The sequence below is a fragment of the Ornithodoros turicata genome, chromosome 1 (assembly GCF_037126465.1).
Source record: "Ornithodoros turicata isolate Travis chromosome 1, ASM3712646v1, whole genome shotgun sequence".
Classification (NCBI taxonomy): domain Eukaryota; kingdom Metazoa; phylum Arthropoda; class Arachnida; order Ixodida; family Argasidae; genus Ornithodoros; species Ornithodoros turicata.
The window spans coordinates 11,312,486-11,530,697 of NC_088201.1; the positions used below are offsets into that span (position 1 = coordinate 11,312,486).

Here is a 218,212-nt window from a genome sequence, read left to right on the forward strand (position 1 = left end):
TCAGCACTATATGTAATGAAACAACCATAAGCACCGTGCGGCTTAGTCATTTAGCCAATAGAGGCACAGATTTACATTGCGCCGCGGAGAACGGTCGGCGAAGCGGGGCAAAGCACTCATCACTGTTTGTGCGCACGCGCGTATTTAGCCGTGATGGCTTCAATTGGCTTCAACCCTCAATGTTGCCAATGCTTCGCTGTGGTTGCAATCCACTGGAAGTATGCTGGAAGTCACAGATAATATTGGGAGCAGATTTACACGTACGGTGTGACTACATGCTGCACGTGCTGCAGAGTAGGACTGCGGACAATTTCGACCACTCGTGGCAGAAGCACAAGCGAGCTGTACATTAGAGATTTCCTTGAGTCAGAGGAAAACGATATGGACAGGAAACACCACAACTGGACGACACGAGACTCAAACCAGCACTAACTTTATTGTACAAACCAAACATGAGGAGGGAAGGGGAAGAACAAAAGGGAAACTGAAAAATATAATAAGCTAAGTGGGACTCAACAGGTTTGTGAGCGAAGACGCGAAAGCCGAATACACATACCGACATCCGAAGTGAATGCAAAGAACACTACAAAAATATTCCTTTATATTTTCACTTAGCAAATTTCTTCGAAACAAAAGCTCTCATTTTTCATTCATATATTCAAAGCTTGAATATGCATGAGATATGTACTGAGGGTTTAGGCACTGGCACAGGTACCAGTAGGTATTACTTGGACATGCAGTAAACAATATAGTCTACCTATTTGCAGAGCGCAAAAACTATATACTACACACATATAGGTGCTGCAGCGTTTGAAAAATGGGAGAGGCAGTGCAAATTCCGGCAGAGAAAGTCAGTACTAATAAATGCCTGAGCACAGGCACGTATACAATACAACCGGCTTAGTTGTGTGGGTCCGTGGTGTTGTGGGGTGTCAGCAAAAATTAGGGGTCTAGGGGTGTGTGTGAAGGTGCTGCATAAATACATGAGGGAAAGGCTTCCTTATGAAATTTAAAAAAAAAAAACGACAAAGGGTTTGGGATATACGTATCCACAAACTGATATGTTTGGTAGCGGCACAATCATCGACGTGCAATATTATTCACTAATCATCAAGTACACCGCTAATGATGATCTTGAGATGTACAGAGTGCTTCACTGCTGTTCATGTTTTGATTGCGTCGAAACAATAAGATATGTCATCATGTCATCCTGTCCATCTGAAACTTCTATGGACATTGTTATGGAGGCGTCATCACAACTGTTAGTATGTTATATTGCACGAATGCATTGTCGTCAAGCAGTCAAAAAAGAAAAGAAAGAACTGGAAGTTGTCTTTATGCATTTGGACTGCATTCCTGTCCTTGACCCTGTATATTTGAGCTGCGTTTGAACTAAAAACTAGTTGGTTGAGAGTTAGCATTCGCTCCGTTCATTCTTTGTGCTATTGCTTGTTATGTCGTTGCTTTACATCACGACTATAGTTAGCAACTACCAGGAAACTTCCCCTATTCCACGACAGTGTTCAGTGTCTTCCTACAGCTCCTTAGCAGTTGAATTTGTTTACCAACACATTTTCACCGCATGATATAAACTACAGAGTCCATTAATTGTCGGGATAGCAGCTGCTGCGTTGAAAGTTTTCACTTATTGTGAAATGACCTCACAATATGTACACTCCCACGTCTCTCTTGACAAACACAAAGTGACAGTCTGTTAAGGATACGAGTGACGTGAAGTCAGCGGCCAAAATGACGCAACGGGACATTTGTTCACTAATTTGAGCGTCAGCTTCTCAATGCAGTCTGTCACGGTACTACCGTTTCCAAAGACACCGGGTATAATTATTTCTAACAGCTTGAGCAAACCGAAAAAGAGATTACAACACGACGGAGGTCTGCTTTGATGTTGGAATAAAAAGGTTGCGACACTTCGTCCCATGTTTTCCTCGATGAATGCGAACGACAGGGCGTCATCTGTACCCATACAACACATCGAGGTTGCATCTTATGACAGGGCCAAAAGTGGGTCTGTATTCCTTTGTACATTTGTTGACTACACATGTTTTCGTTATATAATTTGTACTCTCATCCGTGGCTGCAAATAAAGAAATTCATGTTTTTCTTATGGACAGCATTTCTACTCCAGCACAGTGCATTCACTTATAGCAGAGTCTTCATTTCTCCTGATTTTCTTTTCTTCCTGGGCGTAAGATTTATCCATATAGATACCCACCGGAGCAGTGTGATAGTGATGTGCTTTCCATTAATATTCGTGAAAATGACTCGAGATACCAGAGTGCCGCTATTTCCGTCTGTTACAACAGCGATTTAAGTCTAATGAATTTGGTATGAGACCTGCCCAGGGCAGTTTTCAATCAAGAATTACAACTGCATAGCTAAGTCCTCGAGCTAAGGAGACCAGTAGGCAGAGGTACGCTCCAACAGTTCATGTTTCTTGCCCCCACTACTTGCTGTACTTGCTGCTTCCAGGACTAGAGACCAGAGACTAGAGAATTCTTCTCCGCCTATGGTAACCTAGCAAATGAGACATGAAACAACGAAGCTTCATGTTGCAAGCCACCGTGCCCTCAACCCTCACCTATGGCAACGTCAACTCACACTCACTATTCAACTGCTGCTGGGCTCATAAATTCAGTCGGCTGTACCAGGCTGTCCTAGTATTCCAGATCTATATTGTTGAAATTCCTCCCATGGTATCGTATTGATGACCGAAGTGGATCACTAGTACGCAAGGCGAACACAGCCTCTAGTGCTATGGTAACAAGAAACTCGCAGCATCTCTGGAAAGAGGGGAAGCCATACCAGTCCATGGTTCCTCGGTCATTCAGTAGGGGGAAGCTGCTTCAGTTAAACACACTCTGCTACGATAAAATAACGAATGAGGCACCAAAAACATGAAACTGGTAACACAATCTATCTTTACTAAAAGGACACACACACTGAACACAGAAACTGAAACAAAGTGACGAACGCTTTACAACTCACCACCTTCTTCTTCAAGGCCTTCGTTCATACCGATCTCCTCATAGTCTCTCTGCACTAAAGCTGCCAAGTCCTCACGTGCCTCAGAGAACTCTCTTCCTCCATGCCTTCACCTGCGTACCAGTGAACAATGGCACGCTTGGAATACATCAGGCCAAACTTGTGGTTCAAACGGGCCCAGGCCTCGGCAATGGCTGACGGGTGGGTCCTGTGCTTTACATAGCAAGACACCATATCGTCCCTAAGGGTGTAACTTCCCCTCATTTTGTCGTAAGTAGAACATATGTTCTGTTGCCCAGTGAGTATACAGTTTTTCGCATTATTGTGGTTGTAAATATTAAATCATCAGCCGATTAGCAGAGTGGCGTGTTGGGAAGCGTGCTGGCAGGTGCACTCAGAGGTACGTTGATCCAAACCACTTTTGTAAACCGAAGGGGGGGGGGGGGAATCTGCAGAGGTCTTTAGGTCATCCCGACCAATAAAAGACAAAGAGAACGCCTAAGTGCAAAGTGACGCTGCCCACTTATCGCTACCCCAGCCGGTCTCTATAGGTGATCTGCGACAGGCACCGGTAGCCTCGGAGGGGTACATCAAACAACAAATCCGCTATTCTCGTTCAGCAGCTCTGTGGATCTACCACAACCGGATGGCCGGCTTCACTATCATCACATTTCATTACAACGGCACAACGACAGTACGCGTGCTCTTCGAGAAAGCCGGTTGGAAAGACAGAGGCAAACGCATCGCGCAATCATGTCACGCCGCCATTGACGAAAGGAGAAGTGGAGAGAGGGACCGAATAGAGTCACTGTATGCTGAGTAAGGTGTACTATGAGTATAGAGTGTATAGAGTCCCCAGTATACAGTGACTCCAGGACAGAAGCAACGGGGGGGGGGGGGCGCATCACGTAATACCATATATCAATACCATACCACGTAATACCATACCAATATCTTAATCACAACTAAACTGTATCTTTTAGCTGTTAATTCTTGAACTGTGTTGGGACTGTACTACAGGGCTTGCCCTCACAGTCCTGCTTTGTGTACATTTTTGCAACATAGACTAAATAAAGATTACCAAAGATTGCCATCACGGACAGAGCGTAGCATGCTTTATGCGACTTTACTTCCAGACTTCCTATATACAGTGTGTGACTTCGGGTTAAATCCGATTCGGACCAATTCGGATTAAAGCCGATTTCTCCCCGAATTCCAATCATGTATTACGTTGTATCACGGGAGCGTCCCTTCGAAGGCAGCGCTGACTGCCGAAATGTCGAAGTCCATCCTTAAGTGCTAATAAACTCCCCTTTGTGTTTTCCTATAAGCTCTTTGTCGTCTTCTGATTTTTCCTACTTATTTCATTCTCTGGTCAACCGCCCTCTTAAGCTTTTGAGCTATCTATATACAGGATGTCCCAGGCAAGTGCGAAGTGCGAACATATATTTTTAAAATATATACATCACTTTTTTTCCAGATGAAATCAATTTCAATATACCATATGCTGAAAGGCACTCCCCAGGAGGGTATTATCAGACTCCAGGCAATGTCTTAATTAACTTTCAATAATTAACTTTTTAATTGTAAAAGCTACGAAGTTGTTCCAATGAGAACATCTGGTCTCTTCAGTCACCTGATACCGGAGCCATTTTGAGAGCAAAAATCCGTTCGATAGATCGTCCGCAAAAAATTCGCGGAGGAACACAATTTTTTTCTTTATTTTGTTCATTGCGCATCTCTAGAGAAGACGCGTCTTTCCTTCACCCCCAATATGACAGGATGCAAGAGCACACTATCGCCTCTGGTGTCCTGGGAAAAGATTAAAAGAAAACAGAAAATGCAACCCAAGATAAGTGTAGTTTCGATAGAGTCACCCGATTCATTTGTTTCTGTTTTGTTTCCGCAAGTTAAAGCTCATCTTCGACGCATGAGGCGGCACTGTGCTCCTTCACCCTCTCACAGTTCATATTCCAAAGGATATTTCTATTCGTTTATACCTCAGACAAGTGTGGACTGAAACCGTCTTCCTGCGTCACTATTTAGAACGGACACTAACATGTTTAAGCGTATTCTATGTGTTCACCACTTGCCTCTGTAGTACTTTGAGGGTATCAATAAATAAATTAATTACACATTTTCCGGTAAATGCGAGACAGCAAAATCGGAGGCAATCACTATATTTTAACCCACCCTCTTTTTTCAGAAATGAAGAAACGAGCACGTGCTTCGAGATATAAATCGCCAAATTTTGATATGCAAATGAGGACAAACCAGAACTACGCACTTCTCGAGCACAGAAACAACATGACCTCCGACTTATCGGGGCCGGAAAACGGTGGTGGTGGTGGTGGTGGTGTTGATAGGGCTTGCCGTTGTCGGCCTCACGTATGTGGGCAACGTCACGACTCACGCCCTGGGGGAATGTGCGTCCTGGGCCGACTTCTAAGGGAACTGTGCCGACATATGTCTGAAAGCGTCTGAGGAAAACCCAGGAAAAACCCCAGACAGCACAGCCGCACAGCACGGTCTGTCTGGCCATCAGATCAGCGCCTACTCCAATCAGCTCTATCGCTACAAAACACGTGGCCCTTCGACGCGAACGCCCACCGCTCCTTTTGCGCTCGAGAAGAGCGTGGTTTCGGTTTCGGCTCAGCTGCATAGCAAAATTTAGCGATTTATATCTCAAGATACGGTGCTCGTTTCAGGATATTAAAAAAAAAAGGGAGAGAGGGGGGATTTAAATAATGACTGGTTTCAATTCTGCTGTCCCGCATTTCCCGGAAAACTTCTCATTGCAAAGTTAACTAACGAATTTTAGCTAATTAGTAGTTCATAGTTACATGTGCTTTCCGACAGGATGTCCGCCTGGCCGTAGAACCCTGCAAAAACGGCATCTCTGTAGCTTCCATAGCTTTTTTTATATAAAAAAATCTGTAACGGATAAAAATTAACACCTTGTATTATACCTTCACTTATGGCTTCACCTTCAAATACATACAGTCTAACCAAGAATATGCCGCCCCTCACTGCAACAAGTTACGCGCACTATTTTATACACTCGAACACTTCGCAACTGTCATGTAATATGCTACGGTAAGGTTTTCTCGTACGCGATACCCTTCCGAGTTTCATAGTGCCCTGTCATGTTTTGAATAGGTCTCTACCCGAGGAACGTCATCATGACGTTGGTAGACAGACTGAAACCGAAACAAATCAGAAGGGGAGGGCTGGGTTCCACGAATGGGCACTTGTTCGCTGCCTCCTATATTGAAAGAAAAGTAGGACCGAAGGTCGCGTCCCTTTCAGGGACCATCGTAATCCCCTCAAAACCGTGGCTTTCGGGCGTGACCTTGTTCGCCCCTAGCTTCCAGCGTAGTTCAACTCTACCAAATGAACCTCTACCCGACAAACGTCATCATGACGTTGGTAGACAGACCGAAACCGAAACAGATCGTAAAGGGAGAGCTGGGTTCCAGGAATGGGCAATTGTTCGCTGAAAGAAAAGTAGGACCGAAGGTCGCGTCCCTTTCAGGGACCATCGTAATCCCCTCAAAACCGTGGCTTTCGGGCGTGACCTTGTTCGCCCCTAGCTTCCAGCGTAGTTCAACACTACCAAATGAACCTCTACCCGACAAACGTCATCATGACGTTGGTAGACAGACCGAAACCGAAACAGATCGTAAAGGGAGAGCTGGGTTCCAGGAATGGGCAATTGTTCGCTGAAAGAAAAGTAGGACCGAAGGTCGCGTCCCTTTCAGGGACCATCGTAATCCCCTCAAAACCGTGGCTTTCGGGCGTGACCTTGTTCGCCCCTAGCTTCCAGCGTAGTTCAACTCTACCAAATGAACCTCTACCCGACAAACGTCATCATGACGTTGGTAGACAGACCGAAACCGAAACAGATCGTAAAGGGAGAGCTGGGTTCCAGGAATGGGCAATTGTTCGCTGAAAGAAAAGTAGGACCGAAGGTCGCGTCCCTTTCAGGGACCATCGTAATCCCCTCAAAACCGTGGCTTTCGGGCGTGACCTTGTTCGCCCCTAGCTTCCAGCGTAGTTCAACTCTACCAAATGAACCTCTACCCGACAAACGTCATCATGACGTTGGTAGACAGACCGAAACCGAAACAGATCGTAAAGGGAGAGCTGGGTTCCAGGAATGGGCAATTGTTCGCTGAAAGAAAAGTAGGACCGAAGGTCGCGTCCCTTTCAGGGACCATCGTAATCCCCTCAAAACCGTGGCTTTCGGGCGCGACCTTGTTCGCCACTAGCTTTGAACGTAGTTCGACTCTACCAAACTCGTGGCGCTGTCGAACACTATGACGTCATTTGTTTACAAACAGGTAGAGGTCTGTTGGTGGCGCTGTCCAACAGTACAACGTCATTTGTTTACAAACAGTGAGAGGTCTATTGACGTTCACCGCGTATCCAAAACATTTGAAACGCAGTCTCTCTTTCGTGCCGCGTTGGGATCCCTCGAGGAAAACGTCCCACTATACCATACTCCTTGCAAATCGGCCGGCACAAGATCCGTTTGCGTTCCGTCACCGGGAATGGCTATAGGGCACTTTGATTGGTGGTTAATCGCATGATGAACACATTCCACTACATTCCGGAACCTACAGGAGAAAGTGCCGTTTGTACACCGCCGGGGCTGAGCTGTCTGTGTGTTTTCCTTCGGGTTTCCAGAGACGCCTTATAAGACAAATGTCGGCACAGTTCCCTCTGAAGTCGGTCCAGGACGCACGATCTCCCCTGCGATAGTCGTGACGTTGCCCGAGCGTGGCCGACTATACGGCAAACAGTTCCGCCACCACCACCACCTCCTCCTACATTCCGAAGGGAATCAGGGTTATTCTTCTTTCTGATGTCGTTAACCTCTTGATTGCGTTGCAGCCCCGAGTGATGACGACAATGCGATTAAATGTGGATTCATACGAATGTTTTCTTCGTCCGTTTGCTGCCACATTAAAGTTGATGGTGCTGTTCACACATACGTTTTTTTTTTCAAGGACCTGCGTCACGGCAGAGTGGATACACCATTCGCTGGTTGGCGGTACCTCCCAGAAGTCATGTTGAAGATTGAGAGGTGATGGGTTCGAATCTTCCCGCCGGCGGGGTTGCCTGAAGTTTCTCCTGGGTTTTCTCACAGATTTTCCAGACAAGTTGAAATATGGCAGTCAGCGAAAGAGCCAGACACAACTGTTCTGTTCCCAGGCAACTTGAGGCTTGCGTTGTGTAGGTCCAATTGTATGTTCCAGCTTCAGAACAATCACTTTCCATCGTGTTTTTCAGACGAATGTCGGCACAGTTTCCCCTGAAGTCGGCACAGAATGGAGACTAACCCATCTGTTTCCCAGTCCTTCCTCCTGTACTCCCTCCATCTGTCCACGTCTGTACGTCGCTCACAGCCACAGTTGCGTCGCGGTTCTAACGCAGACTTAAAAGGAAATCCGGGACGTCTGGATGGCAACTTTCCTCCTCTGAGCACCGCGCTCTCACTCCTCCGTTTAGGGGGTGACGTGACGCCACCGGAGTTTCTGCGGCCGGGGAACCAGCGCTCATCTTTAAAATTCGGTTATTCAAAATCTAAGCACTTTTCACACGAAAAGATTAGCCGGGTAGAATTGTAGGCCGATGACGAACATTGTGGTATCGGTTTCATATAGGTGGGTTTCCGTATACGACCGTCCCTATAAAGAAAGCGGACCATTCCAGGTATCACGGAACAACGAAGTTGTTCAAAAAAAAAAGCTTACCCGCGGTTGAGCCTCAAACTCGCCAGGGCAAACGGGGAGGGGAAAACTCGACGCACGACATGTCTAGAATCACTATCTTTCTGACATGGTGGGGACTACTCGCAAAGCGATACCAAACATTCGGTTGCTTTGTCATATGTAGACACATCGTTACATGTGTATTCTTATTACACATGGTGCTTTTTTTATTCTTTGCCGATTTTTTATAAAAGAGCTATGAGAGCAGCATAGATGCCGTTTTTGCTGTTGATTTATACAGCCAGGCGGACATCCCGTCGAAGTATGTAACTAGAAGATGACCAAATACGTAAAATTCATCAGTTAACGCTTTAATCAGAAGATTTCGGGCAAAAGTGAGATAGCAGAACGGGGACAATCTATCCTCGTTGAAAGCATTTCTTCTTTCAAAACTTCTGAAACGAGCACGTGCGTTGAAATATCCATCGCCTAACTTTGCTACGCAAATAAGCCGAAACCGAAACCGAGCGCATCAGAAGCGCAGAGAGGTCTGCGCTCGTTCACGTCAGCGGGCCACGTGCTTTGGAGCGATGGAGGTGATTGGAGTAGGTGCTGATCTGCTGGCCCAATCAACCGCTTCGCGGCCCAGATAAGCAGACAACTTATGTGCACGGTTTTGGTTTCGGCAACCTTTCCCAGCACCGCATTTGGAGGCTATAGCGGTGGCCCTACTCACCGACCCGGTTGTTGCTTCCTTAATTTCTACAATACTTTGTACTTCAGCTTACCTTAGTATTTTTGTACAAGCGGTAGATGTCCCACGGAAGATGCTTCTTTCTAAAGTTGATTATCATCATCATTCTATGTCATAAGAGCATAGGAGCTGTTGCTGTCGTCTGCTACGGTAGTCGTACGTCCGCTTCTGCGTGTTCAAAATTCAAATTTCTATTGTCCAATCATGATGTAGATCTCGCGGGCCGATGTGTAGCGCTCCTAGCGGATCGTGCGGACGGGCTCCTCATAGGGGTTGCCGATTATGGCATGGTCATTATAATCTAGTAGGTCGTGGTTTCGGCTCATTTGTATAGCAATATTCGGCGATGGACATTTCCATGCATGTTTCTCATTCCTCGTTTTTGGGCGATATAAAGATAAGCCTGATTTGGGCTTATTTTTGACCCGCTTCGGACGTCTCAAAAAGCATAATCGCAGAAAACGAGAGACCCTAACCATATATAACCAACTAGCCGGCATCGGTGCATTCACGATAATTAGGTTTTGTCGAAGTTTCACACCGAGCTTGTTCTATTCATCGTTCGGCGGATTTTAATCTCTTCCGTGTCCTCGTTACTGTCATAGGTTTACGTATATTGTATTTCGCAAGTTTTTTTCTTTTCTTTTTTCTGCAGAATATGCAGAAAACGCACGTACATGACCATATCCGTCAGTGAAATACTATAACCTCGATTGAACTTAATACAACCACTATTTCCTGTCATGTGACTCACAAAAAGGAAAAAAAAAATGGCTGCGTACAAAGGTCTTCCCTCCAAGGATGGACGGAAATTGGGGATGCCCCATAGCGGCACACAAAGTTTCGGCAACAAAGAGCAATCAATCCACCCGAAGCAGCTGCCCTGCTTTCAGAGGTCGGCGGGCGCACAGTGAAGATCCCGCCGTCACACCTGAGGCGGCGAGAAGGAGCTGCAAGAAGGGGAACCCCAAACGACCCGCAAGGCTCACGCGGGCCGCACACACTGAGACGGCGTGCGCTCGGCACGGTCGGCTCATCCCGCGCTCCTCCGGCCTCTCTCGTACATATATACTCCTCAACTTCCGGGGTTGGTTCACACCAGGTGTTCGTCCATCAGAGTGCACGGGAGCTTTTTTTTTACCAAAGGATACAATAGGAGTTGCAAGAACGACCATGCCTGAAGTAAGTAGTTTGTTGTTTCCGAATCACGTGCGCTATGTTGTTGCAAAGCTTTGCTGGCTTCGGGCAACGCAGCTGACGTGAATGAATCTCCAGGGAGTTTTTGTTTTCTTGCTTTCTTTTGCTTCTCCCTCACATTGTTTGTGCCGTCGTAGCATTTTGTGGCCGTCTTGAAAGTTCCCGCGCTTTTTGCGAGCGATTATCAAATACCTGTCAAACTAATATGTCAGTTGCGCTCCTAGCTGAAGAAGCTAAATTCAAGTTGTTCCAGAACGTGACGTGCAGTGTGGGCTCGAACCTAGACATTTCATCAGTTGCCAAGAGCCATTCGCTGCGATTATTATTTACTATTCGATGTGACAGAATTGCTCTGATGAGGCACAGCTATTTTTGAAAGTCCGTCTTAAAAATGTTTTAGGGAACAAAAATAGTAATGTACTGAAGAGAGAGACAGAAAAAAAAAGAAAACGTATTCCTGTCAACGACCTAGACACAGAGCAAATATAGTTTCGAGCACGTCTGTCGCATGAAAATGCACTTTAAAGCAAAACCTGTAAGAGCTCTTAAAGATAATTAAGTAAAAAAAAGAAAGAAACAATAAGATTTTGTTAGAGATTCTAGAACTGGAATTGAGAAAAAAAGGAAGAAAAAAAAACGTGGCGATGTAGGCTCTATCATCATTGGATGCCCTCTTCTTCTTTTTCCTTCTTTGCCATTTTTTTCGTTTTGTGAGTCAGCTGACAGGAAATAGTGGTTGTATTAAGTTCAATCGAACTTATAGTATTTCACTGATGGATATGGTTTTCTGCATATTCTCCAGGAAAAAAAGAAGAAAAACTTGCGAAACATAATACAGTGAACCCTCGTTATTATGACCATGGTCATTCCCGAAAATTTTGGTCATAATGCGGAATTGTCATATTAAAGGGGGAGATTTGCAGAGGTTTCACTGCATTGTTCCCCAGGAGTATGGTCGTAAAGCGCGTATGTCAGATTATCGGGGGTCATATTAACGAGGGTTCACTGTAAACGTAAACCTATGACAGCAGCGAGGACGCGGAGAAGATTAAAATCCGCCGAATGATGAATAGAATGAACTCGGCTCTATCGTCATTGGATGCCTTCTCTTTCTCGCAGAGCCGCGTATATTGTAAAGTGGATTCTAAATTTTATGTCGTGACATAAGTAACAATGCTTGCCATTCGAAAATGCATGAAGAAGCGTGTCGTTACTTTCGTGCGCAAAACTTACCTTGTTGTCACACTACGCTTGCGTTTCGCGGGCGTGAGCCACATGTTACTCCCTTCAAGGATTCATGGATGTAAACGCTGCGGAGAGAAAGGAATGAAATAACAAATGTAACTGTCTGGTGTCTTATTCAATACGATTTTTACTTACTGCCACTTATCTATGAAGTATAGACTTTACGACAGTTTAGCGCTGACCGACATCGAACCACAAATTGTAATAATTGAACGGTTGCTCAGAAGCGAATTCTAGAAAGAGACAAAAACGTTTGTGCATATGCAATAGCTATCCGGACACGGATATTATAATAGCTACCGTACCCACGGGCTGAGACACCTTGAGCGTACTTTATAATACGAAACAAGGACACAATCACCCAACGAGGTTGTAACCAAACACCACGATTCTCACTCATTCTAACGGGGGTCTCAGCCAGAGTGTGCGGCGAAGTAAATTCGTACCCGCACCACGCAGGCACCGCAGTCACCCGCAGCATGTGATGCTGGTATACCCGCAGTACCTGCGGACGCAGTGCGGGTATACCCGCATTTCTTTTTTTTTTACCCGCAACCTGCAGCGTCACTGAATTTCTACTCGAAAATAGCAACACTGCGAAATGAGTCAGAAAAGAGAACGATATCAGTTTGAATGATGGTTAGTTCTTACTTCTGAGCCTGTCCTGCGATGGGAAAACGTCTGACATGGTAACAGATGGTGCGCCGCCATATTGTGAGACGAACAGCCCGTGTCTTGCCGGATAGGGTTGAGTGGAAAGGAACGTGAAGAATTTCTACGATAGCGTGCTGTTTCGCTTGATGTTCGATGCCAGCTATATGTCAGCTATTTAAGTGAAATAGCTGACATATATAGCGCCACAGGGGCCCCGGTGAAAAGTCACACGACCATGGGACATGTGAGAAAAAGAAAAAAAAAAAGAAAAAACTCTCTCTGGTATTTTCGTGATGAAAACTGGGGAAAATGCCAAAATTAATGAGTAAGTCAAGGTGGCAAAAGGTTAATTTAGCGGTAGCGGGTAACGTGTATTTACCCGCAGCTCCCGCGAACGCACTGCGGCTACACCTGCATTTTACCCGCAACCCGAAGCGACCCTCAATTTATACTGGCAAATCGCAAAACAGTGCGGGTAGCCGCGGGTATACCCGCACCCACGCTCAACTCTCCCCATAAACTCGCCCCTCTGAGAAAACGAAACATCGCAAAACACAAAAGTTGACACGTCCTACAGCATGAGCCAAACCGAAACTGCCACAGTTTGAATCTAACACTTGCACCCCAGACGTCGTACTAATTGTATCTAATCCTGGTCTGTAGCCATTGTATTCAGAGTCTTTATTTTCCCTTTTTTTATTAATACAATCGAAATATCAGTCTGAAAAACAGGCATCTGTTTGGAATGGAATATGCCTCCCTGTTCCCCCAGAGTCTCTGCCTTCGTCGCTTCCGAGGTGAAACCTCCAGCGCGAAAATCCCAGCGGAACGTCCAGAAGGGGACTGCTAGAAGAGCGACAGATATCATAGTTTCATCCATATTGCTAGTTCTGGAAGATACAGTATAGGCGGTCACGTATCACTTCCCTTAGGTACGATGGATAGTATCATGTCGCGAAGCATGCCCTGCTTCGTCATATGGTTGGTTTGGTTTGGTGGGGAAAATAAAATAAAACCGTGGCATTAATTCCTGTGAACCGCCGTTGTTCGAAGCACACGACATGCTTATCCTATCGAGGGTGTCGTGTAGAAACGGTGCAATAAGAAGAAGAAAACAGTCGCAATATCCTGTAACCGTTACGGGATATTGCGACTATATTGCTGCGTCCGGTGTTTGGTGCTCCAGGCTGATGGGATCGAAACCTCTTATACTGGGTGTGGAGTTAAGGCTTCTCCAGAGTATTCCCAGGGTTTCGTGGCAGGCTTTCCAGAGGAACATCAGCAGACAGTTCTCCCTGAAGTCGGCCCAGGGCGCATACTAACCCCCGCGTCTCCCGCTCCTTCCTGCATCTCTATTTGCTCACGTTTGTACACCGCCCATAGCCCCAGTCGCTTCGCGATGCTAAGCACACACACACACACACACGCGCGCGCGCACTTTTTGTCCGCAGCGGTCAAAATACGAGGACACTCGGTGCCATTGACTACATAAAGACCAAATTCTTATCCATCCAACGATCATTTCGCGTCATTTTGACACCTCGCATTTTTTTGGGCCGAAATTACCCGAGGTTCCGCCCACCGTGAACATATAACCATGAAATGTAGGCTGCGATCTAGTTTGCCATACGTGCATGGAGGTTTTATGCGTGACAGACAAAGAAAAAAGTCTTTGTCTCTAGCGTGTCACTCGGAAGCCGTCTTGGAACGGGCAATGTCGACACGGCCACCGGTGTCACGAGTAGGGAATATAGAAACTTTGCTCACAGTCGTGTCGTCGTCGTCGCCGAAACCGGTTCACGAGAAATACACAACGCAGAATTATACTTGTGCGGCTTGATGACTGTTTTGTTTATTTACGCCGATACCGAAACGCGGTATAAATCGGGGCTATATAAAAAAAAAAGTGAAGAAGAAAAAAAGCTGTCGTCGTGAACTGGGTCAGGTAATGAAACTTGGCGTTCCAAAACGACAGGAAGAACGTGTTTCTCTGGTTATGAAATACTGAAACTTGTATCGAGGCAATGTCAAAACCTGCTCCTCTTTGGATGATTAGCGCGAGCAACAAAAAACAAAAACGAAAAAGAACGTAATAATAATAAAAAATATGTACGTTGGTTCAGTTGATGAAGCTTCATTCCATACTGCATTCGTGGTTCGCTTCACATTTCGCTCCTTTATTTCCGTACTTCGAAGACAAGGCGCAGTGTGATATGTGACTATAGTTGCTGAGGTGGGTTGCGTTTGTACGCAAAGGTAATCGTTCATAATTGTGTCTGCCGCTAAACTATCAATTACTTTGTTTTGTTTTTTTAAGGCTATTTCCAGGCCCCGCAAATGATGCGTATAAAACGAGTCTTTCGAACATTTATTTGAAATAAAAGGTTGCACGTAGCATTTATTTTCCTGATATCTTGCCCTGTACCTTCGCGACGACTGTACCTACAACATACACAAGTGCGGTACAATCCTTGCGCTAAAAACCGCGAAATTTACCGACGAGATCTATACGGAAAACTATAAAGGCGAACAGGCAGATCTGCTACAAACGCCGCTGGCAGGTGCGAGACCCCAGGAGGTCATTCCAAGGCACGCCAAAGTAAGATATTTACGACGAGGCCCCAAGGCGTTCATTGCCCAAAGGCAAGCGACCCCGCTGTTCACACTTTTGATGCAGGCGCACGGTATGAGCGTGGCGATCTGAGAACCACTTGACACCGGAAGAAAAGCTGAGCGAGGTAATGTCCTGGGAATAACGACGCATCTCTCACATCTCAAGAGTTCCCTCGGCTCTTGAGGCACAATACAGTGTATCCTGGAGTGACCTCCAGTCCGTTATACTCAGATCTTCGCTAATATGCAGCGGATAAAGAAGAGAGCGAAAAAAAAAAAAAACGAACCATGACCAAGATGCACAAAACGTGTGATACGCGTCAGAAGAGGCCAGCGGCAACCGTCTTTCACGTGTCATGACGACAAGTGTTCACTTTTCAGGCTGGTGCATCCAATAGAGGTTAGAATATTATCCAGGCTGGGCGTGAAATGCCGTATTATTTCAACGAAGCTACAAAAGTCGAAGAAGGCGAACATTCCGGCGACAAAGTATATATGTACGTCGATTGCCTCTAAAGTTATCTCAGTCCTACGTTACTTATAAGTATAATAGGTATTGTGGCCCCACTTTGGACATCAAATAAGTTATTGTGTTACAGCAATACATACTGCACAAATCATGATCGTTACAACAGGTCTGAAGACCTGACGGAGCCTAAGATTGTAGAGATAATACATGCACGTGAATAAAGGTCAGCGGTAATGTGGTGCTTGTTGCTCAAATTATCAACAAAAAAAAAGAGAGAAAAAGATGAAGAAGAGAGAGAGATTGCGAAGAAGAAAAGGTGCTCGAAAATGTCCGCGGTGCTAAAAGGCTTATTAGTGAGTTTTAGTGCATCGTACGCTATCGCCTTTGCGTGCGTAAGGGATAGCGTGGTGGTTCTGCGCAAAGCGCAAAGCTCTGTTTATGTATTACGCGTGCGCAGAACCACCAACGCTATCCCTTAGGTACGCGAAGGCGATAGCGCACGATGTACCAAAACTCACTATCCCCCAACTGGCTTAGACGATGATGCATTGAATAAAACCTTCGAGAAAGACTTTTTCCTTAGAATAATTATACAGGGTGTGTGCAGAAAAACGTAACCCGCAGAAAAATGTAACATTTTTACACGTAACTCGTCGTCTACTTACCCGAGGAACTTCCGGTGGCGTACGATGGCGTATTTATGCGTGCGAAAGCTACGAAAAAAAAAAATCCTGGCAGCCATACTCAGCATTAAAAAAAATAAACAGGGCGCGAAAACATCGGCTTCGATGCATTAGAATAGGGCGGTCATGACAGTGCATGGTATAGTGCATGGCGGTCTCAGGAGAGTTATGTGCAGGCACCGCTAGGGGCATTACCGATGAGCATCCATGTGGGACATCGTTTCGATTTCTGCACCGATAGCTCCCCTAGCGGTACCTGAACACAACTCTCCTGCGTCCGCCATGTTGCCCTATTAGACCGACGTTTTCGTTGCTCTGTTTATTTTTTAAGCTGAATATGGCTTCCACAATTTTTCTGCAGATTTCGCACGCATAAATGCGCCATTGTGCGCCACCGGAAGTTCGTTAGTTAGGTAGACAACAAGCAAAGTGCCTAAATGCGGGTTACGTTTTTCTGCACACACCCTGTACTACAAACCACGCGGAAAATGATATTCAGGAGCGCAGAACCCTTGTTATGTTGGGTGTGGAAATCGGTCGCGAACAGGGACAGGTGACCCACCATAAAAGCTTGTGCCCTGATTGGGTAGAGACGACTTCTTCTTCATTATATTTCCCCGTGTGGGACTCTGGGCTGATATCTAGGTATGTAATGCCGTCTCTATAGACTAGATTAGCCGCGACCTTGCAAATATGACTGAGAAGCGGCGAGTGGCGTGTGACAAGCCAGCGGGCCGGATCCATGTCATCTGCGAGTCTCTCGCAACGCCTGGCTGACAAAGCGCGGCAGGATACCTTCCGATGGCTCCTCCGAATAGACGACGACCTCCGGAAGGACCGACCCCGATGCCTACATTTCAGTAAGCGCGCCCTCTAAGATGCAGGCGGCTACGACCTGAACGAAAATCAACAGGCACCGTCATCTTATCGTCTCATCTATGTACAGAGGTCATCATCAAAGAGATGAGGGTCTTGCATATGTGCGTGGACAAAACGTGATAGGAAGGGTCATACAGGTGAGGGCGCTGGCTGGTGAAAGAGGCTTTTGTCTCGAGAAAGATCGGAGATTTGCCGCAGATGACCCGTCAGACAGGGCAAAGATTACCACTCGGTGACGTCGCCGTACAGCTTAGAAAGGCTGCCGCACCAGCGCAAAGCTGGGCTCAGGCCTAAACTTTGGAGATATCCCGTAAATCCGGCTTGAAGCACATCCCTTAGAACACCCTCCAGTGAGTAGAATCATTGAAGCAGAAATAGGTTAAATACATACAATATTCTTCATCATTCGCAACATGAACGCACCCGAAAGTGTGCCAGCTGTAGTAGCATAACACACCCTATTCAAAAAAATATTTGTGAAATATTTCTTTCGCAAACATTTCCTGTCGACGGTGCTTTTCATCGCCTATCGCAGTTGTTCCCAAAGTGTGGTCCGCGGACCCCCGGGGGTCCCCGAGAGTGTTCGTGGGGGTCCGCGACGATCGAAGACAGCCCGAAGACCGTCTTGGCGAGTGCAGGTGACGTCATCTCTGAGGGGGACGACATTGATATTATGATACTAAAGAAGGCAGCAATATACTACCTTCTCATTTCCTGCATGGCGGTGCCTTGTTTGTTCGTTTTTCCTTTTCTTTCTTGACGTCCCTTATTTATGTCAACATGAATCGTACTTAACGGGGGTCCCCGAATGGATTCTCAGTGGTTTTGGGGGTCCTACACATCGAGAAATTTGGGAAACGCTGGTTTATGGTATGGTTACAGTTGCCGCCAAGCTCAACCTTGATTATATATACTATATATATATATATATTGCACCAGAGCTACAGAAGTATGCGATTTCGGTCTGTGTGTCTTCCAAAACTTTACGAAGGAGCAGACAAAAACAAAGACGGCAAAGAGGGGTTGTGGTTGGGATGCAGCATAGCTTGTCTGGTTTTCGCCTGCTCCGCAGTTTTCTTCTTTTTGGGGTGTGTGGGTGGGTAGGAGATGGTGTCCACTATAACCTCCTTTCTTTGTGCTGACACTGCGTAGACCGCACTGTCCTGTCACAGCTGAAATGATTTTGTCGCCACTACTTTTGTCCCCTACTCGATCCATGAATATGCGAGACATAGGACGGCATCAGCTGCTTATTCCTGGAAGGAAAAAAAAAACTTATCGCGCTCGAGTCTAGAAAAAAAAAATCATCGAGGAATGCCACGGGATGAATTAATTATGCAGCAAAGACGTATCGAAGCCAAAAAAAAAAAGAAAAAAAAAACGCTTACTGCACATTTTTTTGCATAAGCAAACTTTCCTAAAAGACGAGCCATCACAAACGTGTTGATCAGCGCCACCGCAGACCATCCGACCTGTCACTGGGCTTGTTAGGGAAGCCGAGAGAACAGTGTCTTGACTTCCTATATACATACGGCCGTACCTGCAACGCAAACAAGTCACCCGCCCTTCCTAAATAGCCCAAGAACCATACATGCGCCAGACGAGCGCCAAACAAGTTCTCCTATAAAGACACCGTAGCGAAGCGGGTTTCGCCTACATCCCCACTTCCGACTTTAGCAATCATCTCGCCGTTGGTGCAGTCATTTCGTCAATCAGATGTGTACGTGATGCAAATAGAGACGAGGAGCTTCTCGCTGTCGGCGTTCGAGTAAACTTGTTCCAGTCAGGGCTCGAAGCCGGTCACCTGGCTATATACTTCCGGGTGGTACGCCGATTCCCCCACTCACCTCTCCAATGTCGTCTGCCTCGCGATATCCGTTGAACCTGATGACTTACGCGAGAAGCACGAACTGACACTGAAACCTCGCAGATCTTGTAGATTGTACGAGCGATCAGCGGCGGAGACGTCTGCGTTCGTTGATCCATTGCGTGGCGGCCGTTCGGTTGGCTGAAATGATGTTTGTTCGCGCAGACCTTCTTCTGCACCAAACCCTGTGTGACTAAAGACGAAATTTGCGGAGGAATTCCGTAAAGTTTTGCTTAGCCGGCGTTCACACGTGGCAACTTTTCCCAGCAACTCGAAGCAACTCAAACCAACGTCTTTTGAGCAATTTCGAGTCCGCGTTCACACGCAGCAACTCGGTAGCTCCACCCACAAGCAACCTTATGGCAACCGGACAATGTGGGTTCGAATCGAACTGGTGGAATCTTTTCTTTAGCTGCTGTTTATAAGATTTCAGTCAGTTTTATTGCCTCAATAGATCATTATTGCCTTCCAGAAGTGGCAACTGATATGTTTCGGTGAAGTTCGTAAAAAAAGAAAAAGTTATTTTTCAGCTGCACTTGCAGGATTGGAACCCATGAACCCACGAACGAAATCCACAACGCCATCGGGAGTCACGTGGCAATGCTTCCCTCTCTGATTGGCCGATGCACGAGCAACTTCCCAAGTTTTCGGTCGGGGTGTGATTCGCAGCAACTCTGAGCAACTCGAGTTGCTGGAGGTTGCCGGCTGACAGCAACTCCAAAGTTGCTCATAGTTGCTGCAAAAAGTTGCCCCGTGTGAACGCTGCCTTAGGTTTCTTGCACACGCTTATTTGAAGGGGCATCGGAACCCGCTTATCTCGGAATTTTATATCTTTGGCAAATAGGTGCAAACATTATTCGAAATATATAAGCAGTCCATCAGAGTCCTGTCAGCAATATACTCTCGCGTCCTTACCTAAATACTGTCCTTACCAAAAAATAATTTTTCTTAACGAATTGCTAAATAGAAAGCGAGAGAATTTTTCTCGTATACTCAACATACCTGTGCCGCTGCTATACCGGTGACATTTATTCAGATATGTGTGGTGCTCGATTCGTATGAGTCGTGACAATTCACAATAGGAGGACCACATATCAAATATAACGCCTCGGAAAACGACATCCACCAGAAACTGCTAAATGTTACGGAGTCCCATACTGTGCATTGATTCGGTGCACGCAATACATGAACACACAACTGTTACGGTACTGTAACTGTGTCCATGTACTGAGAAATGCGTAACGTTATGTGAATGGTCCGTAAGCTCTAGCTGCAGCGCGCGTTCCATATTGGCCTAAACTTTAATATCATCATTCCGTTGACGTTGTCATGTCTCGCGTTTCTTCAGTCACAGTCCTATGTCGATCTAGAAACTCCTCTAATATAAATGGTAGTGCATTTTCCCAACAACGCAATGCTGATATCCTGCTCCCATTCTCGCTGACCCTTCGCTCAAATGTAACCGTCTAATCGAGTCCACTGTGTACAATTGCTGTGCGCGGCCTCGACAGCGCGAGGCGAAAACAGAACCAAATATACGGAGAACGGAAGCGAGGCATTTGATTCCTTCGCTGCCGCTACACAATGGAGGAGAGGCAAAGGAACACCCCTCCAATAGCAAAAAGGCGGTTCTTGCTTTTTCTTGGAGTACTAACAATGCCATGTCGGGACCAAAATAAACGATTCCATTACCTTGAAATTGAACACGGGAGTGTTGCAACGTTCCCCGAAAACCTGATATTTGTTCGCCGAAACTAGAAATTCCCATCATCTAGAAAAGTCGTACATCTTGCTTCCAAGCTCGTGCATTTCCCCACGACAGAGAGAAAGAAAAAAAAATCAAATTCATGCAAAGTTGTAATGTAGGAGCCCACGGTTTGACACTGATGATCCACAAACCGTATACGAAACAGCCTCTCATATAGCACCAGGAAAACGTGACGGTATGGGGCCAGCAACCCCAATGCGATCAGTATAGCACTTTCTGAGGGATGACGCTGATGACTCGAAACCTCAACGCGTGCGACGTCCTCACAGCTCCGCCTCGAAACAAGAAAATGAGCAAGAAAATGAACAGCGCGAAAGTGAGCGGGCTTCTCCGACGACGAGCGACCTATCTTCCCAGGTTCGGTGATGGTCCGTAGCAAGTGACGAAAATGATAGTGTACATGGGACAGGCCACAAAATGCATTCGGTCCGCCCCCTAAAAGAAATGACGGAGACTCAAAATAGACGCTGCATATTGCCACTCGGGGTAATCACCCAAATGATCAGTCGGGAAATCTCCCACGGTGCGTCTCTATACGGTAAATAAACCTCATCGGTCGCGATGGGTTAGCTAGATACGGAACACGTTCCGTATACGAGTTTATAAGGAGTGCAATTAAACCTGAAAGGTAAACTGAGGCACGATTGGAGTATCGGTCGGCTCTTCCTTGAGAAAATGTCGTTTACAAGTTGCTCGTAAGAGGGAGCATGAGAAAGGGGAAAGGGAGAAAATGAGACGCTAAATGACGAAGGCATTGTTTTGATCGCCGATCTGATTGGATAAGCGTCGGACGAACGCGAGATAATCGCAACCAGGATGAATGCGCGCTCGAACACAATTTCTCAAACGCTGCGTAAATTCACGCTGAGCATAACGGTTGCGAGTGGTATGGCTGTATTACTTTTCGGAGTATCTTGGTCAGTCGGTCACGTTCGCTAAAAATACTTACAGGCTTAATATCGTTTCGGGAGGTCCGATGAGCTCTGCCCACTGCATGCGCATATATTGACGCCCTCGGGAACATGCCACTGCTATGCCGCGCCTCAACGAGTTCCATACAAACGTGCTTTGATCTTCGGAAATAGACACCTATGGTACTAGTAGTAACCGTCGCAGTGTGTCCTGTCTTGTTTATGCTTCTAATTAGGGAACGCGTGTGACAAAGACAACATGTGTCGAACGAGGCAGGATTGTTAGAAAATAAGTCATCCTTCTCCGCGCTGCAGATTCTGAGCAGGCTTTGACCGAACATTATCCAAACGTACCCCCCCCCCCCCCGCTTCCACCGCACCAACGCGCACACAGATGTACAGCATAGAGCATATTAGTTGCAGAAGCAAAGCAAAAAAGCTCCGTTTTTGGAATTGGGATGCAGTATTAAACTAGACGCTGGACGTAGAAAGGTGAAACAAGCAAAATATATAGCGTGAATCAGTGATATAGAAAAAAAAAAAAAAAACAGGCTAGTAGGACATAGGCATACATAATTATATTCGTCTTATCTATGCATTTGTCACAGCCATTCTGAACACAACGCCAGCCCATTTCACTTCACTACTCTCTCGTGAACGTTGTTTGCATAGTTTCTTAAACAGAACCGTTCATTCAACGAAAGTCGGACAGAGCCAATGAGGCAGAACGAAATATATATATATATTTTTTTTTCGACGTTGACTCAGCACCTAGCCATTGCACGCAACTCCAGACAGAAATATAAATCCCGGCAGTGCTCAAGGGGAAGAGGAGGAGGAGGAGGAAGAGTTGAAGTTGGTTGCTATAATGAAGACATAGAGGTCAGGCATCGTTGACACATCCACAGACAGGAGACTGCGTAAGTGGTCGGCTCGTCGACCTACTGGTTCCTGGAAGGAAAGAGGTTGAGACCACGTGGTTGAGGCCGTGTCAATTATAGCACGGGGAGCTCTCGTTTTCTCCACAAGTCGCATCGCTATTGATATCCATATGTCCGTGAGGCGACATTCTTGAAACAGTTTCACTTGTTTGCAGACGACAGATCACCGAGTGGACCTCCGGGCACCAAGCGGTGACGTTTATGTAGAGGTCACAGGGAAATGCAAAACCGTATATTTTCGAGATTGTACGCTCACAAGGAAGAAACTGTAGATCAGTTTTCTGCAATAAAATTACTTGCAAACTCTCTCTGTGGAGTATAGGGCCCACAGTGCGATCACTTTTCTGTAAAGGTAATTCACTCTCCAGACAACCTACCTCATAGCGCGGAAGGTAAACAAGAAGGCATCGCCATTGTGAGAAGCTGCCCCCCAGTGAGCGTTCTATTATACTTAATCAGTTATGTCACCGTGGAAGCGGTCTTTGTTAAGAATTACGGCACCTTCTCTTCACTGGGGTCAATTCAGACACAAGGAGGTTTCGTCGACCGTTAGTCACGCTCCAGAGGCTCCCAGAAATAGTAGCGGTCGTCCGCCTTAGCCGTCAAGAAACGCGCTCGCCATATGGGGCTGCAGTAACGCTTCACGTGAGAGCGACGTCTATATTGAGCCTAAGTTATATGTGTGCGCAAACCGGAGTAGAAAATGCACCAGGCATATATAATGCGTTATCGTGGTGTTCGTGCGGGTCTGCTGTGGCATTCAGCCCGCTTTTTATTATGTTATTCCAAGGACACGGTAATTATTCACGATCACCTCATCATTCTCACAATCGCGTACTCACCAGTGTGCCCTGGGCTGGTCAGTTCATCTACTTGTTGTCACCAGCTCCCGTGGCATAGTGGTTAGGATGATCGCTTTCCACGCCGAGACTGGGATGTGACACGGTTTCGAGTCCTGTCACCGCGGCTGTGCTGTCTGAGGTTTTCCCTGGGTTTTCCGAAGACTTTCCAGACGAATGAAGGCACAGTTCCCCCTGAAGTCGGCCCAGGACGCATACTAATCCCTCTGTCCCCCACTCCTTCCTGCTGTCCTCTCTCCATCTGTCCACGGCTGTACGCCGCCCATAGACACAGTTGCTTCGCGGCGCTAACACGGAATTAACGATATTTGTTGTTGTTGAAAGGTTCAATACATACACTGGCGTTCAATACATCGCACTACATTCGCCTCTTCTTTTTCGTGTATTTTTTTATTCCGTGCAGGCGCCGCGAAGCAACTGTGGCTATGAGCGGCGTACAGACGTGGACAGATGGAGAGAGGACAGCAGGAAGTGGGGGGACAGGGGGGGTTAGTGTGCGTCCTGGGTCGACTTCAGGGGGAACGGTGTCGACATTCGTCTGGAAAGTTTGCCGGAAAACTCGGCGAAAACATATATTTTTAGCGTACAACAGTATGCATGTGTACGCTCTACTTTAAACCGGTTATAAACTTATAATTTACTTCTTCAAAGATGATGATGATAGTATCAAAACACTGTGGGCCATACTTAGCACGGCTCCACCTACTACAGAGCGATTATGTAAGCATATGTGAGCACATGCCTAGTTATCTTATTATGTTCAGTTATCTTTAGTTATCCTCAAATGATGTATCCTGCTCTGTGAGATGAGCGAACTTGTTGAGTCTGTCAATGGAGAGTAGGCCAGTCTTCCGCAGTAACATCAATACAGCAAGTAACCTTGGTATCATTCTAGGATCCTCCGGTTCCTCCTCATAGTCGCCGACTCATGAGGCTGCAAAAATTGGAGCGTCATTGAGATGTGTAGTAGATCTGTTCTAACAATTACGTCCACATACTTTTCAAGCATAAACCATTTTACCAGCAGAGACGTTCTACGGTGATACGTGTCGACAGAGCGTTTGAAGGAAGTGTCACGTCCCCATCACGTCAATAAGCACTACACTGTGCAGATTCTAGAACTGTCAAGGATGGCGAACCCTATACAGCGCTAGTATTAATTTGCTTTTAACGAATTAAGTTATAACGAAGTCTCAAGAACGTTGCGGGAAAGGCAATCACTTGGCCATAGCTCAGTTAGCCGGCTCAAGTCTGACCACCGCTGGGAAACTCGTGCTTCTGCCAAGTGATTGTCCTTTTTCGATCTATGCGAGATAATGAGCCTTGCAGCAACGCAACAGCGATATATATATATATCGTCTTAGCATGTATATTTTACACGCACGTGAAAACGGAGGCACCACATAGCTTCCAGCATAGTGCCTCAGACGCACGTATATGTTGCCTTATCTACTACAGCTGTAAACCTGAGACCGCTCGCAGGAACGTCGAGAAAGATCCCCAGTGGTATATCCTCTGTAGCTTCTGTAGTGCTTTCGGTATACACTACTGTCCCCAACATTGCTTGAGCACTGGAAAAGCTACCGAGTGGGAATTTTCTCAACGTTCCTGCAAGCGGGCCCTGGCCCGTGGGAATTCATGCCTATTACACTATTACAATTAAGAATATTACAATGGACGGTCCTATGAGACGTATTGCAGTCCAGCAGAGGGCGACACGCGTGGCACTGATCTCGAGCGAGGCGAATCAGGATCCGTGTAGACACGCGCTCATGAAGGTCGGCAAAGACACGATTGCATAACGGGCTACAGTCGTTAAAAATAAATAGAAAGAAAAGGAGCAGTGTTGAAGGCTGGCTTGTACACCAGGGGACGCAAGAGCATCAATATATTTCTTCTTCTGCCAGTCTCCCCCCTCCCCTTCATGTCCCATACGCTTCTCACAAGTTTGACGATTCGGTTAAGCTACAACCGCTAGGATGGATGCAAATTTTGTTCCCTCTATTTTTTTTTTTTCAAATCTCACCTTTTTGCTACCTCCATAAATCCGGTTGCTGAAGTCAGACTACCGCGCCACCTATAGGTCATGTTCGTCTAAGAAAAGCCGCAGAATGTGGATCAAGATCATTGGTGATGAATGGTATAGGGATGCTATGCAAATAGCGAGTCATGAGAAATATTCTCTTCGTACGCGGATGCGTGAGCATGTTTTGGGAAAGTGTCTATACCGATAGACAACGTATAGGTCATGCGTTATAGATAGGGTTCCGCGTTTTCGATTTTTATTTTTTTGGCGGATTCGGCGTATGTTTTTTTATGTTTATTGATTTTCACGAGAACGGCGTTTTTCGATGTTTTTCCTGGCGTGTACATGGTTTACCCAAAAGTTATCGGCGAATAGAAATCGCAATGTAATTTCCGCTCGACGCTTATTCAACATGGCGCTATTCGCTGTGGTGGCGTTTTACGGCTAACGAAAACATAAACGAACATTTTTCACAACCATCGTATTTCTGTATGGTTTTCTCATCTGCATCAACAACTTGCTGGGCACGTGCAGCAATTTATCTCTGTCATGTCCTGGAATGTCCATCTGTATTCGGGTGTTTTTCGATTAAAACCGAATCAGGGAAAATTTACCCGGCGTATGTTTTTCGGAGTGGGGTGCCTAAAAAATTTTGCGTTGATGCGATATGACGTGTAATGAGAGTAAAGTGAGCATTTTGACTGCCTGCATCCTCGTGTGCTGGAAGACCAGCTTTTTCTTGCTATCCAGGGGACGAGTGAGGGGCCGAGGGCCAATATTGCTGCCCTTGCATTCGCTGTGTGCCCTCAGAGGCTCTCACGCAGGTTCTCTCAACGCCAGATCCGGGCTAGACGGTGATAGTATAGTGGAAGATTACCAAGTCTGATTGGCAGTTTACTTTGCAATACACTTCGTTCTTACACAGTACACAGACACTCATTTAACAGTACAGATCTCGATACACCGAATTTTAGAGTGAAACGAGGGCAGGAAGTATATACGTAACCCAACTTCACCGACCCGCCGATATTTCGAACAGAGACTGTTGTTCAATCGCTGTCTTTTATATATATGTATATATATATATATATATATATATATATATATATATATATAGGGTGAGGTAAAAGGATTATCAAACGGCCACGAAGTTTTACAGAAGTTCAAAAAAAGACGCGGAAACAGATTTTAGGGAAGTTAAAAACACTAGTTTATTACATGGGGAGACGTTAAAAAGTAAAATGGGCAAGGGGTCGACGTTTCGACAGTGGCACTGTCTTCGTCAGGACAAAAGATGCGTGAAACCTATTTAAGAAATGTGTAATCAGCTACGCATCTTTTGTCCTGACGAAGACAGTGCCACTGTCGAAACGTCGACCCCTTGCCCATTTTACTTTTTAACGTCTCCCCATGTAATAAACTAGTGTTTTTAACTTCCCTAAAATCTGTTTCCGCGTCTTTTTTTGAACTTATATATATATATATATAGAACAAATAGGTTAATATATCAGACGGCTACGAAGTTGAATAAAAGTGAAATAATAAGACTTGGACTACAGATTACAGGAACGTTAACAAAAACTAATTTATTTAATGGGCAATTTAACACGTAGATTAAAAAAAAGAATGGTCGACGTTTCGACAGTGGCACTGTCTTCGTCAGGACAAAAAAGGTTTTTTGTTCAGGTTGTTGTGTTCCAGGTTTTTTGTATATATATATATATAGCCGGATGTCCTTATAGCTTCAGGGTATATTGCCCTCATTCTCGTGAAAAGCATAAAAACGCCAGGGAAAAAAAAATAAATAAAGGTGAATACAACGCTTCTTTGCTCGAGTATAAGGTGTCGGTCAGGCCAAGGCGGCGTACTATGTTCTCACTTTCCACGGCACAGTGAACGACTCGTGCCGCGCATCAGATAATGTGCATTCCGCGCGTGCGCACTTCACGCTCGACAAAGTCTCATTCCGTGCCTGTTCCCAATATTTGGAAGCACGAGCCAAAGATCCTAAGCGGATATCACTCTCGTTAGTCGCGCTGCGGTAGCACGGTTATGTCCGCAAAGGATTACGAACTGTTCAGCGCTGTTTGCTCTGAACCCTACAGTGTAACGTAAACAGCCTGGAGGAACCCCTGACTGCAGTTGCATATAAATTACGAACTGTCGACAGGAGTATGCTCTTTCCAACACTTCCTTTCTCTCTTTAGAATTTTAAATTCTATTATTGTTCAACTAGCGTTGTTGCGTGAGTGAAAGTGCCCAACGAAAGCACGACGGAAACAGCGACAAAACGCGACGACGGCGAAAGAACAACCGACTCGCCCAAGAGGCGGTTGTCTTTACCGGTCGTTGCTTTGCCATGCTTACGTTGGATCACAAACAAGTAGCGCGGTGTACAGTACTCATGAATGAAGCTACATGTACCTGAGCAAATGCAGCCTTGCCGTCGTGGAGGAAATTTCATTAGTGAAATTTTCAATTTCAATTACAAACCGTTCTGTAATTACAAAAGTCACCAAAGAGGAACGTTAAAGACTATGAGAGAAAACGCAGAAGTTGGAAAACCAGTCTGTGTTTACGTGATGACTTTTTCAAACCCAGGCGTTAGGCAATATTTTTAGTCAGCAACGACAACTAAATGCGACTCTATACACTCAAGGTGGTGTTCGTGTGACAAATATACCGTTCTCGTCTCAACCGAGTCAGGACCAGCCCTCGCGCAACATTGCTGACATCGCGCGTGTGCCAGTAACCGCTTTTCCGCATTTTTTTACTGATTTATTCCACCTTTACGCAAGCCTTGACAGCCTTCGGGTGCAACTTCTCCGTTTTCTTGCTTTCCGTGTCTAATCTAATATTAATTAACTTAAAAAACAAGTACCACACATACCAAAAATGGGCCCTGAAGGTAATATGTACAATGAAATAATAAAAAACAACACACACAAAAAGAAACTTCCGTATGCTTCCTCTTGCTGGTCAGCCAGCACAGTATTGCTCGTAGTACAAAGAACCTTGAAGCAATTATAGGGAATGCCTATCTTCGTTTCTTTCCGATTTAAATGTCCTGTTCGATCACTGAGAACGTTGCCGTGCCTATAAATTTGTAACGCATACCGACTATATACCGCATTTGAATATCACGACTACACTCTTTAAAAAAAGGGTGTACTTTAACTCCTTTTTTTTCCTTCACATATATAACACCCTTTTGGAGAGTACAATTACGCTCAAAAGGGTGTCTCCTCACTCCCTCAAGGGAGTAGCATAACACCTTTCTCCCTACTGGAGAGTAATATTACTCCCCGGCAGGGAGAAGGTGTTATGCTACTCCCTCGAGGAAGTGAGGAGACACCCTTATGAGCGTAATTGTACTCTCCAAAAGGGTGTTATATATGTGGCAAGGAAAGGAGTTAAAGCACACCCTTTTTTTAAAGAGTGTACGTACTATACACCACAATGCCAACATGCTGGACGTGACGCGCTACGACAGCAATAATATAGCAATGGGTCTACGTTCATTCTTTGCACACTATGGTGTACGCGAGCTAATAATGAGACAGGGAGAGCGCAGGAAAGCCTGCACAGCCTCACAAAGCTCTCACGGTTGTTTTTCGTTCTTCTTTTCTCATGGTGTAAGGAGACTGGAAGCATTGAACTCTTACCGGAACTTCTAATTATGCATTAGTGCTTCAAAGGGTCTACCTTCATTTAGACCTCCTCACGGTGATAACTAGAGGCGGGATTGGAGTTCGGGCACTAAAAAAAAAAAGACCCTGTTTTATGCGCCTGAAAAACCTGTAAAAGCTACCTAACAGGCATATAAAAATCAATGCTGATTACAGGAGCACTTTTGAGAATAAATTGTCGTATATGACATGAGAATATATATGAGAATAAGAGAATAAATGTCGTATGTGGTGGTGGTGATGATGATGATGATGATGACACATAAAAAAATGGGGAGGTGAGTCGCGACTAAGTCGAACTGGCTACCCCAGTACACCTACGTAGAGCAAAGAGAGAGAGGGAGAGAGAGGGGAAGGAAACGGCAGTAAAAAGAAGAAGAGTTCCATCGGTGAAAGAAGACGAAGAGTCACAGTCAGAGCAGAGGCACAATTGTGGAATAAGTCCCTAGTTTATGTATATGTTCATTGTACTACTTTTAATTTGTTCGTTAAAACAAAGGGAGAGACTGTTGAAGCATAGCACGGCACACCTGGTTTCACAGACAAGTACTATAAGGTGCACCTTTAAAGTGTTTCCCAAATGCCTAATTCGTGCCTATATATGTGAAATTTGCATCACTGGGGTGAAGGGGAAAAATAAGCATGCTGCCTAAAGTATTACGGTCTCCAGTAATAACCCTTATAGCATTCACAATCACAAGCCAAATGGTTCATGGAGCAATTGGTGCAAAGGAAAAAATTTCGTCGGCGACTTACTTCCTTGTAAGACTCAGTGACGTACACGCGACTAGTCCTACTACTTTAAGTAAAATTCCACTTTAAAAAAGAATAAGAACTGAAGCTAACATTTAGCCAAAGTCATCGTATAAGGTGGTACAACTAGCGTGAAATTATATTTAGTGCTTTTTTATGAGATACCTTTAAAGGGCCAACCAACGTCTATATAGTCCTGTAAACGATTGGCCTTACATCTCATCACTGCCGCACAGATGTTATTTCGCCCCTTTTGTCCTGGCCAATCTCCCTTAGTGGTAGAAGAAGAAGAAGAAGACTGCGGGTGCCCGATGATCACGATCAGAACATGGCCATCCTTTTGGCCCTGTATAGTCGTCATACGCATATTCCTACATACGTGCATATCCAGTTCCTGCATTAGTCATCATATGTCATATATGTCATAAGATACTTGGATCCGACTTGGCCTTAGTTCCCATCATTACTGCACAGACATAAACAAACATCTCACGCCCCTTTTGTCCTGGCCAATCTCCCTTAGTGGCTCACGGCCATTATCTCATTGGTAGAAGAAGAAGAAGAAGAATATGGCTAATGGCGTGGCTCACACGTGACGTGTGTGATGAACAACAAGAACATGGTCCTGCTGCAGTAAATTTTTATAATTCAGTGTTCGCTGTAGAACCGCGAAGCGAGGCTATGAACAGTGTACAATCGTGGACAAGTGGAGAGAAGGCAACGGCAAAGAGTGGGAGACAAGGGGGTAGGCACTCATCCTGGGCTGACTTCAGGTGGAACTGCTGCCGACATCCGTCCAGGAAGTCTGCCGGAAATCGCGAGGAAAACCCTCATCACTTCCAGATTCGTTCGCGTAGCATATTTTTGCCAAGTTCTTTTGATACGCAACATGGAGCACTGTGCTTACGTGTCGCAATGAGGCACCCACACACTCAACAAGTCGTTTTCCAAAGCCTGGACAGCCATGCCAGCGCAGCACACCGAGTCCCAATGAAGATTAGAAAACAACGCAATGTGGGCGGACTAACACCTGCTCTGTCACTTTTCGAGGCTCGTCCTCGTGGGAACCGGCGTGAAGGTTAGCCCCAAATTGTGAGAGAATCTCCGGGCGCCGACGCCTATATAGTCGGCAGGCCAACCATAGCCGTGGTGTGGACGACATCTACTGCAATTAGACGCCAAGTTCCCACGTCAGCACTGCCTTAGTGAAAGTTTCCAGACACGACAATGGAACGCCGCGAAATTTACCTGGCGAACATTAGTATCATAGCAGGGCCGACATGCAACAAGTCGACATCGCTTCGCTCGGAGCCTCTGGGAAGGCCGGCGTTCTTGTAATGGGATCTCAGGTAAAGTGCCTCTCGCTTGAAAGTTTCCGAGAATTCCTACCGCGTACACCCTTAATATCATCTGCATTTATTTTCTCGCACAAGTCGTAGAGCTTAATTCGGTGGAGAAACGGCATTTGCATTTTAAATATCGGTCGTCCCGGGACTTCGCCGCTCGTTTAATGAAGGTTCGTCCGCGGTGTTCTAACTCCAGCGTACACACGTCTCGATTTGTGTCTGATTTGATTATCATTTCGAGAAGAGCTGCATTCTTGCAAAAACGTCGGGCCTCCATAACTATCTCCGTAACTCACATCAGACGTATTTGTAACAGTTTAGAAAGTAGTTCTAACGCAGTTCCTTTCACAGCCTCTGGGTTTCGAAGTGAGGACGATATAATGTTTCATACGCTATTTTCCTTAAAGAAACTTCACAAAGCCCATGTGCTTAAAGAGTTTCGAAGTTTCGAAAAAGAGATTATCGCACCCATTGCCCCTGGTGAAGCCGAACGGGTCAATAACACCGAACTACGAGCGTACATGCATATCAAAAACACGTAAGGCGGTGACATCAATCGGAAATAACAAGAACCGCTTAATGACACTTAACAACTTTCGCCCTATAGTAGTACAGTCAACCCTCGATTTATGAACACCCTCGGTTCCCCGAAAAATCGTTCATAAATCGAGGGATTCATAAATCGGAAATTCAGTTAACTGAGTACTATCGAGCAAATAATGCAACAGTATTTCCGAGTTGGGATTGTGTTTATAATGCCATATATTGTGTAATTTTGCTTTTGACCATGCCTTCTGCTGTGTCAATCTTGGAAATAAGAGATGTCACCACATTCGCACTGGACTGGTCTCGGATTTCCTCCGGGATTTTAAACCTCCGTTTATTAATCTCCGGGTGACAGCGACCACCTTATTCATACACCGAGGTCAGGAACACTTGGTCGCACCTTGTGCGACCCCGGGAAACCCGTTTGTTGTTCGGATTTCGAGGGGTTAAGAACCGAGGGTGCAATACCTGGAAAACGTTTTGTCCGTTCAGACGTCATTCATAAGACCACGGAATTATCCGTTTGAAGGTTTCTGTTGACCTCGGAACGATCCGTTCATAAATTGAGGGCAAAAACGCTGGGCAACTCCTAGTTGGTTCCCAGAAATTCCGTTCATTATTCGAATATCGAGGTTCATAAAACGAGGGAAAAATGAATGGAAAAAGTCTGGTTCCCTGTGCTCGTGTTCATAAAACCAGGGAATTCATAAATCGAAGGTTCATAAATCGAGGGTTGACTGTATTACTCTCGAAATGATTATTATTGTGATCTGATGACAAACGCAGCGATAAAGAATCTCGACGAGCAATGTACAAGGCTCACGGTGTATCCTCTACCGCAATTTTAAAGCTCGAAAAAAGAAAAGAAAAGAAAACGCCGCCACAGACTTGGCATCTGCAGTGTAACAATAACTAGGGACACGCCACTGACTCGAATACTTTCTAATATACGATAACGTCCTCACGCTATGGAACGACGCAGACGGTTGCTACATATATGCAAATGCGAAGGGAAATGCACCACGGGAGGGAATCCACGAATGGTACTTATATGGCCGCCGTGTATATATTGGGGCCATTTTATATATAGGCGACCGTCTGGGGGATCGTTTCGGTGACCCTTGTAATCGGTCGCGTTCCTCGTGAGAACGGATAAGGCTAATTGTCTTGCATCGCACGTTCTCATCTCACAACGGCTTTCGATGGCAGTTCCCACAATACACACTCGACAAGGATATGGCATCTCTCTCTCATGGAAGGAGCACGGTCAAGGCGATCGCGACGCTGCAGTTCGAAGTCACGCGATCAATCGATAACGTCCGGAGGGCGCGACATGACCGAGTGGATGCACAGCATTCGCTCGTAGGTGGTACTACTTCTAAGGTCATGTCGAAGACAGGAAGGTGAATCCTATACCACCGTCTGTGCTGTCTCAGGTATTCCTGGGTTTGCTCGCAGACTTTCCAGACGGATTCACAGGGAGGGGGGCACAGTTCCTTCTGAAGTCGGCCCAGGACGCCCATACTAACCCTCTATCTCTCAATCTTTCCTGCCATCAGTCCACGTCTGTACGCCGCCCATAGCACCAGTTGCTTCGCGGTGCTAACACACAAATAAAAAAGGAGAGAGAGAGAGAGGTAATGTCGTGTAATCTGAGTGGATATCTGCACTGTATTCCTTTCATTCCCGCTATGGTTAGGAGGGGGGGAAACAGAGAGAGAGAGAGAGACGTCACCCTTTACTGTTTTACTGTCTTTTCACTTCTCTGTGAAGTATGCATGCATTACTCACGTACTGAACATCAGTGTAGGAGTGAGTTGCACGGGTTTGGCTAATTCAACCACGGTCTATCTGATTTGGCGAGTAATACCCCTTTGGTCCTGCGACAATTCTACTTGAAATTGAAATTCTACTTAGGGTATTGTCATCAGAAATCTGTTCTTTTTCTTCAGATACAATGAGTTCTAATACCCCTGTCACACGGGCAGTCTTCAATGATCATTGAAAATGCGTGTAGCGACACCAAGCGTGTGACGTGTCAACTTCCCAAAGAGTATTGGATTCAATGTTCCCCGACAGGTTGACACGTGACACGCAAGGTGGCGCTACACGCATTTTCAATGACAATTGGTTTCAATGATCATTGAAGACTGCCCGTGTGACAGGGGTATCAAACGTTACATTGATTAGGCAAATTTCCACGCTCAATTAAAAAAATAATTTATTTCAATTAGAAGTCGTCAAAAATATTTGTAATAGGTGGCAAGTTGAATGGCCGGAAGGCAGCCGCTTACCCCATATTTTTTCTGTCGAGCCGTTCTTTTATACTGGTCAAATGACACGTTTCGTGCCGCACGCTGTATGTAAATTGACAAAAACAAATACAGTGAGACTGTGATGCAGTTCTATGAAAACTCGTGATGCGGACAATTGGAAAACGGCGGGCCACTCACTGTGTAATATACGTGCCCGTTGCGCTCGAATAAGCGGTGCATATCTGAACCCATTCTCACGCGCTACTTGCCGATGTCACCTTTCGTCGACTATACACTCTCTATTAGTTTTCATTCAAAAGCGGATGTAATTATTTGTTACTACAACAATGCATCGATATCGAATTGCAAGTTCCGCGAGAGGGCTTACTCTCACGAAACCGGTTTCGATGGAAGCTTAAAGGGACACTACGAAACGTCTTGATTGTGTGTCATCATATGGCGTGGGCTAGAAACGATTCCGTTTTCGTTTTTTTCTCAGGACCATTGTGCGCATCATGCAAGTAACACGCCAGCTGCATCATCATCGTAACACTGAGGTGATGGCTTAGAAACGTCAATAGAAAGAGGCTTATTGATAACGTCAGAGGAATAACGATTATGACGTCATAAAGAGCGACCACGCCGATCATAGGGCGCAGGTAGATGGGCGGTACAAGTCACTAAACAAGCTTATTTGGTGACTTATTTGGTGGCGGAAGATGATAACGGAATAAGCAGGGAATGCTAAAATCGTGTGGTGCTACATAACGTACGTTATGTTTATGGCGCCTTCCGAAATGTCGGATGGTAAAGTCGCGATAAAACTGCGTTCACAGGTATGAGTTCGTTATTGTACGTCGAGATACGATGCTATTATCCATATAGAGCGTTTGCATTATATCCATACCATTGAGCGTATCCATAAGTTTGGGTTTGATTGTAGAAAAAAAAAAAAAAAAGAGGAGGAAATCCCTTCCTTATTTACGGAAAATTGGATTGGAGGTAGGTGATACCCAACAGTGGTCTGCTGCTCCAGATCTTGGGGGGACCCTTCAATGACGCAAATAGAAAACAGAGAGAAAAACAAAATCCAAGTTTTCGTAAATGAACAGGTATTTTCTCCCTCCTAGACTTCATTCTCTCTCTCTCTTTCTTTTTCACTCCCTCCCTCTTCCTAGGCTTCTTTTTCTCTCTCTGCCTCTGTCTTTCTTTTTCACTTCAGAGGTAATGCCCCGCGGAGAAGCCGAAGGCAACCACAACATCCGCCATCATTCTCCCACGAGTAGCTCTTTTGAAAATCACAACTGCGTGGTTCTACGTCTACCCATTTCATGCTCAGAGCCGAATATATTCCGGTCGAGGTGTTAGCAGTGTCGTAGCCGTTAGTAGAGCGCGACCTCCCGCGCGCCGGTTCCCGGTACGGCGCACACGGCGCCATGAAGCCCAGATCTCCAACTTCTCCCAAGTTATGGTGTCTGTACTTTGTAGGTGAAGAAGAGCGAAAGTTTGTTCACAGCGTGACAGTGCTTTCGTAACCACTGTGCTCACAGTGAACGATGACCCAATAAAGCGTGATAAGTAATTATTGGTTCGCTTTTTCAATATTAATAGAATCAAAAGTCCACTTACGAAATTTCGCTCTCCCGGATGTGTGACAGGTAAAAGGTGACGCTGACGCGCACATATAACTCACCGTGGTCTCTATACAGTCACCGTTTTTTTGAGAGTTCAGACTGGTCAAAGTCACACACACACACACACAAAACCCCCAGCAGAAGGCAGAAAAGCGTTAGAGACGTTGTCAATAGACTATAGCCTTGCTCTTGCTCTTTGACTCATATCCATAGCTGCTTCGCAACGAAGTAATGACTCGACGCCGAACTGACAGGTTGCTGATCACGAAGAGAAAATATCGGAGGATTCAGGAATACTGTGAAACGAGACACACACATATTGTATTGCTTGTATACCAGAGGGAGTTCTCTCTGGCATACTATATGCTGTGACACCGAGATTACATGCGTACTTGTGCTCACGTAATCTCGATGTCGCAACATTAGTAATAATGATGAGGGCGGCAACATTTCCTTGAGTCTGAGGAAGGACAAAACACGGATGGAACACGGAACGAAGTGAACGACACGGGACACAAACCAGCAAACCAGCCATGCAGATTGCTGGTTTGAGTCCAGTGTGGTCCACTTCGTTCCGTGTTCCATCTGTGTGTTGTCCTTTCTCAGACTCAAGGAAATGTTGCCGCTCTCACCGTTCCAACAGCTCACTTGCACCCTCCCGATTTGTTCGTCATTAGTAATAAATCCAAATCATTGAACCTCTCCACCGGAGGGGACCCAAGTACAATGTACTGCAAGTTCAAGTACATGGGGGTGGCTGGCAGATGGCTAATCAGTGTGGTGCTTCCCTTCGCAGAGCAGCCCAGGAAGAAAACAACCTTGATCTATGTGTTCACCCCTGTGCACTCACACTTTCAGCACATTGTGCTGCTTGGAGGGGCTGTTGACCCTCAAAGTACACTTCTCTCTATGGCGCGCCCAGCACTGTCACGCGATGAGTCCATAATATGGTTGACGTCTTCACAATCGCCAACTATAGCGCTGGCCGTCAAGGGTGTTAATGGGCGTTGAACGAGGCCCCTGACCTTCAAGAACAACGAAAGCACTCCTCGCCACGACCGAACCGCCTTCTCATATCTCGGAAGGCTATAAAATGAAACGAGCGACCTTTTCACCCACTGCCTTGTTTGTGAGCCCGCTACGGTGTCGTGACGCCGTTCACTCCTCCGCTCATGAGACAAACGGGGCCTTCTCGTCCACACACAAACCCATTTCATTAGGACGACGCGCGATAGATGGGCGATATCGTCCTCGGACCTGACACAGACGACCTGCAGGCGTGACGGGGTCCCACCAATACCAAGGTGCAGCAGGTGTTTCTTCCGGGGTTGGTAAACGTTAGTCGAGCGGACCGGCCGCTGCTTTTAAAGCTCGCTATTGTATTACACAAGCTGCCAAAGGGAAAAATTGAGGTCGACTTTTTGAGACACCTGCCGCATTCATTGACTCGTACGCGTTATACGCCGCGCACGATATGCGACGTGCTCTCGTTAACGAAGACCTGTGTCACATTTGCCGTGGTTAATACGGTAATGAATGTTTTTCGAGTAATCCGCGATGAGATGCTGTAACGTAACTGTCTTGACCGTCTACATGTCCTGTGGTGCCTGATTGGTAAGAAGCGATGATCCACGAGAACAGAGAAAATAATAGGCGATGGACGAGTTCTTCTTCTTCTACCAATGAGATGGCGGCCGTAAGCCACTAAGGGAGATTGGCCAGGACAAACAGGACAAACTATGTCTGTGTGGTAGTGGTGGGGAGTAAGGCCCAGCCGCACGTACTTATGACATATATATGGCGTATGATGTCTAAGGCATGAACAACAAGTGCGTATGCATGTACGTAGGGATATGCGTATAGGACGACTATGCAGTTTTCTTCCTCGTCCTTCTCCTTCTTCTTTTTTTTTTTTGTCTTTTTCATTTTCCTTTCATGTCGCGACTACTTGCTTGTGAAGGCAAGCAGCATGACAACGTTTACGTTTAATTTAGTGTTCTTGTCGGCAGAGATCATGACCCGTGGCGAGAGTAGGCTTGGTAGAAGGGGAACGAGAGGTCGGCCCGCCGTGTCAAGTTTCTCTAGTGAAAAGAGTTCGTGCTTTTAATTGTGAGTAGAAAAAGAAAAAGAAAAGAGAAGGAAAAAACAAAGACATTGTTGTGGATAATGGGATTTAACAAATATACGAAGTCAAACGCGAAGAGATTAGTCTGAAGGACCAGCGTCACGAGCAAGCAACAGGCTCCATGAGTGAGGACGGCGACGAAGCTTATGCATCTTCCTCCTCGCAATTCCTTCCTCCTGCAAAATGAAGACAGAGCAGAGATCGACAATGATGCCAAAGCACAATTTCGCCCTGTCCAATACAAAACTACAATATTCGCCGCGTCCTGAGGATCCTTCGGAGCAAATAAACCCCCATCCCAAGAGAAGAAATTATTCAGAACCGACACCATCGGAATCGGACGTGCCGCAAGAGACCAGTGACCCTACCGAGGAAATTAAGTCCCGTGATCATAATCACAGTTAAATAAGCGTGTCGTTGTGCGTCCGGAGACCGAAGACGCCGTTAACTATTATTCCGTCGTGTCTTCCAGACATGCTAAGCTAAACCTCTGCCCTCGGGCGATTGATTTTCTTTTGCAAGCTTCTACGACTTGGCGCTCTTACCGCTTCTTTCCGTTCCAAATACCGAGCACGAATACGCGAGATCGCACGTTGCGGGACGCTATGCTTAACACGCAATGATGCGAAGGTGCTTGAGGGTGCGTGCGGATCTGGTGATGAGCCGTTGTCACGTTTTCGGAGGCGGCAGCAAATAAGTGACTTATAAATGTTATTTCGTACTGAAAAGCGCATGGCGGCAGACGTGTGCACGACTTCGCTGACGATACGAGGAGGGCATATCAACCTAGCCATCGCTTTCCAAGAACTCGTCAGAACACCTTTCTTAACTGAAGTTGCGCGAAGCGGCGGTGCAGCACACCCATTTTAATCAAATACTTTCAGTTGCCGCATAGTTCAAATGCCCTTTCAGTTTGTTGACCTAGAGCATATGTATAGCCCAATCACTCCCAGTGATTTTTTGTAAAACAAACGGATTTTCGACATGCTTATTTCGCCACACGTTGGCGACACGGTAGTTCGCACTAAGTTGCACTATAGTTGCACTATAGTCGCACTAAGACAAATGGAAAATATTATATTGGCCTCCCGAACGTATCGCTGCGAAGGAAATAGCTCGGGAACATGTTTTCCACAGTCCAAAGTTCCGTCAAATCTAGACCGTGATGTATGACCTCACTGCTTATGTGCTCAGACCCCTTTGGGACATCCTATGTGCAGCGACTCCATTGTCGTGGTATATAACCCTAGGCAAGGATGGATATCACCCGCATTAAACAGATGCTTCATGCATTGTTAAGTAAAACACCGGTGCACCGATCAGCGGGGCCAGGAGATCCACCATTCTGTCCCTTTTCTTGCTGAGCTCGGGATTACTCGAGCCCTCAAAGGTGGAGTATTTCGGATAAATCCGAAAACCAGCACTTCGAGTTATGGTCAAGCTGAGCAAATTCAAAGAGGTATGGTCAGAAGAACAAGGACAGACCAGGAAGAGGGCGTGAAGGGATATTGTCGAATGGTATCTTCCGAAGAGATATAATGCGACTCTCCATCCACATCCCCTATAGCTTCTTGGTCTGTCCTTGTTCTTAGTGTATGTCTATGTTCATACCGCGTTAAACTTGCTAAGCTCATCAAAGCTTCCCATACTTCTGAATAACCCTTTCCAGTTCGCATTCGCGCATCCTTCATTTCTAAACGTCAGAGATGCAACAAAGAGCAGCACACACAGCATGCCATAACTTTACGGAGTCTATCGCGATACGTGAACCCAAACTTTGAGCGGTAAGCGACCGAACGAACATTTCGGAAGGGAAGCACATTTATGGTAGATGATAAACTTGGACTAGCAACAAAAGAGTTTCTTCCATTTTTAGAGAGAGAGAGAGAGAGCCCTCCTTTTGACCCGGTGCAGACCTGCCGCGGTCCTTGTAAACCACATCACGGTTCGTCAAGAGCCCAAAGACAGACAGCCCAGAATCTTACTACGTCCGCCTGCTAGTTGCTTTTGTTGCGTGCTGCGGCATGCTTGGTTGCGATCGCCCATTTCTTTGTAGCTGTTCAGGCGCCTGTGTAGGAAACGAAAAGCCACGGAGGTGCATGACCTAGACCCTCACGCACACGCCTCGCTAAGGACTGGCAAGCTGCTCAGCGCACCTCGTCGCTTTCCGAGAGTTTGGTGAAAACTGGGACATTTTCTCGCGGGCGAATTGTCCAATTACGAGCATCTCAGGCAAATTTGTGCACCTGGGTGTCAGTATTCGAGCAACAAAGAAGCAGGATGAAAGAAAGCTTTTGTCTCCGCGAGGTTCTGTACTGTTACATGTGTAAAGTAACATACAGCTCTTGCATCATCCTCTTGCGACGGAGTTTCATTACCTTGTGTTAACAAACACTGTTACCTCATCGCTGACGCGTTGCAAGTCTTGTACAATCCCCAGATGCATCATCCAGCTGGGTGGACATTTTTTAGCCGTTAATGCACTTCACACAAAACAAGCAATTAAAAGTGTTAACAAGTCCCAACCGTCGCCACACCAGCACTGGACGGCTGTTTCAGCCTTGCTGGACCTCTTCAGCAGTGCGCTGGTGGACGACGATTGAGTGGGCGGCGTCAGAAGGCCACGTAGAACGTGATATCCTCCCGTCAGGGTGAGAGACTCACCACTGAAAGTCCAGTGCAACGCCAGTAAAATACATGTACAGAAGGGGAAAATAGCCGAAGCTCAGAGTCTGATTGTTTTCGCAGAACGTGCGTGTGGTCGCAGTATCCGCAAATTCTACGGACAACGGCAGAAGTATTATAGGGCGCAGGCGAGCTAGTACATTGCCAAGGAAGAAAAACCCGAGACTGCAGCACAAGGACATGTGTTTGAGAACGTGTCGTGTCTTGTCCGTGCTCTCTATATCGGGGGTTTTTTCGCTCGGGGTTTCGACTAACAAGTTGAAGAAAATCCATGAAATCCGTATTTTTATTTTAAGGCTCAATCGCGATTAAAACCATCCATATAAAGTTACACAGTTTAATTGGAACACAGTGAGCTTGAAAGATGTCGAAGTAGATGAGCACACGGCCCGCGTGCTCTGAGGGAAACGCGTGCATGCGTGCGTCTCTAAGCCATAGTAAGCAGTTCGAACGCCCCGTTAGGCCTATACTGGCAAACTGTTCAGCATCTCAGCCGATTCAGCTAGAAGAAAATATAGGAAGTGGTGAAGGCAAACCGAAAGAATGGAAAACAACTGGTCATGCGTCGAGGAGTCCTGGCATTCCATCATGGACCACTTTGAATACACACAGGAAGGTATCGGAGCCGTGACAGATGTCTGTCAGAGGGAGGCGGCGGAAGGCCACTCTGGATCGGCCGACAACACGACCAAAGAGTCATCTGTGAAACGCGAGATCGGCTTTCGTGGGGCACTCCCAGATTTGCCAAGAAAATCAGACCTGGAACGGTTTTTCGGCGTTCCTAAAGCGTCCGAAAGGAAGACGGCAGCGTCGACCGCGAAAGGCGGGTTCGGCTTTCGTGAAGTACTCCCAGTAACGTCCGAAGAGTCGTTCGTGGAAGGTTTGCTCGGCTTTCGTGAAGTACTCCCAGTAACGTCCGAAGAGTCATTCGTGGAAGGTTTGCTCGGCGCTCGAGGAGCACTCGGAAGAGCCCAAAAGAGTCATCCGCGTAAGGAGAGAGAGAACAACGCCCGAAGAAGGAAGGAGAGTTCAGCTTTCGTGAAGCAGTCGAAACAACTCTAGAAGGGTCACAAGGAGGTATGGAGCTCGCTTTGGTTACGTACGTACATCTATAGAGGTACGGCCCAACAATGTCCTGGATGTTTTACTCAGCGAACTTCAGCTAACCTCCTGCAAGGTGATCGAGCGCACCAGGGCAGTGCGCGAACATTCATGCACAATTGTCGCTGATGAGGTTATTCAACTGAATGTCAAGCCAGATTGTGCATTATGGAGTGTTGAACATGAACATGGAAAATGTGTGTACTCGAAGCTGGTGTGTTATGTGCACTCCTGACATTTTTTGTGTGTCGACACATCTTACATCTTAGGTTCGATACCTTGTGGGCTTATTCTTGTACGCTTTCATTAATTGGAAGGTCACGCTTTTCGGTTGTATGTATATAGTCAGAAGTGATCTCCCTAGCGCAACTCTCGCTTCATTTGGTCAAATTTTCGACGAAACGTTTCGCCATAAGTTCGCCAGACAGCTTGTGCAGGTGAGCAACAACATCTGCACACGTACAAATGAGGTTTGAACAGTTTGGCTACCTGAGTCATTATTTTCAGTTTAACCTGATACAAACCTAGCCAATAGTTGCAGCGAAATGACGTTGCAGGGTTGTCGTTGTGGGGGCATTATTTCGGCAGGCAGTTCGCGTGACTTCACGTTACACGGTGGACAGTGCGGTGTATGTGTTTCGCATGGCGATAACAATACGTACTACTTAGGTTGTCGCTGTGTGGCGATGTGACTGATATAGTGTAACAAAGAATGACGTCACGTCAGACGTCTTGCTGTGTGCATGGTGCAGCATTTTTAGCGAGCAGAACACCCCAAAGCAAAACCGAACCTTGTTCTATATGGGACACACCAGATCACGAGCGGTGCTTGCACTGTAACAAAAGACAGAGCAAATAAATTATGTGAACCAGGAAATGATCTCGCCCCGCACTGCCTGCATAGCTGATACAGAAGCCGTGGAAACGCTTCCTGCTGAATGGCTATTAGGGCCCTAAGCTGCACTGAGAAAAGAAAGATTAATTCACCCAGGATATCAAAGTGGTCCTAATTACCCCGTAGAAGCAAAGTCAGAGTTTTCGATCCGTAATTAGACTCTAACTATACCATGCTTTAGAGAGTCGTCAGCATATAGCTATAGCCTCACAAGGGATACCGAAGAGGTGCTACGGGCGCCGTACCATATGCCATAGTCGGACGAAATGTCCCTGAGGAGACACCTACCGGGTGCGACCCAACGCTATATAAATGGTATTTTCGTGGTTCGTGGTACAGATGCATTTCAAAATTCTGCAACTTCTATACGTTGTGCACCGATAGCGGGATACCCGATACAAACTATATATTCGAAATCCACGTTGCAAAGTAAAGTGTATGAAAATGAATAACCAATCTTTCCAAAAAATCATCATCCAAAGGCCACTCGTAGTCGCCGTACTATTGTGAAGGGGCTCATTATGTCATTTCCCACATCCCCACTGCAGCAACGGGGTGGAGTATATCGCCCCTCTGACGATTAAACTCCCCATTCATCATCTCGAAATAAACTTGTTTAGTCGTCATATACAATGACATATCGCAGTTCTCTAACAGTTACCTGGTAACTTTCATATCCTATATCGTTTGATTGCTCCCGCCCGCACAGGTAATATTGTATAAGGACTATGTTATCTGTTGCGTATTAGAGGATGGCGAATCAGAACGTTGAGTGGTGGCTGCATCAGCTATTGTGCATTATATTGAAATTTTGGAATACTGATAAGAATAGCCATGGTGTATGACACAAAATATCAAATACGCTTACATGCACTTGCGAGTATAAACTACGTACAAGACAAATGTACGTAATTTAAGTAAAAATACGCGCGAAACTACTGACTGAATTGAGCTGCGCCAACCAATGGACACATCATGAACTGTTTTCGAAAAAAAAAAAAAAAAAAAAAAGAATACCGAACCTGAAAAGTAAGTCGAAGACATTTACGAACTTACCCATAAAGCGCGGAAAGATCGAATATACTCGTACATCAAAGGAAGGAACCCAGTGAATTAAATGTGTCATCAAATTAGTATCACAGTCAAACAATTCCACCTGTTCTTTGGCCTCGAAGACCACTCACCAATCTACTCGCAATACTTTTCCCCAGTGATGGCCACTAACTACTTCTACAGTAGTTTAACTATAACTACTAACTACTTTGCGATGGAGTAGTTTAACTAGTAGTTCAACTACTTTTCAGTGGAGGTAGTTAAAACTACTTCTTTAACTACTGCAGTGTAGTTTAACTACATCTATAACTACTTAACGTTGTCCATCAACACCAATCCCATTCTATAGCGTTCTTAGACCCCTAAATATGAATCACAAGCAGTGATAAAAGTGAAAATTTAGTACACATGCATGACACAATTGCTCTGCACCTCCGTTCTCATCAAACAAGTAGCTCAAGGTAAAAGTCGGAAGCACAGTCATGCGGTAAAGCTTGCGGCAAAATCGGAAGTAGTTGGCGTCTGCAGTAACCTAACTACTGTAGTCAACTACTCGAAATAGTAGTTTAACTAGTAGTTGCACACTACATTTCTGCAAGTAGTTGATAACTACTTTTTAACTACAATCAGGTAGTTTAACTACTAGTTTAACTACATGTAGTTAACTACTGGCCATCACTGCTTTTCCCATAGCATGATTACATCCTAGAGTTACATAGGTTCAAGGACCGGACCCACAGAACGGTGACCGTCAAAACGCCTTTTCACGCTCGCCTACGCGATAGCATCTTCGGCAACAGCCGCCATTACAATATGAATACCGCTACGAACGAAAACGTCCGTGTCGAGTACCATCAGCTCCAAGATATATTACCGGCCAAAGTGTCGCTGATGACCAATTAAAGCGTCACAACGGCGGAGACTAATGAGAACCCCTGGGCAAGGATGCGGCGGACAGCGGAAGTCCGACAGCCGGAACCGTACAGTCGACCCCGTTCCAGCGATTGTTGGCAAAGAAGCGCTGCTCACGCCATTCAATCACGGATATCGCCCCTCACCTGGCGGATTTCTCCTACCGGGTTTTTGCCGATCGGGTCGCCAGTGACACCGTAACTACCTCCAGTTCTTCACATCACGAGGCGCCGACACGCAAGGCCCTTATTATGTTTCTGCTATACGCCGGCTGGTATTATTTTGTTACGTCTTGATATCGGTTGCGAGGATCTACATATACCAGGAAGCCTATATGACCGAAGATGTGTAGGTTTAATACCCAAGCAGATTTTATGCGACGTCGTTGTATGAACTGCGATGGATGACCGAAGTGAACATGCTACGGTGGTCAGGCGATCAATACAATGAAGGTTGTCCGGTATTACTTCTTCCTGATCACTGGGAATAAGAAGAAGGCTGGGCTCAAAAAGAAAGGCCCTGCGAATTGATGCACTCCTAAGGCCGCACAGCATACACGACTTTCCGTGTATCGAAACAGAGAAGCGAGCTCTCAGCACCGTTATTCTACGAATCAGTATACTTACATTGTAACAAAAACCCGCCATGACGTGCGCAAAGAGAGCTTTCCGCTGATCCTTGCCAATCCAGCCGTATAAAACCGGCGACACGACCTCATCGTATACACAGTTTGTCTATACAGACCTTACGTTTGTTCGCGCTTGCGAGGAACGCCTTAAACTCCAAAGTATTTGGGCCCGCAAATAGAGGCAAATCGCACGATGGACCACGCCCTCTCAACTCTCGGCCCGATTCACCGGAACGGATCATTTCCTTGCTCCGAAAAGCACCTTGCATCTGCCGCCACGCCCAGTCTTCTGATTCATGCTTCTTTATAGTACACTCTCGTCCATTTTTTCTTTTGTTACGCACTTGAACTTCAGTAGATACAAAAGTAGCATTATCTTGGCCGTCGCATCGAAAACCGAAAAGGAGCAGCTCCGGTATCACGCTCAGACGTGGCGCTTGCAGGCTTCCTCTTGGGCTGTACCTGCGGCTCCACTGCACGACGGAATTGACGGGACTTTTAGAAATATGTTCGTAAACATTGTCGAGCAACCACGTTGTTAGGTAAACTCAACTTGGAAGTTATTTTTTAAGCTCTTCACACAAAAAGGAATCCATCGCGACAGGGCAGAGCCAGATTGCTAAGGCACCTCCCTGTATAGACGAAGCCGCGGGGCTATCTTCCGGCCAAGATGATGATGATGATTTGGGTTTTTTTGGCGCAAAAGCTACTAGGGCTATAATGCGCCAAACAACAAGGTAATGTGATGAACCTAGTTAAAAACTTGAGATGCTCATGTTAAAACACTTGGCTAGTAGTGGCTTAAAAAAACATGAAAGGGTTAAGAAAGGAGCTCACTATCTTCTGGCAAGGGCGTGATCGCAAACTCCTTTCAAATTTCTAATTGTTTATATTTACCTGCGCAATGTACGACAACAGGCACCACCATTAGATGACTCATAACGAGGTTCGGATAAAAAATAGCACGGCAAAGAGGAGAGATGACGATCTCAATAGAATTAGCACCAGGCCGTCTCGATTCCGTATATATCTCGACGAGACGGCGAGAGCCTGCTGCTCTGCACCATTTGATCGGTGACAGGAGCGGAGAAAAACGGTCAGGCGTCGAGTGAAGCCGTCATCTTCGGGTATAGTGCTCTCGCTGACCTGATTCACGAGGGTCAAGGAGTACCAGAAGAGATGCTCTGCGAAGCGAAACCGGATTTTCATTTCACCTTTGCCATCCGGACAATATGGCCCCTATTCGCATACAATATACGGAAGGTGGAACGTCCCAGACGTATGCATACCTTAGCGTATAGGCTTCAGCAATGAATCTGGTCCATGTGCTTCCGTCTCCATAGGTGCTAAAGCCACGGTATCGGCAACGCTGAATAGCTCGAGCAATATGACATGCGTGAGTTTGAATGCGTACAATGTGGTCGCACATCATGAGAACCTGATGCAGACGACGGATAACGGGGCTCTGAAGATATTTACGTGTGTTCTTTTTCAATTCAGTTTCTCAGAGACTATCGAACAAGAATGAAGTGAAACTCCTACGGGTGTCACAGTATTTCCTGAGAAACCGGTCGAGATTCTCAGGACTGACGCAGTCTTTGTTTCATGTTGCAGATTCCTTCAATTAGGTACAGGGAAGCAATGCGCCAAATGTTACACCTTGCCAATTTAACTCGCTTAGTGATGACCTATACGTTCTCGACCTAAAACCAGTTACAGTGAACCCTCGTTAATATGACCCCCGATAATCTGACACACGCACTTTACGACCATACTCTTGGGGAACAATGCTGTGAAACCTCTGAAAATCTCCCCCGTTAATATGACAATTCCGCATTATGACCAAATTTTTCGGGAACGACCATGGTCATAATAACGAGGGTTCACTGTATTTACTGTCCATTCGCAGTACACATGTTTGCACACAACAAGGAACTTCCGACGGAAAGAGTTAAAGTGTCCCGAGGAAGCACATACGGGAGTCAATATACAGCATTAATGACGCAGCCCTGCGCGACAAGTGTATAGCGAGATGCGAGTTGCCGTGCCAATTTGAAAGCGGAGAGCGATTTTGTTGTGAACGGTGAGGCAATCTTACTCCAGCAATGTTTAACCGCAGCACCGCGAGAACACGTCTTTGAAGTTTATAAACACCGCTTGCAATTCCTTCTGCCACCTGACCTTCGGGGCAATTCATGAAGCGCACAGCACCCGGCTAAGTGTATCTTCGTGCAATTCACGGAGACCTCCCACTTGGAGGTAGTCCACTGCTTCGCCAGGCGCCATTCTATTGTACCGTAAACGAATTGGTACGGCAAGCGCTTCTTCGGCAGAAAATTCGCACGCTCCCCATGCGGCTCATTTAGGTTAATATACCTCTGCACTTCCCCCGGTGTGTGAGAGGAAAACGTTCACGGAAGGAAAACGTTCGAGTTATAAAGCTTTCAAAGCGTCCTCGCTAAAAAAGGGGTCGCAAATCAAATAACTAATGACCCGCGCTGGTTCAACAAAAGCGCCCGCTTGAGGAAGGCGGTTTATAATTTCGAACCAGAAATACGCGTAGACAAAATTACTCGTACAACGTGATCGAAGAAATGAAGTTGAAACTTGGAGAAGTAGCAGGCTAACACAGTGTCCGTTTAGCTTATTTCGGCGTATACCTATTCCGAGCGTTTGTCCTGGAACTATAATGCAACCGACGCAAACTACAGAAGAGAACCCGCGTAGGCAGAATGATACGTAGTCCATATTACCTTTCTACGTTAATGAGTAATATATGTAGTTCACGGTTAATTTATCTTTCTCAGTTAATGAGTATGTCAGTTCAATGACCAGCAGGACGACAAACGAAGGGGGAAAAGATTAAATTTGATATCGGGTTCAACGATATACGCTCGGCTTTGAGGCACTGGTTATTTTTACGTGCGAAGAAATGCCCCGAGGAATACATCCATTCGTCCCGCAAATGGCGAAATACCAAGTTACAAACACAACCGTTATTCCGGTTGTAAATGCTCCTTTGAACGCTTAAAAAACCAAAAAGATTTAAAAGCTGCAGATAATGTTGAAACAAGGCCATCAGGCTCATCTGCGGCACCGATCCAGGTTCCTGATTGCTCATCTCATACCGGGAAGCGCGTCTAGCCAAGGCTAACACCACTCTGGCTGGACAAACTAGTTTTCGAAGTCATATTTAAAGAGTAACAATTTTTTTTTTTTTACCATCTCTGTTAGACGCAGAGTACGGGCCTTCAGTTGACTGATGCAACGCGTCAATTGAATGAAACGGCTGGAACAATGTGAAGCGAGACTCGCCGTGGCTGTATTATACGTAAGCGGTAACGGCACTGGAAGGAATGGAGGAAAAGTATTTTAAACGCACAATTATAGCGTACGAAGGATAAACAGGAGACTATTTTCCTTTTCCGCGCCAGACGAGTAGCAGATGAAACTTGCAAGAGACAAGCGAGGCATACAGTACACAGTTGACATTCGCGGTAGTGGTGTCCAGGTACCGTGGGTAGAACTGCCATGCCAGTCATAGCAGTGCCCACGTCGACGGGTTCGTACGCAAACGTGTACTTTTGTTTCCCGTTACGCATATTCAATTACTTCGGCTAATAATTAACCAATATTCGTAAGGGTGTACCTCCACAAGGAGCCTGTATTGCCGGTTGCCCGGGTTTGCCCGTCTCATGTCATCGAACGAGGCCTTCTGCTTTCTCCCGAGCTTTCTGTAACAAGACAATAACCTGTCAACGGCTATCCAGTCATGGTGGGAGGGGACGACGAATCTGCCATTCGGTTTGTCTCCGCAAACACCATTGTTTATGTCTTGCGCTGACCCCGATACTGATTGTATTTTTTATTGATTTATTTTTTAAACAAAGCGCATAACTGATTCGGTGCTACCGTCGATGTTTTCAATTACACCTGCTCGTTACCAGGGCGGGGCAGACACCGTCTTTATATCTCCGGCATCGTTTCTTTTCGCGTTATAAAAACGGCACTTTCATTCTTTCGTCGCCTATAAGCAGTTCGAACGCATCACACCAGGACGTTCAACACGACAGGAAATTGTACCGAATCCGACTTATCAGTCAATGCGCCTGATCTTTATATCGCAATGGGCAATTCTCCTGACAATGTTGCACATAAACGGGGATAAACTGCGAGAGAGCATGCAATCTCGCACAGGTACAAGAGAAAAAAGCTGTTGCACATAACTCGACCAGAACGAGACTGAGACGTTAAAACGTTATTTTAGTAGTCTATATTTAGTATTTTAATGTCCGGTTGTAATCTATAGCCTGATCTCTAAAAGCACGTACGGGAAGTCAGGTGCCCCCCGATGTTCTGTTGTGCCGATAAATTCCTCTTTACTAATGCGTTCCAGAGTTGCAAAAAACATCGTAAAAATCGCCTAGAAATCTGTATTGTGAAGACGAAACTCAAGTGCTGCCGTCGTTCAAAAGTGATCTACCTACAACGCGGGTACTTTAACTTTTCCCCCTTTCTTTCTCTGCCAGTACCCTCCAATGAAGCACATGCCACCACCGTGCATGGGCAACCAGCACGAGATCACATTCACACGGAGGGAAGGCTGTACGTTGTCCACCTGCCTTTGCGTCACTCTGGCTGTCATATTCGTCACGCTTGGAGCCGCCGCGGGAATCTACTACGGCAGTGAGTTGAATTCCACATCTCTCAAAATGGGAAGAAGGGTGGGTGGCACTAACCGTGTATTCACACGAGCGACATTCCCTGCAGAAGCGGAAGACGCGAAAAGCGTCATAGTCTTCTGAGCGCAAGCGCTCAACGTCCAGTGTTCACGTACACTCTGCTAACCGTGGGGAATATCCTGCAACACAGTCAAAAGATATTCTGTAGCAGACGACAGGAAAGACGCTGACGGTGTCGTCTGCGAAGTGTCGTCTGCTAGGTGCGCAGTACGCCACTCCCGATATTACGCACCGTGTGAATGCTCACATAACACGGGACAGAACTTCGTCTCTGTGAGCAGTGTTTTTGCTTTTTCTTCCACTAGAATCTTCCGTGAGGATGTCGCTCGTGTGAATACACAGTAATATCTATATGCCGGCGGAATACTTCGAAATACATTGTACCCGATGTTTTTTATTGCTCTCCGCAGTGCGCATATTCGCTTACGTTAGTAAAACATTGTTTAGGAGAACAATACGGTGAAGGGATTTGAAACTGACCGCAACAACAGTGAATTAATGTCGGTTGGTTTTCGGCACCAAACGCGCCCTTGAAGCGCGCTTCGCTGCAAGTAGCGCGTTAATGCGGAAAAAACGACTTCACAGGCGCGAAATCTGGTCCCCGCAGTCCGTAGTTCGTTTTCAACCCTGTGGTGTAATTGGGGCTATGTTTTCCTTGTATTTACTTGTCGCTCTTGTTTTCAAGAAAATTTCAATTTTTTTAAAATTAATTTTCTTTCTGTAGTCGTAAGAAATGTTCAATACGGTAGCTAGGATGCTAAACACTTTTTTTTTTTGAATCGCCGTTAGATTTATATTGCGAACTGTAACTTGATTTACCCTGTAATTTTACACCGTACAATCATCTTGCTTCTTTTCAGTTCAGTTCCTCGAAGGACAACGTACAACAGGTGAGTGCAGCACGCACTGCTAGAATAACAGTTGTATAGCAGGTACAGGTTGTTTACTTGTCTCTCGACTGTTCTTCCAGAGCGCGTTTACAAAGGGGCATTCACTGTGACCGAAGGAGACAAGTTTAGCGAAAACCTAGTGAACAGCATCACTGATGATTTCATCATGAAGGCTGACTTTTACAAAGTTAAGGTACGGGGGAAAAGCGGGAGCAGCGTGAAAGATTCCTACGTTTACTAAGACAGTACTTCCACATTCCTTGCAGCTGGATCAGCTCTTCAATGCCAGCACTTATCAGTCTGGGTTTAAGAAATCGGAAATTATCGCATTCAATAAGTAAGAGGTTTATTATGTTCAATGCAAAGCCTGCACGTCGTCTTGGAGATAAGCTTCGATTTCTGACTGTTTTCTGCCAACCCTCGATACGCAGGAGACACAACCGAGAGCTAACGGTGCATTTCAACGTCCACTTCGCTCCGAATCGGAAATACGTCGATGCCGGCGACCTATACTTCGTATTCACGGACGAAGTTCTGCGGGGCAAAATGGGAATTTTCGACGGTCTCAAGATTGACCCGGAGTCGATCACAGTTCAAGGTATTTGGACTTACCGTGCTGCTACCTTTTTGAGTTGTGCTTGTTCACCTGTACAGTGGTTTATCCAGAATCGCAAGCACGGAGGTGGGGATCAGTTCAAGTTGTATCATTGCCGACTGAAGCTTAAATAACAAAGGCCCCTCAGTATGGGATGGACAGGAAAGGAAGGGAGAGGGCTGTCGAAGGGAGGTCTGGTCTGGATAAATCATAGTGTATTGTTCCGTTCCATCGCGCGCTCACCTGACTGTACCTGGACATGCAGGCCTGACCTCGAGCTCAACCTGCTGTGGACACGAAAGTCGTTTTTGTCGTGTATAACGATTGTAAACGAACTGAAACCGAAGCACTAAACCCTAATTTTCACTAATGAGCTAAGCAACATGGTAGCGCGCCAAACAGTACACGAGGAACAGGAATGACGAGAAGGGGATAAGCGCTTCTCCCATTCTCGTCGTTCGCTGTTCCTCGTGTGCTGTTTGGCGTGCTACCATGTTGTTTAGTACATACCAATCAGCCAGACTTGCTGCTCTCGTTTCACTGATGGCTTTGTTTTACCCTTTCCTTGCGCAGAGAGAAGGCTTATCACCGATCCTTTGGCCGAACAGTGGACTCCCAAAAGGCAGTACCCCGGCTACCTGGCAGGACTCACGACGCAAGAACCGGTCGTCATACCTCCGCGTCGATGCGAACCTCTATCTATCGACCACTGCCGAGGATTGCCCTACAACTTGACGTCTTACCCCAATGCTGTTGGCCACAACACACCCAAAGAAGTTTACAAAGACCTGGTCGCTTACCGGCAGCTCGTCGACTCCGAGTGTTACCCACTTGCTGCAGAGTTTGTCTGCCAGTTACTGCAACCCGAATGTGTGGACAACGAGATGGTGACGCCATGCAGAGACTTCTGTGAAGGTAAGTAACGTTCTGGTATGGTAAAGGTCTGTACTACATTCTCAAGTTTCTGTAGAATTTTGGAGCGCGTGTCGGAAACTCTTGCCGAAGACTCTCGTCGGAAAGATTGACTGCAACAAATTCCCACTCTACAACGGGAAAAACAGCTGTAAGACAAAGCCCGGTAGGTTTTCTCTTTCCGTTGTTGTACACCCAAGACGAGGTGTAGAAGATAAAAATGTGCTCGCCAATTTCAGGATGTGCCAATGAACTCAAGGCGAGAGGGAAGACCGTCAGGATATGTGATGGCGTTGTCGATTGTCCAGATTTTTCGGACGAAACGTCCTGCGGTAAGTTCTCCCAACATGTACACGCGACAGATCAAAGGAGCAGTGTACATTTTCCATTTTCGTTTTCCATTGTGTACAACGCGCGTTTTACATAAGAATAACGAGCGTAGCTGACATGTAGCGTGCGCGTGAGTTCCTTGATTAGCACGCGCTTTAGAAGCTTTCGTATGCCTTCTGAGCATCCCATCCGAGTGAGGCGCTCGCTGACCTCGCTCCGATGGATGGATGGACCCATGACGACGAGAGAAGCGCAAACTAGGCAGGGGCGGATTTAAGGGTCTGTCATGGGGGGGGGGGGGGGTCTTAAGGAAATTTCGTGCTTTGCGGAACAGCATCATCCAGGAGATAGGGTTTTTACATAGAGAACACAACCGTATGGGGGGGCGGTCGCCCCCCCCTCCCTTAAATCCGCCCCTGCAAAACCAGGTGGCTCGTGGAGCGACGTCATCCGGCTGTACCCAAGCGAACGTGGTCAGCTCCGCGCCGGATCCGTAGCCAACAAATTGTCAGTCACAAATGAGAGCTCATCTTCTCTCGAGGTCACGGCAGCGGGGTCAAGCAACACCACCTAGAGACAAAGCGTGATCGCTTGAGTGACGTGAGGTAACAATTATGCCAATGAAGACGTTGCCTTCAGCGGCCGTAACTATGGAAATCGAGGCCGCCATCAGCGGCATGGGCAACCACTGGTTGCCACAGAAAGTCTGCGGCTGTGTTTCAAAATCGTCCGTGGCGATTGGCTGACATCTTGGCTGGCTGCTGCGATTGGCGGACTTTATATGTCTACGTGCGAAGGAGTGAGAGGAGTTATTAAGCAGGCCTCTTCTGTATCTAGGTGGCGTTGGGTCAGGCCGCGCCTCCCACGTTGCGCCGCCGATTGCTGATTTTTCGGGGCGTTTCTGTAGATTGAATTACGCAACTATAAGACACCGTCCAACAAAAATATTTTGCATCATAAGATTCAGTAACGTTAACATATGTAAAAGTTGATTTCTCAAATTTCTTTTTCATTGACAAACAATTTGTAATGTGTGTCGCACACGCAGAGTTTGAGAATCGTACGAGACGTGTAGATTCTTCACACTTCAGAATATGTGGTGGAAACTTTACACACCGCTTATGGGCTGCTTTCTGCACTACCTCCTGTGCTGTGCGGCTTAATACGGATATCTCCTCTACTGTAGATCACTGCGGAGCAGGGCTTCTACACTGTGGAGACAGACAGTGTATCGACATTACTCAAAGGTGTGACTCAAGGCTGGACTGCACAAACGGAGCTGATGAGCAGAATTGCTGTAAGTGCTGCGATATAGCAAATCTCTCTTGCTTTGAGACCAACTGCATAGCCATGATTCCCTCATACTGAGGTTGCAAGTTATGTTTCAGTAACTCTGGCATCGAACTCGGACATCATCAGCACATCACCATTACTGCATCCTCATCAGGGCTACCTCATGGCAAATGAGAAGGGAAAATACAAAAAAATCTGCATGGATGACTTCAATTCAACATTGCCATTATTTCGCCGTGATGTTATACTAAAAAATCTTGCTACAACAGCGTGTTCTATCCTGAATTTAGGGTGTGTAGAATAGAATCAAGTTTTCATTTAGATGCTAAACAATCGATGAGACAGCATATGAACAAAAACAAAACAAAAATGTTCCCTGTAAAATTTCTAGACCTCCATCGAGAATGGAACTGCATCAAGATGGAAACAGTAGTGACGGATACCTCCAGATAGTCGATCCACAATCACCTGGACTAAGGTGTGTCTCTCAGCCAGTTGACTTACTGTTGTTGACTGAATGTTGATGAGTTTGTTGTTGACAAACAAATCTTTTTTTTTTACTTTCCTGTTTCCCTTTTAGGTTTACGCCTTCTGAATGCCGCACAAAGCTTGTTGTATACCTACACTGCAGTATTCAAGGTATAGAGCTGGTACTACACTCTTTGAACGCATGCTTTAAGTACTTGTGGGTAGAGCCCTGCGCGGATGAGATTTTTGGCATCCGCATCCGACCCGCATCCGCGCAACCGTTATCCACATCCGATCCGCATCCGCAGCACACACAACAGTTTACATCCGCATCCGATCCGCTGACCAAAACGCACCGTCCGCATCCGATCCCCAAAATCCGCACGTTTCGAAGGACGCGTAAAGACCGCCGGAAGCATATGTTGGTATAATTTCGGATGACTCCATGCTGTCACGGAACGACTCACGACGACAAGCAAAGGTAAACATTACAACAAACGCGTTATGGAGAGACTTCTGGAAAGCTACCTCGTCGGTGCTCGCGCGGTTCGAGACGCCAGAATGCCTTTTCTCCCGTCTTGGCCGTGCATGGTCAAAGATGAACCCGAGCATGCGCTCGCTGTCGCAGCGCAATACAAATAAATTGCTGGTGGAAAAATTACAGCACGCGGTATATCCGCATCCGATCCGCTGCCGATCCGCTGCCTTCGTATCCGCATCCGATCCGCATCCGATCCGCACACCGCAGAAAGTTCTTAATTTTCATCCGAATCCGCAAGTATCTTGCGGATATCCACGGATATCCGCGGATGGTGCAGGGCTCTACTTGTGGGTGTCAGTGGAATAGCCTGCCTGTAAGGACTGTCAGCAACATCGTCTGATCTGCATAAACAATTTTTAACAAGTTTCGTAGTGAACTGGCCCTGTATTCTTTCATTGTATTAATATATAGCCATTCACATTTTTCTGTCCATTTGGTGTATACATATTCTGTGTATTTTGCTTCGTTTGTATCATACGTATGTTATCATGCCGATGCAGACATTTTCAGCGACATATTTATGTAACCCTGTTCCCCCTCATGTAATGCCATTGCGGGCACTTGAGGCACTCGCATAAATAAATATACAACATTTTAACATGTTTTCAGAATGTGGAAAGTCCACTGCTACCCCTCCTCAGAATCTCACAACCACGTACCTAACAAAGCCAGGACGTCATGGAGAATGGCCATGGCACGTCATGTTACAGAAGAACAACAAGCACTTCTGCGATGGCACACTTATAAACAACAGATGGCTCTTGACATCAAGTGTTTGTTTTGAAAGGTAAATGTCTGTTGCCATATTTACATGATTATAATTGTTATGTCTGTTAGCACACAATTTGTACAGCAGAACTTGCAGAGACCATTCGTTATAGGCAGTGTGGGTGCAATTGAGTCAAAAGACACCTCTCGGGCCGGTTTAGGATGACAGCGTTGTTGGTGATGATGATGCTGATTCAGAGTTTAATGGCGCAAGGGCAGCTTGAGCCAGGGTTGTGAAATATCTTGCGATACCCCACTCGTTACACAATGTGGATGACACGTGAAGCTCTCATTGGCCCGGTACAAAGGGCTGACAAGAAGACACGTATCACAAAGACTTCTTTCCTCAACGAGATTTATTTTATCTTCCTGGGGGTCCTGAGTCCTCCAAGTTAAAAACAAGTAAAACAAGCAAAGCAACGGAGACACAGGAATGAGGGAAACAGTCTCCCCTTACTTTCACTGGAAAATGGAGTTCTCTGCTCCCCTCCTCCTGGGGTATCTGCCATACTACGTAACGTATTTTGCGGTGGGTTTGGTTAAGTCAACCATGGTCTATCTGATTTAGCAAGAAAAACGTTACATTGACTAGGTAAATTTCCGAGTTCAATTTAAAAAAAATAATTTATTTCAATTAAAAGTAATTTTAGTAGGTGGCAAATTGAATGCCCGGAAGGTAGCCACTAACCCCATAATTTTCTGTTGAGCCGTTTTTTTTTGTTTTGTTTTTTACAAAGGTCAAATGACACGTTACGTGACCCACCCTCTATGTACATGCACACCATTACTGCTACCTCATCGGTTATTGTAGAAAATTTTGTTCTTACTTCAATACATGAACTTATTTATTCCTAGCATATGATAGATCAAAATCAGCTTTAACTTTTCAAATATTTATGCTGATGTAAACATGTTAAGATGCACGGTGACTCAGCTTGTCCATGCATGCCGAATTGCAAAGTGCATCATAAAGAGGCAGTCCAGGTCATCCTTGTCTTTGCCTTCCTCCATCTGCATTGGCTTCGTTACTTTATTCCTCACAAAGCTGTCATAGTTACATAATAACGCACTTGACCATTCCGGACATATAGGAACAATATCCGGAGGAAGCGTTGAAACATAATTTTTGCTACCTCATGGCACAGAGAGAGTGATAAGGCTTCTCTGGACTGTTTCGTCTTTAAAAATATGGCTATCGATGGCAAGTAACTTAATAAAACTTTTTAAAATGTTTTCATACGCACAGCCAAGATGCTCAAGGATGGACAGTTCGCCTTGGCTCCGTTAGGAAACTCTCCACGTCACCATTTGACCTCTACCTGAAGGTCATTCAGATTGTTCACTCACCTATGCTGAATGCTCATCTATCCCTGGTGCGTATAGAAAGCGAAATCAGCGAGTCCCACTATATTAGGCCCAGCTGCCTGCCAGCGCCAAACCAAAGAGCATCTGTAGGAGAAACATGCGTTACGCTTGGCTATGACTTGAAAGGTAAGGATCTAAATCTCTACTGTTAAGCAGAATTGTAGCTTGTTCTAGACCTTTCTCTTTCTATACACCATAGATCTTGTGCTAACACAGTTTGCAGGAAAGCACGGGCTGACACTAATGCTAGCGTGCAGATACAGATGAACTACCACATATCAAATTTCGTGGACAATGCTAGAATGTGTTTCAGAGAGCTCTCACAATCCTCAAATTATTAAATTCCAAGAACGGGAGTGATTAAAAAATTGCCGAAATCGTGCGAACCAATGGCGGTCACTAGGTCCACCACAGGTTATACTGCCTTTCAAAATGCACACCCAGCATGTACCCAGCAAGTATTACCCTTTTGCATTTTATCTCCTACTACGTGATACAGTTGTGTGTTCTTGAACCTGGCCAAACTGCCTTTTGCGTAAGACAGTCTCGAAGCTTCGTAGAACAGGGGATTATGATCAATTTCGAAAGTTCGATACACTCCTGTGCCTTATGGTTTTTGTAGCTATATAGCTTACGAGTTTCTCGCCTAAAAGTTTCTCGAGATTATTTTGCACTTCGATGTAGCCTACAATGAAGTACTAGTGGATATTGGCCATCGCTATAGCAAGGATTTAACACATTGATGTACAAAGGGTACACTTAAGAGTATTTGCTTAAAAATTTCTATTTGTAACACAGGTGACCAGATGGAGCAGCTAAACCTCGAGATTGTCACATTTACGGAATGTCATAACTCAAGCCACCCAGGAACGGGTAGTACCATTTGTGGCAGTCAGCTGGACGGCAGTCACAATTCAATATGCATGGTCAGTTTTAGAGCCGCTACACCTGCAGCACGGATTGTGAATGTGCACTCTATTTTTCAGCACGAATCCTTGCCAGGGCGGCCCCTAATGTGTTGGAGAGGCGATCGCTGGTACCTGTTTGGAGTAGGGAGTACAGCAAACACATGCACTGATCGCCCTATCCCGCAGCAGTTTCACACCATATCGTCTCATCTGCAGTGGATTTCAACTGTTGTAGGAAACAAGAAGTCATCCTAGTCTTCAAACAAATCTGATAATTCCTGGTATATCGGCAGCAGCCCAGGTGTTTCAACATTCCAAGAACTTTTCGACTCCTTCATGGCATTGAGTCCTCTGCTGCACAAGACTGCACACAGCACACACACACACACACGTAAACCTGTACAGATGCACATAACTTCATTCATACCACATCTAGTCTTGTGCAGCCTGTTCATAACTTTAAGCACAGATAGTGTATGTACATAGGGGGGACACACATCTGCACTGGTGGCAAGAGGGTACTCTGGCATAGAGGCAGGGCTGTAGGAAATTATATTCCACCTAGAGCTTGCATACTTCCAAGAAGAAATTCGTATCATTTTGCATTTGACTTTTTTACAAATTTAGAAATGCATGTTTTCTCAGAGTATAGAGGTGTCACTGATGGATCAACTAATGACATGCTCTGGACTCTGCTTAGAGTTTTCATGTGTACATATCTGACCAAACCTCATCATTTTGTGTTTACTGGTAGTTTGCTGGAATTAACGTTTGAGCTGGTAATGCAAGGTATATGAAGCAGAATTTGTGCACTGACAGTTATCCCCCCTATTTGCACTGCACCTGAGAAATATGGAAATGTCTAATGGCTGTGCATTGAATTTGACACAACTTTGATATGGACTACAATCTCTCTGTTAAGGCACATTTTACAGAAACGAACCCCTTGCTCCAGTGAAGGCTTATCAGGCTAGCATTTCAAAGGAAGCTACTTTCTGAAGATAAATTTCTTCCACACACGTAAATGAGGTTGGGTTACACATAGAAGTAAACATGGCATTTCACATGTTAATTTCATTGTTTCGTAGGTGCTATTCCATTTTGTTACGGCACATACTATTATGGCAACTGCTGCACACAGCAATTCCTTTCGAAATGCATGATTATGATCTTGAGTTGTAATTATATCTCATGCACTGCCTTTTTATTACAAAATGGTCATGAAAATTTCTCAAATCTTCGTATTTCACGACATCGGGTGGTATATAACTACATGCACTACAGCATGCACTTTTATGAGACATTGCACAATTGACGATGTACAGCAAGCAAAGGAGATACTAATATTAATCTAAAGTATTTATTTGTGTACATAAAAATGATGTGTGCATTACATGGACATGCCCAGAGTGATAGAAACTGCTATAGGATGTGTAGATTGTAGGAGTAATATATAGTCTGGCGTATGCCAGTTTTAAGCACAACTAAACACCATGATCAATTAGCTTTTATGTAGATTGGACAAAGAGTGGCACACACTTTGAAGTTTATTATCCTACCTCCATACTGCAGTGCAGGCCTGTTATCTGGCAAAAATTCATCCAAGGATAACATCAGCTGCTCTCAAAAGAATGGCTTGATGATAAGCATGTTTCAGAAACCAAAAAATAACAATGTGACTTTACATGACACCAGAAAACATGGAAGCCGGAGCATTGTGGCAGCCACATAGATATATATGTACATATGATATCATGTAGACACAATTTCAATATCAGCACACTCTGTAACATACTGTAATATATTTTTCATAAATAAAATTATCATACCAGCGTAGCTATGCTTTGAAATGCATGTGCATTCCAAATGAACGACTCTGGGCCACTCAGTGACAAGCCACACAGTTAGGAGAGCCATAATATTCATGCACCAATATTTCACAGTCCGCTTACGATACTATGCTACGGAAATAATGTCCACCAGCTTAAAACAGAGTCAGCATGTGCTCACTATGACACTTAGCATGGTCATCCTGAAGATAATTATTGGTGGTTTTCTAGAGCTTTTGGTGTGGCACCATACCTTGCCCCCTGAACCCTTACATTAGCATGCAGAACACAATATTAAATGAACAAGTGTAGGTCATTAAGACTAGATGACATAGCGAATACTCTTACAGCGCTTGTAGGTACTGAAAATGTTCGTGCATTCATTTGCATTTTACTCACTTTAACTAAACAGGATTGAGTACGTCAATATGAAACTGATTTATTTAGTGTTGCACTCTAAAGTGGGCACCGCACTAGACTTCAAGATACAGAGCTCCTCAGAATTTACGTCACAAATTAATGAACTGCAACTTGTACGTTTATGCACTTTGAAGGAAGAGGAGGAGAAACCACCTCTGAAAACAATTCAATCAATTCGTGTCCAACATAGAGGGTCTTGCCCCAAAGTTGTGATGATGTGTGTGATGTTGTTGATGCGCATCATATCATGTTTTGATGCATTCCAACATGAGTATGCTGTTTGCTTAAAACACAAAGTTTGGTAAGGAGCTTTCATTCCTTCATTCAAACATTCCTTCAAAAGTACATGTACATCTGCCACTTTTCTGTTTGGTTCTGCATTAGATTTTTCCAGCGCAGCACAAAGGTGCTGAAAGGCTCCATACTTCGCTACATATATTTTACTACATGATGAAGGAATCTAAATGTAGTCTCTTATAAGAAATGTGCCACTAAAGGCAACAATAACTATGATAGTTTGATAGGTCGTACTTTGTAAATGGGTCTAAATTGAAAAATGTTAATTCAGACCAATAGTTACTGGGCAGTAAAGGTAATTATACAGTATGGGGTATTATACTTAATAACGAAAAACACACAGGCTATAAAGGCAAATAATGAATACAATAGAATTCAAAATATCACAGGAAAAAAGAGGTTTCTTAAGGTGTTTTGTAACCACAACCACAGCTGTAAACAAGCCTCAGTGAACTTCATATCATAAGCTGCATAAGTTGTAGGAAACCCCCCAAGATGAGGCTGGGCGTTGAAATGACAGGTATTTCCTCCCCTCGCGCCAGGATTACCTGGCTAGCTTTTCTAGCGGAAAGCACATTTTTGGTCGACAGCAGCGGAATGGAAGACAGAAATGTGGGAGCACATCTCACGAATTAATAGAACGAAAACGGAAGATGGTTTTGCACGCATTTGTCAATAAGTATGATTACGGTCATGTCTCGCTTATCCGGACACCTCGGGGGTCGTCCCTTTCCGTCCGGATAACGAATTTCTGGATAAGCGAATCCGGCAAATTTCCAGGGAACCCGAAAATTTAGGAGATTTCCTTAATGCTCCAGAAGATAGAAAACAAGGAAAAAGGTCACCCCTGGCATCCTTTACCTCAAAAAGTACCTCAAAAGGCACCATCTGCGTCACCCAGCTGTAGGTTCGCTGGAGTGCCACTTCTCTTTTTCCGGGAGGATGTCGTAGATAGGGTTGCCACCTTTCAGAGTGAAAAATACCGGCTGAGGGAGAGGAGGTGGAATAGAGGGAAAGAAGGAAATGGTCGTGGGAAAGGGAAAGTGGGTGAGGAACGTTCTAGCTGGCTCGACACAACCACCAACAGCTTTGCACAACCACTGCTCTTGTACCCTCCGAACACAAGACGTAATGAATAACAATGATAATAATAATAACAATGATGATAATAATAACAATGAACAATAATAATAACAATGAATAACTAAGAAAACGACTGGTGAGTGCGGAGTTTGGTCTGTGCTCCAGATTTATTCAAGCTGTAGTGGAATGTTGAAGGAAAAACCCCGTAAAAGCCCTTATGAAAGGTCTTGAGCCACAAATACCGGCAAAAGGCTGCCGGTATCACCTTCCCACCGGCAGAGGAAGCAAATAACCGGCCATGCCGGTATAATACCGGCCTGGTGGCAACCCTAGTCGTAGATAGTGGACTTACCCAGATCAATGCCCAGGGCCTTCTAGCCCAAGCCAAGAGACTGGAGATGCTTTCGGACGGCCTGAACATTTCGAGGTTCAGATATGGATTTCTTGCGCACGGTGGATACGGTACACACCTCTTTCGCTTCTCGTCTACCATCTCTACCGTGTGCCCGCACACGTCAGAAGGGAATGACCTCTGAGGAAAGGCAAGCCAAACGGTACAAAAGGTCCCGGTGAGATGTGACCCCTTGTTGCGAAACAATGCGAACACATCACATGCCAAGGACAGAGGCCATTGACACATTTCCGGATAATCGAATCAAAATGACATAGGTTCTGGAACATTGGTCCCCATACTTGCTGTCCGGATACGGATAATGGATTCCGGATAACTGAGAGAAAAAGCCTTCAGTAGCAGGTTCGCACCTGGAATGCAGTTCGGATAATGAGTTTTCCGGATATACTACTTGAATTTCGGATAAGCGAGGACTGTAGTTGCAAAATGAGCTCCCGGGGGTGTTCTTTACTGTTGTACCTTGGTATGGGTGGAGAAAAGAAGACCCAAGCAGACCAACCATGAGAATGTTCAGCAAGTCACCAAAGCCACTTAGATGAGTGCTATCTTTTATCCTTTTGTGCTCTAGGATTGTAGCAATCATGTGCGCCGTAGAAAGCTTAAGAAGATATTACAAGCAAATTTCTTTAACAGTATGCTTATATGTTACAATGCCTGTTAACTACTTCTTGGGCCCTAGCTTTACGGATGATTAGCACAGAAAAACATTCTTGGTGCACTTATGCCACCCCTAATCAAAGTAAGCAAGATGTACTTAACACATGCAGGGCCTAATTAACCAGCAATATTTGTGACAGAATGCCTAAGGTGATGATATGTTATCACTCACTGTTCATAGGTATAGACCAGTTTCCGGGGGTGACGTCACGAGGCCGGTGTGGGCAAAACAAATTAACAGAGAGTCCGGGACAATGAGAATAATGTGACACAGTTTGCTAGAAATTACCATTCGACAACACCTGAATCAATCTGCAATTACATACGGCAATCGGGAGTCGCGTTCGTGTGGTTGCCCACACAACAATGGCGTATTTTGTTTGTAAACGGAAAGAGGCCTATACATCGTATTGTACCACTACCAGCTGGCTTTCATACTTGGGTCCAGTACACAAATTTTCTTGGGAAGTTTTTGTATGAAAGAGGATTCACAACTGAAGTTGCCCTTGCTGCCAACATGCTCACGTTTTCATGAAATATTTTTCGTGCGAGCACATTATTTTGTAACACAATAATGGCTGTAAGTTGTAATAATAAGTGATCACAGGTGGCCTTAAACAGATTTTGAAAACTTACGTCACAACCATAAGATCCATTTGGTTATGTTTGTTTTGAGCTAGTCATGAGTTGCATTCTAGCAGTAGTGACCGCAGAAATTCTGTGATTGGGGGAGGTATCTTCTTATTTTTCGTTTGTGGAACCCACAGTTAAAACCTGAATCTTTCCAATGGTTGGGGGTACAAGGTTACAGTTCCTTCTAACTCTTTTTATGCATGTAGCTGAGCATTCTTGGATGGGCCCAAGGAACAAACTTTCAGCTCTCTTACAACATACACACTGTCACATGCACACATATCGGCTCGTAAAGAATGTGGCACCTGTACTTAAGTTTTTAAAGCTCATCATGCATTTTGGCTCCTTTCCACCATTTATCTAACTGCTCAACAAGGGTCCAGTCAACGAGGTACCACCAATCTGTAACATGCTTTGTCCGCTTGTGCCGGTGCTTCAAGTAGAATGCATGTTCCCAAAGATCTAGAACCAACATGGGACGGAGATCTTGAATGATAGGATTATCCTCATTTGCTGTGGTTACTATTGCTAACCCTCCGGAACTCTGCGAGGAAGCGTTGCGGCACAGCCAAATGTAGCCTGCAAAGACAGTGCAGTAACGAATTACTGTTCTGACTTCCAAGTACACAAGTTGTCTGTGTGATAGAACGTACCGGACCCCACTATAGACATTGCTGCTTCTGTGAACTTTTCTTTGAAGTTTTGAAAGGATGTAAACTGCCTAGCAATTTCTTCAGCCAATAATCCTTCGGGTAGCCTCATTTCATTTGTAGGGTTGGGCGACATCACAGACCAATACAGGACGTGATTCACATACCTGAAATGATGTTTCACTTCTTAGTGAGCAGCGTTTCGTAATTTATTTGTGCCTTTATAGCGTACCCTCCCCCATTCTTACGCAGGCTGCTCCTGTGCTTGCCAGGAACCCGCGACTGGTTCCGGAGAATATCAATGATAGATATTCTAGAAGCATGTTTTTCCTACGAGTTCAAAAACAAATAAAGCGGTGAACCAAGACGACTGAGCAAATGCATAGTTGGAAAGCTTGTCACACCTTTAAGTATTTCCTCCACTCTTTGAGTGCCCAGTTCATCTCTTCTGTATACATGGCGTGGTGTCCAAAATAATGCATGTGCATTGTTTCTTCATCAATATATGGTTCCAAAGCGTCAAGGGCGTACTGAAGTGGTGGAAGCTCGTACTCAAGCGCCGGCCTGTCAAGGCCATAGTAAGGCGGTGCGATTCCAGCGTCAACATTCGTACTTGAAAGTGCTCCAGTAAAAACAATAATTATCTGTGCTCCTATGATAAAGAAAGAAATACACGGCATTTAGCTGCCCGCGAGCACCGCGAAATTTCTAACAAGCCCAAATGCAACAAAACCGTGGCACGACAAATTCGTGTTTTACCCTACGACGTGGTTTTGTTTTGGTTTTGCAAGTGGATTGGATAGAGGATAGAGCCAAAAGAGCCAGAGCTAGAGGATAGAGCGACGGCAGCGCCAGCGCTGGACTGGCGCTGATAGCGCCCCCATAGCAAGAGCGGTAAAAGCCGTAAAAGTTAGCAATGCAATAGGCAAAATGGCCGAAATGCAGTGTACGCTCCGAGTTGTTTTGTAGCCAGTCTGGCAATGTTAACGTAAATACTCACATTAAGATGACGTCAAACGTTTTGATACTGTTTCGGAGACATCTCATTTTCACCTTGCTACTCGTCAAGCTGGAAGGTAAGCAGACAGAACAAAGCGATCGGACATCTCTGACTATGCAAGGTTGTTCAAAACTTGTTGACAGGACCTCAGACAAAATGGCGACATGTTTACCTCGCATTTTGTTGTTTTCCGGGTGCCGGTTACGTAATCGGGGACGCAGCTTTTATGGACATGCATAAACTTTCATGCCAGTGATAAACGACATCGGAAGAAACGTACTGCGAACCGTAGGCTGTAGCGGTATCCTGGTAACAAAAGCAGGAGACTTCTTTTTTCGGGCTCTACTGCTGCACCAGTTATGACTAACAGAGAATACACAGCAAGGGGAATGCCAACGAATTGTGCGTCACACATAAATATTGTTCTTTAATTTCTTTGTTTAATTTATTACACATAGGTCGTAGTGAATGTAGTCCGTACTCAGATGTCGTCAATGTTCCTCTGGAACTGTCCACAGGGATACACCGCCTATACACACAGTTAGGGCAAGAAAAATGAAACAGAAATGTTCCCCGTGAACGTCTTACATATTGTAAATTTGCGCAAATTCTGCCAGTGGTTGTCAACGAGAGCCGTTGTATTTTCTGCAGGTGCCCACCTCAGCCAGCACCAAGTAAAGCAAGAACTTTATATGTGCTACCTCTGTGATGACAGCAACTGCTCGGATAAAAGTATATGTGACGATGCCATAGTGGTATGTCAGGTTTAAAATATTGTTTTGAGTGCAAATATGGAAAATATAGTGATGCTCATGTCAATGTGAATAGTTAGTGAATTTGGGTTGCATGTTGTGTAAGCCTGAGATGTGGGCTGAGTTAGGACACACAAACACAGCCCGTTTGTGAGTTCTGCCTCAGTCTTCGGCTATTTAAGCTTATGAATATTTGTAATTTACTTGTACAAATACATGACCTTGTCTGCTTACCTTTGACAATACTGTTTCAATCCAATTTCAGTGCTTCAGTTCATTTGTTGTCAATAGTGAAGGGGAAAAGGTATATCAGAAGGGCTGTGTGAAGAACAATGACATGGTCCAATGGACATGTAACACAAAGAGCTTCAACTGGAATGGAGAACATTCAGGAGGCTACAGTAGCACCTGCTGCCGGGGGCACTTATGCAACAATGGTTCCTTCCCAACGCTTGCTCCAAGCCATATGCAATGTGAGAAAGTGCTCCTTGTCCTTGAAGGATATTAACATTTGGTACTCATTCGGTCCTTGGGCAGTAATAGGTGGTCACCTGGGTGTCTGAAGGATGTGGGACGTTAGAAAAGCAGTAAATTTGAGACAACCATTCACTTTCATCAGAATTCTTTTCTTGCCTTTCTGCACCAGAAGTGTCAAAGTGCTTACTGATATGTGTTGTGGCTTCTCCATATGTCAGCATGGTTGAAGTAACCGCCCGATACATTCCCGCGACAGAAAGTATCAAGTGTTAAATGTATACGAGTTCATGCGGCATCATGTTGGAGGAACTGTAGTGCACAAAAGTATATAACGTTTTGGTTACAAGTTTCGACGTAAAAGTGACTACTGTTATTGAAGTTTTGGGAGAAAGAACCAAAGTCCTGTATGCAGAAGTGATGTTTACAGTGTAAGTGCCAATTCAGCAAGCATCCCTGTAAGCAAGTAATATGGAGACAAGTCATATTAGAAGCTGGATAATTGACAACAATATATCTCGAGTCTCGACGAAGAAAAAGTTGTGGCCAATGTTTGGCTCACACAACTCTGTCTTAATTGCATTAATTAGTTACATTTAGTCTTCTTAGCAGTCCATAAGTAATTAAGTTAGTTAGACAACTAAGTGCCTGACATAACCTCGAGGATTGGTAGATGTCTTTGTAATGGGATCAGGTATTTGGTGACATTCCTGATTGTACAATTTTTACGGTGCACAGGACCCATAATTTCTCGTAAATTTTTGCAGCAACAGTTGGGGAACCATCCCAGGGTAAATCATCCTATGCTTGGATTTCCTTGGTTGGTGCAGCCATTCTACTTCCTGTCGCAATCGTTATTGCGTTTGGAGTTCAGCGATACAAGCAGCGAAATAAGAGGGGAGCGGCCCTCGTATCGACCGACGCCAATGCGTTTTACAGAGATGAACTGCGGGTGTCAGCTGCAGGAGACAGTACGCTGCGTGTGAGCACCCCTTCTTGCAGGCGCGCTATGTTTTGGCCCTTGTGAAACAGAAAAACCTGGTGAATTTAAAACAATATTGCGTACACCCCTTTCAGGAAATGTTTGATCACTCCATCACATCAGGAAGTGGCTCTGGGCTACCGCTGTTGATCCAGAGGACCCTAGCCAAACAAATTCATCTAGCTGATTGTATAGGTTGGTGCACCCTTTCATCTTCGGGAATCATGTATCATGTATAGGTAGAGCCTGAAGTTTTCGGGAAATATTTTTTCCTCCATTCGGGGGGTAAAAATCGGGTAAATAAACGTGTGCACTAAATTCATGCAAATTCGGGTGAAAAAACTTCCAGTACGCTAAATTCGGGGAGAAATCGGGCTCAGTTATTCAAACGAACTGTAGCGGTTTGGTACAAAATGTGATGTAACTGCAGTTTTCTGCCAAACACGTAAGTTAGTGCATTCCAACAGACATCCCAGTGAGGGCAATTTGCCGGGTAAAAATCGGGTTTCACCCTAAAGAGGCAACCTTCAATTCGGGGAAGAATTGGGTAAAACCCTAAAACTTCAGGCTCTATGTATAGGGCACACCTGAGCACATTCTTTTCAAAGTTCTTTTCACACACACACACACACACAGTATTCACATATTGTATCTACTGCTATTTCATTCATTAAAGGATGATTGTATAAAACCCAGAATTTTATACCATGATCCTTTAATCACAACTCAGATCAAAACAAATCCAGAAGATGTGGGTTCGATCCCTACAGCTGGCTAACCGTTTCAGTGACTTTCATCTTTCATCATAGCAAACCATATTTCATATTTCCAGCTTGGATATGCCCTGCGGTAGGTTACCTCAACCCAAAGTCCTGCTTGCAGTTTTCCTACCTTTTTTATTTTTGAGAAGTTTCACTTTCCCACTCTGACGCAGGAAAGGGCCGTTACGGAGAGGTGTGGCGTGGAGTATGGCAGGGAGAGAGCGTAGCTGTAAAGATTTTCTCATCACGCGACGAAGCGTCATGGTGCCGCGAAACCGAAGTCTACAGCACCGTACTCCTACGGCACGACAACATCCTGAGTTACGTGGGGTCGGACGTTACGTCGTACAACTCCTGCACCCAGTTGTGGCTCATCACCCACTATCACGACCTGGGCTCTCTGTACGACCACCTGAACCGCACCACACTTACCACCCAACAGATGATGATATTTGCACTCTCCATCGTGTCCGGCATTGTGCACCTGCACACAGAGATCCTCGGAACACAGGGCAAGCCCGCGATTGCTCATCGAGACATCAAGGTGAGTGTGTCTGTTGAGCTAATTGGCCATTGCTTTCGGGAACTTGCGTGCAAGTTCAATGATGGAAGCACCAAACTATAGGTAGAGCCTGAAGTTTTCGGGAAATATTTTTTACTAAATTCGGGGGGGTAAAAATCAGGTAAATAAACGTGCGCACTAAATTCATGCGAATTCGGGTGGAAAAACTTCCAGTATGCTAAATTCGGGGAGGAATCGGGCTCAGTTGCTCACACTAACTGTAGTGGTTTCGTACAAACTGTGATGTAACTGCATTTTTCTGCCAAACACGTAAGTTAGTGCATTCCTGAAGACATCCCAGTGAGGGGAATTTGCCGGGTAAAAATCGGGTTTCGCCCTAAAGAGTGAGCCTTCAATTCGGGGTACAAATTCGGAGAAGAATCGGATAAAACCCTAAAACTTCAGGCTCTATTCATATGTGACCAAGCACCAAGGATGCTGACGATCACTCATGGGTGCGTCAGTGAAACATTTACGTACGCATTAAACGTAATGTATCAGGGAGCCGTCTGGTAGACCGTGTTGTGATAATACGACCAGGAGCTCTTAAAGAGGACTTCATGTGTGTAGGGAGGTGACACTAAGCCGCCACGTGTGCTATTTTTTGTTTATAGAGCAAAAACATACTCGTCAAACTGAATGGGACATGCGTCATTGCGGACTTTGGGCTGGCTGTTATGCACACGCAAACGACCGGCAGATTGGACATTGCACAGAATCATCGTGTGGGGACAAAGCGCTACATGGCCCCTGAAGTTCTGGATGAGTCAATCAACCCATCTTCGTTTGAGTCCTACCGGCGTATTGACATCTATGCACTGGGCCTCGTGCTGTGGGAGGTGTGTCGTCGCTGCTTTAGCGGAGGTATTAAATCTTTTGAAGTTCGGATAGGATCAGCTTTGTGCAGCATATTAGGCCTTTTGTGCAAGTGTGTGACTGCTTTGTGTTTGGAACCCCCCCCCCCCTTCGATAGGTATTGCTGAGGAGTACATGCCCCCTTTCTACGACATGGTGCCATCTGACCCTAGCTTTGAAGACATGCGGAAGGTTGTTGCTGTGGACCAGCATAGGCCAGTCATTCCCAATCGGTGGTCTTCAGATTCGGTGTGTATTGAAGATGGAAACATTTCATTTGTGAAATACTTTATCATACGTATTTCGACATGGATAAAGAAAAAAAGATTGAACTCCTGAAATGTGTGTGTAAAAGCAATATTAATGCTCAGTCGTGAAGTATTGGCCCTTGTTTCGACATGCTGAATTTTGATAGTTATAGTGAATTCTAAGAGCAACTGCTGCTTAGAATTAGAAATGAGACATAGAGAAGAGACATTTCACCTTTCGTGGTGATGAAACTCCCCATTCACCATCTCAAAATAAAGTTGTCGTTGTTTCACCCTTCAGTGGCTAGGTGCGCAGGTAGCCATATTATATCAGCTACGACTGACATGAAAGCCTTGGTGTGTCAAAATAAATGTTATTTAGAAACAACATCTGCACCCCGACCATACACAGCTGGTATATCCAAGTCCATCCACGTAATGAAATGCACATTATTGCACGATGGCTGCTCAAGAATGTGAATCAATATGCCGTACTTTATCACACATTTCTTAAAGCTGTATTCAGAAGTTAAGCTGCAAATGTGATTGTTTTTTGTGTTTAAAAATATGAGCATTCAAGCAGGTATTAGTGCCATTTGTGTGAGTGTGTGCTCATATATATTCCCATGTCATATACAAACGTTTGGGAAACCTGATGCTTCTTAGGTGTCACAAATGAAAACCAGTCCCTTTCTTGTGAACTTCATGTGTGTTAAACATTGATTATGTGTTCAGACGGATGAATTTGGGACTGACCACATCCTCTCAAACATGGCACTACCCTTGCCTAGGCAATCACACTGGCTTTCCTTCCGGTGTCCATTGTTCTTACAACTTCACTGATATCCAGTGTATTTTTAGGATGCATATTGTATTTATCTGGCTTGTCATGGTTGCAGGTTCTCGTGGCCACTGGGAAAATAATGAAGGAATGTTGGCACCACAATCCTACCGCCAGGCTTACTGCACTTCGGGTCAAGAAGTCGCTACTCAAGATAGCGTCTATGGATCCTAAAATCCATATTGACTATTAGACAAGTGAAGACTGTAGATATTTTAGTCGTTTTTTCGTTGTCCACAGACTACAGTCATCCCTCGTTTTATGAACAATAACCGTTCCTAAATCGACGGTTGACTGTATTACAACGCTGTGAACACTGAAGTTGGAACACAAAGAGTGGTAGTAATTTGCATCTGATCTGTGTAGTTGATACCATGGTGTGTTCATGTGATCCTTAGGACATTGTGCCACTGATGATGCATAACAGTTAGGGAGTGACTTTTTCGGGTTAAATGCCTTTCTCAGATTCGGGGGGGTAAAAATCGGGCGCTATTTTTAAATCTGTAATTCGGGGAGAAATCTGGCGATAATTGTGCCTTCGGGTGGTATCGGGTGGTTTTGCTTCTCCTCTTGTCTATTAAGTCCTGTCCTAATCTCTCTCTTTTGTTCTTTTGTTGTTGTTTTTGCGAGGTCGTGACCTTCCAGCGGTAATCCCCAAAGGCATAGACAGTGTTGACACACCTGGGTATGTACTCTTGCTTGGAAAGTAAGTGACCCATTCTCACATGCGTTACACGTGGCGACCTTTGTTCGTCTTCAGTGGAAACGTCACTTGAGGAATTCATAGTGACCGGAATTCGGGGAGAAATCGGGTTTAACCCGAACTGGTCGGAGGTCATTTCGGTGGGGGAATCACCGGGCGGAATCGGGTTCAACCCGAAAAAGTCACTCCCAAATAACAGTGCTGTGGACCTTTTACTCCCCCAAGTTTTCTAAAATCCAACACACAGCACTAGTCACAAGCCATATTTTTCTTGTGTATCTTGTCACACTTCACCATTCGCAAGCAAACTTTTCCTAAAAGTTTGCAGATGCAATTCTTTTGTAACCTCGTCTTCGTAACCACAGCCTGCCTCAGCGAACCGCGCTTGTCGGTCGCTGAAACAAGCCAGTGTGTATAGCAGTGAACCGCGAAACAGATGTTCAAGCTGCGAATTATTGGCGCAAAGGTCACATCTGGCTAGGATTGAATCGGATGGGCCATCTGTCGAGTATGTGAAAGAACTGGATGACTGAGCTGCGACTAACTTGAATGGGGCGCTGTTTGTGCACATGAGCATTTGGTCCATAGTGTATGTTTTGTCCCAGAGGGCATGTTATGAGTTGACATGTTGTAAATGTGTGGTGTGAATGTGTAGGCGATGTTCTGAGGAAACTGATCGCTTGTAAAGAACTAAAGAGTTACACAAAGTCTGCCGAAAGACCAAAGCTATTTTTCTACCGTGGAAACAACTGCACTTTGGTGTCTTAGGAATACTGCCCGCAGCAAGCCTTTGTGAGGAGCATCAGTGATGAAATAGTTTGTGCAGAAGGTTAAGCGATTGCAATGCAAATATATCGCCTGTCTCGAAGATGTTTTTTTCTGCTGAACCACCAAAGCAGTTTGCTTAGAGTGTCAATGTTAGATATTTTCCTGCAGTGAAATTACTTGCCTGTTTACTGTGCCCCCTCATTGTTCATGGTCATTTTTATTGCTTCCGAGCGTAGAAAGTTGGGCTAGTTGGTTGGAAGTACTACACTCGAAACGACCGACCAGATACATCCCATGTTTCTGCTCGGCGGTTCAAATGTACAAACTACTTTTGTACAAAATCATATTATTTAATACTGTGTAAAATAAGCACCACGTTCCTTTTTCTACCGCTAGTTACGTGTACAGAAACATTTGTGATACTTCGAGTGTACCATAATCACGATTTGTTTTGTGTGTTCCGTATGTGTAGCATTGCAACCCGTTCACTTAAGGGCTTGTGACACTTTGCTTGGAGTTCTGCCGGATAAATATAAAGGGCAGTTACTTGCATCGATGTGAACCCTGCGTTCCTAGTTTAACATCCATGTGGGAGGAAAGAGACTTGTAGAATAGATTGGCATCGCAAATACCAAAAACTCCTCAAGCTCCGACATCAGTGCAAGAGAGGTCGCATGCCTACGAGAGCCAATGGGAATGACCATAGCTCTTGCTTCTCTGGTGTCGGAGCATGACATAAATGTGCATTTCGGCAACCATGACACATCGAAAAATAATAATTTTTTTTTCTTGCGTGCCCTGCATGTCCTGAAATGCATGCATCATGTGATGAACATTTTTCAAAGTGCCACGATTTCTTTAAGATCTGCCTACTGACACAAAAGCAGGCCCACAACCAAAATGTCACACTTCTGAGAGCATAGCACCTCATGCACGCGTGTTAAGAAAGGGTGTAAATTTAAGAAACAAGTTTGTAAGTAGACTGGTAGAAATCCAGCGAACCAGTAAGGGAGTGCGAAGGGAATTGCCTCAGGATGAGAGCCGCAGATATTTCAAACAGAGGCTGTTCTTCAGTTTGTAAGTAGGTTTTTTTGTTTTGTTCTGTCCAGGAGTGACAGTGTGGTTATTGTCTTATCAATTTGTCTATGGAATTGCTGCAGTTGTACAGGGCTGGCTCCCATTTGAGAAAATAAATTTTAATATTTAGGAACAGTGTATCCTACATGAAAAACTGGCTGGTCCCTCTGTGTATATCAAAAACTATCCTTGGCCTATGGTCCTATCCCTTAAATAGTACCCTGTGAGCTGTATGCACATGCTGTTGCAAATACAGCTTGACAATCCCTCGTGGTTGTTTCTCATGCAAGCGAAGGTGAATTCTCCACCCTTTTACCTCCAACACCTTGACAGCATTCATCACCCCTTGCTGCTGCTGCTACTCCCTAAGACGATTCAAAGCCTAATGACTAGTCGAAACGAGATGTGAACATTGTACTTTTGCACCCTCCACAGTAGCAGCAGATAGCTTTGGAAGGGAAAACACGATGCAGTTAAAGTTCGAATTAGCTGTGAAGCAGTTGACAGACATTTTTCTGCACATTCAATGAATTTATTTTCTTCAATGAATCGAGTACCAAGTTATCACGTAATAAATAATGATACATATGTACACAAATACTTACAAAACAAAATTACAGCTGCTGCACCACTGTGCAGAGCTACCACACCACTCTTCCACAATCTTTCCTATTTCATCTGACATAGCGTGACAAGTCTGCATAGAATGACTGTGCTACGCACAGCTGCTCAAGCGTTGATGCTGTTCCACTGCAAACATTTGCCTGTCGTACTGGCTACAAACACCGAGCCTGTATCAAATGCTTCCGGGACCACATGCCTTGCAAATGTCATTGACAAGCTCCGTCAACCTAAACATGGTACGATTTAGGCAGGAGTTGTTACGCAGCATGGGACGCAGAACATGCACATGTAGTGTACGTAGCCCCATTTTCTGCACCGGATGTCAGCATTTTGTGCAGGGTGCTACAAGTTAATCCACACATTCAAATCCCTCTCGTATTTTTTGGCTGCAAGGACGGAGCTCTTTGATGCTTCCTGTATGCTTCCAGGTCTAGTTGAATCACTGAATCGCCAAACTGCTTGCAAGGTACACCTGAGAAGACTTAGCAGCCACGAGGGAGAGCGCACTGCCTCCTGCAGTCAATATGCAGAGGCACGAAGACGATCAAAACCAGCCGAAGTACCACACTTCCGATTAACTGGAGCTCGAGCAGCTTTCAACCACCTGAAATTAAACAAAGGCTCGTTACGATCATTTCGCACCCGAGGGGCACATTTTAAGATGCATCTCAAGATATGACTAGTTGACAACATGCACTTAAGACACGACCAAGTTACTGTATTTGACCACATATGATGTCAATCCACGTATAATGCGGAGTGAATTTTCACTGTCCCATATAAGAAAAACTACTGCCAACCTACGAATAATGTAATGCAGGATTGTTACATTCCCCTGCAACAACTGTTACACTTCAGTTAACAACCGTGGTTACTTCGGACCACAAAAGGCTTTCCGTGTAGATGCACAGAAGAACAGCAATGTCCTTTGCTGACACTAACGACAAATGCTCGACTCGTTCGTGCTGAGCTTGCTGGATGCCGACATATTATTGGAAGCCTCAGCTTCCAATTTAGCTTGCCTTTTGCATTTTCAAGTCACTTTTGGTTTTGCCAACGCACGTGTCCTAAGCATCGTGGCACCCAAGAGCGACACACTTCCCTTTCGCCCTCTCTCAGTACTTGCTTTGTCACATGACGCACCGCTGTAGACTAATCACTAGATCAGAGCTGGGAAAGGCAGAGGGCGAGGGGCCCAGCATCTAGGTAGTGCACATGCGAGCCCATATATAATACGACCCCATTTTTAAGGGCTCGTTTTTGAGGTAAGAAACATCTCATTATATGCGGTCAAATACAATCCCAAAATTTCTCCACGTGTGCCATAACACATGCTCGGAAGAGAGTTTCATCATCTTTGTTCCTGTTGTTTTGGTTTTAACACGAATGGCTATTAGTATTGACTTTTGGATGACTCGAAAGTGTACAAGAAACGTTCCTGCAGGCCATTCGAAAATTTGTGGCCTTGCTTAGTATTGCATGCCTTCGAACTTACAGATATTAAGTTATCCAGTCCCGTTAAATAGCCATCTTCGTGGTTTCCAAGGACCCATGAAGATCTGTGGCTGACTGACTTCCCTTCCGGTATGGGGACTGTCTTGGCAAAATCTATCATCCACACACCAGCTTTCCAGCCATCATGAATGATAAGTAGACTGCTACCAATTACCTGCAATGGAGAATTAAGTTGTATTAGGTCACATGGGAAGGCTTGTCATACGAATAAAAAATTAAAAAATTAAAAAAAATGGGATTCTAAGCTCAGAGAGTTCATAAGGAAATTCCTTCAACACTCACCTCATGCTTCATTAGGAACTTCGAGGACTCTATTTTCTGCCTGAGCGTCTTGAACCTTTCCAGGAGCTGCTTGCGGACATGGGGGTTGTTTCCGAGGAATTTCTTCATGACTGCTGTCACTTGATCCCTTGTTTTGACATGCTTCAGGTCGTTCATAGGTTCTCCACCAGCTGCCTTGAAGCCTTCTATCCGGAACCCAAGCGTAGAAGACGAGCTGAGGTTTTCTCTGAACTATAAGTACAACAAAGACGTAGGAGTTAATTTTCCAAAAAATGAAGTACATCTGAAGAAATTTCTGCAACACCACAATATTATTATGTGACTTATTGACACCGAGTGAACTAAAAGAAATCACATGCAATTCTAACTTGTGCACTGTATTAATAGTCAATACACCATTATAGGAAATCCCCGATGACAGAATTTTCAGAGAGACACGTCCTATCAGCAGACATTTTACTATAAATAGACATTCGATGCTGCATCAAGAAAAACAGCAATGGATTGTGTTGCAACTTCAATTTCGAGGCATTTCATAAATGTGCCAACGAGCATATTTCCAGTTGGACCACCCATACGCAATCAACCAATGTACGTTCTTACCTGCATGTAGCGTAATTTGGTGATAGCTTTGGCATTCTGTTCCTCAGGGGTCGGCGCAAGGGGATCAACCTTGACCATCTTCTCGTACAGGTCCGTTCGGGACTTGTTGTTCTGCACCTCGGATTCCAAGAACGTTCTGGTACCCATTTTGATGTCCATGATACATGGGTTGTGAAAGTTCTGCAGCAGGTCTTGCATTTCAATAAAGTCTGATTGTATTCTGTCAAGGCAATATCGACCAACACGCAGGAAAGATCCCCAAAGTTTTGAATCGCTGTTAACAAGAAGAACACAGGCTCGTGAGTCTGTGGGGAAAGGATACGTTCGCCATGGTACTCTATGTCCCTGTAGAACTGTGGAACCATGTCAGATAGGTTGTCTTTCATTAGAGATTCGTAAGCCTGCACTTCCCGGATGTCCCCGGTACACTTCTTCCATATCGTTCCAGGACCAGCTGGAGCAAAGGCACCTGCAAAGAAGCCACAAGCACGACTGTTTAGCCTTCAGTCCTGGCATCCATTGAGCAGAAACTATCACAAACAACAGGTAGTAAAAAGCACACACGCACACACACAAAAAAAGAAAAACGAAACTTACCTTCATGACCAGAAAGCTGGACCCAGCTATTTGACCTGTTCTTTAGTAAGATATCACTGGCAGGAGCAGTAAGGTCTAACGCATTCTGCAAAAAGCAACACGCAGGATTGAAAAAAATGTTCTAAACTGTGGCCAAAACATCTAAGAAGGATTTCAGGATTGCAAGATTATATCTCACCAGCGCTAGCAGCTGCAACAGAGTCAGGTCTTGTGGCTCCACGTTTTCAAGGTTCAGCTCGTCCAGCGACGGTGTGCTTACACACAGGCCGTTGGAGCTGACGTCGGAAGACTTCTTCGAGCCAAACACACTTCTTCCTATTTGCTTCCATCGCTTTGGTATCTTTTTAGAATTTTTGGCAGCACCATTACTGATGTTTTTCCTCTTTTCCTGAAGTATGTTAGTTAGCTCCTTGGCCTTGAGGTCACCAGCAGAGGCAGCCTGCAATGACAAAAACGAGAAATGCAAATGGAACGTGAGTGTCACTGTTGAACAAAGTATCTAACTAAAAAGATGTCTTCCAGTACAACATGCGCTATTCTTCGGCCCTTACCGGGACCGTCCTCGAAAATATCCACGGCAGACATTGCACTTGGTGTGGAATGCCATATGCAGGGCGCAAAGTCTAGATGACGCGGGCACAGCTTTTCCGGTAAAGTTCTAAGGCACGGCCGATAACTTATCAACGCTTAACACAATCGTAACATCGCTGTAAGTACCTCCTCAAAGCGCCACTCACGAAGGTGGTCGCCGAACAGAAAAACACCCGGGCTATATAAGAGATCTCACGAACAGCAAAGCCAGTGAGATAACAATAGAAGGGACGTGCAGGTCAGAAGTTCGCAAAAGATAAGCATTTCTACGAAACAGCGGAGAATGCTGAAAACAGTGATATTCTGGCACAGCCTTCCAGTAGGGGGGAAGTCCCTATATTCTTTCTTGAGCACTTAACCCCTGGGTACGATATAATTAGACACTTTGTGCAATTCCCTTTGGCAGAACGAGCCAATTCTGAATAAAAGGAAGGTCAGCTGCAAATGCGGATCCGAGCTTATCTTTTTTTTTTTCTATTTCTAAACGTTCTCACGGTTCCCCCCCCCAAAAATTCCCCGCACATTCCAAGAGTGACGTAAATGCGTCATGATCAGCACGATAACCCACTCTTTCTCTTGCCTGAGAACAGCAAAAAATCAGCAAAGACAATCTCCGCTTGGAACTGGTCTTGAACGACACTACACCAGTACCATACACTGCTCAGCTGTGGCATGTCACCAGGCCAGACAGCGTCATGCCCCAGCGTGTGCGCGTATAAGTACGAGCCGACGTGCTGAAGCGCAAGTACTCCAACCTCGACCAGAACGGTCTTGTCCTTTTCCATCAATGACACAATAAGTCATGCCGTTCTTCCGGCATACCGAACTGCATATTCAACACTGACCTCTGAAAAGATCGCGTCCATGCAGGTCCACCTCAAACGAAACCGACGCTTACGAAGATTAATTGAACATTCACAATGTTTTTTACGGCCGAGTCCCTTGTCCGGAACAGCGTGCATCGCTGAAGAGAAGCCGCATCTCTGCGTTCATGCATCATCCGCACCACCGGCGCTGGGACATATCGCGTAACCAATTTTGCCTGGTCACACCGACACAGAACCGCTTTCGACTAGCGGTACACCTCATCTGCGCGTCAATGGATGATCCTACCCGGCGAGCATGTAGTGAAATGCAGCCCATTCAGTACTGATTTCACTACCTACGCTGGGCAACAGGATACTGCAACGTCAGCAGTAAAGATATGTCCAAACGGAACTGGAGCCATCAACAGGGTGACTGAAATCGGAGAAAGCGCCGTTACGAAAGTACGTGACGTCAACGGCCGCCGACGTATCACCAGAGCGGATTGCCGATGACGGCGGCGTGGACGATATTGCAAATAGTCAGACGGAACAATGGAGGATTAGCCAATTGGGGATAAATGTGACACGTAGCCTAACGTGTGTTTTGTGTAAGGCCCAAAGCAGACTGATGAACGACTGGCAACCATATGAAAAAAAAATATATATATATATATATGGAAAAAGTGATGTCATGGTTTAATCCTGTTTGGCTTTTGCTCTTGAACAAACTTCGAAACAATGAGACTGTTGCTATTACAATGTAAATTACGCGGCACTAGAATGCTAGTCAGAACAGTTCTGTTGAACCTAAGGTACTAGTCTGTAGGTTCGTCTCCACTGAGAAGAACTCCTGGAGCGAATGAGAAAGGTTTCTTCGTCAAAGACAACGGACGTGCATCCAACGGCTGTGGCTCTTTACATGTTTTTACCCTTCTGTGTATTTTTTCTTCTTCTGTTTTTTTTTTTTTTTTTTTTCTCCTTACGAGAAGGAACAAAGGTCTGCCTCAAAACATGGCCTCTAGAGCACATCGAGACGTTATCCATCACCTTGCACGGTTTTCGTGAAAGGCCGGCAGAGCCTTTATACACAGGAACAATTTGCCGACAACAATACTTCGATACATCTCTGTCAAGATGTGGTGCCCAGACATGAACAGCACGAAGGCCGTCCTTGACAGGTATATCGATTACCACGGCGCAATGCTGGCAAACAATGTACCAGTATGTACCTGAACCGCGTGTGCACTACACGGAAAGAGAGTGGGAGAGACCATACCAGGTTTCAATTTCAACCGCGCGTGTGTGTGTAGGGGGGGGGGGGGGGACGGTACAGCTGGGAATAGAAAACACATTGACGTACCCAACGGCTTCGGGGAAAGCTGTAGACTGACAAACAACCCAACTATACGTTGTATGGTAGATGTACTGTGCAATTATGTGGTGTAAACAGCACTGTCAGCATACCGAAATAGGACTTGTAAAGCTCAGAGAGGTACGCACGATACTAAAACCGTGAGGCTGGTTGTCAGACTTTTCGGTAGTCCATGCTGTATCTCAGGGTTTTCGTATCGTGGGTACTCGTACCGGCCAATGTTTACAACAGTAGCAAGCTAATCGATTACTATAAAACGTGGCCATTAACCAAATTAGCTCGACACGTTCATGGCACATCTACAATACAACTAGATGGCACAACACCGGCGATTACGCAACACTTACAATTCTAAATAAACACATTAAAACAAAGAAAAACATCAAAACAAAAACAAAAAACAGGAGAACCAAGCTGAACCCATCATACCGGCCATTAAATAAATATCGAAGCCGATATCTCACTACCCGGATCGTAGGCCAATGCGAGGACAATGTTCCGAGTAGAACACTGTTCCCGACGGAAAACTGAAGATGGGCTCACCAAAGCTTCGAAGAGGGCTTTCATCGTGCCGAAGACACGTCTTTGCAATCTGTCGATCCTGTGATGGTCGAACTGAGTGGCCGCGGTTGGCATGACTACTCAGCAATGCGTGAAGAAAAGGGCGCGCCACGTTCGGAACAGGGGCACGGAACGATCAAGTGTGCGGTGAACACAATACGACGCAACCTTGACCGAGCCCTATTGTAGTCACCATCTAATGCGGTCGAAAGAATCCAGTTCAGTTCCGGCTCACAGCAGTGCACGCAAGCGACTGTTGACCGTCCCAGAACCAACCTCTCTTTTTAACGCTATCACGCGCTCTGCCGCAAAAGCGACCCAGAAACTTGCTGAAGGCCTCCTTACTCCGCGGGCTTTGACGTCACCGGTGGCGCGCGCGCCCCTCGTGGACGACGTCGGCCCTACTGCTCGCCGTCCAATGCAACTGCCGACTTTCTGAAAATTCTGAGACTATGTGCGCGAATTTAGGACACCTTGGGAGAGGCCGTACGTTAGGCGTTACATGCCCCCGAAAACTGACGTCAAAGAGCTCCGCAAAAGGGCTTGTCCCATGACTGTATTACAGGAATCGTCGCCGGTGCCTGACGGGGCCGTGTTTCCGTGTTCTCATTAGCCTCTGGTAGGCTTGCACGGGCTTGATTCTCTGAGCCACAATGTGATTCACAGTCACTGTTCCGTGCTGTTACCCGCTCTCGTGTCCGTGTTGAAAAGAGGATGCACATACAGGAACCGATTCCGTAGTGTATGGAATTCGAGAATGGATGCCTCTGTAACGTTAAGCACTGCGCTATACGATGGCACACTTCAGACTTGCTAGAATAGCATTCCCTTCCCATCAAATCGGTAAGGGAATTTAAAAAAAAAAAAAGAATGTCCGTCTACTCTTCTTTTCACGCGACAAAGCTAATCTGCAATCAACTAAAAGCAAAACAGCAGACACTTAAATACCAAAAAGACCCGTAAGAAGAACATAAGCACTCTATTGGACACTCTTCGGATTGAGTCACTAGAAATCAATTAGGCAGTCGTCGGAAACGCCAGATAGCGGAGGGAGTCGAACTCCGCACCTCTCGGGTGCACTAGAAATACTTCGCTTAGTTAGGGTAGACAATTCGTTCAGTGACTGTACCCTTAGACACTTTACAGAGGCACTAAAGTCTCGCTATCGGCTCCGCGCGCGCGCGCAGCCCTCCATTCACAGCGAGAATGTTTTGATGCGTCGCTCTTTGCTTGCGCAAGAGGTCACTCAAACTGTTTGCACCCCATAAACGGCGCCGTGTAAGGAAATAGATGGCGGCAATGAGCGCTCGTTCTGCAATAGACAAAAACGCGTGCGGACGGCCCTTCCAACCAGTCAAGGATGTCAGTCTTCCGCTCAACTCTGCTCCCTACGAGAGGCGCGCGGAGAGGAGCATGACGCGCATTCATGCGGAAGAGAAGTCACCCTCGCCGACTGAATGAAGCGCGTAAACACGCGCATTTCTTACGTGGCGAACGGATGCAACAATTATCGGTTTGGGCGCCGTTCTATGTAGCATTTCCGTAACATGATTTTCGTGCGCCGCTGACGCCGACGCCAGATGTTCTGCTCGCGAGGTATTCGCGCGAAGGGATGTAGCACGATTCACCCGTCTCATTTCCCCCGAAGGTTAAAATGCCCTCCGAGGAGGGCATGGGGCAACGCGTGGTTCTTTCTTGGACGGAGTGGACGAGTGCAACATTAAAAAAATAAAATAAAATAAAAAAATAACAGACACGGCATTAAACAAAAAAAGAAAAAAAGAAAAAAGGAAATCTGAAAGTAGTAAGCACCCTGAAAGAGGTAAGAAAGTGCTAACCTATCCCTACTGCGACTACTTGCTCACACCCGCATCAGTCGACCTATGCAGTATGAAGCTAACTCTAACCTATATAAAAAGAGAAAAAGGAGATTCATCTTCCAAAACCACTCACTTGAACCTTCCCTGGGTCACTCCACTGACGCGAGGGGAACGGGACGGGTATATTGGGAACGGTGAAAATGAGCCAGTTATTTAGTGCCGGGGTAATCACGACGGTAGAGCTGAAATCGGGGGAATCGTGCACCACCTCCACGAAGGGAGTCATACTTACGAACGATCATAGTACGAACGAAGTATGATAAGTGGAATTAATTCGACAAATACTTTTCCAACCCTATCCATTGAACATGAAGATAGGACCATTTTATCTCAAAGTTTATGCTGTTACGTATCTTTTTTTTGACACGACCAGTACGTAAAGCTTAAAGGGAACGCATTGTGCATATATGTTACCAATTTTTTAATTTTATTTCTTCAAATGCGTCATAACAGGTGTTGAATCGATACAGACAACTAAGCAGAAGAGTACGATCTGCAAACAAACGACAAAGCCTGGAACAAGCAACTCACCGCGGAACGCGTCGAAAATTAAAACTGGACCGATGTTTTTTTTTTTTCTTTTTTTTTTTTTTTTTTGACGATCAAGGTATTACGTTCGTGCCTCAAGCATAAACAGCTACTATATCCCCACCCCACCCCCACCCCCAAGGTCCCCCCGAAAACAAGTGTAAACCGTGACCGGACGGCGATTGCAGAAACTCGGAAACTGCATGACAACGACCCTCCTGGTGACACAGTCATTTCCGTGACAGACTTTGCCCAAAAAGGGTATTGCAATGGTTCCGCAGACATCTTTCTCACCTGCTCTGAGTCCGCGCGACATCTCCCGTTTCTCGAACTTGAAGTCCACCTCAGACCAGATGAAGACTTCCCGCATCGTTTGCGGCCGCCTCTACAAGAGCGTTTCTACTAATGCGCGAGGAAGCACGTGCTTCTTTATTTAGGCGACGAAACCTTACTCTTTCTTTTTTTAGTCTCCAAAGACGCTAAATCTGCTGGACTATCGCTCGCCTTTTGCGGTTGAGTTTCCTCTATCGGCTAGCAAGGTAACATACGTTTCGAGGTTTTGCAAGGCCAGCGGGGTACCATTTGCTGCCGCGTGTACTGCAGAGATAAAAAAGAAAGAAAATACAAGGAAAGGTACGTTACGGTCGAAAAAGCGTTCTATACGCTGGTTTTCGAAACTTGTATTCTTTCAGCCGCTTTTTATAACAGCATACTCAGCCTCATTACAGAGAGACGCTTTTCCTCTGTCGGTTGCTACACGCAATGTCTGTGTACCGGCGGATATGTGCCAATAGGGCCGGCGAAATCTTAACGCAGCGTGTCTTTTTCTCTTTCTGGCAAAAATCGGAAACCATTAATTACTCTTACTACACGCACACGTTTCGAGGACAAAGTTCCGCCAATGCTTCCGTGCAATGATCACAACTTGCAGAAGAGAAGTAACCACAGTCGATATCGGTTTTTATCCAAGAACCGGTGTTTGCAGCCCCGCGGATCCCCTTAGCAACTAGACCCCATTCTGAAGACAGCAGGAGTCGTGTCGTATTGCCGTCAGACGTCAAAGGACACCAGATCGGGGACAAACGTCAGCTGAGCTTTCTGACAGACGTGAACGCAAACTATTTTCGGAGCATGCACTACAGTGATAAGCGCTGTAGAATCCGTCAACCTTAGAGCTACCGCCTCCTGTAACTGAGAAGAGTCAGTGACGTCACGGACGAGTCACACTTTGGGTAGCTAAGGAAAGCGTGACAATAAGGAAACCGAATAGGAAGAGATGCCATGAATTATGTGTCGACCGGTTGTGTGATGGGGCCTACGCAGATGAGTCACTGCCTTATCGAGTTCGATGACGTCTTCCAGAGGCTGCCTACCGATGCCCCTGATTGGGCTGGCCAAGCAATATTCTGGCTGTATGCAAAAATATGTTCCGGCGTGTGAATTATGCTGCCGGGCAGCTCCTCCAGGAAGTTATCAACATCCGATAGCAACAATTTCATTGTGCGTGAAAGCGATGTGTTCGCAGCAACAGGTCTGCCAATTTTCCTGCCTGTACTAGGCGATAAAAAAACTTGGCGAAAGACGTAATTCGCTCTACGTCTACAGACAGGAACAAGGATTGTTTGCGTAGTGCGTGTTGTATGCAAATGGTGATCTCGCAACCAGCTGCCCTTCCCTTGCCTTTTTCTGTTACGGACTGGGTCTTGATGCGGAAGTGCGGTAGCGTGCCACTTGACGCGACCGATTTCCTGTCCTCTAACAGCCTATGCTTCATTGCTCGATTTCCTACAGTGACCATTCAATGACGCATATGCATCAGCGCAATCATCCAGGCAAGCAGGTCTACTAGTCGAAAGCTGACCATGACGCCCTTGTGATGGCGGCATCAATGGGCAAAGAGATAATGTCTCCATGCGAAATTTTCGGCGCCACATTTTCAAGTAGGCCTAGACCTAGTTTACTGCAGGTTTCAGGATGAAACACCTCTGTTAGTATGAAGCCTACGTTAACAAGCTCAGAACAATGCTCCGATTTCTGCACATAGGGTCTGACAACGGCCACACGGAAACATGCGTATACCAGCGATGCTTAACAGATGACATTAGGGTACCGGATATTTTGGATTCGAGACCACTGAATACAGTGCAAAAAGACAAAACCACGAACCTGCCATGCAAGACCGTAGATCTACCCCGACACTGAAGCACTTCTGTTGCAATGATTTTCCAAGCACCGCTCCCCCCCCCCCCCAATTCCCCTCATGCAACATCCCTACCCCCAAATGCCCGCAAGAAATGCAAAACAGAAGAGCAGCAAATATGGGTTTCACACACCCCGCACGGGACTAAGAATATCTCTGCCTGTTCCTCCGCACGGCACAGCTGTCTTGCGACGTAAACCGCCGAATTATTATCTTCTGCGCGAAATCATAATGGTTCACAACCAAGGTCGATCTGTCGATCAGGAGTGTCTACCAAACGATTCTGTCAAATCGACCCTCGCCTTTCGCCGAAAAAAACCTTGAGTCGGACACCCGTTCCGGACTCCTTTCCAAAGTGGAGGAAACAAGTTCAGGGGAAGGCGCAAACCGAATGCTCCATCATGTGTTGGTAAACAGCGATAACGCACGAAATGTCGTCACCGTGCATTTTCTGGAATGTGACGATGATCCCAGGTGAGTAAGCAGAAGCCAGAATGCCCCCCAGCTCGTAGGCTACGTGATTCGTAGCACGGCGCGAAAGGGAGGGTGGCCAGTGGGAGACCTTGACGCTTGCTTTCCGGTCAGAGGCTTCAGAGGATGGTGGGAAGGGGGCAGAGAAGTAATTGTCTGGCACACGATGTCGCAGATGGGAGTGCCATGGGAATGGAACATCCGCCCTTCATCTCTCCAGCGAGGTGTTCGCGGGCCATTGCCGGTTGGGTGCAATTTAACGACAGTGGGGAGTCAGTTCCATGCTGCTACATGGCCTCTTATCAGTGCGCACGCGATCTTCCAAATTAAGAAAAAGGAAACGGCCGTAACCACAGTGAGGCAAGATAACTCGAGTCACCGTTTCGTGGAGACCGCAGTTTCCTGGTGTGGGGGCGAATGTAGTCGCGCCAGATAGTATTTATGAGGGAGAGACTTAGTAGATCGTAAGCATGCTACGAAAACGATACAATGAAGGAAGCTGTCAAAATCAAAGAGTAGCAACATGACGTCAGCCACTTCGGAGGTATATACGAGGCCATTGGCTCAACGTGCTTTCGGAACCGTTATCCTTCCCATCTGCTAAAACTCGCTATTCTTAACTTGTCCGCAATAATGGTCAAGAAGAAGCCAGCGAGATTACGGTTAAAAAAAATCAAATAAAAGCGTAATCACTTTGAACATAAATCTTTCACCCACCACAAGAAAAAAAAAAAAAAAAAACTATTTACTACTTCTAACAGCCGTACTTCTAGTCGTCTGAAGGTTACGCGGAAACCACTAGGCGTGTGAAGGACAGATCAATAACGGAGACATGGTTGCAAACGGTTGATATGTTTGTTCAATACTGAGCGTTGCTAAAGTGAACAAAACACACAGACACATACTAAACTATCTGCCACCTTTACAAGCGCATTATTAAAGCCGGTCCGTGTGGGAGCTCCTGGAACACTACACCGCTGTTGGCAAGCGACCACAGTTTATACATATACCTTGTGATCCGGTTATGGTCGTCGCGAATTTGCATGTAGTTAGTATCTAAACGATCAGCATTCCCAGCGACGCGTACAATTAGCTATATAGCCGATTCGTAAGGGACAAAATAGCCGCCACACGCTTGCGCAACGCATGTTGTTGAAACTGTCTCGAACTCGCGAAGCACCTCAAGGGCAAAGTGTGCGAAGGAACAGTTCCGTAAAATTAAGGTTACATAAGAAAGTGAAATGTGTAACATCAGCTACATATAGATGTGACGATATGCGCTTCGAAAGCGCCTTATGTGACCTCGAACATTTGTTTTGAACCAGATGTTGCACCGGGCGTTCCAGCATGTCCTGGGCGGGCCTGTCCATGGTGGCCAGTGGCGATCGAAAGAAGTGGGAGAAAATGGTAAATGCTTCGTGAATCTGAACAAAACGGACGAATATCTTGTGCATGCTTGCCCGATTATTCACTCGACCATGTCCCCGAAAATATGTCGAAAAAGGTGTTTCGCGGCTCGTCGTATGTGTTCGTAGTTCATATGAACCATTTGCATCTCTGTACTGCGAATAATTTTACACTAGCCGTCAGAATAATATGTAATAATAAATAATAATAATAATAATAATTTTATTTTTCCCACTCTATATACAATTGCAAACTACTGCAGGCCCGTCTAAGCCGAAAGGCTTGTGACACTGGGCCTGAGGCAGTCTAGCGACGTTCACAGAATAATTCATGGGCAGTTTACACAGGCAGTAAAGAAAGCAATTCTCTTCATACACTACTGGCAATAATACAGCTTACGTAATTGTTTTTTCAGCCTGAACCTTGAATCGATTAGCAAAAATACTGGAGTGAGTTGGTTAAACAGACGGAACATAACACATTCTTCGGCAAAATCCGTATTTCGAAGAAGGCATGTATTCGGTAGTTTTTGACTATGTCTAACTGGCTACTAGATAAAAGCCTCTTAACACAGGTTTCAAGTGTATAGTTTACTGTTCTGCTTTTTTTTTTTTTTAATACCAAATGCTGCAGAAGAGAACGAATATTATGCAATTATCGGATCACACTAGCTTATAAGCTATGACCTCTATGGTTTCTTGCAGTGTTTCCTTCTCTGTAGATATATGAAGACGAAATAAACTGAGCCAATTTTGATTTTTCCTCCCTACAAACAAGTTTCCATTAAAAGAAATCGTTTACCACAAAATGAACCAAGCAGCTGCGAATTCTCTGGCAAAATCCACTAAATTTAGCGACATTTCGTCACATTTTTGTGAAACAGAGTACGTGAACTAGAGTCGCTTGCACTTATTTCTTAACATCTCATTCGTTCCTGTGCTTTGTTCCGGGGGGCAGGGGTAATAAATGCAACGAAGAGCACGAAACATCCCGGCTAAGAATGAATGAATGATTCAGGAAGAGGGCGGTATCGTCATTTGACTAAACGAAGTGCGCAGTACACGCTTTACATTTTTGCGACATGTAGTGCAAGGAGCGGAATCGGAAATGGTCCTGGAACAACCATTAGTACTTAGCTGGATGGGAGGCATCACATGGTGTCTTAGTTTATAATGGACACGTGCCGTGATGCGCAGCAATAACAACCCAGGTTGAAAACGTAGTAACGTACAGCGTTTCATGTCCAGCGTTTCCAACGAGGACGTCAACCTGATCTTCAGTGTATATACAGGGTGTTTCAGTTAAGTCCCAGGGCTAAATAATTCGCGAGCGGGTGCACCAATCGAAGAACTTTCTTTTTTTAGAAATATCGGTCCGATACCACCTACAAGCTGCGCACCGTGTGAATGAGTGGGAGGCGCTCATTATTTAAATAAAAATTCAGATGAGTTTCGTGGAAAAACAACTTAAAGCAGGACGCCGTCGGCATTAAAATGGGTACTACCCCTTTTGGAACCTTCAGTGGACACCTTTTAGAGAAACATCTGCCACCGAAGCGGGTCGTTTGTTGCAGTAATTAATTCGTTTCGGTTTACATATTTTTGTCGCGGCAAAATGACGCTCTTCCACTCTCTTATCCATCAATAAATTACGTCATTTTGCGCTTCGCCGCGACCAGGCGCGACAGAAATATGTAAACCGAAACCAATTAACTACTGCAGCAAGAGCAAATGACCTGCTTCGGTGGCAGATTTTTCTCTAAAAGGTGTCCACTGAAGGTCCCAAAAGGGGTAGTACCCGTTTTAATGCCAACGGTGTCCTGCTTTAGAAGTTACGTTTTTTCACGAAACTTTACCATTTGAATTTTTGTTTAAATAATGAGAGCATCCCACTCATTCACACAGTGCGTAGCTTGTAGGGTATCGGACAGATACTTGTAAAAAAAGAGTTCTTCGATTGGTGCACTCGTCCGCGAATTATTAGAACGTCAAATGTAATCAAAGTTGGAGAGTACCAAGGAAGAAGCTTCAATAATGAAGTACTCTTTCTGCAGAGCCTCCACCGTTCTGATGCGTTTCTTCAGACGTGGCAAGAGACACCACGAAATACATGCTGTCCCTCAACAATCCATGAAGCAGACGACAGAAGTGTAGTCTGTTTCGTTTTTGCCGTCTGCAAAACATGTATCCGTCCCGAGGCACGCATACAACCTGAAGAGTTCATCTCCGTGTGTCATTCACTCCACGACTCGTCCAGGGAGAGCAGTCGTATCACTGGCAAGTGCCAAAGTTGAAACAAAGGGAACAAAAGTGTCCAATCAACAGTAAGATGCTTTCTTAAATTAATCCAATTACCGCTAGGGCTACCTGGTAGATATAACTTTATGGATATACGCACATGCCAGAAACGTCAACGGACAATGAATGCATGTACGGTGTTGAATGCTGTACTTAGTATCCAGAAATGAAATAACGTGAAATGGTGTCTCAAATCTAGGTACACACACAAGGGACTTTCTGTCGAGCGATATGACACGTACAGTTTGCAGGCAGGAATGCCGGAAGAAGATATTTTCTTCGCCGGGATTCAAGTATAAGCTATACGCGACTTCAGAGTTACGTCAACTACTGCTTCCTATATCATTGCATCATGGAGTTAAATGTCACCCATGAAAGTAAATTTGGTAATGGGGAAGTCACAGATCGGTCAGTGCTTTGCTTCACCTCGGCGGTTCTCCCACTAATTGCAGTCGCAGACATTTTTCTCGCGGCAGACGACGCAAATGGCGTGCCGGAGGCTAAGGTTCGAGCTTTGCGGCTAAAACTTTCCTATTTGTAGACAGCACGATTGGCAATGTACGCAACGACATAACACTGATATTGTCGAGCATGCGACATACGACCGAAATTGCAATTCGTCGAGGACTGTGCATCAATAATATCTCTCCTACTTGAGAACAAGAGTTATGTTATGTGAACCGCGTGATGGCGATAACGCGTATTGCTAAATTGACGACTGATAATAGAGAGTTTTAGGAAACCGTCGATAACGTGGCTTGCGTCGAACCGTATCAACCGGAACCAATCATTGGACAAGATTCTGAGTCACACATGACTGCGATTGGCTCCGATAGGCACGATAAGCTTACCAACGGTGTGCTAAAACTGCCTAATAGACAGCACCTTTCGTTTTCTTTTAGAGCAGCGGGGTTTTTGCTCGAGCAGCAGTGGCGATGTTTGGGGTTAAAGGGCATAGTGACAGTACTTATAGTAACAATTGCGTCGATCGACACCACAATCTCTGCGAATTTCCTCCTTCCGTTTTCTGCAGCTTATATTAATACCTTTCCGGCTAAAACGACCACCACACTCACGGCACTGTAACATCTGCAGGTACGATATGTCTTAAATTCCCTTATTAACCTAGCCGCTACACGAGGTATATGTGTATCTGGAAGTAATTGTATCTGAACGGGTTGTCTGTCACACATGAGGCAAACGAATGCAGACCTTTGAAAAGCACGTATATACTACACCGTTTTAAATATGCATTGCCAAACACATTAAACGGCAGAATGCAAGATAAATGGAAACCTCAGTATCGCAGCGAACCGCCAATAAGGAGTTTTAGTGGATGGGAAAGCGTTCACGATAATGGTTCCGAAAACGTGAGAATCCAATAGCGTGATCCCTTCGCAGTGGCTGACTGATCTTTGATTTGACGCCATCCTTTATCCTATCGTTTACGTATATAGATCCCTTCCGTTCTACTAAAGCTCCCTTATAACCGTCATCCACCCCTCCACAATAGTTGCGGCGGCAGCACTAAATGTACCCGTTAACTACGTGCTTATTAGATGAGCGTTAATATGACACCGAATGCAGCGGAATTAGGACAATGTCATGGGTGTACACCGCGCAGCGAGGTTAACAAAAGGCTGTCGCATCCTTGTATGTCCCCGTTTGCGGGCTGAATCCAAGCGATCACGACAATCCCTGGCACACGCATTATAGCAGTAGGAGCGAGAGCCTGCGGATCTATATATCGCCCTCCTCGCCAGAACGCGTTTACTGACGTCAGCAAAAGTGGACGAGGGGTAGGCACGTGGTGTCCCTAAGGTTGAAGGGCGTACGTGAGTCCGGTCAGCTCTTTGCCGGCTTCAGGGTCAATTCTTATAGAATTGTTGCATAATACGGCTTTGGTCACTTCCTTTGCCAGAGCGACCGCCACAGGGTCGGGCGCTCCCGTGAGATCTGGCTTTGACGTAATCCTCGACATTTCGCTCAATGAACTCAATTAAATCGAAACGACGAATGTGGAGACATCTGAGAACAGAAGCGCTCGCGTTAAAAATAACCACGCTGCAGTCGTGCGTGTCACAGGCATGCGTCCTTTCGGATGCCAATAGAGATGAATCACGTACCCGCCCACCAAGTCTATATGACAACTACCTCGAGTGAGTGTAGCAGTGTGAGCGAAATTAGAGAGGAAAAAGACTCGTCAAAACAATGTTGCGTAAACTAAAAATGAAGCTTACAGGAAGGACGGGAATGGAGCTGTGAAACGCTGCAGCCGAAAGAGAAGTGAGGCCGCGGTCAGATTAACAATAGTCAGAAATTGCGCGCAGAGGCAAAACAAGGCGCGTGGCAGGGTCTTTGACAATGCACATCAACCAGGAAAACCGTACTTTGAAGGAAATACTTAGGCATTGTTGACAGGAGCGGAAAATTGCCCGGAAAGCTGATGCTCGCACAGCAGAGGTCGCACATCCATTACTCGACAGGTTGGGAGCTATTTGCGTATTTTCAACAAAGCCCCCCGCGCACTGATACACGCATATAGGAAGTGCCGCTATTTTGTGGCAGCTGACGACCTTCTCGGCTTCCTCTTCATGCGTTTGGTGAACAACACACAGCAGCACTTCATTTCGTCATCTATTCGTTCGTGAGACAACAAAGCAAAGAGGACACCGCGAAAGGGGGAAAAAATACGCCATTTAAACGAATGGAATGACATGTGGGACCGGCCAATGTCGCCTCGCCAATCATCATGGTTATGTTCACGCCACACATTATCGGTATTATGGCTTCATAGTCGAATGCCAATTTGCGTCTTCATACATGTCAGGCGCTAAAATGATGAGATCACCTGAAAGAAGTGAAGCCTGAACTTCAGATCTTTCTTTTGAAATCCACAGCACTCGAAAGCCCGCGAGCGGATATGTACCGGAGACGTGTTTCTGGCTAGAAGCCACAGCCTATATTTACTGTATGCAATTATGTTACCTGCAGCCAAATGATTTGTCCACGTGTAGGGGTATTAGCGCTGGTCAAAAGCTGGCAAGCGAAACCAAATTAACGGCGATATCCCGAACCAAAACCCATTGGGCTCGCTTTTAGGCATACCATGTCGAAGATTGCTAATCGTTCATTACATGCAGAAGTTGCCCCTTCCTGAACAAAACACGACAGACGGCCTTGACCACGGTTCTTCGAATCCTGCGTATCGCGCGGTCAATAGCGGACGTAATATGACCGTGAAGGATAGTGGACTCTTTCCCAACCGTACATAATCCATAAACATTCACGAGAGGAACGAACTGACAAATGAGAGACATAATGGAAGCGCCAATTTTGTGACGACATTCTGTTGTTGATTCGAAAATGCTATTAGAACTTTCAAAAAGACACCCCACTTTCGTGCACATCAGCAGAAACGAGAGAGGCCCCATGAAACCCTGCCCCTTACTTTAAATATTTGTTTACGTTTTTTATAGTTTCAGACATCAGAAACAAGCATCTCAGTGCAACACATGTCACCAAGAATAAACTCTGCCCATGCTTGCCCCATTTACATTCGAAATGATGGATATCAAAACGCTTACAGGGTTCATGAGGACAGCACTCGAATCCACAGCCGCATTGCGAAGTGTAGAACAGTGCAAGCATAGTCTCGGCTCAAAATACATTCACTATATAAGTGATATATACCGGGTGTTTTAGTTAAATCCCCGGGCTAAATAATTCGCGAACGGGTGCACCAATCCACGAACTTTCTTTTTTACAAGTATCTGTCCGATACCACCTACAAGCTGCACACCGTGTGAATGAGTGGGAGGCGCTCATTATTAAAATAAAAATGCAAATGAGTTTCGTAAAAAAGCGTAACTTCTGAAGCAGGGCGCTGTCGGCATTAAAATGGGTACTACCCCTTTTGAGACCTTCAATGGACACCTTTTAGAGAAAAATCTGCCACCGAAGCGGGTCATTTGTTGCAGTAATTAATTGGTTTCGGTTTACGTATTTTTGTCGCGGCTGGTCGCGGCGCAGCGCAAAAGGACGCTCGTTCACTCCCTTATCCATCGCTAAATTACGTCCTTACATTAATGAATTACACCAATGAATTACACCAATGAAATACGCCCTTTTGCGCTTCGCCGCGACCAGCCGCGGCAAAAATACGTAAACCGAAACCAATTAATTACTGCAACAAATGACCCGCTTCGGTGGCAGATTTTTCTCTAAAAGGTGTCCACTGAAGGTCCCAAAAGGGGTAGTACCCATTTTAATGCCGACAGCGCCCTGCTTTAGAAGATACGCTTTTTGACGAAACTCATTTGCATTTTTATTTTAATAATGAGCGCCTCCCACTCATTCACACGGTGTGCAGCTTGTAGGTGGTATCGGACAGATACTTGTAAAAAAGAAAGTTCGTGGATTGGTGCACCCGTTCGCGAATTATTTTGCCCGGGGATTTAACTGAAACACCCGGTATAGTGACTAGCTCAAAAGTATCGTGCACGTAACGTGCACAATCTTTCTAGAACACGACGGGAAGACCGGGAAAAAAAACTGTATCCCCTGGACCATGTATTGCACGTGCAAGAGCGCTCAGGCATATAGCTGCCCCTTTGTTGGCAAGCTATCGAGCAACTAATTAGACTTGGCGTCGACGGGAGACGCCGATATTTATTGTTTGAACAGCTACGTACATTGCCTATCTCTGTCTGAAAACATCTTACGTACATTAGTTGTTACCTTACACTGAGATATACCCGGTCAAATAACGTGCAAGTACGAAGTAAATAATTGTGCATAACTAACTAACCGAATAACTGTGCATTCTATTCGAATTCTGAATCGAATATGGATGCATTCCAATTTCGAATCGGGGCGATCTCTCTTTCAAACCGAATATATTCAAATAGTTCCGAAGCTGTACTCGTAAGCCCTAAGACATCAGAAGACAGGATGATATAAAACAAAGTGAGCGCTGGGTCTGCATGCATACACAGGGTGTTTTTTTTTAATCATTTACATATCTTGTTTTTGTAAAGAAAAAAGCCACGACAGCAGTATAGATGTCGTTTTTGCAGTTGGGGCCAGTGCGCTCGAGAAGTGCGCCGTTCCGGTTTCGGCTCATTTGCATACGAAAATTGGCGATTTATATCTCGAAGAAGGTGCTCGTTTCAGGATTTTTCAAAGAGGGTAAATTTAAATAACGGTCGCCTCCAATTCCGCTGTCTCGCATTTTCCCGCAAACATTATAATTAAAACAAGCTTATTAACTTTAGGTAGTTAGTCGTCCACCAGCTACGTGCGTATCCGCATGGCCGTATAGCTCGCCCGCAAAAACGGTATCTGTGTGGCTTTCATAGCTTTTCTACAAAATAAAAAAACAAAATAATCGCATAAAAAATCATGGAGACCGTGTGTAATAAACGGGAGTGATTCACACGTAAGGTGGGCCAGCCTACACCGGGTGTCTCGCGAAGGTGCCCCGGCTGAGTAATGCAGATACAGCTGAAGCTATCCAAGAACTTTCTCTTTGGTAAATATCCTTGAGGAATAGACCTCTACCTGTTTGTAAACAAATGACGTCATAATGTTCGACAGCGCCACGAGTTTGGTAGAGTTGAACTACGTTCAAAGCTAGTGGCGAACAAGGTCGTGTCCGAAAGCCACGGTCTTGAGGGGAATACGATGGTCTCTGAAAGGGACGCGACCTTCGGTCCTACTTTTCTCCCCTACAGCTCTCCCCTTCCGATCTGTTTTGGTTTCGGTGTGTCTACCAACGTCACGATGACGTTTCTCGGGTAGAGGTTTATTGGCCAAGACCTGAGCAGTGAACGGCTCATTTGCATACAATCATTAATTAAATATAACTCGTAACGTCTACTTCGGAAGCTTTCGGAACTTCTGTTTGACCGATCGGAACCTTCGGGGAAAAATATTCCGGAAAAGAACCGTGTACACTTAGTGATTTTTTTTTCTTTTTTGTAATTAATTGGTGTCGGTCTACATATTTCTTGCGCGGAGCAGCGTGCCAACGCGCTCTTTCGTTTGGCTATCCGGCAGTCGATTACGCGCTCATCCGTCTGGTTCACACCACGGGGGTGATGGAAGTTACGGAACAGCCGCAAGAGACCGCGCTTCGGTGTTCCCTCTCCTTCTCTACCCGACTGGTACACAGCGCACGCGGAACTGTCGTTCGGAAGGCGAGATAGCGTGCCTTCATCGTGATGACAAATGCACCGCGAGAGCTGTGTACTAGTCTGGTAGAGAAGGAGAAGGCATAGCAAAGAGACTTTTCTGTCTGTTTCTTATGTTTCGCAGCTGAGCGAAAGAGCGAGTTGGCACGCCGCACCGCGCAAAGAATATGTAAACCGAAACCAATTATCGATCCGAAAAAATCACGAAGTGGACCCGCGCTTTTCTCGGAAACATTTTTCGCTGAAGGTTCCCATCGATAAAACAGAGGTTCCGAAAGCGTCCAAAGTAAAATTTAGAAGCTATAAGTTTTATGTAATTAACGAGCGTATGCTCACTGTATGACCTGCTCACTGCTCAGCTCTTGCCCGATGTCTCAGGGATGCTTAGAACGCTTTTCAACAGCGTCGCCTGTTTACGATTTATTCAATTATGCAGCCGGGAGACTTTGCGTGAAACACCCAGTATATGTGCGGCTACCTGATGCACGTGCAGCAGAGTAGGACTGTGGATAATTTCGACGATCTGGGGGTTTTGAACGTGCGCCTGAAATCTCAGACACCCACCATGCTGAAAAAACAAAACAAAAAAAAAAAACGTTTACCTCCTCCACATTGCTACCGCCCTCTGCCGGAGTCGAACAGCCGATATCCGGCGATCCACTACCAACCGCATACGGCTACAATAGAGCACCCGAAGTTTCGTGAGTTGCTCGGCTGCCAAATCAGTTACTACGCGTGCACATCGCAGGCAAGTCCTCGGGCGATACCGTCTGCTCCACATGTCTTTTTGTTGCGTTCAACTCGCGTATGGTACAGGTTAACGCACCTGCTGTCAAGAGACTCGGTCTGGTGGCGTGCTCTCAACGCTCCAGGAACCGGATTCGGCAATCGTAAGCACTTCCGCGAGAGCAGCTGGCCCCCAAAAGTAGGGCGACAGAGCAGGACTCTTGACGTCATACCCTTCCATCTTCATAAAGACAGCCTCTATATCATACAAAGCAAGCGTGGAAGGAAGGCCAAGCCCGGTTCCGCTTCGCCTCACAGAGCTCTTTTTCGAGGATGTGACCCCTATTGTGTAACGGAAAAAAAGAAAAAAGAAAACGCGTCCCCGATAACTCCGAGCGAGACGCTCCGACGGCGATATTCGAACGCCCTCACATTTTTGATAAGTAGTTACAGGGAGCTGGGGTAGAAGACTCCTCCTGGAACTCCTTGAGATCTCTCTTCCCTCTTCGTTGAACCCTCTCAGTTTAGAAGGACCTGGTTACTAATCGTAACTAATGGTGGTTGGCTGCCTTTCGAGCCACTTGCCTGCCGACATGGTGGCATGCATCTCCGTGAAGGGTGGGGTGTTTCGTGCGTCCTCGGCTGTAGGAAGACGCACGATAGCACAGAACCGCTCGAAGGGCAAATTGCATTCAAATAATCGTCCCAAAACCCGATGTGTTCCGACAGAAATTCGAAACTGGACCCTCCCGGTTTCCGTGCTAGGATTACGTCACATCAGCATAATATTTCGCGATTCGCTAGTCAGCCTCTCTTACATGTTTTCCACAAACTCACCCATACCTGATAGGAAATCCCAACTTCACAAGCATCTAGGTTCGATTCAAGTTCCAGCCACCAAGAATTAATGGAAGACTAGAAACGACTCGATAATGCGAACAGATTAGGGAAAGAAAATATATAAAATTGTCGTCCGTGTGCGCCAACACCAAGGACCATGCGGACGTTCTTCGGCACAAAATAAATTTTGTTATTTATCACGATTATCTGTGTAAATCATCTCTCAATATTTTATGCGTATACTTTTCTTTTGATGGTAGATGCTTGATGGTGTTTGATGATAGTATTTCTTTGAGGAGCGTTATTGCTCGGCATTTGGCCGTTTGTCCCAGCCCACAAGCGCCTTCTAGGCTTAAGCGGGTCTGTTCTGGTCTTGTTTTCCCTGGCTCGCAATAAATCGAATCGAATTGAATCTACATGCGAATTAGATGCCAGGTCGATAAGGGATAAATGATATACCGTGCCCATTCCAGACTCGTTTGAGAATCTACAGGACAAGTTCGGAGGTCGACGTGTGAGCAACAAGATGCGGAAGGACTTCATGAGAACCCATCGTGATCGAGGCTACGAGTGGTGGGCATTGACGAAAGAATGAGTATTGGCCGAAGATGTAGGGCCTCGTATAATAGGAGTGGATGGATAAACAGGAGTTCTACCATGCTGAGACAATTTCAACCCATACCAAGACTAGAGCACTGCTGCTGCGTGATTTCTTACGATGCTGAAAGTAGCTAGGCAAAATATTTCAATGACACTATGAAATGGACGGTCGCATCCAGAAACCCATCTTTACGAAACAGATACCACAATGTTCGGCATCGGTCAACAATCTTCTTGGCAATTTTTTTTTTTTTTTCGTCCGAAAAGTGTCTGGATAGTAAATAAACGACTTTTAAAGGTCAGCGCTGCTTCCGCAGCTGCGGAGGCTCCGGCGACAACGAGATCAGCGTGACGTCACTCCCTAACAGGAGGAGTGAGAGGGCGAGAGGGCAGGCTCAGGAGAAAGGCGCCGTCCAGACGACCGCACCGCCGCGGCATCCCTTTCCTCAAGGCCGTGTTCTGATTGGTGTTGTAGAGAATGACGTTTTCGCCCTTTTCCAGAGAGGGAATTCTGATATATTCTCAACATCCGACGTCTGCTTGTGTCATGTATTCCAGTCGCTTCATCAAACTGCGCTTCTATTTCGCGCGGTATTTTCGATACTGTGGATAGTGGTCAACGCGAGGACTAAAATGACACCATAGTTTCGAAGTCGACTACGACGGTTTCGACAGCCGTGTAGGTCCGTCCGCAACAGTTGTGGATAGAGAAGAAGAATGAGAGAATAAGGAAGAAGTTGTAGGATGGGCACCGAAACGAGTGCGGGAGCCTGAACATCAAGATCGGACGGCTTCACAAAGCAATCGCAGCAAACGCGTTCGGCACAATGCCCCAAAACGCATCATTTATGAGCGAACTCTCCCAGTTTTCACGATGCGGGGTATGTAGCAGCGTAAGCCCTGCACTCATAGGCTGCTGGGGGATCACGTGTTCAGTGCGGCTACAAAACCGCCGTGAGGAGGGCGCGCCTTCAGATGTCACACCGTGGTGGCAACTAATCCCAAGCCGGCGCAAACAGTTGTCAGGAGGAACTTCTCTAGTACAAGCGTAAGCGTCCAGAGGCGAAGCAACAACTGCTTGCGAGGGGTGGAAAAATGCGCAGCGGGCCAGGGAGAACGACAACATGGTCATAGGGACCTTTACCGACATAGGGACTGACCCGGTACCGGCCAAGTGCAACGTCCTCGCCCATTCGGAGACCTGGACCAACCTACCGCACGCCATGGAAGGCTCCCGATGCGTTTCCCATGCCAAGGGAGAAGACAATTGAACTGCCGGTGTAGCCATCTCCTTGAGACATGACGAAACTATCTTAGCGGTCAAGACAGCCACTCTCCAAGTCGACAAGGTAGAGAATGCCCTAGCCGCTGTAGACGAAGTTGGTGACGTATGCGTCGTAGAAGTGGACTACAAGGATGTCCCTACCCACATGGTGCTGGTACGTATACATTACACTGGGGTCCTCTAAAGACAAAATCAAGAGGTTCCCTTCTAGCCAAACTCTTCGATTACCGTCTGCAAGCAACACCTTCGTTGAAAACTTGAAGGAACGCAACACGCCCATGATTGTCATGGGAGGCTTCAATACGAACATCAAGAAGCTCCAAATAAACAACTGCTTCGCGGATTTTATGAATTTGCATCTAGCCTATTGACCATAAAACTACCACAACCCGTACTGAAAGTGCTATAGATTGTGTCTTCGTCATTAGCATAGTCAAGCTAGTGGTGGCCAAGTACGTTAGCTACATCAGTGTCCACAGGCCTCTACTGTCCATCGCCGGAGAATGCCCGCGATGAGCATATAAATGCTATCGCATTTCAATGGCAATCTGCACAGCTATTTCTTTCTAATTTTCTTTTTTTTTTCTTGTTCGATTTTTCTCGTTCACTTTCTCGTCACGTCACCGTCCAGCTGCTTCTGTTATTTATTTGCCGCGTAAAACACCCGTGCTACAGATTCGAGAGAAAAGTCATTAGCTACGTTTTTACCAATTCTCAAAACGGTCCTCGGTTACTTTTACTTCAGCACCACCCATGCCCGCAAACGGGTGCATTGCCAATGCTTACGACACATCAAAGCGTGAAAACCATGGGCCGGATAAAGGTCTTGCATACACCATCTGCACGCAATCGAAGACAGCTCGAAACAGAATTCAAACCGTCCCTATAAAGACAAATAATATAGTTGTCACAAAGCCACACAGCTCTCATCAGCAGCTGAACGAGAAGGTATTCGAGAGTAGCCACAGCGCAGTACTGTAAGCAGTGCACACCCTGGACGAACACACCCTCCGTCCCCTCCATGGGACCGCCACTGATGTGGTGTCCGGAAACATGCGGGACATCGAAGAACGACAACAGGAGGTGAGAGACGGGCAGAAAATAATGGCCCCACGTTCGAGCTCATCCGCTTAATTGCTCAGCAGTGGCGTATCTCTTGACAGAACGGCGCCCATGGCAAGCAGTGAAATGGCGGCCCTGTCGAAGCACCTGACGCTCACCTCTAAGACAACCTTACGATACTAAGAAAGAAAAAGAAAACTAGTCAAGGCTGTTAATCTTTTCACTGACAATTTTAATGACTCCAAACATAAATGTAAAAAGATAAAATTGCGTAGACACAGGCAAGCTGGTGGATGAACTCCATAACGGCAAACCTGATCGAGCTGCTGTGTTGTGTTGTCTACGTGTTTTTGCCCCGCTCAGGTTTGCCGTTATGGAGATAAATGTAAAACAAAATCAACGATGGCACCCAAGAAAATTAGAACAACGCTCCTTTCAGCTCTTTTTTTTTTCTTTTTGTCTCTTCGCGTTCTATACTGAGCATAGGAAGATCGCGGAGCCTGCCTTGCCCCATGCAGGCTCTCCTCAAATACGAACATGGTTTTAGCTTACTCGGCCCCCTCCCATTTCAGTGCATCCCCTTCCGAGTGACGCCCAGAACAGGTGTAGCCACTTACCATACCCTAGTGCGCCTCTGTTGCAGATTCCCAAGCACCAGAGCATATTCAACACTGTATATACATGCCGTGGAATTTAAGCTTACACGTCGTACATACATCCTCTCGGCGCATATGCAACTCGACGCTAACAGCCAGGAAAGCCCAACATACGATCGTGTTATTTACGCGTTCTCGAGTATAGGTGACGTCAATAGCACCCTTCGAGCTTCTCCAGCTTCAGCATTCAACGAAAAAAAAAAAAGGGGGGGGGGCGTAGCTAAGAATGCGTAGAATTCCGCCTCAGGTAAACGAACACTTGCAAGTAAATCCCAACTGCTCTTGAACACATCTCGCTCAACGACTTCAGCGGGGGAGTGATGTCCAAAAGGGACTAGTCGGCATTGATGGCCAGTAGTTAACTACATGTAGTTAAACTACTAGTTAAACTACCTGATTGTAGTTAAAAAGTAGTTATGAAATACTTGCAGAAATGTAGTGGCAACTACTAGTTAAACTACTATTTTAAGTAGTTAACTACAGTAGTTAGGTTACTGAAGGCGCCAACTACTTCCGATTTTGCCGCAAGCTTTACATCACGATTGTGCTTCCGACTTTTACCTTGCGCTACTTGTTTGATGAGAACGGAGGTGCAGAGCAATTGTGTCGTGCCTGTGTACTAAATCTTCACTTTTAATGCTTGTCAAGTGAAGCCTCACTTGCTGCAAAATAATTCTGCAACTTAGTTTATCGCATAGGCACAGAAAGAATTTCGCCGCAAGCCTTGTATTTGACGATCGTAGCAACGGCTTGAGCCAAAGTTTATCATTGCTCGTGATTCATATTTGGGTGTCCAAGAACACTACAAGGGATTGGTGTTGATGGACAACATTAAGTAGTTATGGATGTAGTTAAACTACATTGCAGTAGTTAAAAAAGTAGTTTTAACTACTCCCTGAAAAGTAGTTGAACTACTAGTTAAACTACTCAATCGCAAAGTAGTTAGTAGTTATAGTTAAACTACTGTAGAAGTAGTTAGTGGCCATCACTGCTAGTCGGATCGGGAATCAGATAACGGAATGCTAGACCTTTCCTTGCGAACGATTTGAGTCAAAGCTTAGACCTGTTTCTGTGGACCACGTAGCGCGAGCGGGCAAGCAACGTCAGCGTCCCAAAATATGCGACGCGCCGTAGTTTAGCAGACGACGTGCCAGTTTGGTCTCGAGTCGTTCGCACTTGGCAAGATGCACCGCTGTTTCTGTGGATTTCCTACAGGTTTTGTAGCTCTCCTCGAGGCATATCGCTTGAAACACCACGCAGAACCCGCTGAAGAAACTCCCTACTGTTTGGGTCCGTGGCCACTTGGGCCCGAAATGGCGCTGTGCAAACTTTGCTGCAACAGCCCCGAGCAATTTTAATCGGGCGGTAATCCTGGGTCCAAACAGTGATACAAAAGTTGGGAAGCTCTACCGTTCGGACGCTGCTGTGACATCACAACGGAAGCATCGCCGCCGGTCTCACCGGTTCTCGGTCAGACTGTTCGTCACGGGACTGTTCGACGTGACGGAGCAGGCACAACCAGTGGGCACACAGTGGGCGCACTGGGATATCAGAGGTGGGATGCGATGCGCTCAAGACAGAATGTCCCATTCACCCGAACGTTTTATACAAATGTGTTTCGTTATCTGGTACAATATCTGCGCTGTTCTCGCACGTTGTGCCACGATTCCGTTTTCACAGTCTCTCATTTTCCTTACGTTTGATATAGCGCAACAAGGTGATCGAATAAAAAAAAAAAGGACTGTACGATGCTAGAGAAATTGTATTTCCACGCACGAGGAAAAAAACCTCGCTGCGCACCACGAGGGAAAAAAAAGTAAGTTAGGGAGCAATTACATCTTCCCTGAATCGCAATTGGTCCCCATTTTAGTCCCAATTACCCGAAATTTACTTACAAGCACTGCAAATAGTCCCTAACCTTCCCATGCATTCCCACTTCCGTGCATTTAGTCCCCGAAGAGGACTAAAATTACTCCTTTCTTCTTGGGAAGTGATGTAATTTACAATCAAAATTAAAGTGGCACCACCCCTCTGTTAAACGCAATTCGATAGCATGCAAAAAGTGAAGGGAAAACCAGTTGAATGGAAATCGAAGACTGCTAGACAACTTACTGAGCATCACGTAATCCCTCTGAAGTACGTCACCAATGCAAGATAACTTTATGGTCTATTCACACAGCAATTCCGGTGCTTCGTATACAGGGTATATAGCAAACAAGACTGGTCTGCGCGGCGAGTGGTAGGTCGTGTTCGACTCGGCAGGCTCAACATCAATTGTAGAAGTGAGGACGGTGAGGATGCAAGGTGACATGAGCGACATTGGTGAGGCAAGTCGAAATCTACTATACTTCAATCACAGAACGCGTGGCATGTCGACAACGAGTTGAAGCAAATGATTCTATACAAGATTTCTGTATCTTGGAACGATTCACATACAAATTCACAATTCACATTCAAATTTTGTTCCACGTTACAAATGGTCACCTTTGGCTTGGTCAACTTTGGAAATGGCTGTTTCCCCAAGAAAAAGAAACAGCCATGCGCAATCCAGGCGATGTTTCTACAAAATCCCCATTCTATACTTATATCTTTTTGTCTTTGTATTCCACAGCACATTACCCGCAACGCTGTATTATGGTGGTGATGATGATGATGATTTTTATGGCGCATCGGCAACTATGGCCATAGCTGCATTATGGATACGTAGCATAATGAGAGTTCGGTCGGCTACAAATAGATATAGAAATCACTAAGTGAGGTTCGGACAAACGTAAATAGGCGACGTACAAAAACAGCCTGGACGTAGACGGGTACGAATGAATGGAGCTGGGAAAGTACGTGTATAACAGAGGCCCGTTGAGGAAACAGAGAGAAATTGACACGCACTTTCCAGTGTCGATGGACGCAAACTACCACTCGCCGACACGCACAGTCCTCCTGTCACAGTGCCAAGCAGACTGGCGCCACCAACTCCATACCCATACCGGGGATGGGCATAAATCCATTTTTTTAGTATTTAAATACAAATACAAAATATTTTGTTGAAAGAGGTATTTAAATACTTTGCATAAATAATTTTCCATATGAGTATTGAAATACAAAATATAAGTGCAGTATTTAAATACCATAACCATAAATATACTGTGAGGAAGATGTCATCTGGAATTACAGAAATAATCATGATCACAACGACAAATCAGCAAGGGACAATATAGCGTTTATTTGTTATTCATCGTGGCGATTTTATTACTAGAAGTTCCTCGAACTATAGACTGCATCTTCTAGGTATCTTCTGTTCAGCCGTAGAACCTTGGAAAAAGTTGGGTATAAATCGCTCGTGGAATGAGTCGTACCTTTTAGGGTATAAATTTATACCCTCCGGAAGGGCATATATAGTTTATACCCTATAGTCCAGGTCTAGAATTTATACCTTTTCTTCACATAAACTACACCTCTACAAAGGTATATTTTAATCCAGCTTGCGACAAATTCTTAGGAGAGGGAGCTGAAATATCACCTTTGATTAGAAGAAATGCTTTATTTTTATTTTTTATTTTTTGTTGTTCACACACACGTAAACTATTTGAGAGCAACGCTCGACTACGTTACTCCCCGTATAAAAAGAAATGAAATAAAGTAAAAAAGAAAAGGTTCAAAGAGGAATACCGTTCCGCGAGTTTGGATCGACCTACAGTCACTATAAGCTGAAGATCGACCAAATCTCCAGATATCGACATTTGAAGGACAACAAATACGGCTGGCAACTTGGCAAATTATAGAGCATCCTTCGCATGGCAGGCAATCGTACGTGTGAAAACGGCATGATTTCATTATTGCAGGTACACGTATAACGCAGTCATAAACTCACCCTGTAGATTGTAGTATACAACTCTAACGTAGTCTGTGTTTCTTAAATAAATTACTGTGGATCTTAAATGATACCGCTTCAACAACAACAACAACAACAACAAAAAAAAAGAATCATGAAATCCAACACGTGGTGCTAGTAAAGGCATAAAAACGCTGAAGGTATAAACAGTCTGCAGTTATACCTTAAGAGGTATAGCCTCGGTTGTCTATGCTATACACAAGGTATAAACACGTGATGATGAGGAGTTATAAATATGTTACGTTATCCCTGCTTCATACCTGTTTTATACCCTTGTGTATGGTTGGAGGTATAAATCGGCCCTTTGCACCTTTTCTATGCCCTCCAAATGTATATATCTGGAGCAGAAGGTATAAAAAAGGCACAACAGCCCATTATGATACCTTCTTCATACCTTTTTTTCTAACAGTGGGATTCGCAAAGGAGAGCACCTCTTCACAGGCGCTCTCTTGAGAGCTTACGAAGAGAGGCTTGTATTAAATTTGACGAAGAGGCTTTGTACAACAAGGTAGTCGGGTAGTCTCGACCGTTGTCTGCAACAACCGTGAAAAACTGGCCATCTAAAATGGTTGCCAGCCAGGAAAGCCCAACATACGATCGTGTTATTTACGCGTTTTCGAGTAGGTGACGTCAAGAGCACCCTTTGAGATTTTCCAGCTTCAGCATTCAACGAAAAAAAAAAGAGGGGGGGGGGGGAGGGTGCGTAGCTGCTACTACTGGCCACCACATAGTGGTGCGTGATTGCGACAACAGGATATCTGCGTGGCTCTCCGAACTCTGATGATTTGCCCTTCTTACCGAAACGTCAAATGCAGGGTAATTTTAAGATATGAGTCATCTTGGGTATTTAGGAGTATCTAATCTAATCTAATCTAATCTAAAGTATTTACAAAGAAAAATACCGAAAAAGAGGTATTTAAATATTTAAGTATTAAATTTTTATTATTATTTATTATTACTATTATTTATATTATTATATTATATATATTATATTATATTATTTATATTATATATATTATATTATATTATTTATATTGTATTATATTTATTTATTATTTAAGTATTAAGTATTTAAATTTGCCCTTCTTACCGAAACGTCAAATGCAGGGTAATTTTAAGATATGAGTCATCTTGGGTATTTAGGAGTATCTAATCTAATCTAATCTAAAGTATTTACAAAGGAAAATACCGAAAAAGAGGTATTTAAATATAATTATAAATACATTTTTGAAATCTGTATTCAAATAGAAGATATAAACTCATGTATTTCTATTTTAAATATTTTAATTACAATGTATTTAAACACGTTCTTTATAACGCGTTAGTACCGCGAAGCGGGTGAGCCGGATCCCGTGACAAAGGTTACTTTCGAGTACGAGCAGAAAATTAGAAGCATGAAGCCTAAGAGCGCTCTTGTTTCTAGTAAACAAAAAAGACACGCCCATATATGTGCTTCGTTATATCATGCATGCATCATTGGCCTGCATGCCAGAGAGTTGAGGGCAAAGGAATTACGTGTCGTACTTGGCGAGATATAAATCCTTGAAGACACATACGCGTCATGCTCTGACGTTGGAGGAGCAAGAGCTACGGTCATTTCCCATTGGTTCTCGTAAGCACGTGAGCTCTCCCACAGCCGCCTCGGGGGCGTAGACGCCCGCAGCGATGTCAGAGCCCGATGAGTTTCGGTACTCGCAGTGACGGTTTGCTACGCTGTGTCTATAACCCTCGTTGCCGTAAAAAAAAAAAAAAAATGGAACGCAGGTTCACATCAATGAAAATAGATGTCTTTCACATTTATCCGGCATACTTTCCCTTTGGGTACTTATTTTTCCTACGAAGACGACTTTCGTTCCCACCCAGAAAACGAAGCCTCCAATAGTAAGCTACGGCAGGAAAATGAAAAAGCAAAAGTGTGGACAATTAAGATACCCCGCCTTATCCCTCCCAGTCATTATCATCACGAACATCACTATCAGATTCCGTGTCATTCAGCTTGGAATCTCTCTGTTAAATAAAGTTCCGCCGTCACTACCGGATCCTATTTTATTCCTGACGATACGCATAAAGCAGGAGAAGACGATGTTAAAGCGGTTCTTCTGCAACTGATAAACCTCAAACGACATGCAAGTGAACAAAATTAACAGGATATGCCCACAACCAGGACCATACGTGTTTTGGAGCCTTCGATGAAATACAACAAGATTGAATACGACCAACTGTGTAATGGTCCCTGCTCACCCCGTATCGATATACAATCGGCAGCACGTAATAGGTTACGTCGAGAGAGAGAGAGAGAGAAAGAGAGAGAGAGCGCTAGTGAAGTGCTCCGGCATGGGAACAAGCTCCGTTCCACTCTGGCGGGTCTGTCCTTCATTTTGACTTCTGTTCAAACGAAATATGCTTTGTTGTGATCAGTTCGCTGCAACTGCTCTTTCATTAGGGGACGCTGGTGTTTTGTGATCTGCACCGCAACTACCTGCAAGCATGCGTCGAGACGGAATATCCGTTTGTTTCACGATAAGTGTACCACTCCAGAAGTACCACACACTACACAGGCCACTCCTGCTTTTGCACCTATCAATTTTGATATAGGCGATCCAGAGCTCCTTTAACTTATGCCCAACACCATCATCATCCCCTTCTGATTGCCAATATTTCTCAAATGTGCCATGACTCTTCTCTTTCGACTTCGCCATGGTGTACTAAGTATTGTTGTCGAAAGCATGAAATGAAGCAGCTTTTTTTTTTCGACCATGTGTCCCAACAATAAAATTCTCGCAGAATTCTGCCTACCTCACCCTTGGCAGCTACGCCGTGTCTGTGTGGCACCATTGTGTCTTCCATTTGAAGGCAAAAATACCGTGACACTAAGTTGGGTGAGTACCTAATCCATCTGCAAATCATCTGATAAATCAGAAAGTCAGTAAATTTCACAGTTAAATTGCAACATGCTTATGATAGCTTAGAAGCTTACTGGATTTGATTGTTCAATCATACCCCTCCCAACAAATTACAGTAACATGTACAGGATGCCCCCTGTCAGTTTCCCACAAATGACCACAAAAGCCTCTAATTAAATGTCTTCAGAGACATTTAGCAAAAGTATAGCCTAGCAAATATCAGCGAAGTGCGTGAATTGTTGCGGTTTCATAGGCGACTCAGAATTTCGCGGACAGCCGATTGCTGCCAACTCTTTACGGGAAACATCTGGTTAGATGTTACGTCGTTTCGGGAATGAGCTTGTCATAAAAATTAACCGTTCATGAACTTTACGATTATACATATGTAAGTAATGACCGTGGAAATCATCAGCAAAGTGAAAGAACACCGTCTAACGTGGCTCGAGAAATATGTTTAACTGTGGCTAACATACTGCTAGCGTGCACAAGATGGTTTCGGTAACTCCGAACACTCGCTTCATAAACCTAAGACAAACTACAGTTATGGTATTATCCCCTGCAGCGAAAACATTTTAATATCAAAATTGTGTCCCTATGAATGTGTCCACCTCCCACAGCTGCATGTTCGTATTGTTAGAACCACAGATATTTTCTGGTTTATGTAGGAAGGGAAAGCAAACGTAAGGTCACGCTGAAAGAAGGAAGTCACTGAAAAGGAAGTACACCTTTTCAGTGACTTCCTGCTTTCATCATTAATTTCTTAGGCACTTCAGGCTTTGTATGTATTTGTCCCTTCTATGTGTTCCAGCTTCAGAACAACAATTCCCATCATGTTAAACGTAAGGTCGTCGGCCTTTCGCAGGCAATATCCGAGCAATACTGTAACCAAATTCAAAATGAATCTGTGGTGAATAGGTGGCGCTCTCCTTTTTTTTTTAAGTTTTTGCGCTAACATGCGCGTGGTGCTGAAAACTTTACCTGGCAGCGAGAATATGACGGCCGAACTCACGTCGTCAGCGAAATTAAAGCAAGGCCCACTGCCAGCCGTAGCCTCGCATACGACACCAAGCGGAATGCATTCTAGCGAGCAGTGTGCCGACGTGACGGCAGTCGAGATGACGAGAATGTGACAGCCCAACCCATGTTCGCCGTGCCCTCAGCAAAATTTAATAAGGTTCGGTATCAGGGCATTGCGTGCGACGCCATATAGACGGCGTTCCTGCAAAGTGTGCTGACGTCACAGCCGCCGGGATCACAGCCTCAAAACAGCGTTGACGTAGGATATGTCAACCGCCTCTGACGTGCGGACGGCCCCCGTGAAACGGGAGACCCACCATCCGCAGCAACCGCGTGCAGAGATAGAATATGCTACGAGGAAACCTAATCGAGGGTATTTTGAAAGGAGTTGCATTACGACATTTGGTATAAGAACGGTGTTTGGGTTAATTTCGTCGAGACACTTTGATATGCGCAAAGTCATCGGGAACTAGAGTAAGACGTACTTCACGTGACGGTTCTAAAGAACCATAAAAGAAGTAACGTTGGCTCTTGAAAATTTCTACAGTGACGAAAATCGCAATGCGTAGTTAACATACGTAAGACAAAATCGCGAGGGGTGCTTCCTTTACAAAATAAGAAATAAAAAAGTGGCAGCGTCGCCAGGTGTGTGTTCTATACGAGGTGTTTCACCTAAAGCGATACAAAATTCTACCTGGCGACGCGTACCCGTCAGAGGGTTGACGGACTTACGGTAATTAACCTCCTCAAACTTTTGCGACCATTGAGGAAGGCTTTGGACAATTTTTAATTGCGCGAAATTTGTTTTTTCAATTAAACTTTGAAAATTGCCAAGCGAACCTCTCTCTCTCTTTTTTTTAGCAGAAATATGAAGTTATCCACGGACGAACGCAGACGCAACAAAACCTATGCACAGTATTGCAACAGAAATAGTCGAAAAAATATCTAAAAATTACACTTTAGCCCCGCCTGCTTGATTTTCGCAAAGAAGCGTGCGCGAAATGTGTGTCTCCACTCTCGAGGAGGAGGTGTCCCCGCGCCTTCATTTGTTTTTGTGGTAAGACGGTTGTCACCATCATCAAGGTCAAAGCAGGGGAAAGAAAGGTAAAACAAGAGGCGTGAACATCTTCCTCCTCTCCCCGCAGCTTCCGTGCGCTCTTCTTTGCGACTATCAAGCAGGCGGGGCTGAAGTGGAACTTTTACTATTATTTTCTTTACTATTTCTGTTCGGATACTGCATAGTTGGGTCTGTTACCCGCGGAGGACTTCATATTTCTGTAAAAGAAGGTGAGGTTCGCTTTGCAATTTACAAGGTTCAATTGAAAAATGAATTTCCCTGAATTAAAAATTGCCCAAAGCCTTCCTCAATGGCGGCAAAAGTTCCCACAAAGTAAGTGTTGAAAGTCCCACAACCCTACGGCGAGTACGTCGCCAGTTAGAATTTTTTATCACTTTAAGTGAAACACTCTGTGTACAGGGTGTTTGTTTAGCTCCAGCGGAAGAAAGCCTCCAGAAGCATTTGCGGGTGAGGGAACTTTTTTTGCGCCGTTCCCATTGGCGCACGTTTTCCTGCAGGGATCTTTACTTCACTTTTTGTTTTTGTTTTCTGTACATGGCTCCCCACCACCTCAAGTGTTGTCTTTTTCCTTAGTGGATAAAATCTTCAAAATGAAGCACTTTATCCTCAGACACCCCGTTCTATGAAGTACCCGCGAAGCACCCAGATCTCTATCGCGTGCTGTAAGGTATAAAAAGCCGCGACGCGATACGAAATGACGCAACGTCTTCAAAAGAAGTGGAACAGCAGCCATTGTCTTTCGCCTGAGGCCATCCCTCGTGAACAGTGGTCCACACGGATGTGCGTCAATGCTACACTAAACCTGAGTGGAAGAGGCAAAGAACACGAAGCGGCCAAAGAGGTCGCCATTGTCTGTCGCCTGATCGGTACCAAATTACGGCCAGCAAAAATTACACAGTTAGCATTCAATCCAGGATATTCGGGTCGGCTTCGTGCACTTTTCGGCACGACCAAGCGCCGGCAATATGGGGCCTCGTCCATCCCCAAGCGTTGCGGGTCAAGGAAAAAAGTGTCGGCGGCAACAGAAAATCAGATGCACGTCACGAGTGACGTCAAGACGCTCGTTCCAGAGTGTCCTGCTTGCGTGACGGTTTAGCCTATTTTCTCGTACTTGATTATGTTTTCGTTCCAAAGGTGCAAAGAGAAACGGGCACGAAGGTCGAAGGAAAAAGAAAGAAAGCGCTAATCGAACAACAACACACCGCGCGGTTCCTCCCACACCCCATTAAGCTATTTTCAGTCCTGGAAAAGCGTCACGGCTATAAATAATGTCCCGCAACAATCGCCGGCGACGAGGATAATATGCGATCATCAGCAGACACGTCCGTAAAGCGTCAAATTAGCCCCGCTGAAAAGTGAAAACGAGTAGCACCGGTAGTCGTCAGCGGAGGAGGAACAAGGTCGGACGGACGACCACCGTCGGCACAGATCGTAAACGGGACCTACTATCCATCAAGAAGGCCACCATAGCCGATTTAACGGTGGCTTCATCTCAGTCCAAATAATGACAGTCGTATGAGCGAAAATGATAAACGGACTTGGGAGCACATTCACTAAGCCACGCAGGGCAGGGTTACTATATAGCGGTGTCTTAAGCAATCTGCTAGCACGTGCCAGAACGGCGACGATCTGTTCCTTGCACGATGACAAACTTCGTACGCAGTGTTTCCGAGTGATATTGCGCAGTCAGAAGGAAAAAAAAAATCTTCCTCTTATTGCTATAGGGGAGCGAAAGTTCCTTTGGCTGACGGGGGTTCATACGGGACATTCCAGACGGAATAACGCTGTCGGCGAGAGATACTCACAGGATTCAAGTGAATCCTATTCCACCACTGGACCTTTGACGTCAGTTTCAACACACCACGCGCTGCAGACGTCAATGGGATTGTTCAACGCACCGGACACCCGATCCCGGCTCGATACAGTGCCAAGCTACCTGGCCGCTTTCAGCCCTGGAAATCCGCGACAGGAGACTCCATGCTTTCCCTTATGCGGAATAAAAGCTATTGTATCGTGTTTTTGACATTGGGTGCCTTGCGGTTTCTCACGCTCTCTCAGAGCCCGCTCTGGAACGAATGAAGTCAGGGGTGAAACTAACAGGCAAAAATGGGAAAACTCTAGCATTCGAAAGTGAATAACACAAGTATTTAAAGAGATTCAAACATTCAAATAATTTGTTTTACAAAAAAAAAACAAAAAAAAAACGAGCTTGCGGACGGAATCGTCTTTCATCAGGTCCGATACGTTGAACACTTCGTACAGATATTTATACTAATGTACATCAGAGAAAGGAAACACACCCGCTCCCGTGGCATAGTGGTTAGGACGATCGCTTTTATTTTTTACGGCGAGACTGGGAGGTGACACGGGTTCGAATCCTGTCATCGGCTGTGCTGTTCGAGGTTTTCCCTGGGTTTTCCGAAGACTTTCCCAGACGAATGTCGGCACAGTTCCCACTGAAGTCGGCCCAGGATGTATACTAACCCCTATGTCCCCCACTCCTTCCTGCTGTCCTCTCTCCATAGCCACAGTTGCTTCGCGGCGCTAACACGAAAAAAAAAGAAAAGAAAAAGAAAGGAAACGAAGAAGGTGGTGGGGAGATTCAAGATCACGGTGGAAAGAGCGCATGGCAACGATGGCTTCTCTTACGAACGAATGTAGCGTCAAAGACAATCGTTACCTTCTCCCGCCAGGTCTATTGTTAAGTTGAACAGCAGCTGAATTTGAAAATGGGGGGTATTGTTGCTGACAAATCCGGCTTCGCAATCAGAGGGCTCGCAGCAGTTCATCGATTTGTAACAGTTTCCGTATACATCAAGTGAACATTACACAGTACTACAGAACACTTTCGTTATTCGCTGAAATATAATAGTAATCATTCAAACACCTTCTAAATGATCCACATCCTCTTGATGCCTTGGTTCCCCACATGATCAAAACCAAGGGCGGATCTTGCGAGGAAGAGGGGGTGCAATATCATGATTCCCCCTTCCCCGTTAACCGAGGCATCCACTCTCAGACTGATTAGCTTCCATTACTCTAAAAACGTGCTTCGAAATGCCGTCACAGATTACACAACAGCGTAATTTACCAGACCGATAGCCATCTTAACGCTGATGTAATAGACAACGGAGCAAATGCGGGCGGGCGGCCTTATGGGCGACTGAGAACAATTCTTGATCGTGCACGATACAGGGCGCATGCGATGGACGTTAGGATAACAGGCACAAAGAGAAAGAACAATAGTTACCGCCCATGTTCAATCCATATGCTGTCAAAAGTGAGGCAACACAAAATGACTCACTTCAAGCAAGCCTGGCAGGTCTCCAGGAGTAAAGACGAGCTATCATGCATTATGACGTCAAAAGCACCAATTAATGAAGGGGAACGTGCTATAATAGTCGTTCAAGCTTCAGGTGAATCTCATTCAAAGGATTACGGCGCACCATAAGAGGAGGGGAAAAAATCGTTCCACGCATGAGTCACCGGACAGGAGAGCGAAAGCTAGAATCACGGCTGGGCAGGCAACATTACGGTAGAAAGTGTGAGTCATCCAACGAGGCGCCAAACGACAAAATTGGCATTCCAATAAACTGAAGCTTCCCCGTGCCGTTGATAGCCTCAACCCTGTGTAATGGTGCCTCCCGCGACATGCGCTTGGGAATGAAATTTTTGTTCGTATCAATATGACATGAATATCATATAAAAATGAATGATTGTACGAAAAAATGTTGGGAATTTTGTATTAGGTGGACTGTCTCAAAAGGCTCGTCGCACGTATTTATCGAACCCCTGGCTACCCAACATTACTGGGACACTAAGGTCACAAAGAGAAACCGTCTTTATTTCAAATACTTTCTTCAAGCTACCGGTATCAAAAATCGATTTAAGCGAACGCATTACTCCGTATCGCCGGCTGAAGTCAGACACAGGCATCAACAACATGTAACTGCGCAGATTCAAAATATATTATCCGTTATAATCTGGACACATCTCAGGCTGATGATCACCTACGAGGATACATGATCAAAAGATGATTATGGTGACTGCGTCGTTAGGGCGCGGGCCAAGGTTAAGGATAAGAAGGCCAACACAGCAGAGTAGCCAGAAAAATATTTCAGGAGGGGTTCAATGGGAAATTTACATGGGGAGGGGGATTTCGCGTTCGTTTCGTTCTCCCAAATGAACTACTAGAGGGTACAGTTTCGGGAAGAATTTGACCCCCTTCCACGCGGCACCCCTCTTTGGCTACGCCACTGGGCCAAAAACACATCAGACATTAAGCACCGCTAGAATGTATGCCACCGTAATTCGATAGTTCGTACGGGGGGGGGGGGGAGAGCACAATGTGCTGTCAGCAAGACCGAAAAAATCAATGGCCATTAACTGCTTCAGAGAGGTCATTGTCCAAAACCTATTTACACAAAATTACAACAGCACCAATTTCGTCCAACAGACAGTCCTTTCCTTTCAGTTGGGTACACCTTCACTGTGCTATCAAGTTACCTAGGCGACCAACGCTCGAGTGACCCGCGTGACACATAAATTAGAATCCCGTCCACGGAGAAGCTTCAGTCGTCGAAGCGCGCGGAAAAATGTATCAGATACACACGGCGGCCTCGACACTCCTGGAAATTTACTTCGAAGGGTTCGTTTGCATCTGAAATCAGATAAACGCTCAGGGAGCGACAAGTGCCGGACGAGTCAACCTCGAGCGCCTCCACCAATCATAAGGCCGCCAGCTCCGCGTGCTGGACCAAAGCATGACGTCACCAGAGTGATGGCCCCCTACAACAAGGTCGACATGGCCGACAGTGACGCAAATAAGTCCATTCAAGGTGCAAACACAAACACATCAAAGTCCTTCGCAGCATTCAATAATCAAGCAGGGCAAGGCCATTTGCTCTGATGAACTTTGAAAGACGTAAGACCGCAAATTCTTGAAAAGCCATCAACTACCACGAGCAGTCGTTACAGAGCTACTGTTCTTGTCTGCTATGCCCTAATGTCACGGCTTTGGAGTGCAGGCCGAAGCAAGAGATGCAGTCACTTTGATGCTTATGCTCAGTTATATTTCTGTGCTCAGTTTCGCAATGTTACTCGGGGCTTTGCTGAACGTTGGGCTCGCATACCATACCATACCATCGCACTGCCAGAACCTTGATATCAGAGCTAAGTTTCATCCAAGGACAGCAGGTACCAGAATGGACAACTATGTCGCAGAGTTCGAGGTACACTCGTTACTGTATATAAATTCCTTTTTTTTTTCTTTTGTTAACTTTTAACTGAACTGGGTACTTTCGCGCCGTGGTAACTTTCAGAGGAACTCGTTTCTTTTTCAGGTAACTTTGCTAAAGTAACTTAAGCTAAGTTCCAAGTTACTTTAAATTCGCTTGTTTTCAGTTACGTCCACATATTTCGTTGCTTTCTCTTTCGTGGCATTTTACGCCATAAAACGTGATATTCAATCAATGACAGTATTCTATTCAGGAAGTAAGAACCGCAGCCGTTGAAATGAAGCTGAACCATTGCGCGCCCACAGGGAGTAAGATGCAAAGCGTTTGTATTGATGGACATAAACGAAAACGATCCAAGCGTGTTGCACTCCTCCGCAGACAACTCATAGTCTAACTCAACTGCTCACGCGCGATGCATCTGTGTAGTGCTATTTTTTGTCCCAGGTAACTTGGAAGTAACTCGTTCTTGTTTTCAAGTAACTCCGTAACTGCGAGTTACATTTCAGGCTGAAGAACTTCGTTATTAACTTAGTTACATTTTTCACATGGTAAATTAGCTCGTAACGAGTTCTTCTTGACGGGTAACTTCTCGATCTATGCTATTTCGTGTAGTAATTAGAACTTCCACTCAAGCAACGTAAAATACATGCTTTTTAACCATTGCACGTGATGCGGATAGCCACAGTTGATTCGGGGTGTATAGTACAGAATTATCGCTAGTGGCTCAGCACCTGCCTCGTGCAGCTCAGTGTTATCGACCCCAGCGTTTACACTCTCTTCCAGCCGAGCTGGAGCTAATTAGGGACCTGGCGAACGCCTAGCATTCCGTGTCTCCCCCATATCGCCTAATCCTTTTTAACGAAGTATCTACCCAATCCCTTCGTATGTCCACTTCAAACTGCACAGAGTCCCATCGCGCCTAATGCGTGCGGCATGTTTCACGTGAAGAAATGCACTCCTTGACGCGGTACAGCAAAGCATATTTGATGCACAGCTGTTTTGCCGATGTATTCATGAAATCAACAGTATAGACACAACAGTAAGGCACATATATGACATCATATGCCTAAAAAAAAAACGGGAGAAGGATATAATAATTACAAGGTATAAAAAAAATGGTTAGTCAAGATGGGCCTGGGAGCGGACGATATGTATGCATCGTTGTTCCCAAATAAAAAGTTACTGTCCCACAATGGCACAACAATCAAATCTACAGTGCAGCCCTTGTTTAGGACTACGTAAGATGTCGACTCATAATCATTTCTTGCAGACGTCAATCACTAACGCTGGGGGACGGGTAAACAACGCCCACTCGATGCTAGTCCCGATTCGACTAATTCGATTGCGTGACAGCCCTCTTTCGCCGAACGCCACTCACTCATCCCACTTCTTTAATCCGATAACTTGGATTAGGCGAAATATGACGTAGCCGACCATTCACCACAGCTCCGACCGATTCTATGTAGAATTCATGCAGGTCAGAAGGTGTCCGTTGAGCTTTTTTTTTTCTTTCTTTCTTTTGTAGATGAACACACACGACTGAAGTTTTATCGCTCTGACATGGATCTGTCGTGTGAATATCCACCGAGTGTGCGTGCACAAGGATGTTGCTGTCAAAATATACTCGAAAGATCAGTGTGGTCAAATGGGAGTCAATGTAGGCCAACGTGCCAAAACGGGTATGTGAAATGCTCGGCTGTCCTGAAGGATGGCCGATACGAGATCTCGGTCGCAGGTAACTTTACTGCCTGGCATTTCCACGCATGTCCATTGTGCTGGTATTTCCAATCTGCACTTGGCTCGTATACAGCATATCAGGGGAGGGGGAGAGGGGAGCTTTTTCTTCCATTTCGTTTTCCTTTTCTTTTTTCTTTCAGTTGTTTTCTTTTACTGAATCAACGTCTTGAGGGTGTTTACGCACTATAAATCAAGCACCGATCAATAAAACCATATTAACAAAGATGCGCAGGAAGAGTGTATAGCACTTCCTGACTCTGTTTTATTGTATAAAGCTCTTCCAGATCTCTTGTGTCCTATACCTACGGAAGGCAAAACACAGCACCGAGCATTCCTTTCGACGTCTACCCCTTTTTGGACCGAACATGCAGCTTGCCTTCGCATCGTGTACTTGATGAAAGACGCCCCCCGAGCACGGTAGTAGGCCACACAACGGGTGCGTTTTTTTTTTTCTACCCGGGTAACCCCCGGGTTACGCGCCACGTGGCCCGATTGAGATGTCACGTGACCTGTGGGTAGGTACCCCCGTTTACAAATTTTCGCCCATTACGAGTTACGCCCGTCTCCGCGAACATGGCGGCAGAGGCAGACGACGTTTTTGACGAGGACATGATTGTAGAAGTTGCGGCACTGGCGCTGCTTGACGCATTTGACGAAGGGGAAGACGATGACGAAGGAAGAAAAAGGCGTGCATCCAACGAAACAACAGTCGTGCTAAAGCCACCGAAATATGCTCGGAATCCGAAAGTTAAAAGTCGCGGGACTCTCACTTGACGTCGTGTGACGTCATAACCCTCTGCTACCCACCTGCTGAGCTGGGTCAGTGAGAGTATAGGTACCCAGAGTAACCCTCGAGCGACGAGAGTTGAATTTTCGCCGGTAGGTTATGACGTCACTTCCGTCACCCTCGATTTTTCGCCCAGTAAGGGTTACCCCCAAGTTACCCGGGTAGAATAAAAAAAAAAAAAAACGCACCCAACAACACATTTGCTATTCCGAGACCCGCACGCAGTACTGGAATATCAAAGCCGGCGCGCAACTTCAGAAGCGGGCAACGTCTCGTATCACGTATGTAATTTGGCGGGCAACTACTTTGGGACGATCACGAAAAAAAAAAAAAAAACTTTTTATCAAACAACGAAACCTAAAATGCATCATCACGGTCGCGCAGCGGGTCAACGAGCGGACCCTGACCATATGACTCGAGCGATAAACGCCGTCGTTTACGAGTAGGAAGAAAATAAACGAGGACAACAAATAACGAGCAAGGCGACATACCACGTTTGTTTACCTTACGTCACGAGGAAGTAAATAAGAGAGAGCTCCATTATGCGGCCGTTTGCCTCGAGCTAGGCACGTGGCAGAATAATCAACGCAGTCAGAATAATGCACCAGCGTCGCAATGACGTGAAGCATAAGTGATTTTTCCGTCATTCGTCGCGAGGATAACATTTGTTTCCCTGTCAGCTGTTGGTGAGCAAGGGTTAAGGCTGGTTTGGGGCATGGGGCATGCAAAAAAAATGGCATGCGAGGGAAAACTACAGAATGGAGAGAGGCTCTCGTTTTTTCACTATGAGGTCGGATACACAGTGAAGACAAAGCTTAAGTGAAGGAAGTACGATACGGTCACTCTCATTGACATGATAATCACCAACGAGCCTAAAGATCCTATTTAACCGCCATCGAAAAGGAACTTCCTTAACCAAACTGTACTCCATTACTCAACCTGACGTTCTGCTGCAACTTAAGTAAAAGCAAGAAAGGGGGAAGAAAGAAAGGGAGAAAAAGGACCGCTACGTCAATTATGTGGAGCCCTGAAATGTAGGTGTCACACGGTTGTCTTTCGGTTATATATTGTACGGGATGTTCGTGGGATAACTGCTGTACGCAGACAGGAAAGGTCTCAAGCGTGACGCAAACACCTCTGTTAGCAATGTTACAAACACTGATCTCGCGTCTGCAGGCAGTCAGGAGACTCGATAAGCGTTCGTCAGCAGGGCAGGCGGTCCGCCCCGAGAAAGACAAAACTAGCAAAGAGCAAGTTTTGTTCACGCACTATAACGTGTGAAGGAACGCGGCACAAACAGGAAACGCCTGACGTTCACGTAGGCCGGACTCGTTCGCATTTTGACACCTTCTGTATACACGAGCAGGCAACGAGCTCTATGCATGCATCGCGGCATTAAGCAAGCGAATGACGTCAACGAGCATTCTCAAAAAGATTGCCATCGCTCGGATGACCAACCTCAGCTGAGGATAATGGAGGATATCTGGGATATCGCACGTCTAACACACTAAAAGCTGTTATTAGTCCCGCGAGGATAAATCCCTCGCCCAACAACGAGGAGACCGCTCACTCAGCCTTGCCGTCGGTCGCTTTTTTAACCTTAGCCTCCGTACCTGGCCGCACAATTAGAGCGGGGGTGCTCGAAGCGGGACAAGTCCAATGACACACGTTCGTTTAGGCGCTCCATCAGATAAACCCCGGGTAGTTGAGTGCGAAGAAACGCCCCATTGATCCGGGGAGAGATTGTGGAAGTCCGCAGTCATCTGCCGAGTGTGATAATGGGAGCTACCGTAGAGATGGATTACGGCACTCAAGGATGAGAATTACGTCGTCTCGTAGGCGCTCTGATCTGAGACAACGAATGGATTACATCACAGATGACCGATGAAGACCGTGGTACGGCTGCTTCGTGGCATCTTTATACGTCACGAAACCCGTGGAAAGACACCGAGAGATGGCTCCAAGTAGCGGGCTAGCTCGGAAGCCTCGATAAGGAACAACTGTTTCTGACTTCCGCTCCATTGCGTAGTACATATGCATGACGTTATATTAGCCACAAAGCACTATTGTTACGTGGGTTCCGAGTTCTCATACCAGAAAATTCGGGAAGTGTTTGTCAGATTGTTACCCAGCGATCTTTCTGTCCTCGAAAGAGACAAACTATTTATTGGGGAATGCCGATAGATTACAGCTGCAATGCGCGCAGATCCACGAAATCAGGAGTGTAGGTTCCAATTTGCGAAAAATTCGTGTTTGCGAAAGCGTGCACCTGCAAACGCAGGTGCTTGCGAAGCGAAACGATTTGGGGACCCCCAGAGAGAAGGTCGCCACTCCGCATGTCAGTGGCCGCTCGGAAACTTACGAATAATACTGCTCAATTTTTCTAGAGTTGCACAGCTCTACATAGCACTGCCATCCTTTTTCTGAAGATCACAAAGGCCCCTTCTCAAATACGTTCCTGTGGGAGCAGCCCAAAAGCTACGACACAGCGACATGAGAAACTCCGATACCGCACCCGATGCCACGTGACAAGGATGTTCGCAGCTGCTGACGCAACCAATGTCGAAGGAATTTGATACGAGTATGACAGCTAGGAGCGTCGTGTGGGAGACGCCGCGACAAAATAAGGATAACCTCAGTCGAGCAACTCAGTAAACCGAGCCCTTGTTTTGCCTTGCAGCGTCCGGCTGACGTCATCAGGTTTTTTTTGTTTTTTTGTTTTTTTGAAGTGTAAGGTGGTAGTACACCCCCCCTCTCTGTTTCTCCAACCACGCACGACAGGGGATTCTGTTACGACCTTGATATGTGTTAGACACCCGCTATGTCAATGTCATCTATAGCCTAAATCTAATTTTGCAAAGTCTTCTCGGCGAACCACAGCTGACAAAAGATCATGTGGGTTGCAAACTGGATGTATTGATGGTAAATAGTATACTTTTCTACTGCTTAATGATATTGAAATTCTCGTTTGAGGCATCTTTATTCAGTGGGTGACCAAAAAGTGAACTAAGCAAACGCTGTGAGGAAAGGCGCATTAAAGAGAGACTTCGCGAGGATTCGAAAAAAAAAAAACAAAAAAAAAAAAGAAACAGGTGAGCATCATACCGAGCACGAACCACCCCTTCGACATCGAATAGAACATTCGCATGACAATAGCAAACCCAAACCCAAAAGAGCAGAAACCCTACGGCGGTTCGTTCGAAGGAGAATACCGTGACGTCACCCAGCATCGTCGTCTGCTTCGAAACGCGCATTCTCCCTCGCGTTTTGAAGGAAGTAAAAAAAGGACGTCCCATGTAGTTTCCGTTTCCGTCGTGTAGCAAATCTCTTAAGCCGCAACCACTCATGCAAGATACCGAGCCAACCATTATGGTGTCGGCTGAAACGGGATAGACGCTAATAACTCTATGGAGAAAGGTTGTATCCCTTCCAAAACACGAGCAAGCCAAATGAAGCAGTGCCGGGTAAAGACGCCGGATGATGTCAGCAGAGTGTTGCCAAGGTATATGGTGTAGGGAGCCTGCATACCGCACCTCTCCCTATACCTTGGTGTTGCTTTCAGTGCCCTCTCACTTCGCAGAGGCGAAGCGCTCACTTCGTAATAAATTCGTTTGAATAAAATCTGCGCAGTTTTGGAACGAGATATTTCGTACACATGTTCCTGACATCCCAACGGGTACGGATATGTACCACAACCTTTGTGGGGGAGTCCCACATTAAGCACTAGTAAGCAGTGAAATATGCCAGCCAAGACATATTTCACGCGAATTCAACAATTCTTCGCGGCACTATACGTTCAAAAACGTATTAGGACTCCCACTGAGGACGAAGGATGCCGCGGCCCCGTTCCTCTTGTAAAGCATCTCTAAATTTAAAGGTCTAGGAAGCGTGTTCTTGAATTATGATCAGAGAGAATACAGAAAAGTTTAGAAAATATTACACTACTTCGTATCTGCACATATCGCATAACATGTCACTACAAACTATGCGTTCAAAATGTTCCGCGGTGAAGAGAAGCGTGTATCTTGCTATGCGCAAAACGGAAATATATATTAACAGCAATATTCCCACAGCGGAACAAATCACAAATAAAACGTAGATACCAAGTCAGCTTTGAATTATGGGCATTCTGGGAGCGCATTGGCCTCCATTAAAATTTATAGATGCGCACAGCCGCCTACGCTGTTAAGCGTACAATGCCTGGATGGACCTAACACGAGCGTTCAACCTCCCGTGACCTTAAGAGGAAGGCGTTTTTAGTTTCTCTGCGGCCTTCGACCCCGTTGTGTTCGCTGGAAAATACGATTATGGCTCCGCCTGCCAAATCTGTTTCCAGCGGCGCCACCGTTACTCAATTCCATCGTTATCTAAGTTGAACTTTGTATATAGTCCCCCCCATAAACATTGCAGCGGCTTTCAAGATCGAGCGTCGCACCCTCTTCCCTTCTTGATTATTGCCCTTCTTCGGGAACGGAAACGACCATACACATAGAAAGACGCTGGCCCGTAAAGTACGCTTCACCTTACAAATCCGTCTTCTGTGGGGAAGCAGCCTTTACAGACGATTTCTTAACTGTTCTCCGCTGAACGCACGACACATGAATGCTATGGCAGTGTGAAACATGACAGGCATTGGAAATATCGTGTCGCGTAAGACACGGAACCGGATGGTGAAAAAATGATAGCAGAAATGGAGTTGGTTGAACACACGCCCACCACATTCTTGCAGATATCGTTGTTACGTGGCGCATCCATCTGTACCCTCTACCAAATCTTCACTCCAGGCGATCGTTTTCCAAAACTTATTGCGCTGAAGCCACGAAGGCACTCAATTAAGCAAATCTTAATCGTACACGTTCGGAACGTATGAATCGATAAGTTGATTCCAAAATACTCGCGCGACAGATGACACAACGGCCGAAGATGGTACTACTCGACAACGGGATCAAATTCACCAACATTCTCTCAGCAGCAGAAAATGTGTGTTAAAGATTGTAATATGGCAATCGTCAAAAAACTCGGACAGCGGCAGGGATCGAACCATGCACCTCTTGATTGTCAATCCAGTGCGCTAACGCTTACGGTACACTGGCCTTCAGAGATGTGCTCGTCAGTGTGTTCCAGCCTCAGAACAGTTACCACGCGTGTTTTGGCGATGGACGGGCTCGTGTTTCGAAGTGGATGCTTGTACTGAAAAGAGCAGAAGGCCGCCGACAAGCTGGTTCATGACCGCGAAGAGGACGGTACCCGAGAAAAGGAAGAAACACAACGCATAGAAAAAAAAGAAAAAAAAAAAAAACTCAAACATAGCAGAGTTTAATGAACGTTTTGAATATTTGAATACTTTTGAATATTTGAAACACAGCAGACTTTAATGAACGTTTTGAATACTTTTGAATATTTGAAACATAGCAGAGTTTAATGAACGTTTCGAATACTTTTAAATATTTGAAACACAGCAGAGTTTAATGAACGTTTTGAATTTTTGAATACTTGAAACACAGCAGAGTTTAATGGACGTTTTGAATATTTGAGTTAAACTTTGCCGTGTTTGAGAATCTTTCTGTACGTTGCGTTTCTTCCTTGTCTCGGGTATCGTCCTCTCCGCAGGATACTTACATAGAGGCCGTTGGAAAACGTGATAATACAACGAGCCATCAAACCATTCACCCACGATCGACATCAGCAGCCGTCAAAGTAGTACAATGACACTATTGAGTTATATGCATCACAACGACAATATTGATGTGTAAAAGGCAGCTATGAGCATTATAGAAGAAAAGGCGGGAAAGACCCAGAAAGAAAGGACCCAGGACCTCGTCAGGCCGCCTTTATCAGCTTTTTGCCCTAGGTACCACACTGTACACTTAGTGAAAGAAGAGAAAAGAAAGACGGCACAAATGCGGCCCAGCGTTCGCGTCCTTCGCGCATTTAGTTTGCAGTTACGTCAAGCTATTCTACTCTTGAAAACTGGGATTAGATACCTATGTACAGGCGTCGTCAGACTTAACGTAACGTGCGACTTAACCGCCAGCGCCGCGGAGCGTTACATAGGAGCTGAACTGGGTTGAGACATACACCACCGCAAACACAAATGCACACACATAAAAGCAGCGTTTTGTCGCACTATAATTTTTTTGCTGCACCACGCCGCCTGTTGCCATGCTTGTGGCGCCCATCAGCATAGCATTGTTAAAACTCTTACATATCAAATTCCGCGCTCCATGCCGTCCCTCTGTCGCATGGACGTTCACACATTCTCAAGAATTTTATCAGTCACGTATTCAACCAGTTCGCGAGCGTCTCCGTGCAAGGGTGAGCAGGGATACACAGACCAAGACGAGCTGAACACTATCAATTATCGACCGGCTAAATCGAATCTGTGGATCTCTCCAAGTCAGGGCTTATCTCCACATCTCTGTGCGTCATTCCTAAGTGGACAGAAAAAAAAAAAGAACAAGGAAAGACGGGAATAAAATAAACGCGAGTTGCAAGCGGCACGCCTTTGGTTCAACCTTCGCTGATACCTGTAAACCACCACGGTTCGTTTCAATTATAAGATGTTCGAAGCGAAGCATGAATTTGAGTGTACAATTTAGATATATTCTATGCACATTTGGTTGGCTAGCTGCCAAAATGTCACCGTTTGTGCGTCATCGACAGCCTGCTGGACACACTCCAGTTTGCATGCAGGTTCTTGGTCGCTACCCAGAAATTATGCAATGCTATTTCCTCAGGTTATCACCATCGCGTGAGTATGTACTATGCAGCCGTCTAGTCAGGAGGGACTGCTTATGAATCACCGGGGGCAATTGTGTAAAATCCAAATAAAAATATAGTTTTCAAACGTAATGGCGCTTGATAACTCGGGTTGTACTACCATGTGAAGCGTATGATGCATCCTCCAGATCCAAAGAACAAAAACAAAAAAACTCTGAAGTCTCGTTACATATTATTATGCATAGACGCAAGTAAAGTAAATGAGTCGCCGACAGCAAGCCTTGCGGTGATAGGTACAGAGAGTAGATGTTTTCCTCGTTTCATACCAGGAAACGGCAGGGAGACAGAGTTGGCACTGTGCTCCGAGACAGCATATAATAGCCGCAGCCACAGAGGTATATCTCCGCCAGCGGATGATAAGAGTCCGCACATTGTGAGTTAGGCATATACGACTATGATAGCGGACGCCAGGCAGACAGAGAAGCATGTTGTTGTTGTTTATTTCTTTTACGCGAATTGTTTACGTGTCTGCTTTCAAAGCATGCGAATGTGCTCTAAGTACGTCGCATCCGACGAGTGTTTTTGAAACATGATCAATTGATCAATGTATAAGCAACAGTTTAAAGCATGCGGGCGCAGTACGTTGTGCCTATAGGAGGAGTCATGCTGATTCCAAAGATATACGGAGGCGCCATTGCGCCCGCTCAAGCCAATCACAGACGTCTTTAGATTTGTCGGCGGTGTTGACCTGGAGGAGTTGACTTGTCCCGTAGTATAGGTATGTGTAAGAATACTTGCGCCATGTACCGCTTTGGACACTCTTGTCTGAAATACCGAGCAGCTGCCGCGAATGCACCGTCAGTGTCTCCTACAAAAAGAGTATAGACTGCGAGGGGAGCCACGAGCACGTTGCCTTGACTAGATTAATAATAATTTTTTTAATAATTGGGGGTTTACGTCGCGAGACAACTGAGGCCTTGACTAGAGATGCGAAGCACCGGAAAAATCCTGGAAATTTTTGAAAAAAAAAAAGTTTTTTTTTTTCCGGACAAGAGAGAACTGATGTTCTGAGGCTGGAACAACATAGAAAGGACAAATACATACAAAGCCTCAAATTGCCTAAGAAATTAACGATGAAAGAAGAAAGTCACTGAAAAGGTTAGCCAGCTGTAGGACCCACATGTTCTGGATTGCCGGTCCAGGGCTCTACCAATTGAGCTGTAAGAGAGAAAGGAGGATGAGTGAGAGAGAGTGGCATGGTTTGTCTTTTCAGATGACGCATCCTTGGAAGTCGCTGAGGAGGTGTGTTAGCATAGCTCAATTGGTAGAGCCCTGGACCGGCAATCCAGAAGATGTGGGATCGAGTCCTACAGCTGGCTAACCTTTTCAGTGACTTTCTTCTTTCATCGTTAGTTTTTTTCCTCGCCCCCAGAAAAATAGCCCAAAATTTCCAGGCGACAAAATTCAAAAATGTAAATTTCGTGTATTTGATGCGTTCCAACCCGCCAACAGTGCCTTAAGTTGCCTCGAATCCGCCAACAACCACCAACTTAGAGCTCCGTCTGGCTGCTCCAAGCGATCGCCATCGCGTTCACATCATGTCGGAGTTCTGGTCGGAGTGGACGGGTTGTTCCAATTACTTATATCGTTGAGTGGACAGCAGTCTCATGGGATGCTCTGCATTTATGCCTAGAGGATGAACATTACTAAAGCTTCTACCTCACTGTATGCTGTGGTTTGGCCGGCAATGCTTCGACTCAGCTGTAACCACGTTTGTTTCCATTTTTTCCAATTGTTCGGAAAAACCCCCGAAGGAAACAGTTTTTTTTTTTTCGAGCGATTCAAAATTTCCGGAAATTTTTTATCTCTAGCCTTGACACTGCGAGAGCATAGCGGCCCCACCCAGAGTCCACTTAGGACGTCTATCTTATGCAACACTGCGGGTAGGAGACATGTGCGGAGTGTCCCGAGATTTCAGACAAGTAAATGTCGCGAATAGACACGTAAAACAAGTAAAAGACGAACGTAAACTCTCATTCGTAATGGTCCGTTCCCTCGCGTAGGTAAAGCAAACAGGCAGACCAAACTGAAAGTTACTTCGTCCACCGGCTGTGTGTGATAGCGAGGAAATCGCGTGCAACTTTCGGAGCATGCACAATACAACATATGTTGTCCGAAAGGTCCTATCGATTGATGCATCGAAAATCACGAAAGCTTTACTCGAAGAGCGGTCTGCAGGGTACTTCGTTGCCATTTTGAGCGAAGGGCTCAGCAAACTCCTTATGGATTCAGTGGAAAAAGAAGCGAGGGCTTAAAAGAGTTTGCGCGCTATTTATATATGATCCCCCCCCCTTTAAGAACAGAACGACAACCTTCTCGCCAACCAGCACCCCTGCAGCGAAGAGAAGAAATATACCCATTTGAGACCGACCCCAATCCAGCTTTTCGATTCATTCCATGCAAGATCAATTCGAACACGCAGCCAACAAGCGCAAACACCATATCGCATACCAGCAGCAACAAAGAGCTATTTCAGGCGCTTGGCGGCCTAAAGACGTAAAAAAGCAAAGTGCCGTAAAACATATCGAAGGTCACGACGCCCTAAGATGTTCAAGAGTTTAAAAACAGATAATCTAAAAGTCGCCATGTCAAGCCACTCCGGGGGGTGGGGGGGAAGAAGTCAATGCAAAGCGCGATGGCAAGGTCAATGCTACATGCATGCAAATAGGCGACCTTCTCGCCAACTGGTATCCACACGATCGACGGCGTCCTTGCCACAGCGCTCGTTATTCGCCAAGTCCCACGATATCGGCGTAAACAATCGGAACCTGCGTGACCCCCGGTTTTCCTCCGCGCGCTTCTGCCTGGGTTGAGTCAAATCTGCATACGTTCGTCCCCCCCTCCCCCCGCCTCACATGATCATCAACATATGATGTAACCTCAAGGTCTGACTGTATAGGGAAGATGAAGCTCGGGGAGAGAGAAATGAAAGTGACATGTTAGGAAACCTGGCATAGAATGTCAGTCAATGTCAGTGACCTTGGAGGGAGATGTTGCCCCGCAACAACAACAACGACAGAGTTCGGCAACGAGGAATTCAAACAGCTCGCGGGGGAGGTGCCGACGTCCGGACTCGAACCCAGACCGTCCTGATATCCGGTCAGGGAGTACACCACATCGGCATGACTCTTTCCTCAAAGGGACGGACAGATAAACACGCCCTATCCATTCCCTCTTGCGTCTTTCTCAGTCACTATTCAAACACGAGGCATCTATTGCAAGTAACGAGGGAATGTGCCCCATTTAATGCATATTAATGTCACAACCGTGTTGAATAATCTCATCGGCAACATGCAAGAGCCTATACAGATGCAGGAGCACTATGTCAACTTGAACCGATCATTGTGCCATCGTTATTTCGACTACATTTTCACATAGCCGCAATCGAGAGAACATCCCAAAGCTTGTCCTGGTTCGTCCGCTCTAAGGAACACAGGTGCAGGCCAAGGACTGAATGTAGTGGCGCAATATCAACCACTGAAATATCAGACCAGGCTAATGAGCGATGCCCATGCAGCAAAATCCTCGCAAATTTGTTGCAATGACAGGTTGGAGCCTGCTCGGGGACTCCCCATCCAGCATCTTTCCGATGACTCACTGGCCAGCGAGCGGACTGTCGAACCCAATCGGCACGGGAAACAAGTTTTTGGTTCAAGTCGGGATTTGCGTCGTCTAGACGCCAGAGAAACGCAACACGACTCATTTGAAAATCACGTTTATATTCAGACAGTCATTTTTACGCTTTTAACGTATCAAATTGAGATCTAGACTAACGAACCCAACTTAAGTAAAGTAGGCAATAATGAAGGGGCAAACAGTAACAATCAGTAGCAAGCAACAGAAGTTATTCATGAGATGATGATGATGATATTTTTATGGCGCAGCAGAGACTTTATTCACAAGACAAAAAAAAAAAAAGAAAATATGCATTTCGCCTAAACACGTCTGATGACGCGGCATGCTGCTTACGTGAATTGCTACACAGTCCTTTCGACTTCACGCGCAACATGGCCGAAAATACGCTAATTGTTTCAACTCACGCCATGAACACTTCGATGTTCAAACGTTTGATTAAAAATGCATTTCACATAATAACTGAATAAGCATTTTATAGAAACTAACGATTTTACTTTCAAACTTAGAAATGTGAACCGGTCGAGACTGCCATTTTTTTTGCTTCGCAGTCGATTAGCCGAACAAATTTCCGTCGCGCCAAATCACGGATCGGAACACAATATGTTTGATATACCAAAAAGAAACACTGCTCAACCCGGACTCCTGGGAACACTGGGACGCTCTATAGCGCCGACACTACTGCGTATAGTGGTTCCGCTCAGTATAGTGCAATCCGGTCGACATGACATGTAATGACTCTCAGAAATAACCGCAAGTAAAAAAAAAAAAGAAAGAAAGAAAGAAAGAACCCCATCTAAAAGCGATCCTGTGAGCTCTATAACCCATTTCCTCTTTGGCTCGGGTGATCGTCATTTAACTAAAAATACAGACACCATTGACGTCAATCCAACAGGAAATTCGAGCGGAGCGCGGGAAGTTTGCAAATTATAATGGTGCCACCTGCACTTTTTTTATCATCATTATTTCCTCGCGGGTATGGGACGAAAAACAACGGCTGCAGAAGCCACGAGAAAGCACCCGAGTGTTAAAAGAAAAAAACAGGTGGCGGGCTGAACAGATGATTCTTGTCACCGTGTTCTCGTGTGTGCACCAGGCAGCCGGGGGAGTCAGAAAAAGGCACAGCAGGCTCGATATGTCACCGTCACAAGCGCCACTACACGACAAAACGAAGTGCTATACAAAGCTCACAAACGTCAACGGAGATGAAGCAATGCGCGAGGCATCGACGAGAACACAAACTATACAAGTTCTGGCGCAAACGCAGATGACACTCTGGAGAAGGTCATCTCCTAAGCTCGCGAGTGGAGAATTATCGATCTCGCGTATCATTCTGATGCGAGTCAATGAAAGAATTAAGTTAAGAAACACCTTGGAGAACAAGAACATTCGTAAAGATGATGACGTTGAGTTGAACCTTGGTCTAACTCGAGGGAGCCGTCGCCACTTTAGAAATAACTTAAAATAGCCCGCCTGCAGGCCGCTTTGTCATATCTTTCTGTGAGATATATCTTACAAAAGCGACGAAAAGGAAGCCAGCTAATATACCGTGCGCAAAACAAAGTGACGAATACTATATGCATAAACATATTTTGTATGTATGCATATCCAGTGTGGTCCACAACCCCGAAGAGTTCCAGTTCCATAGCGCATTTTCAGCCCCAGTGTTTTTGTTCGCTGTCCACTGCTAAAATCTCGGGGCGTGGTACGTATACTGGGTCCTTACATCTCGCTTACCATCCTTTCCTGCTCAGAGTGTGCATATGGTATGGCGGCCTATTCGGTCCGGCGGAAGTGCACGGCACTTATTCAAGAAAAGCTATTTGGAGGCTGCAGGAGGCCTACCCGCAGCCTCCAAGCCTGTTGGCCACTCAAGGTCAGGACACTTTCATCCAAGGTTTGGGCCACTCTCCCGTCTGTCAGAAAGGGCGAGTGATGACGCGAACAAGCGTCAACTACTGTGAAAATGATCCCGTCCACACGAGGTTACAAAACCATGGGAGACCAAAGGCCACGATGTCCGCGTAGATTGCCGTTTCAATGTTGCGGTATATCTCGTTGTGGGACTAGCTTCGTTATTGCCAAATTCGCATGCTGGCCGAGAACCCGAAACCAGTAACAACAGAGGAAACTTACAAGTCCCCGCACGGAGTCTTTTTTTCGTGACCAAGTTGCGCAATAAAAGAAATCACGCCTCACAAACACATGTACAGAACATGCATAATCCTCACCAGAGCTGAATGAGTCGGTCCTGCGGGCGGAATTTGCATGAAACATTTATTCTGTGCGAGCCCACAAAAGGGCTGTTTTTCATCTTCCTGCCACATGCCTCCTGTACCGAGAAGACGCCGTAATTAGTGGTTGTATACATGGAGACCGATGAGGCCGTCCGCTATAGCTGTAGCTGTGTCGTTATGCAAAACAAGCGTGCTTTGACGCAAACGGCCAATTAGTCGTAAGCCGAGCTCACAAATGAGTGTCTCGCGTGCGAGCAGCCATTTAAACTTTTGTCAACGTGCTGTACGGAAGCCAAGTTGGATTATTACGGGGAGACCACTTAGGAACCCACGGCAATGTCACGAGCAAAGTGCTGTTATCGTGCCGGATTTTCCTCCGCAAAAATGAATAACGCGCAGCACATGATGCAAACGGGAAGGAAAACTGGCGTCGGTAGAACACAAGTAGGTCGACTGAAGTGCATATATTCGAAAGAAACCTGTGTGCGGTCCCCGTAACTCTTCGTTCCCGGAAAGGGGATTGAGTATAGTAAGGAACATGAGATGCGAGTCATCAAAAACGTCATACCCAGACGGGGAAAGACGGCGGGAAAATCTCAGCCAGAGAGTGATTCATGCGTTTTGCCGGTTGTAGATATATTTCAATGAGAACGAAGTCGAAGATCAACGCCCCCAGGGGGCAGTGCACATCGAGTGGTGTGTGCGTTTACCAGCGATACGAAGATATACAGGGTGTTCAAAATTAAGCTTTCACGAGCGCTACGCAAACACAGCGATGACAGGAAACCGGATGATAACTTTACGCTACTTGTGTAAGAAACAGGTGCTGCTAATTATGTAGCACATGTTTCTTACTCAAGGAACAGAAAAAGAGTTTTCTTTTGTTCGCCTATTTATAAAGTGCTAGTGAAAGCGTAATTCTGAACACCCTGTATAAAAATTCAGACGCCTTCCAATGAATCGCAGCCACATGTTCGAGATGCAGATTTACGTCTTCGAAAATACGTTACTGGCTTCGACAGCAGTAGGGGCGGATTTTGGGGGGAGGGGGGGGTCCGGATGTCCCGATCCCCCGCAATTTTAGTCGTTATACATAGTTTCAATTGACCTTGGTAGTGTAACAGCATGCTGTCCGAGGCAGGACCCCCCAGAAAGACCCTGTATCCGCCTCTGAACAGCAGTTCCAACATCCTGTGAAGCCCAGAGACGTGAGGAAAATTCGTCTTGGAGAAACTCGTTTTGAATGACGAGGCATATTTACGCTGTTCGGGTATACGGCATTGGTACGCTCATGATTGGCTGACGCGCTCCTTTGTGCAAGCCGTGGGCAAACCAAACGTAAGGAGGAACATGCGTGTTGTAGTCAAGAAGCGAGATGAAGAACGCGAGGAGAGGTCCGGAGAACGATTTCAACCGCACGTGGTTTAAAAAACGGCGCATTTTACCGGGAAAAAAGTCTGATGTACGAGTTTGTCGGCAGGTATAGAACAATTTTCAGCAAAAATTCTATGGTGGTGTCCGGGAAATTTCATAGTCCGTTTAACGATTTTTCCACAGATAGAACATTTGAGAGGAAACGGAGAAGTTATCCAACCACCATAACTATACAGGGTGTCTATTTTCATTCACCTAACCTCCTCCCCTCACCAAACACTCCTTCAACCTTTTCCTGCGCGCCTGATGAACATGGGTTGTGATTTCGGCTCCGTAGACCACTTTTTGGTGCTAGGAAACATCAGTATACGTGCCAGTTTCGGGATTAAAAAATAAATAGAAAAGAAAACCAGACTGGCTTTAAATAATGACCGGCTCCAATGCTGCTGTCTCACATGTTCCCGAAAACCTATATTTAAAAAGTTAGTTTGTGGATTTTAAGTAATTAGTCATCTAGTAGTTAAGTATTCTCTTAGATAATGTCCGCCTGCAAAGACTGCATCTCCGCTGCTCCAATTGCTTGTTATGATTATCGTAGACGCAATATGAGCGCGACTGCTCGCAAGCGAAGTAAACCTGCTATGTAACGTGCCTTTCTCTATACCATACAGCTTTTTTAACAAAAAGCTGTATCGTATAGATCGTATGCCATGCACAGTCAGGCTACGTGCCTTTCGAACAGCAAGTGCACAGCGTAGCAGTCTCCCCCCCCCCCCCCCCTTTTTTTTTTCTGCCCTTAATCCTCGGAAAAACAAATACGATATACACCACGAATGCCTGTCGGCCGTCCGTTGAACCTACTAGAATTCTGCTGGAACAGCACGTAAAGGAAATCAATTGTGCTGCACAGGAACCGAAGTCCGTACGTGATGGCATAAGCAAAACTAGAAAAAGAAAAAACGAAAAGACCTCGGAAGGGCTCACCGAGGATCAGATTGCGCTTTTGCGCTTTCACGGAACAAGTACCTGGAAAACCGATGAAACGATGTCTAAGCGTTGAGATGTTCAAAATGACCATAATGATCCAGCGCTCACGTAACGGGCGCTTGCGTATTTATTTATTTATTTTTATTTTTTCTTTATTAGTAGCATTCGCACATGGCGTCCATATCAGACTCGACCGTTAATTCAAGCAGTCACCTGGACGTTTTTATTTGCTATGTGACGAAATATATACGTTCTGCTTCTTAATTTGAACCTCGGGGGCATCGAATTAATAAGTGTAGTATGGTGAAATGCATGGGCAAAGGTTTGCTGAAAGCCACGTATCAACTGGTCGAAGGTACCAAGGCTAGTGATGACGCTGCTGATCCGCATTTCGATATGGCCAATCGGCAGTGTAACGCGTTGGCAAATGATTACACCGGAGAGCAAATAGTACACTATAAATACACGCTGTAGTCTGGCGTTTTCACCAGACGCATTGTTCAACACTTGCGTGAACGATAGGGGGTATCAGACAGAGGACATCCGTGTCATGCCACGCTATTCCCAGAGACAAATACAGCTGCTCAAACTCATTTCAGGATATGCAGTTGATACACGGTGCGCAAGTAGGACACATTGTTCCCGTGTCTTTCCCATTGTCGATAAAGACAATATTTTCGCGGAAAACGTTGCTGCGATCAATACTGGACGGATGGAGTTTTCCATCTAATGACTACATTCGCCGACAAAGTAATTTTTGGTACAATAATCCTACCCCTAGCATTACAATTGTAAATGAAAACTGAGAAAGTTTAGACCTGTTTTCCGTCGAATAAGCTTCGAACGGTGAAACCAGGGGCCACAAAGGGATTGTAAAAGCATTCCGATGGACGAATTCACCCCACGGATGTTGCAGCAAATGGTCGTTCTGTTCAAGCTCCCGAATTTCCAATGCAGGCGAAATGTACATGTTCTCAATTTCGAAACAAAAGTCGCACGACTTTCTTCAGCGACATCACAGATGGACTACGCACCACGGAGAAGGAATAACTCCGCCTTTCAAACGAAAAAATAAGAAGAGATGAATATGAAAAAAATGAATGAAAGTAAGAAAAAAATGAATTGCTCAACTAACATGTCCGTCAGAACCATAAACAAAAATGGTCGAAATTGCAGATTTGCACACTGTACCCTAACGTCATAAGAATGGGGACGAAAGTGTCATGATGGTATGCACGCCCATGCACCAAATACATTTAAAAACGAGACACATTTAAAGCGAAGTGCACCTGTCTTATTCACCGTAACGCGCATTACCTGTTCACCGCAAAGGTCGGCCCCGCAGCAATAAAATATTAACTGGAGCAATCGTCACCAGACATGTCTCCCCCCCCCCCCCCCCCGCCCCTTACTGATTCGACAATACAAGATAGATAAACCTGCAACACTCTCCCGCCGCGTGAGCTGATACCGCGTGACGACAGCGACCGTTCGGTTTAGCATCTCGCAAGATGCTAATACGAGGCAGAACAAGACCACTCTTCGGGACACGCAAACCATATTCTCGGAATCACGGCATAATGAGCAAATTCTCACGGTTGATTGACGCCAGGTCGGAAATGGCCGAACCGTTCGTCTCCTGGCACGCTTCCAAAACGCATTATACCCTTGGCAAATGGCTTCCAGTGAGACGAAAAAGACTTTGTTACCGGATCTCCGGGAACAGACAAAAAAAAAAAAAAAAAAAAGGCAGCAGCGAATGGAGAAGCCGGATCCCGAAAATGCGTTCGACACCGGACGTTCCACTCTGTGAATTTCAGGGTGAACAGATTACATGCGCCGGACATCCCGGGCCTGCCTTACTTTGAAAGCAAAGACCCAAGGGATTTTTCTTTACTGTGTTTTCAACGGGCAAGAAAAAGAAATAGTGCAATTATAGTTTTACTTACATCCGTCCAGCTGCTTCTGTTCTGCGGCGCTTCAACTGAAGTCGCCACGACGTGATGCCATTGACAGAATGGCGTAAATGCAGGCTCGCTGGTGGATAAATTCCATGATAAGCAAGCCTGAGCGATGGGCAAGACACGTAAACACACGTTTGCGTTTGTTTGCGTGTCTTGCCCATCGCTCAGGCTTTCCTATCATGGACGTGATGCCATCATCGGTGCCTATTGCACAACAAGGACGCCGTAGTCAAAAGGACCTATACAAAACTTGTTGTGGCCCAACCAAATTACGCGTCGAGAATTTGAGAACGCGCTGCATTTAAAAGGATGATCGTTCATCATGACGCCTAAGCATGTCCGAACACCGGTACAATGCCGTGCAAGGTATTAGACATCATTCTCTCTTAGTCTCTTACAAACAGTATAGTTGTAGTGTTCCGCAGCTTGAGCCCACGATGTACCTTTTTTTCTTTAAACGTATCTAGGGTAAAATTTGTAGGCAGTAGGGTGTTACCTTAAAAAGCAACTGAAAACAAACTCGGCATGCCATTGAAAGGATCTCCACCAGATAAGCAGCCTGAAGTGCCTTATGTTATCTTATCACGCCAAAGAAAAAGGCACAAGCCATGCAGCTCACCAGCCGATGGACGCCAACAAAAAAAACAACAAGAGCGGAAGTCTGCATATGCTTAATGTAACAGACAATATACAATGTGACTCATAACACAGTACGTGGGAAAGCAGATGGCAGGAAGTCCACACAAATCCCCCTTCGGATAGGGCATCCAGCGAGCTTAGTGCCTTTCGCCGGAGTACGGCAATGACGTGGTGACACAGCGATGACGTCCTGCTGCTCGTAACCAAGCATCACAGTCACGAGGAGATCGCTGAACCAACCGCCACTTCCCTGCCAAGTCATTGGCAGACCTGTACCAGGACGCGGCCCGTCGCCGTGCCAGTCAATGGGGTCGAACGCGCATCCGTAAATGTACGTACACGTACCCATTGAAGGGACGACACATTAGGCACGAGATGTGAACACCACAAGGCTGTGTCACACTAAAGCTGGATGTGAAAAATCTATATCATCGACAAAGTGCCTTTTCCCTATATTGCGAACATCCTATAGGTTGGATGGCGTAACAAGAACTGGTTCGCCATACTTCGTGTATATTCACCTCATTATAACTGCAGGTAGCATAGTAGCAAGTCATAGTAGTTGTGGCCACATTGTGGAAAAAAAAAATCTGAACGTGGGCAACAAGTAGCAAGGACAACACGAAGACTAGGACGTAGATTGCGCCACGAACGCCTTTTATTTGTTGCACACTTTCAGGTTTTTCTCATCATTGAATTTGCCCAGCAGCTTGTGTGTACGCTAGTATTAGCCACCGGCCTCGGTGGATCAGCGTGTCATGGCATGTCTGCCCACTGATACCAAGGTTGTGGGTTCGAGTCCGGTCGAGGACGCCGGCAACTTGGTGGCGTGGTACAAGTTGCTGGCATTTGTCTTCTACGCGGGAAGCTACGGTCCCGTCCCATCAAAACTACAGACCTTCAGACACGTACAGTGATGACCGACAGACGATGCTAAGACAACTAGTGCGAGGACTAGACAACTTGTGCACAACACACTTATATACGACATCCCAAAGACGAAAGCACGACAACGGCTTATCTACCTCGCCAAAAGCCTAACAGCTGCAATTTACGCCCAGCGTTTGTTGACATCCGTGAAGGCTTCCCTTATCATGAAGCCTCCGCCTGCCCACGCGACTTCCGGTCCAATCAACTTCGATTTACAGTACGATGCGCGATGCATCGCTAGGTTTAAAAGCAGCATTCCACCGCATCCATTACTTTTCTAGTCACAACCATTAAGGGCTGAAGCGGTGTTTGCGGGCACTGCTTCCAGAGACCTACGACCTGCGTGGAGCGGCGCCAAAAGGAAAGGGAACCAGTATGCAAGTGCGTTAGTCAAACGCTTCGAGGGCACGAAAGCTTTCATAGAGGATGGAGTAAGCTATTCTGGCGCAGCTCCAAATCTGCTTCCAGTGTGCCACAAGCAAGCCATTCCACAAAAACATAAGCTCGAAACTCATTTATCTGCAGATTCAGCAAGGTCAAGTGCTCGGATGTGCACCTACAAAAGGGCATCCACGTGGCCGTGCTTTTACGCTGCCGGGGGGAAAAACAAAACAAAATGACACCACGTCAGAGCCGAATTGTTCGAGCGTAACCTTGCTAGTACATTGGGCGCGTTAAGTAGGCGCCCCGGAGCGCGAGTGTTTCGGACACCACTCGCATCACGCGACACAAGCGCCACTCGTGCACCCGAGAGCACCGTGCCCGGGAGTGTGAGACTCCGAACCGCTTTTCGCACTCCAGTTACATTTGAGTACATTGAAGCAGACGACAAGCGCCCGTGTGCTCGAGATTCTCCGTGACGTACTTCCTGTTGAGCGCCGACAGGACGGCCTCCGAAGCGTGGGCTCAGAAGCAAATGCGGACTTACTATGTTATCTGATGCTCCCTTTATAATACTGTAATATTTTTATAACTGTTATCACGCTTGTCTATTAGTGGACAACCTCCACACGGATATCGGCGGTTATTCGCGGAAATGCGGTGCTTTAACGCAGACATCTTCACAATAAACAGCTCCCATGACGTCTGTCACAAATTCCCATCTTTTCCATTTCATTGGCTGTTACAAGGAGAAGTCTTCACAATCGCAGTAGTCTGTTCCAGAGTTGCTATAGGTTCAAACTAAGCCAGCGTGTCCTTCGTCTGTGCACTGCAAGACAACCGGAAGCGGCATGAGCGAGCGAGCAGTGTAGCGCTCCAAAGTTGCTTTTCGCTGTTTAGTGCCCGCTCCGGGAGTGTCATACCTCCGATTTGAGTGCGGAAAAAGAGGGGCGCCTACTTAACGCACTCGTTGCTAGTAGTGAGTTTTAGTGCATCGTAACGTATCGCCTTCGCGCACGTAAAGGATATCGTAATGGTGCTGCGCACTGCGCGGCGCTCTATGTTTTGCGCGTGCGCAAAACCACCAACGCCATCCTTTACGTACGCAACTGCGATAGCGCACGATACACTAATACTCTCTAGTACCGTTCACGAGAACACAAACACATTGTCACTAGATTTCCATCAGTTGAAAGGTTATAAAACAGACACAGGATGGCGAGCCTGCTTATGATAATTAGCTTTGCGACTTTTCACTTGTTTGATTGCAACACGCAATACGTGTCTTTGTGCGCCTTAGCCTAAGGAGTAATAGTGAGTTTTAGTATATTGTACGCTATCGCCCTTGTGTACGCAAGGGATAGCGTTGGTGGTTCTGCGCACGCGCTAGACTTAAACAGAGCTCTGCGCATTGCACAGAACCACCACGCTATCCCTTACGTACACACAGGCGACAGCGTATACGATATACTAACACTCACTAATTAAGTACAAGAAGCACCGATCCGTGACAAAAAGAAAAAGGAATAGACGTCCGCTCGTTGCCCATCACAGAGGCACGAAGGCCAGTGAAGCAAGTGTTGCTTCGAGCGGCGTATAGACGTGCACAGGTGGAGAGAGGACAGCAGGGTTAGTATGCGTCCTGGGCAGACTTCAAGGGTAACTGTGCCGGCATTCAAACCCGCGTCACCTCCCAGTCTCGGCGTGGAAAGCGGTCACGCTAACCACTATGGCACGGGAGCTGGTACTGTTCAACCAGTTCAAGTAAATTTTCTCAGTGAGAGGAATTTAACACCACAGCAACAAGCCCGCGCTTCGTTGCCATCACACCCCCATTACAACAGCGCAGCAGCAACATCGCCTGCAGAGTACGCTGCCGAAAGGAAAAGTAGAGAGACGGACCGAAGCAAGTGCACCACATGACGTCACTCACCATAGAAATCATAAGGAGAGATGCTAGAAGAAAATCTGGGAGAGAGAGTAGCGTGAGAGAGTAAAGGAATTGTACGGAGGCGAAGCGTCCTCCCAGTGCCCCTGTCCGGGAGCCGCCATAATCCATACGGCCACGGCCTTTCAATGCTTTCAACGCCAATCCGCTTCGACATCCCTGGTATCCAATCCAATCCAATCGAAGTCGCGTTTTCTTTCTTTCCCCCCCCCCCCCCCCCCGCTGGGCCCGTGCGCGAAGTGCGTTTGTTTTGTCTGCTATCATCGTGCGTGCCTGGATTGCGTCCTATTGTGTAATAAACCGGTATTGTACGTTTAAACATGCTGCTGCGACATGAGAGAACGGCACACTGAGCTTGCAGTTGATACCGTTCGCAACAAGTTAGGCCTACCGTATCTATCATGGCGGCTCACTTGTTGAGATGCCTCGGACCGTTTTCACAACTGCTTATGCGCATGCGCTGCGGCGCCGATTACCTTGGGTGCGCCAGATAAGGTTATCTCAGTGTTCAACAGATGGCGCTGGATGGAGACGATAGGAGTGCGGACAACGTGCGAACCAGGGGGGTCGGACTCGCTCAAAAAAGCGTGACCACAAGGGAGCTGCCATCCGTTGGTCATGGAAGGCGTTGCTTTTCCGTTGGCTGCTTCATTCCGCTAAACTTGACGTGCTCGTTTTCCTAAATTCATCACTTGCTATCTAAATTCGGCGTACTATGTGGGTATCTCATATGTATTTGTTAAACAAATAAGCAGTGAACATTTTCCCACTACGCCACTTGCTTGTGTGCTGTCGTTCGCTCGTCACATTACTACCACGGAACTCGACAGACCAGCGCATGGAATGGCGGGTGGTTTCGCTTTTGCCATTTCCGGTTCCCGTTGGTTCGCAGAGCAGCATGAAGATGACGGTTTACTGTGTGTATTCATCTTTGGATTATTGTTGCCTTCGGAAATACATGCCTACATTTGTTACGATGGGTAACGATTAATTGATTTCGCTCGCAAAGCATACAAACGCCACTTCAACACGTCATAGGCGGTAAACATCATATATGTTGGTGGAAAGCAAAGGATTTGCGGTGTCGCAGGTAATCTCATAGATAATATATGGCTCACGTTTGATATGACAACGTTTACCTTGCGATTCCGATAGCACTACTCAATTTCCTGCACGTATCCCGAAGGTTCGTACGTACTCAACGCAATTACACTGCTTGCCTCGCTGCCTACGCTGGACGTCGTCCCGTCCATCGGCTCGTTTTCCCGTTTGTTATCCCACGTGACTGCACAGGGCTGGCAACAAACGGAGCAGCTCCGCCGTAGTTAGGGGGCAGAAATTCGTCCACTGACACTGTCCATGACCAACGGATGGCTGCGCCCGGGAGGTCACGCTCGGGCATAGGAGAATCCCATTGACTGCGCGCCAAGTACGTTCTCTAGAGTCTTCCTATATTAACTCTATGGTGCGAACTCGTCCGCACTGCTCCAGAACCGGTTTTGATCCTTTATGCTACCCACGTGGGTCTGTCTTGGCGCGCGCCGAGGGTGGTTCGCTGGAGAGCCCCTAGGATACGACGCGAATGTGACGTAGCCCATCACGTGATAAGCCACGGACGCGCCTTTTGCCTGTCATCACTCCCTTTTTGTATTAAAACTACCAAGGAAAAATCATTTTCAGCAACTGCAAGGAGCATTACCAGATCATGTCCCATCGCTACGCAGGCTAGCCGCTTACTGGAGAGGCTTATGAATGCAGCTGGGTCGAGCACGAGACCTAACCCTCACAACGTCAAGTAGCAATGATAAGGGAGTTGACGAAATAACCGAAGAGCTCAACCCGGACTCCTCTAATTACCGGCCAGCGTGGCCCTATCTTCAACATACCAAGCATTGTACAACATGACAAGGGCTTATTCTCGCTTCCATTGTCTCGCACACAAGCGAACATTAACTGGGAGCGGCTCTGATTGGTGATCACATGTCGGAGATGAAAGTTCAATGGCACGACTGTTCGCGCCAGCCGATCTGAGCCCATGGTGCGAGCCCTGTGTTGACGTCGAGCGTTGAGCATTGAGTGCAGGTCTTGTTGTTATAGACCCTCACTTCACCGCAAAAGAGAATCTCACTTTTCCTTCGTCATTAACAACAACTTTCTTTTTAATTTGACTATGACTTTCAAATAATATCGAGAAAATCTTCACGCAGTACACTCGGAAACACTGCGCCAGCCTCTCGAGCGCGAAACAGGTAGGTGTCGCTCGTGATTCAACCTCGATAGCCGGAAGCAAATTATGAATACGTGGTCGCAATTATTCCAGAGCTTCACAGGCAACAACATGGGCACAACCCTATGTAACAAGGTATCATTAGGTGAACAGTTTTCAATAACGAGGAAACAATCTTCAAGGAACGAGCGAAAAATAACACCACGTGTACGACAAATCCACACTGATGAAGCCTCGTGTATGTGGGCGTACATCTCGCCACGAGGCTGTGATTGCAGTCACGGGTTAGAGTCATCCAAAAACATGCCTTCAATGTCAGATCACACGTGTCCCTAAGCAGGATAACGATAGGCATACTTCTTAGTAGTAGTTCTTGAATTCGCTAAAAAGATGCAGTTTACGGTTCTCGAGAACAAACGTCTTACTCATATTACTAAAGCCCCGAGACTATAGGGACTAGGAAGACAGACACACAGTCTCGGGGTTTTAGTAATATGAATTCTAATCACCAGCTCGCTTGCTTTTTAGCATTTCTTTCAAACGTCTTATCTCGAACTTTGGAAAGGCTTCTTATCCGTACAACGTTTCCCGGCGCACTGTGTTGACGCGTGAGTTCGCGAAGAACCGTCGCAACGCATGTCATAGGAGCGGTTCCCCGTCCGTCGGCGCAGTTTGTGACATATCTGGGTCATCTGGGTTATTTTGACCGGCTCCACATACAGGAACGGCACAGCGTCCCGTAATAACACACCATCGCTCTTTACTTTTCGCTCTTCGTCGTCCCTTGGACAATCCGAGTCTTCAATGGAATGTTTCAGATATCTCAATCCTTTAGGCAACCTTTGATTTCAATTAAGTTGCGATTCCATTCGTGCGGTGCCACACGGATAGTCTTAATGGCATTTGCCTTAATGCCATTTTCTGCTTACCGAGTTCGCCACAACTCATTCGCCAGTGAAATGCCTATACTCTCGCTCCCATTGTTAGCGCAGAGTAACAATTTTAGTTTTATATAAGACCACTTTCTACGGTACAACCCAACATTATTAAATAAATTTGAGCTTTCTCAAGCATCTTTTGACGAAACAAGTCCCAAGTTGTTAACAATTTTCATTGACAGCAGCAACATAACTTGAGGTGCCGCCATATTGCTCGTTTTGGATTCTGCACCGGTTGGCAAATACATTAGAACAGCTCCACATGAAGGCCAACTTGATATTATATTTCGAAATATTACACAAATCTTCAACATGTTTCACTAGGTTTAATTTGTTAAGGTAGCGTACCTTATATCTTAGTGAGTTTCAACAGAAAATGGCGTGCGGCACGAACTTCGTAAATAATATAACTCGAGACCCGTATGCCATTAGACAATAATGTCATTTTTCATGCCCGTGTGGCTCGGGTAGGTTATTGTAGACATGACCCTGACTTTTTGGGGTAGGACCAGGGATCGGGATCGGAACCGAAACTGAACCCGAACCGAAAACCGGAAAAAAACGTTATTTTCTGACGAACCCGAACCGAACCGAACCCGAACGATTTTTTTGCTTGTCCTGAGCCGAACCGGAACTGAACCGAAAAAAATTGATACGGTTACCGGTTCGGGAATCGGTTCAGAGGTGAATTAATTGTACTACTGACCGACCTTTTTTTTGCTCACCTGAACGGTTATCTCACGCCTTTCTCTTACAATCGTGCACGGTGAGCGTAAGCTTGCTTGCATGTAGCAAAATTACTGCCCGTGGACCCGTTAAACCGAGGCCGAAAAAAGTAACTGTTCCACTCCCTGTAAACGCCCCGACCACTGACAGATTTTTTTTTTGTATGTGTATGTGCGGGGGGGGGGGAGCCTCCCTGAGCCGAACCCGAACCGATATACCTGAACCGGTTCAAGCTGATAATTTCGGTTCAGCGGAGCTAAACCCGAACCGAACCAATATGCCTGAACCCGAACCCGAATCGGACCGAAAAAAAAATACCGGTTCCGATCCCTGGGTAGGACGACACGGAGACAGCACAAGTTAACAGGACGAGACTCAAACCAGCAAGGAGTTCACTCACAACCACAGAGACGAGAATACATAGGACAACAACCAGGCGCTTATAGGGACTACCAAACAGGCTAGGGCCCATTAGCGCCTATACTCTCGATGTTGTTCCAAGTACTCTCGTCTCTGTGGTTGTGAATGAACTCATTGCTGGCTTGAGTCTCGTCCTGTTAACTTGTCGTCCTACCCCAAACTCAGGGTCATGTCTACAACAACTAATGTACCCGAGCTAGCTCCCACCCGGCTTATTTCATTTGTTATAAGTAAGTTCGTTATGCATAAGTAGGTTCGTTGTGGGGTCCTAGAAAATGACACGGGTTAACAGGTTTCCAATTTTAAGAAACGTATGCATGAAGTCACGTAGTAAGGAACATATCATGGTTGATATGTCGACACTTCGACCAGTCATCTGTGTAAAGCAAAGTAGGAGAACGGACGTCACGCAAGATTGTTTACTCAGTGACACGGATGAATCAGAGCCATCGATATGCTCGGCTGAGCGCGTGGAGAATGCCACAGATGGCATCAGCTACTTTAGTTTAACGCAACCGCCACAGTCGGCATTGAACACTTGGCCGTTGCTAAACGGGCCTGCCCGGACTATACGGAATATGCCAACTTATTTTCCTCCGATAATTTAGAGCCGTATCTGCGCAAACAGGGAACGTACTGCTTGCGACATGGTCGTCTGAAATCTCCAGCCTGCGGCGGAGTGTGTTGCGCTCGAAGGAACTATACCAATGGGCCTGTTTCTCTGGGCCAGGTGGCGCGAGTGAGCACCAACGTCAGCGCCCCAAATTATGCAACACTCGGTAGTTTAGCAGACGACGCGGCACTTTCAAATACACGGTCTCGAGTTGTTCGCACTTTACAAGAAGCACCGCTTTTTCTGTGGATTTCCTACAGGTTTTGTAGCTTTCCTTGGCACCATACCGTTTGAAACACCATGTAAAACCCGCTGATGAAACTACCTACTGTTGGGATCCGTGGCCGTTTGGGCCCGAAATGGCGCTGCGTAAACTTCACTGCAACAGCCCTATACAGACTCCGAGGAAAGGCCAGAGCCGTATATTAAAAGGGAGTCTGGCCATTAATGGGTCATGCCTATACCTGAAGCTCCACCCACTTTTTCAGCTTTCCGACCAATGAAGTCTTGAAATATGGGGCGCTATCAATCAAACTATCCTCACTATTTGTCCCCATATCCAACCTGGGCAGCGCCATTTTGGGTGGCAAGCGGATTGGATGGGATTGAAATGGATAGCTCTCGCAATCTGCAAAAGTAGTGGAATGTTGGTGCAAATTTGATGAGCGCCACCTAGTGAGCGTAAGGCACGTCGGAAATTGTCGTCTGCTTCCGTCGTTGTACCGCTGCCGGCAGAACCACCTGCTGGGACACATCCTGCTGTCGGTATGATTTTTAAACAAATCTACATGAATAGTTGGAACATAAGAGGCAAGAATGTTTATATCCATGAAATCCAGCTATTAAACATAAGATTGTACAGCACACTGCCGTTTTCGTTATGATTTCATTATGATCGCCGTGTTCACTAGGCCTAACACCGGCGACAAAACGTATTATTTTCAGTTAGATATCGGCGGATGGGCGTAAGTTGAAACTGATTTCCGAGAAACGTATATGAGGATGTACATTTGCAGCGTGAAATCAGAGTAATCTGTGAAAATTTTTTGTCATGAAATCCCCGCTTCACTGCGTTTGTTTTCGTCGCCATTTTGGGTGGCAGTAAGGCGTCATGGCGACCCCCTTGATAAAAAGGAAACCAATCAGTGAACCGAAACTGTGATTGACAGGTCGAGCCTCTTTTTGTGACTCCTCCCAATGGCCAGACTCCCTTTTAACATACGGCTCTGGGGGAGGCCGCGCTCAGCCGCCACCTGTCGGGAAAGATAATCGTCGGATACCGGGACGTCGTCTGCTAGCGAGAGAGAGGGAGAGGGATAGCGGCCTGCCCTAGGAGACTGTATTGGTATAGTTCCTTCGTGTGCGACACCGCCGATAGGGCACCGCTCAGCCACAGGCTATTTCAGACAACCGTGTCGTGAGCAGTACATTGGACGTGAACGCTGAAATGCTTCTGGAATATACAAATTTCGTAGCAATATGCCAATTCCACAGAAAAGTATGTCACGTAAAATGTAATACCCCTGTCACGCGGCAAATTGAATGTCATTCCCAGCTAATGACATTCGTACAGAATGACATTCGTTCCGTGTCACACGGCGAAACGAAATTGCAATACATGCGAATGAGTTCGGGGAACTCATTTAGTGCCGTGCGAATATTCGAATTTTTCGAATATCGAAGCGAATACTTATGTGCTCGATTCGAATTCCGAACCGAGTACGAATTTCGGCATTCGAATTGCGAATCGAATCGAATGCCTCTTCCATACCGAATATATTCGAATAGTTGCCGCACAAAAAGCCACGCAAGAACAAACAATTAATCTACAGCGAAACCGCCAGTAGACTAGTAGATTAGTATACTAGTTAGATTAGTATACTAGTTATACGCATTAGTAGACTAGTCCTATCCCAAGCCAAAACGAGGTGGCGCCGAACTCTGTTCCGTCCCTCCGTCCGCTTTGGCGCTTGTATACCGCTGCAAACTAAAATACATCGGTTCTCTGCTTACGTTTCCTGTGTGTACGTTTGCACTTTATTTCCACTCAGCCTATGCGTGCAAACTTTGCAACTATTCGCTTAGTATTCGTTATTCACTTCGTATTTGAATATCCAAATCAGCTATTCACTTCATAATCGCTTCGGTTTTCGAACTACTATACGCACGGGTCTAAACTCATTCGTTTTTCCCTTTCGCACCGACTGCGTGCTCTCGCAGTAGAGAGGTAGCAAAAACAACAACGATAAACCGTTTGAAGAAACCAAACACGAATGAAAAGTTGTAATCTAATATTTTATCACGAATTTAATAACGTTTGACACGAAGGAAGGAAGGTTTAACACTGTTTTTCGGAGACCTATACCCTCGTTCTCAGTCGCCATGTCGCCAAGTGTGGAGCCGCTAGGCTTTTTTTTTTTTTTTTTTACTTGTCTAAAACGCAACGCTTTTGAGAAATGATCTAATGCTTCACTAGTTTCGAGAAAAGGTAATAAAAATATAACTAATGTACCTGTATATAATATGCTTCATATGTTCGGCCCTGGTGTCCTAATTATCGACAGTGACATCATTTGCGAATGACATTCTGTTTCTTCGTGTAGCTCGATGCAATAGAAACGAAAACGACATTCGCTGGGAATGCCATTCAGTTTGCCGTGTGACAGGGGTACTGTAAATGTATTTTTATTCGCGATGCATTAATTTTCGCGAATCTCGCGACCGCTAAAAAAAAAATCGCGAAAAATTGTACTCGCGAATACAGCTTGACGTTTATCTCGCGAAAGGAAACAGACCTGGAATCGCGAAATTAAATACACACGAATAACTTCTCAAATGACTGAATGCGAGATTCGTGAAAATTAATACATCGCGAAGAAAGATACATTTACAGTATTAGTTTCTATATTAACGCCACTCAAGAAACATCACAGGCATACATTCTACGCGCTCTCCTCGCGCACACGAGTCGTGGAGTCTTTCTGGGAATGTTCAGCAGAACCCTATGATACATAACTGCCGAATGTCTGACGCTGTTCTTGGACGCTTCTGGAATAGAAGGTCGTCCTCACTAGTGTTATTCTGCCGCATAGCCCGGGTTCACGCGCCATCCGCTCATCTGCCATCGCGCGGATCCCATGTATGGTCGCATTCCGTTCCTGGCAGTATAGAGCGGTGTTGCGAATAGGTGTCCAAGTTTATTTTTAAAGCTCGCACCGTTTTTAGATCTTGAAATGCGTGAGCAAGCAGTGTGCCCTTCGTGCGTTCGTATGTATACAAAGTGAGTCAACGGTAAACAAACGAACGTCTCGGCGTGGAAGCTGCAGTTTCCTCGAAATTATACCTCAGTAACTCTTTTCGTAACTTGCGCAAATTCTTCACCGCGACGCCAACTCCACCAGAAGACAGATTCTCACAGATTGGACTGACGCAAACATCGTTCCACATGTTTCACACACACAAAGCGTAACACACTAGTACAACTAACGGGCATCGCTATATAGGAGCCATCGACAAAATATAGTCTTAGCTGTTTTTTGCACAAACCAGAGGGACTCACCGGACGATGATTTTGGAATAATGCAGTGGCAACTCACCTGCAAAGAAAAAAATCGTATTGCAGAAGCATGCGGTTTAACCGTGGTCGTCGCACTCTAATATAACGTGCACAGCACAGGCGACACAATGACACATACACAGAGTGCATTATGGAAAATAGAGCATGCCGTGGTTGCGCGAAAGAATCTGCGGCAGCAATTCTTACCGATATATACCGGCACAGATATATACCGACCGATACCGTGTGTACCGATATATGCCGACAATACCGGCACTAGAGTATCGCCTGCGGCAATGAACCTCCCCACTCTCCAGAACCAAAACAAAGTTGTTGTTCTGCGGCAGCAATTTATCTTTGCGTTTGTGTCTTTACAGAGCAAAATCCCACACTGGGGCCGGTGGAGGACAGCCCCATACACGCACGAAGTACATTTCCGAAAAACGAGAACATTGCAAAATAATACCCCTGTCACACGGGGAAACTGAATGTCATTCCCAACGAACGGCATTCGTAAGAATGCCATTTGTTCAGTGCTACACGGGTACGCAGAATGACATTACACGCGACTGACATTCGCCCAGCGAATGTGTTCGAGGAACTCATTCACACTTCCCCCTCGCACGAACTGCATACCCTGGACGGTAGAGAGGCAGTGTGAAACAACAACGTCAAGCGTTCAGAACGACAAAAATACGACCGAAAAATTTACAGCCATTAATTTTTGTAAAAATGGTGACATCTGAGTTGAGGAAAGCAGATGTAAGGTAATGTTCACACGATACTACCCAACTACTCTCGTCCGCTGTCAACGCGGACGCCATGCTCAGCGCTATGGCGGACATCATGGCAGGATGGTGGTGGCGATAGGGCTTGCCGTTGTCGGCCTCACGTATGTGGGCAACGTCACGACTGACGCCCTGGGGGAATGTGCATGTGCGTCCTGGGCCGACTTCTAAGGGAACTGCCGACATATGTCTGAAACCGTCTGAGGAAAACCCAGGAAAAACCCCAGACAGCACAGCCGGCACCGGGATTCGAACCCGGGTACCTCCCAGTCTCGACGTGACATGGCCAGCGCGCTAACCACTGAGCCACGGGAGCTGGTCTGCAGGAGTTTCGTCTACAGCCACCGTAGTTCTAGACGTATCATCTGTTGCGCGTGGGGAAAAAGAACGGACCCAGTGGACAGATCACGAGACAGATCAGCTGTTGCGCGCGGCATTGTTCATCGCCGGCCGCACAATCGTTCTCCTCGCGATCAGCCATTTTGTTTGGTGACTCCTCTAGCTCACCATACTCCTCTGTCCAGATGCGTACCCGACTTGGCTTCGGCCTTGTACGACATGCAAAGCACGGACTCAAAGCAAACCGCAGGTTCGAAGGCGCGATGTTGAACGCAGTTTTCGGAAGCACGCAAAAGTATATAAAGATTGAGTGCATGCACAGTCGTATGAAGCTGTCCAATTATTTCACGAATCGCCATTAGCATCAGCACGGAATGTCATTTCTCTTTGCCGTGTAGCTACGCCTAGCTTTTGCGAATGACATTCAGTTTCCCCGTGTGACAGGGGTATAACGTTCGATGGGTACTCCAGTAGTAAGCAGCGCACGTCCCGCGGAATTTTCCTGCTTTATTTTTGTTTTTTTACATTCGGTTGCGTATATCATGAATATAGTGTAACACCTCATACCGTTGTCATCATATATTTGTTGCTATTCGTATTGTTATTACAACCTTTTTTTTGTACGCCATGATTTCCCCCCCATTTATTCAAATAGGCACGAAAACAACTCTCGAACGACGTCGTCGCATGAAAGAATTTGCTTCTGTTTATCAGGGAAAATCACTCAGACAGACTTACGTCGGTGGCGTAAAAGCGCAAAAAGGCGAAAGCCTTTTCCCTACCACTTAGCTTTGCTGGTTGTAAGCGCCGTGAAACGGCCAGGTTAGCGCCCTTAATGCTATTACAACTGACATGTTTTCGTTTCTATATCCTGCTGCCGTTGAGCACTTAAAACAAATTCAAGTTGCAACGTGAGCACAGCCCCGTTGAACCGGACCAGAGTGCGCACCGAACCGCCTCTTGTAGCGCCGCTTGCGGTGCAGCTGTGAAGCTCTGGTAACGAAAGACACTTTGACATACAGGGCCTTCGTTTCTTATTCGTCGGATTTTTTTTTTACAATCCATGAGAGCAGCACAGACGTCGTCGCCTGCCTCAGAGAGATAATGTAACATTTTCCAATCTATTGATTCCAAGAGATAATGTAACATTTTCTCTCGAAGGGGGTACATGTAGGGAAGCAACCCTCGTTGAACGCCATTCTATTTTTTAAAACTCCTGGAACGAGCACGTACGTTCAAATATCCATCCCCGAATAGACGAGTTCAGAAAATCCCAGAGTGCTTAGCGTCGCTTTGAACTGTGGGAGTTTACTAATACGAAAGAAACGGGTGGCCTCCAAACTGTTCCGATTTTTTCCCTACCGTTCCATTGTCGACGACGTGTCATGGTCCGCGAAAGGGAAATGTGAAAGATTATTCTTTGTTCCCCCGCTCAGCAAGCGCCCAGGATGCAATGCGTGCTCAAAGAGCGCTGGGATTTTCTGAACTCGTCTATTCTGCTATGCAAGTGAGCCGAGAACGAAACCGCGCGCCTCAGGAGCGCATAACCTTCGCCGTCGGAGGCTTATTTGGGCAGAGCTTTTGATCTGACCAGCCGATCAGCATCTACTCCAATCATCTGCATCGCTTCAAAGCACGTGGTCCTCCGACGTGAATGAGCAACGTCTTCCCTGCGCTCCGGATGTGCGCGGTTTCGGCTCACTTGCAGAGAGAGCGAAATTCAGCGAAGGCCATTTCAACGGATTCGCTCGTTCCATGTTTCTTTTCTCTAACTCCACTTTTTATTTTTACTTTTTAATACTGGATTTCAACAAGTATGGTCTCCCATTCCGCTATCTCACTGTTCGTGAATTTTAGGTAATTAGTCCCCTAGTAGTTACATACTTTCTTCGAGAGGATGTCTATCTGGCCGTATAACCCACTTGCAAAGACGGTATCTACGGTACTCTCATAGCTTTTTTTTCTTTATAAAAACAAAATCTAACGAATAAAAAGCCGGTGTGTGTTTCATTACAACGTGCACGTATTGCATTACACGCCAGAGTATTGAGGAAAAGGGAATTGTTTTTCTACGGGCCGTACCTTCGCGAGATATAAACCCTGGAACACAATCGCGTCAAGCTCTGAAGGCAGAGGAGCGAGCGCTATACGGCCATTGGTGGCCGTAAGCACGTGACCTCTCTCGCGATGCCTCATTGACGGAGACGCTTGCAGTGATGCCGGATCCCGACCAGCTTCGATGCCGTGGTCTATTTCTCATTTGGTGTAAAACTTGGAATGCAGGTTCACATCGACGCAAATAATTGTCTTTTCTAATTTATTTGGCATAGCATGGGAGGTCACGCTTTTTCTGAGGCGTTGTCGGTGTTGTCAAATCTAAGTTATTAAATTAAATTATTAAAATTTAAAATGAAATTAAGTTATCAAAACAAAGAAGTATCTGGCAAAGGTCTCTGTTTCCAGTCGCCGCTATACACCACGTTGTGTACGGCATGGCTGAGTGGCTCAAAGCATCCGCTCGTTGGGGGTAGCCAAGGTCGTGCTGAACACTGGGAGGTGCTGGGTTCGAGTCCTACCACCGGTTGTGCTGTCTTCAGGTTTTAATGCAGACTTTCCAGAAGAATGCCGGCGCAGCTGGCTCACCAGACGCAGAGCAACGTGGTTAGCACGCCTCTCATTAAACATATCAATACTTCACATCGCAGGAAGGGAATGTGGTTAAAAAAAAAAACTTCCTGTATGTTTCGTGCCAAATTGCATACCGAAGTCAGATAACAGAGATCATATCGGAAAAAAATAACTAACGCCTAGATCGGATTTGATAGGAACGACTGACTAATAAGGCGATGTGAGAAACCATAATTGCCAAGTGGCTTGTCCCATGAAGGGACGTAAATCTCCGTCTCACAATGCAATGCTTGAGGACATTTCGCAGAAATGTTTTCCGCAAATTTTGTGCAGTACAATAAAGTGGAGCGGTGGTGTTAAAAACATAGGGCTTGTCAGCGGAATCACAAAGACACGGTCCACATTATTCTCTATGTAGGAAAAACAAGAGAGAGAGAGAGAGAGAGAGAGGAGCCTTGTTGGCTACGCACTGCTTCGTACGATGCTCGAGTAATGTACGATGCGATGCGATCATCTTCACAGCACTTTGCTGAGGGATGATGCAGCTTACGATAAAATGGAACTTTGTCGGCTCGCTGGGACCTTGCTGAGAGATAGCACATGGTTGGTGGCGCCTCTTACTAGAGTTCGGGGAAATGCTTCTGCCGGCACTTGTTCAGATGCCAAACGAAACAGCCGGAGCTCACAAATTACGTTCATACTCGACATATTTGTGAGGAAGCGAAATCACTGCCGAAATCAAGCACGACTTGGGGTCGAGTTTGCAGTGTATCATTACAAGGTTTTTTTTTTTTTTTTTCACTGTTTTTCGCCCGCACCAAAATACGTATTTTCTCGAGGGGCGTTCCGCGCAAGACAACCGGAAAAGACTCCAAAGGAGGCACCACGTGCTCTACACATAGTGAGTAGCTAGCAGACTCAAACGCATCTTGTATATTTTGTACCCGAGAGAAACTACCGCCATCTCTGCGTAGCGCTCAGCACGAAATGCTTCCTCATAAGTCGCGTTCCTCAGGCAACGAGGAAGTAGCTCTCTTGAGAGAAAGCCCAGCAATTCGAACAACAGATGACGCCACATACGTCGACCACGAGCTGTTGTTTATGCACAATGCGGATGATGACACTCGTCTTTTGTAAGCTATACGAGATTCGTGCATGATACATGAGCACAAAGCCTGTTCAGCTGGAACAATGCATAGACATCCTGTGTCGTTCACGATAACGATAACAACAACAATAGCGAGAGAAACGATATAACCACATTTGCATGCTTTTTTTTTTTTTTACTGCTCAGCCACTTTGTCTGAATAAACGCGTAGAAATAAATTTGCTGGGTACAAAGCTGTGCGTTGTTGAAGCTGTTGTAGTTTTGCGCTTGGATGAGTTGCGAACAAAATCTGGGTCAGATTTCCGAGAATTTCGGTCCGGTAAAGTTAAGAATAATGGTCTAACGTACACTAGTCTCGTCATTGAGACCTGTGTATGAGTGCGTCCCTTTCAGTTCCCTGGTCTCGGGGCTTTTCGTCATGGATATGGTCACATCCAAATCTGCCGAATCTCTGTTCGCCGAATGCAGCTAAGCGGATTACGTGTGAAGGGAATGGTCAACCCCTTTCGGCAAGCTGGGAAAGGATACACGAGATTTTCGACGAGTTGGGTATGGTGGAAAATTACCTAAATAGGAAAGGAGCGACAGCGGACATCTTACAAGATGGGGCAATGCCCAATCATCGCTCAGTGAGCTATAGCCGAAAAATTATAAATTGTGTTCAAAGACGACACATGGCACACTGCGACCAGCTGGCTATGAAACGATATATTGCCGTTGTATATAGGAAAATACAATATCTATGACGAAGAACCCCGAGACTAGGAAACATAGCCAGAGCACGCGCAACCATGGTCTGAAACACAGTTTAATACAGAGACGACAAATTTATCCACAGCAAGAGTAACAAAGCGTGCGTCTCCGTATCACTTCTCATATGCGTTTCTTGTTTGTGTGTGCTATTTTTACGTTCCCTGGTCTCAGGGTTTTTCGTATTGTATCCTTGCCACCAGCTCGCATGTTTTCTTATTCTTTCCTTAGTAATGTGTGCGCTGTTTTGTAATTTATTTAGAGCAGGAAAACAATATCTTTCAGGGTCCGTTTTATTGCGAGGCAATTTTTAAGTGTTGTATTTGAACCAGATACTTCACTACGGCTTCTATCGGTCTGCACACTTAGATGCCGTAAGCTCTGCGTCACTATCGTGAGAGGTCCTAACGCAACGTTGACGCCCTGACGGCCCTTTCAATTCATTCGCCGAGTTGGGATTCGGCAGATTGGGAAGACACGATAGAGGTATGCCACCAGCTCGCTTGGTTTTTATCTATTTTATCATCAAAATAAGAAAGTTGCAACACGGAGAATACAAAACATCTGTAGGGTCCCTAGCGCCTTCGCCACGCCAATAGAGACGGTTCACTCCTTCTGGACTTTGGACGCGCAAATGATTCGTGAAGTTCTTGCAGCTGCGAACGGGTGCGCACGCCTGCCAGCACAATTCATAGACGCGCGTTTCTTCGTTGCATTCCTTCAGGATTCCAAATCGCACGAATTAAGAATTACAATCTGGCTTTGTAACTGAAAAGGATAAGCACCAGCACAAATTCCCATGTTCAATGCCACCGTGTCAACGACAGGGTGATGCTGATAAAGGCATCCATGTAGTAGGTACTTCGTGAGTACCCCTTCATCCGGTTACATTCGTAAGTTGCGTTTGGAATCATCACGCGTGCGCAAACAAACCGAACGTGAACGTAACATTATTTGAAATTATCTGCCGGAGGGGGCCAGCTACAACGCCCCCCCCCCCTTTTTTTTTTCAAACACAGTGGTGGGGCAGGGTGTCGGGAATTCCGTGTTGTGACGTTGTGAGGCAAATTTTTACAGGATTTTCATGATCACTCGCATGAAACACGCGATTCTTAGGATATCCCTCGAAATGTTCATCTTGAGTGTCAGCTGGGTAGACTTCCCGCCCCCCCCCCCCCTGGGAAAGTTTCGGGGGGGGGGGGGGGGGCTCAGGCCCCCAAGCCCCCCGGCAGTCGGCACCTATGGATACATGCAAAGGGTTTCCTCACAAACGACGTATGGGCATCACGGAATAAGCACCGCGCAAAATACTGAATCATTAAAAGCACGGAAAGAAATCTAGTCCGTCAACTACATACGCCACTGGAGATAAGGAGACGCAATATAGCGCGCCAAGAGTAATACTGCAGCGCCACCATGAGCCATCGGTATGGGAGCGCACTTTCTGCCGCAGCGTAGTGCCATATGCCACCAGTTTAACAGCCAATACGGAAGCAGAGTGAGTATGATGGATTACATTATCTGGCACAGGAGGCTGTGTGACCTGACCTGTCTGTGTCCAGCCATCCTATCTTTGGCGCAGTAATATTTTCAGAGCTGACGGACTAGATTTCTGTTCCTTCTTAAGTCGAACACGACTAGAGTGTTTTTCGCATCTATGTTTCTTTCCCCTTTCGTCACCCATTTCTTCTTGCTAAAAAAAAAAAAGAAAAGTACGATGGGTTGGTTTTGCGATAGACCACAAAAAAATAAAAAATAAATAAATAAGGACGTTGACTCGACAAGTGTAACATCCAAACAACTACCACAAATAAATGAAGTGAGGATGAATTAGGAAATTTGCCACTTCTTTTGTGGCTCACTACACCTCAGGGCTCACTGGTCAGGGACATTCAAAGGAATGAAACGTTCCCACGGAGAAGCCGGTGCAGTGACTCAACCTCTACAAGTTCAGGGATACACTGGGTTAAATGGGGACGTGACCACGCCAGGAGACAATGCGACAAGATCGATGGTGAAATCTGCACTGGCACAAATTTCAACAACAGGTACAAATGAACGGAGGCAGCCCTCAGGTGTTCCAGATGTAGCGTAATATTCTGCAGTGTAATCGAAAGGACCCGTTCACCATGTAGGGAAGATTCGTGCGCGATTTGTCTACGGGCGGCACAAGTACTTCACGATCTTATCAAGCGCCGCAGGTAGCTCCATGGGGAGTTCGACGCCCGCGGCTGCATGTCACCATGTGGCTAGATAGTGCTCGCGCACTGTGGTTGGCTTCGTTCGCCGCCGCCGGCAACACTGCCATCGGCGCACAGGTCTAGCTGTACAGTAGCGACAACGTTTTTTTTTCAATTTCGTCGCTACGACCACATTAATTAAAATAATAACACGAAAGCAATTTGACATAATAAGACAGATAACCATGCGTTCGTCTCCTCGTTTGTTCGATTTATATTAAGCGACTGAGTGCTTAGCTGCTCAAGGATCAGTGGAGACCAGAGCGCCCAGCCATGAAGTTGAGTTTCATACATATTTATAAGTCCGTAGCAGAAGACAAGCATTAAGCCGCCATCGATCTCGTGGAATTAACCCTAATGATAGCCATAACACTGACATTGGCTTGAAATGAGGCGACGGCAGTGACAGCCGGCGTTCTTTGAGGAAAACATGACACCCATAATTGAGCCTTCACCAAAGCGCGCAGTAATTGCAAACCTTGTAACTGATGCAGCAGGAAAACATCTGGAGTGGCACACTTAACCACTGAAGTGATTCTTCTGTGGTAGTCAGCAACAGACGCGTACGTAATTTGCGGCTGGTTTCGCGTTAAGACTTGACCGCTAGGGTAGTTTAACGCCGCTTGCTACACCGGAGGCTCTGTGTATCTTGGTGCGGCATCTTGGAGCAGCGAGCTCTCAGATCTTGTGATACGTGATGTCTCTTCCTGATATGAGTTCCAATCATATTAGTACCACAGTTATTTCCCATATGATAGAGTCAAAGACGAAGGTGACTTCGCCAAGTTTCAAATAAGCACCAGTGGACAATAATTACGACAACAGGTCACGGACAACGCGATCGTCGGTTCATGCAAACACCTGGCTGCTGAAAGATTGTAAGACTGATACATGGCAGCCTTCGAAAAGAGCCGCACAGCGGCGGGTATCGAACTACGCACCTCTCGAATGCCGGTCGAGTGCGCTAACCACTACGACTAACCACTAACAACAGCTTGCCGACGATTTACCAAGGGGCCTCATTCAAACGGACGGGGCACCGCACTCCCTCTTGTATCACATTCTCTCCCACATTTCTTCTCACACGTACAACACCAGGACGAGGCAACGGCATCTCTCGAGAACATGACTGAAAGTAACTGTTCTGACAGTTACGTAGCGACACCACCAGCACCAAAGCACTTCAGAGTCGTTCCACACGTACGACATTTCGACAAAGGCGCTTTAGTTGGCATATAGCCTTAATGTCACCGGACACTGTTGTGTATTTACACACGAACACAACCACCTGATAGCACAAAGGACGCGACCTGAACAGATGTGTCTCACGATGACAGTTTAATCAAGTCGGCTGCACGGTATGCGAGCAATATTTGCACTTTTTCGTTCCAAGCCGTTCAAATATAAAGCATTCGCAGCGAAGGACCTTCGCGGTCCAAAATGCGAATGTCAGATGTTACGCTACGCGTTGGACAGCTCGTTCGAACGTTGGAGAAATTCCTCAGGGCCGTCCTCAGTAGCCAATGCCAGTGCTCTACGAAAGTGCGGCGTTGAGGACGGTAGTGTGTGCTCGAAGCATATACCGAAGCTACTAAGGGCACCACTGAGGAGTTTCCTCAACGTTCGTGAAAGCGAGCCCTCGTGGCCGCCAGAACGCTCAAGGTTCTGCTTAAGAAGGTTCCGAGATTCTAACCAATAACGCAAATTGCAGCTTGTTGCGATATTAAACTTGGAGTTTGCCGCGAGTCGCTGCACGAGATTGTGCGAGAGTTCTGGAGCTCAGCGACACCCGTACGCAACAGTGAACAATGCGGAGCGTTTGCAGAGTGTTTCTATCATTTAAGAGCGTAAGAAAAAAAATAAAAAAACGATATCAAACGAATCTTTCAGTGCCACCCTGAAAATGAGCAGCTGCACAAGATCGGTACACATGCGGTCCGTGAACCAGAGCAAATTGCTACGAGCACACGTCACATATGACGCACGCTCTGAACTAGAAACCACCATAAAGTGAAAGAACCAGCAAACAACGAAACAAACAAAAACACGATAACAGGCAAATCTGGACGGGGGCGATAACCTCTCGCGGCTTCCCCTCGACCACGCGGTCTCGCCCCTCAACGCATTCTGCGCTTAATATTGACACGTGTGACGTCAATAGGGTTAATAGAAGCTGGGAATATGCAAACGAGTTTCGAGCGCCCCGTGGCACGCCCGCGTGTTTTCTGCCCTTCAAAAGGAAGCGCGGCATTCGCATGTGAAGTAGCAGCCCAGCTTTGGACGTCGACTCTGCATAATTGGCCCGCAAATATGCAAAAACGTCTTATCTTTTACTCGGAGGAGCGGTGGTCGACTAATCAAGATGGCGTTATCTGGCCCAGCAATTTCTGCGCATAGTTTACGTGGGATCGTCATGGAGGAAGTATGTTGTTTGTCTCCCATGCGCGTGTATGCGCCTGCGACTTCGAAGGGTTCTTTTGAGCCTAGTGCAAATGAACATTTTAATCAGAAAGAACACTTCGTTGGGACTGCATATACTGAAGTGAAACTGCCCTAAAAAAAGAGACAACGAAAAGGTGCTTGCGTAATAAGTGCTCCGTTGTGTCGGTCGCCATTTTTATTGTCTCGCAGCGCTTTTTCACTTCGGGAGAACATTTTAATATCAGCATCCGACCCGCATACTGAAGCGGCGTTTTTTGTTCCCCATGCAAGAACGTTTTCGAGAATTTGGGATACTGAGCATCACTTATGGCGACTTCCACTGGAAATCGACCACGGAGGGACCCAATCTGAATCCATCAGCGGAAAACAATCGCGCTCCAGCCGGAAGCTTTGCGGAAGTTGTTGCGTACGTCCGGCAAACTCAGCGAGTCGGCCCAACTCTCGCTGTTCCTGTGCCCCGCAAGATGCGGAAGTGATGAGAGTACTTCGTTGGAGCTCATTATCACCAAACTAAAGTTGTCGTTCGTCGGGGTTCCGATTGAATCCCGAGTTTTCTCTGCGGAGCAAGAGCGCTCTGTCGTGGAGCGAGTTGATCGGAAACGAAAAGTGAAATGGGCGAACCCGCTCCAGTGACACACGCACTCTTTTTATTGCGTGTTAGCGCCGCGAAGCAACTGTGGCTATGAGCGGCGTATAGACGTGGACAGATGAAGAGAGGACACACACGCATTCTCCGCCGAGAATAAGAAAAAAAAGAAACTGTTCCAGATAAACGAGTCGCACTCACCATGAGAACCGTGTCACCTACTAACCAATACATAACTAATCGGTGATAATTTAGCAGAATCTTATGTATCGTAAAGAAAACAATCGACTTTGATATAAGCCTTATAGATCGAACCATGCTAATGTCTACCAGCGGGTGACCGCGGATACCTGTAGGCTGTAGTGAACGTAGTATATGAGGCAGGTCTGGGGTCGCTACGTCCAACGAGACGTTACATCCAACGCGCCGTTACATCCATCGGTGGACGTAACGGCGCATTGGATGCAACGGCTTGTTGGCTATAACGGCACGGTATGGATGTACTGACGCATTGGATGTAACCGCACGGTGGACTATGAGGCAGGCAAGAAGGGCGGAGAAAACGTGAAAACGGTGCACGGGAATTAGGGATGGGACGATATCGATATTCTTATCGATATTTTATGCATGCGATGTTACAGATACCTTTAAAATATCAATATATTACGTCGATATAGATATCGATACGCATGCTAATAGCAATAACAATTCGGCGGCCTCTCCGCGCGAAGAGGATGTGAAAAAAAGAACGGGTCAGAGTTTATTAACCAAACGGCTTTTTCACCCTCTCTCCCTTTTTCATTTGGTTTTGCTTGTGAGGAAGAGGTTGGGAGACAATTAAACAACACGATACCGATATTTCGTGTAAAGATGTGATGCACGTTTGGGATGCAGTTTTGAAACTAAAACTTTGTTTAGTTGCTAAACGTTGGTGGATCGTCCGGGGCTGCATTTAGTGCCGAACAACGCATCGGAATGTGCAGAACGAGTTCTACGAGCGCGCCACGTAAACGGCAGCCGAAACCGAGGCTTTTTTGTTGCTGGCGTGGCTCCGTCTCCGCAAACACCCACTCCTCGAAGAACAAAGAAGGAGGAGAAGAAGGAGGAGGAGGCAGGGAAGCTGGCGTGGATCCGAAGAAGGCAGCTTCCTCTGCTCTCACCTAAATTCTTGCACTAATTGTTCCCCAATCTTTCCGATACAAAACCGTTGCTAAAATGAAAACACGCCTTATCACGAACCTTCAGGAATCTGCTCTCATTGCCATCACAGAGGATTGCCTGAGCAAGCCAAATGTTCTGTCCGAGGGGATGACTGATCCTTTTAAATCCCTTTTACCCGGGTCGGGCGCAGCCTCCAACATTTTGCCTTCGTGGTGCTCGTCTTATCCTTCTCCCCTTCTGTGTATTTATGTCCATATGTGCAGTAAATATCTGCCTGTTGGTTTTTGAGCCTGTCTGTGTCGTGTCCTTCGTCTCTGTGTCAATATTTCCTCAAGATCAAGGATGTTGCCCTCTTCGAAGCCACTACTCAGAAAAGAGGGACTTGGTGAGTTGCGAACTTTGACTCTTTTAAAGTTTCATTGCAGAGGTGGTAACGATAATTGGGGACGTATCCTCATTGGTCCTCGTAACGCACGTTGTTCGTCGGAGTCTTCATCAAAATGAACGAATGGGGACGAGGCGTTTTCATCACGTGCCTCAGCGGCACTATGCGTCAGCGGTAATACGCACGAAAGTTAATACAACAGGAGTAACTATTTTCATGTGTTCAAGTCTTTTAAGTTACTCAGTCTTCGTATCAAAAAGAAAAATCACGAAGTCTAATTTTCGCGAATCCATCGTGATTCACTCGTTGCTCCAAACTTTTGGTCCGGCTGACAGATACGGATAGATGACGAGAAAACAGGAGGAAGTATGAGGAGCAAAGCGTCCAGGCCAAACGTTCAGGGGAAGCTCGGAGCACACGAAAAATCATTATCACCCCATGCATCTTTTAACCCTTACATTCCTCGTTCTCGAAACGAAGCAGTGTACGTTCCTCAACCTAAGCGTCTGAAATAGCCGGCCGAATCGAACAGTTCCACCGAATCAACCTCCCCGGAAGCGAAGTCAATCTCATTGCCGCTGACGCTACGACACCAAGGTTAGAGGATCATAACACGGCGCCCAAAGTAGTGGTTGTCCAGTGGACCCATATTTCAACGTCAGGTACGAAATGGACGCTAGTTCGTTATGATAAAATCGGCCCGAGCTGAGAAAAACTCGTTATCCGATCAAACGACCCGTGGAGTCACGGATGGCAAGCGGAGCGGCAAGGAGCTGCATGTCCTTACTCAATAACGTTCTTATGTAATAATAGCGCAAAAGGGGACGTAGCAGACAATCACTCCAGACCATAATTCAATTGCGGAAGAGGCTCGTTCAGTGTGTGTCATCACTTCAAAGAGTGCACAGGAAATCTACATTGTATATACGTTCTATAGAGTCTTGGCAGAAAGACTATATAACGGCAGTCTTGCGCAGTAACTAAGTTAGATGTAACTATAGCTACTTTCTTCCCAGTAACTAGCTATGTACTTTTCAGCAAAAGTAACTTTTAACCGTAAAGTGTAACTAAGTTAGAAGGTAGTGCCATATTTTCCACGCGTCAGCTTCCTTGCACCGTGTTGTCGTTCCTTGGAACGCCAAAGCGAAACAGCATGGACACGAGCTGAACTGCACATTCCATGTTGAGTGGCCTGGGTTGACCCACGACCTAGTAGATTATAACTAGGGTTCCGAGTTTTCGGAGTTTTCATTTTGGAAAATTCGGAGGCTGTTTATCGGAGTTTCCAACTTTTCCGAAATTCGGAGTTTCTCGGAGAACTAAAAAGCCTGAGAAATGAACGGCGCCGATTTCGGAGTATTTCGGAATGGTCATCGCAAAGACAATGCAAGGAATGAAGTGCGAGAGTGACTGAGACCACACGATATAGCGCAGGGATGTTTTACGTAATACCTAGAGCTATTGAAGTACAAACAAGCGTATTTGCAAATTGTGAATGGTACCCAGGCTCAAAATGAGTAGCAGCTGTGACGAACACAGAACTGTTCTGTGACAAACTAGCCCAGTGCCCGGGATCAAGTATATAGAGTCACGAGAATCAGAAGAATGCGTTGTTCCACTGCATAACTGCTGGTCTGACGGTCTGTAGCGTATTCAGTTGTGCTTTTCAGATGCGGCACTTTGTATCCATCGGCATTGTTTTGATACTGACCACACAAGCTTGCCTGCTTCTCCTCACCCAGCTTGTACGTCTCCTGAGTATCGCACACAAAATGCTGTATTTTTAAATACTTTTATTAGTATTTTAGTATTTTCGCAAGTACGTTTCCGAAAGGTATCTACTCTATTTTCGACACCTTTTCAATGCCTTTAAATTTTCGTCTAATACTTTTTTTTTTTTTTTTGCCTGTATACTAGAGATGGGACGAATCCAGAATATTCCGAGTCCGAATCCAAGGAAGCTTCTGCGAATCCACGAATTTTACGAATCTCGACCATTTGAATCGCGATCTATTGAATCATTCCCTAAAAAAAGAATTTAAAAAGCCGGGGGAGGGGGGGGGGCAGAGAGACACTGCTACTGAAAAGTGTTATGAAGTAGAATTTCATATCTGTTCAATGAAGAACATCAAATAATAGTTTACTTCCAGGAGAAAACATACCAATAGACTTAAAGGTCATTTATTTAACGTGTTGCTCATCTACTACAGGAAATACATAAACTCGCCAGTCTGAATTCTTCCCATAAATCTGAGACACAATCAAAACCATGTTACTTTTTAACTCTTAATGTAGGAGTTCCTGCTCGAAACTAAGCATGGTTCACACTAGCGCGTTTTGCTGCGTGCGGATGCGTGCGGGCGCTGGTTACTGTGGCAACAGATACGTGCGCGTACTCCCGCAGCAGGACGCAAGGAGTTCGCCCGAGCTCAACTTTTTCCGACGCACGCAGCAGCCCGCAAGCGGAGAACGAATCGCGAGGCCGCCTTCCGAGCGTGCGCAGTAGGTTTCTCTCTGCGAGACTGTTTTCAACATGGCGGCCACCGGAGTGGAAATCCCGCTCGGCGCTCATTGGCTTACGGTTTGGTGACGCACGCATTCGGACGCAGGTATGTGAACAGCGGAACAGATTGCTTACAACGCACGCAGGCGCCCGCACGCAGCAGAACGCACTAGTGTGAACCATGCTTTTCAGTCCAGAGCAATGTAACAAAACAAATAAGAAAACACCCGCCGGCTAATCAGGCTTTCGGCGGACTCCGGAGGCGCCAATTTCAAAAAAGTAACAAACAAACGTCGTTGGTGGATTCGAAAGATTCGATTCGCCGTCTCTAGAATTCGGACTCCCGAATCTCGAATCCCTGCCTATAGGATTCGCGGATTCGGTGGCCCCATCCCTACTTTATACCATCTTCAATTTCGTAGCTTTCAACCTATGTCTCAGAGAACAAGGAGCAGTCAAAAACAGGGACAACGACACAAGACACACAAACAGAGGCTCCACTATCAACAAGTTTTTACTGAACTACACAAGCACATTTATACCCAATGGTATAGAGGGGGGAAAAAGGGGGCAAAAACGGAACACACGTGGGGGCCATAAAAACACGAGGAACAACCGGATCTAACTACTCAACTCCAGCTTTTAGTCTGCATTCCAAGAACCCAAACTCTTTCCTTGTTAGCGATATCGACGGCTCACTAACACATTTATCAGACCCATACTTCATTATCAAAAAGGCCTCGAAATTTTCTCTTTCATTCTTGGATTTGAATCGTCCTCTAACCTTTGTTCTCGGAAACTCTGGAACGCAACCGCAGACCCTTACGTGTTCATGCAAGGTACCCCCACCCGTTTTATTTACACAATTCTTATGTTCCATTAAACGTTCATTTAGGCATCGGCCAGATTGGCCGACATAAACCTTATCACACGAAAGTGGGATTTCATAAACAATAGACCTTTTACATTCCACAAGAGGACACCTATGCTTCTTCTCGCACTCTAGTGATACCTGTTCTTGATTCGTTAACCTAACGAGAGAAGAGCTTTCTCTTGAACTCTGAACTCTTGAAGTTTTCTCTTTCTCTTGAAGAACTCCTTCAACCTATGTGCGTCATTTGCATTCCAATTTATGGAATCCGTATTCTGGGTACCAGAAGACCTGACAACACAGATAATTCGGTGGCCCCTATTAGGCAACTATAGAACTTGCTGTGTTGGAATGTGCTCTTTCCCATTAGGTTTTTGGAAGAGAAAGAAGGGTCAAATCGGTTGCAGTGGCACTTACGGTTTAACAAGAGATAAACTGATGTTCTGAGGCTGGAACAACATAGAAGGGACAGATACAAACAAAGCCTCAAATTGCCTAAGAAATCAACGATGAAAGATGAAAGTCACTGAAAAGGTTAACCAGCTGTAGGGATCGAACCCACATCTTCTGGATTGCCGAGCCTGGATTGGTAGAGCCCTGGACCGGCAATCCAGAAGATGTGGGTTCGATCCCTACAGCTGGTTAACCTTTTCAGTGACTTTCATCTTTCATCACTTACGGTTTGTTTATGTTCCTTCTGGTCATCAGACCACACAGTGTAACATAAGAAGAAAGTCCTCCATCATCTTTCCTCTTGTTTTCAATGCATTGTGGACGAGGTCAACAATTCCCTTCCAAATACTGACCGAGCCCAACACAACTTATAGATCTTGTGCAGGCGCTGTTTGCACACATATACAGGGTGTTCAAAATTAAGCTTTCACTAGCACTTTATAAATAGGCGAACAAAAGAAAACTGGTGCTATTTTTCTGTTCCTCGAAGTAAGAAACAGGTGCTACACAATTAGCAGCACCTGTTTCTTACACAAGTAGCTTAAAGTTATCATCCGGCTTCCTGTCATCGCTGTGTTTGGGTAGCGCTCGTGAAAGCTTAATTTGGAACACCCTGTAGACTATTTTGCAAACAACGAGAGGAAAGCTGACTGACAGACACTTTAAAGTAAAACTCCTCCTACGCACCAATAATGCATTTGCTTAAATTAAAAAGGAAACAGCAATACGTTTGACGACCACAACTCAAGTATCCTAAATGTACCTTACACACTTGAAGTATTTACTACTCCACTTTAATTACCTTCCTTTCCAAGTATCGTATTTTAAATTAATTTTTTACAGTATACGTCCGCAATCTCAACAAGCCGAGAAAGAAATATATATTCAGACCACCACCATCTCTCTACATGCTATGGCCTGATGACGTACAGAGCATAATGGAGCTTCTGTGGAAGAACTGATTTCAACGAAGTCACTCTCTTTTGCACGCTATTCAGGCAATGATTCGAAGAATCTTCCAAGCCGATCACGAGTTTATCGTTTCGAAAGGTTCATCTAAGTATAGAACCAGCTGCTGGCACGCACGGCAACAACAAGGTTGCCGCGAGCCCGCCGATCAACATCACTCAACTCTGTCGATCCCAATCGAAGTTCCAGCACGTGCTCGCCTCCTTGAACTCCCGATCGCTCTATAGCACATATCGTAAAAATGCTCGCGGCAAGCATATACAAGCGAAGAGTCAGCTCGAAAAAAAAAATATATATATATATATATGTATATATATATAATCAGACGTCACAGGGAGAACTTGCAGCAACAGCAAACAAGACACCGATTCCGAAACCCCCCCACTTTTTCGCGGAGGAAGTCCGCTACCTTCCCTTCTCAGAGGCGCGCGATGCAGAAAATAACGCAAAAAGAAAAAGAAGAAGAAACATACATATAAAAAAGGCGCAATCTGGCAAGGACATCTCTGGCGTCATCAAAGTGCTACAAGATATGCACGCACGTCCGCACCCCTCTCTTCCTCCTTGAATGTGTGGCTCGTCCTCTGATGAGAGAAGAAGGCCAAGGAGAGGCACAAGTCACCCGTACGTACGCCAGCGAGGAGAAAAAATTTACGAGCTTTTTTAAAGATAAAGCGAGACCATTGCCTTCGCGCGAGGCAGGCGACCCCGTTGCGCGCTGCGTTATGAAATACAGTCAAACTCCTTTATAGCGAACACCTTTTTAACGAAAATATTACTACTACAGCAAATTTTTTTCCGGTCCCCCTGGAGCACTATAGGTCCAATAATGGACATCCTTTTTAACGAAGATACCTTTACTGCGAATTTTTTTTGCTGTCCCCTGAGTTTCGTTGTAAAGGAGTTTGACTGTATCGGACACAGTCGTCGCGGCGATCCAAACTGCAGTCCGACCCGGTCGATGAGACAGCTGCCGCAAACCGCACTCAATGCAAAACGGAGACAGACGAGCATACTGATCGTGTAAGAACGGGGGTTTTAGACTTTTTTTTTATTTTATTCTTTCACTTTTTCTTTTTCGAGACCAAATGAAAACGGGATCCATGCTTTCTCGCTTAAATTGGAACTCTCACTTTGTAACAGATAAAGAAAGGTGGCGACGAGCGTGGCAATGAATGCATTCAAATCAGGGCTCAGTATTCTTACCGCTTTGTTGGTGCTAAAAGAGAGGTGGGCAAAAGAAATGCATAGAGCACAAAGTTGCTCTACACGTGAGCTCTAACAGCGTTCCTCCTATTTCCCTTGTTGGCTGTTATCGCTTTTACTGATTACGAGCAACGTAGATGTTGTATAAGTTTGCCGGTCACTGCTCGCCGCAGTCGGCCACGCTCAGGCGGGCAACGTCACGACTACGCGCAGGGGTATCGTGCGTCCTGGGCAGACTTCACAGGGAACTCTGCCGACATCTGCCTTAAAGCCCCAGTCTGAGAAAAACCCAGGGAAAACAGCCAGACAGCATAGCCGGCACCCGGATTCAAACCCGGGTCACTTCCCAATATTGCCAGGACCGACACGTGGGACGAAACTTTCTTGATGAATAAAGGAGGACGAAAGTCACTTGTAAACTTAAAACATCGAAGCGGTAAGGCAACTAATCAAGCCGTAAATGGTGTTTGTAGCACGACACAACTCATCTAGATCGTTAAAGATGTCAAAGATCGTTACACTTTGAGAGCGATTGCGGGGATCAGTACCAGCCAACAGCTCCATGACACGCACAACGACACAAACTAGCGATAATACTGCAATCTGCAAAGCGAATCCTGCAACTCGAAATGGGCCAATTACCACATGTTCAAACGCACTTGAGCTTCGGCGTTCACTCGAGTGGTCCTCCATTTCTCGTGGCGCGCGAATCAGGCGGCAACATTCTGCAAAACAAATTCCGAAAATCCTGCAACGGAACAGAAACACTAAATAGACAAAACTGAAAGAGAAGTTGCGCGTTGTAATCGGCTTAGTGGCTGGACAGATGTCTCACCCACGCGCAGAAGAGCTACACCGGATTTTAAGAGTCGCAATACAAAAGCCGACGTCCGTGCGAGTAACAGATGTGAAACGCAACTGGACACGTTACACGTCGCATCTGCTGACGTACTTCGCCGTCATCCCAACCCACAAACGCGCCTGCTTATGTAGCCGTACGTGTCGCGACACTTTGCCTGGTCACGACAGCTGTGCATTGTGGCATGCACCACGCGTCTACTCACGATGAACAAGTAACCCGTCGCACGCAATTCGGCTACTAGCGCAAAGACGTCGTTTACCGAAGCCTTCAACGCAACCTTCCAAGGGAATGCCATGAAGCGGGCCGCAGGCATGCAGCGGCATCGTGTTCCGTCAGTGAACGCTATTCGGACTACGTCTTGCGATGTTGCGATCCTGATGGAAACCAAAGCCGTGCACTCCACGACAAGATCACCACGTTTGTGACTGGTCAAATGAGGAGAGCATTGTAAGAACGTTATACACCGACACATGTACCGTGAATTCAAAAAGGGTGTAAGCAAGGAGCTACAGGGCGTTATACCCGCCGATGTGACGTGCTCCTAGTGGCATAGCAAATACTTTGACAGAACCTGAAATACACGCAGAGAAGTGGTACAGCTTGGAACAAAAGTTTACGGAACACGGCACTTGCGTATTCCTTCATCGGAGCGGTCTCGTGCTAGCTGTCACGACGACTTCTAAGAAACGGGTGCCTGGCTATTCTATCCGTCTCCTAGTATGAGTGTCCGCTCGTTTGCTGCTAGGGTGTCAACCCCAATGCAGAAATGCGACACCCCGGTATTCCGTAAACTTTTGTCCCAAGCTGTACGAGCACAAGGCTTTCCAACACCATTACTACAAGATGCTTCCACTACACCGGTTCCCATGGTTGGTCAGACTCTGTGCGGAGTACCATTGGGTAACTCCGCCAACAATCCTGGCGGTTACCGTGGTAAGGAAGCATCCCAGAGCCCAATCGAATAGAAAAGTGTGCATCAGATCGTTTCTCACAGACGTTCGCATCGCAATTTTTTGAGCGATTGTTGTCGTATGAAGCGACTTGAGGAGCAAAAACAGGTTCATCTTATTGATTGCCAGTATATGCACCAGATCGATGATAAGACATCGCTGAACACCACAGCTACCCATTCGCTTCGTCTGCTCCACGGTGCACGGAACGTTGCACGGATATCGGAGGAGGTGCAGCATATTCGTGAACTTGTGCTACACTCCCACTGATTTTTTCCAATCGAATGGTCGAGTGTAGTGCAAAGGCTGCACCTCCACCGAATCGAACGCGGGAACTTGCATCGTTTGCACCACGTGGTTTGCACTGGTTCACAAAGTGCAGCCGAATCGAAAGGCGCGTTAAGTAGTGAATCCAGAGCGCAGGGAGCACGCTCCCTTTTTACTAAACACGGTGGCACTCCTTCTCCGGAGCGTGGCGCTCTTGATGAATTCTCACGCTCCAGCTTGCATGTCGGAGCGTGCTGTTCTTGCTCCGCGACGTAAGTAGGAAGGAGAGGCCTGATAACCAATGGGCTGCCATGGAAGCTTCGACTGAGCGCGTATCGCGCTCGTGGCTCTGACAGACCGTTTAGTAGAGGAACCGGAGTACGAGGGGCAGAGTACGTTGAGTAGAGCCACTATACGTAACGCGCCCGAAGACAACCTGTGTATCAGTGTACGCACCAAAAACTATCAATATAGCCGAGTCATTGCGCTGCGTGATATCACAGTATTGCGTACTCCACAAACACAAACTGCCTTTCCCTAGACGCGCTTGATGACGTGCTGTCGATTAAATCGGCTGCCACACGCCGACTCCTATACCTCTTGAAGTGCCTGAAATAAACTCATCCACGCATTTTATTAAGGGTTTACAGCCTCGCACTTTAAATAATAAGCAATTAGATTAAGAAAAAGCAATAATTATTGCTTTTTCTTAATCTAATTGCTTAATAACCTTCGCATAGCTGCTTTTAGGCTTATCTTCTGGTGCTTGCAACACAATGTTTTCCTTTCTGTATCGACAAAGAAATGACAAGGCTGGAATGCCGCCAACATGATAAAAAAAAAACGTCCTTCTAGATTAGTTAAGGCATATTCTTTACTCCCACGCAAGTTGTTACAAAACTTTCTAGACAAGAACAACAGGATAGCATATGCTACATGCGTTGGAGGTTGACGCAAATGGGAAGGCGCAATCACAGCGATAGCCAGAAGCCACGCTTTTGGGTGGTCAAAAATATCATGTTGACGATTGCGACAATGGACACTTCATCTATCCCTTCGTAGGTCCAGAATGGAAGTCCGGCAAATGGGGCGCTTCCGTAAACAAACACCAAGCCCACTTTCCCTCTTGCGATCTCCCTGGACGACGTCCAAGAGGGCAGGACAACCAGGGAACGGCCGCCGGAGTGACTTCACCCCCTTCCTGTTAACAGAATTCTAGATGCCTTCAACGGGGAAAGCGTTGCCTCCAAGGCCTTTGGGAAGGAAAATATTACATCCGATATAACAGGCTATTCGGTGCCAGCAGAAAAACACCTGGGCATTTCACAAGGTCCGAACTACCTGCACGGCGGGGTGAATAATCCACGGGACAACGAACACCGAACAACGACACCAACGCATTTTGCTACCCTGGAAATCCACGTAGGAATTGTAAATAAAAACAAGCCAGGGTGTCTACCAAATTGCAGCCTTAAAATTCCCTGACTTTTCCAGGTTTTCCCCGATTATTTCAAGCAAATTCCCTGACAAAAACAAAAGTGAACTTGGTGCCTGCTTCTACGTTTTGATACAGATGCCTCATAAAACAGACCATTATATTAAGTATTAGTGAGGCTATCCTACTTTCCTGCCTCAGAGCTTGTCGTACAGGCGAACTGCAAGTCACGGTAACGTTGCACTCTCGATTCGCCACGCATCATCACGGCACTTGTCTGCGATTTTCCCTGACTTCAGCTGCTTTTTGGCCAAATTCCCTGACAATCCCCTGACAATCCCCTGACTTTTCCAGTCACATCAAAATTCCCTGACAATTCCCTGTTTTCCAGGTTTTCCAGGTTGGTAGACACCCTGCTAGCGAACTGCTGTCTCCACGCCAATCGGTTAGCAAGTCAAGCAGCGTGAAGACAAAAGCTGGAAACGGTTTTTATTTATTTATTTATTGTTTTTCTTTTTCTACACACGGCTCTCTTCCTCCGACAAGCATCGTTTGAATCGCTATCGAAACTAAGAGCGCTCGGCACTTGTTAAATTTTTCGATGGGCCCGCAGCCCTGACGATATTTTATCATCGACCTTTCTCTATCTCTCCTTCTCGCAATTTGATTTAAGACGTATACATGGCCGTAGTATGAAATCGAGCAACAAAAGGTCACTGACACGAAGAGGTCCCTCTGCCAAAATCATCCCATTAGCAACGCGTGCCAGCACATTCTTCGCAGTGGGTCGTTCGACACGGATGTGAAAGGCTTATACTTTGTGACACACACTGAGGGCAAACACCACTGCATCATTAGAAGATGTGCTCGGTATAGAGCAATTCCCATAGCACTCAATATTGAAGAGAGTGCAATTTCCACATCAACGAAGTTCAAAATCAAGGCGGACAGCACGTAAAATCCTCAAAGCATGGCGCCACGAGTCATTTCCAATACGGACTCTGTGCCACCCAAGTGAACAAATGGAGCTGATCTTGCAATGAGAAGTAAACACTTCCCTCTTCGTTTGGGAACAGTTGTAATGGTGAGGGTCGCAGAAACGGCCTAGAACGTCCCGCAACAAGTATCCCATGAAATTAACTATGAAAAAAGGAAGTCACTGAAAAGGTTAGCCAGCTGTAGGACTCGAACCCACATCTTCTGGATTACCGGTTTTCTTAGGCAATCTGAGGCTTTGTATGTATTTGTCCCCTTTATGTTGTTCCAGCCTCAGAACATCAGTGCTCTCAAGTTCTCTCAAGTATGCATCACAATAGTAATTTTAAAAAACAATATGATATTTACTCGCATATTTTTGCGCACACCTAGTTTAGCGCGAAGAATGAAAAAAAAAAAAAATGCGTAATTTGTGCACCCGCATTTTCGCGCGAGGTTATAGGGTTACCTGTTTTTCCATTTTTGGCCAAAAAAATAAAAGTGCTCAAACTCAGCTGAGATTGCGCCTAGATACTCAGCAGAAACTGCGCTCTAATTTTAGAGCAAAATTTGCGCACACGCAAATCCCTTCCATTTTCGCCATTTTGGGGCACGCCGCTTTCAATTAGGGTCAAAGCCGTCTACGCCCACGGAGCAGCTACCCCAGATCCCATTAGAGAGGCACCAGCACATATAATTCAGGTCACAACTATGGATACGACGCAGAGTTGCACCGCGAAAAGCATCGTATACGATATCGCCTTTGCGTACGGAAGGGATAGCCTTTACGGTTATGCGCACGCACACAACAGAACTACCAGCGCTATCCCTTGCGTACGCAAAGGCGATAGCGTGCGATGCACTAAAACGCTCAATGTCACACAATTACTTCGAACCGTTTACAGTGTGAACAGACAGGGTTATCAACATGGTCATCGTATTACGCGCCCGAAGAGCGGAGTATTACGATAATTCGATAATCATACCGGGCGATTGCTGGGATGTCGTAGTTCTTTATCTGGGTTGCCTCCGGCGAATTTGGTTTGCGCAAACAAATTTCTGTAGGCTGTTGCACGCACGAGACCCGAACTAATATAAAAGTTAGAATATATACCATGAAAGATAGATTAGATAAGAAAAGAAAGAACTTTAACTAATTTCCCCACCACTCAGTATTTGATTTCTTGCGAAAGTTCAACTCGTAGCAAGGCTCGCACACACACACACACGCGCGAGATGATGTGGGGCTGTTGTCTGCCATCAAGGCGGATCCCCCTTGCCCTCTGAAGGAGTGGCGAGATGCGTATCGAAGCAGGAACATGTGTAGTGTCTCGTATGTATGAAAATCCGCACTATACAGTCCAACAAACTACAAGCGTCACAAGCAGTGCCGGATTTAGAAAGGAGGGGGCCCCGGGGCACTGCGTTGCGGGGGCGCATCTGCATGCTCAGCGCCGTGCACGGTGGTTCGCATGGTTGGAGGAAGGCCAGGATTTTACAGAATTTTAAATTCAGTAAATTGCTGGTTTTCGAACATAAGATGTTGATGTTGGCGCCAAAAAAAAAAAAGAAAGAAAGGACAGATTAGTTAGTCACTCAAAATAGTTGAAGAATACTGTATATTCAGTGACATGTTAATGAAAACTTCAGCTACCGTAGGAACAGAAAACTGAAAATCGAACATCATTTCAAAGCTCCCCTCATGGTGTTGAATCGAATATCCGAAATAGCTAGTTTTAGTAAATCGGAAGGTATTCAGTATCACGGTACCGAAAACACGAAAAGCCGAACGCCTTATATTCATTTGCAATGGATGACATTACGTTTGTTGATCTTTCATGTGACAGCTTCTCTCATCGTATATAGTCTTCGCCGGGTGCCTTTTAGGATCCACTGAAGTTCCCTATAGGGCTGTTGCACTGAAGTTTGCACAGCGCCATTTCTGGCCCAAGCGGCCACGGATCCAAACAGTAAGGAGTTTCATCAGCGGGTTTTGCATGGTGTTTCAAACGGTATGGTGCCAAGGAAAGCTACAAAACCTGTAGGAAATCCACAGAAAAAGCGGTGCTTCTTGAAAACTGCGAACAACTCGGGACCGTGTATTTGAGAGTGCCGCGTCGTCTGCTAAACTAGGGAGTGTTGCATAATTTTGGGCGCTAATGTTGCTGCTCACTTGCGCCACCTGGCCCAGAGCAACAGGTCTATCAGCTGCTCTGTGTAGGTGTACTGATGCAGCCAGCCCGTCACCGTCGCGACCCCCTTATGTCCCCACTTTGTTTCTTTATCATCATCCCTATCAGCTTATACTTAACTTAGGTTACCCGACAAAGGCTCGTCCCGTTTTTATCCGTTCCTTCTTTTATTGCTCTTATTTTTCTTATAATAGCGGGCAGCTACGTAAAACACACCCGGGAACGCGTTCATATCGATGCAGGAGCCTACCACTTGACTCGCGTGCTGAGGTCGATTAAAAACAACGAGCCTCGTTTTTACCTCTTATGGTCCGGGACAACTTCCAGCCGTGGGGTGTTCGCTTCTGAACCGGGAACGAGAATTGAAGCAGTGGCCTCGTAAGCGACACCATTTGCTCGCCAGGCCCCAGCAGGAAAGATCGTACCTTTCCTCGATGTACAAAATGTATTCCATTTGGTTCCTCAAGCGCACGACAGGCAGAAAGCAACTCACGAAATCCAAACTCTTCATTAGCTTGCTAGTGAAGCTTTAATTATCGCATTCAAGGTGAGGGTCAATGACGTCTCCCATTAGTGAACGAGAAGCACTTCAAAGAGAATAAGAGAACGCGAAAGCAATTAAATGTTGCTGGTAGACACGTGCGAGCTACAGGGTTGTTCAACTGACGTGATAAAAAATCGTATCTAAAAAAAAATCTACTGGTCCGAATATTATGGGGTCAACGCTATTTATGTCGGGGGAGATTTTGCCATTACTTCTGAGCCCTTTTACAAAATTTAATTCGCGAGAAATTGAATTTTCCCAACTGATCTCAGCAATTTGCCAAGTCAGCCTCGCGGCTTTATATATATACAGAAGAAATAAGTTCGCACAGAGCACCACCAAAGGAATATTTTCAGATGACTTTATTTAATTCATTTTGAAATTACACAGACACGACGTTTCGAACGGTGGACCGTTCTTTTTCAAGTGAAAAGATATAATGAGTTGGTCAAACAGAAAACACTCACTTTCGTGTGCTTCGACAGTGGTGGGGGAAGGGAAATCGCAGTGCGTTGAGGTTGCCGAAGGGAGGTCATAAATATGGAAACAAAGCGCACGTCGGATTTACCCCATTGCATTGCAAAATACATTCTCTCTGACTATGGTAATAGCTGGAAAAAAAATTGCGAAAACCGTTGTTTCAAGGCGCGCAAATTGTCGGCCGAGCTCAGTTTTCCGTCAAATTAACGCGAGATGCGGCGAAAGAAAAATGGTCAACCGCCTCTACCTGTTTATTCCTTCTCGCTCCTCTTTCATAAAACTTTGCGTTGCAACCATGCTGCCGTTATCAGCAGAAGCTTAGAAAAGGAAAAGGGCATCCATGTACATTGCCTCCTGGTATCACTTCTTTCGGAGATCTGAGCACGGCCAGCAATTTGCGTGTCTCGAAACGTCGGTTCTCACCTTTTTCTTCCCTTTTTTTTTACGGCTATAACTGGCAGCGAATGTATCTTGCAGTAGAATGAAGTAAATCCGACATGCACTTTCTGTTCCTGTCAACAAAAAGAAAAACAAACAAACAAAAACGCTAGGTTCACTTGGCCGAATTTCGGAGTTAAATTTTGAAAATTCAATTTCTCGCGAATTAAATGATAAAAGTGCCGAGAAGTCACGGCAAAAAATCTCACACCGAGATAAACAGCGTTCACCCCATAATGTCCAGACAAGTAGACTTTTAGTAAGTTTTTTTTTATCACGTCAGGTGAAACACCATGTATATCGAATGCATATGAAGCATACGCTACCACAGGGATACAGCAACTTTGGGACGGCACGCATGTACAAGACACTACAGAAAAGTATTAAAATACGTTACTAAATACTGAGCGCAAAACGTACTTAAAATACAGTGAAGACAGTTAGAAATGAAAGTATTTAGAGTACAGTAGTAAATACTATGAAAAGTATTTAAGATACTTATAAGATACTCAAAAATAGACAGCCACACAAGAGTCGAAATATGCCTGCAAATTACACATATACCGTATTTTCACGCGTATTAGCCGCGGCGTATGCGCGATTTTTTTTTCTCACGGGCGCTCTGCGGCTTATCCACCGGTGCGGCTTATCTGATGACTATTTTTTCCTGGTATTTTCCCCATACGCCGATTTTAACGAAAGGGCCGACAGTGTCTCTGGAACAGCACTGCCCTGCCGATGCACGAACAGTGCGTAACAGGGACGGGTCCACATTCGAGTAGATTGATCTTCCTGGTGCATTCCCCCAAACAGCTTTAAGGAAAGTGGTGACAGTGATTCACGTCTTCTGGAAGATCACTGACCCATCAGCCCACGAAAAACACCCGGCAAGGGCACAATCCGATCTTGGTAGAACTCCAGAACTGACCTCCTCTGTTGTACACTGTGCCGATCCCGGAGTATGGACTACAGGGTTTATGGCCTTCTCTATGGTCTCCTTCGTCGCACAAATCAGTCGTCTCGTATTGCCCGCGGCTTATCTGCAGGTGCGGCTTATCTGCCAGAAAATTTTCAAAACGTCCCAAAAAACGCGTCCTGCGGCTTATCTGCGGTGCGGCTTATACGCGTGAAATTACGGTACTTTATTTGTACGCAGTGGTAGCTGCAGTAGTAGCAGCATTTCGAAGTGCTCGTCCGACAACCGTCCTCTCTTCCTTTGAAAAAACGTTTCCCAGTTTGTGGTCAGAACGCACGTGGCATTTCAAGACAAATAACAGCGTGGACATCCTTTGAAACTGCCTGGAAAGGTCAACAGTTGTCGGGTGCGGAAAAAACGAAACAAACATCCGAATAATCGACAAAAAAGAAAGTAATTAGAGTACCGAGCACTAAATACTGAAAACAGTATTTTAATTGCAGTACAAATACTCTTCACGAAGCGTACTCAGTAAGACACTAAGATACCAACAAAAGTATTTAAGATACAGTATTTAGAATACGGTATACTCAAGATACCTCCAAGTCTGGGCACGCGACGCAACCTGCGTTTGAAAATATGTTGCAGTGTGTGAATGTGCAAAATACGTGTGGTTTGCATATAGGGTGTTGCTTCCTTATCCTATGCAGATCTGGCCAAATTACTACCGGGCTGAATCAGCACCTATACTCCAATCATCTCCACCACTCCCAAAGCACGTACGTGACCCTCTGACGTGGAATGAGCGTTGTCCTCTCTTTCGGCTGAGTTTCGGCTCATTTGCATAGCACAATTTGGCTATGGATATTTATACCCATGTACGTGTTTCACAATTTCTTGAAAAAAAAAAAAAAAATGGAAAGGCTTTCAACGAGGATTGTCTTCCATTCTGCTGATTCTCCCTTTGCCCGAAATCCCCCAATTAAAAGTTCGTGATTTTTAGATTGATTGATTGATTATGTGTTTAATGGCACAAAGGCAACAAAGGCCATAGAGCGCCAAAGCCATGGTGAGTGTGTCGGAGATGATTATGGGAAAGATTTTTAGATAACAGCCACCTTGGAGTTACATACTCTCTCCGAGAGGATCTCCGCCTGGCCGTAGAACTCAACTGCAAAAACTACATAATGCTGCTATCGTACATTTTTAAATAAAATATATATAAAAAAACACGATGTATAAAAGCACGGATTCGCATGCCGTGTGCGGCTGCAGACGGTGGATAGATGGCTGCGCATGCCTAAACTGTTGTCCGCACGCCCGGACGTTATTAACGGGCCTGCAAAATGCAAGCACACCCAAGTATTGCAGCGTCAATCTGAAAGGGGGGCATTCCACTCGGCACGCAACACAGCCCATGATATACACGATGTACGTCATTCCACCGAATTCGACCCCGGACAACGACAATCGATCGGTGACGCTGCACATAGCAAATAGCGGCGTAACTTGAGGACGAGACTCGTGACGACCGTACAGCGACAGGCGCGGGCCAACAACCTCGCGTCCCGCGTGGAAGGAAACCGTTAAAACGATCTACTCGATTTTCGCTTCATACCCAGCATGACTTGCAACTATACATCGGCGCGAGGCAGATCAACCGCGCACTGGCAGGTTGCAAAGTGACTGACGGCATTACGGTGAGCTTCAAGTCTGGGTCAACACTACGGAGGTACATTTCGGTTCGTGAAGCAATTCCCCATGATGAGCTGGTGAGACGAAATGTGCGAGTTTTCCAACAGCTGTTCCAGTAGTAGATGTACCACGCCTAGCGTATTTGGTCTGTTTTGGGCGTAGCTGCATCAGTCGCACGATGTCCAATCAATCTTTCTCATTACTCACGAGGCACCACGTTAATTGCTTAATGGACCTCTACCCGAGAAACGTCATCATGACGTTGGTAGACAGGCTGAAACCGAAACAAATCGGAAGGGTAGGGCTGGGTGCCACGAATGGGCACTTGTTCGCTGCCTCCTATTGAAAGAAAAGTAGGACCGAAGGACGCGTCCCTTTTAGGGACCATCGTATAATCCCCTCAATACCGCGGCTTTCAGGCGCGATCTTGTTCGCCCCTATAGCTTCGAGAGTAGTTCAACTCTACCAAATTGGTGGCGCTGTCGAACACTATGACGCATTTGTTTACATCGATCCATGCGAGCTCAGATTCAGACATTGTGAACTTCACATGTCAAGCAGAGGAGCCAATCATCGTCGCACGCCAGCGAAACTCACGTCGGGTTCACGTGCCTTACCACTAGATCGGCCGCGTAGCGCGATAAACACATCGAAATACCAAACTCCGTAGATAAACTATCGCCACCTGGTGATCCAAAGCGCAAGTCCCAGCGGAGATGTTATCAGCCAAGGACGCAGAGGGACGCCGTCGATCTGTAGTATACCACGAGTGTGCCGATGTAAACGACCCCTCTTACGCCGTGTACACGAGTGGATGATTTCAATCTCCAAGCTCCTGGAAGGCCCTTGACAGCGCAATCGATAAAAAGCACGTAAACACGCTAGTTCTGCTGAATCGACGCCCCAACCACTGGCGACAGAGCTGATGGACAAAACGAGTCAGCATTTCATAAAGATGAGTTTGATGAAGAGTCGCCAGCAAGACAATTATTACCGGTCTATGAAACACGAGAAAATATACTGTCCACGAAGACCACTCAGCGCCAATCTGGACCGAGACCAAACTGCCGTCGAGTGAGCGGTTAAAATCACCGAACTAAATCTCGTTCAAGTGCCGAGTTCCGGGACAAAAGAAAGTATTAATAATCTACCAATTATCAACGGTCTTCTCCTCGCCTTTATGTCAGTCTCAGACACCCGTGATGTCCCCGACTGTCTGCTAACGTCATTCCGAAACCGGACGTGCATGTGTTTGTCTTGTTCATCTGCGAAACTATGAGTGCAATTTTGCATACGGCACCTGCATGTACATCACGTAACCGATGAGGGTTTCAGTTCACGCGTGCAGCACTCCTGAGAGGCTGTTCTTCGCGGATGCCTACACGTAATCCCCCCCCCCCCCCCCACACACACAGTGCCTTCATCTCACGTGACTCATCCGGATGATATGCGAATGACAACATGAGGATCTGTGGTGAGGACAATGGCCAAGCTATGACGCACAGGAAGCAGCATAACACCCTCATGCGGAGAAGTTCCGGATACAAGGCTTTCCAGAAGCATCGAGCAAGCTTCCTACTGTTCTCCGGGGACGCCTCTTACTTGGCCGTTAGCACTTCCAAGCATCTGTGGCGGTGTACAGACTTTGGCAGAAGACAGAAAAGAGACGTAGGGCACGGGGGACATTCGCGTACGTCCTGGGCCGACTTCAGCATGAAGTGTGCACTCACCTGTCGGGAGCATCTGCAGGAAAGCCCAGGGAAGAACTGATACAGCAGAGCCGGTCTGCCATTTAAACCCACCATTCAGTGTTTCAGCATGACTCCTTTTCAAGCATAACCACCGACGAGCGAATGCAATACTCGGCCATGCCGCTGGTTCGAACATCTATATAAATCGCATTGCTTTAAAGCAATGCGATTTATTAATTTAATTAATTAATAATTAATATTAAATTAATCATGTGTGCAGATGACAAATAAGATGTTCCAAATTAATGTTAAAATGCTCAAAGAATCGTTTTAGAGACGTTTCATCATCAGGCCAGATAATGAATATATCATCGATGTATCTATAGTATGCTAGGGGACGTTTTTTTTACCAACTCCTGGGCCCTCTGTCTTTAAACTGTGGTACATATACCTTGTGTTCTCAACAGACATGTTTAGCCACAGTTGCTTCGCGGCGCTAACACGCAATCACCTAACTCCTCCTCCTAAACTCCTAGCTCCTAACTCCTAGCTCCTAAACTCCTAATAACCGAGAGCCTTTTCTCATCTTCTCTACGTTAGAATGCAGGCTAAACACGATTGCTGCCATTGTTTATCTTTTCTCAAACCCCAGCAGTATAATATTTCTTCCAGCGGTCTTCTTTCACCTGAGATCTCTCAACGGTTTTTGTCTCCGGTAACGCTCCTACTGTACATCGCTTTCTTTTGTATTTTCTTTTTCGCGCCCTCAGTCCTCTCTAATAAGAATTTGTATTTCCTCCTCACCACCATCTTTGTCCAATTTCTCTGATGTACATTAGTATAAATATCTCTACCAAGTGTTCAATGTATCGCACCTGATGAAGGACGGACTCCGACCGAAAGCTTGTTTTTCAGTAAAACAATGTTTCAATCTCTTTAAATACTTATTTTACTGGAAGGATATACGTTATGCGCAACACAACTTATACAACAACAACAACAAGAAGAAGAAAAAAAATGTGGACATCATGTGCCTTTTCACACTAAGAAAAAAATGGAAACCTGGTGCAGCGTACTTTCAAGAGACATATCCACTATCCTCGTCAGTTGCTCGTGTCTGTCGACGTTTTGTAAGGATATCGAAAGCCTTCAGTTGACGTATCGCCAGATTTTCATGCACTATTCTCGATACAAAAACAAGCTCTCCGAACAAAGCACATCTGCATGCGGTGACCTCGGAATACCACTGTCAGTAAACACCTTTCGCCACTTTGCCGAGATAGCCATTAAAATGCAAACAACAGCGTGCTCCTTTGTGACAAAGCACGTGCGAGTGACGAAAAAGGGGAAAAAGCGGACCTTTGGCTCGAATGATATATAGGCGACGTGTTAGCGGTGGGTTGGGTACATAGCATCCTGCCAAGATATGCACATGACAGACGCTGCTGACGTCATGAGAGGCAGCGATTACTCCTTATCGCTCCACTCGAGAAGACTTTCCAAATCGGTCTTGCCTACTATAACGGCGAAGTAGCTATCTGAGTAGCAAGCTGATTACTTGACTCAGACATGTGTCAAGCTCTTCACGACAGCAGCTGAGAGGGACAAATCAGGAACTTTCAAGCGCAATTACGTGCGCTCACCCGCGTTTCCTGTCGCGGATGAGCCGAGTGTTTCTCTTTTTCTATTCGTCGGAAAGCGTGCTGCTATGCCTCGGATGTCGGCGCGCCAGTCAACGAGACGTCAACAACCGTTTTGGTAACGTAATAGTAAAGTAAAGTAAAGTAAAAGCGTACGTAATAGCACACAACCGATAGTTGCATCAGCCTTTTGCTTGCATAGAGTAATGGCGTACAATTTATGGCGTCCAGCACAAACCTAAATGCGACGGGCTCAGGCGCCGTGCGGTCGAACTGAAAGCTGCACGATGAAAGGTGAAAGTCACTGAAAAGGTTAGCCAGCTGTAGGACTCGAACCCACATCTTCTCGACCACCGGTAGATGTGGGTTCCAGTCCTACAGCTGGCTAACCTTTTCAAGTGACTTTCATATTTCATCGGTAATTCTTAGGCAACTTGAGGCCTTGTATGTATTGTCCCTTCTATGTTGTTCCAGCCTCAGAACATCAGTTCTCTCATGAAAACTGCAGTTCGTTTATAACCAAACAAAAACGGATTTTTTTTTGTTTTTTACGTTAGTCGAGTAACACAGCAGCTGAAGGCATTTGTATACTTTCTAGCGCTTACTAGCCTCTTCCAGAAAGGCATTCAGAACGGAAGGATACTGTTGGGCATATCCCCATTCATCTTCTCACAATAAAGTTGGTATTGTTGGCATATGAATCTGTACATTATCAACTTTTGCTCTTTTGTATATCCCTGCATTTTAACAGTCACCGATAGGTATATACTTGCACTTCCAGTGTAGTGAGGCTAAACCGACTCATGTCTGTGTTGAGAACAAAGGTTTGCCAATGGCTCAAAATCGAGCCACACTGACGATAATATGGAAGTTACTACATTACGCGTGCTTGGGCAGATATTACAATAAATGCTGGCAATGAGGGGGGGGGGGGGGAGAAGGTCTCCTCCGTTCAGTACCGAGGAACGCTAGAGGTGACCACTCCAATGGGCTGGCATCCCTCCCGGTATCCAGCAAGATAACATATTCGACTCAAAGTACAATACCGAAATCACACCAAGTGCGCTGTGGAACCCTTACTGCACGTATGGTGAAGAAACAGAAACAGATGACATAATTTTGCGTCATCTTTCTTTTCATCTCGATATTCGATAAGCCAGACAATGGAGGAAGGGATGAGGGTCACTGCCGACAAAAAGCTATTGTTCCTCCTCCTGCTAACTACTCAGGTGACTACCGGGTATCCACAGCAAAATTGTCACACCTTGACCTCTGATTCCCCTCCCGCCCCACTTTTTGTCTTCGAAATCCCAGATAACCCACCACACATCGTATCTACCTCCACGTCGTATACTTGGCAGTGATACAACCGCTTATATACAACCAGTTCGCCAAAGCAGCACACCACTCGACCAAAGAGATAAAGAGGGCTATTCATTAGATAAATACAGACTTAAAAAAAAGACAATGCGCAGGACTTCTGCGTCCCGCTTCTTGTAATCGTGTACCGTCTAGCTCACGTCGCCATCGTCGTTATTAAGCGCACCGCACAATCGAAAATTAGGAAACCGTAAACTGTGCCGAGGGACGCTCTTGCTATATTCCGACGCAGTTTGCCTCTGATTTCGGCACCAACTGCCTTTGTACGGTTAACTGAATTTGAAAAAATATCTGGGAAAACTTACTTATAAGGAAATCCCGCAGCCTTCAGACAACAGACCTATATAAACAACGCGGGGTTTCATGGCATCCATAAAAAAAAAAAAAAAAATATGCGAAAGAAATCACGTAGCCTGCTAACAGACTTTTGAGAGAGAGCGAGAGAGAACCCCAGTGTTTCAGCACATTAAATGGAAGGGTTAGGACCTAAACAGAAGGCGAGGTTCCAGCTCCACACATGAAAGTGCCCCCCCCCCCCTCCCGTTGGACTCATCGCCCCTAATACCCATGGCCATGTTACTCGGAGCGGCACATTGCATGATTTGTTTGAACAATTATGTCGCCAAACAGGACAGAAAACTGTGTATAAGCTGGGACAGGAAGTAAAAAATGCGTAGCATTCACGTGAACTGGTAGACGCCACGAATGATGACCACCAGATATATGCACACTACTACAGGTTTTCCCGTCCATTTTAGTCCAAGTGCCATCTGAATTAGTCCAGGTGCCATCTGAAATAATCCGAGCGCCATTCAATTTAATCCGAGCGCCATCTGAAAAAATCCAGATGCCATCTGAATTAATCCATGGTGCTTTTAAGCACTATAACCGTGTACTCGCACGAGGGACATCCCCGCAGAATATTCTACAGACATGTTGTGGAAGGAAAAGTAAAATGCTACTGACAGGACTTAAATTCTGCTGCGTCTTATACTGAGCATTCGCACGGCGCCGAGATATCGAGTGTTAAAGCAGAAGCATAGCAGACGACACCATTGGCCATGCCGTCTGCTATGGAATATCTTCTCACTAAGCTGCAGGACATTCCACGCGGTTAGAAGAGCACAAAATGCATGACTCACATAGCAGATGACACCATTGGTCCTGTGGTGTGCTACGGAATATCTTGTGACTAAACGGAATGTCTTTTCGTGCTCTTCAAACCGCAGAGAATATCCTACGGCAGAGTCACAAGATATTCCTTCGCAGACGACAGGAACAGTGTCGTCTGCTATGACCATCATGCCTTTTCGCGTTCTGCTAACCGCGCGGAATACCCTGCAGTTCAATCAAAAGATATTCTGTAGCAGACGACAGCACGAGTGGTGTAGTCTGCAGTGTTAGTGGTGGCTATTCTAACTGCACGGAATATCCAACCGATCAGGCAGAAGATATTGTGTAGCAGACGACAGCACCAGTGCCGTCGTTTGCTATACTTCCGCTCCAGCACCCAATATCTCAGCATTGTGCGAATGTTCCACATAAGACACGGCACAACTTCAGTTCCATCAGCAGATTCTTTTTTACTTTTTCTTCCACTCTCTACTCTACTCTACAAAGATGTCTGATAGTGCTTAGAAACACCATGGATTAATTCAGATGGCACCCGGATTAAATTGAATAGCATCTGGATTTTTTCAGATGGCGCACAGATTAAATTGAATGGCGCTTGCATTATTTCAGATGGCACCTGGACCAATTCAGTTGGCACTTGGACTAAAATGGATGGGACAACCTGTAGATACACGCCTCTACGACCAGTTTACTTTTATTTTGTAATCGAGGGCTCCGGCATATGAAACCAGATTATCGCCGTTCGAGAACTAGCCTTTGTACGGGGGTCGCATAGCTTCGGTTGGATTGATTGGAGGAAGCCTGGCGCAGTCAGTCATAGTGACACCCCACAGCCCAAATTAACCTTGATCGCGCTTCCTCGTTCGTGTTTGTATGTAGTGGAGCATAAAAAAAAACACACTTCCTCACGCTGAAGCAAAACAATGCGGACATTTTCCCACGCCGGTGGAGAAACATGAAGCCCCACTAACGAGTCGTCATACATTACCATTACAAATGAAATGTGACAGCAACACAAAAAGCAGGATGGTGCGGCCGGTTAATGGAAATGTGTCATCAATACTGAACAGCGAAGAGGCATTTACGTGCATCACGGGACCAGTTCGTGAGCTTGCTCAATTCGAACGATGAGGAAAAAAATAAATAAATAAAGCGCTTAAATGTAGCAGTCGCATAATGTCGGCTAATTACATGCAGAATAATAGGATGAAAGTAGACTTACGAGGAAGTGCGAAGAAAGAAACGAGAGTCTGTGTAGAAAGACATCTTATCATTAGGCACACAGCAGGACCGAAGTAGATTTAAAATGCACAAACAGGCTACTTAGCGTTGATATTTACGTTGGAGAGTGCGCACAACTTCCTGCTTAAATACGAGTAGAAGCTATGCATTCCGAGCACAACCAGTCCCTGCCTTTGCCGCCGCCGCCGTCGTACAAACGTCGTACGCCGTCGCGTACAAGACAAAGTGATTTTGTGAGACGTCGAAGTAAATAATTCCAGTAAAGTTTATAGTGGCTACAATAATACAAATGGCGCTCGTAGAAGATGTAGAACTGTTGCAAAACAACCAGAAGACAACAAACCCCTCGGGGAAGAGGTTTACTGCAAAAGAAGACCCGCTAGACACAAAAAGCCGTGAAATCTGGGGCTCAGACTTTCTAGATGGATGGCGGCACCGTTCCCCCTGAAGTCGGCCCAGGACGCATACCAACCCCCCCTCCCCCCTTGTGTCCCACTCCTTTCTGGTGTCCTGTCCCCATCTGTAGCCACTGTTGCTTCGCGGTGCTAACACGGAATAAAGAAAAAAATCGAGGTCGATTAGTTTTCTTTTTTTTTGTTTTTCAGACAATGTTCGCTAGGGTATACAACGTCACGACGGCCGTTGAAACGCTTGAGAGCAGTCGTTTTCATCACGCAGTGAACTGAAGTGTTGGGTACAGAAATTGACTTCCAAGGCCAAGCGCATGACAGCGCTAAAAGCATTTGGATTTAGAGACTTCCTCCTCCCCCACAAAAAGAAAAAAGGAAACCTATTTTCCCCTTCTTTATCCGTGCGCCATTGACGTCACTGCGCTTCACGCGTTGCCCATCGGAAACCCTTCATTATGCGTGTGCATATGTGTAAGAACAGTGTCACGGAGCAACTCTTGGCGGGAGGGCGAAGAGTTTCATTAAACGACTGGTTGTTTCGTCGAACTCTGATCCGGACGTGCCGCAGTAAAACAGCGCTTGAATCCCAAGCAGCACAATATAATGAAAGCGCGAACGTATATAGGGGTGACCGGGTAGATTTAAGATCGTTTGCCTTCATGAACAGCTCTGCGAAATGAAGCACCACACTGGACACCTGCCAGCAACCGCTATGTACTCGAACTTTCAGTACATTGTACTGCTTGGGAAAGCAAGATCAAACAAGGATAGACTGAGTCAGTAGTTCGACGTTTTTTTGACACAACATGGGAGAAGTCCGTGGTTTACCCAGAACCGCAAGCTCGGGGGGGGGGGGGGGGGGCGCAGTTAGTATAGTACACGGGAAAAAAGTTAGGGGGTGTTGCCAAATATTTGGGGGGTGTTGGGGGGGGGGGTCTGAATAAATCAACAGGGGTTGACGACGAATATTTTCGTAATGCCAACGGAAGGCTGGTTGGTGCGACAGATTTCGCTATTGTACAGGAAGAGACATGTTCACAGAAGAGGAACTTTACATGAGTGTTTCGAGACCCGTGGTCGTCAGACTTCTCACTTCTTTGAGTACTACCACGGTACTACTCGAAGTAAATAGGCGTTAAATAATACGCAAATTCATGAGGATATACAACCGCCACATGGCACACCAGGAGGTCAGGGCCTCAGCATGAGGTCGTTTCGCGGCTCTTTTCTTGTCTGGAAGAGTCGTCCCATGTTTGATATTTCCAGTCGGCCGCGCTCAGTCACGACGGAAAAGTGATCAGTAGCACTTCGATAGCAATTCCTCGAAAGCAATGTTCAGTGAAACGAATTAGTGATGACAGAAAGGGCGTGATGTACACAGGTTCCATGATTTCGCCACTCTGCACATTAAGAAAAAACCGATCTGTTCAGACTAGTACTAGGAAACCGACCAGGACGCATACTAACCCCCCCCCCGTCCCCCACTCCACTCCTTCCCGCTGTCCTCTCTCCATCTGTCTTCATCTGTACGCCGCTCATAGCCACAGTTGCTTCGCGGCGCTAACACGAAAGTAAAAAAAAAAAGAAAAAGGAAACCGATATCAAAAAGTGGAAAATCCTGTCATCCGGCGAAGGTAAATGTCCAGGCAGCGCAATGTACTGAAATTCGAGTGCAATGGGGGTGGACTTGGAGGTGTGCCTTATCAATGTTCTTTGGTTTCACGGGTGTGTTCAACGCCTTCCACCTACCCGTCCACCCCCACTGCACTCGACTTTCAGTACATTGTGCTGCCTGGGTGGAAGCCGAAAGTCCCAGATCCCGATCTTCTGCTTCCATTCAGATAACCAGGCAGCTGCTTGGCACATAAAAAAAAAAAAAAGTACACGCGCATTGAGTACGCAAAGAAGAAACAAAATTTTCACGCGGTAATGGGACGACTTTGCTATTATCACATAACTGATATACCGGGTGTTTCAGTTAAATCCCCGTGCTAAATAATTAGCGAACGGGTGCACCAATCGACGTTTTCTTTTTTTACAAGTATCTGTCCGATACCATCCCGGGGATTTATTACACTTATTTAGCCCGGGGATTTAACTGAAACACCCGGTATATGTGCCTTTATTGTGGGCGGAACTGGGCTTTCCCCTACAACAACAAGACTTACGGGCAATAATGGTATAAAGTGAGCTCCAAACAACGTTTGATAATACATTCGTGTTTTTCTCTCTCTCTTTCTTTCTTTTTCTAATGCTTTAGGTCACCTCCGTTGAGGACCCCGACACCGTCAGTCATCAGTACAAAGGAACGACGTTAATACTGGGATCGTCGTCCATCCTATCGCCAAGGGAAACTCCATACTGACAAAAGCCATTTTAACATGAAGTAAGGCCACGATCCACTAGAAATGCACAAGCTTGCAATGGGAGAAATCTTTAGAGGCGAAAAAAAAAAGAAAAAAGAAACTCGATTTATGGATTCAATATATGCTTAATTGTCAAAATGAGAATGTGTTATATAACACGGTGCCTGAACGATTGGCAAATTCACAGGGGATACACACATAGTTGACATGCTGAGTGCCCTTCTACTAAGACTCAATGCCACAATGCAAGGATCACTATTATTCGAAGTTGTTTTGCTGGTGCTTGCAACAGAACAGCCAAATCATTGGGGTCTGTGAGGTGCACAGAATTAATAAAATGCACTTTTCCTTTGACGGTTTTTGGCAATGTCAAGACACCAAGAGATCTGCCCCATTCTTGGTTTTGCCACTGGCTTCAGCAACATGTACTATATTGGAAGGCATGCTGGTTTCAACAATATCTATCTGTGTCCTCTGACAGTGATAACTTTTGCATTTGCCCTCTCAACATTTTAAGACTGGAAATCAATGCACCTAAGGGATGAAAACAATGTCTAGGGCATGCCTGCAAATTATGTGCAGTACCCTGGCACTACCACTGCATAAAGTTGTTGCCATGACTAATGCAAAGTCCAAACCTTCAAGATGTTCTCAGAAATCAAAACATTACTACATGCGAATGCAAGAGTCCAAGGAAATGCTTATCCTCCATTTATGAGGGAGATTTTTTGCATATATTACTAAGTTGGAATGATGCCAGACATAACTTTTGATAATCATCCTTACAGTGTTTCCAACAGCTATCACTTCTACACAACAAGCTTCCAGGAACAAGCTCTTTAATGAGTAATCTGCAAGATCTCTCCTGGAGCTTCAGGTCACATTCTACCGCCAAATGTTATCTTCCACACACGTTTGAAACATTTGCTACGAATTTCACATGATACACAACACACAGTTTGTTTACACTAGTTCATCATTTCCTCAAACATCTATATTTGAACATACACCAAAGCAAAATATGGGCTGATTCACCTTGCGTTGGAAATCTACTCCATTGATTATTACTACACCAAAACAAAGTGTACACGGCGCACTGTGCACGCTTTTCTTTCTTCGATTTTACAGAACGTATTTTATAACGAACCACTTGTCACAGTTTTAAACCCATCCGGTCATTGACATCCACCTATATCTTCGCCCTCAGCGACCCAACCACAAATCACCGTATCACCATGACGTGGTGTCAAGTGTCAAACTCCAACTCGACATGCGACGAATGCGGTTCTGTCGCTTCATGTAGAAGGTTCCTCTTACCTTGAATAAGTACGGCAGAAACATTGAACTGTAGGTGACGGGTGGAAAGCCTTCAGCTTGTTCCATCCTCAGTTTTGAATAGTTCACGGACGACAATGCCATCAGAGTCGCGCACGTTGAAACTGGGCTATCTATTCAGGCAACGAAGAAGGGAATTCTACAGCTGCAACCGCACTTGCGAGGGGTATGTATTATTTGGTACAAAGAAAACAACACCCATGCAAGTAACTGACAGAAACGGAAAGTGCAAGAAACACGTGGAAAATAGGAAGTCCAGAGGGAGGTACACGAAGTGCACGGAGAACACTCTGGCAGCTAAAACAGTAACAACGTAAGCCTAAGCGCGGAGCATACACCGCGTCACGGCGGGCGGTGGAACTACTGAAAGCCGGAAAAGCCGGAAAGCATCCGAGCCCGACTCTCTTCAATGGGTCACATCGTACAAGAGAAAAGGGAATACGCCGTTACCCTGTGGCGATTGCAACACACCTGCATCGACAAGCAAACGCCTAACGGCTGCAATTTTATGTCTCATCCGTACTCGACTCACCTCAAGCAGCGAGGGAGGAACACTGAAGTTTCTTTGGAGGTCTGCGCCAGACATATTAGTTGCTTATTAATTTAGTTTCCTTTCAGCTTGAAATAGAGTGTCTCTACTTCATCGCCAATAAATAAGAATATCTAAGTAGGCTCGTTCAAGATAAAATCTAGGAAAAGAGAAAAGGTGCACCGGCGTCTACTTCGCGCCTCCGGGGGGGGGGGGGGGGGGGATTTGCGACCCCCTGGTATTCTTGCTCCCCTAAAGGTGCAAAAATACTCCAAAAGCCGGGAGACGACATAACTGGATAAAAAAGTAGAGAAACTCCGACTTAACATCACAAAATAACAAGGATTACTCAGACGTTTCGTCCGTCTTGCGACGGACATCAAAAGTGCCAAGCAGGTTAAGTCGGAGTGCCTCTACTTTTTTGTCCCCTAAAGGTGTCTGTTTTGCGCCCCTTCAGCGGGCTCAGGGGAGGCAGTTGCCCCCCCCCCCCCCATAATATCAGGAAGCAGAGGTTATTGCGGGTTTTCCCAAGTGGCCCAAGTGTGGCGAGCAGGGTTCGGCATTTATGCAGGCAGGTCCCACGGTGTTGCTGTACTGTGATGAATCCTGTTACGCTAAGGTAATGTTTCTGTTCCCAAATGGGAACAATAGTATCAAATGGGTTAAAACACACAATAAATATTATTTGCTGGTACACAGTTGCAATGGTCTCTACGCACTCTACAAACACTAAATATCTGATGCACAAAATTTTTGAAAGCAAAATATGTACGATATTCGTAACCTCCCGTATATATCCAAATATCCGTGACAGACGTCGCAGGGACTTTCAGTGGATCTGCAAACATGGCAGAAATGCTAGTCGCTGGGATATCGCATGGATGTAAAACGGATCTGTGGCAAGCTCCAATGAATATCCAAACATCCCGGGTGAGATATCTTACGGACATTTGCTGGATGTATCTGGTTCGCTGCTCCGTCCCCCCCCCCCTTAAACGCTGGCCCTGGGTGCAGCCATCAAAGCGTCTGAACAAAGCACCACGGGAAAAGGTTGGCATCATGATGAGTCAAGTCAGTGCCTGTAGCTAAGACAGGCAAATGGAAAAATAGAAGACCGTATGAAAGTTCGTAACATTAAAGATAAATACGGAGCGATGTTTTCTTTACTACACCGCTATGTCTGTGTGCTGAGTAATCTAATCTGATCTAATCTAATTTTAATTAGATTGCGAAACTATTTCAAGTGGAGAGCTGCAGAAAATGAGGTTTCGACATTCTGATTTGTAGGGCAGAAGTATACCATCTACAACCTAAGAATATTGTTGACACCTCATTTTCTCGCTCAGTCATCAGATTTTAGGAAGGGTCTTTTAGGAATAATTTTCGGAAGAGAAGAAAGGAGGGCAATCACGAGACTGCACTGGGAGTGTCCCAAGTACAACACAAAGCTCTGAAAGTGCATAGCGATGGATCAGGGTTGTTTTCTTTCGTTGGCAGATATGCAAAATGAAGCATCACACTAACAAGACACCCGCTAGCCACTCGCATGTACGTGAACTTTCAGCATATCGTTCTATTTGGGGTTTTCTACGTGCGTGCGAGACACGAAACACAATTGAAAGCTCAAGCAGCATACAAAACTATATTAAAAAGAAATTCACAATTAAAGCAAAAGTCATCAATGATTATGCGATTCGTGCAGTTCTACAGGACGTTCCCAGAGCGTCATTACCAAGTGGGGTTCGCCCCCCCCCCCTTAATTTTTGTAATTTCGTAATTTTTGTAGTGCATTTGGGAAGGGGAATACAATGGTGAAATCATCCTCCTCTATGTAAAGCTCCCATGGCGCCGACGGTCGCATCCGGAAACCCATCTATGCAACCGATACCACTATGTTCGGCATCGGTCGACGATCTACTTGGCTAATTTTTTCGTCCGAAAAGTGCTTCGATATTACTTTTATAAGATAAAGAAAAGAGAAAATAATTTTAAAGGTCAGCGCTGCTTCCGCAGCTGCGGAGGCCCCGGCGGCAACGACATCAGCGTGACGTCGGGCGGCGCGCAAAGGTTCCGCTGGGTTCCGGGAGTTCGTCTGCATCGCGCGGCAGCGGCGTCCCTTTTCTCAAGGCCGTGCTCTGATTGGTGTAAAATCTTGATGTAGAGAATGACGTTCTCGACCTCTTTGAGAGAGGGAATTCCGGCATACTCTCAACATTCTGCGTGTGCTCTTGTCATGTATTCCATTGAATAGCAGTCAAATCACGCCACTATTGCGCGTGGGATTTTCGATATCGTGGTCAGTGGTCAACGAGGAATAAAATGACACTATAGCGACTTCGGAATCGACTGTCATGGATGCGACCGTTCCTTTAAAACATTTTTCTCGCTACGTTGCTGCTTTCCCAGCAGCTCAATTGCACTCCGAAAGTTATAGGTACAGATACACACGATGGAGTAGCCACCTGAGGGCAGTATCACTGTTCCTGAGACCGGGTCATGAAATAGAAGTCCTGCACAAATCCCTGATTTTAGTGAACCTCGGGACCAGGCTTGGCCTTCCGAAAGCAACCTAAACTTTTAAAGGGACTGTAAAGTGAAATATAACCACCATGTTTTGAGATACCATCATGTAGAAATTGGTCTTGTGAGGATTAATTAATTAATTTTGAGCCCTTCTAGAAACTGGACGGGGGCGACATTCTACGTTCGCCGAGGAGGGCGAGGAAAACAGTGGGAGTCCGCCCCGCATTGGCGGACAGGTATCACGTGATATTGAAGTACTACGTAACGCATATGAGACAGGTTATTAATTACGAAAAAATATTTTTTTAAGTATAACAGCAACTCTTGAGAAGTTGTTTAAACTGTTGCAACCTGTAAAGGGTGAAGCGCATGACACGAAAAACTGGCCGAACCGATGCCGCGATGTGCGCCATCTGTTGGCCTTTCTCTCTCTCCGCGTCACTTGCTCCTCTGCCATTACCCGGCATGAGTAGAGTGACCAGAAGATGAGAGCTGTGGAAGTAGCTTGGACTCGCTGCTGTGTGCAAAACCTCGCCTCCAGGCGATTTGTACGGATGTCTGCTTTCTGTTCTAGTGTTCCGGGATGCACTAACCGTGCACTGGCCACGACCTGCCAGATGGCTAGAATAGTTGGTCGCGCTTTCAATAGATGGCGTGTGACTCGCCTCAGGGTTGCCGCGTCTTGGAGGCGGCAAATTTTGCTTGGAGCAGCACACTTTGAAATGAGATTGCTAAAATAAAGCTGAATGTATAGCAGAGCTAATAGGTACCTGAAGCAGTAGTTTCCCTAGACATCGACCTCTGGTGCGGACCGAGCATTGGTAGCAGGCTTCTCCTAGCACACTACCCCTTTCGGTGAAGCTGACTTGCAGAATGGTCATGCCATCTTAACAGTAAATTATTTTGCAGGCAACTGTGCTCCCATTTGTTAGTTTCATGAGTTTTTCTTGATTTGCTGTTATTTTAAGTACTCAAAGCTGCTGCCAAAAGAAATTAATCTACATGCTGAGCACTCCCAAGACTCCTGTAAAGTTGGTAGCAAACACACTGTGTAGCAAAAACATGTGCCAGATAGCCTTCACTCGTGTCGTGCTTGCGTTCTGAAAGTGAAATTTTGATGGTAACGTTCAATATAGATTCATAAGGTGCTCCCAGTGCACCTGGTGGCATCTTTAGGGGATTACAACTATTATGTGTCTGTCTATGGTGCATGTGATATCACCCAGCTGACTCGACACTTTCATCCAAAAACAGGCACAACGGGCCTTACGATTAACTTTCGTGCATTGCATAAAGCACTTACCCTATTGCTAGAATCCTTCAATGCGATTTGCCAAACTTTGGGACAACATGCACATTTTATGCAAGTGGCACAAAGCAAAATCACAATATACCTGAAGTTTTTCGCACATTCAGTTTCAGCACCACAAAACATCCTTTACCAAACCTGCATACAGTCAACCCTCCATTTATAAACCGTTGATGTTCCTGGAAAAATCGTTCACAAACGGAGGTTTGAAATGAGGAAGGGGAAGTGTCTTTTTCAAGAGGGCACCGTTCATAAAGTGAGGGAATTCGTAAATAAAGTCGCAAATAAGTTGAGGGTAGACTGTAAATATTGCAAGGACCCAGTCAAGTTGTAGAGCAAATCTTGGTACGTGCACATATGCCCACTCAGATGCCAGCACCAAGTTACACTACCTCCATGTAGGTACTGAAACAGTGCATTCCGAGGCTTCTATGCCACAAAATCCTTTTCCAGCATAAGCACGACCACGGAAGTGAAACTTGTATGTTTATTCCTCCTGGAGGCCCCCTCGGGAGTACACCAACATCAGAACCTATGGTCAATGCTTTCACGTCCGTCAGCTGATGTGGTTACAGTGCCCGTGCGACAAACAGCGATACACGTTTGTTCAAAAACATCCACAGTAACCAACAACCTGCTGCATAGTTAACCTGTGTGACATTCAGTGGAGGTGTGTATACAAAACCAAAGTATTAAAAGGCTAACAGCATCTTGTTCTACACATGCAGCACTATTCAAAGAGCAACTGATAAGACTCCTTTAACAAGTGGTCGACTCCTCAAAATTCCCCTCATTGAGGCAAACTAAGCAGTGTGCTCTGTCCAGTAGGCAAATACACAACGTTCCTGGATCGTGAAAGCTGGAACGAGATGTCTTCAGCAGCCTCGAGACGACGAAGTTCAACTAGAGCCTCGCCAGCATCGCCGAAGGACTTGGCCAACAAATGTGCAGCTTGGGAGTCACCTTCAGCAGAGATAACTGCTGCCTTCTTCTGTTGCTCAGCCTGGAAATGGAATGTGAAGATTTTCAGAGGTAAGTGATGTCAAAGGGGCATGGATACAGGACTGTCATGAGGCTGTTCAAGGGTTGGCATGTTATACCTAGGGCCTGACTTTTTCGGGTTTTATTTTTGGCCAAATTCGGGGGGTAAATATCGGGTGATATTTTTCATTCGAAAATTCGGGTGTATTCGGGTTAAATCCCGTTACGGCATATTCTGTCGTCTGGAATTCGGGTGTATTCGGGTGATTTTTTTTGTTTAATAAAAATTTGTCTTAACATGGAACTAATGTTTAGCAATGTTATCAAACTTTATTTTAATGCACGCTTATGAGTGTGCCACGCGACCCGGATGTTTTCGGGTAGATTCGGGTTAAACCCGAATTTTACAGATTTAACAGAAAAAGTAGGGCCGGTTGGTAGAACTCTATTTCTTAGCGACAATAAATAGGGACACACGGTTAGAACAGAATAGGAAAGACGAGGTCGCAACTTTCAACCACTTTACTAGAATGAGACCAAAAAAATTTCTACAGATTTCGTTCGGGGGGTAAATATCGGGTGGATACGGGTTTAACCCTAAAAAGTCAGGCCCTTTCTGTCACTGCAAGAGGACTCCACAGTTCAGCTTGAAATGTTTGGACAAACAATATGCATCAGTGTTCTTACTACGTACCACATGTTAGAACGCGCTCCACTAGAGTTAAAAATGGATATGTACATGATGAAACATATCAAACTGGACAAGTTTGAGAATGTGATTGTACTGAATTGTAGAGATTAGCACAAACATTATCTTAAAACAGCAAAGAAGCAGGTGAGCTGGTGGTTTCAAACCTCCATACTTGGATACCTTGAGATTAAGGACAACTTGATGAAACAGCTGTTTGAGATTTTGCTGTGTTTCATCAATGTTTTTTTTTTACCTCAATCTCAGGGTATCCAAGTATCGAAGTTGAGGTTTATTGTGAATGTCGCGGGAAACCAGCAGCAAATGGTACCAAACAGCAAAATGCTGAGGCACACGTTTAGAGCTTCACGAAGCCAAACATGCTGTCCAAAACATGGCACAACATTGCTCAAAGCAGATGAAGAATAATATGACTCATCTGCAGAGTTTATCAGTTTATCTCCACCTTCTGTGGTACCGAGAGGAGAGCATAGCACTTGTGATTTCAGCAGCATTGCTTCAAAGGAAATGACTGCATCAATGTTTGAACTGTAATATGGTTCATCATACACACATTTTAGTAGCGCAGACCATGATTAATCAACTATTTGCCTCGTGAAGCATGAGGAAAGCCGTGCGACAGTTTACAGTACTTGCAGAATGCTCGCGTTTTGCCTGGGGGTCCGTGATTCACACAGGGTAAGATGCTCTCAAGTGTCCCACAGACAAATCGCTTTGCTAAAGTTCGGTATACTAACAGAGAAAACGCACAAAAACATCCAAGTGCAATCCGAAAATGACGACAGTGATAATTGTCTGCTTCGCTGTCAGGTACGCTATAGCCTTTTGACGGCAAAACCGAAAGACAGCGCACAAAAAAGTATACTGTAAAAAAAATAAAAAAGAAAGTACAGTTTGGAAATTTTGCAGGATTTTTCTGTGTGGGGTTCATTGAAAAAATGGAAAGGAAAGTTTCGTTTTCGAATTTGTCATGTATTTTTCCTTGTTTCTTTCCCCCTTTGTTTTGTAGTCCTCCTGTATAACTTGCAGGTACAAACATCACAGCACAGCATCCACTGTTTGCTATTACCCCAAGTGATTCAAGTATGCAAAAATGTGTAGATCTTCAAGAACGAAATGGTGAAATTGACCTGTGAAGTGATACTAGCTTAAAAGTGGAAAGTGCCTGCCATGGCCTGCCATGGCAAAAGGGTATAACTAGACCCTGAAGTTTTCGGGTTATATTTTTTTCCAAAATCGGGGGGTGAAAATCAGGTCAATAACTTAATGTCAAAAATTAATGCAAATTCGGGTGTAAAAATTACCATCAGACTGAAGTCGAGGAGAAATCCGGCTTTATTGCAGCTTAAACGTTCGTTCTAGCGCTCATCCAGAGTGTCAGAAGTAGAGGTCAACCACGTATTTTGTGAAAAATTAGTATGTCTTTACCTTCAGGTGCATAGCTTAGGTGCAGCTTTGCGGGTAGAAATCGGGTTTAACCCGAAACAGGTGGACCTTGATTCGGGGTGCAAATTCGGGGGAAAATCGGGTTTAACCCTAAAACTTCAGGGTCTATGTATAACACCTGAAAACTCATTGGCTGATGATTTTTGTGAGCCTCATCCCAACATGTCAAAATCCCATGGCTAGGAAAGGGTTAAATGGAAAATAATTCGATCCAGAATAAGGACGTTTTCATATACCTGCTGAAAGAGCAACTGAGCGAACCTCCTACAGGTCATTTCTGATGTGATCACTAGCTAGACATTTTTAACAAAGCGACAAATTTTTTTTTTTTTTGCTTTTAATATGGACTTAGGATTTTGAAGTTAATCATTGATGTGTAATCTCTCTAATGCTAGGTATCTTACTTTGTAATATTGTGTGTTTTGACAATTCTTTTAAACTAACCCTCCTGCTCAATGTCCATGGACCTTTGAGGGCAAATAGAAGTAAGTAATTTATTATCTCTGCGGTTTCTAAGAACCTTTTCTAAAGGCATGCAGCGTAGCATGAGGCAGAAAAGGAAAGCTAATGTGGTACACTATTCAGGCATGGTAACTCGTGAGTTCACGCTGAGAGACATCAGTATTCAAGAGAAATTACCTTTTCGACGAGGAATCTAGCACGCTCGGCCTCCTGCTGTGCAACCTGCTTCATTTCAACAGCTTGGGTAAACTCTTTGCCAAATGTCAAATGTGTCTGCAGAAAGAAATAACTTTACATTACAAACACATGTATCAGAGCCTTCCAAGCAAGAATGCCACTAAAGTTTTTCAGTTGGATAATCTTGCATACATAAAGGCACGTGCAAAAACTTTAAAGGTGGTGTGCGCGAAAAGAGAAGTTTTTCGAACTTGGTGTGATACTGACTTTAGGAAGCCTTTCACCAAGACAAAACAGCATAAGCATCGCAAAATACATCGATGTCGTAAGACATGAAAAACGCCTATTCTGAAAGCAGACTTGTACTTCCGGTTCAAACTGCCCTCTCCGGCTTTGCTTTCATGCTACAAGATTTCGCCAGCTCATTGCAAATTTGATGAGGAAATTGCCATATTAGGCGGACAGCCTCGTTTCGTGGTAGATGTTTTGCCACACGACGGCTGTCCATGCCTGTCGTAGTTCCAGCTCTCTCGGAAAGTGAAAAAGTGAGAGTGTCAGATAGTTTGCTGATGTCATCCTGCAGTTGTCTGAAGCACAAGTCCTGCCACTCATGATGCAGATGAAAGCTGGTAACACACTATTGCTGCAGGGTCACGACAACCTTGAAAACCAACAGCAAGCAAGCACCGACGTTCTTCTCATGTGTACAATCACGTGACCAAAACAGAATGCTAGTGACATCGATCGTAACGTTGTTGCCCGAATTCATTGAGGCACATGCAGCAGATGGGGACATCCTATTAAATTAAGTTTCCAAATGTTTTTCAATGTTTCTGGAGAAACATTTCAGTGATATTCATTTGAGGCAACCGCGATTCTGCACGCACCACCAGCTCAATCATGCTTTTCGTGCGGACACCACCTTTAGGGTTTGTGCACATTCATTTGTTTGTGCACATTCATGACGACACAGAAGAGGCAAAAAAAAGGACGAGTGAACAAGACAGGGCTCCATGAGCACCAGGGCAACTAGTCAACAAAACAGCAGCATTTGCTCACTCCTCTTTTTTTGTCTCATCTGTGTTGTCAGGTCATGTGTCAAGCATGAACAATCACCAACAAGCCCATGTCGTTATTTTAGTTAGTGTCCCTTTCAAGTTTTGTACGAGGTTTCTAGCTTTTGCTGTAGCGTCGATAACGGGAATAACGTCGTTTTCATTATGGTGAGTTTTCAAGAGCTGAGCGAATAGCAAAGTTTTCAGTGCAAATCGAATCCCAATATTTCAGGCACACTGCGAACACATTTTGAATATTTCGAATCGCTTATCCTTGTCACAGTATGTCCATCAGCAAACAGCTGCTACTCATCCATGGCCTTTTCTGTCAGAATATAAAGACTAGAGCGGAAAATAGGCTCTTCTACTTCAGGCTTTGACATGTGCATTATGTTGCTGGGATGAATTAAATTGGCAGTGGGAGTCTGAAAATCCAATACATTCTGCAGCAATGTGTATCCTCTAGTTTCGCAACTATAACAGCTTACAAACTATATTGGTATGAGTATTTCCCTCTATTACTAGATACAGTTGTAGAAGCTGTGAATATGTTTATTGGGAGCTGTAGTGTACATTATACATTACGACGACGTATACGACAGTATATATTACGATGGCACCGCACATCCTGGGGCAGCTTCAGCCATTAAATCACAGAATCCCCGATCTTCCAGAACACTGAACAGCTGCAAGTCGATTGCAACCATTTGTGCAACTTTAGCGTCCGGTGCCTCTTTCCTTCGCGGAAGCAGTCGATTTTTGGGTTGCACCGTGTCAGTTATCTTTTGCTGATTTGTGTCTTTACACTCTTCCTTCCCCTTCTCATAAACGTTGAAAGCCGATCTGTGCCGCTTCAAATGGTTAACGAGACCTGACGTCGAAACCCATCGGCATGCGCAGTGTTGTACAGCTCCGCTCAAACTTAATAATAACACTGGAAAAAATGTGGTCTCCTTCCCCAGCGCGATTAGAGCAACCCTTGGGCCCATGAGGAAGTCTTAATTGAACAAAATTATTCTGTTAGTTTAACACAAGGGTTTTGTTCACTTAATATTCCCTCAGTGTCCCAAGGGTAGCTGTTATCGAGCTGGGAAATGAGACCGCATTTTTTCCAGTGTTATTATTTAGGTTGACCGGAGCCGTACCCACACGTTTTACATGTTCCGGCAGTTTTGGAGTAGTCAAAGTACTTCCATATAGCACTCCTTTTTGTCAGCGGCTCGTCAGGCATCCCTTCATCCTCCATATGAACCACACTGCTGCAGTGCAAGACTTTTGTATCAAATGCACGCACGCACCCACAACGATGATGATGATGATGATGCGATGACGATCGGGCCGAAGCGTGCCGTCGGAATCACAGAGGTGCCGGAGTATATTCCAGAGCTATTCGAAAATATCGAATAGGCAAAATTCGTTGCGAACACTATTTGAGTAGAGTTAACTATTCGATTTGTATTCGAAATTCCGAATAGCCGTCCAGCTCTAGTTTTCATGGTACAGTGAACCCTCGTTAATATGACCCCCGGTAATCTGACATACGCGCTTTACGACCACACTCTTGGGGAAATCACCCCCGTTAATATGACAATTCCGCATTATGACCAAAATTTTCGGGAACGACCATGGTCATAATAACGAGGGTTCACTGTATACAATTTTTATTTCGCAGCACTTTCAGTTGCCAAGGCAATCTTTTCTCCAACACTTCATACTGCTCTATGTGATCCACGGCGTAGGAGTTAAAATCCCAGGTGATCATTCTGTCGCACAAAACAAAACTACAGATACGGCAGGTGACCACTCACGATGGAAATGTCGTCCAATATTACGCCGAACGTACTCGCTCTTTCTGTCAGCTCTTCACAGACCTTTTGTGAGACAACCTCTCGCTGTGTAATCATTTCGCTGGCATCGAACTGTGCCTGTAAAGTAAGGTAATAGTTTGAGACACATATCAACTCAACACCAATGAAATGCATAATTTAGAAGAAATGGAGTGTAGCCCCCTTTACAATCTCACAGATTTATTTATTTACGTCAAGGGCCCTTCAGGCATTACATGACAGAAAATGACGTAAAAATCAACTTTTCATACACAACTCATACAACATAAGATTAAATACAACACGATAAAAACAAAATACAAGACAATGCACACTGAACAGTACAATAAATTATGCTTCAAGAAAGTAGATGTATGACAGATGCTCTGAAATCTTTGCCGCGTGTGCGGACAACATTTTCAGGAAGGTTGGTTATCAACTAAAGCTAAATACAACAGCACAATATCAGTAGCTTGAATTTCAGTGTCGCTGCAACATTTATTTGGTGGGATTCTGTGGCCCTTGCGTTCAACTCGAATTTGGTAAGCATCATTGTTCTATCCAACATTCTTGAAGATGCCACTGTTCGAAAAGACCTTTTTGATTGCAATATCCGGGCATTACATGAGGGAAGCTGGGAAAATTCTGGGCACCTGACTTTACACTGTCACAGTTGTACACTATCTTTCGAGGACGTGGAAGTGTTGGCTACCCCTTGTTAACAGTTGACAAGAGAGGTTATCCAAGCCATCAATATCTGAAGATTAGGCTTCAGACTACCGTACTACAGTAGGGTGATGCAGCACTACTACTGGCAAGCAGCAGTGAGCATAATAGAAATGTTATTTGTGGATGAAGTTGGAATGCGACATTGACAAGCTGCATTTCTGAATGTGCAGGAGTTTGCATGTACATTATCTGCTTTTCCTTGGGCCTGTGCAGTGGTTTAGCAAAAGTTGTTCACTGTTCTTGCTTAATAATGCTGTTAGTTGTTAGTAGTGATACGCCCTGCCAACTTCTTCAGTAATTGTTCGATCTGTGTTTCCTTTTTAAATATAAATACTGGTAAATTTTCTCGTTCAGGGCACCTAATACCAACAGTCGAAAGGATTAAAATGCGAACAAGCTGGTGTAAGGATGTAGATGGCATTAAAGGCTTCATTGCTGGTTTCAGTCTAGCTCTGTCTACTTGTGTTTTGCGTTCCTGTCCCTACCACCTCCTCAAGCTCAAGGAACTGATACCATCAACTAACAGTTTCCCACTAGACCTGCCTGTTGACTCTCAACCTTCTGATACTTAAAACAAAGCTTTCTGCATGGCAATGTTTAGAAAGTTAAATTACTTTTGATATTTTGCAAGCAACCCTTTCAGTATTGTTTAAGTGAGACAGAAGCAAACATCCGAACTGCAGGTAAAGAATTACACAAGTAGGAAGTAGGCCACAGAGAGAACAAGCTTTGGCAAAAGTAGCTTCTAGGAAACAGAACTAATTCTTACCACAACAGCTTTAAGAACTTCAGTTGTAATGGAAGGCAACACTCTCTCGTCGTAATCAACGCCTAGTGTAGTGTACATGCGTGGAAGCTGCTCTTGGACAGGCCTGAACAGGATTCGGAGGGTAATATTAACATTTTGCAGGTCTGAAAACGAAAAGTAAAGGATTTCAATACAACCTCATATGAAAGTGCACCTAACAATGTCCAGATAGCAGTCTACGGCCATACCTTTGCTTCCAGTGACTACAGGAATGTTACGGGGACGTGATCGGACATCATAAATTATAGGGCGCTGCACCCATGGGATGAGGAAGTGAGTTCCTTCTCCAACAACATAGTTCTTCACTCCCGTGAAGCGGTCAAAGATGACTGCACGGTGACCGCCGTCAACTGAAACACACAGTACAACTCAATAAGGTTGCAGAACTAACAAAGAACATAAAAGTACATAATTCACACCACAACACTACACGTATTGAAAATGATCACTATTTTTGCACTGTGTGTGCCAACTTCAACACTTGTGCCTCACTTCACCACATATTTTACGAAGTATGTCAGAGGCGTGTAGCCATGAAATGACAGCTTTTAAGCTGTACCTATTGCAGTTTATTTTTGGTAAGAATGTCACAAACCTTTTTCCACACTGCAAAGTTCAAGGTCAAATCATAGGGTTTGAATGGTTCGGCAAACCTTTCAACTTCTTGTCAGGTTCAAAGAGGTTTGAACGGCCCAATGTCATTTCCGAGTCAAACTTTAACGGAGATGTGCGGATAAAGCACTGTTTGTATAGCAGAAAAAGAATGCCATTGCCTCTAAATCTTGGGAACTATGGCATTAAAGTGAGCAGTTAAAAGCTATTTGCTTCGTAGTGACATCGGGGCAGAGAAGCATTGCCTCCCTCTGCGCAAGAACTTCGTTGGAAATATTCGCGTACGGCACATGAATGGTGAGAAGGTAGTGGTACGTGGAGAATGGATATCTCATGCTATCCAAACTCTACTATTCTGATGACGGCTACATAATGTGGGGTTACCGCGATTGCTATCAATATATTAAGTGGTGTTAGGTGCTGGCATTCATTTCACCCTACTTGTAGTGGTTATTGCACACAAATTGGCGAGATGCAAGCTTTACTGTGTTTTGTAAAGAGATATTGGGGTTCTGAGTACCGAGAGCTCAAATTTGTTAAAAACTAGAAAGTGTACCGGCAGATACACTGCATGCACAAACCTGTCAAATGCCCTTCAAATGTTTTCAAGAATTTCATTTTCTTGCATCGCGGCTGGTTCGTGACATCATTAATTTTTAATCACCTTTTAAATACACGAAGCCAAACTCTAGACAAAAGTCACGTAAGATACCATTTGGCGTTTGCGGCTGGGTTTCATCAAATGTCACAAGTTGGGAATGACTGTGTCATGAAATGTCACAATCAAACCACAAGTTCTCTTACACTTTCATCGTTTTAGAGACAGTTGCTTTCATCAGTGGCTGTTATTCTAGTATCACACACGCACTTCCAAAGGACCTGCCTCGGAATCTGCAGCTTTGATGTGAGTAGCCTGTTACTTCCACAAAGGGTTTTCAATGTCCTTGCCATTCCAAGGCACTTTGAAGATGCATTATATTATTCAAATATAACTGTATTGGACAAACAATAAGTGAAGTGATTTCACAATAGAATGACCTTGAAAATATCACATCAGGGGTGCGGCAGAGAAAGAACGGTGGATGCATGGTGACAAAGAGATTTGTTCCGGCAATCATTCTTCACTTGAGGTCTTTGAGGCTCTTGTTACAGGACATGTGTGGGCACACATAAACTTGCTAGTAGGGGTATTCCCAATGCATCAGCATGATGCCTTGAGAAGTGAGCAGCATTTCTGCCATTCACAATTAGCCAATTTACAGCTCCCTGCGACGGAATGCCCTTCTTCGATCCTTTAGGTGGAACTCTGCTCAGTTTCCATCAATCCTTGTCCTTTACGAATTAAACTTTATTGTTCTGCTTACCTTTGGAAACCCAAGCAATTTAGCTTGGGAAAATAACATTGGTCCTCAAAACAGGGAATAAAATGCAACATTCAAGTTGTAACCTAAGCAGCCATAAAATGCTTTCCGTAGACGCTTCGCGAGACTGGCGACATCCGTAAGGTTGGGACTGTGAAAAAGTGGATCACATGCCTTTCTATGGGGCATGTTTAAAAACCCATTCTTCACAAGTTCACCTGATACATACAGGTTCTCTATGGAAGAATTCCGTTCTGAAAAGCTACAAAATACAGTGGAGACTATGTAGTGAACCTACATGCAGTGAAGATACGGATGTAGTTACGTAAACCTGCGGTCCTGTGCTTTGAAACTAGGGTTGACACCTGTCTGGTATTTAACCGGAACAGCTGGTTATTTGTTGCTTGGTTGAAAGGCAATACCGGCAGCATTTTGCCAGTATTTTACCTCAGAAGGTGTTCTTTACAAAAATATGCAAGGTATGTCCTTAAAAATAACTAACTTGGGGTAGTATTTTTTTTCTTTTGTCCTTAGTACTTAGTCTTGTTCTCTATTCGCTTACACTGTAATACGAACAGGCCAAACGGAACAAACAGCAAGTTTTTGTATACAATGTTGAATGAGCACCCTTTCTCTTGTGATACACTTCTCTTTCTCCTACTTTTCTTTCTGTATTTCCCTCGCTGAACCAACTGCTCCCCCTGCTCTCCCTTTTGGTCTCACTCACTCAGCCGGTACTTTTCGTGGCAAAAGGTGGCAACCCTATTTGAAACCCCAACTATGAACTACTGAGAAAGTGAAGACACTAAAAGTGAAGTTTTTTAGCAGTCTAACTTCACTGTAAGGAGGCTCTACTGTACTCAAAATGTATAATTCACTCAATTATCATCTGGTGGATGTACTCTGCAAAAAAGACTGCTTTTTGTATGACATATATCAAAGTATCTGGGTGACACTCAAAGGTAAGCGGAGCCCCATTTGAATGCTCACAATAAGAAACGAGGTGTTATTTCAGTGAACAGCCAGGGCAAACCTGCAGCAGGTCAAAAATTGTACAGTTTGCCAAAGCCAACAGGACAACAAAACAACAAAAGTTTCTACATTTCCAAAACCTTTCAATAATATGACAAGCACGCTTATGCTGCAAGGAGTATCGTGAGTTTGGCACTCCAACGTTCACAGAACCCCAGCTGAGAGCGCCAGTTCTCTGAGAAGATTCCAGGTCATGAATTCTGACATGTTGTGCAGCTACAAGACAAATTTATGTTGCTAACTCTTGGTGCGATCACATGTTGTAATGCAGAAACCACCCGAAATCATAATTATGATGCAAAAACTTCTGTTCATGTCGGTAAATGTTCACAAAGCTTCATATTTATCAGAAATACATATCTGAGCAATTGAACGTGAAGAAAGCAATACAGTTCTATTTCAATAACAACAACAGACTGATGATTCATGCAAAAATACTGTGACAAAGGAAGCCCATGCCAGCACTTCGAGCAGTGCCACACATGTATCTCCTATCATATGCACTAGTGTCTTGTAACTAGAAGAGACATTCATGGTTAGGCAACTAGGTAACGGCGCCCAGAAGCACAAAGAAGAAAATGCACAAAATGTGCACACATACTTCATAGACATTTAGATGTATGTGTACACACTTTTTACAACTTGTTCTTTTCATGTGAGGAGGGATGCCCATCCTTTTAATGCCCTCCTCTATGAGGCACGTCAGCGAATCATTGAGTGCCTCTTCTCCAGTTCTCATGTAACTCAAACTTCATGAGAATTATTTTTTCGGCATGCTAGGGTAGTATTAGGACAGTGCATAGATGAAACACATTGCTTAGCAGCACAAGTGGCAACAAAGGTCATTTATCTCAACAGAAACTTACTGAATACAACAGCATAATAGAAACAGATTGTTTCCAAGCTGTATCTTACCATTGTACAGTGCACTATTCGCAACGCCACCAGCAATCGCAAGCCCGATTCCTAGCTTGCCAAGAGTGTTGAAAATTTGGGCAGCCATTGTAGATACACTGAAATGCAAATTTCTCAACTTCAGACCACTACTGGAGGGGGTGGTTTAGTGCTAGTTTGCAAATGTACCCGTTTTCACTCGTAATTTTTAGCCTAACTGTGCGTTCGTACCCGTTAGTGCCGACAACGTGGTGCAGCCGGTATATCACAGGAGAGTTAGTGCTCGCAGTCGTGTTTCAGTAATCTCGGCACTTTAAACACGCGAAAACAGTCTTAACATCTGTTCTTGCTATTCATACAAACCACAAGTAATGCAGTGCACGGGGAAACATCAAAATGATGCAACCGCAATGTGCGAGTAACTGTGGCTACGGAGTACGCACACCTTTCCCTATTACAGTAAACGAAGCCACACTCAAGTAGCGCAAAAAGTGAAATAAGCACCCTAAACAGCATCATGCAGTTCCTAATATAACTACAATTGAATGAGACACTCAAAATACCCTTATAAAAGCAGCAACAGCCTACAAGCTAGGCCTTGGAAAAACGGAAAATGCACATGGACCGGCTCAGTGTTGCTGGACTAAGTTTTAGTTCACCTCCTGAAGCGGGATCAGCGATTTCCAAATGTTAAACCGAAACTAATGGAAACCGCTTCTTTGCATCATGGGTCAATCATGCAATTCGATAAGCAATGCATAAAATTTATTCCTGGACAGAAATAACTGATGAAGCATTGATCGGTAACATCATGGACACTCCAGGTGGTAATAGACATAAAACATCGTTAACAGGCGTTCCGTACGTCTTCTGATTACGAACATGGAGTTCTATACTATACTATAATCAGTGGCGTAGCCAGACCTCCAAGGTAGGGGGGGGCTCGATACGAACCGCCCCCCCCACTGATCCTGGGTGCGACAACACACATATACTTGTCCACACCGCAAAATGCGGTTGAAAAAAAAAAAAAAAAAAGGAACGAAAATAGTTGATTTGGACGTTCACAATACGATTACATATATAGGCTGTCATATAGGCTGTCATGACCAATGAGGTGGTGTCACGAGATTGTAAGCCATTTGAAAAGCTCATACTTTGAAAACTATTCACGAGTGCTGCTTAGATAGCCGCCATGAACTGCAAGAACTTTCGCGATCGTCACACTAGTCCCCCCCCCCCCCCATATATTACATATATTATTTTCTCCTCGGATTTGCACGATTTGCGTGGATCGGGTCGTGGCAGGTAGGGGGGGGGGGGGCTCGAGAGCCCCCCCTAGCCCCCCTGTGGCTACGCCACTGACTATAATACTATACTAACTGCACTTATATCCGTGCAAACGGCTATTAGCCCGCAGCCACAGCAAGAAAACTGTAACAAGATTATCTGGAGGACACAATGCACCAGACACAGATGTTTGTTCCTGCGTGCTGTTTCTTCGTCCCGTTTTTTTATTGCCATTGACACAATATCTTTGTTTACATAAAATTTACTAAATAGTACATCCAACTTTTATCTTCGAAAATCCCCCTCCATGTACTTTAAAGGGGCGTACAGCACTCTTTCTTCTTTTTTGTGTGTATCACGTGAACCGAGCGGTCCCAGTTGAGACAGGATCTCATCAGTGACTTCCTTTTTGCTATGCACAATTTTTAATTCGGTGTAAGAAGGCAATTGCAAACGCACTTGAAAAAATGTTCTTTAATTGCGCACTACCTATTCAATGGGAGTGAGGAAATTACGAAGTTCTACCCATGACTTAGCAGATGCAGATGGATATCAGATGCAGCATGTACTTCCGAACTACAAATTCTTCCACGGCTTGCTAATTGTAGGAACAAGTTATTTCCGTGATAATGAGACAGCAAAAAGAACGACAAATTTATCTTGCACAAGCAGTGCTTCACCTATATGTGTAATACGCTGGCAGTTACTCATTTTAAAGATTCCCAACACTGTCCAAACGAAAGGCTTTCTACGCATGATTCACCATTGTCGTGTCCAGCCTTGTTGGTTTGCCAGGATACCCCGAGAACGATTTGCCGCCGCTCCAAACATGGGGTGCTGCACAGGGGCGGATCTAGGATTTTTCCGAGGGGGGGGGGGGGGCGCTATGGACAAGTGCCAGGTGCATGCTGGGATTGGTCCATTGAACCCTATGTTCAAGTCTGGAATTGAGGGGAGGGGTCAGGACATCCGGACCCCCCCCCTAAATCCGCCCCTGGTGCTATATGTGAAGAAAACGTAAGTATTAAATTCAGCTAGCTTGTCGAGTGGTCGAGCAAGAACGCGTCGTGTTTCGTCCTTGCGTTCCCTGTCCCGCCCACATAACCAGGTGTAGGAAAAAATGGTCCCGGAAAAAATGGTCCCTACAGGCGCCTGCGCGGCCACAATTACAGGGGCATAGTTGCGGATGGAGCACACCACAGCCGACCGAGTGTTATCATTCACTCTCCCAATTTCAAGAAATGATATAAAAGACACACACACACACACACACATATATATATAGTTGAAATAAATGGGAGACAGAAGACGAAAGTAGGGGAAGTAACAAAAAAGGGGTTTATTAAAACTTAAAAATCATAAAAGTTAGGGAGGATGTCTACGTTACGGCGGAAGCTCCGCCTTCTTCGGGACAAAAGAGCTAAAGAGCTAAAAAGAGCACATTTAGCTCTTTTGTCCCGAAGAAGGCGGAGCTTCCGCCGTAACGTAGACATCCTCCCTAACTTTTATGATTTTTAAGTTTTAATAAACCCCTGCATTGTGCCCTGCATCTTTTCCGTGTCGATGTTTATGAACAATAAAAGATGTACACCCACCCATTCATTGTTTCATTGCCCTTACAGCTCCGCTTCCGCTGAAGATACGGTTCACGACATAGAAAGTATGAGAGAATAACAGCAAAATCCTTGTCTTGCCAACAATAAGAAAATACTAGCATCCGGATTGGTTGGGAACTACACCCGACTACATCTGACAACAGCCACGTACAGCGAGCGTGGAGTCGGAGCCTCAGGATAGTGAGCTCAGTTCAAAGCGTTTATATGCGTTATATTTCAGTGGTACGAATACAGAAGGTAACATGCCATTTTGCTCACTACTCTGTAATACTTCTCTTATAACAGAACGCGGGCACCATTTTTCCAACCTATCAGCCAGAAATACGCAGAAGGAAGCACCATCACCATCACCTTGGAGAATCAACCGCGGTGAATCACTCCGTGTCATAGTCACGATTTATTTGTTGTTGTTGTTGTTTGAGAATCGCTTCCTAATCCTGTCGCGTTGTCTATACTCCGCAAAATAAAAGAGAGAGAGAGGAACAGAAAGAACAGACGCAATCAGTAAAATACAAACGGTGCAGCGAACAGTGATTTCCCCAGAAATTCACTGCTGGGGAGGGGGGGGGGGGGGATGCTTGGTGAAGGTTCCACTAAAGAAAATTTTCTTAGACACGGAAAGAATCGTGGCACAATGGTGACATCTCTGTAGAGATTTCCCGTTTTGTTTGTACATGTTATTACGTTAGAACACAGATTCATTATGCACGGCATTTCAACATTAAGATGCATAATCCAATCGCAAATGGTTCTTGATGATCCACATTGAGCTTGCGTGCCCGCACGCATTTTCGCTCGTATATGCGCGCAACATATGCATCAAACAGTCACTTTCAAATGATTTTGGACAAATGCATGGTACGATCATCTGCATGACTGTGGTCATACAGCCCAAGTTTGACAGTACAGGACGTAATTCGCAGCGCCGGACTCCCTACCACAATGCGTTGGTGGCCGAGCTGGGTGGGGTCACCTGAGAAATTTCAGGGGGAGGGGGGTTGAAAAAATGCAGGAGGGGTGTAGGGAAATCCCTGGCAGCGAATATAACCGCTTTTGTGTTCCCCACTGAACGGCGTGCAGCTTTTATTGTTCATTAACATCAACGTTAATTAAAAAGGCCTGTCTACCAATTTCAACAAATCGGGGGGCTTAATCGCTTCATCGTCGTTACGGTCGTTACAAGCTAACGAGTGGCGGGAAATTCAAAAAGGTGGGCACGTGACACATTGCGCGTGACGTGTACCACGGCCTTCACGTATCGCGCGAAGAGCGCCGTGCACGTGTTTTATCACGTGCCCACCTTTTTAAATTTCCGGTCCGCCTTTTTGAATTTCCCGCCACTCGTTATCCTGTAACGACCGTAACGACCATGAAGCGATTCAGTCCCCAGGAGGGCAAATGATAGCACATTGATCCGTTTCATCAGCTGTCCACAACGACGCTGCTGTATTTTTGGGTGCACGGAACCCCACGGGACCATTATTACCGCCCACGCAACCAGGGACAATTTTTTTCCGGAACCCTACCAGCCGTCCTGCAACCCAGCACTTCGGCTAGTTGTTTCTTTTTTTTTTCTGTGTGTGATTCCGTATTAGCGTCGCGAAGCAACTGTGGCTATGAGCGGCGTACAGATGTGGACAGATGGAGAGAGGACAGCATGAAAAAAGGGGAGGCAGGAGGGTTAGTATGCGTCCTGGGCCGACTTCAAGAGAAACTGTGCCGATATCCGTCTCGAAAGTCTGCCGGAAAACCAAGAGAAAACCTCAGACAGCACAGCATGTGGTAGGATTCGAACCCACCACCTTTGAGTCCACAGCACGACCTTGGAGTCGAATGTTTTCAGATGTTTCGTGACGTACCGTGAATTATTCGTGCATTATCATAACTAAATCGAGCGCACGTAATTGAAAAGAAAGGCAGAGAGGAATAAATGGACGAGGTTCACAAAATCCTTTCAACGTTAATTGCACTAGTGAACCCTGAAAGCAGAAATGTACGTAGTAAAGCAAGAGAGAGAAATAAAAGCAAATAAACGGAGCACCTGACAGCAGCATTTTATTTTCCATGACTGGTAAAATGATTCCCTATATTTCCCCGGCTCCCGTTTCTTTCCCTATTTTAGTGGGCAAAATGCTCCGCCAAAGAAAGCTGCGTCAGGAAATGCAGTTCAAGCCAATAGAAAATGAGGTCGCCATCCGCTGATAAGGTGAACTTGAGGGTCGCGTGGAAGCCTAACGTCTGAGCTCTGTCATTGTACCCCGTTCAACAACCTCACACTATGTAGGCCAATTCTGGGAAAAACCAAGTCACCGCTTTTGAGGGAAGGTGAGCCATTGAACCCTGTGACCGAGAGGGCTCCACCAACCAGCGCGTCAGCATTTGATACAGCCTCGTGCCAGGGACAGTAACACCGGTACACTGCTGCCGTTGCTGACCGCATGCTGACACAATGTCTGGTAAGTTGTGTTTACCATTTATATGTTCGGATTTCCGGGCTAATCATTGCGCGATATAAAATCACGATGTGACGCGTGAGGTGTAGCGACTATAGGGAAAGTCTAGGGAAAACGCTGTCTCCATGGCTATTGCGATGAGTCTGTTAGTTTTGACAAATTGATGATTCTAACGTTGCAGAGGATGTGGCAATTTTTCTTCAACCGCCATCATTCAATTGTTGATTCTAGTTGTGGATGCTAATAATTTACTTTGTTCAACCTACGCAACGTTTGCAGTCTCTCAGAAATTTTGCGAGGAGCTCGAGAGATCCCTTAAAACTCCGAAATTAGAGCCTGCGGCAGAAGCAATCGAGGACAGCAGTACGGCTATGGGTACTGCAGACCAGTACACTGCACAGCGTGGCTTAACTGCAGTAGACACGCCGGATTACTACGTTCCTCAAGGTAGGGATTTATATTCTGAGCGTGTGTTTCGGGTGCTTCAAATTCATGTGCATTCATTTCAGCGTCTATGGACCCGCAGTGGGATTATAACTACGGCGAGTACGTGAGCCAGATCTACGACGGGTACGCTTATCAGCAAGTGGCAGCCACTGGCTGGAGCCAACAAAGCTGCCGCTACCACCCGTACGGTGGTCGACATTACGCCTATCAAACTTCGCAAGCTCCTTCTGTGTGGTATCAACACTATCCCGCAGTTCATGCTGCAATCGGCGACAACTGCAGAGGCTATGTCTACGACCACGGCGGTTCACCCAACGGGTCTACCGGCTCGCCGAGTCAAAGGTTTTCACCGGAGGCTTCTGAGGACTCTGGCGTGGTTACTCCGACAGATTTCAGCTACACCGGCTACTCACCTGTACAATATAAGACTGTTCAGAGGCGGACCCCACGGCCCAAGTCAGAGTAAGCTTTTTTTGTTGCTTTACGTGCATGTTATCGCTGCGTATACGGAATTACCGCACTCCCGTCTGTTGCATTGAAAATTTGAGAATATTTTGGAAAGCAGACAGATATGATGTCCTGTTGTTCCTGTTATGCTGCTTTCATCCATGTTTATTTTCTACTATCAGGGCCAGAGAATGCACCGTGTGCCTGAGGCCAGCGACAGGGTTCCATTACAACGCTGCCACATGCGATGCTTGCAAGGTACTGTTGCCTTCTGCAAATTGTATGGTGCTTAACTGTTCTCAGTTTCGTGCTCGTAATATTGTTTTTCCGTGGGGTGTGTTCCGTGTTATCAACTGTCACCGATTAAGTTCGTGGCGGCGACGCGATTGTGTCGCACGCTGTGTTATCGTTGCTTTCCGATCGTTAAGCTGTTGTCTCCTTCCGCAGGGCTTTTTCCGTCGTGTTGTTGCTTTAAACAAAGTTTACAAGTGCATTGGGGACGGCAACTGCGTAGCTGTGACGGAACGGAGCGGGTGCAAGGCTTGCAGGATGGCCCGGTGTAAAGCGGCCGGAATGGATCCTACTCGTAAGTGTTGTAACGCATCTTCTATAGGGTCTTTGTCATTTATATTTAGCTGCCTCCTCCCTTCCAGTGGTACAAGCTCCGTTCAGACAAAAGACAACAGCCATTACCGCGAGGGAGCTTGATTGTAAGCCGTGACGCTTTCTACTCTTAGATCTGTTTCTTACATATGCTATTGCCAATACCTCTGAAGCATCAGAGGCCGATGGTGTGCCGTCCCACACCTTTCGTCCGGCCTTGCGGCGTGCGTAATATACGCCCTGAGCAGTTAACTGCTTCAGGTCGCCACTGGTTTTTTAGGCCTTTCTGTTGGGCCTACCTGGTTTTCTGTAGCCTTGTCTTTTTCAGATCCTACGCTGCTTGCTCTGCTGCAGTCCCCCGCACTTTCCCCTCTTCCTGCGGACGCCACCTTGGCCTGACCTTCTTCGTGATGTTCATCCCGCCGTTGTAAATTTTGTACATTATGCAGATCGTGTCTATATGCTAAGGGTACTGTAAGCTGACTGTGCAATAAACGTTTTATCACAATGGTACCGAACCCGCATTTACTTGAGCATTGCTGGCCAGTTCTTATACATGTGCACAGTGAACAGGGCACCCTATACGGATGCACGGATCTTGTGCATTACGGCAGCGTCAAGTATAGCTTTCGCAAGTCAAGTCAAAGCAATGGATGTAATGGGAGTAAAGGATCTGCGCAACGGCAAGACTAACTCTCTGGGGGAATCTGCGTCCTGGGCCGACTTCTAAGAGAACTGTGCCGACATGCGTCTGGCAGCGTCCGAGGAAAGCCCAGAGAAAACCTCAGATCTGCACACACACACACAAAGAAAATAATAAAACGTGGTGCAGTTAAAATCCCAAATTTTATTCTAGTTTTATTGTGCCTTGGAGTAGTGGGCCGCACCTTAAGTGGCGAATTTCCCCATTCATTATCATTAACTTATTTGTTGTTGTTGTGCTACATGCCGTCCGGCGCCTCCTCTGACGAAGGCACCCCGGGGCGGCTGCACCTCTCGCCCTTCTCATCAGAACGGCTCTGCCTCCCAGTCTCGACGTGACATCGCCAGTGCACTAACCACTGAGCCACGCGAGCTGGTAGGCGTCGCACATTCATCCGGCTCTGCAGGGCCTGCCGGCCTCTCCTCCAGTGAGGTAGCGCGGAAGAGGTCACGTGCTTGCGTGAACAAATGGGAATGGCTGTAGTTCTCGCGTCTCTGACGTCAGAGCTTGACGCATACCTGCATTCTCGTCTATACCGGGTGTTTCAGTTAAATCTCCGGGCTAAATAATTCGCGAACGGGTGCACCAATCGACGAACTTTCTTTTTTACAAGTATCTGTCCGATACCACCTACAAGCTGCGCACCGCGTGAAAGAGTGGGAGGCGCTCATTATTTAAATGAAAATTCAAATGAGTTTCGTAAAAAAAAAACAAAAAAAAAACAATAAAACAGGGCGCTGTAGGCAGTACTACCCCTTTTGGGACCTTCAGTGGACACCGTTCAGAGAAATATCTGCCACCGCAGCGGGTCATTTGTTTCTGTAATTATTGGTTTCGGTTTACATATTTTGTCGCGGCTGGTCGCGGTGAAGCGCAAAAGGACGTAATTCATTTATGGATAAGGGAGTGGAAGAGCGTCCTTTTGCGCTTCACTGCGACCAGCCGCGACGAAAATATGTAAACCGAAACCAATTAATTACTGCAACAAATGACCCGGTTCGGTGGCAGATTTTTCTCGAAAAGGTGTCCACTGAAGGTCCCAAAAGGAGTAGTACCAATTTTAATGCCGACAGCGCCTTGCTTTGGAAGATATGTTTACGAAAATGATTTGAATTTTTATTTAAATAATGAGCGCCTTCCACTCATTCACACGGAGCGCAGCTTGTAGGTGGGCCATTCCAGCCGAAACCAGCCAGAGGTATAGCTCGACCCTCTTAGATTTTGCTGAAAAAAATTGTGTCCATTCCCTTAGGAGTGTGTATGTTGAATATAAACATTTTTCTCAAGATTTTGTATTCTTGATCATTGGGGGAGCCTCGAACTTGGCCCAAAGATGAAAAAGTGTTGTCCGTTCCGCGCGTCCTTCTGACACATAGAGACGGCATTTCTGCGCATTCTTTGCCTGGTGTTAGAGGAGGAGGGCCGATCTACCTTCCCGAAGTGCACATGGAACGAGAGCAAATCTGGTGACGTGGTGAGAGAACGGAGCGCGTTTTGGGCCAAGTTTACGATTAATTTTCGGCAAGTCATTATTCTCGCAGGATCCCGAGATTATGTATGCTCATAAACTACTGTATGGAGATGAGGTTCACGTAAAAATATGAAGCTGATCTATATTCATTGTTTAACTAAGCGACCGAGAATATCGACAATTCGCAAAAAATGACAGTTTTCAGATAGTATTTTCACATACCTGAGGTCGTCTAGGAAGTGAAATAAATCGTGCCATTTTTAGAGCAAATCGTCTCCTCTAACGTATTGAAAATCTAAAGGTGTATTTTTCCTTAAACGAGAAAAAAATATTTTTTCCCCTCACCATGCATACTCCGCTGCAGCTCATTGGTTAGTTGAGGTCGTCTATGAAGTAAAAAGTGATGCCTTTGTGACTCTCTTCCGTGAAAAGAGACCCTCTCCTTCACCATTTTGAAAATCTACATATCTATTTGTTCTGACGCGAAAAAAAAAAAAGATTTGTCAGCGGACTTGCATCCCGTCTGTAAGGTACCATTATCACCCCGTGGACGAATTTCGCCTTCTGCTGTTCTACCAAGTTCTACCAACTTAACATTCACAGTTGCTGCTTCGTAACAGATTCGTCGTCATTTATGATTGCTTCGACATACCTGAAGTCGTCTGGGAAGTGAAAAAATCACACCAGTTTCTGAACAGACCATCTCCTATAACATATTACAAATCTGCTGGCGTATTTATTCTTAAACGGGAAAAAAAACTTCGTCAGCGCATTTGCATCCACCCTGTGAGGTACCATTATCATCACATTTCTTCCACTGTTTGCTGTGGATCTTACTGCGCCAGCTGACCATGTAGCTGTTGACTCTGAGCACGTCAGAACGCGACGTAACAGTCTTTTTAAACCATTTGTTATGGTCTCGCCTTCTCCCACAACAGAAAGTAAAAAAAGAGAAAGAAATGTAGCCGTACGAGCACTGTCTTTGTTTCACTGTCTGGAGCTGCCCCCCACGCCCGCCATATGAACACCTCGTCTTTTCGTGGAACCCTAACCTCTGCAGCTCAAGGCAGACAGAAGTCTTGGTGACGAGAGCTCGATGCCTGGCGCTGCCGCTAAATTTTTACCTCCACCGTGCTGGACGGTCTTTGTCCCCTGCTTGTTCACACTGTGGCCAGGATGAAACAACTGAACACTTCTTGCTAACCTGCTCTCAGCTCGGCCAATTACGCCGCAGGTATATCTGGACCCCCTTACGCTTGTTAGGAGCCCCACTCTCATTGGCGTCTGTGTTGTCTCTCGGAGCATCACACACTGCGCTCTGTCATAGGGCTGTGGTAGCGGTTCTTGCATCCTACATCGTGCTCTCCAACCGCTTCTAGGCACTTCCTTCCTACTCACGCACTTCTCATACACTTTCACGTACACACACATTCATACAGCCATCCTTTTGGCCCTGTATAGTCGCCATACGCATATTCCTACATACGTGCATATCCAGTTCCTGCATTAGTCATCACATGTCATATGTCATAAGTTACTTGGATACGACTTGGCATTAGTCCCCATCATTACTGCACAGACATAAACAAACATCTCACGCCCCTTTTGTCCTGGCCAATCTCCCTTAGTGGCTCACGGCCATTATCTCATTGGTAGAAGAAGAAGAAGAAGAAGAAGACGTTTTTGCTGCATATACCTGAACAGAAGATATAGGCTCAAAGTAACGGTACCTCCTGGTGCCCTGGATGGAGCATACCTCCATTGTGCTTCACGTTCAGTAATTTCTTCTCCAACCGTAAGTCCTCAGCGGTGAGCCACGACGCATGCACTCTCTTCTAGCTTTTTTTTCACCCATGCTGAGGAACAGCTGCGCTGGTGTCAGAATATCTGCATTCAATAGAGGCGCCGCAAGCTTGCCCCCCCAACGCCGTCACATTACCCTTTACCACGGGATGAGGCAAAAAAGTGCTACGTGGCATGCCAAAGTCATGTTTGCGAAGGCAAAGGTTAGGAATTTTATTTTCTGTTTTTCTATTGCGACGCGCCATTAGAGAAGTAGTACAGCTTGGGATAAAAGTTCACTGAACACGGCGCTGGCGTATTTCTTCATCGGAGCGGCCTCCTCATACTGGCCAGGAACAGCTTGAATAAGAAACAGGTGACCAGCTGTTTTATCCATCTTCTAGTATGTGTGTCTGCTCCCATTTGCTGCTTGGCTGCTGCTCCAGTGGAGAAATGTCACATCCCGCTGTTCCGTGAACTTTTGTCCCAAGCTGTACAGTAATTGGACATTGTTCAATAAACAAGTGACGAATGGTGCGAACCGTAACATTGTCGTGACTCATGAGACAGGCAACCAGAAACCAGACGACGAAACTGCTATGAAGAGGCGGCTGTGAGTACTCGCGATAGAACTAACAGTTGAATGCGAACTTCCTTGAAAGGGTGATAATGGCACCTTACAGATGGGATATGAATGCGCTGACTATTTTTTTTTTCTCGCTTAAGAAAAAATACACACGTAGGCTTTCAAAATTTTTTGAGAGAGGGTGTCTTCCACAAAGGCACATTTATTTTACTTCCTGGAAGACCTCAACTAACGAATGGACTGCAGCGGAGTATAGTGACGATTTTTTTTTCTTCTGGTTTAAGAAAAAATACACCTGTACATTTTCAATATGTTATAGGAGAGGATCTGTCCTACAAATGGCGCGACTCTTCCACTTCCTAGACGACCTCAGGTATGTGAGAATACTATCTGAAAACTGTCATTTTTTACGATTGGTCATTCTCGGTTGCTTAGTTTAGCAATGAACACAGGTCTGCTTGACATTTTTACGTCAAGCGAATCTCCATAGAGTAGTTTATAAGTATAAATAATCTCGGGCTCCTGAGAGAATGCTAACTTTCCAAAAATTTATCGTAAACTTGGTCCAAAACGCGCTCCATTCATGATCTCTTACGACGCCACCGGATTTATTCTCGTTCCATATGCTCTTCGGGAAGCTAGATGGACCATTACATTCTAGCACCAGACAAAGAAAGCGCAGAAATGCTGTCTGTATGTGTCAGAAGGACGCGCGGAACGGACAACACTTTTTCATCTTTGGGCCAATTTCGAGGCGCCACCAATGCTCAAGAAAACAAAATATTGAGAGAAAAAAAGTTTATATCCTACATACACACCCATAAGGGAATGCATACAATTTTTTTTTCAGCGAAATCTAAGAGGGTCGAGCTACACCTCTGGCTGGTTTCTGCTGGCATTGCCCAGGTGGTATCGGACAGACACTTGTAAAAAAAGGAAGTTCGTCGATTGGTGCACCCGTTCGCGAATTATTTAACCCGGAGATTTCACGGAAACACCCCGGAATACAATAATAATAAACTCTATTTAACCATAACTAGTGTTTTGGGCCAGTGACATAAAGTCACTAAGTGTACGACATTTTAGGAACAGAATTCTTTTTCGTTGAATACTCTGGTGTGCTGTACAATGCGTACAAGATATAAAGAACCGAGTGCATGCAAAATACAGAGTGCCCCCGCCACCTGTGGTCAGAACTTTTTAAAAAGAGAGAAATGCCTTTCGTAATTTCTTTCTTCTTCTTTTTTTTTGGCGATATATTTTGGGTTAGGTGGGCCACTTTAACTGCAAGGGAGGGTAAGCAGCAATTCTTGACCTTTCTCGTATTTAAGGGCAAAGGAAGAGCGTATTTCTGGAAAATCAACAAAAATGTCCTCGAAATCTGCTGTTTTTTTCCGGAGCCATTTCCTCGCGGAAAATTGGCTCGATCCTTTTTTCTGAAAACGATATCAGCGCACCAAAGAGAACAGACGTTATCATTGGCCATTACTTCTATGTTTCGCAAGTAAAACGTTCATTAGAGAAAATTATTGGGTGCAACGCTTTGAAAAAGATATTTTGCTACAGTGAACAGTCGTTAATATGACCACCACCGTTCCCGCAGATTTTGGTCATAAAGCGAATTGTCATACTAACGAGAAACGCACAATACGCTGGCCTTCCGCTTCGTTCCGGCCATTCTTAGGTGCACAGCAGCAGCAGCACAGTGTGACCTGGTGCACTACAGTGCTTTGGCAGTCCGAAAAGCGCTATGAGTAATTCGGAGGTCAACAACATCAGGAGTCATCCCAAACCTTGGCGCCCTACTTCAACACGTGTCACCCTCTGCCTAAGGTATGTGTGTAGCCTCTCCCTGGGGCTACTCTGCGGAAGAAGTGCAAGGGCGCAGGCGAGCTGGTACATGATAATACGGGGAACCCAGAGACAGGGGAAGGAAAACACGAAAACACTGAGATCGTGTGTGTTTTCGTGTTTTCTTTCCCCTGTCTCTGGGTTCCCTGTATTATCACTACTCTGCGGGTCATGTGACGTGGTCACAATAACGAGAAGATAATACCTGTGTTTGACCCTACTTGTGACAAAAATCTCAGTCATTGTCGGATAAGCGGATCGTCATACTAACGAGATGGATTTACATGGCGGCGTAACGGTTCCCAAGAAAAAAACGGTCATAAATTGAGTATGTCATATTATCGGGGGTCATATTATCACTACTAATATTTGCTATGGGTCATATATATCATTACTAAGTACTAGTAGCAAAGTTCTGGAACATATTGTCTTTAAACACATAATTAGCGTTTTGGAAGAAAGTGATTTCTTGGTGAAAGAGCAGCACGGCTTTAGGCGAGGTTACTCAACAGTTACGCAACTTGTACACATAGTTCATGACTTTGCCTCTGTTGTAGACAAAGGTGGTCAAACGGACGTTGTGTTTCTAGATCTATCAAAGGCATTCGACAGAGTTTCGCACACTAAGCTGTTGTATAAATTGAAAAACATAATAAGTAATGATCGTATACTGCAATGGTTTCACTCCTATCTTACTAATCGTAAACAGTTCGTGAGTGTTGGTGGAGCCCATTCGCATTCCTTGGCAGTTCTCTCCGGAGTACCACAGGGGTCCGTGCTTGGACCGTTGTTGTTTCTAATTTTTATAAATGACCTCTGCATCGCCATTCCGGGAATCCAGTGTCGTTTCTTTGCTGATGATTGCATATTGTATTCTAGTATAAACACTACTAACGACCAAGTCAAATTAAACAACTGTCTGCAATCTATTGTTACGTGGTGTGAAATGTGGCAGATGGAGCTCAATGTGAAAAAGTGCGTGTTCATGTGTGTTACAACGAAGAAAACGTCATTGTCCTTTCCGTATAGCATTAACACTACTGTGTTGAGTAAAGTGGAGAACCAAAAATACCTTGGTGTATCAATAGCATCAAACCTAAGCTGGGCCGAACATGTTGAACAAGTTGCTACCAAAGCATCCCGTAAACTTTGGTCACTGAGGAGGACGATGCGCCACTGTACGTCTGCAACGAAGCTGACGGCTTACACTACGTTAGTGCGGCCAATTTTAGAGTACGCGGATATTCTTTGGGATCCCTACGTACAGACGCATACTAACATGCTAGAATCTGTGCAGAAAAAAGCCCTTCGATTTATATATAATGCATATGGTCAGCACACATCTTCGACTTCACTCTATGCTAAATCTGGTTTGCCAACCTTGGCTCAACGAAGGAAAATTCGGCGTCTCAAGTTTTTGCACGATATAGTCAGCGGTACTAATGGGCTCAAGTTCTGCGATTACTTAACTTACAATTCGAGCCGATCCACAAGACTGAAACATAGTAAATTAATCCGTGAGTTTCGTTGCAATAAAGATGTGTTTAAATTTTCTTTTTTTCCTCGCACTGTACGAGAATGGAACAAATTGCCCTCTTGTGTTAGACAAATTTCATCACCAACCCGGTTTTTACAAGGCCTTGTAGACTAACTTTCTTTCTTGACTTCAGATGTTTAACACTTGACATTTTGCACTGTGTATAGCTGTATGTTGTATGTGTTGTATGTAGTGTACTCACCTCCTCTGCCATGGCCATCAAGAGATGGCCGGCAGTATCTTTCAAATAAATAAAATAAAATAAATATTAAAGAGGGTTCACTGTATTTATAAAAATTCTGACCACTGTTAGCACGAACACCCTGTATATACGCGTGGAGGAGGAGGAGGAGGAGTGTCGTTGGGAGGAACCCGAGAGGTCTGCCTGCCTGATTAGGCGGCATGTTTCTCGGGAAGGGAAAGGTGGTGGAGAGGAGGAGAGGAAAGGGTGAAGTGGAAGACCGAGCGG

General features: G+C 45.6%; 6 protein-coding genes across 9 annotated transcripts; 3 read left to right on the forward strand and 3 right to left on the reverse strand.

The window, feature by feature from the left end:
* The first annotated feature begins 30,887 nt into the window (after positions 1 to 30,887).
* On the forward strand, positions 30,888 to 58,703 carry LOC135377471 (atrial natriuretic peptide-converting enzyme-like). The gene is made up of 17 exons (XM_064609889.1): positions 30,888 to 31,378; positions 49,739 to 49,895; positions 50,812 to 50,841; positions 50,922 to 51,034; positions 51,108 to 51,178; positions 51,273 to 51,439; positions 52,010 to 52,351; positions 52,407 to 52,514; positions 52,588 to 52,680; positions 53,865 to 53,975; positions 54,067 to 54,262; positions 54,363 to 54,449; positions 54,552 to 54,610; positions 55,590 to 55,767; positions 56,995 to 57,239; positions 57,912 to 58,039; positions 58,100 to 58,703. Exons 1-17 carry the CDS (start codon positions 31,310 to 31,312, stop codon positions 58,274 to 58,276), a joined length of 2,331 nt encoding a protein of 776 aa, XP_064465959.1. The 5' UTR covers positions 30,888 to 31,309; the 3' UTR covers positions 58,277 to 58,703.
* Positions 58,704 to 63,574: 4,871 nt separating this feature from the next.
* On the reverse strand, positions 63,575 to 64,785 carry LOC135397009 (superoxide dismutase [Mn]-like). The gene is made up of 4 exons (XM_064628301.1): positions 64,407 to 64,785; positions 64,235 to 64,332; positions 64,006 to 64,169; positions 63,575 to 63,931 (listed from the first exon to the last, which is right to left on the reverse strand). Exons 1-4 carry the CDS (start codon positions 64,680 to 64,682, stop codon positions 63,672 to 63,674), a joined length of 798 nt encoding a protein of 265 aa, XP_064484371.1. The 5' UTR covers positions 64,683 to 64,785; the 3' UTR covers positions 63,575 to 63,671.
* Positions 64,786 to 64,864: 79 nt separating this feature from the next.
* LOC135377472 (activin receptor type-1-like) lies at positions 64,865 to 70,686 on the forward strand. The gene is made up of 9 exons (XM_064609892.1): positions 64,865 to 65,078; positions 65,654 to 65,757; positions 66,020 to 66,227; positions 66,996 to 67,210; positions 67,306 to 67,405; positions 68,145 to 68,515; positions 69,148 to 69,397; positions 69,507 to 69,637; positions 70,536 to 70,686. The coding sequence occupies exons 1-9, from the start codon at positions 65,009 to 65,011 to the stop codon at positions 70,668 to 70,670; spliced, it is 1,584 nt and encodes a 527-aa protein (XP_064465962.1). The 5' UTR covers positions 64,865 to 65,008; the 3' UTR covers positions 70,671 to 70,686.
* A 2,849-nt stretch (positions 70,687 to 73,535) lies between these two features.
* Positions 73,536 to 186,848, reverse strand: LOC135377473 (inositol-trisphosphate 3-kinase homolog). 3 transcript variants are annotated; one of them, XM_064609894.1, is made up of 8 exons: positions 186,487 to 186,848; positions 76,825 to 77,085; positions 76,647 to 76,731; positions 76,372 to 76,518; positions 76,050 to 76,258; positions 75,447 to 75,677; positions 75,145 to 75,318; positions 73,536 to 74,253 (listed from the first exon to the last, which is right to left on the reverse strand). In XM_064609894.1, the coding sequence occupies exons 1-8, from the start codon at positions 186,586 to 186,588 to the stop codon at positions 74,224 to 74,226; spliced, it is 1,239 nt and encodes a 412-aa protein (XP_064465964.1). In that variant the 5' UTR covers positions 186,589 to 186,848; the 3' UTR covers positions 73,536 to 74,223. The 3 variants fall into 3 exon arrangements, with proteins under 3 accessions (XP_064465964.1, XP_064465965.1, XP_064465963.1); XM_064609895.1 differs by lacking the exon at positions 186,487 to 186,848 and adding an exon at positions 79,959 to 80,281; XM_064609893.1 differs by lacking the exon at positions 186,487 to 186,848 and adding an exon at positions 78,083 to 78,653.
* Positions 186,849 to 191,338: 4,490 nt separating this feature from the next.
* Positions 191,339 to 203,630, reverse strand: LOC135397017 (prohibitin 1-like). 2 transcript variants are annotated; one of them, XM_064628314.1, is made up of 7 exons: positions 203,521 to 203,630; positions 202,979 to 203,076; positions 199,247 to 199,408; positions 199,020 to 199,162; positions 197,504 to 197,620; positions 194,641 to 194,736; positions 191,339 to 191,868 (listed from the first exon to the last, which is right to left on the reverse strand). In XM_064628314.1, the coding sequence occupies exons 2-7, from the start codon at positions 203,064 to 203,066 to the stop codon at positions 191,656 to 191,658; spliced, it is 819 nt and encodes a 272-aa protein (XP_064484384.1). In that variant the 5' UTR covers positions 203,067 to 203,076; positions 203,521 to 203,630; the 3' UTR covers positions 191,339 to 191,655. The 2 variants fall into 2 exon arrangements, with proteins under 2 accessions (XP_064484384.1, XP_064484394.1); XM_064628324.1 differs by lacking the exon at positions 203,521 to 203,630 and adding an exon at positions 203,189 to 203,296.
* Positions 203,631 to 208,162: 4,532 nt separating this feature from the next.
* LOC135397028 (nuclear receptor subfamily 4 group A member 1-like) lies at positions 208,163 to 210,326 on the forward strand. The gene is made up of 7 exons (XM_064628336.1): positions 208,163 to 208,319; positions 208,596 to 208,763; positions 208,826 to 209,225; positions 209,393 to 209,468; positions 209,658 to 209,796; positions 209,864 to 209,920; positions 210,142 to 210,326. Exons 1-7 carry the CDS (start codon positions 208,313 to 208,315, stop codon positions 210,210 to 210,212), a joined length of 918 nt encoding a protein of 305 aa, XP_064484406.1. The 5' UTR covers positions 208,163 to 208,312; the 3' UTR covers positions 210,213 to 210,326.
* The last annotated feature ends 7,886 nt before the right edge of the window (positions 210,327 to 218,212 follow it).

Bases quoted from the DNA above. Each gene is read 5' to 3' on its own strand.
- LOC135377471 (XM_064609889.1), top strand. From the start codon at position 31,310: ATGCAACAAGTCGACATCGCTTCGCTCGGAGCCTCTGGGAAGGCCGGC. The intron at 51,035-51,107 runs GTACGGGGGAAA...CATTCCTTGCAG, and splicing joins CTGACTTTTACAAAGTTAAG to CTGGATCAGCTCTTCAATGC. The intron at 51,179-51,272 runs GTAAGAGGTTTA...CTCGATACGCAG, and splicing joins GAAATTATCGCATTCAATAA to GAGACACAACCGAGAGCTAA.
- LOC135397009 (XM_064628301.1), bottom strand. From the start codon at position 64,682: ATGCCGTGTATTTCTTTCTTTATCATAGGAGCACAGATAATTATTGTT. The intron at 64,333-64,406 runs GTGTGACAAGCT...TTGAACTCGTAG, and splicing joins AGTGGAGGAAATACTTAAAG to GAAAAACATGCTTCTAGAAT. The intron at 64,170-64,234 runs GTACGCTATAAA...ACATCATTTCAG, and splicing joins CTGCGTAAGAATGGGGGAGG to GTATGTGAATCACGTCCTGT.
- LOC135377472 (XM_064609892.1), top strand. From the start codon at position 65,009: ATGACGTCAAACGTTTTGATACTGTTTCGGAGACATCTCATTTTCACC. The intron at 67,211-67,305 runs GTGAGCACCCCT...CACCCCTTTCAG, and splicing joins CAGGAGACAGTACGCTGCGT to GAAATGTTTGATCACTCCAT. The intron at 69,398-69,506 runs GTATTAAATCTT...CCCCTTCGATAG, and splicing joins TCGTCGCTGCTTTAGCGGAG to GTATTGCTGAGGAGTACATG.
- LOC135377473 (XM_064609893.1), bottom strand. From the start codon at position 78,199: ATGCACGCTGTTCCGGACAAGGGACTCGGCCGTAAAAAACATTGTGAA. The intron at 75,678-76,049 runs GTAAGAACGTAC...TTGTACTTATAG, and splicing joins CCAAATTACGCTACATGCAG to TTCAGAGAAAACCTCAGCTC. The intron at 74,254-75,144 runs GTAAGTTCGAAG...GTTTAATTTCAG, and splicing joins GACTGGATAACTTAATATCT to GTGGTTGAAAGCTGCTCGAG.
- LOC135397017 (XM_064628314.1), bottom strand. From the start codon at position 203,066: ATGGCTGCCCAAATTTTCAACACTCTTGGCAAGCTAGGAATCGGGCTT. The intron at 199,163-199,246 runs GTATGGCCGTAG...TTTCGTTTTCAG, and splicing joins TGTAGTCACTGGAAGCAAAG to ACCTGCAAAATGTTAATATT. The intron at 197,621-199,019 runs GTAAGAATTAGT...CTTACTTTACAG, and splicing joins AAGTTCTTAAAGCTGTTGTG to GCACAGTTCGATGCCAGCGA.
- LOC135397028 (XM_064628336.1), top strand. The intron at 209,469-209,657 runs GTACTGTTGCCT...CTCCTTCCGCAG, and splicing joins CCACATGCGATGCTTGCAAG to GGCTTTTTCCGTCGTGTTGT. The intron at 209,797-209,863 runs GTAAGTGTTGTA...CCTCCCTTCCAG, and splicing joins GGCCGGAATGGATCCTACTC to TGGTACAAGCTCCGTTCAGA.